Here is a 255,389-nt window from a genome sequence, read left to right as displayed (position 1 = left end):
ATATATATATATATATATATATATATATTATAAATATATAAATATTTATATATATATATATATATATATATATATATATATATATATATATATATATATATATATATATATATATATATATATATATATATATATATATATATATATATATATATATATATATATATATATATATATATATATATATATATATATATACATATATATATATATATTGTCAGCTTCCTATTATATGCAAAATCGAACTTCCCAATAATTTTTATGAAATGTTCCAAAATAAAATTAAACAACGACAATCAGTGGCTAGAAAACGTGTCACAGTAAAATTCACAACAAAACTTGAATGCAAAGTCATAATTTGATCAATCTATTTCCAGTATGCATATGAGAGCAGTCGGGAAAAAGAAATCAACTCAAAAAACCAATTCAAATTTCATTTAAATTATTGTTGTGGTTTGAATTTTAATTTTGGTTAAAACACTAACCTGGCGAGTGCAATTGCACTTGTTGCAGAAGAGTTAACACCCAAACAACACACTTGCTGGTTACCAACCAGCATTTTTTATCTAGCTCGTATCACTTTTTTTTTTAATCCGCTAGATTTTCAACTGCACTGCACTGACCGATGATATCCACCGCACTTCACCTTTTATCACCTAAGTTTTACGGTTTTATTCACAAAAAACAAATATTTTCACATTGCTGCCTTTCAGCAAATTTATCACCGAAAAAACCACGCACTATTGGCCAGCAGCCGGACAAACACTTTAAACACTTTTGAAACCGCCGCGACAGTCTTGTTGTTTTTTACACACGCGAAACAATTTTTTTGCCGAGCGCGAAATAATCGAACTTTTATTACCAACTCGATTGAAAATAAAAACTGCGCTACGTTTGCTATCGATGAGAATAAAGAAAGTTCAACACACACACCAATACAATAAACCGTGCATCTGTTTGCGCGACGTTGCTATCGGTGAGAATAAGGTCTGCGCCAATGCGAGAAAGACAGAAAAAAAAACCGAAAGAATATGCCCGGCGCCAAAAGAGAAAGACGAAAAAAACAGAAAAAGAGCGTCCAGCGCACACACCAATGCGAGAGATCGTGTATTTCGAGCGAATTTCGTTCAACCCGCATGAATTTTGAGAGAAGCGGGTCGGATGGTCCGAATCGCGTTCCATGAAATTCTGACTGGGTTCTCTCGCACTCATTTCTCTGCTGCGCAACGCAACCCGTATTGAGAGTGAGTGATGAGAGCGTGCCTAACCATTAATGTTTTTCTGATGCCATTTTGTAACATCTGTACTATACCTCGATACCTCGTTCGTTTTGGGCACGTTTCATTTTTGGCACCGTTCAATTTTGGCAACATAAAAACTTTGGACGTGTTGCCACCAGCAACCATCCAAGCGTTGAATTGAATTTTCGCTTCAGTCCGGTAGGCATCGGATAACACTGTTCGGATTGGTTATATAATTGGCTATTGAATTTTCCCTTTAGTCCGGTAGGCATGATACAAAATTTAAATTTGGACATTAAAAATTTGTAGCTTAGGATTATGAATTTGGAATTTTTAAAGCTCGATGGTCAATTTTTTTCTTATTGAAGGAATTTCTTACGTTGGATTTAAAAACTTGTATGATTGAATTTTCAGATTTTAAGATTTCAGTTATTAAGTTACTCCTCTGACTAAATTGATTTTTGGCTCTACTTTGATATGAAATTCAAGACTTCAGATTTAATAAAAAAAAACGTTGCACCTTGGGATTTCGGACGATTCACCAAAAACCGTCGATATGTCTATAGTGTACGTTTAGATAGTGTACGTTGTACGTTTAGAGTTTGATCCACAGACAAACAGACGTGCCACTCGAAGACGATTTCATTGACCAGGAAAATAACGATTATTTTGAAATTTTGCTTAGTGGGCAGTAATGCCGCTAGGTCGCTATAAGCAAGCGTTCATACTCATTATCAAAGACAAAAACCGTGAGTTATGCTTTGGTGTTGATTCAAGCCGTTTTACGAAAATAAGTTAGTAGGCAATAAGCTCACATGGTGGCGCTTGAGTGTAACGTTTCGAATACGGACGAAGATTTTTCTGGATTTTTCTACGAAGAGGCACGTCTGTGTTTGATCTGTTGTGGTATAATCGCTAAGTGATAGATAGGCATTATCTCCCAGATGTTCTCGAGGTACGATGCTGGCCTAACAAACCAGTCGTCGTAGGTTCGAGTCTCGGCTCGGGAGAGACTGTTAGTTTCAGTAGGATCGTAGCGCTAGCCTCGCAATTGTCCTGTACACTAAACAGTTGGCTGCGGAGTCTGTGTATAACCAGCAGCACCAAGGCTTTGCTTTTGCTTTTTGAAGTAGAATACTTCTCTCAGGAAGTTCGGCTACATAGGGATGTGAACTGAAAATCTAAAATCGAAAAAAGTGAAAAATATGTCCAATTTCAAATGCTAATAAATCGGTTAGTATTCGATTGATTTCCTTCGTTCTTGCAGCAATAGATTGCAAAATCTTCTAAGATTCTTCCCAAAATAAGATAATTGTAATTTTATTATTCACACTATTGTACAATTGAAAATAGTGAAGCCTTGTCAAAACGAAAAATTCGACCTCTGATTGGTCGTTATATGCTTGCTTCCCAAGCACGGTCGACAGGATCATATACCTTGCAATTGAAAACATGCTATTTGGCCTATATAAGAGCCTGTTTCAGCCGGAGCCGCTCATAATAGTTCTAGACAGCGACAACAGCAGTCGTCCTTCCTTAGCAGCAGCACTAGCCCTGTGGTTGGTCACCACGTCTCAGGAGCAGCGCGGTCTTTCTCAGCGTGTGTCGCCAGACAGCCATTATTCCCCCCGTGTTGGGGCAGCATGATGATTGCCATCAGGAAATCCAATTTCGGAAATCGAAATGCCTTTTTTAAGGCAAATAAACAAGTCATTGAAAGTTAATAATTTTTGTCAACGCAAGCAAGCATTCTGCGTTGCATCCTAGCAATTCAAATTTGTCGCACCCGTCTAATTTACTGAATGTGAAATAGCTTCCACAGTGCATGTTATCCGTGTATCTTAATTCCCCCAATGTTAGGGCAGCTTAAAGGTTGTAATTAGCAACCGATTTTGAACCGCAACATGCTTTTTTCAAGGCAAATAAAAAAATAATTGAAGGTTAATAATTTTCTGGCACCAACACAAGCAGACATTCTGTGCGGGATGCAATCGAATTCTGTTGTAGTTGTCTAATTTTTACTTTCACTTTATTTAGTAAACCCCCCACTGTAGGGGCAGCGCAAAGGCTGCGATCAGCATAACCGACATTGAATAATTAACTGCCCTGTTAGTACGCATTAACAAAAGCAGTTAGTTCGACTATGCAGAGCTAATATGAAATCGCTTGATGTTACAAACCGCAATAAGATACGGGTTAAAACCGTTGCGTGTGTGAGAGCCCCATCGGTGTTTATTCGCTGGATACACTATCTACTGTCTACTGAACGCAATAATCTGCTTACATGCGACACGGGGACGGGAACATTTTCTCCAACCAAGCTGCACAACACGACACAAAACATGTTATTTTGTTGCTTCAATGAGAGTGCTATCGGTCCGGCTCGACAAGAAATCATTTTTGTGCATTCGTGCTATGAAACTGAGGAAAAACTTTAGAAACTGAAAAAAGAGGTGGAGCTTATCAAATGATCGCTCTGAGCCGGAATGAAGTCACACATATTTTTCAAGTTATATCATTCCACCACGTACGTAAAATAATTCATTCCTATTTTCATCCCTATATAAGAGCCTGTTTTAGTCGAAGCCGCTCATAATAGTTTTGAACAGCGACGACAGCAGTCCTCCCTTAGCAGCAGCGGGAGCGAGCAGTGGGTACCATCGATAGCAGATAGTGGCCACAACTGTGGCATGGCTGCGGATAAGCGTAGCAGTTTCAGCGGATCTCACCATCGATAGCAGCAGGGCCAGCAGAAGCAGGTACAGCGGGTACCAATGGCGGCCACAACTGTGGCATGGCTACGGATAGCGTTGCAGTTGCTCAGCAGTTGGGCCAGCGTATAGCGGCCACAACTGTGGCATGGCTATGCATAGCGTAGCTGTTGCAGCGGGTATATCAGCATCGATAGTAGCAGGGTCAGCTGATACAGCGACACTCCCTTCACTAAAATGCTGTTTCAGCGTGGTAGCGGGAAGCATCAGCAGCAGGCTTGCATGAAGTGAATACATCAGCCAGCAACTTTCTCTAAGGCCTCTGCCATAGTAGGCGCGAAAAGCGGCGCGAACCGATTCGCTCGGCCGTAGGTTTATGCACAGCTCTACTGATGGCTGTACATTAACCTACAGCCGAGCGAAACGGTTCGCGTCGCTTTTCGCGTCTATTATGGCAGAGGCCTAATTGGAAAGTTGTATCAGTTTGCTCAGAAGAATATTATTGTCGGTAATATTACAAAGATGCGATTGCGTAAATCCGATTTTGAATTGAACAATTGTTCTTTTGAGAACAAATAAAACACTTATTTGAAGAGTTAATAGCTTTTGGTACCAATAGCAGTATAGTGACAGCCTCAGCGGTAGATGCAGATGCAGCCGGTACTTCCCTGAGGCCGATGTAAAGTTAGATGGGAGCAGCACGGCGAAACAGTTCGGGTTATGCTTAGACGCGCGTCATTTTTCGTTCTAGATATTCCCCACATGAAACGACGCGCTTTCGTATGATAGCGGTGGTATTAGCGGTAGATGCATTTGCCAACACTTCCTCCAGTAAAGCCGTGTCTAGTTTTCAATGTGAAAACACCTTTCTCATTGTGTTGACCATGCGCCTTAGTCCTCACTATCGAGGTAACACAGAGATGTAAGATAAACACTACATCCTATGATAAATTGAACAATTGTCCTTATAAGGACAACAAATGAATTAATGAAGATTTAATTTTGAATTAGAATACTTCTCTCAGGAAGTTCGGCTACATAGGGATGTGAAATAAAAATCTAAAACTGAAAAAAGTGAGAAAAATTTCAAATGCTAATAAATCGGTTAGTTTTCGATGGATTTCCTTCGTTTTTGCAGCAATTGATTAGAAAATCTTCTAAGATTCCTACCAAATGCATGAAATTGCAATTTTATCATTCGAACTATTGTACTATTGAAAACTCTTAAGCCTTGTCAAAACACAAAATTCGACCTCTGATTGGTCGTTATACCGCGCTTTCCCAAGCACGGTCGGCAGAGTTATGGACCTAGTAAATTGGGAATGCATCATTTGGCCTATATAAGAGCTTCATCAGATAATAAACAAACATTTCATCGGATATTAAATAGAACAACTGAAATTTGAAGAACACAAATGATTATTTGAAGAGTTAATATTTTCTCGTTTTGCGCTATAATCCAAAGTTAATTATCTTCATCTACATGCATACTCTGATTATTATTACGTGTTTGCGTCGCTTAGTGTTTGGCTACGGTCATGCAGAACGCAAATAAAGGCGCGATGCGATTCGGCAAGACGAAATCTGTTGAAATGTATAGCTCTACTTCACCTTAAAAAGAGCTGTACGTTTCACCACGGTAAGGCGAATCGCATCGCGCCGGCATTCGCGTTCTGCATAACCGTAGCCTTTGTTCCGTTCCCGTTTAATGATTTCGTATTAAATGTGCATATTACAATTCGGCAGCACCTCAACTTCTCATTTGCACAAAATTTAAAAATATTCAACGAACTTCATTAAAAATATCAGACAAAAAGAAATTACAATACTGCCAATGAATGGTCAACGTTTATTTACTAGAAAAAATGACTGACACGCAAGCAGCCGGGTTATCTTTCTTGTAAAAGTATTCTACTTCAACCTTGCGTTCGTGGCTTTGCATACAACCTTCCCGTGATTTTTTTTTTTTTCAATTTATGAGTTGTGTTTTGAAATAACGACGTGTTTTCAGACACCGAAAAAAAATTTCAGAGTAAACTTCTTTGAAAATGGCTTCAAGAATCCGCTGTCACACCGTGGAATGCAAAATTTATTTTTTTAGAGGCGAAGTTTTTCCAAATATTGAATCGTTCTTAAAATCGCGAAAGATGCTTAAACAGCGAATGAGTGTTATTAAAGCAGATATCATGCGCACGTGGACAGCATCTAGTCAACTATCCGCTTCCCTACAATGAATGATACTTTGAGTCTCTTGGTTCCAGAACAAGTCAATTCCTTTAAGGATGTCGTTGTAAAATTTGGGTACGATTTTTAGGATGAGTCTGATAAATAAACGTTTTTGTATATTACTTCGTTTAACTGTATAAAAATCAAATATAAATAAGAATATAATTCCAGCTAAATCTGTTTTTGTGCAATCGTTCATTTGTGTGCAGTCTGTATTGAAACTGTCTGCATTAAAGCAAATCTTCAGAACTACATTCCGATTCGAATCTCGAATTTTTATTTGTTATTATTAATCATTACTTCGCGGTTAACTCTTTGGTGTACAGGTCAATTGCGAGGCTAGTACTACGATCGTAAGGGACCTGGGCGTAGTCTTAGACTCCAAACTTACATTCATAGAACTTTATAACACAATAATCAACAAAGCAAATTGTATGCTGGACTTTCTAAAACGCTTCGGTCATAAGTTTCAAGACCCATATGCAATCAAACTATTATATATTACATACGTCAGACCAATTCTGGAATACTGTAGCATTGTATAGAATCCCTATATTGTAACACATGAAGAACGCATTGAATCTGTCTAAAAACAATTCCTTTTGTACGCGCTTCGTAAGCTAAATTGGATAGCATTTCCCATTCCCATTTTGCCATCATATGAAGCACGCTGCATGCTTATAGACATACAAGCACTTAAAGAACACCGCGAACTTTTAATGCTTTATTTTATCAATGACATTATTTCTCAACGCGTGCAATCTTCTAAATTACACAGTGCAAAAATTTTTTTGCCTTGGGTTCTATGCATGATTTTTTAATGAAGTTTGATGCGAAAATAAATTTCCTGAAGTTTGAACATATTTCAACTTAAGGGGCAACAATGATGCCATTTTGAATTTTTGAGAAACTAGAAATTTTTGAGGTTTTTCCGAAGCCATTTTGTTTTAAGACCAAATATCAAAATTCTAAGAGTTTGTCCACATATTAGCATCTTTTTACCCATCTTTAGAAAAACAGATCTTAAATCGGACAAAAGCTGAGCTCAAAACAGTGATTCTACGAAACCGGGTTTTGGCATAGTTTTAGTATATTTCACAAAGCAAAATAATATCGATTATTTCTGAGCATTAATGGTAATTCGCTAATATCTTGAAGTGGTAGTCAAATTATATCTTATTTTGAGTAAAAAAGTCTCAGAAATCGAATGCTAGGTGTCTGATCTACGTAAAATGTCAGCAGATAAACCTATTTTTGTATTGTAGGGGAATTGGGGTAAAATCGACATTTTGCTGACATAAAAGTAGATCAGACACCTATCATTCGATTTCTGAAACTTTTTTACTAAAAATAAGATATAATTTGACTACCAATTTAAGATATTAGCAAATTACCAGTAATGCTCAGAAATAATCGATATTATTTTGCTTTGTGAAATATACTGAAACCATGCCAAACCGGTTTCGTAGAATCACCGTTTTGAGCTCAGTTTTTATCCGATTTAAGATCTGTTTTTTTTTTAAGATGGGTAAAAAGATGCTAATATGTGGACAAACTCTTGGGATTTTGATATTTGGCCTCAAAACAAAATGGCGTCAAAAAACCTCAAAAATTTCCAGTTTCTCAAAAATTCAAAATGGCATCATTGTTGCCCCTTAAGTTGAAATATGTTCAAACTTGGGGAAATTTAGTTTTGCATAAAAATACACAAAAAATTATATATAGAAGCAAAGGCAGAAAAAAAGTCAGTTTTTGTTGCACTGTGTTATTATTGCAAATAAATTTTTATGCATCCAGTCGTCAATTAAGAAATCGTAAAATATTTTCGGAAAACTCTCACAGAGCTTACTACTCACAAAATGGCCCAATTAATCGCATAATGCGTCACTATAATCAGCACTGCGAAAATATCGACATCACTATGGGCAGAAATCAAATCAAAAAACGATTAACTACTCGAAATAATGTAAAGAATATAAGAAAACATTGTATTATTATAACTGTAGTCTACATTTGCTTGACGAAATAAATAAATAAAATTCTGAGATTCTTTTGACGCTTACAGCCTCTTCCGAGCCGATACCCAAGCAACAATTGAAACATAATAAAAAAATAAATTGTGATCATTTGATGCACTAATGAAATTCCGAGGTTTAAAGAAACATTTTTTGTTACTACGATAAAATTGTAAAGAAACAAGCAACAACTAAAGTTGCATCGCTGCTTCAAAAATCTTCACACCAACAACGTAATTCGCGAGGTTGGATTTGTTGTTGAAACGTGTAAACGGCATTTGAAAACCTAACCTTCACTGAATAGATCTAGTGGGGGGAGCATATAGGTTGCCAACGTGATGCTTGCGAGATACAAAAAACAAACACACAAAAATACTTCTAAAAGTTGCTGTCATGATCTGAAGCCATGTAACAGCAACTTTTCGTCCAAAAAGTGTGGGTCTCTAAAACGAAATGTGATAAATTGCTTTGAATTTCATTATCACGTACTGATGAATTGAAAGAGCGAAATTAAAACTGGTGATGACCATTAGCATGATAAGGGAAGCAATATTTAAAACAGAGCCATGAACTTGCAAGTGTTTCTACAGCAAATGACGTAAATAGTACGAACGAGAAAAGTGAATAGAAATTGATAATTGGAAATAAATCCTCAAATTTCTAGAAATAATCAAAGGTAAATCGCTATACAGACAATCTCTTTCCATTCTGACCATTTACCGTTTAACAATCTTACCACAACGCCATGAAGATTCTATTGCGCCCTAGATGCTGTTACGATGCATCTTCGTAGCTGAAATTTTACCATGCAGCATTTACCATGTTGTTATTAAATTCCATGCATTAGTTCATACACATTGCGGTTTCATTCTTGAAACTTGTGTTGAAACAACGAAAATGTTGCAATTGGCTCCACCTCCTGCGCTTTTTTTGTCATTGTATAAGAAACTGAGATGTAACTGCAACTTAATTTCGCATAAGAATTTGTTGCAGTGATGCACAAAGTTCATAATCGAAACAATTTTTGCTGCTTGGGTATATATGATTTTAAATAACTTATATAAGAAAAGTCATTCATCACTGCTACGTAGATATTATTTATCTTTCAATTATAATTTTCATATTAAAGACATAGAAACTGCTAAATATGAAAATCTTTGCGTTATTGTGCATGAAAATAATTTTTACCAACTTTTCAATCAAAATACCCCTATGTGCGTAGGGGCGATTCAATCAAAGTTCCCTGACGTCTTCACCAACAGTATGGGACTGTGCTGCAAAACCAAGGTTAATCTACCACTACGAGGAAATCCTAGCATCTGTGCGGATTTCTCTACTGGTTTGAACGACGTCCTCGAGCCGAACCAATATCCGCTACCGCTGCCTGAGGATATTTTTGCGAAGGTGTCGGGGTGTCGGTATTTCAGCCATATCGACCTCTTCGATGCCTACCTACAGGTCCAGGTGGATGAAAGCTGCCAAAACCTTCTCACCATCAATACTCACAAGGGGCTCTATCAGTTCACTCGCTTGTCTCCTGGCATCAAATCAGCTCCGGGGGCGTTTCAGCAACTGGTAGACGCAATGCTCGCTGGACTCAAAAGCACCAGTGGGTACTTGGACGACTTCTTGGTGGGTGGCCGAACAGAGGAGAAGCATAATCGAAATCTTGAGCTGGTTCTTATTCGTATCCAGGAGTACGGATTCACCGTTCGAATCGAGAAATGCAGCTTCAGCATGCGTCAAATAAAATATCTGGGACAGATCTTGGATAGCGATGGCATTCGACCGGATCCAGACAAAGTCGCCGCCATTGCCAACATGCCACCACCAATCGATCTGCCGTCACTGAGATCGTAGTTAGGAGCCGTAAATTACTATGGCAAGTATGTTCCTGGAATGCGGAAGCTACGGTATCCCATGGATCAACCCCTGAAAGCCGGAACCATGGAGCAAGGCGTGTCAAGACTCTTTTGATCGCTGCGGAACTGCTGATGTCTCCGCTGGTGCTGACCCACTACAATCCTCAGTTGGACATCGTGGCGTCTGCCGACGCATCTTCAATCGGTATCGGGGCCAGAATCGCACACCGGTTTCCCAACGGCACCGTGAAAGCAATTTGTCACGCCTCCAGAAGCCTAACCCCAGCCGAAACAAATTACAGCCAGATCGAGAAGGAGGGGTTGGCCTTGATCTTCGCTGTAACGTGCTTCCATCGAATGCTTCACGTTGGAGACAGACCACAAACCGTTGTTGGCCATATTCGGATCTAAAAAGGGAATCCCCGTTTAACCGCCAACAGGCTGCAACGTTGGGCGCTGACTCTTCTCCTATGCAACTTTTCCATCGAATACGTGTCGACCAATAGTTTTGGTTACGAAGATCTTTTATCGAGGCTGATGAACACCCACTTTCGGCCTGATGAGGAGTACGTAATAGCATCGATCGAGCTGGAAAGTACGTTCCACGATGTTGTTAATCAATCACTGGAAGTCTTCCCGCTCACATTCAAGTCGATCCAGGCAGAAACCAGAGCGGTTCCTGTTCTCCAAAAAGTGCTTCAGCACGTCCAGCAAGGCTGGCCGACTAAGAAGACAGACGTCGCCGGCTCATGCCAGCAATTCTATCTTCGTAAAGACGGGCTGTCAGTCATTCCCGGCTGCCTTCTCTACGGTGAGCGACTGATAATTCCTTCGAAGTACCAGAAAAAGGTCCTCCAATTGTTGCACAAGGGCCATCCAGGTGTCGAACGAATGAGAGCGGTGGCACGTAGCAACGTATACTGGCCTGGAATCGACGAGTGCATTGCCAAACTTGTTTTTTTTCCTGTGCCGAGTGTGCTCGGGTTGCCAAAACCAACACTAGAACCAACTTGGAGTCCTGGCTCGCATCCAAAAAGCCCTGGCAGAGACTGCATATTGATTACGCTGGTCCTGTTGATGGTTGGTTCTACCTCATCCCGGTCGATGCATACTCGAAATGGCCGGAGGTCGTCCGAACTCGTCAAACGACATCGCCAGCTACCATTGAAATTCTGGAGGGCATCTTCGCTCGCTTCGGAAACCCGGAGACACTGGTTTGCTACAATGGACGCCAGTTCATCATCGAGCAGTTCGAGGAGTTCTGCGACACCAAAGGCATACTTCACCTGAAGACGCCACCTTTCCACCCATAATCTAATGGACTTCCAGAAAGATTCGTTGACACGTTCATGCGAACTCTCAAAAAAATTACAGCGGAAGGAGAGGGCCTCACCGAAGCAATCAACACCTTCTTGTTATGCTACCGTTCTACGCCCTGCCGAAGCGCTCCCGAGGGAAAATCACCTGCCGAGATAAAGCTTGGTAGAACGATACGCGCTTCGCTCGATCTGCTTAGACCACCAACTGCATTTCACAAAACAGATCACTCCAAGCAGGACGACCAGTACATTGTACAACCGCAAGCATGGAAGTAAAGAAATCAGGTACAATTCTAAGGACCTGGTTTGGGCCAAGGTCTTCAAGAACAACAGTTGGAGCTGGGAAGCTGGTCAGATTCTCGAACGCATTGGGAACGTGATCTACAACGTTTGGTTGGAGCATAAGAAGACGCTAATTCGATCGCACTGTAACCAGCTCCGTAAGCGATGTGGATGAAGCCGAAATAGCTGACAAGAGGCAGCCTACGCAAGTACCACTCGACATTCTACTAGAGTCATGGGGCCTGGATCGAAGTCCAGCAGACGAAACTGAATCGATCTTCCAATCGAATCCGTATGCGCCTCCCGGAAACAAGCCAGTGCAACCAGATGGACTGCCCCCGAACTCTAATCCTCGCCTTAATCGGAAAAAGAAACTGCAACGACAACCATTAGTAACTCGCCAATCCTCGCGCAGCCGGAGGTATCCCGTGAGATATGACCCGTACCATCTGTACTACTAGAAGGGGGAGGTGTTGCAGGGACCACCCCAGCTGCGACAAGCGTTACCCAAAACGCAATTACCATCCGTCAGAGTAATAGACGTCCGGATGGGGCTATGTCATCGTAAGCGTAAAGATAATGACACTCTGATATCCGCATTGCACAAGTACACGTGTCCCATTTGTTAATCTCGTTACACTTCGTTAATTTTTAAATAAAGATATATTTTCTCTTGTTGTGTGTAATCGCGAGTCGAATATCGCAACACCAACTTTTCATGTTTTTCTAACCAATGAAGAATTTTGGAACACAATAACTTTGTGAAAAATAATTTATTATTATTATTCGAGCAGTTGAGTAAAAAGTTTAACTCAAAGCTCGAATTGCTGATCAATTTGGTGTTTATAGAACGTCGTTCAAGAAAGTCCGCGAGAATGCTATGGAGAAAAACATTATAAATTAACTTTTTTTGTTTATTTGTTTGAATCTTGAACTTATAGTCCATTGAATTTTAAAAGCGCTTGAGAGCTTGTATTCAGAATATAATTGAATTAAATTGTTTCCAACAAAAATATTTCCATCATATCGCCAATTTCGCGGTCTCTTCAAATTGGCGGTGAATTTTTTTGACTGATAAAACTGAGCACTGTAGAAGCATGCAATAAATCTATTAAAAGGCTTAATCATTCGCCGGCGAAGTGTTTATCTTCGGATGGAATGTGCAACATCGTGAATTTGTTACCCAGTATGTTAATGAAGTGACAACACGCAATCCTGTAGACTGAGAACCATTGATAAACCCTAGTATAAACCTCAACTGTATACGGGTGCCCTGTTCCATTATACATACACGCAATTTCTGATTACTGTGGTTCTTCAAACGTGTCAAATTCTCCCCTACAGCTTAGCATATCCCCCGTAAGTGAGTTGCATATGCACAAGTTTGTTAAAAGTCATTATTTGGTGAGTTTCGCCAATGTTCTGAGTGGGCCCTTTGCATTGACGAAACACTCTCGGTCATCTCTTCGCACGCATTGTATGTCATTTCTGTGCTGGTCTGAATTCTGGAAGCCAACCGTGACAAATTGTAACGACTAATGACATGTTAGTCCGCTTAAGTATGCATCACATGTTGAGTTTATGTAATTTGGTTGCAAAATCAGTTAACCATAACTGGATTGCAACAAAAAAAGCACACACGCACACAAATGGTAACCTTTCAGCTGGTGGACATTGTGACAAATTACCGTTTTTTCTTCTTCATTCACTTTCCCTTAACAGTGAGGAGCGACGAGCAAATTTCAAGTTCAACCATGTCGAGTTTGATCGAGTTCCGTGCGTCGTTGAGCTGCGATTGTTTTCTACTGTAAACCATGACCACCATCGCAACGCTGTTGATGTTTGGGATTATCGGGTCCATTCAAGCTCAGATCCAAGATGTCACCATCGTACTCAGCCAGGGAACGATCGTTGGGGTAATTCTTTCATGTATGTTTCTGTTCAATTTAATGATACTGATTTTTTTTCAGCTCAAAGTATTCCCCGAGACGTCCAAAATCCCTGTATTCACCTACCTTGGCATTCCGTACGCGAAACCACCCCTGAACGAGCTTCGCTTTGCTCCACCCGTGCCGTATTCCGGCTGGAACCGAACGCTGTACGCTCGTGATTTCAAACCGATCTGCCCGCAGTTGGAGAACAACAGCTATGACGAGGTCGACCCGCAAAGAACGTACAAATTTCGGGAAACTAGCGAGGATTGTTTGTACCTCAACATTTGGATGCCCGAGTCGGCCGTCCGTTATGGAGGATTTCCTGTGCTAGTCATGATCACCGGCGAAGAGATGGCCTTCGACTGGTCCATTAATCGGGCAACCGGACTGGACCTGGCTTCGGACGGGATCATCGTCGTCACCGTTCAGTACCGAACGAACGTTTTCGGTTGGTTATCCTTGGGCCGGAAATATGCCCCCGGAAACCTTGGATTGCTAGATCAGCAGTTGGCTCTACTATGGATAAGAAGTAATATTCAGAAGTTTGGAGGGGACACCAATCGGATAACGATGTTGGGACATGGAACGACGGGCGGATCGAATGTGATGACACACTTGGTGAGCCCGAAAGCACGTGGACTTTTTTCGAAGGCGATCATAATGTCTGGAACCATCTTTTCGCCATATTCACGCGTCAATTTGGATCGCAGTTTGTCGGATGAGATCGTGAAGATTTTAGCCTGCAATTACGATGTCGGGCGGAATATGCTGAAATGTCTGCAGCAGAAGAGTATCCACGACCTTTTGAAGGCCTACGAGTACGTGTACAAGAATGGGAATTATACACTCAACTTGAGTCCCATCGTAGATGACTATCTGGACCCGGTAGATCGGTATGTTCCAGACGATCCGAGAGCGCTGTTTGCCTCGAAATCGTTCATCCTTGAAGACATACCGATCATGTTTGGGATCACCAGCAACGAGGGAGCGTTTGTTCTAAACAAATGGTTGTTTTTCGCGAGACAGGGAGAAAATCATCTACGGAAATTTGTGAATGATTCACTCATTCCGAACGTTTTAGAACAGTACGAATTTGACGGAATTGGACAGCATCAGGTAAGCTTTTTGAAGTGAAATCCCGAGGAAACAGAATTTGATTTATTTATGGTCTCTTCCTATTGCAGATCCGAGAAACCATTAGCTGGCGGTTCTTCGATCAGATTCCAGATTCCATCGCCCACTTGTTGAATTCTATCGTAAAACTAGTGACGGAGACCAGATACGAAATACCGTTTTACAAAACGCTGGAAATACTTAGCGATTTCGAGCCGCTCCGCACCAATGCATCCTCCAGCTCTGTCTTCCGAGAAACCCCGCAAGCTCTTAGAAGAGGAGGCAATATGTACGTGTACCTCTTTCATCACTCCAACTCGATGGACATGCGGGGTAAAGTGAACTACTTTGGAGGAGCGTCGCACTCCTCAGAGTTACCCTTTCTGATGGGACCAAGCCTGTTCCAGGAGATCGCCCGCAAGAGGCTTTCCCAGTCGGAGGACAAACTCTGCAGAAAGATGCGAGCTTTATTCAGCGAGTTCATCAAGAACGGGTAAGTTAGCAATCCTTAATTTAAAAACACACCCATTAGTAAATCATATCTTCTACAGTGATCCTACCCCAGGCCGTCAGATCGATGCCTGGTCACCGTACACACAAAACGTACGTTACATCAAACTGATATCCACCCGACCGGAAAGCATGTTCCAGAATGACAAACACAGCCTGGACAGCGTTTTCGAAGACAACCTAAAGCTGATCCAAGATCAGCTACTGAATCAGGATGAAGATCCTCTGAACAGCAACCGCTCGCCACCAGAAAATCCGTACCTGCTAGGTCGCAACAACTTGGACGACCAGGAAAGCTCCCGATCGTCCAAGAGTGCCATCTTTCTGGACAACGGAAAAGATTCCGACTACTTCCACTATCTGCGCCGAATCGACAGCTTCTGGTATCGATTTCTGCCAAGGCTGAGCCAGATAATGAATGCCACCGAGCAGGAACGCTTGCGCAACCGCAGAATGGATCTAAGCATCGAGGAAGAGCAGCAGCTAGCCCGAGAATCGTCGGAAGCTTCCCGCTATCGGCATGCCTTTTTCTCGATGCTAACGCTAGTGTGCATGCTGTTAGCCGTGCTTGGTGTTTGCGTGTACATTTTGAGAAAAAACAGCAACAAGAGCATAACCAGTTTCTTATGACATAAGTTTTTCTTCCGGTCAAAGCTATTCGATCGGAAGAGCCGCGGACAGAAGGCAGAAGTAAGCAGCAGCGCAGCTGATGACGAGGACCGATACAACGTAACCGGAATAAGCCACCGCTCCAAAACGGACCACGTAGTGCGCAGCAATCCACTGTACGGAGACAACTACAAACGATTTATCACCGGTGCCAATAACGGAGTGACCACGATCAGCATCGGTGCTACCAGTGCCAGCAACAAGAGTGTCATCGGCACCGGAAGAACCTCCCGTCGAGAGAACGAGTTTGGGGAAAACGTCAACGCAATATTGACCGATATGGATGATGAGATGGACGTGAGAAAATGGCGCCGGTATCAGCTTTCTAATGATCATTTTTAACCAGACGAAGTCGTTAAAGTAAGTGGCTAGATTTAGATGGGTTTTGCTAGGATTTAAGGTTTAGTTTTTAATAATGAAGCAATAAATGTTTTTTTTTTGCAAACAGAGTGTCGCTTGTGGGTTCATTTCAGATAACTGGTTTTAAAAGCCATCGTAGCGTGCTATTAACGATAGTGTATATGGATGATGCATGGTGTAGCTTTTTACGGTGACGACTTAAAATATGAGTGTAATATATGTATAAAAAATACTAGACCAAAAATATGTCAAGAGACACAGGGTTGAATAATTAGGAATTCATTTCAATAGCAGAAGCCGAATTAAAAATTATTTAAACTAGTACAAACCACTATCAACTACTGGGACAGCTTTATCACAAGACAGGGTTAGTAAAGACGTCTGTCCCTGTAGTGTGTAGTGATTAGAACAGGGTATTTTAAGGATATGTATATTTTTTCCATATTTGAGAAAAAATGTCAAAAGAAATACATACCCCGCTGAGCAGAACTATCGAAAAAATCGATTTCAAAATTTTTACAACCATAAGTGATTTTAGGACAACCAAGGCATCAAGAAAACATGACACAGGGATGCCAGGTTATGTCTTCACGCTCCACGAAGGAATGTCTACACACATAAGGAATCTGGGTTTCAAGTTATCGACCAATCAGTTTGCTTTCTTCAATAAGTAAACTGTTTGAGAGAATTATTCCTTACAGAATGATGTCACACATCGAGCGGGGGCCTAGTGTGGTTGGTAACGTCTCCGCCAACCACGCTCGACGCCTGGGTTCGAATCCCACCGCCGACATAGGTGTCGATGATTGTGAGGTGGCGTGATCCACTCACAACCAACCCAACTGGTCTAGATTCAATCCTAGCCGACACCGGGAGATTTTCTGAGGCGAAAAATCTCTGGGACCACGCCTTCCATCGCATGAGGAAGTAAAGCCGTTGGCGCCGGTCCGTTGGTATAAACGGGTCGTGAGTTAGGGTCCTGGGTGTGGAGTCGCCTCCCTGGGCGTCGGTGATTGGCCACAGTGTGGCGGAACTAGACCGACGGAAAATAAGCGAGAATAAAAAAAAAATCACATCATTGTGGAGCACCAACAGGTGCTATTAAATCCGACAACAGTAACAAACTGGCAAGTTTGTTCAATTATCATCATTTCGGATAACCATTCGCCGATGATTCTAGTTCTCTCGTTTTCTTTAGTAGAATTGCCTGCCATTTCCAATAATTCTGCAGCTACCGAAAACTCCATAACAGCCGCCAGATAATCAGGTGCTTAAGTATCAACGCGCCCAGCGCGATCAGCCAGAAATTGAAACCCGGCTTTTCTTTCTTCTTCACGATCAGCAACCAACGTCCGTGTGGGATCGGCACAATCATGGAATGAATTATACATAAAACACAAAGCGCGCATTCTTAGTCAACTAGGTATATTCTGTCGACCTTGTTAGGGAAAGAAGCATTGTGCGACCAACCCGAGGTCGACATTTGCGTTTCGACAAGGCTTGTCAATTTTCAATAGTACAATCGGTCGAATAATCAGGTTTCAACTTTCTGCATTTGGACGGGTGCTTGGTTGATTTACTGCAAAAATGACGAAAATCGGTTGGAAACCGACTGAGCTTAAAACGGTTGAAAATGGACAATTTTTGTGACGCTCTCGATGTTGTTGGGTTTTGAAATTGGATCCCTGTAATGAAATTGGTCCCCTGTATATGTTGCCGTAAGACATAATTCTACGTCAAAATGAACTTTCTCATTGATCTTAAAGGTACTAAACCTGTTCTCATTGATCTTAAAGGTACTAAACCTGTTAGAAATCGGCTTTGATTCGAACTCTGAACACTTCAACGTAATCGCTAAGAGATAGATAGGCAAACCGTCTGTCACTTTTTTCAACGGCTGCTGATTTCCCGGAAGTGGGCCTACAGTAAAGAACCATACATCACTGGGTGAAGGACCAGGTCTGCAAAACGCAGATTTCTAGAGTTTGTGTGCAGATTTTTATTGATTCGCAGTTATTTGCAGACTTTCAATAGTTTCCGCAGATTTTTGTCAGGATCTCCTCAGATTTACGCAGATTTTTTCAAAATATGTGCAAATTTTTTGCCTACATAAGCTACATTTTTTCGAATCACGAATAGATTTTTTTCAGATTTCAAGCAGATTTTTCCGGTTTTTCGAGCAGTTGCAGACATTTTTCAAAAACATCTGGCATCTCTGTGAAGGCCATTCCAAGGAACGAAATGGTGTATAATAATCACGCTTTTTATTAAAGTAGCTCTAAAAATTCGGTTTTTATTGTGAAGTGTTCGAAGTGTTGCACCACGCTGTGCCATGAAGACGCTGCTGTATGTAGATTTCCTCTCATCTGGATCCTGGAAACTGTATCCTTTCTATAAACCGGCTCCATACCGGAGGTTCCTCGAAGATTACGCAGAACATGCTTCGCCGCGTTCCAATGTTTGGGTTTGTTGATGAAGCGGATTTATTGTCATCCTTCAGGCTCGGATCTTTGGTAAGCTTCTCTCTGCTGTTCATCGGCATCTTTACTGGTTTGCATCGAGTTCCATGTTGAACCGCTTCATTATCGACTCTGTGTAGGGTTCGTGGTCCAAGCTGATGGAATCAGTGGCTCTTCTGATTCGGATTTCAAGGCAGTGCTGATCTTTCATTCGAAACCAGCTGGAAAGATGTTACTTTGGATTGTCTATCTATGCTGAATCGTTGCAGAAGATCATCAGATCGTTGACGTATGCCTCCTTTGTTACCGATATACATAAATGAATCGTGTGCGTGTCAGGCCAAAACGTCGGAAAGCCGCATCCAGTTTGTGGTTCCAAACTCGACTCGACTGCTGTAACCCGTTTAACGTCTTGTTCAACATGAACACGTTTTCCACTCTTCATCGAGATCACCTTGGAGGAAGGCCATCACTCCATCCATTTGGTCAATCGAAACATAGCAAACGACGGGAGCGTACGCCTCATCGTAGTCTACCTCCTTTCGATGGGAGTATCCTTTTGCGACCAAACGTGCTTGGTATTGTAGACCCATTTGCTCTGGATTGTCTTCCTTCTCTTCGGTAGCGAAGTGAGGGTCTAGGTGTGGTTGTTCATCGGGGCGTCAAATACCACCTGCATAGCACGCTTTTATGCAATGTCCCAGGTTAGCGCTTTCTATATGAGATGGGATCGACGCTGCATTTGCCATCCCTACCCGATGCCAGCACCACCAAACCATCGTTGGTGCTTTCATCATCGGAAAAACCAGGGAAGCCGCTCGAATCTCTATCGGGGATTGGCTGTAGAAGTGAAATACAAGAAGATCAATGCTTTTAATACGAAGTATAAAAAAAAAATGTACTCCCGTCCGCTGCGCCTCGATACCTCTTTTTTGTAAGGTGACGGGAAAATCTGTGAACAGACACCTGAGAAGAGAGCTCGGGGTGTGAGAATGTAACTAGGAGAGTGATGCTGGGGTGGTTACACTTCCCCAGACACCTACTCCGCCTGTTCCGGACCCACTAAAACCTCCCCAGTCTCCAGCCCTAATCTTCCCGGGACGACGGTAAAGTGTTACGTCGGGAAGTGGTTTTTGTGCTTGATGCATTCTCGCTCTTATAAACTCCCAGCTAGTTAGCTGAAGATAATTAGCTACCACTGGCGTGTTGGCGATTGACACGTCACACACGTTGCAGCTCCATAAAAAAAATGAGAGGCACAAACCGCACTCCAGATGTCCGGGTCGTCGCACATCCTCCTGACTATGTTGTCCGGAGTAGTGCCTGACCTGCTCACTATCATATCCTCACACGTACAATACGTGGGCATACGAAGAGGACGTGCCCAGCAGTCTCTGCCGCATCAAAGCACTCGGGACACACGGAAAACCCAACATGTCCGATTTTATGCAGATATTGCCTGAAGCAACCATGGCCCGATAGGATCTGTGTCAGATGGAGATGAAGATTCACCATGGTGCCTCCCGATCCATCCGGATACCTTTGGAACAAGTCGGTGCGTCCATCTATCATTTGAGGAAATGGAAAGGCCCTTCGTGTCATGTTCGACCAACGTTCTCTGTTCTCCTCAATGGCGATGCTGATAGGCACATGAGTCTGTAGGTATTTTCCAGTTTACCACGGTAACTGTTAGTACCTAGAGCTCTGGACCACACTACCCCACCATACCAGAGTATGGACGAAACCACACTGGCAAAAAGTTTTCGCTTACTGCCATGCTGAGCTATTGGACATCATACGAGATAGTGCTGCAATAGCCGATTAAGCCCTCCTACAGGCATAGTCGACGTGGCTCCCGAACGCGAACTTGTCGTCAACCATAATCCCCAAAAGCTTCAGAGATAGGGTTACCATTTCGTCGGAGTTAAAAATCAGGACAACTTTATTCCAGCCAAAATTTGATCTAAGCTATTTCTATTTTTTGAAGTATCAATAAATAAAACATGTAATTTGAGATTTGGACTTCAAAATACGCTAAAAGACTCATATATAACGTGTTTCTCGAACGATTCAATTTTGCAACTTTGATTTACTAGGCGTTAAAAAATGCAACACTAGTAAACTGCTCGAAATAAACTCAACAATTGTCAAAAAATGTTTAACGGTTTCAACGACTAGACAATTTTTCTCGTCAAGATTCAACCAAAGAAAAAATTCGTTTCTTCCCGGAGTCAAGATGAAAGTACTGAACAATTTACTTCCTTCTTGAATATCCGGCATCATTCAGAAAAATCAGGACAAATACTAAAATATGAAAAATAAATCATGACGCTCCAAATGGATCTCAAAATCAGGACATGTCCTGCTAAATCAGGACGTATGGTATCCCTATTCAGAGATCGCTTTGAGGTGATGGTGCAGTCTCTGGCTCTGACTACCGTCTGTTGCTCCGGTTCACTGTTGTTTTAAAACACCGTCATACACGACATTCCACAACATCGGGCCCAGGATGGAACCTTGAGAAACTCCTTCGGTGATTGCACTTCTGCCCCTCCTCAGTGTCGTAAACAAGTACTCGATTCTGGAAGTAATTTTTCAAATTATATGAAGCGACACCGGTACATGGATGCTCCTAAGCGCGAGCGCTACGAAGTCCCTAATGTTACTATCACATCGAATGTGGCGATTGCGCAATATATGCTCCTTCTCTAGCGTTGGAGTGCTACCTCCGCCGTCTTGATGATGGATAGAATAGCATCCAGCGTGAACCTACCTTTCCGGAAACCAAACTGGTTACTTGCTAGTCCGTTTATACCATCCGCGTACTTCACCAGTCAGTGGAGGATAATTCTCTCAAACACCTTGCCCGCAGTGTCCAACAGGCACACAGGCCTATATGCCGATGGGTTCCCTGGCGGTTTCCCAGCCTTCGGCAGTAAGACCAGTCTCTGCTGTTTTCACCTTTCCGGAAAGAGGCAGTCAAGCACCTCTGCATGACTAGCCCGAAATAGTTCTTCATTCGTAACCCTTACCTCTCCCCAGAGCTGGACTTACGATTGTGGGGGCCCCAAAATAAAACTAATCCGTTTTTTTTTTCGTGCGAGTTAAAAACATTTATTTGTTATTGAAAAGTTACCAATGTTAGATTTTTTTCTTACAAGTTTTTTGCATAGAACTTATAAATTAAATAATCAACATTCATATGTCGTACTCACAACTAAACAATGCTAAGTTTGATAGCCTGTCATTCTCCATAGTCGTACGCAACCTATTTTTTATCAGTTTCATCTTTGAAAAAGACCTTTCCCCAGTTGCGATCATTAGACTCAAATAAATCCGCAACGCAATTTCAGCGTTTACAGATACTTTTTGCATATTACTGTTCACAATCACATTGCATAAATGTAATTCTAATGAACCATTCTCTAGACTCTGAAATTGCTTAGCAAACGAAAAAGCTGACCTAACTCGTTTCCCAATCCATTTTCCAGATCTGGGTCGATTCAACTGGTGTGTTAATGTCGTTAATGTGTGTCATTCTAAGAGAATTTAGGGTGAACTCTTATGAATATTGTTGTGATATTTTCTTGCTGTAAATCGAACCTCTGATTGAATCTCATTTTTGATAGATAAAAAAAAATTCTCTCTACAAAAAAATTTTGTGGGGGCCCCGAAAATGTGAGGGCCCGGGGCCCGGGCTCCCCCCTTAAATCGGGCTCTGCCTCTCCCTCAATCTCGACACGGCTTGGATGTTCGGCAGGTTGGTCAACCATCCCTGGTCTATGTCTGAAATACTTAAACGTCGGACGTGACTCTCGACTGCCGGAGGTAAAGGACTGGGCTCGTGGTGTGGAAAAGGTCCTTCGATAATACGCTCCTGCATCGTTGGTGATCACGACGCAGACGCAAGTGAGCCTTTGGACTTGACCATTACGACCCTGTAGGCGTCATCCCACGAATTCCTATTAGCACTAGCGCATAGCTTACACTGGCCAACTCAGGTGCATTCCAATAGCTGAAACTGGAAAAAATAAAAGATTATAGCTATTCAACCATTCCTGTGAATTATGGTGTCCCTGGCCATTACCGTTTTTGCAGAAATTTTAATGAGTTTCCTCGTAAACATAACGTTAAAGCGACGAACCCGGCGAACAATTTCTATACGACACTTTCACGTAAGTTGACGCGTTTTGGTAATGGCTAGGAGCACCAAAATTTACAGAAATGGTTGAATAGCTATAATCATTCATTTTTTCGGGTTTGAGCTGACCTTTTTTTATCATTTTGTCAACCAGTGTTATCGAAGCAGGTCCTCTTGATTGCCTTGTTCGCACTCTTTAGAGCCGATCTTGTAAAACCGAATTATGATTATCGCTCAATCCTCTAGTCGTCTGTTCGCGCACTCTGCATCCTCTGTTTTGAGTAAGTGTCGACCAGCCACTGCCGCGAGAACCCTGAACCAAAACCTCAGGGTCGGCACACTTATCTCGCTTCGCTCTCACCACTGCAACGCCTTCCAGGACTTATGTCCTCCCTCAAAGCACCTGTAGCAAACGTCCGGTTGCTGGAATATTGCTAGAGGGCATACTGATCAGCCGACCTTGAGCTTGCCTTCCTTGCCTCGACACCTTCGACCTAGGTGGTTGAGTAGATTGCCGTGGAGGGAGCACAAGGTCGGTCAGTGCACATGTAGTTTCGCTACTGTCTCTGAAATCTTCTTATTCGTCATAACCGTCTTCTTACTTCGATTCGCAGAGTTTTACAGTCGGAAGTGCCGCCTAAAGCGTATGTTTACCAGGATCTTCAATATCCAGTCTAACGTACGATGACCGTTCTGAAGGTCCCTGCGCACTGGTTTGAGATTTGTTTCCGCAACTAACGATATCCATCGGGCCACCATTAGCCTCGCAACCTTGCCGTGCACTTGTTCGAGGTTCGTTGAGAGTTCTCTATTGCTTGTCATGCGATCTTATCCTTCTTGACAATAGTAGAAAGCACCGTGTGGAACGTTTCACCGTTCCTTCCGTCCTTGCAGTCCCTGGTGATGTGTCCGAATCGAGAGCATAACCTGCACTCTAAACGTTTAGATTAAGTTGGCTGCTTCGAAAATATTTCATTTGGTTTGTTGGTTACGAAGGCCTGACTATGTTTATTGCTGCTATGCAATGTTGCTCTTGGAGAGGTTTTACGGCCCCGGAATGTTTCAAGGCTAAGATCATGGGACGGTATTCAGCTAAGAGAGCAGCCAATAAAATCATACCAATTCATAGTTCCGTCAATTTTAATCCGATGCCGTTCAGCTGACGCGCTGTCGCGATCACTTGATTTACATATGCGTCCATCGAACCATCTATGTAGACCTCAACTCTGTGCTACAACCATCAATGTAGATTCGGCTTGTATAAAATTGTAACATATTAAACTAATTGTAACATATAGTGCCCAAATTAATGTCTAGGCGGGCTTCGATAAAATCACTATGAATCATCATAATCACTTTTTAAGTGTTTATTGAAGCTTTTTAGATGTTTGACCGAAGCCCGCCAAAAGACGGCGTTTGGCACTAGAGGGTTAAATTAAAATTTTAAATAATTCTAATACGGTTCGAATCAATTCCGAAGTTTACCTGAATTTAGTATTCAACTCTTTCAAATCCTTAACTCACAATAGATACTGATGAACACTTAGAACATCACATGATCAGTTCGGATTATCAAGCGCTGGCGTTTCTATTGAGGTGATGTACTTGTAATACAAGCATTTCTGTATATTTCATCGCGAAGCGGTGACCGACAAATAATTGAGCATTATTACACGTTTTCAGTCTATAAAATCTACAAGCGTTATTACAAATCAATCGTGGTCAAATAGTTTAAAAATTGAAACAAAACACGGGGTAAATCTGTTAACTTGGGGTGGTCACTAAATAAAATTAATACAAACAGTAATATCTTTGTACGGGCTACTTAACGTTCTTCAGTTGTTCCATTGTGTGAAAATAACTAGCGTTTAAATTTTTTCGATTACGATCGACAGGACTGCCCTGGCCGGAATGTTGTCGAGGAGACTTCCGGCTGTGGCATCGAATCCGATGCTCGTCCAACTGGGAGATCATGTGGAAGCGTTTTTTGCACGTACTACATTGCACCGTCTTGAAGGTATCTTCACCAGGGCTGTCGCCACCAGCGATCGGTTCCGGCGTATCGGAAAGAAGCCGATTTTTGATCAACGGAACATCCTTTGCTGCTAGCAGCAAAATATGCTTGGGAAATGGTGAAACGGGCTGCTGATTGTTCAGCGCAACTGAGGCTGCCGGAAGTCCACGATGATAGTTGAGATTGTGCGCTTCCAGTTCAGTGACTGTTTCAAACTGGACCTGGCACTCTTCGCAACGCGTAACCGTAACGATTGGGGAAATTGAGGTAGATCCGGTTGTGATGGAACTTCGTCCATCCTCGATAGGCTGCGGTAGCGCTGGCGAAGGAATTTTATTTCCTTCTTGATTATAATTCATGCGCAGTTTTTCTAGGTTCTTTAAGTAAGATCGCTTAATTTCGGTTGGCTCTTCGACGGTCTGCTCCGCCGTTGGCATTTCATTCTCCTCTTCTTCCTCTTTGTCTGCGATTGCGTCATTTAAAGGTGCTATTTGCTGGACGCTTCGGCGAATGGCAAACACCACCCGACGAATAAATTCGAACGACGAAATTGCACGGTTTTCCTTAAGACAAAGCAGATGATAAACTTCTCGGATAAATTTAATAAGCGTAAATTGGAGGCATTTCTCCAGATGCTCGCTCAACGAGTCATCGAACATAAATCTCTTCTTACAGGAAGGACATTTCTTCTCTTTATAATCAACCGGCAGATTAAAAGATATGTTGTGCTCTTTCAGAACATCTAACTCCATGACATCGTCCTCCTCGAATTCTTTCTCTGTGTACGTGAAATAACCTCCAGTACCAACAGGAGAAGCTTGCAATCTACGAATAAAATATTTTAGCCACATATACAATCAACTTGAGCTATAATTTCCTACCTGCTTGTTTCAAAATCTTGAATGTATCGCTGCTCTTCTTCAGCATTATTTTTCTTTTTGGATTTTACACTTCCGCCCATAATATGCCGAATTACTTCTTTGTCTAAGTTTTTCCGAAAAGAAATTGACCCGTTCGTGGCCACATTCATCATTCTATTGGCAACATCGGCCACCTCGGTCCTGGCAATCACTGCCGGGACAAAAACCGCCGTGGGAACGAGTTCTGTATCTTTAGTTTTGAGGCTGCCGTCCTTTCCCTGTCGCATTTCAATGCCAATCAAATATCGCGCCGCCAGGACAGCGGCTACGTTATCGATCGTTTGCCGCCGGAAAATGTAGGCATGCTTCAGATAGGAGATACATAGGACGCAAATTCGCTGCGGTAGTCCGTCGTCTTCGCTGATTTCGATACCGGTCACCTCGGCGAGCAGTTTGCAAATCGGCAACGTCCACCGGGGACACTCCCGCGGGTGTTCATGCAGATAGGGTGGTATTTTCGCGAAGAGACTGTGCGATCCCGGGGCCGAGCATACCCGGCACAGTGCAGCAATGTTTCGTAGCAATTCGTTACTTGTGCTGATCATTGTGGGTAGTTTGCTAGAGAACACACGAGGAACGAAAATTTAACACAATAGCCGAGATAATCGTAAAAGAAAATGGTACCTTACAATAAAACTACGGAAACAACTTCCTTTTTGGTGGAGGAACGGTTGCGGTTGCGAATAATACCTTCAACTAGGTACCTGCTTTCACTCAAGAAAACACTAAAAACCGAAAATGCGTTGTTTACATTTAGCTGTCATTTCCGCAAGAGAAGGTATTCCATTCCAAAGTAAGTCACTGTTTTACAAGTCTGGCGGACTGAATATTGAAAATTTGTTTGAGCTAGAGACACACAGTGAGAGATGAGCGGTTAGTCAAACGAACAAAAAAGCCCGAAAAAAATACGATGTATTTTGCGGTGAGAACAGTAAACGTACAATGTTTTGTATTGTAACCATAAAAAACATGGTATTTTTACTGTAAGCTTGTAAACGACATCTACCACCGACAATATGACTTTTAAATGTATGGGAAAAATGCCTGAAAAAATGCTGTTAAGATACATAAAAACAGCCCTTTTTTCATGGTAAAAATTACAAAAACAATGTTTTTTATTGTTCTTGATAATGATATTTAATGTAAAAGTGATGTGTTTACAATGAAAAACGTAGTTAAATTATGGTATAACTATGTACAATTACAGCAACTTTTAAGGTTTATTTGATGTTATTTTTTTCGAGAGTTAACACCAAGTGCTGATAAAAGTCACTTTCCCCAGAAAAATTGTTCGAAAATTGCAGCCAATCATTTTCAATTTTCACTTCCAACTATCGCAGCACTCTTTCAGACACACTAAATTTTTGTCCTAGTAACGTGCTGTTATACTCAGTTTAAATATTTCGCGCGCATCGTTCGAGTCCAACCAACTGATCTTCACTGTCCCTTCGCCAAAGTGAAAACAAAAGACAAACAGCAAACGTTATCGAGACGAAACGTATCGCATACTTAAAAGACGTAGCATTTTTTCACGATTTTCCCCTCTCCCTCCCACCTCATAGAATTTGGTCACAAAATTTCAAGCCCTTACTGGACAAAAAATAGCAGTACATCCCTCCCTCTGAAAGAAAAACGTACAAAATACAAGCAGTAACATTCATAACAAAAAATATTCAAAAAATCACAAGAAGGTTGTATGCAAAGTCACGACCGCAAGGTTGAAGTAGAATACTTTTACAAGAAAGATAACCCGGCTGCTTGCGTGTCAGTCATTTTTTCTAGTAAATAAACGTTGATCGTTCATTGGCAGTATTGTAATTTCTTTTTGTCTGATATTTTTAATGAAGTTTGTTGAAAATTTTTAAATTTTGTGCAAATGAGAAGTTGAGGTACTGCCGAATTGTAATATGCACATTTAATACGACATCATTAAACGGGAACGGAACAAAGGCTACGGTTATGCAGAACGCGAATAACGGCGTGATGCGATTCGCCTTACCGTGGTGAAATGTACAGCTCTTTTTAAGGCGAAGTAGAGCTATACATTTCAACAGATTTCGTCTTGCCGAATCGCATCGCACCTTTATTTGCGTTCTGCATGACCGTAGCCAAACACTAAGCGACGCAAACACGTAATAATAATCAGAGTATGCATGTAGATGAAGATAATTAACTTTGGATTATAGCGCAAAACGAGAAAATATTAACTCTTCAAATAATCATTTGTGTTCTTCAAATTTCAGTTGTTCAATTTAATATCCGATGAAATGTTTGTTTATTATCTGATGAAGCTCTTATATAGGCCAAATGATGCATTCCCAATTTACTAGGTCCATAACTCTGCCGACCGTGCTTGGGAAAGCGCGGTATAACGACCAATCAGAGGTCGAATTTTGTGTTTTGACAAGGCTTAAGAGTTTTCAATAGTACAATAGTTCGAATGATAAAATTGCAATTTCATGCATTTGGTAGGAATCTTAGAAGATTTTCTATGCAATTGCTGCAAAAACGAAGGAAATCCATCGAAAACTAACCGATTTATTAGCATTTGAAATTTTTCTCACTTTTTTCAGTTTTAGATTTTTATTTCACATCCCTATGTAGCCGAACTTCCTGAGAGAAGTATTCTAATTCAAAATTAAATCTTCATTAATTCATTTGTTGTCCTTATAAGGACAATTGTTCAATTTATCATAGGATGTAGTGTTTATCTTACATCTCTGTGTTACCTCGATAGTGAGGACTAAGGCGCACGGTCAACACAATGAGAAAGGTGTTTTCACATTGAAACGGCTTTACTGGAGGAAGTGTTGGCAAATGCATCTACCGCTAATACCACCGCTATCATACGAAAGTGCGTCGTTTCATGTGGGGAATATCAAGAACGAAAAATTACGCGCGTCTAAGCATAACCCGAACTGTTTCGCCGTGCTGCTCCCATCTAACTTTACATCGGCCTCAGGGAAGTACCGGCTGCATCTGCATCTACCGCTGAGGCTGTCACTATACTGCTATTGGTACCAAAAGCTATTAACTCTTCAAATAAGTGTTTTATTTGTTCTCAAAAGAACAATTGTTCAATTCAAAATCGGATTTACGCAATCGCATCTCTGTAATATTACCGACAATAATATTCTTCTGAACAAAATGATACAACTTTCCCATTAGGCCTCTGCCATAATAGACGCGAAAAGCGACGCGAACCGTTTCGCTCGGCTGTAGGTTAATGTACAGCCATCAGTAGAGCTGTGCATAAACCTACGGCCGAGCGAATCGGTTCGCGCCGCTTTCCGCGCCTACTATGGCAGAGGCCTTAGAGAAAGTTGCTGGCTGATGTATTCACTTCATGCAAGCCTGCTGCTGATGCTTCCCGCTACCACGCTGAAACAGCATTTTAGTGAAGGGAGTGTCGCTGCATCAGCTGACCCTGCTACTATCGATGCTGATAAACCCGCTGCAACAGCTACGCTATGCATAGCCATGCCACAGTTGAGGCCGCTATACGCTGGCCCAACTGCTGAGCACCTGCAACGCTATCCGTAGCCATGCCACAGTTGTGGCCGCCATTGGTATCCGCTGTACCTGCATCTGCTGGCCCTGCTGCTATCGATGGTGAGATCCGCTGAAACTGCTACACTTATTCGCAGCCATGCCACAGTTGTGGCCGCTATCTGCTATCGATGGTACCCACTGCTCGCTCCCGCTGCTGCTAAGGGAGGACTGCTGTCGTCGCTGTTCAGAACTACTATGAGCGGCTTCGACTAAAACAGGCTCTTATATAGGGATGAAAATAGGAATGAATTATTTTACGTACGTGGTGGAATGATATAACTTGAAAAATATGTGTGACTTCATTCTGGTTCAGAGCGATCATTTGATAAGCTACACCTCTTTTTTCAGTTTCTTAAGTTTTTCCTCAGTTTCGTAGCACGGATGCACAAAAATGATTTCTTGTGAACATTCTGTCGAGCCGGACCGATAGCACTCTCATTGAAGCAACAAAATAACATGTTTTGTGTCGTGTTGTGTAGCTTGGTTGAAGAAAATGTTCCCGTCCACATGTCGCATGTAAGCAGATTATTGCGTTCAGTAGACAGTAGATAGTGTATCCAGCGAATAAACACCGATGGTGCTCTCACACACGCAACGGTTTTAACCCGTATCTTATTGCGGTTTGTAACATCAAGCGATTTCGTTTGCTCGCTGTTGCGTGTTGCATCATGTTGCAACTTGGCAGCTGGGAGACGACGAAATTTTATTTATGCTGATTGATTGAATCGACTTCATATTAGCTCTGCATAGTCGAACTAACTGCTTTTGTGAATGCGTTCTAACAGGGCAGTTTATTATTCAATTTCGGTTATGCTGATCGCAGCCTTTACGCTGCCCCTACATTGGGGGGTTTACAAAATAAAGTAAAAATTAGACAACTACAACAGAATTTGATTGCATCCGCACAGAATGTCTGCTTGTGTTGATGCCAGAAAATTATTAACCTTCAATTATTTTTTTATTTGCCTTGAAAAAAAGCATTTTGCGGTTCAAAATCGGTTGCTAATTACAACCTTTGAGCTGCCCTAACATTGGGGGAATTAAGATACACGGACAACATGCACTGTGGAAGCTATTTCACATTCAGTAAATTAGACGGGTGCGACAAATTTGAATTGCTAGGATGCAACACAGAATGCTTGCTTGCGTTGACAAAAATTATTAACTTTCAAATACTTGTTTATTTGCCTTAAAAAGGCATTTTGATTTCCGAAATTGGATTTCCTGATGGCAATCTTCATGCTGCCCCAACACGGGGGGAATAATGGCTGTCTGGCGAGACACGCTGAGAAATACCGAGACGTGGTGACAAACCACAGGGCTAGTGCTGCTGCTAAGGAAGGACGACTGCTGTTGTCGCTGTCTAGAACTATTATGAGCGGCTCCGGCTGAAACAGGCTCTTATATAGGCCAAATAGCATGTTATCAATTGCAAGGTATATGATACTGTCGACCGTGCTTGGGAAGCAAGCATATAACGACCAATCAGAGGTCGAATTTTTCGTTTTGACAAGGCTTGACTATTTTCCATAGTACAATAGTGTGAATAATAAAATTACAATTAGCTTATTTTGGGAAGAATCTTAGAAGATTTTGCAATCTATTGCTGCAAGAACGAAGGAAATCCATCGAATACTAACCGATTTATTAGCATTTGAAATTGGACATATTTTTCACTTTTGTGATTTTAGATTTTCATTTCACATCCCTATGTAGCCGAACTTCCTGAGAGAAGTATTCTACTTTAAAATCACTGTGTTAAATTTAATTTATTTATCACACCTACACTCGTAGCAGCATTTCATATGATGTTAATGTTATTCTGGAATAATCTGTTCTGTTTTCAAGGATTTCCTTTTTGATGCAAGAAGAAATTTTTTTCATGCAACTCCGTAAACACAGAAATTATTCACGAACTCGCAAAAGATAATCTTGGCTTTAACCAGCGTTGAAATTAAACGAGTAACTTACCATTACCGAATTTTGTTTTCAAAAACGAATTTTGGTTTGAAAATTTGTACATGTGCTTGTAGAGCTTTCAGATAAAATGTAGTTTTGACCTTCCAAAAAAAATATACCCTGCGAATTTTTTTCTTTTTTTCTGGATTTATGCTTAGGTAATCTTTTGTAGTTTTTATAAAAAAAAAAATAGATTTTTCAAATATGGGTTTTTTTAGATACACAGGATTCTTCTTTTGCATTTGCTTTTTACACGCCCTTTTTGCCTTACTCAAAATAACATGGTTCTTCTAAACATGCTTGTTTTTGTAGGGAACAAATCCCTCGTGAAAAAATGTGCAGCCGATTCTTTTTTTGCTCTGTTCTATTTACACAGATTTTTTTACACACCTTTTTTGTACGGTTTCTCGAAATTACACGTTTTTTTACACGAGACTTACAAAAAAAGTCTGTTGTCATCGACTTTAATTATTTTGTTTATTGTTTAAAAAAAATCAGAGTATATTTTTTGGAAAGACGAACTTATTATCTACAACTTTGCCGAAGACGTCACACCGATCAAACAAACCGTTTTGGCTCTAAAAATATTTGTAATACCTTTTTAAAATAGCATTTTAAAATAGTTTCTCAAAAATGAGTCGTGTTCCAAAAAATTAAACCAAAAGCACAAAATGGCATCTTTTGCCCAAAGGAACGTCTATGCAAAGTTTTTTTTTGTTTTCCAGGATACTTTCAAGTACTGGCTGTGTCAGTGTAGACTAGACTAGGAACGTCTATGTAAAGTTTCAGTTTCAAAACGACAATTAACAAAAAAAAAATTGAAACTGGGACATTTTTTGGCCTTGAGGTCTGTCTGTTTAGCATCCACCTTTCTAAAAATTATGAAAAAAATTTCATCCCATGAAAAAAAATCATATGAAAGCCAACCCAAAGACGTGTTACATAATTTTGTGGGAAAAGAGTTCCAGTTAAGGGAAAATAGGTCAAGTTAAGACCATCTCTATAGCTGTTTTCTCGATAATCACGGAGCTCTTGATATTGCATCTCACTGTTCAATGCAACTGAAGCCATGGAAAAGTATGTCTTTAATAAGTACAATAAAGTGGATTCATCCCGATCAGAAGGGTAAAACTGAAATGGAACAGAGTTTGTTATGCGAAAAAACAGAAACAAAAATAATTCTACTAGTACCAAACTCATATTAAAATTTGTTATTAACGTATCAACTTTCCAACAAAATAAAATAGCATACAGAACAGGTTTATAACAACCATTGTGAGTAAGAACATGATTTGATAGGGCCGAAATATTTGGTAGATTTGGTTTAAAACAACCTTTTTTCAGGAGTTGTTATCATACCTCGTTCAGATTGATTTTTGTTATAAGAAGCACTTGGGAAAATACAACATCATAACAAAATATGTCATTTGTATCTTTTGTAGATAGAACTCTGAAATTCTTCACTCATGCTCTTCTGATCGGGATGCCGAAACTGATCCAAGCAAGAGTGAATCCAGGAGAACAGTGGTTAAAATGTATCCCCATTTAACACAAGCGTTCGTTTGCTCTGTTTTTGTTCTTTAGTACCGGTTTGTTTTTGCTTTTGATTTATCTGAAACTTTGCATAGACGTTTCTATAGGCAAAAGATGCCATTTTATGCTATTGGTTGAATTTTATGGAACGCGACTCATTTTTGAGAAGCTATTGAAAAATACTAATATAGGAAAGTATTGATGATTACAAATATTTTAAGTGCCAAAACGGTTTGTTTGATCGGTGTGACGTCTTCGGAAAAATTGTAGATAACACTCTAAAGAAAAACATTTAATTCTTGTGCTTCTTGTGCTAGACCTTGTTAAAGGCAAACATAACCGAAAACTGAAAAAACTGAATAACTCTGCAGTAGTTAAATTTTGACCATATGCGTAGAAGGATTTTTTCATCAAATAGGGTCCTCTATCACCCCTTAAAAATATTAAGTCAGCTCCTTAGCACCCTGTATATTATATGTTCCAGCTTTCCACGAGCGGTAATGACAGATAGTGTCTTGACGTTTTCCGTATTTTTTTTTTATTCTTGCTCATTTTCCGTCGGTCTATTTTCGCCACTGCTGTTGTTGTGCCTATCACCGACGCCTGGGGAGGCGACTTCACCCAAAACCCTAACTTACGACTCTTTGATTAACGGAACGGCGCCAACGAACGGCTTTACTTTCCCATGCGGTGGAAGGTGTGATCCCAGAGACTTTCCGCCTCAAAAAGTCTCCCGGTATCGGCTAGGATTGAATTTAGACCAGTTGGGTTGGTTGTGAATGGATCACGCCACCCCGCAACCATCGACACCTATGTCGGCATTGGGATTCGAACCCAGGCGTCGAGCGTGGTTTGCGGAGACGTTATTAAATGTAATTTTCAATCGCAGTAACGTAGTAGAAAATTTCACAACGTCCTAGCAACTTCAACAAACAATGGGTGTTTTGTTATTTAAATTTCGTTTACCTAAATTAATCCAGCTAGCAGTGCAGCAACCTTTGTTATACTAACTATTACTACACATAAACTTATTATGCCAGTAAACCATAAATCGTTTGAAATTTAATTCAAAAGATAGTTTTCCAGAGGATGAATCAAATACGATCATTGAATCAAACCTCGACGTAGTTTGCACAAATATTGTGAATGTCATCGCTGGAGTCTGCATTCTATTTTTTCGACCCCAAACCATTTTTAAGCTGTCTGGGATAGAAACAAATTAAGATTTTTTGACATAACCGAACGCCCAGAAACAATAAAGATAACAATGATGCAGATTTCATTCTAGAACAGTAAATATGTTTGTCAGTTCATTGCAATACTATTGATATACATAATTCCTCATAATCCAAGCTAAAATACCACAATGGCTTCGTTTTTAAAAATCACAAAATCTAGAAAAGAACATAGTGATTGTAGATCGTGAATTAGCATCGAATATTTCCTACGATTTGCAGCAAAGTTCAACAAACTTGCTCTCAAGAAATTATAGTTCAGAATACAGGAATTATACAGGAACGCGTTAAATGCTTTGTTACCGTATAAAAGTTACTTGAATCATCCGTGTGATTATTTCAAGAAATCAACAAAAATCTTGATAAAATCTGTGAGGATCAAATGCGAATAGATTTCATTGAAATTCATATAACTACTTTTGAAAGTTGTCAGTTTAATTCTATTCCACATGTATGATTTGAAAATGAAGGTTTTTCGCAAGACTTAAGGATTCTGGCTTTTTAAAGTGTATTCGAGAAAGATTCTCTTTTTCAAGGCCTAGGCTGTATGGTAAAATCCAAAACAATTTCAGAACTTTATAAAACTTGCTGCGACAACGAGAAGTGGAATAACATGGATACTCTGTTTGCACTGACTTTTATATAAGAACGCAATATTTATAATACACAAAAGCGCAGTGTATCAGGTGAGTAAGAAGCGGACTTAAATAAGCATTTGCTCTGAAATATATTGAAAACTGTTACAAAAGGTTCATTAATTTACACCAGTTAGGACGCACTACACAGAGTATGAAACACAGCAAAGATATCTTTTACTCTTAGGTTCTTTTGAGAAATAAATAGCGGTAGAAAAAAGAAAGAGCGAGAGAAAAAGAGAGAAGGGGAGATGGAAAAAAAAGAAATATAGAGACAGAATGATCCAAAATGTACAATATCTTATGTTTAAACATTCTGATTTAAATATTCTAACATTCGAGCAACTAATAAAAAAACTCGCTCAGTATGATTTTTAAGGAGCTTGGGAGCTTCCATTTGCACTTGTATACACCAATAGCGGATAATGCGTTCTGTAAGAAGGTGGGATTTTTTCTTGTTTTTCTTTGTTCGATTTTGATATACCACACAGATAAACAACATATTTACACCTATACACGTACATACACACATACACATATATACAGCCAGTGTTCATTTAGTTGAACTGAGTCGATTGGTATACAAGACTTGGCCCTCAACAGATTCATTTGGTGTTCAAAGTTAAAGATCCTATGTAAAAAAATACTCTTCGATCAATATCTCGAAATCTAAGCCACTAATCAAAAATCCACTCGGTAGCATTCTGGGGGAGCACAGTAGCTTTCATTTGCATATAAGATCATCAAAATCGGATATTGCGTTCTATAAGAAATGTGCGTTAGTATTTTGCGGCACATACATACAGACAACATACATACACACACACACACATACACACGAACAAACGTTGCTCAGTTCGTCGAGCTGAGTCGAATGGTATATATGGTTCGGCCCTCCGGATCATGGATCTATTTTGGGTTTTTCGACCGATTTGTTTAGTATAACAAAGGTAAAAAACGCTTTATATTGAAGTTGCTAAGCTACATTGCAACATTTTTATGTTTTTCACTCCGTTACTGCGATTAAAAATTACCTGACCTACAGAAGACGTCAAAGTGGGCCGCGTTCACTGTCCACCATTACCGATCGGGGAATGACAAATACTTAAAAATTGTTCAAAAAGACATACAGTGTTATTTTCAAAGTCCGTCTGAAGACGGGCTTGGGCACTGGGGGGTTAATGAAGACTCAAACTCCGAAAAACTCGAGTAAATGACGTTTCTTTCCAGACCAATCAATCAGACGAATTATTTGAGCAAATTTGCGTAAACTAAAAAAAATATCTGCTTTATTGTCGTAATAGTATTTTTTTTTCTCTCCTTGTTGTTACTTAGCAGCTTGAGCGTATATTGCACAGCATATAATGCTAATCGATCGATTCTTTATTGTTTCGTTCTTCACTCGTTCTACGGGGAAAACTTTCCATTGTATATACTTGTCACTTTCAAATATCAATCAAAGCTATTAATCAATAGTACAACATCATCAGTTAACATAATTAAAGTACAACAATTGCTAATCCTTATAGCTGCTATTATTGTTATAATTTTTTTATCATTAATATTATTACAACTATCGATATTTGTTATCGTTACATATCATTCTTTATTTTGCCACATTCGTTACAGTAATGATCTTGTGTTGTCATTCAGGCACAAAATTAATTCTTTATGTTTTTGTTTTGTTTTCCTTTCTCCTTTTCGTTTTCTCCACTGCTTTACGGCTTTATAACTAGATAGTAGTGTTGCTTTGAAATCGTTCGGTAAACAATGACAGTTTTTGTTTCCACATCAGGAAGCGCCTTCTGTTGAGCAAATATGTGTGTGTTTTTTTCTTCTTTCGAACATATTTTAATTCGCGTCTACCTATTTAGTCTACATTTTTTCATCAGTTTTGCTTCATTAATACAAGCTTTGGGGTCTCTCTGCTGGGATTTTTTTTCTCATAGTACAATTTAAGTCCTATAATTTATGGGCAACATAACATGCAACAATTTGATTGCTATTCTGCTCATAGGTTGCTTCGTCCATTGTTCTGTAACAAATTGTAACAAGATTGAACAAAAAAGAAAAGCACCTTTGATTCGAGATTTTCTTCCTATAGATTTGCACGTCTTTCCCTAAGCATCTAGCCTTACTCTAACAAAGTTAGCGATTTTTTTTTGTCATCATTGGGCACTCGTGATTAGAACTAAGGGATAAAGGTATAATTTATTACTCTAGTATACACTAACTTTTTTTCTACAACATGTGATCATCAGTGGGGGTCAAAAATCAACGCGAACTCATGTCCTGTATGAATTAACTTACATTTGGAAGACTTATCGTGAAACTGTTGTGGTATAATTTGAAAACATAATCAGTAAAAACAATTAGGAAATAAAACTAAAACAGCAGACAAAACATAACAGTCGATAGAATGTGGAAAATTCAACCTCCTGCAGCCTACTGAGTTGGCCTACTGCAGAAAAAGCGGTTGAAGTTTGAGCAAATATTGGCGTTTTTTTTTGTTTCGTTTTCTCACTTGCTTGGAGCAGGTTTTTAACACTAGAGTGGAACTCATCGTAGGCACTTACCTGAATAAAATATATCCTACTACTGTAAACTACAAACTTATACTTTCTATTGTACTTAGATTGGGTTCATGCTACACACTACTAGTAATAAGGCTTTGATATGTATGTCTTGGATTAGGTTGGAATGCTTTCGTTCGATGGTGGATTGCTTTCACAAAGTTTTGTTATCATCTAAAATAAATGTATATTCAATAAAAAAAACCTACCGCTAGCGAATAGATATGGAAAATGGGAATTAATGTTTACCCTTGGGGCAAGACCCCGTAATTTCACGAAAAATATTTCGTTACGATATTGGCTAATACAAATCGATATCAAGGCTCTTGGTCTTCGCCAAGGAGTTTAAATGACAATGGTATGGTCAAGAATGCAGTGATTAATATTTACTAATATTGAATGTTCTGAATGTTTCGCGTTGTCTTGCCCCTAGGGTGTATCTATAACGTAGTCGTACTATATGTAGAGTTTATCGTTTTGGATAGTCTACTATGACTAACAGTAACAAGTAACAAATATGAACGTAGAGCACGTTTTTTTTCGCTCTCATGCATACGGGGCAAGCAGGCATTCATTGGCAACTAAAACGAGCAATGCTGCAGCAGTTGGCAACACTGCCTATGAACATAAAAATCCACGCCCATACGAACACATACATACAACTAAACAATGAATAACTCAACGTACTGATTTGGAATAAGCGAAGGGGCAGCCGTCGTCAGAATGCTTCCCGGAGGAGAGACCAGTTTGTCGTGAATGTGGTGCTCGTAGGTAGGTGGCGCTAGTAGCTGACCCGGCAGTTGATGATGCTGCTGCTGTTGATGATGATGAGCACAATGGAAATGCTGCTGCTGTTGCGGCGGTGGTAACGGAGATAGAGGAGTGGGATAGGTTGCCGAGTGAGACCCGGGAATGGGGATGGCGAGCGTGGTAGGGAATCCGTTGAGCAATGGAGGCGACGAGGCGGTACCCGTGTGCGAAGGATGAAGCGTGGATGTTGGCGGAAATGCGGGTGAATTCGGCGACAGTGGAGACTGGGGCTGCGGAGTGGATGATTGCTGCGATTCGCGACCGGACAGCGTCCCGGTCTGGGAACCAACGACCGGGGCCACCGGCGACAGATGATGATCCGTCACGGGAAGCTGTGTGGATGAGTTAAAAATAGCTGTCAATTGGAACCTGTCGGGAGGGTTGTTAGCATGAGAGCGAGAGAGATCGCGATCGAATGCGTAGGAAGAGAGGGAAGAAAGAGAGAAAAGAGGAAATAATTTAGCATATCAGCGTCCGCAACCAGTTTATGGATTTCGTAGTGTGGGTTGTTAATAATATTATTGTTGGAAAGTTACTAATTGTAGAGGAAATTCACGCTAATTTATCTAGACGATGATAGCCTGCTCTCTGATCTCAGTGAAACTGAAATCTGACAGAATGTTACCAACCCCTAAACGAGATCGCGTGAAATCTATCTATAAACCGCAGTGAAAAACCACGGCTCGCTTTTTTTTGTTTTGCTTGTGGAAGCAATAAATACGCTAGCATTTTTTTTATCTACAAGATCAGTTCCTAGTAATTGGTTAGAAAGCTAGACCTTATACCAAAACTTACCAGAGTCGGCTGATGGTGATGGTGCGGTGGAATGTTGGGCGGCAGATGGTGCGCCCCAGCTGGGGCAGGAGCTCCATAGTACGTGGTTGGCGATACCGGCGGACTTGGGTAACCCCAGTAAAGAATCGGCTGCGGATAGTAGGCCGCGGCAGGATGGGCCCGCGGAGGTAAAACTGCCGCCTGTGGGTGTCCGAAGGGGCTAAAGCCACCGAATGGGCTGCCGACGATGGTTCCGCCTGTAGGTTTTTGGTTGGCAAAAAAAGAGCATAAAATGATTAACGGTTCGAATATTTTCCCGCCGGAAAAAATAACATTTTTAGCATACGTAAAGAAATTATAAAAATAACGAAAGATTAGGATGTTCGGAAAGGAAGAGTTTTGGGATATATATTTGTAATCTGAGTGAAAAGATAAATGAAACTTTCCAAGCGCATGAAACCGTGCAAAGGTGTACAGAAATGTCCGCTGTAAAATGTACCTAGTTCCAACTTACGAAATAATTCAATACAATGGAGCATGAGATTTAGCTAAACAGTGCTTGGTATCGGTGAATAAGTATACGCACCGACAGGTGAATCAGAGATTCGTTAAACTCTTTTTTTTTTTCAAGAAAAAAAAAAGTGTCAAGATGATGCACTTCCTTTGGAACTTATTTTCCTACTTAACCTTCATAAAAATAAAGACAAATTCGAAATTAATTATTTTTAATGAAATTCAATCTGCAAATTCCTGAAATTCCCAAAAACCATCTCTTGATAACTTTTCGCTAACTCTTGTCGTTACCGAACGGTTATGGTCTAAGAAGCAAAAAAGTGAAACTACGTCAAATATGAACAAGTTTTTGTAAGAAGTTTTGTTTTTGAAATAGTTTTTTTTCTGTTGATCACAAATTCAATTTTGTCAATATTTCTCTAAAAAAGTTCAGACACTTTTCTGAAGGTCATCTTTTGACAACTTTTCTCTATCCTTTGTCGTTATTCAGGCATATCGATTTATGAAAAAAAAACTCCAAAGTTCCCTAAGCAAGGCCTACACACCCACTAATAGCGAATTCCTTAATTCCACTGCGGCAGGGCAAATCTTCCGAAGAATAAAGCAACCATGATGAGTAGAACATGGTGCAACGGTTTGACCAAAAAGTAGGCGCGGGGTGAGAACGCGTTTTTTCACTTTGGAGGGTTGGAGACGAAGCATCACTATGCAACAGCGAATAACTTTTTCGTGTTTGTTGATATATCCTTACTAACTAGGCAATTGAATACCGAATTCAAGTGTTTTAAGTTGGAAATTGTTTCTTGAATTAATGAATATTGGTAGCAAGGTATGTAGCATTGCCATAATTATAATTTAAATGCATCCAAATGATATATTATGAGATGCGATAATTTGTAAGCCCTAGTTGTTTATAAACAAACCTACTCGCTGGCAATTTTTTTTCCAATATGGCCGATTCTGCTTTTAACATACCGTTACACCATATCTTTATACGTCATGAAAGCAACGACATCGCGATTTACGACGCAGGTAAGAAAGAGATGCCAGATAATTGTTTACGACCTAAGCACGAGCGGTGGTGGGTTAACGTTGACAAATTTTACAATGCGCTTCGGACAGCACGCCAGGTCAAAACTGGTTCAAAATCGAGCCAATAAAGAAGGGTTTTGACAGTAGTTAGGTTGCTTCCAGGTCAAAACGAGGTGAGCTAGTGGAATTAAGAAATTCGCTATAAGTTTCATTGAATTCTGAGAGATTGCTGCCAACATCTGGTCGAGTTGGCGCGAAATCTTTTTATAACAAACAAAACAAAGCTAAGCGTGATCTTACACACCGAAAAAACCGTGCTGTTCGACTATGTTTTTAGCTTTACGTTGATGAGGATTTGCTGTTATATGATGACGGTTTTTGCTTCCTTTATATTTCCCATTGAGTTCTGTTTCCATCAAGTTTCCCACTTCGACAGTAAACATGTGGAAATGACGTATCAGTAAAAGAGATTTTAAAGGCATTTCGCACCATGATTATATGACAAAAGCCAAAATATTTCCTTCCTTCTTTTTCGTATACAAAAACCAGACAAATATCAATAATAAAAATTGCGATGAATAATATTTTTACTTTGTTATTAACAAACAGTTTGTGAGTTTTTTTCTTGTCCGCGACTTGGATACAATCCGGATCGGTGAAGCGTGAAAAACAAATGTTGTCCGATCGGTTGATCCCGTATCGCAAGTGGCAATCCTTCACACAACAATAAAATATCGACAGCTGACTTTTCTGCGTGTGATGAGACCAGGCTTAGGAAAAAGACTGTAGAGCGAGACTACGACTAACGACTTTTCTTTCTTTTCACTCTAACAGCTTCATGAATAAGCTTTTCATGAGAGCTCACATACAGCTACAGTTTACACAAGGCCAAAGTGATTCGAAATTAGAAGGTATGATCGACCGTACAGTATTTCACTAACACCAATGAAATAGTTTCGCCAATCCATTAAATTTTCTATGGAAACTATTTTTTGCTCTCATTACCATACATACATCTATAACACTGTGCTACAGCGATTTAGAACTTCTGAAGTGACCAAGTGTAGGTTGTAGGTCTTGTTGAGTGTAACATTCGCTCATACTAGAAATTTTCCAAACACCCCCAAAATCTGAAGTTATGGTCAAAATACGATTTTTGAACTTCAGCGCATATAATATTTTTTAACCCAGTCATTTATCAACCGATTTTCAATATTAAAGCAGTTTTAGAAAGAGTACAAATAGAGCTTTCAACATATATACAGGTTTGTTCTAATATCAATAAAACATGTTGAATTATTTGAGCTTAAATCTAATTTTTTAGACTTTTTCACGCAATTTTTCAATTTAATTGTCAATTTTCCGTCTATTTTTGTGAGAAATATACCACGCATATACTATACTTTTGAAAGTTTATTCAATTCCGTATCAATTGAAAGTAGTTTTGTGAAAAACGGTTGATATTCGGCCAAGTTATATATTTTATAAAGAAAACCAGAATTTTTGTGGCTTCTATCGCGCAATTATTCCACGGAGCTACAAATGATGAAAAATGCAAGAACTTTTGATGTGACTTAGTGTGGGTTGTTGCTTTAGTCAAATGTTACTTGCGCGTTTAGTTGAAGTTTTTCAAATACGCCGAAAATTATTAGTTATGGTCAAAACCCTGTTTTTTACCTTAGCTCACATTTTTATGTTTAGTTCAGTTATTTTTCAACCAATTTTTAATATTTTGGCTGTTTTGGAAAGGCGAAAAATAGAACTCTTGGAACATATAAATATGTCTAAAGAGTTTACCTATATGTGATGAATAGTTTTAAATAAAATAAGATGATTTTTTTTTTCAAATTTTACTTATATGTGAAGAATATTTTAAAACTAATAAATATAATGGTTTATGTTATTTTGAAATTTTTCCAAATTTATTCGCAATTTTTTACACATTTTTGTAATGAACGAACTTTAATTGCTGTAGAATTTGAAAAGAACATTTAGTGCCAAACGAAAACAGTAAGTGTTGTTTATGAAAATCTGTTGTAATTCGGCTGAGATATGACTTGATGTTTTCCACCATATACTTAAATTTCATCAAATCATTTCTCAACATAATTATAACATATTTTCATTAACAACACCTATTGTTTTCGTTTGGTACTAAAAAAAACTTTCCAAATTTTACAGCGATTGAAGCTCCATCATTACAAAAATGTGTGGAAAATTGCGAATGAATTTGGAAAAATTTGAAAATAACATAAACCATCTTATTTATTTTAAAACTATTCATTACATATAGGTAAACTTTTTAGACATATTTATATGTTTCAAATGTTCTATTTTTCGCCTTTCCAAAACAGCCAAAATATAAAAAAACGGTTGAAAAATAACCGTATTAAACATAAAAATGTGAGCTAAGGTAAAAAACAGGGTTTTGACCATAACTTATAATTTTCGGGGTATTTGAAAAACTTCAAGTAAATGCGCAAGTAACATTTGACTAAAGCTACAACCCACACTAAGTCACATCAAAAGTTCTTGTATTTTTTCATCATTTGTAGCTCCGTGAAATAAATGTGCGATAGATTCCAAAAATTTTGGTTATCTTCATAAAATATATACTTTAGCCAAATATCAACCGATTTCCACAAAACTGCTTTTATTTGATTCGGGATTGAATATACTTTCGAAATTATAGTGTATTTGTGGTATGTTTCTTACGAAAGTAAACGGCAAATTTAAAATTAAATTGAAAAACTGCGTGAAAAAGTCTATAAAATTAGATATAAACTCAAATAACTTAACATGTTAAATTGATATTAGAACAAACCTGTAAATATTTTGAAAGCTCTATTTGGCCTCTTTCTAAAACTGCTTTAATATTGAAAATCGGTTTACAAATGACTGAGTTAAAAAAAAAATTTCAAGTATGAGCGAATGTTACACTCAACAAGACCTACAACCTACACTAGGTCACTTAAGAAGTTCTTGCATTTTTTTTTTCATTTGTAGCACAGTGTAATCATACCTTCTAACTTTAAAATACTGTTAAACAAGGCAACGAAACTGTCTTGTGCTGCACATGACAGCTCATTCTGTTTTATGTATTTTGTTCGTTCGGACATGACAGCCTAGTTTGCTTATTTTGAGGATGTCCTGTTGGCTTGACTTGCGTGTTGACAGCCTGCTGATCGGCTGCGGCTGTCATCGACTCGCACTTTTCGTTTCTTCTTTTTCTAAGGCCGGTGGCATATTGAATACAAAGCAAACCGTTTCATATGTGTTTCCATTGTTGATATTATTCTCCACGTAAGAAAAAACCTGAATCGAACCATCTCACTTTCATTATAGCATCGGCCTCACTGTCGTAAATCATAATCACCTGACATCCCGCTCGGATTCGTGCCGATGGATGTCGAAGGTCATAGGCTGTCATTAGCGACAGCTTGGAAGAACCAACAGCCATAAGGAGATGAAAATAAACAGCCCGTTTGTGCGTGTGTGTGTTGCAAATTCAACCATGTGATAAAAATTGATATCGCGTAAAATTTATGTCGGAGGTTTCTCGGATGATACTATGAGCAAAAATCACACTTTCAAGCTTAATTTCACGCCAAATTATTTCTCATGCTTAAAGCAGGTGTTAGACGAAGCAAATATTTGCTATATTTTAACACAGATTTAATTTTGTGCAAATAAAAATCGTACCAAAAATAGCAAATATTTGCTTCGTCTAATACCTGCTTAAGCAAGATTGCAATAGCAGCATGCTGTAGCAGTGTTGCTGGGAAAATTGAATGGTGAGCCATTTGTTAGACATTCAATCAGTTTGGGGTAAATAACTTCTTCTACAAGCATCGTAGCGCCATACGGTCTTCAGAAGAGCTTTTCCCAGAAAAATTTCCTGCAAATATCATGTATCGATATATTTTTAGGAGCCAACTGGACATATCTAGGGAATATGGTTTGAAAAAGTGGATTTTACCATATAAATCGTACAGAAACTTTAAAAATCGGGCACCGATCGATCTGAAAAGTTACCCAGTTGTGATAGGACCCATAAGGAATACGAAAAGTGCATGGGAGCTAACATTTATTTTTTGTCCCTCTCTAATATGCAGTCTTTTCCAGAAGCTTGGATGAGACATTCCTTTCAGTCGCAAAAATAACGTCTGCCTGCACAGCAATGTGTATAGTTGATAGGGGTGAACAATAGAATGGGCGGCAGTGGAATGTAATACGATTATAGATTATGAAACAATGGCAGGTCTCTGAACAAAAGTCGAAAAAAACCTAAGTCTTTTTAAAATGACTGGAAATTACAAACTATGACAATTTCGGGGTGGTGAACTCATTTCTAATAACGCGACGCGAGACAAGACACGACCCTTATTGTTCTTACAAAAAAACATAAAAATTACCTTAACGTCGACCGGATTCGGGTGTGGTGCTGCCCATCAGCTGGACGGTGCTAACCGTTAGTCGAGCACCATCCAGCTGATGGGCAGCACCGCGCCCGAAACCGGTCGACGTTAAGGTAATTTTTATGTTTTTTGTAAGAACAGTAAGTGTCGTGTCTTGTCTAGCTTCGCGTTATTAGTGTCGTCGAAGTTCTTACGTTGCACAAACAAATTATTCGTAGTGAACTCATTTTTGATGGCAGAAAATGTTGAAAATGACAATTTACCCACCTAAAGTGCCGTTAGGCCTTTTTCATGATCAAATCCTTTTTGCTCCGATCTTTCTTAAAATTAGTATATTTGTTCTTCATCGAAAAGCTATGAGGTCGTATTCAAACTTCATAGGCCATAACCGGTACTTTTTTCAAATATTGCCATAACTGGTACGATTCCCCTTTTTCATTATTTTGAAAATTTAAAGCTTTTCAGCCGTTTGACCAATTTAAGATCTTTCTACGACCAATTAAAGGTCTTTCAAGGAAAAAAATGAGATCATACGGTAGTTTATTTTAACGACGGTGTTTTTTTTTCTCATTTTCATTTCCTCTTTTTATACATCTTGTAGTACTGAAAGCGGTTTACAAGTTTATATAAAAAAGCTTGAAACTTCTGAAAACTTCGTGTATGCTTTACAGTCAATCATTTTGTTCAAATATGCGAAACTGAATATTTTACAACTGACCACCATACGTTTTCATAGCTTTTATGAGCAACGATGTGCAAAACTGGACCCAAAAATCTAAAAAGTACAATAATTTTCCCATAGGCTATTGATCATCCGATCGTTCCGCGCTGTTTTACAAGATTATGCGGTAGAAATGAGTTTGGAAAAACATGCTTTTTTGACTTCCCTGCAATATGTTGTACCTCGATTGAGATATCGGTTGCATTTTTGGCAAGTTTTGAACAAAAAAGTACATAAATTTCTCTTCAAAATGAAACTTGTTAAATCAAAATTAAAATTGAGGGAGTTACAGGTTTTTGAAGTTAAGCTAAAAACTGTGATTTTCAAACATAAAAATCATCGAAATTGCCTTATATAGCCACATTCAAAGTGCTACCAAAAATCGATATTTCAACCGATTCTCATGAAACTTTGGGAAAAGATCATTCACAGAAACTTCGGGGAAATGCAAAGCATCAAACATGTTGACATGCAAAATCGAGATTTTTTTCGACCGCAGTATCACCGTCCCAGTAGTAGTTAAGACAGGGAGATTGCGGGTTCAAGTTCCGTCTGTATGCGATAAAGATAAATGTTCCGACGCGTACTGGTGTATTGTACGAAGTGATTGAGGAAAACAAACTGCTGTAAAAACTGGTGCAATGATTTTAAAACTTTCGAATTTTGAGCAGATTTTGTTTTCAAACTATTTTTTTATATCTGACATCTCAGTTCCACTGTGGAAGATGACATAATTGCAAAACACATAGAGAATGAGTTTTCCTTCATTGTGAAACCTGTTTCTAGACTACAATAGGTTTTTAACCTTCTTGCTTGCAATTTTTTAGTAGAACCGGTTGGGTCTTCAAAAACTAATAATACTTCGAATTGATAGTTAATTGTAGTATGTTTTTCATACAATTTGGAAAATCCGGACAGAATTTAATCCGGTTTTAAGCAAAAGTCACGTCATATTTTTCAATGTCTTCACGCTTTGTGGAAACTTGTCTTAAATTATCGGGAAAAAAGAAACACATCCTATCGACATTTGACAGCTGACAAAAATTGCAGTAAACACACTCCATCGGGTTCAGCTAATCATCCGACTAGTATTCCAACGAAACTGATTTCGTTCATCTGTAAATCTACAGATGAAGTTGGTTGTTCACTGGTGAATATACCAATCGATCGACCGATTTAGCAAATATCTTAAGTACCAATATAGTTCACTTACGTGAAATTATGAAGACAAATTGAAAATGACAGAAGCGTTAGTCACCTTTCTGATTTTGTTCTACACGACATGCGAAAAAGAGTAACTTTTGACAATAATATTACCCTAATGGGTACACTGAAAAAAATGCACATTTCATTGTGAAGTGGACTCGGCCGAATATTTTATAATAATAAAGTTCGCCTATGTATGAGGCAATCCATGGGTGGTGTTCCAAGGTTTGTACGTTTGTCGACCTCCGACAATATTTTGAGTTGTAAAATGGCGACCTTCGGTGACTGGAAAACTGCTGAAAATGACCAAATACCACCTAATATGGGTGTTTTTTTTTTTCAACCAGAATGACGCTCAGAGGCCATAAATTGTCTCTAAATACCATTTTGAAATCCAAGATGGCGACTTTCGGTTTCTGAGAAACAGTGAGATATGACCAAATACTACCCAATATGGGTATTTCCGAAATCGTGATGATGCACTGAAACCACAAATCGACCTCGGACAGAGTTGTGAGTTGTAAAATGGCGACTTTTGGTGACTGGAAAACTGCCGAAAATGACCCAAAAACAACCAAATATGGGCGTTTCTTTAACCAGAATGATGCTCAGAGGCCAGAAATTGTCTCCAAATGCCGTTTTGAAATCCAATATGGTGACTTCCGGTTCCTAAACAACAGTGGCAAAAGACCAAATAACACTCATTATGGGTATTATGGGCTCAGACACCATTTTGAATTGTAAGATGACAACTTCTGGGAAACAGCCGAATACTACTGCATATGAATATTTCCGTAATAGAAATATTGTATAGAAGCCAAGCATTGACCCTGGACACCATCTTGAATTCGAAGATGACCACTTTCAGTTTCTGGAAAACAACGAAAATAACTGAATACCTCCCAATATGAGTGTTTCCGGAATAGAGGTGATGTACTAAAGGCAAAAGTCGAGGTTGTTGTCATTCCGATAAAACCGCAAGAAATCAATGAATTTGGAATGTTGAGAATTATTAAATTAAACACAAAAAGCAAGTGATGAATAGAACTCGAAAGCAAAAAATTCGGAGGGATAAAAAAAACAAAAAATACTTTCAAAACGGAGAAAACTAAACATTAAATAATAGTTTTTGCATAACAGTTGTTATCACTAATTATGTTTGTTTTGTTGAATATCTTTTATATATAATATAATAAAGCTTTTAAACCAATTACAACATTATATGTATCCATACTTAAATTGTTAAATTGATAGAACATTCAAGTGTTATCTGAGCTAAAAGTTGCACAACAACCATATACGACTATTGACAACCATTGTGCGGTTTCCCCTTTTATCTTTTCCACGAGATAATTGAAACATTCATTTAATTGTACACTTCGTGGCCTGATTATTGAGCTTGAGCTTGACGGCCGCACATTTCGTAGTTGCTATCCCGTGATCTGAGCTAGTGAAGTTACACAGGGAACCACGTCTATAGCAACTTGGGATTAGTTTACCATTTACACGTCGTGGCCTGATTATTTGAATATTTCTTCTTCATGCCTCGATAAGCTACATCTATTATATTATCAATATTTAACTCCCGAAATGGCGTTAGTTTTACATACAAACAATATACGCACGAAATCTACAACATATTTTTTTCTGTGAGAGTATGAAATTGAGTAAACTAAATCTAAAATTGAGTAAATTCAGTTTCGTGTGTGAGAATGACACTCGCTCACAGAAATTCAACAACAATGCACAGTGATACAGTAAGGCAATGTAGGCGGACATGAGTTTTTCGATGCGATTTTGTGGTTTTAGAGTAAATTTTTTTTTCTAAGAACTTGTTTCTTATATTTAGTCTATTTTTTATGTGCAAATAAAAATTAGGGTGGTCCTGAAATCGACTAAATAAAAAAAAACTAACTTTTTTATTCGCAGAAATAAATGTATAAATTCATCGGCACAGTTGTAGATCAACTAATTTTAAGCAACTTTCGGTATTTCTTCACAATATTTTTACAATATTTGTTCTTTCAAATGATACCAAAAAATATTATTTATGTTTGCCCTAAACGGAGACATCAATATTTTAAAAGGGCCTATTTTTAAAATAGAAATAGTGAAAACTCTTCATCTGTACAATATATCGACAATGTTTTTTCGTCAAAATTGGCGTATTTTTGATTAAAGTTACCGAAGAAAACTTTGTTTTTAAATTTGAATTGAAAAATTAAAGCGAAAAGACTGTTTTTGGAAACCAAATTTAATGTCTACGAAAAGGTTTTTTACAAAGTTACTTAGAATTAGTTGATCTACAAGTTTGCCAAAGAATGTTTACAATTATTTATGCAAATAAAAACAAGTTAGTTTGTTTTTATTTCGTTGATTTTAGGACCACCCTAATTTTCATTTGCACATAAATAGAGGACTATGTATAAGGAACAACTTTTTACAAAAACTATGGCTTTAAACCGCAAACCAAAATCGCAACGAAAAGCTCATGTCCGCCTAAATTGCCTTACTGTACCACTGTGCAATGAGTTTAGTTACCTTTTTCACCACGAGAGGGGGTGTTCCCTGTCTGTCTCCACGGAAATATATGGAAAATTCGAGAGTGAACTATATTGTTATTTTAAGATATTTGGATTTAGTCAAATTCAGTAGGTGTCGTTTGATCAACAGATTAGTCAGTCAAATGCCTCGTTAAGCTTCCATAAGCGTCTGTGCAACAAATGGCCAATTAGCAGGTTCCAAGTTTGGTCGATCTCACTGACGAAATTCTACTTATTCTGAGGAAAAGTGGGTGAAAATTTGGAGAATGCCATACTCATGAAATTTCTCCCGACTGTTCTCTCGACTAAGTTGAATCTCGTCGGTGTGATCGACTGATCTTGAAGTCTGGTAACCGGTCGTAAGCTATCGTACATACGCTTGACATTGACCGACTAATCGATAGATTAAATTTGTTTTATTCGACCTCTGAAAATCAACCCAATCATTTGATTGGTTTATCCACCAGAGAAATCTTCACAAAATCAAGTCTGCGCCCTTCAGAGATTATTTCGGCTCAGAAACGTTCTAGTAGCCAGAAATTGAACAAGAAGGTGACGATGAAAAGTTTATCATACTAATGACCCTACTGTCAATACTATATTTGCTGTTATTAATAATGATAATATTAGGAGTAAGGTTTTTATGTCGGTTGTTTACCGTTAAGTACACGAAGATTACAAAACTAAGCCATATTGATACTTAACAAAATGCATGCCCCGATGAAAAATCAGCTTACGATACGACATATTATGATCCAACAACCTACAGAATCGCCCCCTTTCATTCGAAGCCCCTTATAGTTTTGTTACAACACTGAAATGCCATATTTTCAACATACTACCATACACGCTTAGCTAAATCTCATGCTGTCACTTGTGTTAAACCTATTTGGAGCATTAAAAGGAACCCTTGATTAATTGCAATCCAAGTACAGGATTGCGCTGGCGTCTTGTTGTTTTGCAGAGATACAGAAATTAAAAAGTAAGCGTATGCAAGACAAATTACATGAATTACTAAGTTGTAATTTTGCGGCCCGGACTGTCAACCGTGTATCAATCAAATACGACCATTACCCACATGTATGAAATTATAACAATCGCCCGTCAGACTACAGCTACCGATAGTACAAAAATTACCCGGAAAGTGGGAGTTCGCTTGTGCTAAGCATGGGGGCTCAGCCGGAGCAGCGCAGCACAGTTGTGTGGAACAGTGAGAGAGAGAGAGGAAAACAAGGCAATAAGCGTTGTGACTTGAGGTTAGAATGTGGACAAACAACAACATTAGTATCGACACTGAGAACAGATAGAGAAAACGAAACAGGAGATAGAGTAAATAGAGAAACTAAAAATATGGAAAACTTAAAGAATAGTTTACAGTTACAAAAAAAAACGAGTAAAAATAAGTAAATAAAAAACACTCACCGTAGATGCAAATTATATATAATATTATGTTACCATTGCATGATAAGATAGAGGAATTTGCCCATAAACCACCAAATATACTCTGCCAGAAAACACGCTGCGATGTGGTAGTGGTAGTGGTAGTAATCCTTCCGCTTGAGTTTTGTTTTTTTTAGACATGATACTTTGCAGTTTGGCATTGGCAATAACACGCACACAGATATCCATCAACTTGTAAATGTATATTATAATAGTACTTGTACACCACGATGTATAAGGGATGATACATAAGGATTTTTTTTTGTTTGTTTGGTTGACCCACTATTTGTTTATGTCCAGCGCGCGAGCACCACACACCATCGGTACACCGTTAATTGAAATGCTTCGAATCCGTTGGTAAAATAAACTCCCACACCACACACTGTTCACCATTGTTGTAGTTTGATTGATTTGCTAGCTAGCGACACATAAACAGATAGGCGATGGCAGCTAATTGGTTTTAGATGAGGCTTTACTTTGTCCTGTTTTTATTTTTTACTTGCACTAAAGTTAGAAATTTCAATTTTAACTTTTGGTGAAAGTTTGAAGGTTACTTTGGATAGAAAAAAGTGGCAGCAGTATGTACGGAAAAATCGATTAGTGGCACGAAGGACGGCGATCTACCTCGTACCAGAGCAAACAAGTGCTACGAACGCGGACAACAGTAGCTAGTCGAGTAACCACCACAGTATGACAACAGCACGCGAAACAGACGTTGGAGAGCGGGATCCCGCGACCGGAAACCATTTCTAGTAGTAGATGATGGACAGTGCGGCGAATGGCTGAGTAGTAGGCAATAATCCCCCTAGGGGTGTGTAGGTACTTTGCAAAAGCGGCAAGAGGAGAAGTAGAAGAAACAGAAATAGCAGAAGGATCGGACCGCTTGAATGGGCTGCCGGGACACCCCTGCGGGTAGTGGGTGTGCGAAGAACCATTTATTTTGGTAGTGTTTGAGCTGTCTGTATGCGATGATTGTTTTAGATAAAATAGGTATCAAAAATAAATGTTCCAAAAGTTAAAAGCTAACTGTCAATCCAAGAATGTTTTTCAATTGAAAAATTTTGCAATATAATCAAACACCATAAGAAAGTGAGTCAAATGGTCAGATTTTTGGAATATTTGACATTTCTGTCATTTTAGACGATTTTGTTAATGTCGATTTAGACTGTTTTGGCATATATTATTTTTGACAGTCTTTACAATTTACTATTTTTTACTTTTTTTGTAATCTTTGACATAATTGTCCTTTTTTGACCCTGCTGGCTTTAAACTTTTGACATTTTTGATATATTCAACAATTTCGAATGTTTTAAGTTTGACAGCTTTCAATTTGTTTTCGATATTTTGATATTTCTGACTATTTTGGACATTTGAAACATATTTGACACTATCTATATAAAATAATTAGATAAAACATAACAAACAAACGCACACAGCTGAGCTCAAACATTAGATTGCGTAAACCAGCAGAAATCTACGCTGCCCGCGACCACTAGAAACAAATGGTGTGATGCAATAGATGACAGAGTAAGTGTGAAATGGTAAATAAAACTGTAACCACGTTGTTATTTGTTTGTTATTTTAATATTAATTATATTAAATTGGGAATTGTCTTCTGTTTTATCTTTTGCTTATACTAGAAGGAAATATGAAAATAAGGAAAAATATTATATCTACTTGATACATTGTACGCTTACACAGACACATTTAATTAAAAAAATATTCTATTGAGCTGAGCAGAAAATGTAAAAATAAAAACAACCAACATTCACAAACAACTTATAGTGTATAATTTTCGCTTTCGCAAACCTCTCTTACAGTGATCGGGGTATCACCTTAAAACAAAACACACCTCAGTAGCCACAAGACAGAAAGGTTAAACTTGAAAACGAAAGAATCAAATTTTGTACAAAGCTTAGCAGACCACAGAATTATATCCAGCTTAAAATGAATGTGAAACAGCAGTTTGAACATCGAAACAAAAAACAATTACCCTTTTCCAACGGAAGAAAACCGGGTTACCGAAATTTTACAATTACAATGAAACGAACTAAAAAAGCCCATAAACCACCAGTCGTTTCGCAGTTTTCCCGTTCTGTCTTGGCACAATTCTTAAGGTAACTCACTTTGTTTACCCTTTCCGCCATTATCAATCAATCAATCGAGTGCGCAGCGCACCGGTCGAACATCACACTAATACAGCGCGCGTGCTCTTGGAATGTTTATGATATTTTTTTATGAGTGTGTTTGTGTTATAGTACGGAAATAAAACAGCTGCGATTTTGGTGTTCGACAGATGCGCCTCACAGTTAAAGCCCTAGATACCATTACAGCGTTGCAGGTCAACTAACGATAACAGATCCTATACGGAACACGATTGTTCTAGAACAAAAAGCGGATTGTTTTGTTGATCACGATCACGTCAGTGCTGCACGGAATGTGTTAGTGAAGTGTGATTTCGCGTATTAATGTGTACAGTATGTGAAAAAAAAGTTTATCCACCCCCTCAGCCAAAAGCACAAACAAGTTTAACCACTCAAATATGACTAACACTATTTTGCTGTGTATACAGCCGCCGCTGTCATTTTGTGGTATATAAACATTGTATTTAGTTGTTATTTCGGCGATTGTAAGGTTTTATTATCGAAGTTGGTATTATTTTGTGTCCGAAAACTAATAATTGGCCATCATGAATCATGTTTCAGTGGCCATCTTGAGAAGTTTTTCTGGCCATCTTGAAGTGCAACTCTAAACAGATCCAAAGTAAACATGAAAGCTGGCATCGAAATGGTTTGAGGACAGAAAAATAAATATTTTGGAGTACGCTATTGATTTGAAACTTTATGCTATATGATTCAATGAAAACTAGGGATCGATAAACTTTCCTTTACATACGGTACATGTAACGATATCCTGTGTGTATTATATGCCGCCTGTAGTAGTGTTTACTAAGGGCACACCTAGCGGTGTTCCCCTTCTGGAATGTGTTAATTGTACTAAAAAAACAATGAATGTCAAACCACAAAGTCTAATGAACAATTTTTCGAAGGAATGTTAACATAATGCGCATTTTATAGTCCTATATAGCTCCGTTACTGACTGATGCTCAACTACCGGTATTAAGGTGAATGTTGGTAGTAGGGGATACAATTGGCCGCTAAAATATTACTCCACAGGTATCCTCCTCTTATGCAGTTAAATATCTATCGTTTTACGCTCTAACTAATTTCCGGCTAGGAATACTAAGTCTAACATTGCAGAAAAAAATATCAGTGAATTTAAGCTGTCAGTTGTCACATGGGTGTGTATAAGTGTGTGTATGAGTAAATCACTCGTCCGGCACAATTCATTCACAATGAACTTTAGTATAGCTCCGTTTGCCTTAACAATAATAACAACATTCCCGACACCCCCTGTGTTGTGACAATAGAACAATAGAACTGGACCAGTAGACAGATCAATTCAGAGCAAATTGTCTTTACATAGCAGCAGTTAACGTATTCATGTGTGGGTGTGGGTGTATATGGGTGAGCGAGAGTGGGGGAAAGAGGTATTTTCTGTTTTTCATTTTCGGCCATGATGTCAGTCTTCACATGTAACAATATTATAGGAGGAGCTGCATCTCCGTCCCAAGATGAGGGTTAATCCGAAAGATCGATTAGCGGGAAACTTCGGAAAAGGGAAGGTTGAGAACAATTTGATTGAGGGGTGTTTCGGGCAAGGGGAAGCATTGGTTAGCACAACTTTTATCGCCTATAAGTACCGCAATGACAATGTAGTAATTATGATTACAAAAATATATGATTATAAAAATAGTAATAAAATAATGCATCAACTTTATATATGAATCATCTCTTATAAGTACGTTTAGTAGCGTCTATCGATTTGAAGAGAGTCTTGCGCGATCATGTTTTTTTTTTTGAATCCACTTGGTGTTCTAAATTGGATAATGTAGCTGCCGTTGGTTACTAGCAGTGGATGGAATGTAATTTCGTTATTAGTTAAGAATTACAACTACGAGTAAACTTTATAGAATTCATAATTTAAGCATAAAAAAATGGTAATGCTTTTAGTATCCATGTACTAAAAGTGGTTCACGATGATTATTCATATAGCCAACATGATTAATTAATAATGCAGTAAACTTCTCACATATGTGGATGGTAGTAGGGGGCATAAAGAGCAGCAGCCGCTGAAGCTGCCGCAGCGGCGGCTGCCTGATTGCCACCGTGGAATGGACGCTTAGAACCGGCTGTCGCCGCTAGTGGGGACTGTTCGCCACGAAAGGCATTGTCGTAAGAGCGTTTGATGCTGGATTGAAGCAAAGGATTGGCCGCACTTTGAGCGACTGCAGCAGCATTAGCCGTCAGAGCGGCTGCATGATGCTGTGACTGCGGCTGCTGTGGCTGCGATTGGGCTGAAAGGTGCCCCAGTGTACCGGGATGGTGAAGTCCGGCCGAACCGGCGAAAGGGGATTGTGAGAGACCGGCAGCAGCTGCCCCAGCAGAATTTGCGGTTGCCGCCCCCGGAAAGTGCAATGAACTCAACCCCGGTGGTACAAATCCCATTGGGAATCCACCCGGATTGATCATATGACGGGGCATGAATACAAACTGTGGATATTGGCCACCAGCCGAGGGATATGCGGCTGAGGCATAATGAGCTGCCGCAGCCTGGCTCATACCTGGAACAGCTGTAGGTGCGTGGCCATGGGTCATGTGAAGACCACTCTGAGCCTGGGGACTGTTTGCAGTCGCGTACGCAGGCGGTGTTTGAGACATAGCCGAATTATTAGAGGCGACCGTGGAATGCGTTGGATAGACAGCTAGGTTATGCAGGAAGAATTGTTCCTGCTGTTGAGCTGCGGCAGCAGCAGCTGCTGCTTGTCGAGCCATCAAGCTCTGCTGTGCTATAAAGTGGGCTTGCTGTTGTGCTATCAGCTGGGGATTGGGTGGAGGAATCGATAGGGTTAAGGGAGGAGGAACACTCAACGGAAGCTGTGACAACGCTAGTGTTTGTGGGTTTTGTGTTGGTGGTTGTTGCGCAGGTGGTAACATACCGGGTGACAGTAGCGGCGGTTTCGAAATACTCGACGGCTGCTGGAATCCTCCGTTCAGGACCATATTCATGTCGTCGCCGGAACACTGAAACACTTCGATGTAGCGCTGCTTCTTGCCGAACATCATGTTTTTGTGGTGTTTTTGCAGGGCCGACTGGAAAGCGGCCGCTTCCGAGTCCATCTGGATGAAGGCCTCCCCATTGAATGAACCCTGTGACGTGTGACAAATATTCACCGAATGTTACATTGCCAGCCCATTAAGATTACGCCTAATGACATGTAACCATCGTAAAAAGTTAGAAAATTACTAAACTCACCTGTGCGTTGTACACCAGATGCACTCCCTGGTAGACTATGTGCTTCGCAAAGTCTTCCAGAAAATGTAGAATGTGTTCCACCTTAGCCTCAAAGGGCAAACCTCGGAGCCGAATGCAATCCTTTGCGGTACCGCTGGTGATGACGTGCTGTGGCAGAAGAGGCATGTGCACCGGTGGCAGTGCTGCTATTAATGGTGGCTGTGGTGGCTCGTAGGTCTTCGGGTCCATTGAACGGTTCAGTACCTAGAAACAAACAGAAACCGATAAGCTCACTCGTAAAAACTCGGCCTCAAACTCAAACCAGCTTACCCACAAGAAACTCCTTAGGTAAAAGTTAGTTAGTACAAAAGTTATTGGTTAGTACTATGGTAAACCCGCTTCCAATCGCTTTCAAGCAAACCCTTACCTGCTGAACCTCCGCCGTGGTCGATCGGAACAGCTCGATGTAGCGCTGCCCGATCGATTCACGGTGCTTCGAGAGAGCTTTCGAAGCGTCCGATTCCTGGGCGAATAGCACGAACGCATCGCCGGTCGCCCGGCCATCGGGCTTCTTCACAAACAGTATTCCATCGGAACCATCCAGTACGGAGCAGTTGTTGTCACCGCTGGCGAAAAAGTCCAACTGTAGAAAAACCCAGAACGCACCGTAAGTCCCTAATAAATAATTGAATCCAGAAAACTGAGAGCGTCACACTTACCACCTGCTTTGCAGTACAATCGTATGGGAGACCTCGCATACGGATGATGACTTGAGCTCCCTTGGAGAGAAAAGCTTGAGCTTCATTTGATGCACCTCCGGCCACAGCCAAAAAGTCCTCGCCGGATGCTCGATACACCTAAAATAACGAGAGACGATAGAAGATTAAGAATACAACAAAATCAGTTTACTTTTGCTATTGAAAACTCACCTCAATGTACCGATTGCCGATGTGATGCTTGTGTCGTTTTAGCGCCATGTCACGGTGCTCCTGCGAAACGAACCGTACCAAAGCTTCGCCGTTACGGCGTCCCTGGGGCGATAAGCAGAGCGCTACGCCACCTCTGAGCACAGCCGAGCAAAAAAGAATGAAAAAAAAGATCATTTTTTTATGGAGAGTTGGTAAAGCACGTCGTACGGTAAATGGAGAAGTGGAGAAGTTACACTTGGGGTTGAACTTGGAATAGAAGCATGTACATTATTTCAATTTTCTTCTTTAACAGAAGTGGTAAGATCTATCCTTTTATCGTTAATCTTTCGACATTTGTTTGTCTGTTTGGAAGTTTTGATCAAGACTATTAAATCTCTTTAACTGTTTTCAAACATACTTCTTCCTCTCTCTAACTTTTCTCTTTTCTTTTTTTTAGAAATATTTTCAGAAGCAAAAAAAAATTTTTTTCCAGTTGATACAAGAGGTCACTCAAAGATGCGTGAAAACCTATTTCCCATCACCTATCAGTATTTTTAAACCATTCTTATGTCCATTTAGGACAATTTCCAACAAGCAAATTTTTTTTTTAATTGATGCAAGACTAGTGGTGATTACTCACAGATGTGCGAAAACCTGTTTCCCATCACCTATCAGTATTTTTAAACCTTTTTTGGGCCCATTTAGAGAAAATTTCAACAAGCAAAAAAAAATTTTTTTTTTAATTAATGCAATACTGTGAATTGTTACTGGAGGATGCGTGAAAAACTATTTCCCATCACTTATTAGTATTTTTAAACCCTCCTTATGTCCATTTTGGACAATTTTCGTATCGGTTTTATTGATTTCAAAACTTACTACAAACATTTTTTGAAGCAATTTATAGCCCAAAGACAGTTACTGTATCATTTATTTTTAATTTTTATAAATTTTAAAAGTTACGTTATATCAAGGTAAAAGTTACGTTATATCGAGTTACGTTATATCGACTGTATTACAATTTTTACTAAAAATTTTCTGTTGCTCTTCTATTTATTTAGTTTACGAATTCTAATTTTTAAAACATCCAAGCCGTTTTCAATTTAACGTTTATTTTTTTTTTGCCCATGCGTTTTCTCAAATTTTGTTTTGTTCAATTTCCTAATGTTTTTACCTGATATATTTTCTTCTAGGCTAGTTTACCTTGTTTTTTACTTTGTTTATTCTTTTTTTTGTCTTTCATGTTTTATAATTACATTTTCACTTGGTTTTTTTCTTGCTGGTTTTTATACTAATGGCTTATTCTAGTTATTTTTTTTCTTATTTACATTTCCTTTTTCCAATTTTTGTCTAATTATTGTAAGTTCATTTTTCCCACTTATGTTTTTTTTTTCATTTTTTTTTATTTGGTTCAATACTTTTTTATAAATATTCATGTCTTTCTTTCACGCGGCTACATTTTTCTCTTAACATTTCTGTTCGTTCGTTTTCTCGTCCTTTTTGTCTTTATTTTTATTTCAATTCGGTATTTTATCCATTTATAACACTTGTACAAAATGTTTAGTAACTAAGACGAACAAAGCGGAATTAAAAACGAAATGTTTTATTTTGCTCCAAATTATTTAAAATAGCTTTACGAAATAAAATTTATTATTTGCTGACACTTACAAGCTAAGACGAATAATAACAAGACGCACAGCTTTTTGCATGTGACTGTACTGATCTTGTTCGAAACGCCCTCAACGCGTCCAAGAAACATCAACTGTGTCTGTATGCGTGTTATCCCTTCGGCACGTTAGACAAAACATTTCTGTAGTTGTTATTGTCAAGGTCGTACTTGATAGTTTCTTCACATTACACACACACACATTCACCATTAATGTTTCTTGGAGTTGTTCGGGGGCGCCACATAATTTGAAGTTCGCAAGGTATATGAGAAGATCTGACACTTGTGAATTATGTTATCTCGTCTTTGTTACAAGTCAGCTGTCATTAAAAACTAGAATATTTAAAATTCTATTGTTTGGAATTTTTTTTTCCAATCATTTTTTATTTTGCTTCCAATTTATGCTTTCATATATTTTTCGCCTTTTTCATCTCGGATTCATCCCAGGCTTACTATTTTCTCTTTTCTCATATTCTTTTCCTCTTCTTTATCCTTTGTTAACAAATACTGCCTTTTTGCCTTTCTCCTAGAAAAGTATAGCAATCACGGAAAAAACTAAAGGTATAAAAGTGCTCCAAAGGGTCGTATATCAATCGACTTTTTCTTTAAAACAAAATTCTATGCATGATTTTTTCCATTTTCCTTTCATTCTATATTTTTATTTTTTCTCCAGATCTGTTTTTCTCCTTTTTTACCATCTTTGTTCCCCGTTTAATATCTGCTTATTTAACTTCTTCCATTTAATTTCTGTCGAATGTCTCTCAGCTTTTTTTCTCCTCATTTTTTTCTAGATTTTTCTTCTGCCTCTTAACAGTTTTTTCTTAACTTTTTCGCTCTTAATGTTAGTTTTTTTCATCATTTTTCTCTATACTTTTACCATGTTTTTCTATTCCATTTCTTTCTGAATTGTTATCAAATTTTTTTATTAAGTTTCCAATCTAATTTTTTCTTCTTTCCGATTTTTCCTTTCCTTTTTCAATTTTTTTAATGTTTTTGTTTTATACTATTTTCTCTATTGGTCATTTGCCCATTTTTATAAGCATTTGGTTTTTTTTCCTGCACAGTTTTCTTTGAAAATTTGTTTATTGAAATTTGCTTTATTTATTTTCGATTTGTTTCTGTACTGTTTTGTTTAATAGATAATTATTTATTATAAAAAAAAAAAAAAAAATTCTTTCGCTGTCACGAATTGTAATAGAGTGCTTAAAAATTCATTGAAGGCAGACAGTGTCTGCAGCCGGCAAGTGAAAAATAAGCGAACTGGAAATATAACCCAGACTTGGAAAAATATACCGCATCTAACCGGGACTTGAACCCGCAATCTCCTTATCCCCGACATTGTGTTTTGGTATAAATCAGCTGTCATTTGAAGCTTAAAATTTCAAATATCAATCATTTTGTTAGTTTACTTCCAATTTTTGTTTCTATTTATTTTTTCCATTATTCCAAAAACTTGGGATGAAAACATTCTTTTCAATTTTCTTTTCTTGATTTATTTTTCATTTCTGTTTTTTTTTTTCACATTTAATTCGAGTTGTTTTCCTTCGATTTTTCGTCTTATTTTCATCATTATTCTGCTCTCAATGTTTTCCTACTGTCCACTCCACCTTTTTTTTCATTTAATTTTGCTTATTTATTTTTCCCATTTGTAGTTTTTTGATTTTCCTTCCATGGCCTTTTATTTCTGAATTGCTCTGTCTTACTTATTTTCGTTTTCTTATTTAATTCTTTGGCTATTTTCTTTTCTTTTTTAATTTTTGCCCAACATTTTTTTTATGTTGTTATGCCTTTTCGTCTTATTTTTTTATCTTTTCCTTTTTTCTAATTTTTCCATTTTTTTTATTCCATATGTCTTTTCTCTGGCTTTAATTTTTTTCTTAACATTTTTCTTTAGTTTTAATTCCATTTTTTAATTTTCTTATCATTAAAATTTTTTATACAAATTTTGTAAGTTATATATGCTTTTTAAGTGCTAACGGTTATCTTTCCATTATTTTTCTTGAATTTATTTCTTAAATTCGTGTTTTTGTGGATTACGCATTTTTCCTTCGCTCAAAGTTTTCCTTCCAAATAAGTTGCGTTTATGATTTTAAACATTTAGCTTCCATTTTTTGTTTGCTTCCTGAAAGTTTTGCTTAATTTTCTTGTTTTTCTCTTATTCGCCATTCTTTGATATTTATTGAATTTTCCTTATTTAATCATTTTCATTCGTTTATCATTCATTTATTTAATATTTTCAAAAATTTTATCATTTTGTGATTTTTACCATCATACTGTAATTTTGCTTCCAATGTTTGTTTTTATTTATTTTTCGTTATATTTTCTATGCATTTTGTTTTTTTTTCCTTTATTAATTTTCGTTTTTTCTCTTTTTTTTGTGCCAATTCCATTTTTTCTCAAATTGTCCATCCACTTTTCCTGTACTTTTTTTTATTTCTTTCCTTCCAGTCGTTATTCTTCCTGTTTTTCTCAGCTAAAATATGAACCTTTCTAATACTCCTTTCATGATTTTCTTTCAATTTCTTTTTTACCACATTTAATGTCATTTTTTTATTTTTCCTGTAACTTTCAAATATGTTCTATTTATATTTTTTTTCATTTGTTCCAAATTTTTTATTTAGTTTTAAATTTACCATTTTTCTGTCAATTCTTCTAATTTTTGCCTTCAAGTTTATTTGTTCTTTTGTTCATCCCATTTTCTTATCTCTCCGTTTCTCCCTTTTTCTTTTTTATCTTTTTAGGTTTTTATTCCACACTTGTTTCTCTAGTATTTATTTGCGCATTTTTTCACGCATTTTGAGTTCAACTCTTTCCCTTTACTTTTTTTTTAATTAACAAAAAATGTAGGTATTCAATTTTCCGTCAATTAATTCTGAATATCATTTTCTCTCCATTAATTTTCTTATTCATGTTTTCCTTTATTATTTCAATTTGATATTTTCTGATATATTTCTTAACATTATTTTAATTATAGTCAAAAAATGAGTAAAAACATGACATACCGAACTAAAATGATTTAAAAAATAGAAACTTTGTTGTCATATTTAATAAATAAAATCTCGCATTCATTTGTTTATTCTTCAGGATTTTTCGTTCTTTTCTTTCTTTTATTTTTGTTCCGAAAATTATTTTCGCTTTGTGTAGTATACATTTACCTCGTATTGTTTTTGGCATATTTGTTCCCATAATTTTTTTCTCAGCATTCATTTATTTCTTCACAAAAGTTCTCTTCTTTTCCATTTTTTTAACCTTTATGTTTCACTTTTGTTTTCAGTTTTTTGTTAGCTTTTTTCCATTTTCATCTGTTTTTTCTTTCATTCGGTTTGTCATGTTTAACTAACATTTTTAGAATTTACTTTCTTAATGTACATTTTTTCGAATTTCTTTTTATTTCTTCTTTCGAAATTTGTCCTTTATAATTTTAAGTACTTCGCTTCTATTTTAATGCACATTTTTCAATCCTAAATTTTACTTGCTTTTCTTGGATTTTTAATTCAATTTTCCAAATTCCAGCAATTCTTATTCGATTTTCTGTTTTATTTCTCTTTCACTTTATTTTTGTCCTTTTACGATTACATATCATTTTTGTTTGCCATTTTCATTCGGTCAACCCTTTCCCGCTCATGGTGACTCTATAGCACCAAGAATTAAAATCCACATATCTTGACATAAAATAGTTTGTTGTGCTTACGATTGTTCCATGAACTTTTATATGCTGCCTCATAGCATCACTGGGCATTTTCTTCAAAATACTACAGTTGACAGTAATTTTAGTTAGTCTACAAAGTGTTTAGCTTAAATTTTCTCGTGAAGCTATAAATTTTAATGATAAACCTTGTGAGCGGGAGAGGGTTGATTTCTTCCTCAGCCATAGTATTCTCACTGTGAATTTTTTCTTTGATTATGTTTTTTTTATGTTTATTATTTGCTCTCGGTGTATAAATCTCAGTACTTTTCCATTTTGTGTATCACATTTTTCTCTACTTAACATTCATTCGATTGTGCTTCCATAATTTCAGTTCGTCTTTAATTTTATTACTTCAATTTTTTTTCATTTCCTTTTATTTACCTTCCACTACTTTCGTTGATCATATTTATTTCATTTACTTATATTTGTTTCATACCTTCCCTTTTGTATCGTTCAATTCACTTGTTTCGTTATTTTTTGCGTTTCGCATTAAGAGTAAAAATCTGAACTTAACAAACATACTTGAAAGAAAATCAATTCAAATAAATTTTAAAATCAAATTGTCAATTTCTTAGGAATTCTTTTCTTCTGTTATTTTTTTATTTTATGAAAACGTCATGCCAAAGTCTAACTGTAACAACGACATTGCCATAAAAGGTATTCTGATTTGTTCAGTCCAATAATACAATTTTGAAGAAATGTAAACTATTTCGCAACACTCTCGAACATGTTATTATAAAACTGATGCTGAATTTCTTATACATGGTGGCGCCAAATGCCTTTATCAATTCGTTGCGTCATAACAGCAAGTTGAAAATATTTTCACCGTTATGTGCCATTCTGGTTGAACAATAACTTTTCATAACACGAATTATCCGTTCATTCCGAGTAATTTCCCATCACGAATCTTCCCTGTTTGCACTCACAAATCCCAACTCAACTCTCTTTTAACCGGGGTGTTAAATATTTGCACCATCACGAAAGTACTCAGCACCGCCTTATCAAACCCATCAATCAGAATTTCTTCGATTGCTCTCCACAGGACACCACACAAAGTAAATCACATTCACTAGAAATAAATAGCCCTTCATCTGCCCTAACTCTACCCTTGGGTTGTGCTGCTCGCATCTGTGGCCGGTTTCGGTCCTACGCTTGAATCCCTGGAAACGGCGCCCACCTTCTCACCGGCGGTGTCAGAATCTTTCGAAGGTGTCGAGTTTTTATTTTTTCTCCAGATCTGTTTTTCTCCTTTTTTACCATTTTTGTTCCCCGTTTAATATCTGCTTATTTAACTTCTTCCATTTAATTTCTGTCGAATGTCTCTCAGCTTTTTTTCTCCTCATTTTTTTTTCTAGATTTTTCTTCTGCCTCTTAACAGTTTTTTCTTAACTTTTTCGCTCTTAATGTTAGTTTTTTTCATCATTTTTCTCTATACTTTTACCATGTTTTTCTATTCCATTTCTTTCTAATTTGTTATCAAATTTTTTTATTAAGTTTCCAATCTAATTTTTTCTTCTTTCCGATTTTTCCTTTCCTTTTTCAATTTTTTTAATGTTTTTGTTTTATACTATTTTCTCTATTGGTCATTTGCCCATTTTTATAAGCATTTGGTTTTTTTTCCTACACAGTTTTTCTTTGAAAATTTGTTTATTGAAATTTGCTTTATTTATTTTCGATTTGTTTCTGTACTTTTTTGTTTAATAGATAATTATTTATTATCAAAAAAAAAAAAAATTTCTTTCGCTGTCACGAATTGTAATAGAGTGCTTAAAAATTCATTGAAGGCAGACAGTGTCTGCAGCCGGCAAGTGAAAAATAAGCGAACTGGAAATATAACCCAGACTTGGAAAAATATACCGCATCTAGACGGGACTTGAACCCGCAATCTCCTTGTCCCCGACATTGTGTTTTGTTATAAATCAGCTGTCATTTGAAGCTTAAAATTTCAAATATCAATCATTTTGTTAGTTTACTTCCAATTTTTGTTTCTATTTATTTTTTTCCATTTTTTCTTCTGGAATCTGTTTGTTTACATGTTCTATTTTCCCTCCTTTCATTCTAATTTTCTCCTATTTGCTAGTGTTTGTTCTATCTTTTCCATCAAATTTTCATGCTTTTTCCTTTCTCATTTTTCTTTCTTGTTTTTCCTTTCGTTTCCTTCTATTTCTGAACTGTTCTGTCTTGCTTTGTTTCGCACCTAATTTGTTTTTTTAAATTTTTTCTAATATTTTTTTCATGTTCTTTAAATTTTTACCAGTGTTTTTTCTGCTAGTTTTTCTGCCGTTTTTTACTTCCAGATTATTTTCCATTTACCCATTTATATCTTTTCAATGTTATAGAAATAAAAAATTATTTCGATTTTTAATTTATTTATTATTAAAGATTTGTTTTATATGTTCTGTATTTTCTACCTTTTCTATTTATAACTAGCGTTTTTCTTTCCAATATTTTCCCGGTGTCTAGTTTTCAATTCACATGTTTTTAAATATTTCCTTTTATTCTTCTTTCAAATTTTGCCCTTTGAATTCTTTTTGCATCTTTGATTATATCACGCTTCTATTTTTATTCATGCATTCGTTTAATCTTCTTTTTTTTTCTAAGCAATTTTTTACTTTTGATTAAATTTTTCTTGATCAATTATTTTTATTCGCTTTCTGTTTTTTATTCATTGTTCATTTTCAAGTTTTGTGAGTTTTGCAAGCATTTTGTAATTTTGCCTCCAATGTTTGTTTACATTTATTTTTCGTAATCTTCAGTTTGCATTTTCATTTTCTATTTTCATTCTTTTCTCTCATTTTCTCCACTTATTTTGTTCTTGCCTAACGAATTCTGTCTCTTTCTCATTCATTCTTTCTATGCGTTTTTTTTTCCTTTTCTAATTTTTCTCTTTATTTTTGTTTCACTTACATTTTTTCTAAATTTCCAACCTTTTTTTTTCATTTTTCTTCCAAAAACATGAAAACATTCTTTTCAATTTTCTTTTCTTGATTTATTTTTCATTTCTGTTTTTTTTTCACATTTAATTCGAGTTGTTTTCCTTCGATTTTTCGTCTTATTTTCATCATTATTCTGCTCTCAATGTTTTCCTACTGTCCACTCCACCTTTTTTTTTCATTTAATTTTGCTTATTTCTTTTTTCCCATTTGTAGTTTTCTGATTTTCCTTCCATGGCCTTTTATTTCTGAATTGCTCTGTCTTACTTATTTTCGTTTTCTTATTTAATTCTTTGGCTATTTTCTTTTCTTTTTTAATTTTTGCCCAACATTTTTTTTATGTTGTTATGCCTTTTCGTCTTATTTTTTTATCTTTTCCTTTTTTCTAATTTTTCCATTTTTTTTATTCCATATGTCTTTTCTCTGGCTTTAATTTTTTTCTTAACATTTTTCTTTAGTTTTAATTCCATTTTTTAATTTTCTTATCATTAAAATTTTTTATACAAATTTTGTAAGTTATATATGCTTTTTAAGTGCTAACGGTTATCTTTCCATTATTTTTCTTGAATTTATTTCTTAAATTCGTGTTTTTGTGGATTACGCATTTTTCCTTCGCTCAAAGTTTTCCTTCCAAATAAGTTGCGTTTATGATTTTAAACATTTAGCTTCCATTTTTTGTTTGCTTCCTGAAAGTTTTGCTTAATTTTCTTGTTTTTCTCTTATTCGCCATTCTTTGATATTTATTGAATTTTCCTTATTTAATCATTTTCATTCGTTTATCATTCATTTATTTAATATTTTCAAAAATTTTATCATTTTGTGATTTTTACCATCATACTGTAATTTTGCTTCCAATGTTTGTTTTTATTTATTTTTCGTTATATTTTCTATGCATTTTGTTTTTTTTTCCTTTATTAATTTTCGTTTTTTCTCTTTTTTTTGTGCCAATTCCATTTTTTCTCAAATTGTCCATCCACTTTTCCTGTACTTTTTTTTATTTCTTTCCTTCCAGTCGTTATTCTTCCTGTTTTTCTCAGCTAAAATATGAACCTTTCTAATACTCCTTTCATGATTTTCTTTCAATTTCTTTTTTACCACATTTAATGTCATTTTTTTATTTTTCCTGTAACTTTCAAATATGTTCTATTTATATTTTTTTTCATTTGTTCCAAATTTTTTATTTAGTTTTAAATTTACCATTTTTCTGTCAATTCTTCTAATTTTTGCCTTCAAGTTTATTTGTTCTTTTGTTCATCCCATTTTCTTATCTCTCCGTTTCTCCCTTTTTCTTTTTTATCTTTTTAGGTTTTTATTCCACACTTGTTTCTCTAGTATTTATTTGCGCATTTTTTCACGCATTTTGAGTTCAACTCTTTCCCTTTACTTTTTTTTTAATTAACAAAAAATGTAGGTATTCAATTTTCCGTCAATTAATTCTGAATATCATTTTCTCTCCATTAATTTTCTTATTCATGTTTTCCTTTATTATTTCAATTTGATATTTTCTGATATATTTCTTAACATTATTTTAATTATAGTCAAAAAATGAGTAAAAACATGACATACCGAACTAAAATGATTTAAAAAATAGAAACTTTGTTGTCATATTTAATAAATAAAATCTCGCATTCATTTGTTTATTCTTCAGGATTTTTCGTTCTTTTCTTTCTTTTATTTTTGTTCCGAAAATTATTTTCGCTTTGTGTAGTATACATTTACCTCGTATTGTTTTTGGCATATTTGTTCCCATAATTTTTTTCTCAGCATTCATTTATTTCTTCACAAAAGTTCTCTTCTTTTCCATTTTTTTAACCTTTATGTTTCACTTTTGTTTTCAGTTTTTTGTTAGCTTTTTTCCATTTTCATCTGTTTTTTCTTTCATTCGGTTTGTCATGTTTAACTAACATTTTTAGAATTTACTTTCTTAATGTACATTTTTTCGAATTTCTTTTTATTTCTTCTTTCGAAATTTGTCCTTTATAATTTTAAGTACTTCGCTTCTATTTTAATGCACATTTTTCAATCCTAAATTTTACTTGCTTTTCTTGGATTTTTAATTAAATTTTCCAAATTCCAGCAATTCTTATTCGATTTTCTGTTTTATTTCTCTTTCACTTTATTTTTGTCCTTTTACGATTACATATCATTTTTGTTTGCCATTTTCATTCAACCCTTTCCCGCTCATGGTGACTCTATAGCACCAAGAATTAAAATCCACATATCTTGACATAAAATAGTTTGTTGTGCTTACGATTGTTCCATAAACTTTTATATGCTGCCTCATAGCATCACTGGGCATTTTCTTCAAAATGCTAGTCTACAAAGTGTTTAGCTTAAATTTTCTCGTGAAGCTATAAATTTTAATGATAAACCTTGTGAGCGGGAGAGGGTTGATTTCTTCCTCAGCCATAGTATTCTCACTGTGAATTTTTTCTTTGATTATGTTTTTTTTATGTTTATTATTTGCTCTCGGTGTATAAATCTCAGTACTTTTCCATTTTGTGTATCACATTTTTCTCTACTTAACATTCATTCGATTGTGCTTCCATAATTTCAGTTCGTCTTTAATTTTATTACTTCAATTTTTTTTCATTTCCTTTTATTTACCTTCCACTACTTTCGTTGATCATGTTTATTTCATTTACTTATATTTGTTTCATACCTTCCCTTTTGTATCGTTCAATTCACTTGTTTCGTTATTTTTTGCGTTTCGCATTAAGAGTAAAAATCTGAACTTAACAAACATACTTGAAAGAAAATCAATTCAAATAAATTTTAAAATCAAATTGTCAATTTCTTAGGAATTCTTTTCTTCTGTTATTTTTTTATTTTATGAAAACGTCATGCCAAAGTCTAACTGTAACAACGACATTGCCATAAAAGGTATTCTGATTTGTTCAGTCCAATAATACAATTTTGAAGAAATGTAAACTATTACGCAACACTCTCGAACATGTTATTATAAAACTGATGCTGAATTTCTTATACATGGTGGCGCCAAATGCCTTTATCAATTCGTTGCGTCATAACAGCAAGTTGAAAATATTTTCACCGTTATGTGCCATTCTGGTTGAACAATAACTTTTCATAACACGAATTATCCGTTCATTCCGAGTAATTTCCCATCACGAATCTTCCCTGTTTGCACTCACAAATCCCAACTCAACTCTCTTTTAACCGGGGTGTTAAATATTTGCACCATCACGAAAGTACTCAGCACCGCCTTATCAAACCCATCAATCAGAATTTCTTCGATTGCTCTCCACAGGACACCACACAAAGTAAATCACATTCACTAGAAATAAATAGCCCATCATCTGCCCTAACTCTACCCTTGGGTTGTGCTGCTCGCATCTGTGGCCGGTTTCGGTCCTACGCTTGAATCCCTGGAAACGGCGCCCACCTTCTCACCGGCGGTGTCAGAATCTTTCGAAGGTGTCGTGTTCGTTGCATAACCACCGCCATCAGCGGTCACAACTTCACCGACGTTCTCACTTTCACTCATGTTTCTATTTTCTTTCTTTTCCTAACTTTAAGAGTTTAAAATATTTCACGGTGACACATCCGGGATCCAATGACTCTTTTCTTCAACCGGACACCACAAACGATTTCAACCCGTGCACTGAACCGAACTCCCGTTTAGAACAATTTTATTGTTCTGCAAATTTTGCAATTTTCACTTTTTAAACGAGGTGGAAAGTTGCCAGTCGTGCATCGACGACGTCCGATCGAGTACAATGTTCTGGCGCGACGTTGTCGGTTCCGATGGGATTCTCGCGCCCAACTGGCGAAGTCGAGTACGGGCCGTAGTGTAGTGGTGTATACTCTAGGTTTTTTTTTTTTTTCAAAACAATCCGGGAAAATATCAATCGCACGAGTCGTTAGCTACTTTGCTGATGTGAGTGAAAAATGCCGCTATAGTTTACCGTCACTTGGGACGAGTTTGTTGTGTTAACATGAATAACGGCTCATAATATTCAGAGTCTATGGTATATAGAGTCGCGCGAAGAGAAAATCTATCGTTTCGGCAACACAGTTTTTGTGCCGTTTGTTGCCAAGAACTATACAGTTCTGTTTTTCACCATGCATAAGCGAATATCATTTTTTGAAATTCTTCACAAGGTACACAGTTTTGAAAGATTACACCGGTGATGTTTTGTTAAATTTAAGTGAACCAGTGTACAGGTTTAATGTTGGATTAAAATGTGTAAGTAAAACTTCGGAAAAACACATATTCTTTATTACGCTCAGTTACAACACTTTTCATCCACTCCTAACATTATCACCTTGTTTATTTACATTGCTCGATTGGTACCCTCGTTTGACACTGATTTGGTTCCTTTGGTTTCATCTTTGCGGGACTGTTAAACATAGACTCTGATAATATTGACCGGGGTTGTATTCAAAAGATTTTTATGGTTACAAAGTATGATCAAGTAAACTAATTATTGAGAGCAGTGAATTTTAATGGCATATTTTCTAAGCGCCGCCTGTTCAGTTGAGGTCACTTTACTTCATAGAGAAAATCGTTACTTGCCTATCGATGGAGAACTGTACCAGAGCACGTTTCGAACAGCTCGGCTACGTGACTCCCAATGTGAAAAGGTCGTCCTATTATCAACGGTTTAAATGTATAAATATACTTTTGTTGTAAGTCGAGTTTCTAGAGCGTACAGTAATAAGTACTTTGTGTGGTGATTGTAGCAATTTTTGCAGCAAGGGAAGGTTGGAACTAGGATGGGCAAAAGATGACTTTGCATCTCCAATCGATCGCATACCGTCTAATTAGTGAAAAAAAAAGGATTATACTCACTTCGCCACGTTCAACCCCCGGAAGAACCGAGCGATATCCTGATCGCTGCTCTGCCAGGGCAAACCACGCGCACGCACTATACACGTGCCATCGATTTCATCGTCAATTGAGCTGAAAAACATAAATAAAAAAAAAACAGTAGTTAATATCTGTTGTACCCTCGGAGGCTTATTAAACCGTACTGGACACGATATACGCAAGCGCTATATTGTTTACACGAAACGACTGTCAAACCTGAGCTGTCACGCACAGCCGACAGCGGATTAAGTATAGAAACAACGCTTGTGAAAGCTTCAACAGTGAAGAGAGTGTATTTATTCTTGAAAAGATCCTGTATCGATACCACGTATAACATCAGCCTTCAAAATTGGCCACCATTCCAGCTGAACACTGAAATAAAAAAAACGCACCGCCACAAACATCTAAACAGAGTGACGTACTTTTGCAACGCGCGATACGTCATCAAGCGGAATGATCCGACGAATTTGCTACGCAAATTATTATTTTTTCCCCTTATTTTCTCTGCTAAGATTATTACCGACACATGTAAGTACGGAAAACGTATTAAACCGATCGTCTGCAGCGTCATGTCGTTTTAATTACGCGCTCAATTCTAACGTCATCGAACTTTCGGCGCGGAACCAAAACCGGCTGCGGAGCGCGACTCGAGGCGATGCAGTTCGCATCAGCAATAAAATGTTGCATTCGAACATTGTAGGTCGAAAATGAGCTTGGTAATACCAAGCGTCATTAAGTGCGGAACGAATCTTCGCGTAAGAAAAAAGAGCTCGAGTAAAGTGGGTTACTTCAACGCTTCAAGAAAATCTTATTGAAAATTACGGGAAACATCATCGCCTTTTTTTTTCAAAACTAATGATAATGTTTGACAAATATTGTGTTAAGAAACATTTAATGAGCATATTACAGCAAGTGATTCCAGTTAAGTTACACAACTAGTATTTCTAAATAGGAATATAATGATTTGAATTCTAACAAAAGTTTGTTTCCTGACAGTATAGAACAGTAAAAATTATCATGTCTTCCTTAAGAACTTGTATCCGAATCTTCAAAAAAATTCTATAATTTCCTTAAATCTTCCATGGACTCATATACAAATCTGGATATTCCAGTGGTGATCACGGAACTTGATAAAATATTATACCTAATACATCAGGGGCACTGCAAACAGCGTTTTTAGTACTACTTGAGCAACATAACTCGATCAGGATCAGGAATCAGAATTTGTTATTGGAAGGAAACAATCATTACGATTACTTGAGATTGACAAATTACAACGGCGCAGAGAAGATGAGCAAAATTACAACAGCGCAGAGAAGAGCAGTGTAACAAAAAGTTCGAAACTCCGAGGTCTGAAGTGTAATTCCACAAAAAACAGGCAACCAATTTACTCAGCCATTTTTTATTTGGCTGAAATTTTGCATAGACGTTTTCAAGGGCAAATGATACCATTTCGTGATATTGGTTTAATTTTTTGAAACACGACTTATTTTAAGGACCTAGTGAAAACGCTATTTTGGGAAGGGATGGATGATTACAAATATTATTAGACCAAAACGGTTTGTCTGATCGACGTGACGTCTTCGGCTAAGTTGTATATAATTGATTTGTCTTTCAGAATAAAACACTCTGGAATTTTTTTTCTTTTTTTCAAAAAAAAAAGCTCATTTTTGTAAAAATCTGTTTTTTTAATGAAAACTATAAAAAATTACCTAAACATTGCGGACTGTCCGATCGTGGAGAAATCTGGGAAAATAAGTTATAATTTTTTGAAAAATTATTGATTTAATTTTTTTTTTCACTGGTACAAGTAATAAAAGATTTGACTTTCTAAACGATTTGTTGTTATTGTTTTGCTCACTCGAATGTACAACGACACGCCCACCAGAAGTATAACTCTCAGTAGTCACGTATAAAAGCCTAGCATGCAGAAATTCAGTCTTCATTGTATAACCGATTACTGCAGCGTGAGAATGGTTTTCTGGAAACTGGCTCGAGCACAGCAATGCAGATTTTATCTTCGGCAGATCTGAGCAGGCGACGATCGCAAAAACATTTTGCACGGTGTTTGTACCCGTTCATTCCATTCGATCGCAGCAGACTTGGTAAAAGCACCGCTCCGAGCCGCACGGTAATATCACCAAATTATAGGCACTCAGCTCAACGAGAGTATTATCGTTTCATGTGACATTCGTAGCAAGCACCAGCTCGGTACAAGAGTCAAAGGTGCTACGTATGCAGTGCGGTAACTTTCGGTTTGTCACGGGCAAGCACCTTGAGTTTACATTGTTGTTTCGACTTGTCTGCGCACGTCCCATCTCGCTCACTTTGATTGAGCTTTATCGTATTTGATGTTTGCTGGGCTACAAGTGGATTGATGAATAGGGAGAAGGGAGAATCAGAGCACAAGGAGACAGTGACACGACAGCAAAAAAAGGCAAGCAAAAAATGATTCGGAGTTGCCCCGTGCGCTCCATGTATATTTAGAAAAGACACCAACGAAGTTTTTTGCTGTGTGGTTCTGTTCTTCATTTGTTGCGTACCGAATCGTCGACCGCAGCCCCAGCACGAGAGCGTCTTACCTGGGAAACAAGTGCTATTTTTTGTCTCCGCTGCTAGTGCGGACTGCTTTGCCAAGTCTGTATCGCAGCCTTCACAGCAGACGGACAAACCGAGGAAATCCGAGGCGGATCGCACTGCACAGCATTGCTAAACATGTCCGGACATGTTAATGATTCTGTGCGGATCAATCGCGTTTGCTTTCAGCCGTTGTTAGTTGTGAGTTTTTGTTTGATCGCTGTGCTCGCTTGCTTGCAGTGTATGCGAAAAATTAATGATATAACTGAAATCGATCCATGTCATCGGCGAATTGCATCAAAGATCAAACAACAAGTTCCCGTATTTCAAGAGTGAAAATTCGACCTATAGAAAATACAAACCAAGCGATAATTTCTGTGATTGCCTAAACGTTCTAGAAAAGCAAAAAAATCATTTTTTTGTTTAAACAAATGAACTTTAAAGTTCGGAAATATAATCAGATACTGGTTTATTAAATTTTACGCTTACTTATAGCTGTTTTTTTCAACCTCGTTTTGTTTTCATTTGTTTTCGCCTCTCTCTATTCATATACCCTCTCTATCTCCCTCTTCTGTCTATTTCTCCCCCCTCTAACTCTCCCCTCTTAGTTCTTTTTTTATCCATACATCTCTTTTTTTATACCTTGTTTCTCTCTCCCTTTCCTTCATCTTTCTTCTCTTTCTCTTACTCCCACTTTGGCAGTATGGGGTCATCCACAAGTTATGTAAGGGTTTAGGGGGAGAGAGGGGTTATGCAGATTTCTTGCGAATACTCGAGAAAATCTTACGTAGGATTAAAGAACTAAACAAAAAAAAAACAAATTTTTAAAACTAAAAATATTATAATTCAGTTAAAAAATATCTAGCTACGATTCTAACTGATGAACCCAGGGCAGGCTGCAAATCCATCCCATATATATGTACTTTAGTTTCTTTGCATGATATGTACCGAATTGGTTAACTTGTTCTGTTTTTTTAATCTCTACGAATTTGTTAGATATAGAAAAAATTTCAAAAACTGAACATGTTCTTAAATTAATTTCAATTATTTTACTAGACAAAAATCTTACATAAAATTGAGGGAGTGGGGGAAAAGGGATTGTGAAATTTAACGATGCATCGTTACTGGGGAAGAAGGGTGATGCAGTTCGTGCTTGAGTGTCGATTTTCTACCCTAGAGTGTTAGTTCTCTACCCTTCAGTTATCACCAGTTACAATTCTTCAGAGAGATTTCAACAAAATTTCCTCTTTGGCCAGGTTTATTGTGAGAATGACTTATCTTGCCAGAAGGAAGGATTCTTCTCGGAGCCGCGTTCTTTCTGCCAATATCATGCCATAACTATTATACCTTTTTGTAACCAACTTTTTTTTAAAAGAGACTTATTTCATTCGGTTTTCAGAACTAAAATTTACAAAAAACCTGTCTTTTTCTAAGAACGAAAAGAACCAAACGAAAAGTTTGGAACTGATTCACTGAGTTAAAATATTGCAGCACCTCGAAAAGTTCATTTTCGACTGATTTATGTAACCCCGGGAGTTGTGGTCTTCAAGCAAAGTAGTTCAGGAGGTAAAGGTTTCCTTGTTAACCAATACTTTAATTCGGACGCCTTTTTAAAATTCAAAATGGTGACATCCGATTTTTTGGAAAACAGCTAAAAAGGCCGATAATAATCTAGAGGCCATAATTCATTATGGTTCCTGGATGCTATTCGGCCTTCTTCAACCCAGACTTTTCAACCCAGAGAAAAGAAATCGACTGCAGACCAGGCTTTTGAAAATGATCGTTTTTTCGTGACAGTAAATTTTAAACTAATTCGGCTCGCGTTGTATTGCACAGCTCCCCCTGCTCCCCACTCGTTCGCTAAACAGTCCGACATCCACTGATGACAGTACATACATGCCAAACAGGCTGTTATTTTTCATCATGTCTGCTGGTTCTTCCAAGCTGTCGCTAATGAAAGTGCGGCATCCTTCGGTACAAATCCGAGTGGGCTGTCAGGTGTTTATGATTCACGAGCGTAAAGCCGATGCTATAATGCATGCGAGGCAATGCAAAACACGTTGTTTCTCGTGTGGGATAGAGTATCTACAATAGGAAAATATATGAAACGGTTTGCTTCGTGTTCATCATGGCATCGGCCTAAGAAGAAGGAGAAACATAGGAATGCGAGTCCAATATCATCGTTGACAGCCGCAGCCGATCAGTAGGCTGTCAAACAGCGCAGACCAAACCAACAGGACATCTTGAGGATGATCTAACTAGGCAGTCGTGTCTGAACGAACATAGTAAATGCGCAAAAATAAGCCGTCGTGTGAAACACAAGACAGCTTCGTTGCCTGTGTATGCATGTGAGCTCTCATAGCTTATTCATGAGACTGTTAGAGTAAAAAAAGAGAAAAAACGTCGACATAGTGTCACACCGCAGTCTTTTTCCGAAGCCTGCTCCAGACCCCGCTATAATTCAAATGGCGAGATGGAAGAAACGAAGCTGGCAATGGATATAAAAGTGGTTGTTCTGGGCAGTCATGCAAAGCTGTCTGGATGACTTCCTCTTCCCGGAGCGGTGGAAGCAACGGAGATTGGTCGTAATCCCGAAGGTTGGGGTACTGCTGCTTGAGAGGATTATCCTCAACAGACTAACAGACGGCCAGGTAAGTAGCCAATTCGACTTCCGAAAGGGTAAGCTCACGCTGGAAGCTATTCTCTCCGTCATCAAGACGACTCCAGTGTAAGAGAAGATTTCGCTAGGTATTCGCTATTGCACAATCGTCATGCTAGTGAACCATACAAAATTTCCGAAAACCATTTTTAGAATCGAGTCCTGGTTTACAGCACGAAGGGGGGTCAGAATTGCGTCCCAATCACCGCAGGAATACCGCAAAGTTCTTACTTGGGTCCGGTGCTGTTGAATGTCATATGCGACGAAGTGTTGAAGCTAAAGTTTACATTAGGGGTTGTAATCGTCGGTTTTGGTAACGACATAATGTTGGACATAATTCGATCGAAGAAGTCGAGTTGACGTCTGCGCATTGCATATACAAGGTGGAGGACTGGATTTACACACCATAAAACGGAGGTTACGGGTATGAAAAACCGTAAATCAGAGCAACAGGCGGTAGTTACAGTCGGGTACTGCACCATTGCCTCAAAACGATCTTTGAAACTCCTGGGGATTTTGGTTGACGATAAGCTTACGTTCAAGAGCCACATCACCTCTGTCTGTAAGAAAGCCTCAACAGCTATTGCAGTACTATTTCGTATGATGTCGAATAGCTCAGTGGTTTCTTCCATACCTAGATATGGTGGAGCAGAGTGATTCAAAGCGCTAGGTACTAACAGTTATCGTGGTAAACTAAAGAGTACCTACAGGTTTATGTGCCTTAGGGTTGCGAGTGTGTTTCGTATAGTGTCATACGACGCAATCTGCGTCCTGTCCGGCATGATGCCTATCAGCATCGCCATTAAGGACGATGTAGAGTGCTTCGATCAACGTGACACGAAGGGCAAACGAGGTACGCGAAGGTCGTTCTCGATGATCAGATGGTAGCGGGAATGGTCCAATTCCGCGAAAAGTACATGGAGAAATCTTCCACCTGACACAGATCCTGTCGGGCCATGGCTGCTTCAGCAGTTTCTAAACAGGTTCAGGTACGCGCGGTCCACCATGTGTCCCGAGTGCGTAGTGTGAAGGAGACCGCTGAGCATGTCTCCTACGTATGCCCACGTTTTGCGCGTGCGAGGAGCGAAATGATGGTAGTGAGCGGGCCAGACATAACTCCGCACAACTCAATTCAGAAGACTTGACCCGGGCATCTGAAGTGCGGTCTATCATTCAAAAAATTATTGAAAAAGAGACGTTTGCTACAAACTAATCAATTGCGAAAACTCTCAAATGTAACAAATGCCAGTAATGTAACAAAGAGCCTTTTGTAGTTCTACGTCAACTTTGCGGTTGAGACGTTGCACACAACCCACACAAACTTTCCCTCTCACCGCACCACACCTCTGCTGCTGTTCAGGCGACATGATATCCTCCTGTTGCTATCCTTTCTTCCCCTAACTACCGGCTTATGGAGAGACAAACGTTACAATCGATAGTGATGGGAAATATCCAGCAAGATAACATCGTTAGTTACGAATGTCTTATTGATATTATCGATAGATTATCGATAATTTTTGCACGTGGTGCGAGGTCGCAAAAGCAAGGATAATGTCTGTTCACTTGTAAATTTTACCGAAATCTATTCGGCCAGTAGAGAATTGGGAACAATAATTGGCTATTTTGGGTAACTACTATGTGATATTTTGCAAGTGCAAGAAATAATTCGCATGCTTTGTGCCACCTGACCGCCTGCAACTTATCGATAATTATCGTTAGCGCCAAAATTAAACGATAATATCGATATGGAGCAACTATCGATATTAACGATAAATATCGATAACTTTCCCATCACTAACGATCGAATCGCTTCTCAGAGCTGATGCAGTCTAGTCATGTGTTTGTTTTCTCCCAGAAACCTATGCATCATATCATCATTTCATTATGGGTTGAGAGGATTCAAGTTTAGTCGCGGCCTGTACACTTCGTGAAGTGCACATGTGATGAATAAACGACGATTGCATCATATTCGTTTCGTTTCCATCACTGGTAGAGATGCAATCAAGTTCTTACAAAGCTTTGGAAAACTTAAATTTCTCTGCATGGAAACAGTTGCGATACGACATGCGATACGTACTCTCAACGAAAATTTTCCGCTGAATTGGTTAAACATGGAGATACAGACCCATGTAAATCATCCCACAATGTTTCGAGCGGTGAAAATTTTACTGTTGAAATCTTTAACAGTATGTCAGATTATACATAGTTATAACTAGTTAATTTATTAGCTTTGACCATCTGAGAAAAAAAAAATACTTATGTTGTCATTGAATTTTTTTTTTTTTTTGCAACGACAGCTAAAACTGCTGATAAACGTAACACAAAAAGTGTCAGGAAACTGTAGAAAAAGTTGCATGTTGAAGAAATTAGAATTTTCCGAGCTATTGTTTCAGTGACAAGAAGGTCCAGAAATCGGAGGTTCGCTTGCAGTCTCTGAATATATAGGTATGCTTCTTAGTACTAATTTTAATGTACATTAACGTCATCAATGATTCTCACGAGCATTCAAATAATGCAGACAACAGCATTTAAGTCCGACAAGTTGACTCTCAGATACGTAGTTACAAAATTATAAGTTCATTGATCTTAAGAAAACAACAAAAAAATGCGCGATTCATACAGGGCGGTCGCTAGTCGATGCGGTTCGACAGATCCCTAGTAAAGACAACATCCCCGAAAAACCCTCACGTGCCGATAGTTGAGATTATCACGATAGAATAAATTTCAATTTTTTTTTGTTACAGTATGGCAGTTTCGCTTCACAGTCTGTTGAACTGAGTGACACTAATATCCGGAGGTTACAGTCATATAATTATTATTGGAATTATTAAGCAATCAACAAGAACCCAACCAAATGTTCTGTTTTTTTGTGCCTAATTTCAGTTAATTTTAGGAAGTCATAAATTTATCACATTTTTTGATACTCAATATGCGCATTGTACAATCCGCTTCCATGCCCGAAAACGTCATAGTTAAAAACACACCATTCTTGCGTCATCATTTGCTCCTGAATAGAATTCATTGATAACCTATTGTAACAGCTGTCAAAATTGCTGTCGCATGTTTGAGTTGAAACTGGGATGTCTTGTGCTAGTGATGCTGCAGCATACTTTGTGTTGGTGTAATTAATCGATATGATCAATTCATAATTCAGGTAAAATGGGCAAGATTTTCAATAGTATACAAACCTTTAGCTAGCACTGTGATGTGTAGGGAAGGCGAATTTTACAGGTCGAAATTATTAAACAATCACTCCAATCTTATCTGCAAACTGTTAGTGTGCTAATCTCGAAACTATCCCCGAAAAATGCGGCTTATTTCTTATCACTCAAATAACAACTGTTCTAAGCAGACGAATGCCTCTCGATAATTCCCAAACCGTTGACATCCACTAGTCCACAACTCTCAGAGCCCAGCAGCAAAGCCGAATTCGTGAGCACACAGTTCGGTCGTCATTCACTCAGCAGCAGAAGCGTGCGATGCGCCTTGAAGCGCGCTACGACGTGGCACCACGCGTCCGTTCACTGTTTTAGAGCTTAAGCCAAAGCCACACGATAAGCACTTTTGGGTGTTCGCTCTCGGTTTTCTTGCACACTCGATTGCACTTGCCTCAAAACAACGCTCGTTTCTTTTGATTCATCGAAATTCCACGGTGGGTCAACAGCTTAATCGCAACAACAGCAGTATTGATAGTAGTATAATAAGTAACTGACTACAGTCGAAAACTTCGACAATTCACCGATCGGCTTGGGACCCACAAAAGCTGAATGACCGACAGGCAACCGCTGTACCGCGCGAGAACACAACTGGTAATGAGCCAACTACTATATAGAATTACTTACTCCCATATCAGCGACGAAACTGAAAAATACTGTCGCGTCTCGCAGCGTGTCTCCCTCTCTCCCTGATCGGTAATCGTTCTAGGGTATGTACTTTGGATGCAGTGCGTCGTACCGCGCGCCGTAGCAGTTGGCCGACAAGTGGAACGACCGACCGTATGGTAGCGAGCGTGTGAACATGCGTATCGGAGATCAACTCGTTTCAATTAAAAAAAAAGTAATAGAAGAATACAAAATCTATAGTTTAGAAATTTGCAAAATATTCAACATCCAAACATCCAGAGAAAATAAAAAAAAACTTGGGAGAAATCATGTACATTGCAAATACTAAAAATATTAATTGAGTGCAAATGTTTGATTTTGTGCCAAATAAACGTGAATTTGTTGGAACTGTTTTCTCATTTCTTCAAGAGAAAACAGCGGCTGAAGCGCACAGGGAATCGAAAAAAAAGTTTACGAATATGCTGCTCTAAATGAAACAACATAAAACAATATCGCACGCTTAGCCTAGGGGCTAATAGCAGTCTCGATCAACTAGATTAGTTGAGCGAATTCGTTATCGATATTGTTTTTGGCACATTTTGCATGTGTAGGATAAGTACAACGATACACCGTGCTCCAGTGCTGAGTCAAGAAAATTTCCAGCTCGAAAAGATCCTCGACTCGATCGGGAATCGAACCCGATATCACAACCGTGTGGGAGAGCTAGCCGACCGACATCGCTAACCACAGAACCACGGGGACCACACTAAAAAAATGAAAGAAATGAAACAACATGCCTTGATTGGTTTTTTCGCTTTAGAGACGGTAATTTCAATGTTGACGACTGTCCGCGTGAAAGAAAGCAAAACACCATTGAAGACGCTGAGTTGAAGGAATTGCTCGATTAGGAATCATGCCAAACGTAGGAACAGCTTACTTGTGTGTTAGACAACGAATTTTATTGAATGAAAATCATCAGCCAAGTAATTTACTAAAAAGCGTAAATAGTACTGCATGTTTGTAGTGACATTATTAACGTATATGAGTGGGTAAAATGTAACCTAGGAAAGTGTCATTCATATAGAAAGCTGAAAATAGAGGGCCAATTTTACTCCCCTGTGGAACTCCAGTACTAATATATAGAAATTGTTTCTTTATTATAAGTCATTTATCGATTTCTGTTGCTTATAGCAACAAATAAATTTGTTGTCGTTTCAATCTATTATTTTTTTCTCAATTTTTTTTTCTTCATCTAAACTTTTTTTCCTTAATTTGATTAAAATTTTCTGAGTGCAATATTATCACAACTGTGGTAGTGTTGATGACAAAAGCAATCCAATCTGGTAAGACGTTGCTTAGAACATCATAAACACGCATATTTCAATAGAGAGAGCAAAAATTAAGCGAAATCGACACCCCAAAGTATAGAGAGTAGAGGTTTTATGTTGCTCCCTTGTGACACATGACAGATGTATGAGTGCGGTTTCCATACCAAAATTCTACTAGTAATTCGACTCTAAGTAATCCACAGTCCACAGTCAAAATTCCACGGTCACCCAAACTTCCCCCGTGGGACGGTTCAACCATACAACATGCGCTATCAGCAATCGCCACGGCAGGTAAACTTAGTCGCAGTAAACTATTGACCAGACCCTTCAGAGCGAGAGCAAATTTCAAATAATTTTTGGTTTCCGCTTCCGATTGTTAATGCCATTTCGCAGAGGAGGTAGGATGGGGTATGGCTTTTGGACGATGAGGATGATTCGATTACCGGTCTAATGCTGCATGTAGTAATCCAATACCAACCGAGCATCAACTTGCTCACTTGCACTGCACACGATGAAAACAACAACAGTGGTCATTGTGTTAGGTACACTGGTACTCATGTAATAACGACATTTATAGCTTCGAACCACGAGTCTGATAACCGCTAGACCATACCAAATGAGTTCGTACGGTTGATTGTCTCGTCGTGCTTGGCAATAGGTACTTGTAATTTGAGCAGTCGGATACTGGCACCATGCGCAAACAGTGCAATAATATTGATTGAAATTTTTTTGCATTCTAGAAACCGAATTAAAATAAGTCATTGCGGAGCAACTGAGAAAAATAATTCCCATATTTACCAGTATAATAACAGATATGTATGTTGACGAAGAGTCATCAGTTCTCATCTTAAAACGACCGAACTTCAAACAGAAAATACTGTCGGAGCTTGGTGCATCGCCGATGACGAAGGCGACGCGATGCATCCAGACTGGCCCACCGCAGGCACAGTGAATAAATGTGCAAGAGCAAATATTTACCACTTCAACAATTGATGAGAACGTGAACTTGGCGAAAAATCTCGACCGTATGTTTGCCCATTTTGAATTGCGCATTGTTCAGCAGTGTGGCTTACAACATCGCTCACAAAAATCGGTGGAAAAGTGGCTGACAACTGTCAAATCAAGACGCAAGAACAGCAATTTTTCAATTCGGTTGTCGTTTAAGCTGCTGTAATCGACCGAAACACGGAAAACACCCAATCGAACCTCCTGTCGTCGCCTCCGCCGAAACTGTTGGTGCTTAACGCTTTTCTTGCGTCCGTCCAGGGTACAGCTAAGAAGCGGCGAGCGCCGCCCGGCGGTCAAAACAACGATTTACGAACTGTTTACAACTGATAACCGACCGGCAAGTGTGTACGAATGTGTGTGTTAGTGTCGACAAAGCGCCACATCACCGCCGTCCGCTGTGACGGCAACCGTACAAAGTCGAGACCATTACTGGCAGCATGTTTGCTTTGCCCCATCTACTGGCCACACGGAATCCCAAGGTGTTCCGGTACAATGTTTACATTTTTAGTTGCCCATTTACTGTAATGTAATGTTTACAACCAATGACGTCTGGTGCCTACATGTTTGAAAAAAAAGGCAACGCTTTTTTTTGGCTGATTCGCAATAATAAAATATACCTACGGCACGCCAGTGTCGCAATGATTTTGGATGGGGTTTTCAGAGGTTATAACAGAAGCAGGGTTGAACTCACTTCTGATAATGATTAGTGCACTCTTCGTATTTCAAGAAGGTTTTTTGCCTTTACAGCTTGACATCGAACGCTGCACTTGAAAAAAAAAACAACATCAACAAATGCATTGTTTTAAACTTCAGCCTACTCGAAACTCGTCAGCTGTGTGCTGGCGCTCTCGAGCTAATGACGATAATGCGCTATTTAAAAGTAGCGTGTAACCAAACAGACAGTGAGCCAGCCAACCAGCCAGCGATTCTTGGTTTCACATTAACCTCAAACTTAACTAGCGTCATCAACGAGCAACCGAACGCCAAGCAGTTATCATTAACGGGGATGATGATCATCATCATCGTATGGAAATAATCCAACCGAAGTAGATGGGCACGGGTGTGGTCACAGCCGTACGTAGGGTTTTTGATTAGGGGGAGAGGGTTTTGATTATTGAAATAATTGAACTTAATTATAATTGAACTACTTTCTACTTTCATCGGCGCACTGGACAGTTGTACAAAAACTTACCAATATGAGGTCTTTATCTTATCATATTGGGGTGGTAAATTACCGGTAATACAAATGCGGGTTCGAGCCTCGTTTGGATGAGTAATTTTTTTCTTAATCCAAGTCACACCTTCTGTGACTCGTTCATTTTACGCAAATTTGATGTTTCCGTAAAAAATACGTCCTTTTCATTTGTTTATCGTTCTTTTTGAAGCAAACGATTCTTCACTATGTTTTTTTTAAATTATCGAAAGCGATAATGAATTAGTTTGGACTGCTGATTAAATATCACTCAAGCGATTTTAACATAGAATTCATAGAATTCATAGAAGTCTCACGGCAACATATATAAGGGTATAAATTGAAAAACCAACATCGAGAGCGTCTTGAAAGTTGTCCACTTTCAAATGCTTAAAAATCAATCAATTTCCAACGAATTCCTTGCATTCTTACAGCAGTCGATTGGATAATTAGTTATGCGTCTACTTAAAAGCGGAAAATTGAGATTTTTTATATTAACTAATTCTAACTACTAACTTATTCGACTAATCAAAGCTGAAACAATGCTTTGTTACCCAGCACAGCCGACGCTGAAGTATACAAAGGATTTGACCTTACAATTTATTTGTTGTTGTTATCGATATTGTTTTTATACTCGCTCTAGTTCAGAAAGACCGCAAGTTTAAGGGGTAATATTCACCAAAAAAAAATTTTCTTGTCATTTTTTTTATTGGCTTGAATCATGCTAAAACTTTCCTAGAATCAAAATCTACATCACCTAAGTACTGATCTCAACTCAAAATTCGTTTAAACCAATTTTTACCGAACAACTTTTATGCTTCAAAATAACATTTTTCGTTTATTTTGGCGATGCGATGGCGATGTTTTTTTTAATTTCGATGCTTTTTAAACTATTAGAAGTTACCTATGATCGATATCGTGTTTCAAATTTGAAGTATAGAGGTCGCTGCATCAAGTTTCGAACGTTACAGCGTCTCTGCAGCACGTGTTTACTCACAATTTTCCTTTGTTTGGTCGGTCAGCCGTTCTCGTTGTGTACGTTCTTTGTTTGAGTTTTTCTATACTTTTTAACTGTGAGTCATATTCAAAAGTACTTAAATATGACTGACAAGTTTGAGTTTTGCGTGGGATCGGACGCCAACGCTGAGCATCGCATGTCTGATATCGCGAAAGGGGCTAGGCGCACCATTACATCAGATAACAAAAAGGAAGAAGAGGCAAATAAAGCCTTCCGACAACTTTACGGCGCAGGGATAGCTGACTGAAGGTAAAAAAATTAGGGACTTTATTATTGCGATTCTCAAGATTTATAGCATTTTGAAACTTTAAACGCGTTTTTCTCAAAACCATGTTTTCAAAATCGACGAGTAGTAGAACTGAAAAAGTTTACACCCGATTGACTTGAAATTTCAACTGTAGCTTCTTCATTAGATTATCTAGTGAAGTACACACGATTTTAGCGATTGATTAACAACAACAAAAGTTATTAACAATTAAAGTCGATTTTTTTTGTCGAAAATGAATTTTTTTGTTCAAACCGTTGCCATTTCGCGGAGAAAAATTCTTAAAATATAATCATGTGTACTTCACTAGCGACACTTATGCAGACAATGAAAAAATTTTTGTTATGGTTATAGGTGGCGTTGGGCGTGATTTCTACTGCTCGCCGCGGAAGAACTTTTAAAAAAGCGGTTTACGGCAATCGCCGCACAGCCGCCATTTTGTAAAAAAAAGTAGCAATACATTTTTTTCTATTCTCCAAGAGTTGCTTAATCCAACGATATAAAGGGTGATTTTTTTGCTATTTGGGTTTTCGTGTATTCAGATTTGACAGTTCACGCGGGAATTCTGACAGCTGTCAAAGTCTAATATACTCAGTTTGGTTTGCCATTTCACCATGAACAGACTTACGTCTGAACAACGCTTACAAATAATCGAATTTTATTACCAAAATTCGTCCTCTGTGAAAAATGTTTTTCGCGCATTACGACCATTTTATGGTCGTCATAATCGACCTACTGAGCAAGCTATTCAAGCTATTGTGACGAAATTTCAAACCAGTTTTACTCTGTTGGTAATAAACCCACCAACAGCAACAGCAAACCATACATAAACACATAAACCCACCAACAGCAAGACGGAGCAACGTGCAACACATCGCGCGAATCAATGGACATATTGCGGAATGAGTTCGGTGAGCAATTCATCTCACGAAATGGACCGGTGAATTGGCCGCCTAGATCATGCGATTTAACACCGCTAGATTATGTTTTGTGGAGCTACGTTAAGTCTCTCGTCTATGCGGATAAGTCAACAACAATTCCAGCCTTGGAAACCAGCATTACACGCGTTGTTCGCGAAATACCAGCCGAAATGCTCGAAAAAGTGACCCAAAATTGGACTTTTTGTATGGAGCATTTAAAACGTAGCCGTGGTCAACATTTGAATGAAATAATCTTTAAAAAGTAAATGGCATAAACTAATTTATCGGCTCAAATAAATATTTCATACAGTTTTGTAATTTTTATGCGTTTTTTTTAAGAAAAACCAAATTCTTAAAAAATCACCCTTTATTATTTATATACCTTATATCTCAAATATCCTTTCAAAAAAATCATGGAAAAAGCCTTGTATTTTTGAGCATTTGGTGGATATTACCCCTTAACTCTCAGTAGTCACGTATGATAGCTAGCATGCAGAAATTTAGTCTTCAAAAGGTACAGATAATTTTATGAAATGTTATGAAAACAGAGTTGAAAAATGACAAAAATAATTAATGCAACAACAAAAATTTTCTTCATTGTATAAACGATTACTCCAGCAAGAGCATGGTCAACTCTCACGGGGTACTGGTTCAACCTGTAGCCAGCAGAGCAGCAGGTGATTTTATCACAGCAGGGCTAAGCAAGGTACACAGCAGACGGACCAACCGGCGGACCGCACAACTGCACAGAATTGTTAAACATGTCCCGACATTTTATTAATATTGTCCGTATTTGTCGCGTCGCGTTTGCTTTCAGCCATTCGGCCACTGTTAGTAGCTCTTGGTGTATCGGTGACGTTTTTGTATGATCGTTATGTCTTGTTTGCTTGCTTGCAATGTAAGCTGAACGGAGAATAATAAGAAAACTAGAATCATCCCGTGACATCGGTAAATAGTAAACTGAAATGATGCCAAATCAAACAAGCTCGTCACTAATTGGGGAAATACAAAAACCATAATTGAAGAAGTTAATATATATTTTTTTCTGTCACTTATCAAACATCTAGGTTTGATAACGCTACGCAAAAAGTGTGTGATTGAGCTCTTGCTATTCTTTATGTTCATTTCTCAACCTTCCTACTCCTTAAGCATAGTTTACAGTTCCAAGCGAAGTGAAAAATTTTAAAGTGAAAAAGCGTAAATTTTCGCTAGCGAAACCTGTCATGAAAACCCGGTTGTGGAACACACAGGTATTTCACCGGCCAGCAGTTTACAATTCATGCGAAGCGAAATTCACGAGTTTACACTTCAAGCGAAGTGAAAATTGGCCGAAACTGACAGGATATGAACGCGCTGAAATGTCAAGATTTCGCTACCTACTCTTTTTTTCACGAGTGTGTGCATGCGTAAAAAAAGCAAGCCAAAGTGAAAAAGATGCGATCCACAACCTTTGATTTCGCTGGATCGAGTTTGTTTACAGTTCTAAGCGAAGTGAAATATCGATAACTAGCGTTTTTCACGTGCGTGAAAAAATAAACATTTTGTATGAGATTTGCACTTCGCTTGGAACTCTAAACAGGGCTTTAGTTTGCAATTTTTTGTTCTGCTTATTAGACACGCCTACTTGAAGTTTAACTCTCAGTATTCAAGTATGAAAGTTGGCATGCAGAAATTTAGTCTCCATCATATAACCGATTACTGCAGCGAAGGATGGTTAACTCTTATTGGGTACTGGCTCGTCTCGCAGCCAGCGCAGCAGGGCTAAGCAGACGACTCATTCGATCGTATTCGCATCGCATTCTGTACGGATTTGTCACGTTCACTTCCAGCCATTAGGCCACTGGTAATAGTTGTGCGTTTGTCGGTAACGTGAGTATATGATTGTTATGTCGGTGCAGCAATCAAAAATTTTTTACTTCCCTTGCCCTAGCTCACCATTTTGACGTAGAATTACGTCTTGCGGCAACATGAAAGTATTCTTCAAGGTTACCAATCAATAAATAAAAAAAGAGAGTCGAAGGAGAATTATCACTGGAATTTAGGCGTCGTACACAAATTACGTAATGCATGAAGGACTGGAGGGGGGTAGAGACTGCGTTAATTATCGCTACATCGGAGGAGGGAGGATTTAGTTGACACAGTTACGTAACTCGGTGTTTGCTCAAAATTGAATAATTGGAGGGGGTCAGGTTTTTCAGCGTTACATAATTTTAGGGGGGGGGGAGTCATATCGAACGTTACTTATTGTTTAATAAGAGGAGGGAGAAAGGCGGCCTGAAATCATGATTTTTAGCATTGCATAATTTGTGTACGACACCTTACTGCTACACACCATTAGATTGATTAACCTCAATCGAGTGTATTGTACGTTAACCTTGCGGTCGTGTCGGTTTTCGTAGCCATCCTTGGCCACGAAAGCCGTACACATCCGTATAGGCTAGCAGAAAGACACTAACTGGCAAAATTCGCATGATACGATTGTGATTTTATTCTTTTCGCATTGCAAGGTTGCATTAGTTATTGTGAAGTTGATGCAAAATTTTCGACAACGCTTTGGCGTACTCTCCACTCCAGGTTCCGGAGGTTTTTGAAGTCCAGCAGTTCGTCCCTAGCCTTTTTTAATGCAGCAAAATAGTTTTACTTATTCGTAGCGTCAGGTTTGTTCACCTTGTTGTCCAATACCGCCCATAAATTCCTTGCTATTGCTATATCCTTCTGGCAATATCCTTATTGCCTTTCCGGAAGGTGTAGTTGTCCTCCAGCCCAACTTTCAGTATGAATTTTTTTAGGTTCTCGCACAAAATATCGATGTATTCAACGGCAGTCATAATACCGTTGACAAGTGTTAAGTTTCCCATCCCAGCCCACAAGAAACAGCCCCACACACCGTGATGCCCTCGTCGCTCTTTAACCACACTCGGAGTCGCTTTTTCTTGTTATGACCAAATAACGCGCTTCCAGAACTCCAATTGCTTGCTGGCGTGGTTCCTCACAAACTGAAGTCGTTTTTATTTGTAGGTGTTGCTGATCATTGGAGGAGTAGCTCTTCAAATCCCACTTCATTAAGTGTCATCGAATGGTGTGATTAGAAAAAACCAGATCTACTCAATATACAATGGTCCAAAAAACATCCTCCCGTGAATCCAACGAAGATTTCACTACTATGCAACAATAAATACTAAACTCCATTATTTCCTCGAATCTAAAGTTTCGCTAGATTTACCGGAAAGTGTTTTTTGACCGTGATAAAATCGAAATTCCACTGTATTATAAAGAAAAAATTTGCTCTACAAAGTTGTTACATATGATAAAGCGCATATTGAAAAGATACCAAAAAAATAGGGTAACCCAAATTTTCGATGAAATTGAGCATCTAAAATTTTTATTTTTGTAGATAGAAGAAAAAATTGTTCAAAAATGTTATAGCTCCGTTAATTATAAGCACATAACTTTGTAAAAAAAATTCTCTGTCTTTGAAAATTACCGATTCAGATTGAAAAAACACAGTTTTCGCTCTATTGTTTTTTTCTTTCAATGTTCTCTAGAATATTACTATCGAACTCTAGATCCTCCTAGATTTCCTCGTATATTTGCTTTCTGGACCATTATGGAATGGTCATTCGTGGATTTTTCTTTACTTCCCGCATTATTGGCGTGTCCGTTCTTGCATAAGTCTTACGTTTCAGTCGATCGGCCACGCTGCCGAGGGTCTGATGCTTCCGAATGACTAACCACACCACGGCTTACCCCATATTTCTAAGCAATGTTTCGTTGAGATTCCTTACACTTGAAGTCACGCACAATCAAATCTCGGACCTGTGTTGATATTAGCCTTCTACCCATTTTCCGGGAGCTTCCGCAACGTCAAAAGCCCGTCACTACACACGAAAGTTGACTAAGCAGCTGCGAAAATTATGTTTGTGTCCGATATAAATAACTTGTTGTCAAACCAGAGGGGTGCACGGTAAAACAAATTTACGCAAGTTTTTTTTTATGCCATACCCTAGAAGTACCCATTTAGGAATAAAAATCATTTTTTGTTATTTCTGAAAAAATAGGTTCCCAAATTTCTAACAGAAATTACACCTGCAAGCGCTTTCATAAATTCTGAAATGCTGTACCAGTTTCTGCTGGCTTTTGATCTCAAATCTCTCATAAAAACCGTTCTTTTTTTTACTTTCGCTTCTGCGAAAAGGTTGGAACTCCAACCACCACCAGTTGTAAGGTAACATGACCACGAAAAAAGTCCAAATGAAAATAAAATTATGTCCACCTTCCAGCATGACGCTAAACGTTAGATGATGACAGTCATCAACTTTACGTGTGGAGATACTTCGCATTGTCGACAATCCCCCCTAAAAAATATTAGTACCGCTCGCTGCCAACGGATAGGGTCACGATAATGGCGCTCGGTCCGATCGAATGAGAAACCTTAACGAGTCTTGTTCCAAACGAGCTGATGTGTGTTTGACTGTAGATGAGGAAAACTAGTGACCAGCGGGAGCGAAACTTTCAACTAAAACTCGAAAAACGACACTGTACTTAGTGGACGATCGCACTACCAGGGCAGCGCGGGGGAGGAAAATGTGTTTTCACTTATATCGTCGTTAAGTGTCAAACCGTCCCACATGATTGCCTGTTGCATGATTCACCTAAGCAGGCGGCATCAAAACTCGAGGGTTCAAGCTGTGCATATGAAGATGGTTGTTTAATGTGAAAACAATATGCGATTTTCAACCGCAGCCAAAGAAAAGTTATGCAAACAAACGCTAGCTGTACGGGTGGAAATTTGAAACAGAAACTGATCGCCAAGCAATACTCACCATATTCCAGGTTCTAAACTTAAATTTATTACTTCGTTTGCCTCGAATTTATGACCTGAAATGGAAAGAGGATAAAAAAAAAACAGTAATTACTTCGGTGGCGATATACGGACTGGACAAGTGTGAGCCAAATGCATTTCAGTCGTGTGAGTTCGTAATCTGGTTACCCATCGGACCAAAACATGGCCACATTGTACTGATGGACAAGTTTTAGAATAAATGTTCGCTTAGAGATCACATTTCAAGCCCACCCTCATCCATCTCACTAGGTCATCTGCGAATAAATGGTTTTAATTTCAAGGCATAACCTAAACATTTGATTAGCAAGGTAATAAAGATGTTTTGAGTTTCAGGATTAAAAATATTGGTTGTTCTTATTAAATGTAATCCACTTTATTTATAGCAACTTGGTTCAATACCATAAGAAAGTATTTGTGATTTTGTTTAAATCCCTGGGACTATAAAATATATGAACAGGATTTCTCTTGGGATTTTCCCCATCAAACCAAAAGAACTCAGACGCAAGCAAAATCGCAAATAACAAATCGACTTACCTAATGATATCATATGCTGGATTATTGTGACCATATCACTGGCTTCTTTAGTGTAGAATCCACTCTCGGGATTTGTCGTAAGTTCATTTTCTAAAAAATAAAGAAAAAAAATGGCTTAGAAAAATGAAATGGAAACGGCAATGATTGTCAATAATTACTACATGTTTAAAGGTTCATCTTGATTGGCGCAAACTTCACCAAAACACTCAAAAATCCAACCAATCGATAACTTAATCTAACTCCGTCAGCAATCAACTCATCACATACCGATGACACTCGAACGCATACGAAGCGAACGATCCGAAGTGAGAGAGCAAACATTAAACGCACGCACGATCATAAACAATCCCTGCTTCGCTCACTCCGACCCTGAATGCCTGATTCTGATCGTTTTAGCCCAACTCCGTCGTTTGTTTATTTGTCTGTCTGTTTGCACTTTTCAAAAATCGAGTGGAAAACTTAATGCGTTCACATCAGCATATCAATCTCCATTAAACTGCATTCTGCATCGACCGCGAGACAGATTGATGGGAATTCCGGAAACGACCACACTAAAAACAAATCTTCGACGGATCAACAATCGTTCAATTACGATGATCTAAGACTTCCAACTGCCACCGCACTTGAATCTCAGTGTGGGTGTTGTGGGAAAACGTAGCAGTCAGAATCTGCAGCGGGAATTCCTAGGCAGTTCATGATCATGATTGATGGGTTTAATGGTTTGACATCTGGTAAACTACTCAAGTAAAAACAGCCGTCCAATGTTTTTCCAAATCGAGCTACTCGAAAGCCACAAGTGGGTCTCCAATATTCCAACCACAACCACTTCAACTAGAGTGAGAGAAATGCGATCACACAGTGATTTAAAAATCACGCTCATCCACTAAACACTGTATTGGACTGTGCGGTATTATTGAAAAAAATAGCAAACTACAAAATTTGCATATCTATAAACTCAAGAAAATTTTTTGGAATCAAAAAAGCAAATCGAATCTTGTGTCTGTAAGTCATGTTGGGTCCGATAGACCCAACATTCGACCCTAGACCCTTGCTGGTGCCAGTGCTTCGTACGCAACCAGTTCTGCTGAACGAGAACACTTGAACCTGTCGATACGGCTTCATATGTGAGTGTTTGCTCGAACCGTATTATCCCCACATTAAAAAGAATTATCCGCGCCCTGGCACTAATTAGTATGGTAACCAACCATTATTTGCAGATCTGCCGTATCCGGTTAAACTGGATGACTTGAAGAATATTACAGCAGGTACTGTAGACTGTCAACTGCGTTGAATCGAAAAGTAGAGAATCCATCCTGGGGAATCGTGATTAGCAACGTCAGTGGCCAATCGCTAGCAATATGATTGATATTATTCATGATGCGACAAAAATCGTAACAAGATAACGTTCGATGATTGTTTACAGAAAAGAATCAACGCAATCTTGCCACTTGTTCCGCCTAAGCTGGTGAATTTATCACCAGCCGATCGAGGCGAGCAGCCGACCGACCGGTTCCTTGCTGACAACCTGCCTCGTCGGTAGGTACTCAGCACCGGGACATGGAGTAGGATGGAATCGCAACGGGTTCTGCCACCACAGCACACATTAGGGCAGACGTTACGGCGACTTGGGGGAAACTGCTACTGCGCACGTGTGCGCTTTTGCGATAACAAAATCTACTGGAGCTGTATTATTCTGAAACATAATAACATGCGCTCCTGCTTGTGTTTGTGAAGCTCAATGAGTCTACCGGACGGGAAACCTCACCGTCCTTGCTGCGGCTAGTAGTGGAACTAGAATCGGAATTATGTCAGCTTAGTTTTCAACCTTTTATAGAAATGATCTCGAAAAATAGTTGACCCTTCTACCTTTTATTAAAGGGCAACATGATGTTTAGGATTTTACATCGCATTGAAAATTTTGATATTACGCCATTCTACTGTTTGCTAGCAAGTTTTGCCAAATTTCGTCTAATCTAATCTGGCTTGATTGAGATTCAACCGATTGTTTAATTACTCATTCAGTCTTCCAAGCATCCGGGAAGTTTCATAAATTTATTTAAACGCAAGTGTTAAGGAGCTTATCTTCTGAAAAAAAATGCAACGTTCATGATTACGATTACAGCTCTCAGATGGTGTAGTACCATCAGTTAATAGGACAATTCGGTGATTAGGTAGAGGAAAAAAGTTTACAGCTCGACAGTTATGTTATGATTCGACAGTTATGAAACACAATTTGTTTTCAAATTGTTGGTGGGCAGTGTTTCTGCTCATCCCTAACTGGCGACGCTTTTGGTTGTAGGACTACATCTTACCCTGAGGGTATAGGTTCAAATATATCTTGAAACTATGATTTTTTGTAATATTTCCCGGGTGTCCATTCCGCATTCATTATTAGCAATATCACTATTGAGAGTGAGCGGTTTACTTGTACGTATGATTTTACCCTTCCTGTTTACTCTTACTGCTCTATTATACCAAGCCTCGTTCTTCCTGCCAATATTATCGCCAACAGACTTGTCCTTTCGTCTCAGAGCAACAGCACCGTGTAGAAGACTATCTTTCACTGCAAAAACAACTGCTCTCACACTGGTGAGCAAAGCGATGCACTTGCTTGAAGAGATCAGCTAATCGTGTGTATCTGAGGACCATGCAAAAAACATCGCGGCGGAAGAGAAATAACAAACTGATGTGAGTTGTCTTACATGAGAGGACATTACGTTCAATAGCTACACAACAAAGTTTACTGCAATGCAATGCTATTACTGTGTGTCTTTTAAGCATATATCAAATGAGGATAGCATCCAGGTAGCAAAGCAAATTGCGTTGTTTGTTTTGCATTTTGAAACTGAAAAAAAAATCAAATCCAGCCGCCCGACACGCAACGCATGTCTGCTCTTTGAATGCTAGCGAATTCATCTCAGCAGTACACACCGCGGCGAACTTCTATAAATTCTCCCTAGGGTGATTCACCACTCTTGTTTCGCTCAGCTGTGGTGTAAGTAGCAAGTGGGGGAGCTCCGTAGCCGCAAGGTTACAGAGTCCGCTTTGGTAAGCAAGCGGGTGGTCGTGGGTTCGAATCTTGGTAGAATCGGGCCATTTGGTTGTCAAATGATTTCAGCATGGGGAGCCTGACCCCACCATATACCCTTTCTTCAATCTGAATTCTACAGTACCCCTGTTGACTTTCCTTCTGACAAAAATTAGTTCCTATTATAATAAAACTGGTATGAGTAACGTATGAAAGTTCTCTCCAGGGAATTGTAATTAGGCGATATTGTTGAAATGGACAGAGGCTCGGTATAGTAGAGCAGTAAGTTTGAAACAGGAAGGTAAAACTTACACACAAGCACGGATATGAATGATAAGCGTATCACTACTTCAATAGTGATACTGCTAATAATATGAAGTGCGGAGTTTAGAAAACACCTGGACAATAGCACAATAGATCTAATCTCTGGTCGCAGTGATGAGTGGTCCACACAGGAAAAGAATATAGCAAGTAAGTTAGTTTTTTTTTCGGAGCATGAGAAACACAGCACAAAAGCGAAAGAAAAGTGCAGTGCAAAAATTGCTACACGCAGCGCTTATACTGGACAAGACGGTGAATATTTACACTGCTCTTCTCACTTATTGAGGAAAATACCAAGCCTGATCGCCAATCATAATTTCCTGGAGGGGTTGTCTAACTCCCTGGCCAAATTTATTTGAAGAAAAACTTATTTTTGTGTAGAAAAAGAAATCGTTATGTATTGCACAATTCCATGATGAAATTCATGATTTCGCATCCAGACGGGACTTGAACCCGCCATATCCTTGTTCCATTGGATTATAAATAAAAATACCATCCAAGTGAAGCAATGATTCGATAGGTGTTACAGAATATTACCCCAGCCAATTCAAATCGTAAAGTGAAATAGTGAGAGCTAGTTAAAGCACCATAAAATTAAGATTCGGCGATTCGTGACTGTAAATAATCCATCGATCCACTGCAACACTTCTGAGTCAAATCGGCAGTCGGCAGAGCGGTTTTTGACTGGTGATAGACATCCGAAACTCCCAAAAACATAACAATCTATCGGTAAAATGTTGATCAGTATTTCACAGGACATAATATTCATTGACTATCCTGAACATGTTAAAACGATCAATGAAAAATATTATTGTTTACGATTGGATCGATTTGACGTTGAAATGAAAGAGAATCGGTTACATATGGCGATGAAAAAAGTGCTCTATCACCAAGACAACACTTCTGCACATTCTGCTTGCGATATGACTGATACATTGAAGGAATTACGCTACAAATCCCCGCCTTTCGTATTCGCTAGATTAAGTCCCGAGGTACTGTTTCCTGTTTCCTAGTTGAAGATGAGGCTCTCCGGCAAGCGATTCCACTCGAATTAAGAGGTACCATGGAACGGGGTGAAATTGATCAATTTTTATAACAATTTCCAATTCACTAGCTTCATGTACATTTTTTTCCGAAATAGTATAATTTTAAAACAAGAACTGGTATGTGCTCCAGTAAACCTCTATGGCTAGTGGTGAAATTTCTATCGTCTTTTTCATGATAAATAAAAATAAATTTGATAATTCTATAAGGTACTATGAGGTAAATTGGGGTGAAATTGATCACCATTGAAATCCATACATTCTTTTGGCAATGTGTTTTTTTTCGATATGCTCAAGATAAATGATGATTTCTGTACTGAAAAAAAAATCATTTACAGCTAGTTTGGAAACAAAAATAACGATATTTCAGGTTAAAATTTGTTTATTTTGGTTCACGAGCTGCTTGTTGCTAAATTTGCTCTTATTTGATCGACCGTTAGACCGATTTCAATTCGGTTTGTTGCAAAAGCTCAAAAACTAGCTCAGAAATTAAAATCTTTGTGGTTTCCTGCGAATTAAACAGTATTTCTTTAATGGTATGGAATGATCATTGTTGAAAATAACATTTTTTGAGCTTTTATCAAACTTTACTCACTTCTCAAAATTTAACGTAATTAACCCTCAACTAAGATTACTTTAAGTAAATTCAATACTTTTTTTGTTATTTGGAAGCTGGTTTGATCAAATTTGATTTAGTTTTTGACTGAGTAAGAATTTTTTCAAAATATGAAAAATTGCACCGGGCATGCAAGGGTTAACTTTGACAGATATGTGAATCATGCAACGTTGCAAAAAACAATTTTATGAAAATATAATTCAAAGCTCAAGTCCTTCTAATGTATGGCAAAAGCTCAATGAAATCTTTGGTCGTTCTAAATCTTGTGAACAATTCAAGCTGAAAATTGATGGCAGGAACCTAGACACAAATCATGAAGTTGCCGAAGCGTTCAATCATTATTTCTATACTATAGAGAATAATTTGGCCAGCAAAATTCCGAATAATAACTTTGACTGTCTAAAATCTGTTAAATGCGTTAGAAATTCTATATTTTTGAGACCCGCTAGTGTTGGTGAAGTCTGTATCCTAATAAGCAGACTTGATAGTAAGAAGAGTAAAGAGCATGATAATATTCCCGTTGATTTGTTGAAAAGACACGTTAGCCGGTTTTCCGAGATTATTGCAAATCTCTTTAATAAAATAATAGCAACCGGAAATTATCCGAATGTATTAAAAATTGCTAAAGTCTCACCTGTTTTTAAATCTGGTGATAGATGTGATCCTTCCAACTATCGACCAATTTCGACATTATCTGCCCTAAATAAAATTATAGAAAAACTTTTAACCTGCCGTCTTGTGAGTTTTTTGTCGGCTATTGATGTTATGTACAAATTTCAGTACGGCTTTCGGGAAGGCTGTGGTACATCGACTGCTATTACCGAACTTGTTGATGAATTGATCTGCGAAGTTGATCAAAAGAAAATCGTGGGTGGCTTATTCATCTATCTCAAGAAGGCTTTTGATACTCTAAGCCATGGTATACTGCTTAGGAAGCTTGATCGCTATGGGGTAAGAGGAGTTGCCAACGACTTAATCAAAAGTTACTTATAAAATCGACAACAATTTGTAATAATTGAAGGTGTGCGTAGTAGTTTACGCCCGATTGATATAGGAGTACCTCAAGGGAGCAATATCGGTCCTTTATTATTCTTAGTTTTTATCAACGACTTCGGTAACCTAAAGCTTCATGGAACATCAAAGCTTTTTGCAGATGATACAGCATTGTTTTATCCCAGTTCTAGTGTTCAAACGGTTGTTACTCACATGGAATCCGATTTATGCACTCTAATTGAATATTTTGATGGCAATTACCTCTCTCTGAACCTCACGAAAACAAAGTATATGATATTCCATTCGCTGCGCAAAAAAATTCCTCAACATCCCGATCCATGTGTGAGAAATTTGTTCATCGAAAAAGTGTCTTCTCTCAAATATTTAGGGCTTCACTTAGATTCCTGTCTTTCATGGGGAATTCATCTTGGAAAAGTGTCATGTAAAATTTCCACTCTATGTGGCCTTATGAAAAGGGTACGACGTTTCGTGCCTATTAAAGCATTATTAAACTTTTACTATGCATGCATTCATTCTATTATCCACTGCAATTCCTAATTATTGTTTGGGGTCATGCTGCTAAATCAAAACTTAAAAAAATTCAAACACTTCAGAACAGGTGTGTAAAAGTAATTTTCAATTTGCCTCACTTGTACCCAACTGAATGACTCTACACAAACCTAAACCATAGAATAATTCCTATTTTAGGACTACGTGATTCTCAAACAATTATTTTTGTCCACAACACATTACACAAACAAAATTTTCATCACAACATAACTTTCACAGCTAGGATTAACCGTCAAAACACCAGAATCATCCAGAATGCATCTGAACTCTTGAGAAGTAGAGCTAGCACGAACTTGGGTTCAACACGCATCATGTGTTATGGCCCGTTAAAGTACAATTTGCTGCCTTACGAACTAAAACTAATAACTAATACCATCCTGTTTAAAATCAAACTGAAGCAACATTTAATAAGAAATGTAAACGAATTTATATTTTAGTTGCGCCAACCTTTTTGTAAATGTAGGTTTTTCTGGCTCCTGCTGGTTTTTTCCTGCATTTCTAACTGTTAACTTGTTTAGTTTGTCCTTATCATTGTAGCCGTAACGTTTATCACTACATCTTAAATTTTTGTGTTATAGTATGTGATTCCCTTCAAAGGAACTTAGTTCCACTGGGATATCACCTAGTTGTTTGCTTATAGTTAATTTCTCCGCGTATTGTTTTTCTTTTTGCTATTAGTCAGTGTCCACTACCAGGGGGCTCCTGTGTGAGCTCTTTGGTGTGGGGGTCAGTGGAGGATATTAAAAAAAAAAAAAAAAATAAAAAAAAATAAAAAAAACATTGCCTAGTGTTGTAAGAGCAATATCTTTTGATTAGTATTTTTTATCACGAATTTTCCGGTGATCAATTTCACCCCATTCCACGGTAAAGTTGAAAATAATATATTAATAACAATTATTGAACAGAAGAAAATTATACAATTTTTGTGAATATCACCTACTTGGGGATGACACGCATGATAATTGATGTTACCCCTTTAAAGGTTATACGTATGAAAATATTCTCAAATTCACTTGAGCAGATCGGATGAAATTTTACCGAGGAAAAAAAATAGAAAAAAATATCTCTAATAAAAATCTGTGCTAGTTACGACGATTGATTTTATCATACTCTTCAAAGTAATGATGAAGTAAACGTGATTTTGCGTCTATTGGAGTGACACCAAGATTTATTCGTGATTTCAAAGATAGTTTTGAGTATTTTGAGTTATATTCAGTCAAGCAGTCCTTAATTACAACATTAATATGAGAAATGTAACGATTCGAAGCCGCCCAAAGCCAATTCCAACACTTCCGCAGCAAGGTACATTGCTGTCGCCAGATCAATAGGTACTCCTGTGCAAACCTGCATAATTTACGGGTACTGGCCATGACATTAGCAGCCTTAGAACTGGCTGTGCGTCTTCTTCTACGTTTACCTCCCACGTGGCAGTAACATAATCACGAGAAACACAAAGAATAAATGTGAACTGAAACCGATTTTGAATTATACACTCGAATCGCGTGAAAGTCAGTGATTTAATGTTTGACAATGCGATGAAATAAACCCGTGCAACTATCTTAACTACCTACAGAAATACCTTACACGACAAGCGGGCGGGGCCTCGCACATGGTATTATGGAAGAAAGTAAAAAAAGTAAAAAAAAATGTAGCGCGCCAGGTGCATTAGTTATCTGTCAACTGTTCAACTGTCAACAAACCCGTCATTAAGATGGCACCGCGAACACAAGTGGGCCACGGACAAGCGGCAGAGCAGCTTTCCGCACTATTTCTGTTACCAGAAGGGCTAGCCAGTGCGCTGGGTTCGAAGCTAAAGCTATTATGAAATACACTAGCTCAAAGAGAATTGTTTCGTTCCTCCTGCCAAGTACAAATTACAATTAGCCTTTCTCAAAGCCACAAACACATTCTTGAAGTAATGCACTCGAGCAAACAAAGCAACAACAACTAAAAATCGTTTATAAAGCCAAATCGTTTATATACATTATTGTCGGCTGTGCTAGGGAAGTACGGGCACGTGATTGGTTAAACTATATTCCAATTGGCTATAAATTTCAACCTCTTCACTACGAAAAAAATGGTTTAAAAATTGATTTTATAAACTAGGTAAATTTGTTCTCCATCCAATGAGATATCAATGACTAAAATCCGTTCAGTGGTAACAAAGTTGTAGGCTTTTGAAATCTGTTTTACCCGTTTCACTCTGTTTCAGATATTTCGGAATGGCATCCAATTGAAGTAAGACATATTCTACGTCAAAAAAAATCATCAAAACAAAATTAATTCAAAATCAGTTGATGAGAACAACCAAAGCGTAAATTGCCAAAAAATGAATGGTCACATCTAGTGCTTCCGATGTTTACTCATTTTCACTTTTCCAGGATCCGGAAAATAAGATCAAAATCAGAATATACACAAAAATCGTAATGTCTCGGTAAACTTCGGCTCCGGGCGAACGATCAGTTTCGAGGCGCTCAAAAAACCGTTCTTTACTTTCGCGAGTCGGTGCCTATCAACGGCTCGTGCATCCCTAAAAATCGTCAGCAACCGAAACAGCCAATGGCGAGCCTTGTTGCCGCGGAAGTTATTGACGCTGGTGCCAGTAACGCAGAACCGAATGCATGTGAATGAAACCAGAGTCATAATTGAATGCAAAATGTTTTGGACTAATCTCATGTTTTTGTTTATTGTTAATGATTGAATGATGTTTTCAAATGACCTGATTCATGAAAGTGAATCGATCAGACAATAATTTCTTCAATGGAGTCAGTACCCAACTTATCAGTAATGATTGCTGGTTGCACTGTTTTAACGATGCCAACTTTCTGAACATCGGCTGATGTTTTATAAGTGTAGTGGTTTGGAGTTGCGCAATACATTCAAAATACGCTAGAGCATCAAATGCGTTATGCCCAACACACATGCGTTGTACTGGTTCCAATTTTAATCAGTAAATGCGCTAATTTCGCTCATAAATGATCTGGTTACGCACACTCCAACTTTTGCGTGTAGTATGCAATAGAAGCGAATAAATTCATTCCAATAGATAAGCCAAAACCTTCCGTATTATTGTTATTTCACACCTGCTTGCAAACGCCAACGCCAAGAATGAGTTACGTTAAAAGTTCAATTTAAGCAAAGGTCTTAGTCATCACCGGTAGGTGATAAATCCGTTTAACCCCTTGGCCCGGCGCTTCGCTTCAAATTTTTGATGTTAATTTACATTCGAAAAGAAAGAACGAGAAGGTAGGGGAAAACAATCAACAACCTTGAGAACTTTTTTTCAATTTTACTAGTGATAAATGAGTGTAAGTTTGACTGAAGTGTCGTAAAAATCAGTCGCCAGTTGATAACTCTTATAGTGAAACTAAAATTGTTCAGTTTACAAACAATCCGTATTATTGCTTCGCACAAAAAAAAATGTTTGTTTTCAATCGCAACCGACCACCGTGGAATGTTCGATAATTTTTTAACCCCGCCGGAAAGATATCGAAACAATAAACTATGGCCAGTTGCGTCACACATTGGGAGAGTCTGCTTATCAGTGCAGTCAATATAATATGCTACCAGCGGATCAGAAACCCCACCCGAACCGATGCATTGTAGATTTGTCGTCGCTATCGGCATATCTTTTCGCAAACGTTATCACTAGCAGTCACCTCCACCGTGTTGATTGCGATGCCCGTGGGCTTAAAGGTGAACAATCGAAGGTGGCCTTGCAGATTAAGTTTCTATTGCCGGTACACGTCAGAGGAGTTAGGTAATACTTTGACCCGACGCTGATGTACAAGTGTTCTGTAATGTTTCGGACAGTTCATTTATTGATCTTTCATAACATGAGCAATGATAAAATTGAGAAAAAAAATAGAATGCTTAGGTGTCAATGTCCCGGGTCAAGTACGGTCAGTACAGCATTCATTCTTTCTATTGTCGATTACCCGATGCTCAATCATTGATATTTTTTGCCCGCCCAAGAATAATAATCAATCCTTGCCAGTGATTACAAAAGATTTTGAACTTCAAAATGAAATAGAAACCTAGAAAGCAAAAGTCATTCCTACTCAGAGGAGCTTCTAATAGCTTTCCGGTAATTAACTTGGACAGGCAGTAAATGTTTTTTCGCTTTTTTTTTTCGACACAGAGTGACCCAACCTGACCAGAAAAAGGGGTTGGCGAAAGAAAAAAAACGGACCGCAGAGTGATTTATGCCCCCTCCGGATGGCTGCGAAGCCAAGGCACTTAGCACCACACGACCCTAGGTACGGTGATTATTTCACATTTCACAAAAGGAAAGCAAAAAAAAATGCGAGACAGTAGAATCGTTGAAATGAATGCGTGTTCATTTTTAACGACACCTCCATAATTACGGTTTACCACCGCCGCCGCCTTGGCCGGCGCTGACGATGACAATATTAATAACGCAAGTCTTGTAGACGGATAATTCTTCATCTTTTTTCGTGTGTATTGTTCAGTTAGCACTAAGTCATCGTCAGTTATCACTCAGTTGAAATTGAATTGTGGCTAAATTTACTCCCTAAACTTACCTTTCATAATGTCCGCCACGGACGACGGCATCGCCGGTAACCGCGGCATTGCATTCAGCTTGGCCACATCGGCTGCCGGTATCAGGGCCCGAGCCAGGTCACCCGCTTTAAAACGTACATGCTCCTTTCGCAGGTCACTAAATCGCCAGTAGTACGCGGGCAGCTGGATTTCTTTGGCACTGGCTTCCGGATGGAGGCACTGTCGCAGCGGGAGCTGACCATCGGTAATCAATCGAAAGTTTGACCCGTGCGGATCTATTTGGAGGCTCCGCGTGTAGGCATCGAACTGCAATGAGAAGAAGGAGAAACATCGGTTAGTCGTCTTATCAGAATGACAAGTCAGGAAAAAAAGCAATCTTATCACTGCCATAAGCCCCCACTGGTGTTACTAGATGGTAAAAAGAAAATTTCAATTTACAACCTCCGAACGATGGAATCAGTCGATAAGTGGCAGACTTTAGCTAACAACTGTTTCTGTCGAAATGTTTATCAGGGAGGCCAGCGCAATCTGCAAGTAACGGCCGATGACTAAGACATCACAAACTGGTTCAGCAGCTCCAGGAGCAATCGTTATTCGGGTTAACCTGCATTAGCAGTTCTCCCCTACTTGAAAGAAAGTGGCATTCACTACAGACTAATCACCACAGGAAATGCTTCAATTTCACCTCTTTCAGCACTTCCCCATACATGGCAAATAACCTGAATTCAGCAAGTGTCGTCAGTCAGCTGCAAGGCGCCAATCAGTCAGAGCAGTGGGCCAGCAGTGGGCCAGCAGAACGGTGTGTTATCAATGCCGGATCGAGCGAGCGTGGATAATTATCCGAAACTGGTACCGAGCTCCCCGTCGTCGGTTCTACCGTCTCGATCCGGCCCGAATCGGAGAGTGTCACAACCTGGGGCGAGTTTTAATTACAGTGCGACCCACCATGGTCCGAGCATACGGGCACTGGTGTGCACTGGTTTCCATTTCGACAGATCGAGATTGTAAAGCCGGCTTCTCGGATGACTCAGGTACAGCCGGATGAAACTCCGCGCGGGGCTTCGTAAGGTGTGAAAAAGTTTTCCGTGATGGTGAATTTCACGCAAAATGCCACAAACTATCTCTGAGCTTAATTTGGTATTTATTCAATTCATTGAAAAGTCTGAACAAATTAAAACGAAAAAAAAATGTTTTTATTTCTCATTATTCATTAGATTTTAATTTGATTAGTCTTTAAATTAGGATTATTTTATTTTTCGTTAGATTATATTATTGTTCGTGTTCGCGACATAGAAACATAGAAAACTATATTAACGTCACTTTCAACTCTGATTGCCCCATAGCACACCCAACGCTCTCAATCATAGAAACTCAGAATGAACTAATCGCCTCGTAAAACAGGGTTCGTAGCCCGAATGAATTGAAATCACCAGTAGTCCACAACTCAACTGGCGGCCACTAAGGGTCAGGCTTCTTTACTGTACCGATCGGAATGATTTCTCCTTCAAGTGTAACCTTCGGGTGCAGCAATCGTCGTAATGTAGTTCGCCCATAACTTATCAGATTATACTATAATCGACGCCCTTTGGCCACAACCTCCGGCCGGAGTCCTACTTCCTTGCGCTATAATGACTGCCATCGCATTGATTTTAACTGCCATCGCCCTGAACCGATTGCCTTTCACATTTCGCTGATTCGATACCTATAAGGCGTAGACTACGTCCGAAGATGAAGATTTCATTGGAATTACTTCACGTCATATGTACTATGTTTTCTTTTGGGTAAATTTTGCCTTGCTATAGCTTCGCTGTGGAAACATAATTTCCCCTGATGGAGTTACAAAACCTAACCTTAAAGCTCAATTTTGTCGCATAATTGCGTAGCAATTTCATTCATTTATTTATTTACACAACTTTTCTTGCCCGGTCAGCCCCAGTAAAGTACTAATGACACGCAATTACACATAATCCGGACCCGAATCGGTTAATTCAAACCACACCACCAGCTCGCTCGCTCTCGACGCCGAGTGTCACTATTTTGGGCTGTAAATATCGCACCGCCACCGCGGGGGGCGGGTAATTGTATATCCAGCGATAGCGAGGGGCAGTCAGCGAGCGGCTGCCAGCGCTGAAAGAATGAAGCTATTCAGCCTCTTAGCTATGACTCAAACCGTGTTCAGCAGCCGGTTCACAATTAGGTTGGTACTTTGTACGGTGGCGTTAAAATGAGTACAAACCTCATGCTGGTACCGGATTACATGCTCGATTGCCAAACAGAGGCCGCGCGCCGCTACGCAAAGTGCTGCGATTCGTTCGGTAGGTAGGTATAGGTAGCACACTCGAGAAGAGAGTGCAGGTTTTCCTTACAAAACACGACCCTTGTGATTTGCTTGCTTGCAGCGGTTGGCGAAGCGAAATTCCTGAAACATCTACCGTCAAGGAAAAACGTTTGAACTATTTTTTTCTGTTTTTGCAATTACTCGTGCTGGCGTAATATTTCAGTGTACTATTTAGCTACTCGGTGCGTATCGCACCGATGAGTTTCCCTATGATTCGTTTACCATTATTTGGTTGGTTGGATATTGGTATGTTGAAGAGCTTCTTTAAGACAAAAGTATACTTTAATACACGACAAAAATGTTCCTCCTATATTCGAATGGGATAAAATTCAACATTCTGAGAGGCATCGTATTTTGTTAATTAACAAAAAAATCCTAACTTTGACATTGTAAGCACAGAACGGAAGGTCAACTTCATGTATATGATCAAACAGAAAGTGTACACAAAAAGGACTGGAAAATCACAAATGAATTTTCTTTGCCCTCAGCAATATATATATATTTGTCGTGTACGTTTATGCCACTGCGACAGTGGTATAATGTGGCATAATTTATTCGATGTTTTGAATTGACGGTTATTCCAACAGTATAACCTGTTCAATTCGAACTTTTACGTGCCATGCAAAAACGTTGTGCGGAAATAGCAAAGTTTCACATTTGTGCAATTTTTTATATTCGAAAATCTAAAATGTGGCATAGTGGAAGTGAGTGAAAGTATCAACACAAGCTATCTGATGTCCCGTACATGTTGGTTTGGAACACGAACCACAATCAATGCTATTTAAAACCGGGTGTTCGAAACTGTTAATGATGCAATTATTGCGAAGGTCTTCCTCTCACGATTGTATCATGTGTTAGCGACAGTTATTTATAAAAATTAGTTTGAAACTGTATCGTTGTCATAAATCAAATATGAAGTGTTTTTTTTTTGTTTTGTTTAAAGGAAGTGCTACTTTGTGTTGTAAGAAGATGTTGTACAGATAAATTTTGCTAGGCAAATATCTAGATATTTTATAATATTGAATCAATACCTTAGTCGACCATGAAATTTCAAAACAGGTTTCATCCTGTTATTTCATTATATCACATGTTCTATCGATCACCCGAGATCCAAACTCTGAAGGTATATCGGTTTTGGACTCATTGATGCTAGATGCATCCGATGGAATAAAAATAAGGAGGATGAGATTAGATAAACTTGGATAAGCTTCTGGAGCAACGGATAATGTGGTTGTATGAACGGACAATGTGGTTGTAGCATATTAATTTTGCGAACGATATTTCGATATTAACTATTCACGGATTTCTGGTATTTATATATCAGCTAAAAGAGTGTAATTTTCTGAACAAACGTGATTTTATATCATTGTCCTTCAGTTTTTTAATGAAGAATAAAAATCGCACTAAATCGCATGAATGACAGTTGGTACATGGGCGAACTGTTATTGTAGCGATTTCGAGCAGATTTCGAACTGTTTCAAATCGGAATTTTAAAACCGAAGGATAACGATAGAAAATTTTTAAAAATCATAATTTTATTTGAATGTGTGAATGAACCGGTTCTTAGAAAAGAGCGAAAGAATGAACGGCTCACGAAAAAGAGCCACGGTTTTTCGAGCGCATCAGATTTGATGGATTCGCACGAACCCGAAGTTTACCGAGAAAATACGAACTGTCAACGCTCGTGAATCATTGTGAACCATGAGCCGTTCATATGAGTCTGTTCGGAACGGTGAGTGAGCGGTTCAGAGCCGCTTTCGCAAAAGAGTCGTTTCACACACCCCTATGTGAAGTCTTGCTCTTCGGCCTAAATAACACAGTTATACATTTTGCCAAAGCCCGTCGACATGTTGAGCAGGAGTGCGAATGAAATAGCTTGTCCCCGGGTCGTTTCACACCTTTTGTTTTACTGGTCTTATTTCGAAAAATGCACACGAAAAAGCAGGTCTTCACACAGAGTTCTATTCTACAAAATCAATATGCGTCGAAGCGAAACTAATTTAGAACACTTTTATATTAAATTGAAATAAGTCTTAGAATGATCTTTCACATTATGTGGATGTAACCAATATCTTCTTTTCAATGGTAGTACAAAGGATTTAGCAAATAGGATATGCAATCTCTCTGGTGCAGCGATACTATGTAAATCGCAGATTCTAAAGCAAAGCAAAGCCTTGCTACTACATTCTAAATCGGAACTCGACTTTCTGTTATACACTGACTTCGCATCCAACTGTTTGAGTGTACAGGACAATTGCGGGGCTAGCACTACGATCCTACTGACAGTGTCAGTTTGACACTAACAGTCTCTTCCGAGCTGAGACTCGAACCTACGACAACTGGCTTGGTAGGCTAGCATCGTACCTCGAGACCACCTGGGACGGTTCGAGATCGCAGATTCTATAAGCATTCGAATCCTAATCACTTTTCGTGACGGACGCAATTTAAATATTCCTTTCATCCCCGTACCTTTCAGTAGTAAAAATTTGCAAATTTCCAGATCGATTATATTATTCGTACTCATACGTCAAAAGTGTAATATAAAACATCTTTCAAATGCTTGTGATAACCATTATTGCTGGGAAACTTGAGAGAGTTTAAAAGTAATAATATAGAATAAACACATAACCGCATTAAAAGAGTGCACCTGTAGTGTTTTCGCATGGCAGATTTATACCAGTGTGTATGACAGATTTCAATATAAGAAGTATAAATTCTATTTATTTTCCGTGTAAAATGCGTTCTTTCCACCACAAGGGAGCGCTGCAAAATTCACCGAGCACTCAACAGTTTTCGAATCACAGATGACCTTCCGTTCTGTGTTGTAAGGTAAGGGAAAATATTTAGAAGCATTCATCGGAGAAGCCCCGTAATTATTTCGATTTTGACTCTCTTCTGAGTGCAGGTAAATGTCTTGAAACGAACAAAAACTAGCAGGTTTTCCAACATTGCGAACACTCAAGGTGTTTCATTCTTTATTTTGATGGCTTCTTGTCATTTGAATTATCATACTATTTCAATTGAAATATTAACCAAAAAGTAAACGTCTCCTCGGTATAATTCCAGACCGTCTTCACTATCAGTGATGTCCAACAAGGTTGTTAATGAAATGTTTCACAAGTAATGGAAATATTTCACTCAAATTGAGTTGTGACATTTCGAAAGCAATGTTCAGAACAGAGACAACTTAAAGGTAAAGGTATGTTGAATGGTTGTTGGAGAATAACCGATGGAGAATAGAATAGAACTTAAATTTTGAGCCATCAAACCAGTGCCTTTATTTTATTTTTTTTCGCGGCACAGTTCTCTATTTTCTTTAGTATTCAATCCAAATAAAATTTTGAAAATTTTCTAAAACCCAAACTTTAACCAAAACGTCTTGTAATACTTCTCTGTTGTTACTTTTTCTTGGTCTTGATCTTCTTTTCTGGCTATGGTGCGTTGTAGTTCTTTTAAGATTATTTTTCTGAAATTCACAGGTTTAGAAAGCTATGTTTCTATGAAAGTAGGTACATGCGATGTTTTTCCGTATTACTTAATTAGCAATAACGTGAAATGACACTTTAGGTAACAAATCTGTTGTTTAAAAAGCAGAGTGTGTGGTGTTATTGCATACAATAAGGAGAGTGTTTTTCGAGCAGCTGCTCCACATAGTTTTATAGTGATTGAATCATTAGGAATTTATTCGTTGGCATAGTGCAAATTATATTTGGCTTGTATCTAATTAAACTTGAAGTGAAAATTTGCCAATAAGATCAAAACCATGCAACGCCGTTTACAGTGTTTATGTGCTATCTCTTTTCAACGAATGAAATGTTGTATGGATTAAACGAGTGTGTGAAGGCATACATGCATGTTGCCACTGTACTTCCATTTAAAGAAAAGTCTAAAAACGATGAAAACAACTGGAAAATGAAGAGATGAAAGCTAAGTATACGCTTTGTCTTGTCTGTATTGTAAAGTGATATTTTGGTTTTGATTGTTCTAGCTTTTGACCAGTTGTTTTACATAATATGTTATATTTATGACTAGTTCGGCACTTTGTCAACAAATTTAAAAATATATTCTGGCTCATATGTATATTTACATTTTTTAAATTGTTGAGGCTTTGGATGCATGGAACATTGCCAATTTTCATATTTATTAGGCATATTAGGCGTACATCGTTAAGAGATAATCGACGTAAACGCCGAGTTCCTGCGCGTATGTGTCGGCCGGGGGGATTGAAGCGGTTGTTCGTAACGCTTCGGTGTAAACGCGTATTCAGCCTGGGAGAGTTTTGCTGAAATATGGACTTCCGGCGTGTGGTGATTTCGCGAAATGAACCCAGATATTTCATCATATCTTTCTCATCTGCATCAACGTCAAGCCGGAGACTGCTCGCGCGTTGCATCTAAATTATTACATCGCAAATCGAAGTAGATTTCGTTCAGTCGATAAATATCATTTCAACCTCCGCGTCGATACCTTCCATGAGGTCGTATTATCTACAGATAGATCAACAACGCGCAATAGTTTTAGGTATAAAGAGCATCACCTTACGAGGAGATATACGAACGATATACAAACCTTGATGATTTCAAAGACTTCAAATGCGTCTTAGAATCACATCACGATTTGTAAACTGCGTCAGAGAAAAACACAAAAATTTGCCTTTATGCAAGCTATCTAAAACACGCAATGAGTGTGCTTCATAGAAACTCATTTGGACCTATTTGCAGATACAAAACTCGTGTCCATCCCGAACAAAGTTCGCAACTGTGGGCTCACGGTATTGCATATTTTCGTTTCAAGTAAACAATGGGGAACGAAATAGTGTTGTTTCTAATTAGACATTTGAGGTTGACGAGTGAGTTTCTTATTATGTGTGAATGAGGGGACAGAATTAAACCTGATCGTTGTTATCAATACAAATGCAACGAGTGAAGTTTTGCTAACACATGCATTGCGGTTCTTGGCTGTATGTTCTCCTGCAGAAACACATACAAGCGTGTGGCACAATCGTTGAAAATCTGTCCACGTGGAATGTGGATGGCCCCTAAATATACAGGACAATTGCGGGGCTAGCGCTACGATCCTACTGACACTAACAGTCTCTTCCGAGCCGGGGATTCAAACATACGACGACTGGCTTGTTAGGCCAGCATCGTACCTCGAGACCAGCTATCGCCTAATTACAATTCCCTGGAGAGAACTTTCATACGTTCTTTTTTTGTATGGACCCCACTGCGACCAGTATAGTTTATTGATCTTTTGTGGCAACTTTCATACGTTACTCAGACCAGTTTTAAAATAATAGGGACTTGTTTTTGTTAGAAGAAGAGTCAACAGGGGTACTGAAGAATTCAGATTAGATTGAAGGAAGGGTACGTAGTGGGGAGCCTGAGAATAAACCCATGTCCTTTGAGGCTCCCCGCCACGTCTTTTGACAACCAAATGTCCTGATTCTACAAAGATTCGAACCCACGATCACCCGCTTACCAAAGCGGACTCTGTAACCTTGCGGCTACGGAGCTCCCCTACTAATTTACATGGACTTCACCTGCTTTAATTGCTGAACCGTACATTGCAAAATCGAAATTAGCACAATATAAAAGTTTGATCACCTATGAATGGCCCGTGATTGATCATTATCAGCAAAAATTACATAATGAACCAACCGTCAAAAGCATGCTTGGAAGGAACAAAAAATTCTCAATGTGCATCTCCTGCATCTCCTGATCTCATTTTTTGTTAATCAATAACGTAGCTTGCCACGCTCTTTATTATGTAAATAACAAAAGGGTTGTATGTAAAGCCACGACCGCACGGTTGACTTAGAACTACTTAACAAATTTCAACAGCGGGTGTAGTAGAGAAAAATCTCTAATCAATCAATTGGTTGTCCTGATAAGAAGAGTTTTCGAGATCGAAATTGCTGCTCGCTGTTGCTGAAACATGTCTGACGCTTGTACCATCCAAAAGTACAGGCTGGCAATATAGAAGTGATACACGTATTCGAGTGCCCCTCGTCACAGCATGACAAACATCTGAGCATGATTTGAAAGAATGACGTGTTTAGTGTTTATTTGGAATAAATACAGTCAGTTGTCAGTTCCGCTCCCAAGAAAATTGCAATGGATTTAAACATAGAACAAATAAGGGTCTTGCACCTGCAAGGGTTGACTACCATCGAGATCAGGAGCAAGCTGTCACATCTGATGTCAAGCAAATTATTCGTGTAAAGGGCCATCAAGCGTTTCAAGCATACAAGCACGGTTGTTCTCAAGAAAAAATTGGTAAAAAACGAAGTGTTCGGACTCCAGCGGTCATCAAAGCAGTGAAGGAACGTTTCTGGCGAAATCCAGCCCGTTTGCCAAGAAAAAATCGAAAAATGGCGTGTTAAATGAACATTAGAGTGGGCATTTTTGTAACATCATGCGATTTCGATAAGCGCCGGGCGGAAAAAGTTTCCTTTTTACTCCAAAAATTAGCCATGAAAATTTGAAGTTGATCCGACTTCAATTAATGGACCCACATAACGCTTATATTTAAAAAATTAGATACTCATGAAAATTGCGGTTTTTTTATCCCTTTGAGAAGTTTTTTGCCTTAGTTTCTTAAAGTAGGTGTATATTTTGCGTCAAAATACTCTTTAATCATGAAACCATATCATTGGGGACATTCACATGTTACGTAACGCTCAATTTTAGCAATACCTTCCATCCCTGAATAATACAATTTTGCATGGGGGCTTCGCACAATGGAACTCTTCATTGAATATCCCCTTCTTCTGAGTACGTTACGTAATAAATGAATGATCTCTTGTATTCGTTAGAGGATTTGAAGCTACCACTCAGTGATTATGAAGTGAACCGTCAAAATCGGATTGCTGAAGCAAAATTATTTAGGTTATTAAGAGCTCTTTGTATGGATTTGATGTTAATTTTAGTAGTATTATTTTTTTTCTATGAAACAGTTTAGCACTAATTATCTAAATTCACTAGGACGGTAATTTTTTTTTTCTTCAAATAAAGTCGGTAGATCTCATGTTGATCGAATTGCAATTTTTATGAGTTACGATGGAACAGAAAAGTTCTTAGGCGCGCTTAAAATTGATTCAAGCTTCGGTAAAAATATCGCCTAAGAGGTTCATAATACGCTAGTGGAATATTTCGGAAAAGTTTCGAAAACTAACCAATATTACTTGTCCTTCATATCATATCTATTAACTTTTATGCAAAATATATTACATGACAAAAGCATCGGACTTTAAACACCTTTCTTCAACCATTTTACAAGAGCATCAAACGACATTATTCACAGCTTCAATGATCCAAAAGTTCGTTCGAAATGATTCGATGAAGATTGCAATCGAATCAAGCAATGTTATGCAATCAAGTTCGCGGCGATTATGAGGTGCTCTTGGAGTTAGCATTTACATTTCTTAAAGTTACAATTTTGTAAAGCGACCCTTTTTCACTTATCACACGCAAGATTCATGGCAAAAAAATTATTTGCTGAGGAAATATTGGCTCTGATCTTTGACCATAAATTGCATTCGAGAAATGTCCCTTTTTAGTCAAACTTTACATTCAGGTGTTTTTCAGGTGTACGAATTATTCAATTTATGAATTTTCAAGTTATGAATTTTCTACGTGATTCTTTCGCATATTTCGAAATTGATAGTCGTTTCAGACGGTGTAACTGAAAAGATGAAGAATCGCTTGTGGCATTCAAGCGCAGAATAAGTTGGATTGGCTTGATATCCCGCTTGAAATTAAACATAAAATGATCAGGCGATTAAACGCGGTTTTTAAGGTGGAACGATATTGAAGCCACGAACAGCCATTTTCGAGCCACCACTTCGAATTTTCAGAAGTACGAGATTCGGAAATAGATAATGCATTCCCTGTGAAAACGCTATTATAAGTTTGCTTCACCGCAGCAAACATGAAACAGCGTTTTTACAGATGACGCTTTACCTGTTACCGAGTCTTGTGCCTTTGAAAATTCGAAGTGGTGGCTCGAAGTCGACCATTTTTGGTTTCAATACCGTTTGGCCTCAAATAGCTGATGTCGAACGTCGCAAGCATTGAAATCCTGAACAGTTATAATATAGGGGCCATCCACATACCACGTGGACAGCTTTTGAGGGGGGGCCCACGGAGGGAGAGGGGGGGTCAAAAATGTTAAAAATCTGTCCACGTGGTATGTGGATGACCACTTATCCCATCTCGTTTTATATAAAACCAATGCTTTCTTTCCGAGTTTTAAACTAAATATTGATTTTTTCGACCCAGCCGATTAAAAAAATAATGAGGAATAGCAAACTTCTGTTAAAAATTATTTGCTATAAAGACGCCACAGAACATGGTGTTAAATTCATGAAAAGTTCAAACCGTGTTCCAACAATAATGAAAACGAAATTTGGTTTATATTGCATGTTGTTGATTCATACCGTAAAAATACCCACCTCATTCAAATTCCGAACTTTTTAACAACACCAATAGTTTTAGATAATTTTAAACTTAGATTAGGATAATTTTAGAGCGGTTTTATGAAAATACAAGTGTATTTGAATACGTTTATCGAGAGATATATGTTAAAAAAAGAAAAATCTCCGTACAATTTTCATGTAAATCGATTTTTAAAATATAAGCGCTTTGTGGGTCCATTAAATAAACTCCGATCAACTTCAAATTTTCGTGGCTTATTGTAAAGGTCAAAAGGAAACTTTTTCAGCCCGGCGCTCATTAAGATCGATAGTTTCAAAAACGGTCATAAAAAATATGGCCACTCTAATGCACATGAGCCACACTTCCATGCAAAATGTTATCAAAAAGGACCCTGGATATTCAGCTTTCAAGAAGCAGGAAATTCACGGATTAACTCGTTCAAATTATTGCCGACAGGGTTGCTAGATCTCAGTTGCTACTGAAGACGCACGCAGGTCACATTATTTCTACGGAAGAAAAGTTGTTCACTCTGGAGCAGGGAAACCAAATGTGCAGATTTGTCTGCAAAACGCAGATTTTTGGAGTCCGAGTGCAGATTTCTAGTGATTTGCAGATATTTGCAGTTTTTCCACGATTTCTGCAGATTTTTGTCAGAGTCTCCTTATATTCGCGCAGATTTTCTTAAAATGTGTGCAGATTTTTACAGACTTTTGCCCGCGTGAGAATTTTTTTCGGATCACGGGTAGATTTTTTTCAGATTTCGAGCACATTTTTCCGGTTTTTCGAGCAGTTGCAGACATTTTTCAAAAACATCTGGCATCTCTGCTCTGGAGGCAACTTTGATTGAGCAATATGACCGTGTTTATGAAGCATGTCTTCGTGATAAAAGAGCAGTCAAGCGATATTAGAATACGCCAGCTGTGTTAGTTTGGGGAGGTATATCGACCAAAGGGAAGATACCATTGCTTTTCATTGACAGGGGTAGTCCTGTGCGCCGCCACGCCGCGCCGCCGCCGCCGACACTTTTACGCACGCCGCCGCCGATGATTTGGACTCGGCGCCCCGCCGAGGAAATTTTTACCGCGCCGATAGTGATTGTGTATGCTGGATTTTTTCCTGATTATAGAAATACCGCAAATCACAGCCGATAAGGGAACACTCGTATGTTAAGTAACGCGGAATTTGGCAATTCTTTATACCCCTTCACTCCAACGTAACGCAATTTTGCATGGTGGCCTCACGCAGTGTGCTAGGCATACAGACGCGAGGCTTAATGGATGTGAGGCATACTGCCATATGGCATAACGGACGCAAGGCCGAATGGACGCGAGGCTGAATACGATATTGTATGATCGCATGAGATCCAATTACCATGACTATGTGTTCCGGATTTGCAACATACATTCCGCAGCAGAGTCTATTGAAAAATATGTTGCAACCTCGATGATTGACAAAAAGTGTCATTCAATGAATTCTATACTTACCTCAGATATTTTCTACTCTATGTATGTAGCTTAAGCGTAAATGTATTCCTAAAGAGTTTAGGTTGGGCATATTTTTTCAAATCATGCGGCGCAGACGCATAATCGAGGGCAAGGAAACGTGGCGGCACTAAGCTGCCGTGGTTTTCACAGTCCGTGCCGGCTGCCGACCCGCCGTCGGAAGCGTCGGCCTCTTGCACACAAACGACTGATCTACAGATTTGCTAGGTCTACTCAAACAGAGTTTCTTTCCCTTAGTTAAGTCCGAACGAGCGGTAGCGAGTAAGGACATCATTCGCTCGAACAGCGAGTCGGCCGAAGGCCGCGAGTGTATTGTTTTCTAAATGACACCCTGAAGCGAAATACATGTTATTAAAAGAAGGCTGTGATTATGACGATAATACCGTATTCCGCCTCACTTCCCATCGGCCTTGTGTCTATTCGGACTTGCGTCCATTCGACCTCGCGTCACTTCGGCTTCGCGTCCATTCGGCCTCGCGTCCATATGCCTCGTGCCTGTATGCCTGCCATCCATTATGCCTAGCGTTCGATGCCTTGCGTCCGTATACCTTCCGTCTGTATACTTAACGGGTTGTTATCATTTACGAATGTTCCCTAAGTGTAAATTATTTTAATTTGTGGAAATTTGATACAATATTTGACATTAAATATTCAGACTTTATTCTTTTTTATCGAAAGATATAAAAAATTTCGAAGTCATTATCAATAATTTGCACGGGGCCAGTTTGCTTCGAGAATATTGTTACAGTTATTATAACATAAGTTTATATCTTAATTTTTATTTTTAATTTTTATGTAAACGTATGAGCAATTCCGGAATGTTAAAAAAAATTAAGAAAAAATGATAAGTGGTTTTTCATCTATTTTTTTTGGTAAAGATTTTAGTTTTCTCTAGAATACTAGGTTTTTTTTAGATCAGTATGCGAGAATTCACTCAAAACCGACTATGTTTTTGCGGAATTCTCCTTACTCTGTTGCTTGAACGTTAAGGCATAAAAAAAAAACACTTCCGCTATTTTCCATTACATGGTGATATTTGCGGATTTTTCGGTCAGAATGGATCATTTTCGACCCATCATATTTAAGGGTGATTTTAATAGTAATGACATCACATAGTTTATGTGATTTTGTTGCTTTTTTCAACGCTATTTCGAGCAAACAAAAATTTTCCAGATGGTAATGAAGAATCTGTGGAGTTTAACGAAGAATTCTATTTGAATGAATGAATGAAAAATTCAGTTTTTCCATATAAATATAAATATATGAAAGTTGAAAACGACCCTCTAACGAAAAATCTATCGAATTTTTCCAAAGTCGGTCTACGGTTAATCAAAATGAACTCATCGACAAACTATCTATCTTTTTTTTCTAAACTGAATGTCCTTAGAAATAGCAGTGTTCCTTGCAATTTTTTTGGGATTTGCACTTGTTTTACTTTCTCTGCTTGGTTTATCATTTTCTAGTTGCTCAATTGTTTATTTACTTGATTTCTTACCATTTTTATTTCTGGTTTTGACATCATGTCAACCCTGACGCAATAATTTTTTTCATTAACGTTGAATTAAAAAGAACCGAAAATGAGAGTTCAATGCACACATTTTGCGCAATTATGAGTGGTAATTAGTGTCACGCCGATACACGCCGCCGCCGATATAGGCCAACGGCGTCACGCCGGCGCGCCGGTCGCCGCCGAGGTAAAATGTTTTCTACGCCGCCGCCGCCGATGATATGGTCGGCGCACATGTCTAGACAGGGGCACGGAAATAAACAAGGAGTACTACTGGTAACACATTATTAAAGGCCATTTGCATCCTTGCGTTAAATTATTTGTTGGGAAAGATAGTTTTTGCTTTAAATAGGATTCAGCACCAGCGCATAAGGAATTGATCGTTCAGAAATGGCGTAAGCAGAATTGCCTTGTTTCATCAGTCCATCTGAATGGCCCTTTGAGTTTGAACACATTTAAAAATCGTTTGGTGAAGATTTGAAACGAAATGCGAAACGCTAAACTCACACTAAAGAGCAAATCAACACTCATGCTAGAAGAGAGCGACAAACGATTTTTATCTGCTGAGCTTCCTGAAAGCACTGCGGTGAAATCTGAAATCTCTCTCTTGCGAGACAATGGACTATGGTGTACTTTCTCACACGAGTGGACATCACGCACAATAACTACACTGCAGAGCTATCTGCGGTGCGTTTCACAGTTGATTGCTTGAGGATGGCAAAAGAGGAAAAGAGATTGGGAGGAAAAAAAACAGCGTTGCTCGTGCCGGTCGAATTTACTCTGGTGGAATTCGTTTTCGCAGTGTAGCTACACGAGGACTACACTTTTGCCCGGTAGGTTTTTTTCACCTTCCGGACTACTCGCCAGTGGACTGTTGTGTACTTCTGCGTTTTCTCTGTAGAGTGATTCACCCCTCTTGTTTCTATCAGATGTGGGGTGAGCTGGAAGTGTGTTTGTCTCTCTGTTGAGACACTTTGGAGTGGAGAAAGAGGCAGTGCGGTGAAAGCATTTGCTACACGCAGGTACATACTGGAAGGGAAGTGCGCGGTGAATTTTATCTCCTCTCCTTTCACATACTGAGGAGAATGACAAGCGTGCGTGTGGCTTGCAATGACTTCAAAAAGCGTCTACGGGCCGTTATCAAACAAAAAGGTGAAAGATTTGAACTCAACAAAATACATTGTAATTTTACTACTTTTTATTTATTATTGATTTCGATTCCGAAAAGAAATAAAAACTGGTTTGAGTTTTATGACATAAATAAAGTGTATCACTTTCACGTTGCCACCCTGTAAAATGATTCGTTTGAGCAGAAGTAGACTGTTATACAGCCTCAATGAGAGTAAAAGAGAGGTGAGGAGGAGAGTGCATTTTTCTAGTATTAATAAATGCTTTAAATATAAACTGGACGAACCTAATGGTAAACCCAAATAGCTACGTCACTGTTTGGCATCATTTCTAGGCAGAGGGAAGCGAGCAGAGGGGCGCGTGCAAGTGTTAGTTAGTTTCCTCCTCACTTTTTTTTTATACTCATTGATACAGCCTAAAGAGTGTTGTTGCCTATCGACCGTGTTACGGAAAGCAAGCATTAATCAAAATCAAAATCAAAATATCTTACGATGTCTTATAATGGATGGAGGGAGGGTTGGAAAAGTGGATAAATATGCTTACGTAATTATTGAACGGCCCCTAAGACCCGACCAAAACGTGGACGATATAGGTATTTTACAATTTTAGGACATCCGGCTACCGGCGGACAATATTAATTGAAACCGTGTCATACTCGGAGTATCAGTATGCAAAAAATGGAAATATACAATTATACGCCACTAAAAGACACACTTGAGTTCGTCGCAATCGTGTGGTATCGTGTTATTGAATGTCAAACCTTTTGAATTTGAACAGTCATACTGGGCACAATCACACACACAAGAAGTCTCTAGTAAATTGCCTACTATGAGAGTAACCTTTGAGCGAGTCCGCCGACATGATAAATACGATAATATGCGGTATTAAAATTGATCAAAATAATACCTGGCAGTGTTGCCAGATATATTTTTTTTACGTTTAAAAAATTAAATTAGCTTTTTCGGCGAATGAGTTATTCTGATTTCGAATGAATTTCTACATGAAAAGCACTTATAACTCAAAGGTATGATGAGCGCATTAAGCTTTGACCAAATATTCACATTTATGATTATAACTCTTTCCCGTGATTTTATATATTTTTCTATCCTTCTTGAAGGGAGATGTCGAATTATTTTTTCTACCTGTGGCATTCAGCAATCTTCTGAAAGCTGTTCTAGCACATAAACAATTGCTTGCATTCTCAACGCGTGCCTTTTAGTAGTGAAAATTACAAAATACTCGTTTGTGTTCAAAGCTGATAACTGCAGCGATTTTGTTTTTGGTGAACTCCTGAATATTTCCTGTGTCAAAATCATGGGAAAATGCTACGTAATTTAAGTATGCTCCCTACAATTGCACGGTTCTATTGACTCGTATTTTTGCTGAAGATTGTAAAACGCTATCTTTAAAAACATCAAAGTTATTAAAAGAAGTAACAAATTTTTCAGAGAAAAGAATTTTTCCATTAAAACAATCGAAAATTTTTAAGTAAATAAATGATTTTATATTCTTCTGGAAGTAGAATAGACGTGCTTCCAGAATATCTAATAGTTCTCTGGGTGTTTTTACACCCTAGTGAGTGATTTAAAGTTCAATTAACCCTTTAAAAATTGATAATGGTTAAATAACTTTGTTGTTTTGAACGATTGCGAGATAAAATGTTCAGCAAATATATGTGATCCTGTATGACTGATGATTTTGTCGAGGATATAAAGCATATAGGAGATCTTGGAAAAAAATTTGCTAGCAAAAAAAACTACCACAACTTTCTCGAAGAAACTGGCTGTATTCGGATTATCCTGAACTGTAAATTCGGTATATCATTTTATATCACTTTCAGGTGAACTAATCACTAAATCGTCAATTTTAAAAGAAGCGCAATAGAATAAACAGAAGCTTTTTCAACAAAGTATATTACCAAAATCAAATGTGAAGACGCTCTTAATTTAGAGAACGAAATCAGAAAAATGAAATTTGACGTCGCATGACTATGAATTTAAGTGTTACGAAGTTACGAATTACAACGTAATTAACAACACCAAAACAAAAACACGCGGACAGAAAATGTACTTAAATTTTTTAATATGTATGATTCTATTATTTGTATGTCTCAGAGAATCAATATTCCAATTCCAAAATTCCCACAAAACCACGGCTTAGTGACGCAATCTGTACGTTGATTATGAGAAGATTTAACATAATACACAACTCATGCCACTAATGTCACAATTTTCCGTCCGATTTTCATTCTCACAGTTGTAGTCAAACGACCTTCATTCATATCACAGCAAACGACTTCAACCGATGATGATAGGAGCAAATATTTCCGTAATCACGTATGAAATAGACGCAAACCCATGCGTTATTGATCGCGTGCCCAAGCGCATAAATTATGCTTTCAAACGGGTTGGTGAGTCGCCTTGCCTTGCCTTGGCATTACCCTTTTTCCCCGCTAGCTAGAGCTGCTAACAGTCGCATCGAATGCACTTGTCGAACGACTCTGCCGAGCTGCAAACTTTTCTCCTTCGTTGAGTGAACATAATAACAAGGAACAATAAATTTCCAACAGCTCGTTAATGATCGACCAGAATGACTCTGTTGGATAGGGGGAATAGCCACCACTCTTTTCAATTTATGCCTGGTTTGGCTCCCAACAATAAAGATAAGTTATGATATTATAGCCGTAATAGATGTGTTGTGCACAATGTTTTATCAAAATTTGTAAAACTTAAACTTAGTACTCAATAAAAATTTCTTTTGCAATAAAAAACACACATAAACTACTAACGTTATAGGTTACAGATCTCAGAATCGACAGTAAATCACGTCTAAAGCTGTTCAAGCTTGAGGCTACACAAATTACCAATTACAATTACAACTTTTCGCGAAATTCAGCTGATCTACTAGCTATTAGCATCCCATCTATTCACAGTCGGATGAATTAAACCCTCTGTAAATGATTTCCAATTGTAGAATTATCGACAATATGAACAATTTGAATCATCATTATCCCGCTATTATTGCAATCCGCATCGTATTGGTTTATGGTGTGGCACCACGGCACGATCTTGGGTCCGCATATGGTGATTTGCAGTTTCAGGCTGCGGTTGAATGTTACACTGGAGAAAATTAGCGAGCATCGTTTGAATCGTTTTGTTGTCCACCATAGATATTTTTATCATCTAAAAACAAAATTTGACTTTTCTTCCGAAAAGGTAGAATAAATCAAAATTTATCTGAAAAGACTGAATTGAGGAATAAGGATTTTTTTTTTTCTAACCGTGCAACAGCCGGTCTTCTCGCTTCTCCGTTGGCTGAGCAGGGTAATTCCCGACTGGCCCAACAACCTGTTGTGCCTCTAGCCACATCACAACATACGGACGTGGAGGTACTCACCGTGCTCTGCAGCAACCGTCGTCCGTAGCAACAATCCGCAAGTGCTGCACTGGGCTTCGCTTCGGCTGATTTAAGCCAGTCAGTGCGAGGCCAATGCGAACAAAGTAAAGCCCACAGAACAGAAAAAAATCGAAAGCAATCAAAAAGTGAATTGGATTGCTACTATTGACTTAGTGATTGACATTTTCTGACCATTGATTTAAGGAAAGACACGAATGTGATAGGCTTTTGCTTCTGAAAATGTTAACAATGGTTGATTTATTCTATTCCAAAGCAATTATTTATCGCGTGACAATGTATGGGGCATTTGGCTTAACAGCTAGGTAATTTATTCTTACCCAAACCCATATGCCTAACAGAAGACAAACAGTGTAACCGCATTCTTACGCCACAGTGGAGACAATGAAACGTCACTTCAGGATCAAGACCTTAAACTGGCGCGATTGTCCACGCGCGCGACGTGTATTTCATTAACTCATTAATCTCTCAGACGACACACGATTCCCGAGAAAATGACAGTCGGCTAATGGGTGTAATGCCAGAGAAGCGAGCATAGCATAGAAGCTCCTCAATCTGATACCTGTCCGCGCGAGCTACCGAGGTTTGTCTCGAAGAGCACTTGCGACGACGGTATCAATTTCCCATGTCGTGTTGAAAATTTCTTAAACTATGACCCACTAGATGCCGATGGCCCCTTTGTCTATATGTGTGTCTGAGCCGGTCGCTCTAAGGACGGTAATTAGAGGGCAAAAGGGTAGCATCTAAATGAACCGTAATTGGTTTGTTGGCACGCTCGAAATGAAGTTCCCCTCCGTTCTTGCCTCTCCGCACCTGTAGGTATTGCTGGCTGATTGCTTTATGAGTTTTTCACCTTTATTCGGATGCGGAGATATTTCCAGTCGTACAAAAGCGCAGCGCATGAGGAACAATTACGCTTTGCTTCGTCGTTTAGGGCAAAAACAGTGTTGCTTCGAGTGGTATTCATTCCAAGTTGTAATTACCAGTCGACCTGGGCCGGAATTAGCATTGGCGTATGTGCATTTTTAAGTGCAAGCTCAAGTGTGGTTTGCAAATACACTGCGATTTGTGAATATCAATTCGAAGGTATCGAAATAAGGGGGGCCTTTTCCTAAGATTTCTATAGATACGATCGACGGGGTTGACCGTGACTGATCATATGAATATTTGAAATGTAGTTCATGGTCTAAGGGGGAAAATGTACCAATTAATTCCTACAAACGGAATCAATGAATTAATGAAGTGAAACCAGAAATAAAAACTAGTAATGAAACAATTGCCAGAAATATTTTGAAAAACACAGAAATGATGTAAATAGCAAAAAAACAAAAACGACAATTCTGTGACATATAATCAACAAAAATATCACAAATTTTGAAAATATAAAAAAAAAAATTAACAATAATATCAAAATACATATGACAAACGATATCAAAATAAGTGAAAGAATGTAAACAAATGTCAACGAATGTATAAAATCTAACAAAAATGCAGAAAGCTTAAAAATGAGTAATATGCCAAAAATATTAAAAAAATAAAACGCGGGGTTATACACAAATTGTGTAAGAGTTTAGAGAGAGAGGAGGGGGGCATGGTATCAAAATTGCTCATGGATGCTTAGGAAGAAGAAGAAGGGGGATTTCACGAGACTAAAAAATTAAAACATATTCAAATTTTTACCATAAGGAGAAAAATACTACTAAAATTTACTACTACTACTAAAATTTGTGGGGACGGGGAGGAGTTACTAGAAATCTTACGAACCCATATTATAGAGGAAGCGGGGTCAACCGCTATCACGTAATTTGCGTAATTTGCTAACGGAGATTCTAAATTTTGGAGTATTTCCCGAGTCGAATGGCTATTACAGAATGAGAGTCAAAACCGTTAAAAAAAATATTTTTTTTTTCAAATTTTGTTTTTCTCCAAGTTCAAACTACTATCAATGTTTAGCCAATATTGTGTGGTTTTTGTAGAGGAATTCCGATTTCCAAAAAGTGACTCGCAGTCTGTAAAATGTAAAAAGCAATGAGCAGTGATTCAAGTTTAGAGATGGATATGGAAGCGTTGTGAAAAATGATTTGTTTTACAAAATTCAGGATAAATCCAGCTAAGTTTACTAAATATGCAATGCTGGGCGATTTTATAGGAACACGTGAGCGTATTTTGTTAATTTATTCAGTGATTTCATGAAAATTTGGTGTTTAAACATTAATTGTTAACAAATAATTATCAACCTAACACATTCAAAAATACAACAAATTAGCTAAACAATATTTCAAATACAATTTTAACTTCTTACATTATGAAAAATAATACTAGACATTTGAACGAAGCGAAACTCGTAGCACTCTCAATCAGACTAAACATTTTTTTCCGTAACCAGAAACTTGCATGCAACCTCTATTGCGCACAAGTTATGTTATGCACTTGGTGGAAGCTGTCAGCGTCATTCTGCCACCGTCAAGCGGAGTACAGAAACAAACAACAACAAACGTCAACAGTCGCTGACAACTTTCAGCGAGTGTCTCACAGCATAACTTGTGCGCAATAGAGGTTGCATGCAAGTTTCTGGTTACGGGAAAAAATATTTAGTCTGACTGAGAGTGCTACGAGTTTCGCTTCGTTCAAGTGTCTAGTATTATTTTTCATAATGTAAAAAGTAAAAATTGTATTTGATATATTGTTTAGCTAATTTGTTGTATTTTTGAATGTGTTAGGTTGGTGATTATTTGTTGGTAATTGATGTTCTAGCCAAAAAGCCAATTTACAGGAAAATGGTCCTCTCGGTAATGATATTGACATGTAATGACATTATGTGTATAACTTGTGCAACTGTTTTTAAAAAAAATAGTCTCATTCGCTTGTAGAACCTTGATAAAGAATATAAATTATTCGAAACGTCAGTGTAGGAGAAAAATATCGTTCTCTTTCTCACATTTTAAGGACTTCAAAGCCGAAAGAAACTCATTTAAGTAAACTAACAGTCGATAAAAAGCATAGTTTCCTAATTTTATTATTTTAATTAGGCTGATACAAATTCCGATTTCTTTTTATGTCCAGGGTTACCAAAGTTAGCAAAGGGGGTGGCAAAAATTAAATAACACCGAGACAAATAAAAAGAAATATCTTTGATCAAAGTTTGTGTGCAAGTTATGACGTTTGTAACTTGCACTCAAATAAATGTTGAAAATTCGCTTGCCTTTCTAAGACACTCTCGCTGTCACCTGACTTGTTTGTTGCTAAATTAAGCATTTATGCTGTCGGAAAAACAAAGAAATGAACAAAACGGCTTGAGCTTTTTTTTCTTCCCCTTCCAATATTTAAGATCTTTGAAGGGGGAGGGTGGGTTTTAACATAAAATGAAAACAAAATTTGTAACGGCCTTATTTAATTTAATTATCATTTTGATTCTATTTAATTTAATTTTTATTTTTATTTTGATTTTATTTTTTCATACAATTTTTATTTAATTAATTTTCATTTTAAGACGTGTATATTTCCTGGAAGGACAAGATTTCACTACAACGTTGCCGAAGACACGATTGGTTCGATTGGTATCGAACAAACCGTTTTGGTTTTAAAGTTAAAAATAAATTGCGGTATTTTTTTCCGGAATAACAAAATCATTACCTTCAACTTTGCCGAAGATGTCACAGCGATCAAACAAACCATTCAGGCTTTAAAAATATGTTATCATCAATACCATTTTTTTCCTAAACCGTTTACAAAAATTAGCTGTGAATCAAAAACAACTACTAATAGCATAAAATGACATTTTTAGCCAACAGAAACATCTCTGCGTAGTTTCAATCAAATCAAAAATATTGAAAAATAATACAACAATAACGAAAAATTTTCCCTTCTGTAACAAATTTGTTACTTAAAAAGCAATAACCTTCATCTTCAGTCATGTAATATGTAACATGTTACTATTCTCTTCCAATTCCAATTCATCCGGTGTACGTGTATATTTGTCTGTTCGTCATACGCATACGAAACAGGAAAAAAGTGTGTCAAGAGCTACCGGTGCAGTTTTGACGTAGGACTACGTCTTACCGTGAGGAGTTCATTTTAAGATTTCTCTCGCATCTTGTTAAGCGACATAGTGTAGCGTATAAAAATAGACACATATACTACATCAACAGTATGACATAATATGTTATAATAGTTAATATTGAAAAAAAAAAACAATCAATAAGTCCAAATTTAATCCAAAATCAATATCATTCAACCAACCACATGCACGCTTCCCATACACAACACAGGTCGGACTCGATTAACCGGAACATCAAAAAAAATTCATTCCGGATAATCGAGTTGTCTAGATATTCGAATCACAGAAAAAAATATTCAAATTTACGATTAACGAACATAAAATGAATATTTCTCTATTTTAATTTTACTAATATGATGCAGTGGCGTAACCGAAAATTGTTTCTGAGACGAGAAGAGGTGAAAACTTGAGAAACAAAAAAAAATTATTGGACATTGATTATTTTTACTTAATTCGAACATGTCCCAAACATGCCGGACGTAACGTAAATGGTGACAAATATACCAGAAAGAATGGTAAAGGTAAAATTAAAACCCAACACCAAAAAATAAAATTCCGGATAATCGAGTCTAAAATTCCAGATAATCGCGTCCGATTTGTATTACCTACACACCTCGCATCTTCATCGCTAGCAATTAATTGGTCGTTTCATCAATCATTTAACTGTTCCCGTGGTCTTATTATCATGGATAAAAGCTGTACAGGCATGCGGCTCGCGTTTATTTCCAATCTGGTTTCTGAAAAGCAAGCATCGACACACAACTTTTCATTCCACTACTCATCAATTACTAAAAGTTACTAACATGATACGAGCTAACAAATCTGAAGGTTATTCCACTGGAGTTGCTCTTTCAGACATAGATAAAGCATTCGACAGTGTTTGCCACAAAGGTTTGGTTGCAAAATTGCAAACTTTTAGTTTTCTAATTTTCCTAATCACAATTTTAAAAAATTATCTTACTGATCGAACTCTGCAGGTTGTCTATCAGAATTCAAAATCTGATAGATTTCCTGTCAGACCAGGTGTACCTCAAGGTTCAGTCTTGGGTCCAGCCCTGTACAACATTTTTACTTCAGATCTTCCTGATTTGCCTCCAGGATGCACAAAGTCATTGTTCTGCGATGATACAAGCATTTACGTAAAAGGAAAAAGTCCTCGTGTCATATGAAGTCGATTGCAGAAAAGTTTAGATATTTTTTCTTCACACTTGCAAAAATGGAAAATCTCTCCCAATGCTTCTAAAACTCAAATGATAATTTTTCCCCATATGAATAGGGCTTCTTTCCTTAAGCCAAACAATAATCACGTTGTCAAGATGAATGGGGTTATTTTAAGTTGGTCTGACAAGGTTAAGTACTTGGGACTAATTTACGATAAAAAACTTATTTTCAAAGAGCACATTGAAAGTATACAAGCCAAGTGCATCCAATATACAAGATGTTTATATCCTCTCATTAACAGGAATTCTAAACTTTGTTTAAAGAACAAACTTTTGATTTCCAAACAAATTTTTAGACCAGCAATGCTTTATGCTGTACCGATCTGGTCAAGTTGCTATTCAACAAGGAAGAAAACGCTCCGAAGAATTCAGAATAAAATTCTGAAAATGATTTTAAAGCATCCTCCTTGGTTTGGTACACTCGAATTACATAGACTTACTGGTGTTGAACCATTACAAGCTATGTCAAATAAAATTATTACCAATTTTCGACAAAAATTGTTGCAATCCTCAATTGCTACGATAAGCTCTCTTTATAGCCAACAAATTAACAATTAAGTTGTAAATTGTAAGTTTACTTCCCTTTCTTGACAAGTAGGTTTAAATCCCTACGAATGATAAATCCTAATTGCGAAAGCTAACAAATCCTAACAATAAAAATTACAATTTTTCTAATCGTGTTGAGAAATCGCCATTTGTGATTGGACACACGAACTCAATGTTTACTAATATTTATCATGAATACTTAAATTACTAACAAGCCCCCTTATTTAAAAAAAAGAAACATACAACTTTTGCACGTTCCGTCATTCTCGCTTCTGCGTTTACGAAGCTTGTTGTTTTTTCTCTAAGGCAATGAAACCAACCAGCTTCGTACAACCAAAAGCGAGAATTAAGGAACTGGAAATATTTAAGGTCTGCTGCTAGTGCTTCAGAAACTAGATTAGAAATGAACGCGGGCCGCCGGGGTAATTGTTCCAATACAAACACTGTCCTTCTCAGGAGAAACAAATCTACAATTGCAAAGTTAATGAATTTTCTCTTTTGGTTGTACATATAGGGGCACGAGCCGAAGAAAAATTCTTTCTTTTATGGTGGTTATAGCTCGAGCACTGACACACTGTCCTCTACAGGACAAATAGGATTGAAAATTGAAGAGTTGGTTTTCTCCCTCTTATGATATAAGTTAGAAATGCTCTCAAGCTTGAAAAAAAGTGCTCTAATATATGGTGGTGATCGCTCACATGCACGATACCAACATTTTATTTTTTCATGAGGAGGTAGGGGGAAGTTATGTACTGAATATGTCATAAAAATGAGACCTAATAATATTAGAGCAGTGATGAATTGGTTTCGACCAATGACTTTGGCAAGTAACAATTAAGAACGTGGTAGTTTTAGTTTTTTACCCTCTTGCTCACTGTGTTGTGTGTTAATGCATGATAGCTTCTCGTTGTCCTACGTCAATAATGCGGTTGTGTGTCAGATATAACCTTCTACTTATTTCACTTCATAATTTTTTTTTATTCACACAACATTTACTTGACACGGCACAATACTCCTCTTTATCATGAAGTACGCAAATGTAATTTTCTTTCGCATCTTACAGTTACGATATGTAAACATATTGTGTCAGAGAAAAACACAAACATTTACTATCTTGCAAGCGGATGAAAGCCATGTTGAAAACACAGACCTATCGCTTTATGGAAACCAAACGGGTTTGAAGTTCCGCATATATTAAACTCTTTTCTCCTCTAGATTCGTTCCTACCTAAACTTAATCGTGTTTACCACGAAAAAAGACTCATTTGGATCTGTTTGTTCTAAAAAAATTATAGAAGGATTTTGTTAGTTTTATCAAAATTACCGTGTGACTTTTTCATGAAGATTTTACAGCAAATGATTAGTGTTAGAAAGAGTTTCTCTTATCTCCCCTTGATCACACGTAAAAGTATGTAGAAAAGGTAAAGTGAATTTTTACAGTACGTAGAAAAGGTAAAGTGAATTTTTACATTGATTTGGCACGTGACGTCAACGTTTGAATCGGTGTCAAGAAGTTTTTTGTGTTGTTATTTTTGACCTAGAATTACGTCTCAAGGCATTATTCTGGGATAGGTGTTCGAAATGAAATACCAAAAACTTTGCGAGCGAAAATTGTCCATTTTCAAATGCTAATAACCCAGTCAGTTTTCAACGATTTTGCTTCGTTGTTGTAGCAATCAATTGGAAAATAACCTAAGCGCCCAACGAAATATGAAAAATTTTGATTTTGTGAACTATTTTCCCCTTGAAAAATGTAGAGCATAGCTCTGAAAGCGGATTTCGACCAGCCAGAACTGAAAACAAAAGAAAATGCCATAAAAAATAGTTATTTTCGGAACCGGGATGGTGTCCAGTGACCGGAAATCGACTCCGGTTGAGTTGCTCGACATTTTTTCCTGCACTTGGAATTTTGACATTTTCAACAACAAAAATTGGCACTGATTTAATTGCCGCTTGTTTAAACACACAAAAATATTACAAAACTAATTATTCCAGAGAATCGGAGGAACCTTTAGCTCACGCTATTCTTATATAATTGAAAAGGAGTAGCTCGAAAAATTTGAATGAATACTACCAACGTTGTCGCAATGTTATTTATTTTGGAAGGAAAATGATTAAGTTTGGATTCTCAATTAGGAAAAACCTTTAACGCATCATTTGAAAAAAAATAATTATTGTGACATTTTTCGAAAATACAAAAAACACGAAAGTTAAAGGTACAATCAAATGCGTAACCTATTCGATTGGAGTAATAATTTTCAACCAAATCGATCATTCCGGATCGTATGTGAAAGACCCCTGGGCATTGCATCTCCATCCAAAGAAAAGCATCCTAGGTGGCCTTGTTGAGGTTTGAGCCGCACGCAGGTTGCTACGACCGATTCATCTGACCTGCACAACATTCCAAAACAAGCATTGATTACATACTGTGAGGCCGAATTGTGCCACCGATGATGTATCTTGAAAGCCTCAATATTTCATATTTTCCTCTGAAATCATACAATTCAACTGACCTCTCAAGCTGGGTAAGCAAGGGAAGCGAATATTTAACTTGTTTTAACAACACCGATCCGTTACGGGTTGAAGATATCGCCGACGGTGTTCTCGTTTTTGACTCTTCGGTTCAGTATATTGTCAAAAAAAAGAAATGTGAAAAAGTTCGAACATCCAGTTCAGTAAAAAGTGAAAGGCATGCATGTCTGCTTTCGCACAGATAACCATTGTCCCTGGGTGAGGAAGAAAAAGCACTAAAACCTAACTAGTCCTCGGCTCTCACGAATGAGACTCACGTGATGTCGACGAGGTCCGCAGCTGTTCGGTGCACGGAATCCGATCGCCCCGACCTGGGGAGGGAGCCTCCATCATGATTAATCGATTAAGTTCTAGCAAATGACAGCGAGCGACCTTTTGTGTAACTGGAAATTTGTTTTTGTGGTTTTTAAATCATAACCACCACCAGTGTGGCGAATCAATGAAAGCTGAAAATTTATGAAGGCTAGACCTTTGAGCTGCTCCAAACTGAGCCCTTTGCCTAATAATATCGACGACATTGACAAAAATTGTACACTAAAAACAGGTCGAAAACAGAAGATTAAAATGTCACCCTAATTTATAACATTCTAAAATATTCTAAGAAGGTAAACTTCTACTGAAAAAAATGCACATTACATTCAACGTCAGCCGAACCGGTCTCGCTTTCGCGATGTGCAGTCTTTCCGGTGGGCTGCGTTTTGATTACCACCTAGCGAGCGGCATCGCTTCTGAGAGAACACTTAGCTGAGGGGATCACCGTGGGCTAATTGATATGTTGTTGCTTTTATCTGGAAAACCATCGCACCTAAAATGGATTAACAATCCTGGCAGATTAAAACACCGTTCACAATAACCGAAACTTTAGCCAGTTGCAACAGTAAGTGACGCTTATCGTTAACAGGTCGAGACAATGGTCGTAAAGAGGGACCATTTTCGGCTCTTGTGTTACCTTAACAGTGCAGCTTAGTAGAGTATCTTCATTTGTGCTGGGATTTTCTGGTCTGATTGCCAACCGGCCTGCATTAAAAGTGAGTTTAATTACAAGATAGCGTAGATGACCGTCATAATAAAGAAGAGTTTTTGTCGGTCCTAATTAAGCAATTAATTTTAAGAAGCTGAACCGAAATCTGGAGTACGAGAAAAAATTATGTGATCGTGCTGTAGAAAATCGACGAATGAGGAAGTTCACGCCAATTCTCTCAAAAAGTTTTGTCACGATGTTTGCTAATAACATTCGAAAAAGTCTACTCAATTTAACATGAAATGCCTCAAATCCTACCCTCACGCCACTTTTTTTTCTTCTCACTAATTACCCTGCGCCATGTAACCCAATTAATCATTTCGTCTGTTTCTAAATAGATCCACACCGAAAAACCCCACGAAGCTCGGTCACTCAAGTAGAGACCTCCCGGACACACGGGCACGCGTGGAGATCGAAATGCGTGCGAAGCCGAGGACAGCAGGCAAGTCGCCGGTAAAAATCATAAAGATTGTCTCTTGGCACCGGTCCGCGCGGGTGCAATTAATCTAATGTATGCGTGTTGAATTATTGTTATGTACGCGGTACTTAGAAAACACTGAATGTGTCGAAACATGGTGTTAAATATGAATCATTCTGACACGTCGTTTTATATACGGCACCCGGGTGGTAGCAAACGGGGACACACGTTCCATTAAATCTGAGCCGCTATGCAACTACTAAAAGTTTTTTTTTTTATTCAAGAATTGCCGTCCTTATCACCCGCTTGAGGTCAAAGCAAATGGTGCAAAAATGGGGGCACACTGGCGACACTTACCTGTTCGAGCACCTCCTCCAGTGGCTGGCCGGCCGTCTGGATCAACGATTCGATGGCGGGTATCTCCTGGCTGATGGCGTTCTCCGTCGCGACCAGCGAAGCCGCCCCCGACGACGATCCGGACAGGTTGTTCGAGTGGATTCCGGTGGCAACCGTCGAAGAGGACAGCGACGACGAACAGTTCGTTCCGACGGACTGATCGAGCGAGGTATTGCTGGAGCTGATGTTGTTCTGGCTGGCACTGTTCCTGCTGAGCAGAGGACTCTGGTGTGGATTTGTGGGCCGTACGAAGTACTGCTTGACACCGACAACCTGTTATTAAATAGAAGTAAAGAAAAACAACACGCTTAGTGGAAAATTAAAACTGGGACTCGACATCAAATACAACAATCTGTTCTACCAGTATCAGAAAAATAAGGCAAAAAGCGGAACCAGTAACGTGCTCCGTTCGACTATTAATCGATCACGACGCAGAGCAACGATCAGGCGATTGTCTTTTTTTTCTCTCCAATTGGCTTGATGCCTAAGGAACACTTTAATCTACCCTGATTCGCATACAGGCAATGATTGGATTTTTTTCTATCCATCCTCATTAAGTTTCAGGCAAGTGTTGCGTACAGCCTGGCAAGGGCTATCAATCCTCGGTATGCAGCCGATGGGACGTCAGAGATTGGCACTTCACTCGGGCGGCCTCGCATTCGGTAGCTGCTGGCACAGATGGGAAGACGAAGTGTCGGACTAATCGATGATATGATTAAATATGATGAGATACTGGAAATATTGTTTTTTTTTGTGCTTTTTCTTATTTTGCGGACCAAACAACGCATCGCGTAATTGGGGAAGTCGTTGTTGGTGGGTTTTTGCTCCCATCCTCCCTGGCAGGCAGGTGCCACTAATATTAACCGGAAAACAAAAAGCATCGATGTCGCGCGCGATCACCACCCATGTGGCACGCAAAGGGGAAATCGGGTTCAGTACTCATTAAATGGCTGATGGGTTAGATGTCGCACTGATGTCTACGAAATTAGCTACCGGGTGTCAGTAATGTGAGTTTGAAATAGCCAGTACCTTGTTTCTCAGCCATTCCGGATGTGACAGACTGACCGATTGTATTAATAATTGAACAAATTTACCTGTCTAATATATAGTTCAATTTAGATAAAGAGATATTAAATAGACTAACTTCCCATCGAATACTAACTTTGAATCTTATCTTATCGAATTACAGATCAGGCTAAAAAAGAAATATCTGGACTGGCACAATGGATCAGATATGATGTTTGAGTAAACTTATATGTTAAATTTTTATATGATACTAGAAAAGTACCCGATCGCACTCGGAATTCAATATCAGCTCTTGTTGTTATTTCGCCTAATATAAATCAGGTATAATAATGAGAATGTTTCTAGTTTCATCAAAAATATAATGTAAATAAATATTACTTGCAAGTCTGGCTCTCTAAGGGGGCTGCTGCCACTATAAAGTTCTTCGAGAAACTGCTCACATATAAAAGTAGTAGAAATTCACTATGAACAATAATTTTGAACAAAAAAATTAGGCGTATGAATATAGCGTAATAATCCATTCGGTGATTTTTATTTATATATATACTGTTATACATTTTATTCTGCTACATTTTTTAATAGCTGTGATATTGCGAATCATGTAAAGAATTAGAAATGTTTATATTCAAAACTATTCATTTTTTATTATTTTCTAGCTTCTTTTCGAACTTATCTTTCTATATTTTCCATCTCATCTCTAACACGTTATCTCTCTCACTGTTTTGCTTTCTTTTTCTCTTCCTCTAGATGTCTCTCTTGACTTCTGGTCATTTTTACTTTTCTTTCACTTTCTCTTTTTTTCTTGTCTTTCTTTTTTCCGTGTCACTTTTTCTTTCTCTTTCTTAAGTTCTGTCCCAACTACTTACTCCTAACCTATCAATTTCATCACCTTTTCTGCCCCTCTTCATCACAACCCTTCACTCCACCAATTATTCATTGAAACCACTTTATGTTCCAAAACAGCCATTTACTCAACCCACCTCGTCTCCTTTATTACTCACCCCATCACCTACTTTTCTAATACTTGTGATGAACATCCTCCTTTATCAGAGCCTTTAGGATTGCTCTACTTCAACTATTCTGGAGTAATAATGAGTAATTTTACTTTCATATAGATCAGCGTTTCTCAACGCGAAGAAAAGAATTAGTAATGGCGGACGAAATATTTTAGCAATGAAGCAATGTAACAAATCATAGTTTGATTTGCAACCTGTATTCGACCACCACAACGTAGTCTACCACTACTCTCTTCACTCTGCAAAAATAGGAGGTTCAATTGATTTGGAAAACATCGCCAAAGGGCACGCAGATAACAGTAGGTTGAAAACCGCTGATGTAGATAGATTTCGGAAGTTCTCTTCTGGTGTGAGTTTCATAATCGATTTGTCATTTTGTTAATACTTTAGCTTCAGTATATTTCAGTAAAGGATTTTTTTTCAAAATGTAGCTTGGACTCTCCAGTATTAAAGTATGTAAAAAATGCCATAAAACTTGTTTAGAAGTCGTAATGGCTCGAGAATCTAAAACTAGCAGCAAATAGCAAAATTATCTACTTTAGGTTCTCTTAAAATATCTTATGGTCATAACATAGAAACAACGGTGATTATTTTTGTATGTTTTTTTTTAAGGTGGCGGGGAAAGCTGCAAACAGACACCTGAGAAGAGAACTCAGGGTGTGGGGATGAGACTAGGGGAGAGATGCTGGGGTAGTTACACTGCCCCAGACACCTACTGATCCCTGTCCCGACCCACTAAAACCCCTCCAGTCTCCAGCCCTGGTCTTCCCGGAACGACGGTTAAGTATTACGTCGGGAAGTGGCTTTTGTGCGTGATGCACCCTCTTTACTCTTATAACCTCCTAGCTAACTACCTGGAGACTGGTAGTTAGCTACCACTGGCGTGTTGGTGGTTGACCCGCCACACCCGTTGCAGCTCCAGGACAATCTGAGAGGCGGCCGCACAAACCGCGTTCCAGATGTCCGGGTCGTCGCACATCCTCCGGGCCAGTGCCTTAGAATATCAATGTTTTTTCATGAGTAGATGAATCGAATTGATCTCAGTGTCAGCACATTTTTTCTCTGATGCAACTCAGTAACCTATATTCATTGCGACGATGCATAAATATCGTTTCACATATTCAATGACAGAGCAGTGGAATGAATATCAAAGGCCTCGTAATGATATTCAAAGAAGCTTCGGTGATTATCAATCCAAGTAGTGTAAATCTGTTCAGAAGCTGTGCACTGCCCAGTACAGTATAAATGGTCGAATAAGGTTAATTTTGATTTTCACTATTTTGATATGATTTTAATTTTTGACGATCAAAATATCAACACGAGTGTTAAGGTTTATCTTGTCGGTGTTCACCGGTTGTTTGGTATCATGAATATCAACGGTCGCATGGGTAGTATGATTATCAATATAAAGACGGCTGAAAATCGTTGCTTTTGAATATCATGACAGTGAATATTCTCAGCACTGCTCCGGACTAAATTGTCCGGAGTAGTGCCAGGCCCGCTCACAGCCATCATGTCGCTCCTCGCTCTTACGAAACGGGGGCATACGAAGAAGACATGCTCAGCAGTCTCCTCCTCCTCCACGCACTCGGGACACATGGGAGACCCCGCGTGTCCGAACCTGTGCAGATATTGCCTGAAACAACTATGGCCTGACAGGATTTGTGTCAGGTGGAAGCTCACTTCACCATGTCGTCTTCCGACCCAGCCGGACATCTCCGGTATAAGTCGGTGCGTCCATCTGCCCTTCGTGGAGTTGGACCATTCTCGCTGCCAGCGGAGCATCGAGAATGACCTTCTGGTACCTCGTATACCCCTTGTGTCACGTTAGTCGAAGCACTCTCTGTCCTCCTTGATGGCGATGCTGATATGCATCATGCCGGACAAGACACAGATTGCATCGTATGACACCGTACGATACGCACTCGCAACTCTCTGGCACATGAGCCAGAGAGTTTATGCGTTCCCTGTGAAAATGCTATTTCATGTTTGCTGTGGTGAAGCAAACATAAAATAGAATTTTCATAGGGAACGCAATGAGTATTTCCGAGTCTTGTGCTTTTGAAAATTCGGAGTGGTGACTCGAAGTCGGCCATTTTTGGATTCAATGTGGTTTCACCTTAACGTTATTAGCTTCCAGCAACCAATTTCCGGTTTCAAGGGGTAAAATAGGTTCAGGAAATATTATTACTGATATTCGAATGTTCTGAGTATTTGAACAGTTTTAGACTTAAACTGTTTCATACAGCTTTGCAGAAGCCGGGAATCGAAATCGGATTTCAAAATGGAATCAGATATCTACTGGCCGTTACTTGGAGGCTTGACGCCATGCCAGTCCCGGAGATACCAATATGTAGGTATTGATAAATATTTAGGCATTTCAAATTCACCCATAAATATTTAGGCATCCTCAAATTTACCCAGCTCTACAGAAAACGGAAGTCGCCATCTTGGATTACAAATTGGTATCAGACATTGTTTTTTGGTCTCTGGATGTCACCTCGTTTCAGAAAAGGACCCATATTGAGGAATATATGATCGATTTTTACGGATCTCATTACGTGATGTTATATAACCGTGGGCCTGAATATCATTGAATTCATATAAAAGATCCTTCTCCAGGATCTGTTCCTACCACTTTCTGAAATTTCTATGACCACCTACAAGTACAAGAGCACGTATGTCCAATTTGGTTTAAATTGGTTCAAGCATTCAAGAGTTATCCTGGGAACATGCATACACTGGGATCTTTTTTAAGCGGGTTGTTTTTTGCGTTTTTTTAACCACGATTGTTTTCAAATTATGCGGATTATTTTTATGCGATTTGGAAGATTATTTGAACGCGGTATCAAATAAGTTTAGTGTAAGTAAATCTAATCTAATCTTTTTTCGGTACAATCAACCGCGTGAAAAAAGACCCAAGTGTACATACTAAACACGATTTTTTTTTAAATAGACCTAGGCAAAAACAATCAAATTATTTACTTTTGGGCACCTTCGTTTTATTTTTTATTTAAGCCAATGTGAGAGGTTATGGTAATGTTTCATAAAAAAATTGATGCTCATATAAACAACTTTTCAGGGAGCTGCGTTGCCGCAAGATTACAAAGTCCACTTTGTCAAGCTGATGGTCGTGGGTTCGAATCTTAGTAAAATCCGGCCATTCGATGTCAAAAGGACGTAAGCATGGGTCAATTCTTGCCCCCCCACTACTTACCCTTCTGTAATGCTGAAGTGTATAATACCTTGGTATGACTTCCTCCTAACAAAATAAATCAAAGCAAAGCCTTGGTGCTACATTCCGATTCGGAACTTGACCTTCTGTTTGCTATACCCAGACTTCGCAGTCAACTGTTTAGTGTACAGGACAACAGCGGGGCTAGCGCTACGATCCTACTGACACTAACAGTTTCTCCCGAGCCGAGACTAGAACCTACGACGACTGGCTTGTTGGGCCAGCATCGTTCCTCGAGACTATCTGGGAGAGGCAACAAAATAAATCACCCTTATAAAAAAACTGACCAGAAAGACGACCAGCAAAACTTCTCCAAGGAATTTTTGGGGTATTTCTTCCATTATGAAGAATTTTTTTAAAACAAATCATTTCTCACAACGCTCCCATACTCATCTCAAAACTTAAATCACTGCTCGAATATTCACATTGATAATCACTTTGGTGAATGAACACAGCCGCAAACCGTCGTAGTGGGTTACATAGGTACGTAGAAAAGGTGTTTACGTAGAAAATTGGTAAACAGGTAACTGTTCTAACGCCATCGGTTTATGCCAATTATTTTGGAATAATTCAACATTTTCAGTATGATTTTTTCATATTAACAGAAACTGATTTGGAAACTTTCGATTATCTTCAACTCAGCGAAAACAGATGAAAATACATACAGTTGAAGTTCAGCAGTTTTAGCACGTACCCGGGACCCAAAAATTGAAATTCTTGTATCTTTTGCAATTTTCATCCGATTTCGATAGTTAGCAGTAGAAGGTTCAGTGATTTATCTGCTCTCAAATTAGCCTCAGTCTTACATTCCCGGAAATCCGGTTTTCCCGAAACTGAGGAATTTCATGAACAATTACTTTCACGGCCTATTTTTATGATTTTGGGTATTTTGATGCTATGCCCTCAAAACGTACCGTCCAGAATTGACTCCACTGGGGCTTTTAGTGGCCATAGAAACAATCAAATAAAACGAGGTCAAACACCATCCAATATTGATATTTTCGGAACCGGGATGATATCCAGAGACTGAAAAATGACCGCTGAAATCAATTTTAATTTCAAGATGGCGACTTCCGGTTTTCATAAAACAAATTAATGGCCGAATACCACCCAATATGGTTGCTCCCGGAATCAAAATGATGCCTAGAGATTAGAAAACGCGTCTGAAAACACTTCGAAAAGCTTGAAATAACAAAACAGAATCAATTCCAAATTCAGCTCAAAATAATCGAAGACCGTCCCCGAAGGCTGTAAAAAGCCAACAAGGAAATGATGGTTTAAAACGCTGTATTGTAAGAAAAGGTCAAAATAAAATAAATAAAATAAATATGATCAAAATTTAGCCAATCCGGGCTAAAAAATGCTTCTTAGGTACAGAAAAAAACAGAAGAACCTAAAAACTCGTCTACATGTAAAAAACCTCTGAAACAAACTACAAGTTACAGACCATGATCGATTTTGGTACGGTTCGATTTTGACACATGTGCCAAAAACGAACGGTTATGTTTTATAATATTTCGTAGTTTCCTTGTTTTTCCGCTAACTAACTTAAGCTCAACAGCCACCAAAACGTTGGTATTAAATTCCTTTATGTTACCAATGCGGATGGCCGGAATCGGTCAACTGGTTACGGATGTATGACCGTAACATGCTCTGGTAATAAAATGGTCATGATCAAAGCAGTGCTTAAAACCGTGCCATTCCAATAATATTCGAGTACCTAGTTATCATCAAGTGTCTAGGTCGTCACAGGCCACACACTGACCACTCCCGGTTGAACTCCGGACACTCCCAGATTATTGAACCAATACCCATCAAGCGACACCTTTAACGACTATGAATCCAAAAGGTAGTCCATTGGTGGCATTATCTAGTGCCTAAGTTGCATAAGTTACTTGAAAAGTGGAAATAATTCATGAAAAAAAGTTCGTTCTAGGCAACACAGAAATTCAGGCGTATAGCCAAGAGTGAACGAGGTCTGCATTCCGAATCAACTAAAAATGCTTGAGAACGATCCTGGAATTCAGAAAAAATAAAACAAAGAAAATCAAAGAAAACTATTTTAAATTTGGTTCAAATCAATAAAGTAATTAAAACTAGAACAAAAAGCCAAAACGAAAATGGTAAAATTCAGCACAGTTGTTGAAAAACGCTTCTAACTGATAGAAAAAGGAAAAGCAGGAAAGTAATGTCAAATTTAATTAAAAGCAATGCCGTAGATGGATCAGACTAAAAACAAAACTGATTTTATTTTTAGCTCTCAGCTTAGTTGGAAGTGCCTCAAAGAGTTAAAACCCTTAAAACTTAAAAGTACCTCTGTCAACGAGAATAAAAAGATTATATCTTATTTAACTCGAAATTTTTGAAAGGTTTTCAACATATCTGGAAAACTTTTTCAAAAATGAAAAGGAGCCACAAAAAATGATTCAGAAATTTATCTCCAGCTCGATTCCGAAAATGTCCACATTGCGTGGTATTTGGCCTATAGGATGAAAACTTTATGAAAACCAGAAGTCGCTAGCTTGGAATTCAAATTGACGTCAGGAGTCGTTTTTACGGTCTTTGGACGTCATCCCGGTTCCGAAAATACCTATATTATGTGGTATCTGATCTCGTTTATTTAATTGTTTTCACGAGAAGTCCCAGTGGAATCTGTCCCGGAAGGTACATTTCGAGGGCATATCACTAAAACACCCAAAACCATAGAAATGGCCTATGAAAGTAATATTAAAAAAAATTAGCCAATTATTGTGAGATTGTTTTTAAATACGCATAAAATTCCTCAGTTATGGAACATATCCCCGGAAAACCAAATTCCCGGGAGAGGAGAATTCCTTCGGGGCATCGCTAACGCTCATTTGAAAGTAGATCATTTACCTAATCTTTTGGCGTTAAAACTATCGAAATCGGACGAAAATTGCAAAAGATGCAATAATTTTATTTTGTGAGTACCCTGGTACCCCGTCGGGCACCAATGGGTAAAGTGAAAGATTTTGTATCCGAAAATTTATCGTATTACGATACTCATTCAAGAATCCTAGTCCCATAGACAGGGCATTCCTGAGGATTCATATTCCAGGATTTCTTTTCACGGCCGCCCACGATTCCAATGTGAGGAATCCTAGGGAATCTATGCGAAACCTGTGTTGTCGTCTGGTTGACGTCCCGGGGAGAATTAATTCATATACATCCGGTCGAACACATACGATTCGCATAGATTCCCTAGGATTCCTCACATCGGAATCGTGGGCGTCCTCTTTAAGGTATCCTGGAAAAAGAATCCTCAAGAAAGCCCTGTATATGAGACTAGGATTTTTGAATGAGAATCGTGTTATGAGAAGTCTTCGGATTCCAATATGGAATCCTGCAGAATCCGATAGATTCTCACTACGCGATTCTTATTCAAGAATTCTAGTCCCATAGACAGGGAATTCCTGAGGATTCTTTTTTTTAGGATTCCTTTTCACGGACGCGCACGATTCCAATGCGAGGAATCTTAGGGAATCTATGCGAATCGTATGTGTTCGTCCGGGAAATCAAACAAAAGTGTTTCATGCATTGATTCGAAGCGCCTCGCTAGCACACTCACTTTTTTTACATTTTATTATATTCCGATAATTGCATATGTTCGGATATTAGTGCAGTGTACATTTTGCACAGGTGGACCCGACGCCACTGCAAGCTAGATACCACAAGCGCATTACAAATCTGTTTTGATCAAAATCGATCAATAGCATTAAATTGGAGAAACTTATGAACGCTGAAAATAGTTCTTTGAGGCAATCTCTTCGTCAATCGGAGCTGGTATTTCTTAATATTTTAGAGGTGTAAAAAATGTCACAGAAGTATGATTTTTTGCATTTAGGTAAGGTTGAACATGAGAAAAGAAAAAGTTTGATAAAAAAACAAAACAAAATGTGCTGCATTTGTGTGCACGATTATAACTAAAATCTTAAACTATTTATACAAAACTCATCCGTTATTGAGTATAAAATACGCAACTAAACCACCACAGTTATAAGAAATTTCAATTTCTTTTATTCCTAATGATTTTTGAACAGATTCTGATAAAAGTGCATGATTTCATATGTAAGGCGTCGTACACATATTACGCAACGCATGAAGGGGGGAAGGGGGTTGAGTCTGTGTTACGTAGAAGAGAAGGGGGTAGTAGAGACAGTTACGTAACTGTGATGTTTGCTTGAAATTGAAAAATTTTTGATTGAAGTCCCCATAGATGAGAACTTTCACTTCTGGAGGTAGTTCAGATAAAATTTTTTCTGCGCAATTAAAAAACTTTTCATACGTAATTTAATTAGCGTTATGTGGAGGAAAGTAAGAAGAAATTTTTGGGGATATGGTGGTTGACGATGTTTGAGGGTTGGTGAGTGTTACCTGTAAGTCTTCTTCTTTCTCATCGAAAGGGGTCGTTATTTCCGGAAACTCGGTTTGTAAAATTTGTCGGTGCTTTCCCTTAGTTGTTGTAGGCGGTGTGTTCGTTCACTGGATAACGATGTCCGATGAGACTGCAGGTCTGCTAAAGCGTCATCGCGTGATATTCCCAGTTCTTTATGTACGTCCAGGAAAATTTCACGTAGCAGGTTTAAGTCAGTTGGTAGTCCTTCAGCTGCCAGGATCATCGATGCACTAATTTTGGTGATTCCTCAAATGCATACCGTTATTGGCTGATCATGCAGGAAAGCAAGAAAAGTTCGTACCGTATCCATAATTTTGTGATCACGCAGCCTTGCTTTCAGATAGCGTTTGTCACCAGCAGCGGATTGCTCCGTTAGTCTGACAATCGGTGGACGCATAGGATCTAGCAGCGGAGCAGTATTTTCCGGTTCTGACTGTGAAGTAGTGCTCTGTGTTGTACCTTTTTCAGATCGATACGGGTTGATAGTTTCTCCTTTCCTGAAGTTGATGAGTTTTGGAGCAGAAAGTGCAGCTATCGGTTGGTCGGTTGATGAGGGTGGCCCGGCGAATTGAACTTTTGCTGTGGCTAGTAATTCTTTGTCTGATGCGTTGATGCGTTGATAGTTTTGCGTACCGCTGTGCTGGTTGTTTTGTTTACTGGCATGAGTGATTTGTTGTTTTCTTTTTTTTTTACGGTTTCTTTCGGCTTTTTCGGCAGCTTTTTCTTGTAGTCTTCGAGATCCTTGCTTGGCATCATAAGTGGACCAGTCCTGCTTCCATTGCCATTTGTTACCCAGAAATCTCCATCCTGGACATGTATGGTCCGCTTTCGGGTAGAAAGATTTTTCAGCTAGTTCTTCCTGAAGATTTTTTTGAGGTTTTGCACTGCATGTGTTGGTCACCTGAAGATTGGAGACAGTCCCTGAGACGAATTTCACCTCCTCGAGTATTTCAGTAAGTTTTGAGTCGTTATTTGTATGAGGTTCAATGACTCAGCCTCTGTGATTGAACTAATAAAATTGCTAGTCAGGCTCGAGAGCCGCTCGTCAAAATATTTATATATTTTTTGTGGCATCGTTGAAAACGACTCGCTGATGCCGGTCAATGTCGTGTGCAATTTATTGTCACACGACTTTATGTGCTGCCCGACCGCACTACACATGTTTTGATTGCTTTTGTTTATCGCTGACAAAGTTTCTTTGGCATCATTAAGCAGGTGCTCAATACTGTCGAACAATTCTGACACTAAGCAGAATTTTTTCATATCCGCGGCAATTCGATGGTTGGCGTCCGTCTGTCGATGTATTGCCTCCACAAGCTGCTCCTGTTGATGAAGCAGCTTCCGTACGTCAGCTTCCTTCCGGAGAATTTCTTGACATTCCGTACACAATGGCGCCATATAAGATGTGATGAAAAGTTCACGGTGTCGCTGTACGCCGATACACGCAGCATGGTAAGTTCTACTGCAGAACTCGCACTTCCAAAGAAAGCGGTCGTCGTTAATGCTGCACGAATTTACACCGCACGGCATGGTTATTTACGTTAATACACTAGGCGGAAGAGTTACGACACGGATGGTCAGCAAAAACACGCGACGTTGTCAAGGTGTGAAAAAAAAAACAAAAAATAATGTATACTATACAAGTTAATTGCGGAGCGAAAAGCAAACGCGTCCGCGCCCGATGACTGTTCGAGGCGAAAAAAGCGATGATCAGCGTTACGTGATTTTAGGGGGGAGTCATGTCTAACGTTACCTATCGTTACATAGGGGGGAAAGAGAGCTGAAATCAAGATTATTATCGTTACGTAATTTGTGTACGACGCCTAAGACTTTGCCGAACATAGTTTGCAGTGTTTCAGGTGGAAAGAACGGCCAAAATCCAAGCCAATAAAGGAGGCAAGCACTTGGAGTCTTCAAGCGTAGGATTATTAATTCAAAAGTTAGCGGGAATTGTAGAATGGGGTGTGGCGCAGGCACATGAACCACGAGTTGTACCAAGCATACCAACATGCGGATATCATCAAGCTAAAAAAAATACGTCAAGCTACAGTGGGCTGACTACGTAACACGAATGTCGGAAGAGCGACCAGCGAAGATAATATTCAACAGAGAACCCGACAGAGATCGGCGACTCTGTGGTAAACCCCGCACTCGTTGAATGTTGGGGATGTTCGATGAGCAGTGTTTTAGGTAGTGAGATGAAAATTGGAGCGTTGTAACAAATGATATGTTCTGCAAAATTTAAGAGAAATTTCGCTGAGTTTACTATATTTCAATTGTTGGCCGATATCATAAGAGCACAAGCCGCAAGGTTACAGAGTTCGTTTCGACAAGCGAATGATCGTGGATTCGAATCTTAGTAGACCCAGGTCTCTCGATGTCAGAAAGGACTTGAACATGGGTTTATTCTCAAGCTCCTCACCAGTTCCCCTTCTTTTGCGCAGAATTTTTCAATACCTTTGCATGACTTCCTCTTAACAAAAAAAAATCCCTCATATCAATAAGAAGGACGTACGACGAAACTTCTCAAGGGAATTGTAATTTGTGATATTTGGCAGGAGGAGCAAGGTTCGGTATAGTAGAACAGTAAGCGAAAGGAAAGGGTAACATCATATTACACACAAGCACTGATAAAAAATGATAATGAGCATGCCACTTCTCAATAGCGGTATTACTAATAATAAAAGTGCGGGATGCAGCAGACATCCGGGCATATCTCACAATAGATCAACGATTCTGGTCGCAGTGAGGAAGTCCATACAGAAAAAAAAATTATTTCGTGAAAATTTGGATTTTGTTCCGTGCATTCTCCGCGAACTTTGGCTTAATAAGATAAATAATGGAACAAATTTCCTTAAGTAAAGTTTCAAGCTAAGGCTGCAAAAAATACACATTTTGAGGGCTTTTTAAATAATATTCGCTATTACACCTATATTAACATGTGATCAATGTCTATTGAGCGTAACCATCGCTGCTACGGTGCAGGAAAAGGTGTCGGACGCACAATCCAGATGCAAATGTTGAAATTTATCGAGATTTACCCACAGTTAATTAGTAGATTGATGGACCGTAATTTGCACAAATCAATAACGGGCAGATACGCCGGGTTGTATCATTCTGGTGTGCGCACGCGTTTACTGATTAACGCTAGTTCTAAGTTCCGCAAAAACGAAAGGTTGCTGGTTACGTAATAATTGACACATACCGTGGCAGTTTCCGATGCCGGCACGCAATACGTTTCTTAACTGATCGAGGTGTGAAAGACTATTCTCAGGCCTGCAACAAAAAGTAAGGAAAGTTATTCGAGGAATTCGAAGTGGATCGAGCTGGCTGGCATCTACTGCAGTTGTTTGCAATGCAACAACGTACCCAAAGCAATTAGGGACAGGGTACACACGGGCCATATTTGTCGATGACCCTTGGGATAGTGAGAAAATGTTTACTTTTGGTTGTACACACAAACAGCACACCACAAGCTCGAAAACAAAGAATCCTCTCATTGGCGCGATTGATTGCCAGCCAATCTCGGGAAGATGCGGGACCTCAGGGGGCTTGCGTACGCGTGGGGAGCTTAATTTGAAAACATCAATCGACAGATACTTTACGACTAGTACTACCGGACGAATGGCTTTGCAACGCAATTTTTGCATTAATTAGCATTAATCAGACATCGGCACGTACAACCAATGGTTTTCATACGTCGTTTATGTATAGTCGTATTAGGGCTAAGGCTTTACTGCACTCACTGTCAACTCCATCGCCTGGCTTATCGAGTTTCTGCCCCTAATCACAGTATAGGCTGATAATAGTGTAAGTGTAGGAATTGATACCACGGCACATATCAATGAGCGGTGGAACTGGATCAAAAGGAAATGGCACCCTGGAAAACTTAGACACTAGGTTATAGGTAGATTACCCGGTGCGCTCGGCCTGGGCGGGCACCGGTTTAAACCGGTACGACTAGTGCGGAGTGTACATTTTAAGCGTGTGTTTAGAAAATATGACATATCTAACATTCTTGCGCAAGTAAAATGAATCGCTGTCGACCAGAACCGGTCCGAATCGCTAAAAGTTTAAATGTCGAATATTCTCCGTACTCTAGAATGGCTTGTACTTGGTAACAAAGTTAGCATCTTGATCTCGTTTTTCGAATTAGAATGCACAATGTGTATGCAAGTTATGACAAGATGTTCCGTGTTTAATGGGCCGACTCGGCAGCCAGCCAGAGTAGCGCCGACACCGACACGAGCCTCGATCGAAGACAAGTTTATGTGAAACTGTAACTGCAGTTTCACTTCCTCTTTTTCCACTAGCAGCGATGTACGATGATGATTCGGATTTTGCTGCAGCACATCTTTGTAACGTGGAGAAACAATGGAATCATAAAACATTTTAGAATGGCGAAACGATCTTAGAATTTGCTGAACAAGTCCATCGGCGCTGTATCTCCGATGGCATTCATGACTAGACGACTCGGAGGACAAAAGAGGATGCGCTGCGAAAAGATCCTATACCTGTTTGATTCTGGTGGTGCAACTGATGCTAGTAGTCAAACCGTGGCCATTGGTTGACCTTGACGGTCGATTACGCCAAAAGCGACTCGCTCGTTCCGGGGTTATTCGATCAGAAACGCCGACCCGAACGATCGAATCGGTGATGAAGCGAATGGCTTTTAAACCAGAGTGAATAATTGCAGCTGCCCGCTGTGTGAATGCCTAGACGCGGCGGATTTCACTGTGTACCCACTGTTTTAGGTGGTGAATTTTAATTTTAATTAGTGCTGAGTAATGTTTTATCTTTGCGGAATGACGGCACAGAGCTTCCAATCTTTCGACAAAATTGAGGATTGGTGGTTCTAATGAGAAACCAAAGTATCGTGAGCATGCCCTCTGTTTGGTTCTGGTGATGATATCTGTGAAAATACGCATTACACAGTCTAACAAGCTGTGTAGGGGTAAACAGGGTAAGACCGCCCAGCGGGGTAAAACCGCCTCCTGTAGTTTTACCACCAAGTTATATAATAATTGAAAAATTTCTTTAACATGTCTATTACAGTATAATTACATAACATTTTGCACCCCTTTCTTTTGGATAGTGCGCGAACAGTCACAGAAATAATCAAAAACAACCTTTCAGCTGGCAACCAGTCAATGCGCTAATGTTTTGCGGCAACGGGACATAAGGTTTTTCTGTCTAAAAATTTATTGTTTCATTCGTGAATATAAGTTTAAACGCTTGCCGGAATCTGTCTTCTTTTGGAAATGTCGAAGGCCGTGAGTGATCTTGTAATTTTGACTACTTTTTCGATGGAATATGAAAATGTTTCACTGGGGGTAACGTCACCCACTATACATGGGGTAAAACCGCCGCCGCGACTAATTTTTGAAAAAAGTAAACTTGTGTAAAAATGGTATTAATGAACAAAAATAATTTTAGAGTCAGGACGGTCGATATGACGTCTCCAGCAGAGTTGAAAATAGCAGTTTTTTTACTTCCGAAAATAGTATACACTGTAAAAAAATTCAAAGAAAAGATATAAAAATAGAATTAATTTTTTTTTTAATTTATTTAAAAAAAATCATGTTTTTGCCCGCAAAATCTGCAAAAGGTAAGCTAAAACTTGATGGTTGTTATATCATGGAGTAATAGGAATATTAACAGCTCCAATTTTGCAAAGAATTTTTTTGGGCGGTTTGTTTGATGTATAGAATCGTTAGTAATTTTATTCCTCAAAAAAAAAACATTAAAAAACATAAAATCGAAAATATGAATAAAAAATTTATAATTATTAGTATTACTCCATACATAATAAGTCTTCAAAGAAATCATACAGACAGGATTACTAAGTTTCTCTTTTTAGCTTAAAGACAGGTTTATTATAAATTGAATATTTTGAAAAACCCCAATTCTGGAAAATCTATTTATTTTGAAAACCACAAAAAGTTACCTAAACATTCATTTGAACTTGGATAATCAAAAAAACAAAAATAGTTAAAACTTAGAAAAAAAATTATTTTTTTCAGATTTTTCACAGTGTATATTTCATTAAAATAGAAAAATAATACCATCTACAACTTTGTCAAAGACATTATACCGAGAAAATCAACCGCTTTGGCCCTAAAAATATTTGTTATCCTCAAAAAATAGTGGGCGATCTTACCCCGCTGGTGGGCGGGTTTACCCCGCATGAAAAAGATCTGCACATTTTCAGTGAATTTTTAAAATTGAACAAAAAAAAAAAGCTGGAAAATAAACAAAAATATTTCAGTTCTTATTTTTCAAATGCGGATATTGAATAGAAGAACCTCTTAGCGAAGAAAAAATGAAATTGCAGCTGCAACTTTTTTTTCTATAAACAGAAATGCTTAAGGGGGCGGTCTTACCCCGCTTACCCCTAATATATACCATCTATTTTTTATCTGCTTCGAAATAGAAAACAGGATCACTCGGACAACCATCAAAAATTAAAAACTAAAAAAAAACATACATTTTTATGTATATTTGACAGCTGTGACAGACAATAATTAAAACTTTCACAGTGACTAAACATGTTCGTGCATTCTAAAATTTAAAAAAATCATAACTTTTGATTCTATGGACCGATTTTTTTTATTTTGTCAGCCAGTAAAAGGCTCTTAAATTAGCTTAACAGGAAAAATATAACTTGCTGCTCTAGTACCAGTGCGTTGAATTTTCGAATGAGTTTTCTCGCATGATTTTCACACCAACCAAGGCAGCTTCTTTTTCTTCAAACCAAAACAACCTGCAACCAGCTGGTAAAAAATATTTAAAAAGTAAATCTGCTAACGGTTGCAAAAATTATTTTCGATTCTCTATGGCTATAACGCGAGCCCCCAACCTGCTTCCACCGCGAGGGCACAAAAGATGGCGCTGTTGTGCAATATGCTTTCCACCTTGAATGTTTTATTTTCATTTCGGCTTTGGCGTTTCCTCAGTCTTTGCTTACCTTTCGATTTCGGACTAGATTATGGTAATTTGCCTCATACGCAGTCCACTGATCATAACAGGTATGCGTGGTGTTTATCCGACGTACACAATACGGCAGAAGGGTGGCCAGATGGTACCTTTGTTTCCTCCACCAGATATGAGGTACTTTATCGAATTGCAGATAGCAGCACTGCGCACCGTTGTGTGCGGATTGGTATTTGATTAGTATGCGCGTCTCCTAGATATGAGCAAGATCGCGCCAAATCACCGATGGTCGAATATCGACCATTTTTTATTTGAATGAAACTTTGCACACGTATTTGGCTCAGCAAACTGAGCATTTTCCACAGATGGAGCGATTTTTTACACCCATGAGTTACATTCTAAAAGGGCGTATGCCTTTTGGCATAGGTTTTATTCGAAGCATTGTAGCCCAGAAACCGTTGGTTGTATAGAAAAACTGTCTGAGAATGAGTTGCTGGGAATTAAAAATGCATCATAAAAAAATATACACTGTACAAAAAAAAATTTTTTGACCAAAAATATTAAAAATTAACATTAAATTTCGATTTAAAAAAAAAAGAGTTGATTTTTTTTTAATTTTTTTTTAAAGAAACTTGACGTTGATACGCAACTTTTAAAAAAAAGTCCAGGATGGAGAAATGAAAAATATTTTTTTTATGGTAGATTAATTATCTTATAAAAATTCTAATTCAAACATTTTTCAGAATATTTGTATTCTGATGAATTTAAAAGATGCAGAAAGTTGTTTTGAATCAAAAAGCTCTTGGTAGTTAACATTCTAAAGGCATCGGTTTTCGAGTTATTTTAAATTAGAGTTCAAAAAATTATTAATATTTATGAAAATACACGTTTTTCTTAATTTTACGTGGTTCTCCAGCAAAAACCATACGTTCATTGGTAAGCTTGATCAAAAATATACAGTTCATTCTTTGACAACAAAACGATTGGATAAATAACTCAGGCGCTGTACCTTAGCTTACCTACACGTATGTTTGTCGTGCAACACTACCTACTTGTTTACTAATAACAACTGTTTGTAAAGTAAGCTACCTACCTCCTGGGTAACCCATAATATCTGTTTCCGTATATAAATACGATTGCACTTCTCCAGAAGTGCTAGTAACAGTTTGCATTTTGTGAAGATGAATAAAGTGAAAATGGAATACACCAAGCTGTAAACCCTTTCCTGATCATCGATGCTCATCAAGCTTACGCAAATTAAACGAAAACGTTATTGCAAAATCAAAAATATTGAACAGTCAAGCTCATTTTAACACGTCTTTATCAATTTGTGATTCGTGTAGTTATTGGAATGATAGTCAAGCCACCATTCATCCCTTCGTTGTTTACTATTCAGAATCTGGAAAACTCAAGAATATCAGCTTCATCATAATATCGGAAGTACTCCATCATGATACTGTTGCGGTTCAGGTGTTCATTGCCAAATAAATGAGTTTTTTGAAAACAAAAATCCAGTTGAAAAAAGCGATATTTATGTCTGATGGAGCTGCCTCACAATGTAAAAATAGAAAAAACTTTGCAAGTTCAAAACAAGATATAACGTCGATACAGAGTGGCATTTTTCGCGACTTCTCATGGTAAAGGCCCATGCGATGCAATTGGTGGCACATTAAAACGAATGGCAAGAAATGCAAGTTTAGCTAAAGAACATGAACATGCCATTACAAGCGCAAAAGAATTGTATGATTGGTCTAATCAGAAAAGTAATGAAAATTCATCAAAAATGTCATTTAGTTGGGTATCATATGAAGAATATGAACAAGGAGTAATAAAATTGAGCAATATTCAATATAAAAATAGAAAAAACTTTGCAAGTTCAAAACAAGATATAACGTCGATGCAGAGTGGCATTTTTCGCGACTTCTCAAAAATCCAGTTGAAAAAAGCGATATTTATGTCTGATGGAGCTGCCTCACAATGTAAAAATAGAAAAAACTTTGCAAGTTCAAAACAAGATATAACGTCGATACAGAGTGGCATTTTTCGCGACTTCTCATGGTAAAGGCCCATGCGATGCAATTGGTGGCACATTAAAACGAATGGCAAGAAATGCAAGTTTAGCTAAAGAACATGAACATGCCATTACAAGCGCAAAAGAATTGTATGATTGGTCTAATCAGAAAAGTAATGAAAATTCATCAAAAATGTCATTTAGTTGGGTATCATATGAAGAATATGAACAAGGAGTAACAAAATTGAGCAATATTCAATATAAAAATAGAAAAAACTTTGCAAGTTCAAAACAAGATATAACGTCGATGCAGAGTGGCATTTTTCGCGACTTCTCATGGTAAAGGCCCATGCGATGCAATTGGTGGCACATTAAAACGAATGGCAAGAAATGCAAGTTTAGCTAAAGAACATGAACATGCCATTACAAGCGCAAAAGAATTGTATGTTTGGTCTAATCAGAAAAGTAATGAAAATTCATCAAAAATGACATTTAGTTGGGTATCATATGAAGAATATGAACAAGGAGTAACAAAATTGAGCAATATTTTAAAAAAATCTATAATAATAGCTGCCACACAAAAGTATTACTCTTTTGTTCCGATTTCAGAAAATAAGATACAAACGAAGCTGTTTTCAAAAGATGACGAATCATTTACTTATGATGTATATAAAATATAAGAAGAAGAAACTAGTTATGTAAAGTATCTATGTCATAAAAAAATATGTTCCTAAGATAATGAAACTCGAAAATAAATATTTGATTCTTATATATATATTTATATCACTTAGAACATTTAACTCTTTTCTTGAGAACCGTTCGCCCAATCGTTTTGTTGTCGAAGAATGAATTGTATATTTTTGATCAAGCATTCCAATGAATGTATGGTTTTTGCTGGAGAACCATGGACAAATTAAGAAAAACGTGTATTTTCCTAAATTTTAAAAACTGTTCGAAATAGAAATAACTCGAAAACCAATGCCTTTAGAATGTTAACTACCAAGAGCTTTTTGATTTAAAATGACTCTCTGCATCTTTTAAAATCATCAGAATACAAATATTTTGAAAAATGTTTGCATTGGAATTTTCATAAAAAAAATTAATCTACCAAAAAAAATTTTTTTTCATTTCTCCATCCTGGACTTTTTTTTTAAAGTTGCGTAGTAACTTCAAGTTTCTTTAAAAAAAAATTTAAAAAAATTCAACTCTTTTTTTTTTTAATTGAAATTTAATGTTTATTTTTAATTTTTTTTGGTCAAAAAAAATTTTTTTTGTACAGTGTATATTTTTTTTATGATGCATTTTTAATTCCCTGCAACTCATTCTCAGACAGTTTTTCTATGCAACCAACGGTTTCTGGGCTACAATGCTTCGAATAAAACCTATGCCAAAAGGCATACGCCCTTTTAGAATGTAACTCATGGGTGTAAAAAATCTCTCACCTGTGAAAAATGCTAAGTTTGCTAAGCCGTATGTAAAGTTTCATTCAAATCAAAAATGGTCGATTAAATTTTCGCGTATTTCCAGGCGATTTGAAATGATTTTGCTCATATACTTTTTTGCGTGATGAATGTGATTGTGGAGGTCCATCCAGTCAGCAGTTAATTTATGGCAGCAAATAAGCATTTTAATTATGACATCAACGCCTGATGGCCGATCGGTTACGGTGGATAGGATGCTCAATAATAGTAATTACGTTACGAAAATGGAAGGAATTGGTTCAAATATATGTAACAACAAACGAATGTCGTAGCAGAAGCGCATCTTCGCCTGACGTGAAGGTCAGTTCGTCGTGTTACCCCTCACTTTGTTGAATTAAAATCGGCGATTTTATCTCACAAACGCATTTTTAACATATTTTGGTAGTAACTGTCTATTTCTACGTAGCTGTGTATAAAATTTATTTTTATAAATTGACAATTGGTTCACAAATGTCAAAAATATCGTATACAAGTTATATATGACTTAGTGTAAACATATTCCAGCACTTTTTTTATCTGGCATTGATCAATCCGAAAGAAAAACGAACCGAAACTTCATCATCTTTCGTCATTATGCTGCGCACAAATTAAATCAAATTGAATTGGAATAGAACAAGAAACTGGAAAAAAACGATGCATACAATCCCGACACGACGGCCTGTGTGAGTGTCGAACCGAGCGTCAAAGAGAACGCAACTAAAATACGCACAGCGACGAATCGGACCGAGTCCACCACACGAAATCTTCTATTTGCGCGTACCTACTACATTGAAGGTGGCGCCCGTTCTGTTGGGTTTTTCGAATGTCATTGTTTTTAATAAATTTGTACCATGTAATCAGTGCCTTGTGCCGTCGCTCAGTTGAAAGGGATCGTACAAACGAATGCACTTCGGTACAGTGCTAAAGTTTAGACAAGATGTACGTACAATCGGTAGTCCGTCGGTAATGACAGGCTGGCCGGAACTTTGGAAGTATTAGAAAAAAAAATCTTCAAGGAAGTCCTTTGAGTAGATTGTATATTTGTGTTCTGATTTTTTTTTCCTGATGCCGGTTAAGCCTCCTGTAGGTTCAAGGATTAGACATAGTTGGCAAACGTTACTAAGGCAAAACTGAGCGATCGACAAAAAAGAAAGTTCAGCTAGTGCTAGTTTAGCATCACCATAAGTGTTGGTTGCGATGGTTGCGGTGCAAAACCACCAACCGATGACGGTGACGTCGCTGGAATGCCAAACGACGTTGCGATCATTTGGTATTGCACACAAATATTGCGGAGGGTGATTTTTGTAACAAAAACTAGGAAAAACACAAGAGGAATGACAGCGCAGCTTAACGATCACATTTATATGAGATGAACGAAATATTTATGATGTTTATTGGGGTGTTTATAAATTGACCGTCATCATGCACCACGCATTATTCTCTGATTTGCAAGTACATCCAAGTATAGTAGACGTACGTAAATGGTTTTTCTAACTTTTTTGCATTTACCTCAAGTGTGATAATAAATTCAAGGATAAACGTAGCGTAAATACACTTCTTGGGATGGACATGGAAGTATGACTCTAACCTCTTTATGGTTACCACTTAATTCTTTCCGCGGAATAGGAATAAATAATTAAATGCCATTGAGCCGAGTTGAACTATGACGAAAACGTTTACCGTGAAGTTTATTTCACGGTTAAGTTTACAATTAAAACTACAGCCGATAAACATTCCAAATCCAACCCAAACCAAATTCTAATGCAATTCAAATCGAATCTAAACACAATCAAAATTCAATCCAAAACTAATCTAAATCCAATCCAATTCAAATCCAACCCTAATTCAATTCAAATCCAAGCCAAATTCAATCCAAATCTGACCGAAATCCAATACAAGTCCAATCCAAATCCAATCCGGATTCAAGTCGAATCCAATCCAAATGCAATCTTTAAGTTACAAGTGACTGTAAAATCGCAATAAAGACGAGTTTATATCTATGTGATACTATAATTTTTTTTTCATTTTTTTTTTTTTTTAATTTAATCAACTCAATTGAAGGTCATTTCATACAAAGTAACCGAGAAAAGGCACAAACATGGCATTGGCCATCACAGATTTTGCTCAAAGTTGGAGGAATTATCAAGGATCACTTTGAAAAAATCTCGATTACTATAAGCGTCCTTCCCGCTCTGGGGAAAATACAGCATTTTTTATTAAAAACCTGTTTTTATCCTTGCAATTTATATACATGAAACGTCAAAAAATAAACTTCAAGATGCTGCTTGAAGACCCACCATGTACTTCGTTTTGACAGTGTTATGGTGAGTCCAACTCTCGCAGCTTCTCTTCTGAGATCCGTAGAGGCCTCCTCAACAGCTCTACGTTTAAAACCGATGAAAACGTCGTACGCGAAGCCTAGAAGCATGTGAAGCTTCGTGACGATGGTGCCGCTCCTCTACACATCTGCCCTTCGTATTGAACCTTCTAAAGCTATGTTGAACCGAAGCTCGAGAGCCCGTCATCTTGCTTCAGATCATCTAAAGTCACAAACGCGTCCGAAAATTCGCCCGCTGTCCTGAAGCATGATGTGAAACCGTCGCACGTAACAGTTTATTTAGTTTTGTTGGAAAACCATGTTCAAGCATAATTTGCCACAGCTCGTTGCGTTTCACTGTATCGTACGCAGCCTTGACGTCAGGAAACAGATGATGTGTCTAGAAGTTGTGTTCTGGAAACTTGTCGAGGATCTGTCTCGTATTGGTATTCTTCAACAAAGTTTTTCTGCAACGGTCTCAGTCGCTGGAACAGGATACGGGAGACAATTCTATAAGCGGAATTGAAGAGGGTTGTGCCTCGAAAATTACTACAGTCGAGTCTATGTCCCTTCTTGTAGATAGGGCATTAGAGTACTTTTCGACTTTGAAAAGTTCGGCCGGTAAGCCGCCTTTCCCAGCGGCTTTGTGATTCTTCAGCTCTTTGCAAGCATTTTTCACCTCGTCCAATGTTGGTGGGTCCACAGCAGGGGAAAAATGTACTGAGCGATAACAGTTTTTTGATGACATCCGGGAGCGTCCCTTTTTGACAGTGTTGGTATTGGCAAAATAAAGACAGCCGACAGATAAAATATATTGCGTTATAGTATTAGTTGCCGTCTAGTTCCCTATACACGAATGTTTTTTTTTTCTTTGCTGTTCACCTTATTTCCATGTCGACGATAGCAAGCATGGTTGTATATAACATTCGGTATGCGATACACACATCCTTCAGGACACAACCGCTCTATTGCCGAGTTTGCTTTGCAACCCTTACGCTTTTTTTCCCATAGGTTTCTTTAAGAGCCGTCACACGACATCCATCATAGGCAAATAAAAAAAAAGAGAGGGAAAATGTCTCCGGCAGTGATTGAAACGAAACGAATATGATGCAATCATCGTTTAATCTCCGCATGTACACATCATGAAGTGTTACAGACCGTGACTAAACTTGAATCCTCTCAACACATAATGAAATGATGATATGGTGCGTAGGTTTCTGGGAAAAAATAAACACATGACTAGACTACATCTGCTCTGAAAAGCGATTCGCTCGTTGCGTTTGTCTCTCCATATGCCGGTCGTTAGGGGAACAAAAAATAGCAGCAGAAGTATATCATGTCGCCTGAGCAGCAGCAGAGGTGTGGTGCGGTGAGAAGGAAAGTGTGGGGGAAGGGACTACTTCGGCAGCGGTTGACTTGAGCGCGAGTAGGAGAGCATACATTGTCATTTTCTTTCTTTTTCTGACAAAAAATCTTAGTCATGGGTAATAACGTAACAAGATCTGATCGCTCTGTGTAACAGAGACGAATAACTTCATATACCGAGTTGTGCACATTGAGAGCCATATGTTGTGGTGTACGCTAACGACAAGCAATATATCGTAAAAAGGAAAGCAAAGAGAGTGAACCGACACCGATACTTTGTTATTCGCATACTGACGACGATCTCAACGCATCTTAGGCTTCCTTTAAATGTATTCAAAATCGCTAGAGGTGATTTTTTTCCATCGCTGGTCTCCGGTAGATTCGGGCTGTTACCGAAACGCGCTGTTTATGAAGTGCGGACACGAACGTCTGTATAAAAAACAACTTCTTCTCTTTTCTACATTCGCAATCCCGGAGACATCCTCCAAATAATGCCGAATCGACACACGGAGTACACTTTTCGTTTCCTTTTGTGATGCTCTGTTGCCAATACGTACACAATGCGACCATCGGACTACCAACGCAGCAACGAAAGAAATATCTTCGGAAGACAATAAAAAAAATACTGTATCATTGGGATGCCTGGTCCACTGCTTATCCGTCCCCAAGTTCTTTCCTATTTCCTTCGACGACTCTCCTACCTTCCTCACCGTTTGCATTTTTCGGCAAATGCAGCCATTTTTATTTTAGATTTGATAGTTTTATCATGATCCTCGGGAAATGTCAGTCGATCTCAAGATTCAACATTTTTACGAAAACAGTTTTAATTTTTTCGATTTTATTTGTAAATGTCTGTTATCGTTTCAACCATAAATCAAGAAATGATGAATTTAGTATTACCGTAGAATAAACCAATATAAAACCGAAACAACGATGAAAGTGCAATAACAGATGTGGAGAGAGATAAACCCATAACTTGTGATTTTCGGGAATTAATTTTAAAAAATCTGGTAACACTGCTGCAAAAAGGAAGAATTGTTTGGATTCCTTAATAACTAGAATAATTCTGAAAATCATGTTTTGGGGAAACTAATATGATTGTTTAAGACGGTATCCATAAATTACGCAACGCTCATAGGGGGGAGGGAGGGTATCCTTGAGCGTTACGATTTGTTACACAGGGGTGGGGGGAGGTAAGTTCAGCGTTACGTAACGAAAAATCTCTGGAGAGACTCTCCAAAAACGAGCATTTTTATCAAGGAAATCCCTCCGCAGCGTTACGTAATTTTTATGGGAGGTTGATGTTGGCGTTACGTTTTGTTACATATGGGGGGTGGGGGTCCAAAAATCGTTTTTTTTTTGCGTTACGTAATTTATGGATGTCGCCTAATTCAAATTAAAATAACTCATATTTTCCGAGGAACACGATGAAACTATAAAATTTGAAACAAAATTGGTTGCTTTGTCGAAAAACGAGAATTTATTTTTAGAATGCAAAAAAACTATCTAGCAACACACTTCTGGCTAAAACTGATATTTTTTTTTAATTCCATGACTGACTTCCTTCAAAAATCAGCCATCTTCTTATTTCTACTTTAAACTCTAAGAAGTCGGTAGTTTTTGAACAGAAATGTGTTTTTCTTCTGCATAGAAGGGGGCCCTTACAGAGGAGTGAGAACTTCATTAGCCACATCCGTGAAGGTTGGACACTTAGTATTGAATGACCCATATTAATCACCTCTGTATTATTGATTGATTTATCAATTACTGATGATTATCATTGCTGAAGACTGCTGTTTTTATTTATTTATTTGTGTATTAACGCCTTGGTTCCAAGTTTTGAACATATATTTTCCATAGCAGCAATGACGTTGAAAGATTCAACCAATATTTTATTTTTTTTTGTCTCATTTAGTTTTACTGGTGCTCAATATTGATGCTTTAAAGTTAAAATTTAGTCCCTTTTGATAAAAGTTTTATGTAAAATTTCCAGCAAATAGTTTTAATTTTATTCTTTTGAATTAAATTTTGATAAACAATGGGAAGAAATACATGAACCAAAAAAAACGAGTCAGTCATCATACTTTATGAAAAAATAAACCGAAAAATACATTGCTTCACAATAATACAAAACTAAACACTAAATTTTGGATTTAAAAAAAGTAGAATTTGTCTTCAAACCTTTTTGTTGAAACTTGGAGTTCGTTTAGTGAAAAATCCTGGTCGGGAAACGTGAGCTAATTTTTTTCTCATAGACTAGGTTTCAGAACATTTTTTCAGTTTCAATTTTTATTACAATTCGTATTCTAATGATTTAAAATGTATTGTCATGCCAACGACTGGTAATAGTTGATCACTGGGAGCTTCTTGATTTGAAATCACTTTTGTATTATTATCTTGAAAATGCCGAATACGCCTGACATGTAGACTAATGATGATTCTATAGCAACAACTTCCAATTCATAGGAATATGATAACCGGTACACAATTTACCAGTGGTGTAGCCAGAAATTTCTTCTATATTTTTTATAAATTTTGAGAATATTGAAGAGAGAGTAACCTAAATTCTGTATCCTGCAGCAAAATGTGATTATAGAAACAAGTGTTTTGGCACACTCACATCACTTTCTTACAATACGAGTTGTGTTGTAGTGGAAATATGAGTGCGGAAGAATATTGCAGAAAAAGAATAGAAGAGAACAAGGTAAAAAAAGAAATATTTTCTCTCCTACTCTCAGCAATACCGCATACCGTGCAACGCGCATGTTGCCAAATAAAACGTTGCGTAGTTCAGTCAGTGTTCAACTCGCGAACAGCATTCGAATGCTTGTTTAACACACAATTCTATCAGATTCAGACTAATATTGAGTGCCTCCCGTGTCAATTCTCATTGAAAATCATGTCAGTGAAAAAAACGATATTGTTTAGAAACATGTTAAATATATTTGATCTGAGCCAATCCAATGCATAAAGTAGTAAATGTAAATGAGCATCTACATTCTCAAACACATAAACATCACTAAAACAACACAGCGCGTGCAAAATCGCAGTAGTCAGTATTACCACTGTCAACCGATTGAACCTGAAAGTAATTTCATTTCCAGCTCGTTCGTGCTGACATCGATATTCACAGCCCTCAATTTCAACTGAAGTTGCTGACAGTAAAAATTCGCAGCTCTGCTTGTGTGGTTCTGTTAGTTTGTAACAATTTTGCCTCTCAATTATAGAGAGTTTCATAAAGAATAGCACATCTAATACTTCAACGAAGTGTAATTAAAGAGTTTCACAAGGCTATAAAATTTTATCATATTCAGATCTGGAGCCTGAATCAGTTTTTAAATAAACCATTTGGACGTAGAATTTTACCTCTTGAAAAATAAACCGCTGTTTATTTCACTCAAATCATCCACTCATAACCCCTCTGGATGCATCTTTCATTCTCACGAGAAAATCATTTTCGGAAGCAAATCCGGCTGCTTGAGCGCGGTTGTGGTTTTACCCGACCGCGATAATAATGTCGATGATGATTATGGTTGCTATTATCTTGGCAATATCATTGTATGCAGATGATGACTACTTTCTGCCGTATCTAGCTATAGCTAGTAGTAGTCGCAACACCTCCACCTGTCTGCTACTGCCTTATACTGTGGGACTTGGTTCTGATCGGTGCCCCTAATTGCTGGCGTTCGCAAATAATGTAATGTGATGTGCACCGGGGGGTGGAGTTAATTTTGGCTATCGGAGCAAATTTATCTCCCTCCGACCGCCCACTGGTAGCACGACCTCTATGCTGATGCTAATTCAACTGAGGGGGCACCCTGCTCTGGGTATGGAGCATACGAATGTTATTTTAGTTTATAATTCTAATATGTATTTTTTTCTTCGAAGTAATTGACATATAGTTAAAGCAGAAAACTACGTTTTTGTCACAACTAGGAAATAATCCTAATAGCAGCTTATAATTATCATGTGAAGCACAAACATTTAAAAACCATAGGAATTTTGCGTGTCTACACGAGCGGAAGTTATACTAAATTCTATACCGTAAAGTCTGCTAAATATGTCAATTAAAACAATATTCATGGTTTGTTTACCTATAATACTTCAAGTGCCTCGGACCGGTGGTAATAAATACCGGTAATGAGCGCTTGCCGATTCTCGGAACGAGATCCACGGTTGAAACGTTTGCACCACTCGTAGACCCATAAATTGGCCGGCATGCGTGCGAACAATCCGGTTTCCAGTGCCGGTAGTGCTCCGTGTACCGGATTGCATGCTGACTTGGGTTAGAACGTTGCATGTGACTGGTGGGAATCGGTTGAATAGAGTTAACCCTTTTTTTTATCATTCAATGGTCAATGATATTTTCCGGAGCTGAATTCGGTAATCACCTCGTTGAGTGAATGGAAAAGAAAGGTGTCACTGTAGTTCAGTTTCAACTGATTAAAGCAGATTATCCGTTCGCGTGGTCGATCCAATCAGGAATTACGTGGTCACCCGTCCGAAACATATTTATCTGCTCGAAGCCTTCCGTATTCATAATACCGCACAGGGTTAATTCTCCGATGACCATCGACTGCGCGGCCCCAGGGCCTACGAATGCCGGTGTGGAAAGCAGTTAATTGTGGTTTTCCGCGAGTGCCACCTCAGGTGATATCACCACACATTTTTCTGTGCATGCAACGTACAATTTGTAATTAATGATGTTAATTATTGGTCCTAAGATGAGTTGCAGCAGTGTCGAGGTGCGAAGCGGCTACTTTTTATGTGTTTGCTCGCACTTTCACCACGAGAAGACAGACGTTTGTTCAGAACCATCTTCTTGTGCGATAAGGTTGGCTCCTAAATTGGACTATTCAAGATTGTTGGATTGTTGTTATAATAACATTTTCAGAAGCCTCTGTATAGAGTATGTGTATAGAGTTGCAATAAATCCTTGGGTTGAATCAGACCAAATGAAATTACAGGGTGTTGAATTAGTACCAAGAAAAACAATACCCTGAAACTTTACGAACTAATTACATTTTTGTCATATGACTTACATTTTAAGTTTAGTAAAGCGGGCAATGTATGTAGTTTTTCGAGAATGCGAATATGAACGGGAATAGAAGGTGTGACTTTTAGGCTTAGAAAAAATATCCAAGTAGTTTAATTGGCCAAAAGTTAATGGGTCCTCTTTCAGCTTTCCACCAGATTTTCAGATGCTGTCTTCCCAGACGCACTCCAGGACTTCGAAAAAGTTTTTTTATTGGATACACCATTTCCCAGATTCAGGCCTTGCCATCTCAGCCGTTTAACTCAACAAGACCAGAAGTCCTGCTGAAATATGAACTGCTCTTCAAGGCGGTCTAGATCAGATTTTTTTGCAAGATATTGATGTGAAAATCAGTCGCAATTCATCCATCGATTTTCACGAGGCTCCCCACTTCATTACCCAAAAAAACGCTCCCGGAACATCAGATTTCTTGGATATACGGTGTCATAACTACGGCGCATTCATGTTCTAGATTTTTTTATGAAAATAGGAAAACACAAATTCACATTACATCGATTTGCATAATTTTCGATATTTTTGATATTTGAGAAACTAAATTTTAAATTGCAACTAATTTGCAGTGCACAGTAAGAACTCATAATTATGATTTTTTTTCGTTTACCCTCCAAATGCATGTCCCTTAAGCTGGAAGTACAAAGTCAGCAGAACAAATAGTTAATAGTATGAAAATTTAGTGCTCATTCGATGCTCATTTAATGCCATATCGCCGAATTTAATGCTCCATCATTTCTTTGAAAATTGCTCTTGTTTGCTAGCTTAAAAAAATAGCTAGCAGACAATATACGAAAATGGAATTTTGAGCCACAAAACAGTTCTATAACGGTCAAAAACATTTAATGCTCATTAAATGCTCTTGAAAAAACCTGATTTTCATGATAATTTTATTGATTTTGTAAAAATTTTTCAATAATATGATAATAATATGATAATACATGAATAGCTTCAATTTTTTCAAACATTCCCTCTGAAAACAATCAGAATCCTTTTGATACGATTAGACACCAATTAAATGCTTTCATATGCGAGCAGTTTCAATAACTTAGGTGCATTTTTTATTAAATATATTTTTTTCAAAAATATTGTTCTGCTAGCTTAAGAAAAAAATTAGCAGAACATTGGCCAGAAACAACTGTTGTAGAATGGTCACAATAATTTAATGCTCATTAAATGCTCTTGAAAAACCCAGATTTTCATGATAATTTTATTGATTTTTTCTAAATTTTTCACAAATATGATAATACATGAATAGTTTTAATTTTTTCAAACATTTTCCTCTGAAAACAATCTGAATCTTTTTGATACGATTAGACACCAATTAAATGCTTCCATATGCGAGCAGTTTTAATAACTTAGGCGCATTTTTCATTAAATATATTTTTTTTCAAAAATATTGTTCTGCTAGCTTAAGAAAAAGTTAGCAGAACAATGGCCAGAAAAAGCATTTTCAAGCAGAAAACTGTTGTAGAATTGTCATAATAATTTAATGCTCATTAAATGCTCTTGAACAAACCGATTTTCATGATAATTTTATTAAATTTTTTTTTTCATTTTTCAAAAATATGATAATGCATGAATAGCTTTAATTTTTTCAAACATTTTCCTCTGAAAACAATCAGAATCCTTTTGATACAATTAGTATAAGCAGTTGATGTAAAAGTGACCAAAAAGTACCCAACAAATCGAAAAAAGGGACTAACAGTTGCTAGAAAATGGCCAGAGAAGTTATTGTTATTAAAAAGGGTACGAAATAAGGGATTGGGCGATCTACAGGGAAAGATCAATCTTCAGGATCGATTCAGCTGAGCGGTCCCAGGATCGATCCACCTGAAAAATCGAAGCTGCAGGATCTATTTCTGTTGAATCGATCTTTCAAAGCTCTTTTTTGCGGCGCTGTGAAATTAACTGAACCAAGCGCCATATTTTTGACGTAGAATACGTCTTATGGTAATATATACAGGGGTCCAACTTCAATACAGGGACCCAAAAACGAAAATCGAGAACGTCACGAAAATTGTTTAATTTTAAACGTTTTAAACTCAGTCAGTTTCCAACCGATTTCCATCATTTTTGCAGCAATCGAAAATTGTACTATTGAAAATTGTTTAACCTTGTCGAAACGTAAATGTCGACCTTTGATTGGTCCCTTGCAGCCTTTTCCTAGGATGACAGAATGGAGTACCTAGTTAGTCGGGAATGCACTCGTTGGGCTATATAAGAGACTGCTTTTCCTCAAGCAAGCTCAGTTTACTAGCAGCGGGCAGGAGCGGCGGACAGTAGCAGCGATGGCAGCGGGCAAAGTCGGCGTGGAGCACCAGCGGTAACCCAATTCAGATATCGTTGGGTATATAGTTGGGACTTGGGAATATAGCCAGAAACTGAATGAGACTCGCACCGCCAGGTGGTTTGAGAAGCCACCATCATCCAGCGTGTATGTATATAGGGTGTGTGCATCTATATAACGCGTGTGAATATCTATAGCGTGTGTCGCTAGCGTGCGTGGCTAGCTTTATAGCGCGTGCATGTCTATAGCGTGTGTGGCTTGGTATATAGCGTGTGTGTTCATATCTACAGCGTGCGTGGCTAGCTATATAGCGTGTGTGGCTAGCAGTATAGCGATAAAAATTTTCATATATAGTTGCAAATAAATCACCTCAGAATGATTTTAAATATTACAGTAAATCATTCAGAACAAAATCAAAAATTTGCCATGTTGAAAAACAATATTCAGTTATCAATAAATGGCATGGACAAACATTATTAACCTCTTTTGACCCAGCTCAGCCTGAAAGTTTACTGCGTGTATTTTAGCATCTATTTGAAGAATGTTTGAGCCAGTGAGCCTGAATCACATTATTTTTCGCTCAAGTCCTACTAATTGCAGCAATCGATTGTAAAATTTTCTACGCTACTGCAAACTTCAGAAAATTGTTCCTATTAAACCTAGTTAACCGGGAATGCACTATTGGTCCTCGTCTAAAACCTCTTCGTAGCCGCAGTGGCTAAATTGAGCTATCTCATTGCAACTCTATACAAAAGACAGCCTCAAAACAATTCAATTTTATTCTTGTTTTTGAAACGGCAGCAAGTGAAACTGCTTTGAGTTAGGTATTACAACCAGTGTACTGCCTATAATCGCATACCAGTCCCACCTGCATTCTTGTCGTTTTTTAGAGAAGTTATGGTAAATCTCTATTTCATTATATTATGTCGAAAATATGGGAATAAACCACGCTCAACAACTGAAATAACTTAAGCAAGAAAAATAGCCTTACGCGTTGTTTTCTCAACATGATGAAAATTAAGGTGGGACTGATATGCGATTATAGGCAGTGTACGTGAGAATGAATAATCTGTTATTCAGACGAGGCGAGCAAAATGTTGAATTAGAGAATGCGAGTGAAACATGTTGGTGACAGCTGAGTTGAACAGTTTCGCAGACCAGCTACTTGTCCAAAATTCAGCCATCTGCAATATCAAAATTGGTTAGGCAAGTAACCCGCCGCTCGCCTCGTTTTATGTAATAAGCCCCAATAACAAAATATCCCTGAAACATTGAACACCGATTACTCGAAATCATGTTTTTAGTGCTTGGTTCGATCTGGTTGTACTCCGATCACGCACGCAACCATTCAAAAGCCGATAAGACAACATTGGAAATGGTACACGATACTTAACAATCACTCAAAATTGCATAAAAAAAGTTCTGCACGCTGAAAAATATTTTTTTTTAAAGATCGAAAAAAAAACAAATCGAAAAATAAACGATCTTGAGCTTAAGCTTGAGCTTGATTGATCACCACCGGTTGCCACTTCGTTACTGACCAGGATCGACCAGAATTGCACATCGAATTTATCAATTATTGCTTGGGATTTAGCTATTCGATGTGCATCTCCAATGATCCCTGCATGCTGATCAGTACCGACGCCTGCCGGTCCAGAACGTAGATTAAAGGAAGGAAGGAAAGGAAAGTTAGTTTCATACTTGTTGCAAATAGAGGCCGGATATGCTCCGAGCCATCCACATACCACGTGGACAGATTTCGACCCCCCTCCCCCCCCCCGTGGACAACTGCTCATATAAATTCTAAAAATTTTGAATGGACCGTGAACATTATTCGAACCCCCCCCTCCCCTAAAACTGTCCACGGGGTATGTGGATGGCCCCTTAGTTGGTTGTCACGTTTCTTTTTTCGAAATTTCTTCGTAGGCATGTAGTGTATCGCGGATCTAATTCTATTGATTGCGAGAGGGTGACGACGCGCGCATTCGTCTACCCAGTCTAACATCTCTCCTACAAATCGACTATTTCAAGACTAAAGAATCGATCTGAAAATCTGAAATCAGGATGGAAAAGATCGATATAAGATCGACCAATCCTAGTTTTACCCCTTGGTTTGCTGAGTACTGAATTTAAAGTGCTATCTATTCAATGGTAAATGCACCTAATTTATTGGAGCTGATCGGATATAGAAGCATCCAATTGGTATCTAATTTAATCAAAAGGATTCTGATTGTTTTCATAGGAAAATGTTCGAAAAAATCAAAGCTATTCATGTATTATCATATTTTTGAAAAAAAAATAGAAAAAATCAATAAAATCATCATGAAAATCAGGTTTTTTCAAGAGCATTTAATGAGCATTAAATTATTATGACCATTCTACAACAGTTTATTACTTGAAAATGCTCTTTCTGGCCATTGAACAATATTTTTGAAACAAATATATTTAATGGAAAATGCACCTAAGTTATTGAAATTGCTCCGATATGGAAGCATTTAATTGGTATCTAATCGTATCGAAAAGATTCTGATTGTTTTCAGAGGAAAATGTTTGAAAAAATTAAAGCTATTCATGTATTATCAAATTTTTGAAAAATTCAGAAAAATCAATGAAATTATCATGAAAACCAGGTTTTCTCAAGAGCATTTAATGAGCATTAAATGTTTCCGACCGTTATAGAACTGTTTTGTAGCTAAAAATGCTATTTTCGTATATTGTCTGCTAACTATTTTCTTAAGCTAGCAAACAACAGCATTTTTCAAAGAAATGATGGAGCATTAAATTCGGCGATATGGCATTAAATGAGCATCGGATGAGCACTAAATTTTCATGCTATTAACTCTTTGTTCTGCTGACTTTGTACTTCCAGCTTAAGGGACATTCCAAATGCTGGTTTTATTGACATACTATCTTCAGATACTATATTTAGTGTAGAAAAAGCCTCAAAGAATGACAACAAGTTTTAGTTCTGAACTCCTCCGGAACAGTCGCTAAAATCTCTATCTTTTCAGTCTTACACTTTCAGTAAAGCTGTAGAAAATGTTGGTACGAAAAACTTTGTTGAAGACACTTTTCTTCTAACTTCTCTTGATTTCGGAACATACCGTTTCATATTAGACTAGTTCTTGAGATAAGATTTTATTAAATATCTAAGAAACTGTGGCATTTAGAAGGCAACAATTTTCGGCATATATTTGGATATCATCAAAGCACACAACTTTGTAGAAGACATAAAAAAGATAGCTCCTACAAATACCGAGTTATTGCCAAAAAACTGCATGGCATGGGGTGCATTATGATCACAATCACTCTACGAAATTATTTGAAACGTTTATCCCTTCCAGTATCTTCTGATATGTAATTCAAAAAGGGGCCGTTCCTAAACCACGTGGTCATAAACAGGGGACGGAGGGGTGTCAAAAGACCACGAAAGCCACGCACGGAGGTGGGGGGGGGGGTAAACGAAATGACCACGTGATCTTTTTTCCTGACTTATAATTTATTGTTGCCACCAAGTCAAGAATCAAGCTTTTGCATTTTGGAAACATAGAATGTACTGAAAGTTTAATAATAAAAATGTAAAAATTTAAGTGAATGTTTGGCACTTGACAAATGAAAAGCTCCACGTGGTTAGAGTCGCAAGAGGGGAGAGGGGGGGGAGAGATGGCAAAAAGATCACGAAAGACCACGGGGGGTATGAAAAGTGATCAAAACATGACCACAAGGTTTAAGAACGGCCCCGAAGACATCTTTTTTACATTTTTTTGGCAATAACTCGATCTGCGTAAAAGCTATCTTTCTGCGTCTTCTACAAAGTTGTGTACTTAGATATTTTCACATATTTGAAAAAATCAAAATTTAAGAACTAGTCCAATATAAAATGTTATATCTCGAAAACAAGAAGAGTTCGAAAAAATAAGTCTTCGGCAAAGTTTTTCGAAATAAGCTTATCTGCAACTTTTCTGAAGATACTAGTTCTCTAAAGTGCAGCACTGAAGAGTTAGATTTGGCAGCACCACTAGCAGCGGAGTTCTGAGCTAAAATTTGTTATCATTTTTTGAGGCTTTTGTAAAACTATTTTTTTTTTAAATATTTTCACGATTTCGAGCTCATTTTTTGCAAAAGCTCAGTCTTTGTAGAATTTTTTTTGTGTCTTCTACAAAGTTGTTTTTCTATGATATATGTTGAACATTGTTGCCTTCTAAATGCTTCAGTTTCGTAGATATTTTGGAAAAACTAATTTTAATAACTAGTCTAATATGAAACGTTATATCTCTAAACCAAGGTGTGTTGGAAGCAAAGTGTCTTTGGCTAAGTTTTTTGTGATAACATCATCTATGATTTTACTATGGCCACCATTTCTTAAAAGCGTTGTAATTCAGAGCTTAAACTTGTGGTCATTTTCTTAAGCATTTTATGAACAAAATTTCTTTTGAAGATAATATGTCAATTAAATCAGTATTTATAGAATAAATGAGATAGTTCACAATTTTGAGCTATCGTTCCACTGCACTGTGCTGTGTGTGTAATATTTGAAATACGAAGATGAACGAGACCTGGAGGATGTGACTTAGGCTATTTCCAATGGAGACGGTAGGTGGTTTTTGTAGACATTGAAGATTGAAAAAAATATAGCTCCAAAACAAAATAATATTCCCCCATGAAATATTCCCATTTGATATTTTAAGTAAAATTTCCTGAGGAATGCAAAAAATGTATCAAACGGCCTCTTAGATCTTAAATCCTCCAAAACGGCAAGCACGGTCATAATTTTAGCATAGTTATTGATATAATTTTCGGATAATTATTTTAATTCAAAGTACAGTTTGATATTTTTTCTCGAATAGCTACCTTCCATTTGATTTAAAATCGAACAGCCTAAAAGTTACAAATTCTTGAGAATTGGAAGCCGATTTTTCAGCCAGAAAGACTGAAATTTTCCAATAAAGAACAACTATAGCCATTTTTAATATGATCAGAGTAAAAAAATCGGATAGGTTTTTATTTGCACGGAGTCACTGAATACTTAACAATGTTTCAAGTAAGAAATATCAATACTCTTACAGAGTTACCTTATCAGAGTTAGAAGAGACGTCATCTTGTACTTTTCGGCAACTTACCTAAAACGAAAGAAAAAAATTTTCATTAGTATCGAGTAACAACCGGAAAAACTTCAAAACAATACCTAGCCTAAGAACAGTCAACGTAGCCCATCGATTGATTGGCAACCATTCAGTCATTGTTTCTCCAATTAACGAATGCATGCAAATTTCCACTAATACGGCCAACACAATATAAGTTTGATTATAAAAATAACTAATCCGTCACGCGAGTGGTACGGTTAAAAAAAAAATCGGTGATTGATCGATCAGACAGGATACTGGTTGTCCATTCACGATGTCGACCAGACACCAACCATAAAATCGAACCTTGCACTCGCCTTAGCAGAGCGCAATACATCCCCGATCATTTGACGTACGTTACGCCGATTTTCGCCAACTAATCGCGCAACAGCATCCAGTGAGGATCGAAAGGATGCGGGTACAAATTATCGATTGTTTCGAGCCGAAAAGCAGGTACGGCAACAAGAGCGGCCTGCCTGGTAACGAAGTTAATTGGCCAGGAAGGGCTGACTAACTTTCGGTTTGCTGCTCTGTCGTGACGATGCAAATGTGCGCGGCAACTTTGGAGGTGTTTCGCTATCATCACTTACGACACGTAGAGCTAGTCAGACCATAAAATGCGGAAAATCGGCGGAACTGCCCATGATTTTACACTACTCAGCAACCGCAGCATCTTAACTATGCTCTCTGCTGCACTCTGCAGCTGAACCAATCAGGTGCTAAATGTTCGCGCTCAAGGATGCCCTTCGGGTGGCCGTTCTTTTATTCCGCACCTTCTAAATTGGAAAATTAGATGCGATTTTCGCAAATCATTTCACAGCTCGTTTCTCGATGAAAACGATCGATCGGAGCTGCAGGTGCAGTTGCTAACCCGGATGACTGTGGAAGCTGGATCAAAGAGATCGTTTTGATACGTTTAGGTGAAAGTTAGCGCAAATGTGATTTAGATCCTGAAAAGAAACCGTTCGATTCGTGAAAGGAACAATGCAATGCACCTAATGTTGCAACGGCACAGCGCCGTTCGATAAAATCTTTTGTTCAACCCATTGTTATTAGCTAAGCTTGCAATCTCTCGCTAGCAGAGTGAAAACATCGATCATAAAAACATCGATTGCTGAGGCGCATAGAGAGGACCTGGGAATGATCGACCTCACAATAGTTTGATTCATTGCTCGTGAAAGAAGTGACACATATTGCCAGATTCCTCCAATCCAATCATTATCATCAATCAACCCCAAAGTCAGTTGAGATTGCACATTGGGGAAGAAATGCAGCAGTAGTAGACGCTTTGTTCACTGAACGAGCATAATCGTACAGATAGCGTCGTTAATGATGGGTTTCGGTCGGTGGAAGCGATCGTACACTATCATCCATATTACACAGTTCTAAAGTTTCCGAGCGTTCGCGAGCTCCGGAGGCACCGCGAGAGGTGCGGAGCTGTACCTTCACCTTATTTCGATGTTTATTGTTGATGTGTCTTAAATTGACGCTACTTGCATGCGATCTGCGCAATTATTTTATTAGCTTGTAGCATCGTGTCGTGTGTACAGCAGCAGAGTGCAGTGTGTGTATGTTCGAAAAGTACGCTCTAGCGAGTGCTGCTGAGTGCATTTCAACTGCATGCCAGGGGACATCACTTTTCACAAGAGTTCAGCAAATAAGCGATCCCAGTATATCGATAGGTATGCATCTCAGAGCCGGACGGTGATGATCTTTGGCTTTGGTGGATTATTCCTTTTTTACTGAATGCTGACAGATGAGGGTTAGAAGATGCCACAATGACCGTGTTACACGCGCTGGGAAATGTCAGTAGGAAAAGGTTGGTAAATTTATTGCCTCCTTACGAGATTTTAATAAAGGGTTCTCGTTCGAATGCGAGATCCTAAGCGGGCAGAGGAAACAATGTGTAGGACCGTCATGGCGATCGTGAGTAGTGAGTATACATTTGAAAAGAATAGTGACTATTTTTTTCGGTGTAAACAATACTTCCGACTAATGACGCCATTAGGCTGCTATTCAAGTTTTTGCGGATAGGATGTTAACAAGATCCGCTTGTGCTAATCGAGCAAAGAGAATTCGTTGCAGCCTTCGTTTCGAGCAGGGGGAGTAGAGGCTTAATGAGCACCCTAACTTGGGTACTAATCAAAGCATCCAAAACATCCCCCCGAGGCCTAATGAGTACGCCTATAAAATCATTCTTTGAATGTTTGTATAAGCACAGCAAACGGACGCACACTTTGACGTACACGCACAAAACAATACAAAGCTATAAGAAGATGGATATATTTTTGTTTTAACAAAGATACGATAATGACATAATTTATTAGTGTCAACATAAAAAACAATTCATCTTCAACAACAGCATAATCAAATTCATATTCATATTCATATTCAAATTCATATTCCAGAAAATACTTCCATAAAAAATAACCAACATCATTATAAATGTAGCTTAGTAGTGAAGATATCATAATAAAAGGCGAAATATAAAAATGTATGAGCCCTTCTAGCATTCATGGAATTACAGGAAGCATTTCGTACACTAAAACCACTAATACTGTGGTACTCGGTGATTAAATGGCCGCTTGCAAGGCTATACCTGACAAACAATGTAAGAGGAATTTTAGGTTAGTTTGTGCAACTAAGGGAGATCTTTTTACCACCATTAGAGGAGCCCATTTTGCCGTCAGACAATAAGAAAAAATCAAAGCACTAATAATAATATATATAGTCTCAGAAATCGAATAGTAGGTGTCTGATCAACGTAAAATGTCAGCAAAATGTCGATTTTGCCCCAATTCCCCTACAATACTAAAATAGGTATATCTGCTGACATTTTACGAAGATCAGACAACTACCATTCGATTTCTGAGACTTTTTTACTCAAAATAAGATATAATTTGACTACTACTTTAAGATATTAGCGAATTACCATTAATGCTGAAAAATTATCGATATTATTTTGCTTTGTGAAAAATATACTAAAACTATGCCAAACCCGGTTTCGTAGAATCACCGTTTTGAGCTCAGTTTTTGTCCGATTTAAGATCTGTTTTTTTTTTTTTCAAAAGATGGGTAAAAGGATGCTAACATGTGGACAAACTCTTAGAATTTTGATATTTGGCCTCAAAACAAAATGGCGTCGAAAAAACCACAAAAATTACCGGTTTCTCAAAAATTCAAAATGGCGCTATTGTTGCCCCTTAAGTTGAAATATGTTCAAACTCGGGGAAATTCAGTTTTGCATAAAAATACACAAAAAAAATTATATATAGAAGCTAAGGCAGAAAAAAAAGTCAATTTTTGTTGCACTGTGAATCAAAACTTCAATGATGATAGTATTTTAGATACGATGGGCAGAAGCGCTACTACGACAGGTATGGTTGTCTCTTGGAACTGATAATTTAGCACTTTTGAAATTTTTTATTATTTTTCTTGTTTTAAAAAAATAGATACTGTAGTAACTGCGGAAAATTTTCAACAATCATTTAATATTATATACATGTACATTTGCTTACGTTGCTCAGGATTGGAGGTTTACCAAATGAAAATTATTTATTTTACTCCTCATTGAGCCATCCTGGATTTAAAAATAGCGTCCTAACACTATTCCGGTTCTCGAAATACTCATTCTGGATGATATTTGGTCACTTAGGCTATTTTCCAGAAACCGAAAGTTGCCAATTTAAAAAAATAAAAATTGCGTTTGGGGTCAATTTCAAGCTTCTATGCATCATCCCGATTCCGTAAATATTTATATTAGGTTGTATGTGACTGTTTTTCCGAAACCAAAAATCAACATATTGGAATTCAATGTGGCGATGACATTTGGTCTTGTTTTCGGGTTGATTTGGTCAAAATCTGCGCTCGATAAGGCTCGAGACATTTTTTATTAGTATAATAATTAATATCCCAAGAATACGTGAATTAGTGGACGCGTAGCTTTTTTTTCCAATCGATTCCTGCAAAAACGAATCCGTTAAAAACTAACTGAGGTGTAAGTATTTGAAACTGGATGAATTTCATTGCATGTTTCGATTTAAAATTTCCATTTTACATCCCTACAGAACCATTCTTGAAGACGTGAACTACGTCAAAAAAAGGATCAATAGACATGAATTCCACAGAAGTTAATTTGAGAGGCAAAATGCCTAAAAGTAATTTCGTCAATTTTCAAAAGTAAGTCAAAAACACTCGCAGAAATCTTGCAAGCATTACAGTTATAATACCACGTTTACACAAGATAATTAAAAATACTAACTATTTCTTAGATTAAAACAGTAACAAAATCACGCCGAGGGTAAGTACAACAGCTAAGAAATCATAACAAACTTAAAGTGCTGTTTACAAAATGTAAATTGCATGGGATTTGGTTGAAATTTAAGAAAAATATTACATTCAGAAAAAACGGCGGCTGGAGCGCATCGAGAGTTAAAAAATAGTAGGAAGGTGGTATCCAAGACACGACCGCATAGTTGACGTAGGACTACAATAATTTTATAATTTTATTTTGAAGCTATCTTTGATTTGAGCTCGTTTTACTTTTGTAGTTTGCTTGAGTTATTTTAACCAATTTAAGCTCAGCATCTTCCAAAAGGAAGGTATTTTGGTTCCGGTGGTAATATCAAGTATCTAGGTCGTCAGCCCAAATTCATCAAGCGACACCTCAAACGACTTGGAACTAAAACTAGTTCATTGGTGGCCATTTCCACTGTTTGGGTCGTCTTTGGCCATTTAAAAACTCAAAAAAGTCATGAAAAAAAACCGTTCATTATTGGCATGGTTCGATTTTGGCAACAGAATAATTCTGAGGTGTCGCCAAAATCGAACGGGGTCTGTATTTGGATTATTTCTCTGCAGCACTCTATCTTAGAAGAAAAAATATTCTCTTTAACATTCACAATGGTCCAGAAACCAAATTTAGGAGGAAATTTGGGTCTAGAGCTCTATAGCAATGTTTTAGAGAAAAACTTTTTTTTACAAAGTTACTTAAAATTATTGGAGCTATAAAATTGTAAAACAAGGTTTTCTATCTACAAAAATAAAAAAGTTAGATACTTGATTTCCCCCTAAATTTGGTTTCTGGACCATTGATGAATACCTTTCATTCTAATATACGAATTTTCTTTATTGCGCGAAAAGGCAACCTTCTTTTTTTTATATTCTCGCTTATTTTCCGTCGGTCTAGTTCCGCCACTGCTGTGGCCAATCACCGACGCCCAGGGAGGCGACTCCACACCCAGGACCCTAACTCACGACCCGTTTATTAACGGACCGGCGCCAACGGCTTTACTTCCTCATGCGATGGAAGGCGTGATCCCAGAGATTTTTCGCCTCAGAAAATCTCCCGGTGTCGGCTAGGATTGAATCTAGACCAGTTGGGTTGGTTGTGAGTGGATCACGCCACCTCACAACCATCGACACCTATGTCGGCGGTGGGATTCGAACCCAGGCGGAGACGTTACCAACCACACTAGGCCCCCGCTCAGGGCAACCTTCTATAAAATATTTAATTGAGTACGATTTAGTAGAAATTAAACTTCATTCTATATCTATTTGTCTTGTTGAAGTTGGCTCACTCACCGATCACAAAGCGGCGAAGATGTCACATAAATTTTTTTCCTGCAGTTACAAGCTCGTGGAAAAAATATCGATAACGAATTACAGTTTTAGTAGAAAATGTATATTCACAGAAAATTTGAAATTGACATAGAATTTTATGAACATGTTAACATTCAATTCAGGTCAATTTAAACATTTTATCAGTATACAGATTCAATCAGAAAAAAATTGATCAGTTTCAAGATACCAAAGAACAACGAAGATACCATATTTGAAAGTTATATGTCTGTTATCTTCGAAAATAAACTGGGCTAGATTCATTTAGCTAGTAAAATATAATCATCCGTACAGCTCGTTTATCTACCTATTCAAAGATCTGTACGGAGCATTTTGGTTTTCTATTGTCTTTTAAATACCCTATATTCAGTTATTTAAATAAATCTGAAAAAGCAGAGTGTAGAGTTCAAAAATAAACAACACATTTTGTTGTCCCCGGCGGAGCAGCCTATTTTACGGCACCCGAAAAATCATATTGAATTCTGATATTTGCTGCTATACGAAACAAGAAGAAGAAGAAGACAATTCAGACGGCAATTCGATTATGTTCCACGCCCCACTGTGTGTCAACAGCGACAATGTAGTTTTCACTTGGCTTGACTGCACAAAAATAAATATCGAGTTTTCCTGCACTGATAGACGAGGAGTAGCCAGCGCTCTGTTCATAAATTGCTTGGTGCAGTACTGTTGCCTGTGCCATCATATTCTCCTTCAAGACATCAGTTTTATCAACATTAACATATTTGTTACCAGCAGAACGTAAAACTGTCTGATAGTGGAGGTGGTTACGAACTTTCCGAAAAAGCTTTACCTTCAAGACATCAATTTAGTCTAGGCTGATGGAAGCTAACATTAGTTGACCTATTGGGACGGGGAGATTCTGTCAATTTTTTTTTTGCCACTGCTATACAGGATATCACTGCAGGCAGTTGGTGTCTATTCATGAAGTCTGTGCTAGGCGTGCTCGCATATGATTGGTATATTGTTGGTAAAAATTCGACCTTGAAACTTTTATTCAATTTTCACTGTTTAACAATGAAGTGATAATGAAAATTGAAGAATCACAAAATTGTCCATCATTTTATCAATCCAACGACATATCGATTATTGTGGTCCATCATGTGGTTACATCAGTATAACCGTTTGAAATCTTTCATTCCGTCGTTACATCTTGGTTTTAGTTTTCGCGGAATGTATCTCGATATAGTGCGGTTAGACGTAGTCCTACGTCAAAAAAGTATACGGCAATGCTGCTCGAAGTGAAATAATGTTCCGTGATTGGCTCCGTCGCTATAGTAGCGTTTCTATTTCGATATCGACGACTATCCGTGTGGAAGGCCAAAAACCTTTGAAGACGCTGAACTGAGGAAATTGCTTGATGAGGATCAATGTCAAGTGCAGGAAAGACTTGCTTATGTAATGGGAGCTATCCGCCAAGCCATCTTCACGCAATCGCTTGCTTTGGGTATTATTAAAAATTGAAGGAACTTCGGTTTGAAGCCAAGAAACATTAAGCGTTGTTTTTTCGAATGTAAACAACTAACTGCTTTTAGACAAAAACGTTTTCTTCATCGCATCGTGACGCACGACGAAAAATGATTCCATTACAACTGTCCGGTCATTCTTTTACGTCGTCGGATCAGTCGAATATACACACTGCGAAGGTTATGCTATGTATTTGGTAGGATCAGGTTAGTATTAATGGGAAACCATCACTGGGAAACCTTAACGACTTCAACAGATGCAATTAGGCTGAACACTGCGCGAAGAGCAACCACAAAACGAGCAGAGGTACGAAAAGTGATTCTTCTGCATGACAACGCTCGGCCTTATACTGCCAAAGTCACTGAAACTCACATAGAAAGGCTCATTTTTTTACGAGTTTTTTTACGCGAATTTTTTCAACAATGCTGTCTAAGTCTAACGTCTAAGTGTTAAAGTTAAAGACTTAGTCAAAAAAATCATCCGCCCACTGAAAGATCCGAAATGACCGTCAGAGAGAACATTTTCAAATCGTGGTCGTAGAGCGTCTCGGGTTTGTTTTTCTAAAGTCTTTTTGGTGGTTAAATTTACGCGGATTTTTAAATTGCTACGTTTATTACGCGGATTTTTTAACAAACGCGATTATTTCTAGGCGTTTTTCTACGAGGTATGTATCCCCCGCGTAAAAAAACCTTGTTATATGTGTTCCAATAGAGGAAAATCTTCAAAAAATTATATCTCTACTGAAATGTTGTCTATAGACGAGTTGTGAAAAATTGCAGGGTGTTGAAAACATGGAAAATCAGGGAATGTCAGGGAATTCATTTTTCGATCAAGAAAATCAGGGAATATCAGTATAACTGCAAAATATTCAGGGAATTTTTTTTAAACCGAGACGCGATTTTTTAAAGCGGCTTTTTAGCGCAAAAACTGATTTTTTTCAGCACAAAAGGTTAATTCGGGACATCTACTGTTGGGTTTCATATCCGATTGAATACTTCATTCACTGGGATTTCAGATTTGCATTGATCTACGTTGCACTTTTTGTGCCGAATGCTGAAAAATATCAGGGAAATTGATGTTAAATTTCAGGGAAAATCAGGGAATTTTATTTTGAAAACTTTTTCACCACCTTGAAATTGATTTTTCGACTTTAAAAAAAAAATTTCTAATCCTCCCAGCTTTCTTCTACAGCTGGGTTATCATACAAACGAAACACGAATATCTGTATAACTCGAAAACTAATCAAGCAAATGGAACCAAATTACCAAAGCTGTCGTGGTGTGGTTAACGGGAGGAACAAATATTTTTATGGCAGGTCGACACCCTCCCACTCCCACTTCTAGAAGGGAGGGCTGCCATAGAAATAAAACACAAATTTCTTATAACTTGGGAACTAATCAAGCAATTGTAACCAAATTTGGCAAGTTGAAGTTTTTGGGGGCAAGAAATGTTTTTATGGCGGTATGACACTCTCCCCTAGGCTGAGAGAGAGGGGGGAGGTGTCCTTACAAATTGCTGTATAACTTGAGGATTAATCAAACAAATGGAACCTAATTTGACATGTGGAGGTTCTTGGAAGCAAGAAATATATCTATGGTTATTTGATACTCCTCCCTCCTCTGGAAAGAAGAATTTCTACAATTGAACAAATTTAAACAATTGTTCTGGAAAACAGCCGAAAATGAGCGAATGCCACACACCGTCGGTATTTTCGAAACCAGAATGATGCCCACATGTCATTTTGAAATCTAAGATTAAACCTAACCTAACATAACAAAATACCACCCAGTATGTGTATTTCCGGAAACAAAATGATGCCTAGAGGGCAGAAGTTGACTCCTCATTCCATTTTGAATTCTAAGATACCAACTTCCGCTCTCTTGAAAATAGCACAAAATAACCGAATACCACCAAATACGGGTATTTTCGTAATGGGATGATGCATTGAAGCCTTAGATTAACCCGGGGCATCATTTGCAATTCTAAGATGACGACTTTCGGTTTCAGGAAAACGGCCCTAAATGGCCGAATACGTTTCGGATAATTTTCGGAACCAAAATGATCCCCGGTTTTTTAGCTTACAAGTACAGTAAGGTGTTTTATATATTTTAAAATTTTAAAAACATGTAAAAACATCCATGTAATCTACGCTTGAATTTTAAAAATTAACAATATTAAACGTGTTTGTGGAGTGAAGCTCTGATCTGAATTCCTCTGGAGTTTTAATTCCACTCTGAATAGGTTTGAGGTAATCTGAGGATTCTTGCTTGATGATCGGACATCTGGGAGCAGAACCTATAGAAACTCGTTGAACCTGGCATTGCTTCTTTTTCGGAAGCTTGGGTGCGATTACTGGCGCTTTCTGCACTGCTTGGTGCATGAATATGTCCTTATTGAAGGGTTTAATCTCGGTCGTTCCGAAACCAATAACATTGTTGTCCACAGTAAAAACTCTATCAGCATTTTCTCTGGATTCTTGGCCATCCAATCGTCACGATCATGAATGTAATATGTTTTGAGCGGACTATAGACACTTATGTCCAATGGCTGCAATGGGTAGGATAGTCAACAAATAGATTCCGTTATTCTTGGTGTACGATGGAGCGTGAACTGAACGTAACTGTCGTGATTATCCATGACCAATGGGCACGCTTCATTATTCGAGCACTTGACTCACTCCGCAAAATGCTTCCAGAATCTCACAAAATTTTTAGCGATCATCCTGCCGCTCAGATAAGTGTCTCCGGTAGTTCCACAGAGACAGTTGTTGGACATCCTTTCCTGCCAGTTTTCGCGCGGGTAGATCATAAACGATGGAATAAAACCACATTGGTTGCGCAACATGCGGTTACCAACCCACCACGTTTACTTGATGTATTGTAGTCTTGATAATTCTAGCTGCTACGTTTAGGGGGTCTGAACTGTAGTTACCCCTGTTTCATGCATGTTTCAGGTTCCCAGAATTTTTGAACGAGAACATTCACCAGGCGACAAATGGTAGCGAGTTTTCGTAGTTTCGATAGAGGTACGTATACAACTGTCTAACTTGCGATGCAGACGTGCTGCATTTAATAATGATTTTTGGTTCTACCATATGCCGAAGTGATGATTCTCGACAACGAGCAATTCTCGCTGAAACCCACGAATTTGGAGGATCAAGTCAACCCGAAAAAAATAGTCTAGCAAACCCTTTTTTTTATAGTTTTTTATAACAAATCGGCTCAAACATCAAATTTTTTAGTTTACATATCTATCAATCTTATGTTTACTGATTTCATTATTAAGGGAAGATAATAGTTAGAGGTAGAGATGATATTGATTAAGGTGAGCCAACGAGAAGAACATAAATAGAGTGCCCTGCTGCTACATAAAATATGATGAAATATTCTACTTCTAGACATTTGATTGAAAATATATTTCGATTTTTTGTAACCGCAAAGATGGCAACCCCACTTAATCGTTGAATACATGACACAGGCCGAGTATTTCTTTTTTGTTATACTTGAAACAAAAGCAAGAAGTGACTCTCTGGTTAACATTTCTTTGTAATCACTGTTTCCGAAAAAAATATTTTAACATCTCAAATAGAAATGAAAAATTTAACGCTTCACGCTTCACTAAAAGCATCGTTCTGCGGAGCAAAAACTACGAAAAATAATATTTTATTCATGTTTTCCGCCTTAAAAAGAGTAAAACCTTGAACCTCACTGTAGGAAATATAATCGATAAATATATACATTTTATTTTCTTGGGTGTGTGCCTCTGACAACCGATAGTGAAAAGGAAAAAGGGATAAGGGGTTCCGGATGATTGCTCCTCTCTCTTAACTTTGTACGAACTAAAACAAACCACATCGAGCGTTTACTTTTTCATTTCCATCATTACATACCTATCTACTTTCGTTCATAATTTCCGCAGCCACAAGGTTTTGGCACCAATGTATTACATTTTGTTGGGATAATGCAATACGTTGATCAATATCGCTTTGATTGAGCTCCGAGAGAGTTGTCACTCAAGATGAAAGTCTCTTTCGCTCGGGTCGAAGCCGAAGCGCCAGTGTCTGCTCGCAACGGTGTCATTTTAGTATCGCGGAGCAACCATCACACAAACTGATATGCGCCCTGTTTGTATATATGTGCCCAATCAGAGGAGAGAAAATTTGAAACGAAAATTCCAATGCGATGAGAGCGTTATGCCTATATAAAACATATGTGGGAATCCCCCAGCCACCCACTAGCCACTGGCGCTGCTAGCGATGACCCACTGAGGAGGCAGATTTCGCTTTTAGCTTCAGATTTGTTATTGCCAAAGTATCAATTAACGCTTTTGTTGTTATTTATTGCTTCCCATATCGAGCAGTGTGGAACGGGCGGCTCACGCCTTCAGCTTCCAAGATCAGCTTCTGTTTCAATAGGTATGTACAAATAAAAACGAGCACCTGACTACGGCCATTAACAAGTTTATGGCTGCGGTGCGGTTTTTTTCTTCATCTTTCTGCGGCCAGTCAGTTTGGTTTCGAATATTCAACATAATACTCGCCTTATAAAGTCTTTGTTCACTTTTGCGCGCTGCGGTTTGGCGTTTCGCGAAAAGCAAATCGATTTCTAACGTCCTCCAAACTCTTCGATACGCAGCTGATCGCTCTAGGTAACCAATACCACACCCACCCTGATGGGGTGTGATGGCGGTTGCCTTCCACCCTCGACGTCGTAGTAGTAGTGCTTTCGCCTTGCACATAAGTTTTTGTTTCGACTTGCTGCTAATTTTCGTTTGTCCGCTCGACTAGGCGCGAAATTGGAATGTGGCGGTGCTTCTCACACAACCTGACAACTTTTTTAGCGAGAGTTCGGACTCTTGGATCGAAACCTCCCAATAAAAAGTGTGACACCTAACAACATAATTGGTTTGGAAGCCTAATGCGCAATAAGTCCGAGCCCTAATGGGCTAGAAGGGTGTTCAGATGACGATTTCTTATAGTTTTTTTCTTTCAGTGTGACTTTGGTTGGAAGGTTTAAAATTATACACAAGCCTCGCTGACGTCCTTAATTTAAGATGAGTGCTGTTGTGAATGAAATTATTTATTGAAGTCATTATACCAATAGATTTTTTTAAAGTTCGGAAACTCCAAACCATCGGAAAAAACCAATAATAATCTTGTTCCACTGAACCGATTTTCCAGTTTTTCGATTGAAGTTTAAAGCAATTAAATCACTTCTCCATCGATCAATACCATTTTTGATTCAGATTTACGTTATAGGTTTTATTTAACAAATTTATAACCTTTTAAGTCTTTCCGAGTTACTTGAAAACATTTGCAATTAAATCTGGCGATATACGAAGACAAACAAGGCGGAAAGGCGTCCAACCAAATTTAACAGCAATCAAAACTGTTTTGTTTTCATAGAGTTCAATGAGGGTTCGTTTCGTATGGAGGGTTATTTATGGTTTTATTTCATACCTTTCGGCTACCTTCGAGCCAATCGGTTACGGAGAGTATGAAGCAACGTTCATGAGGGGTTAGTTAGGTAACGCACATGAGTGTACTTATGCATATGTATGTTTAATATCCGGTGTTCGATCGAAACTTTTTGCTGCTACATATTTGATAGTGTCTCTTTAATTACTATTCAACAGAACATTCAGCTTTGTCTGTGAAACACTTCAGAAGAAGAGAAGGATAATAACCCACGAGTATACAGATTTCGGAGCGCCAATCAACATAAAAATAACAAGGTAATGATTTAAAACACGCCCCTCTAATAAATCACACTCAATAAGCTGCAGCCGACGGAACGAATCGAACTCGATGGCCATTGGCCGTCAAACTGCGCATCGGACGCGACTGCGCATTTGCTAGCCAGCTAGGAGCGGAGCGTCCATTCTATACGAAGAAATCCCGCCTGGCCAGACTGTTCACTGGCTGCCTCTGCAAAGAAAACAAACAAACAACGGCTGCTAATGAGCCAGAACAATGTGGAGGAAAAAATGGCTTGATGTCTCCCCGTGAGACGGCGGACATTTTGCTGCAGGGATTCTATGGAACCTAAGCCGTAGAAGGCGTGACAAACAACGAGTGATTGCGGTCGCGATCGCGATCACGCACTGTTGGCATACTTTGTGCGAGGCATTTGCAACGCAAACCACCAGAAGAGGAATGAATTACTCAAAATGAAGCGAGAGAGAAAAAAACTAATTACCTTATCAGTTGTGAACTAATTACGCAAACATTCGCATTTGCGCCTTGCAGAGATTTAATTTCGTACACCGATCGATCAGCAGCCGGTCGGTGGTGGCCGGCAGCTGAGAGATGCGATGCGGATAAGGTGGTTGCATAGATTGCTCGACATATTGGTCGATTCCGTCCGGGGGGTCTATCACTGATGACAAATTCAATTTCTTCGATAATTTCGATGACGATGAAGAGATTTTCCTTAACTTGCAGCTGCATAAAATCAATCACTTTATCTATGAATGAGAATTGGTTTATTAGCTGGCCGAAACCCCTCGCGAGCAGCTGACGATGATGCAATGTGCCTACCATGGCAGGCTACTGGACCAATTTCAAAGTCGTTTCAGCTGTGAACGGCTACAGGTGGTGGTGCGGGTAATCCACAACTGCATCCATGTGGTATCGCATCGGTCTCGCTCCCAAAAGGCGCGTGGCTACGGTGGTGGTGCCAATCCGTACGCGAACTGATCAAGCGGAAAAAGAGAAAATGATTCGCGCGTTTGCGAGCTCAATCAACATCCGCGCGGGGTATCAGGCACTTGCAGTGCTGCACCACACTGACTGTTTGCTGCACATTATGCAGACCACCGATCGACAGGAGAAGCTAGGTGAGGTTTACGATGAAATAAGACGCTTACACAGTGTACCTGTTGATTGGAGACGCGTGCGCTTGCGTATCCGAGCCGAGCAACAATACGCAACTGGTCAGCGAGACATTTGAATGAGAATTTTAGACCAATTCACATAACTACAGTGTTATGAGATTGTCGAATTTAGGTGTCATGTTGGTTTTATCAACGTCAGGGCCAGCAGCGGATTACAGCATTTTTTACTTTTTTGTTGAGAAGCGACCACACCAGAAATGCTCTGCTTTTTTGCCTAGTTTTAGATCACAGTGACAGCCGAAAATCTGAATGAGGGCCAAAGGCCTGAATATTATTTACTACTCGACTGAGCATTATGTAGCGTAATAAATCAAAATAAGCTGCTGTCCGTATATTACGACATCACTCGAAATCGAATCAAGAGATTTAAACGATTCTGTTTGTGTTCGTTTTGTATTCTTCCATGTCAGGTTCAAGTGTCATAAAAATAATGAACTAATGAAAAAAATCTTGGAAGACATATTTTTAACTTCTCCCGTCTAAAAAACAACGACATCTCATTACTACGACATTGAAATACGCTTGGTAAGAAACAACTTTGAGCTAAAGTAGTGTCGTTTCCAAGGTGGTTGTCAAGTTAACAAGTACGCGCTTATGACCTGCGGTGGAAAAACAAAAATCAATACTACTGAATTAAAATGTACAGCTGTCATTTTTGTGTATGGTATTTAACAGCATTTGTATTTGTTGTTGGTGTTTCAAACTTCAAAGCTCGGAAACCAAAAACGAACAGCCTGCGTACAAAAGCGCTATACCGAAAAACTCTTTTGAAGACCGTAAGGCGCTACGATGCTTGTAGAAAAAGTTATTAACCCCAAACTGATTGAATGTCTGACGAACGGCTCTCCATTGAATTTTTCCAACAACACTGCTACAGCTATTGCAAACTTGTTTAAGGATGAGAAATAATTTCGCGTGGAATTAAGCTTGTAAGTGAGATTTTTGCTCATAGTATCTTCGGAGAAGCCTCTAAGATTCATTTTACGCGATATCATTACTTACCACATGGTTGAATTTGCAACAGCAGCATATTGCAGCAGTATTGCTAGAAAAATTCAATGGTGAGTCGTTCGTCAGATATTCAATCAGTTTGAGGTGAATAACTATTTCTAGATTTTTCCAGGAAAATTTCCCACAAATATCATGTATCGATATATTTTTGAAAGCCAACTGGACATCTCTAGAGGATAAATTTTGAAAAAATTGATTCTCCCATATGAAATCATATGGAAACTTTATAAATCGGGCGCAAAAATATAGTTCCACCGATCGATTTGAAAAGTTACACAGTTGTTCTAGGACCCATAAGGAACACGAAAAGTGCATGGGAGCGAAACAATAACACCATCGCTTTTTTCCCATATAACCCTGTCCCAGTCTAATGTGCACCCTTTCATCAGGGTCGTGATTAATGGAAAAGGGACAGAGGAAATATTTCTTAGATGCACTAACTGCGAAATCGAGTTTGTTATATGTGATATTGGCATCGATTCGCTCTGAGAATCAATGAATCGGCACTCAGCTACTCAGCGATACCTCGAATTAAGAGACTAGTTCAGAGAAAGCCAATCCAAGTAAGTACTTATCACCACATTAAACACACACAACAATGTTCTTGATACTCACATAGAAATAACTCAAAATCTCAATCAGTGAGAAGAAAAGTTTTTTTTTATTTGGGCAGGTGAAGTAAAAATTCGCTTAAATTCAAAAATAGTTGGTGTTTAGGCATAAGCCGAAATTATTCAACAACGGTGAAATAGTGTGTAAAACTCTACAAAACTTTATATTTAGCAATGATACAATTGAAACGATAGAAAATAAATCAAAGCTAGCACTTATCTTGGGTATATTTTTCAATTTTTTCAGTTCAACCGGCATTTATAATACGTTTAGTTCAATTCGCAGGAGTTCGGTTATGAATAAAACTGTAGAAGTGACATAAACATTTGGTTCAAAAGAAAAAAAAACTGCCTATTTTCATTCGAAAAGTACAGTGAATATCTTTCAAATTATAACCGAAATTATCAAAGCTGTTTTTTCATGTACATGTAGATATACATTAAAGCTGTGCAGAATTTTGGTTTTCAGTTTTTATGAAAATCAAATTACAATGAAACAGTAAAAAGCCTATTTTCTAAAATATAACAAAAAATGAGGGTTTTAATGAAGTATTGATAGTCACATTTTGTTATCAATTCGCTTGAAAATCCCAAAAAAAAAACATAACATTTTCATGTTTTCTGCAAATTTTTACAAAATAGGAGAACACGCGCCCGCTATCGTTCAGGATCTTCATTTCGTGAACAGTCGCTTCAGATTCACTGACACTTGTCCGTTGACTTCATTCAGGGTAAGTTTCTCCCGTAAAATTTTACCCGCTGTTCCGGCCGCTAGTGTTTGATCTCTAGAATACTTCTGAGTCGCCGCTTTCCGTTTTTCTCAAGAGTAAATAATTTCTGTCGTGAAAAACGTCCAGTTCAGCAGATCCTTTTACTGCTGATCAAGTTCTGGGCTTTTACCTTGATGAACTTGAGACAGGTAGTTCTGGGGTGAACGAAAGACTCTTATTGTTCAAGAACATCATGTTCTAGGCAAATCTTTTGTTCCGTCGCTCTCCGATTCTCATTACAGGAGCATATACCTATTTCAGTAAAATTGGAATGTTGAATTCTTTCAGTTTGTTGGAGGTGATGAATGACGTAATGGCTAAGTACTGGTGCTGCTATATAGTTTGAAGACGTCAACTTGGTATTTTGACAGGGTATTTGTTTTGTATTGACTGTTGTATAAGGAAGTATAGTGGATCATACAAAACTTTCCAAGGAATTCGGGAATCCCGGAGTCCCGGGAATCAATCACTCTATTCGGGGGATCCGGGAATCTCGAGAAATCGTTCCAGGGATCGGAAACCCCATTTCGAAAAATCTTAAAGGCTAGGAAATTTCGTGTAACTTACAAAAAATCTTGGAATTTTACTGCATACCAACTCTCGCGTAACTTTTCACAAGAACCTAAGTAACAATGAGAGATTCTTTCTTCTCTCACTCTGTTCCGTCATTATGAAAGTGTTCAACGATTTCTTGCCACGAATAGAAAGTTCATAATGTTGCCAAGTTTACTATGCTAACACCATTATAGGAAATGTAAAAATTACATAGTTAATAATCAAAGAGAAGGTAAATAAAGAGTGTCTCTCAATGTTACTTAGGTCCTTTTTGAAAGTAACGAGACAACTGGTTCACTGCTGCCCAGGTATTACATTCCGTTTCGGAATCTGACCTTCGACTCATTCGATCTCGCTGAAACTTTTCACAGTTGGTCCTTTTAGATAATGAGATCATTTCATGATATCCGCTGTTCATGTTGACTCGCGACTGCTGCTTCAAAAGGGCCTAATCAAAATGGTGACTGATAGATAAAAATTTTTATATCAGAAAAATGGCTTGTCGATTGAAATGGTGTCTTCAGCAAAGTTGTAGGTAATAAAATTGCGATTCTAGAAAAAATATATACACTGTAAAAAAAATTTCAAATTCCTGATCCAAGCGTCATAGCACACAGGACAATGGCGGGGCTAGCGCTACGATCCTATTGACACTAACAGTCTCTCTCCCAAACCGGGATTCGAACATACGACGACTGGCTTGTTGAAACAGCATCGTAGTTACCACTAGACCAGTTGGGGGGTCAACTGGTTTTCACTTCCTACAAAAACAAAATGCAGACTTAGCATAACAAAAACTTATACGTAGTTATTGCACCCAAAACAAATGAAAAAGATTTTACTGTTGTTAAGCAACAAGGCATAAAAATTAACAAAATAAATCATAGCTACGCGCTTGTATGTGTTTCTGCAGGGATCATACAGGGTGTTCAATAAGTTCGAATACAACTTTTCATCGTTGTGTAGATGCGTACGGTGACTGATTCGACGATATATATTGGCGGATGAAACCCCAAGGGGTAAAGCGGAATTTCATTTATACCTCTATCGGTGGGTACCGGTAGCCAGGCTCGGCCAAAAACCGTTTGAGATCAGTGCGACCGCGTTTGACGAGGAGGCCAGCAGCCATCAAAGTCGCGAGGAAACGGGTTCGTCGCTTGATTCGGAAGATCGTTTTGGCCTGGATTCGGGACTGCCCATACCTTCATGACGAGGTTCCAGAGTTACAAGCCATACAAAAAAATCAAGATTCACAGGGTACCAGTGTCTACCATGGAGAAAAGGCTGGACAGAGCCAAACTGATACTATCGCGGCTCGAAGAAAGGACTCTATGTCTTGCAACAGCTGCGCACTGTCTAAAAGGGTTGCGATTGCGGTTGCGGACGTTGTCTAGCATCCCCAGTCCCACATAAACATCCCGTGGGTCCAGAGCACCGCGTCGGTGATGGTTTGGGAGGCCGTACTCAGGTGTGGGAAGCTTCTACTAGTGTTCATCGAGAAAAACGCAAAAGTCAACACCGCGTACTATAAAACCGACGTTCTGAAGAAGGTTGTGGCCCCGGCACTTCGGGACCTCTAACGGAAGGATCATTACGTGTTTCAACAGGACGGCGCACCGGTTTGACTGATTTTCACGAAAAGTCTTTGTAGTCTCCCAGCTCCCCGAACTTTAATCCCCTGGACTTCCATTTATTGTCGTACACTAAAGTAGCTTTTTACGCGGGGGGTACGTGTGCGTAAAAGAAAACCGCGTAAATTCCGGAATCCGCGTCAAACAAAACCCCGTAAATTCCAGAATCCGCGTAAAAAAAACGTGTAAACTCCGGAATTCACGTAAAAAAACTCGTAAATTCCGGAATTCGCATAAGAAAAAAAAACCGCGTAAATTCCAGAGTCTGCGTAAAAAAAAAACCGCGTTACTTCCAGAATCCGCGTAAAAATAGCCGCGTAAAAAACGACCTTAGTGTACATGCTGACCAAGCAAAGTGAATATCAAGGTTCTCAATAAACAATTCCTCAATAAAAATTTACTCAGAAAAGAATATTTTATATTTTTATTTTTTCAACCCATTTTTAAAGTGTGTTTTTAAAGTGTGTTCCACTGAGACCGGCCCACTATTCACATGATGCCATTAAAAACGATTCAAGTTATTTTTTTTTTTGGAAGCTCATGTTGAATAAGTGAAAAACTGTATTTGGTTGATCAAATTGGTGAACCCCTTAATTACCTGGAAATTGATACTTGTTTTGGATTCTTCATTTTTCGTCATAACTTCGCTCACTAAAACTGCTCTAGCTATTGAATTCCCCATCAGAATTATTCTAACCACATATCGCTGGAAAGGGAAAAAATAGGGTCTGCTTCCGCTAATGTCGGAGTGAGTGGTCGCCATATTGAATTTAGATGCCATGTTGATTACTTTTAGAAAAATTGATATTTGAATACCAACCTTAAATTTTCTAATTCCATTCGAAGGATCATGCTTTTTTACATAAGAGATGTCAAAATCAGAGATATATGTTGTCTACAACAAGAGTTATATTAAATTAGCAAAACATGTTCGGATTGACCATTTGGTACCACCTGACAAAAATTGCTGTAATACATGATATTCTTCATAGAACATCTCCAACCGACCCGTCATTACGAAAAGGATGAAAAAGACATTGAAATGGTAATCGTCAGGCGTGAATTACGCTGATAACTCTCGTTTTCTTTAAATTGAAAATTTAATTATTTGTAATTTTAGTTTTCCACAGCCCTTTTTTTCAAATGAATCGATGACAAAGAATCACATATTAAAACTTTTTTGACAGCATATTGTTTATCGTTTATCAGCTCAGCCTTCGCTGATTTAGGCTTCACATGAATTAGCTTAGTTATTGAGAATCATGAGAATGAGTTGGTTAGCTTAATTGAATAAGGTGTATACGTTTTTTCTTATCTTTGATTACAAAGCAATTCTACAAAAAAAATAACAACTTGTTACAACTTGCTTTAGTTTAGACATGATTGCAACATTATTTTGATGTAGAATTACGCCTTACGACAACATTCTGGGATAAGGGTTACAAATTTGAATACCGACAGCGACTTCAAAAGTGCCTAGTTTCAAATACTTATGACAAAGTTAGTTTCTGACGAAATTCCTTCATTCTTGCAGTAATCGATTGAAAAATTAGTAAAGCGTCCATCAAAATGTGAAAAATTGTTATTCTATGATGATAAATATTGTACTAATGATAACTGTACAGTCTTGTTTTGGACGCAGATTTCGACCAATCAGAGCTGAAAATAAGACCAAATACTAGACAGTGAACTCGATTTCCTGGTACAATTCGAGTCTGGTACGCCCCAACCCTTATCATCAGCATGGTACGGACTTAGCAATGGAAATTAAGGTGAAATTTCTGTTTGCTACGTTCTGCACCAGGCCTTCGTAAGATCCTCCCAGGGCAGGCGAAGCTTTGAAGTTGTCGCAAATTTCCTTTACAGGAAGTCATATCGTTTGTATACTTTATTGTCGACTGTGCTGGGAAAGAGCCCTTCCTGGTTTTATATTTGTTTTTAAAATTTTTAATAATTAATTCTACAGGCGATAGCTTTTCTGTCTCAAGGTAACCGGATAATCTACGTTGATTCTGTTCTCAATAAGTCCATATATCAAAAAGCGAATGTATAATCCATCGATGATTATGGCGTTGGCGTGTTTATTGAAATTAACCAAAAGGCTGCTGAAAAATCATGTTGCTCAGATTTCAAAAGTGAGTCGATTGGTATGTTTGCCTCTGTTCTGCGTTCCTTGATAAAAATGCTTGGAGTAAAATCACGGCTTCCCCGGAAAGGTATGCAAGATATTGTTTGTTACGTAACGCTGATCTTATCTCTCTCCTCCCCCTTTGTAACAACTAAAAACGCTCAGGGGTACCCCATTCTTTCCCTCTATGAGCGTTATATTATCTATGAATTCCGTCTGAGTTTAGTCGTAAACACTGATTATTTGTCTTAACATTTTAATAAAAGCTTTAAACAACTGCTTCAGGCAATCGATTTCGCAGAAATTCTTCATGGGATCAATAAAAATTTCAGAGCCAAATAGATAACCATAGAATATAGATATTATCAAAGTTTTAATTCGTTTTCAGAATTGAAGTTTATGTGCTTATATAGTTCCAGCAAATAATGTATGGGAAAAGCAATATCACACCGCCAGGTGAAGAATCTTGTTTTTTAATTTCGAAAGTTTTTTAATTTCAAAAGTTTCAAATGTTTTGGAAATCCCAGTGCAAAGAGCCCTCATTTAATTCATTTTTAACTTATAAATTTCTAACAGGTTCCATAATGTTTCGACTGTTGACAGCTTGTCTATTGAATATCTTTATATGATTATTGGATATCAAAGTTTTCAATTTTAATTCTCATAAGTTCAAACTAACACTTATGAATTTTAGGCGAAATTTCATATTTTTAGCAGCTCCTTAATACATTTTTTTTATATTAATGCTTCGTTACCCTATTTAACAACCACAATAAACTCTCAGCACTTCGATTACTTTAATTTCTAATTATTAGCAACACAATGATTTAGAATTATTCAATTATAATGCTCTGATGAGTTGTTTAGTTTTAAGGCTTCTATGCAAAATATAACAAAACTGTTGCTATTTTCTCTGGGAAGGGTTTGAACCTCCACACGGCTAAACTTAGGTGAAACTCATTGATAAGCGAACAGCTAGGAAGGCTTCATGAAATTTTATTATTGTAGCCTCAGTGAAAGATTTAAAACGTAAACTTTACAAAGAAGGCAAAAACCGTCTCTTCACTTTAACCGATTTACGCTCCTCGCACGCGTGCACACAAAGGAATCACCATTTCAAATGCGTCCGACCGGTAGCCGAACGACGAACGCCGACAAAATTTGACCTTTGGTGTCTCACGACAATCGGTTTTGCGTCCGGCGGTGGCGGCGGTGGATAATCGCGCCATAAACTAGGGCGTCACACGAAGTGCCGAACCCGCAAAGGCGGCGCGGAATCGATCGTTGTCCGGAACGGGTGCGCGCACTAACGTATGCACATCCATTAACACGGGCCGACAGTTAGCCAGGTTCTAGCACTGCAACAGGGGGCCGCCACAGGTTCGACCGTCAAAAAGCAATCGATCGAACAGGGCCGACAGAACTGTGATACTAGGGGCGTAAAGGTGATTCAAGTGAAAACGACTTCGGAGCCCAATGAGAACTCAACAATCACATAAACCCGATTCTTGAAACACCCTAACAGATAAGTGTTCTTCCCCGGCCATGAGTGTAGCGGTTCTCGGTTGACCCCCATACACACACGGTCACTGCTGGGGTCAGAGTCGAAAATGAATTTTTCATCAGCCTGGAAGCTCATGCATCCGAAGCAGTTCCTCACCGGTGTAGGCTCGGGTTATGCTAATGCCTGCGACCGAAAAAAGACATTTACTGTGTGTGGATCGAACCATTAGAGAAAGCAAAAAGTGAGTCTGGATTCGAATCGCCGCCGCCCGACAGGAAACAGACCGATCACTTCCGCGATAAGAAGGAAGGAAGGAAGTGGCTGTGTAGCTTCTTCTTGCTAGGAACCGATTCTAAAATAGATTTCAATCGTTGGAGCAGCAATCCAGCCAATTGAATTCCAAATCAGTTCGAGCAACAATACGCTACTGTTGGAGGAGAAAATAGTATATAAACATGGAAGACGACATCCGATTTTGAAATAAGCATGTGCACTACTTCAAAATTGCATATTTTCCCAAATTATGGAAAAATGCAAAAATTACTCCAATTTTAAACCCGGATAAGAACCCAGCTGAAGTTTCAAGTTATCGACCAATCAGTTTGCTTTCTTCAATAAGAAAACTGTTTGAGAGAATTATTCTTAACAGAATGATGTCACACATCAACGAAAATTCAATTTTTGCAAATGAACAGTTTGGATTTCGCCATGGGCATTCCACAACTCATCAATTGCTCAGAGTTACTAATATGATACGAGCTAACAAATCTGAAGGTTATTCGACTGGAGCTGCTCTTTTAGACATAGAAAAAGCATTTGGCAGTGTTTGGCATAAAGGTTTGATTGCGAAATTGCAAACTTTTGATTTTCCAATTTTCCTAATCAAAATTTTAAAAAATATCTTACTGATCGAACTCTGCAGGTTGTCTATCAGAATTCAAAATCTGATAGATTTCCTGTCAGAGCAGGTGTACCTCAAGGTTCAGTCTTGGGTCCAGTCCTGTACAACATATTCACTTCAGATCTTCCTGATTTGCCTCCAGGATGCACAAAGTCATTGTTCTGCGATGACATAAGCATTTCCGTAAAAGGAAAAAGTCTTCGTGTCATATGCAGTCGATTGCAGAAAAGTTTAGATATTTTTTCTTCCTACTTGCAAAAGTGGAAAATCTCTTCCAATGCTTCTAGAACTCAAATGATAATTTTTCCGCATAAGCCTAGGGCTTCTTTCCTCAAGCCAAACAATAATCACGTTGTCAAGATGAATGGGGTTATTTTACGTTGGTCTGACAAGGTTAAGTACTTGGGACTAATTTATGATAAAAAACTTATTTTCAAAGAGCACATTGAGAGTATACAAGCCAAGTGCATCAAATATACGAGATGTTTATATCCTCTCATTAACAGGAATTCTAAACTTTGTTTAAAGAACAAACTTTTGATTTACAAACAAATTTTTAGACCAGCAATGCTTTATGCTGTACCGATCTGGTCAAGTTGCTGTTCATCAAGGAAGAAAACGCTCCAAAGGATTCAGAATAAAATTCTGAAAATGATTTTGAAGCGTCCTCCTTGGTTTGGTACACTCGAATTACATAGACTTACTGGTGTTGAACCATTAGAAGCTATGTCAAATAAAATTATCAACAATTTTCGACAAAAATCGTTGCAATCCTCAATTGCTACCATAAGCTACCTTTATAGCCAATAAGTTAGCAATTAAGTAAGTTGTAAGTTTACTTCCCCTTTTCTGACAAGTAGGTTTAAATCCCTACGAATGATAAGTCCTAATTGCGAAAGCAAACAAATCCTAACAATTAAAATTACAAATTTCTAACAGTGTTGAGAAGTCACCATTTGTGATTGGACACACATACTCATTATTTACTAATATTTATCATAAATACTTAAGCTACTAACAAATCCCCCCTTTAAAAAAAAAAGCATGTGCAATAATTCAAAGTGTTAGGCTTAATATTAGAATATATATGTCATGATCTTTCTAGACTCTCCAGTAGTTTTACAACATACATACTGTGTTCATACTGTAACACTTCTCTGCGAGTTGAGATATGTAAGTTTTGTCAACATTAGTGAATGGTAAATTGAGTTAAGTCTATTACTTTATATATTTTAGGATGACGGACAGTCTGCATCTCAAGACAAAATTGATGCAATAATTTGCAGAAAACAAAAATTTCAATAAAAGCGTACATACACTTCATAAAACAAAACCATTTAACAATTACATATTGTGCCGCCGAGTTTCAATGAGCTTGATAGCGAAACTGTCATAATTTCTGCTTTATTACGTTATGTACGTACGTATCAAAGTTTATCGCTCTCAACTGAATTCCTCCAAACCAAAAACATTAAAAATGTTGACTCCTGAACTTTTGATCGGCCGCCGGAAAGGCTGCATTACTAAGCCAAGCTTAACATCAGCGTATCAGCCAAGCAGTAAGCCTAAAATATGATATTTTCCCCTCATCGTAGACACGAACCGCCAATAGTTGAGAGCAGGTCCAGCCGATTCGACTAGCAGTAGCAGCAAGCAAGCAGCCATCAATCAATCCGTCGAATCGACGTTGTTGGAGAAATTTGTTTGCATGAAATAAATAAAATAATTTCTACTCTTCAGATAGGTGGTACAGGAACGAGCGTCGATAAGGCATACCGGGGTAGATGAGACATTCGGGCTTTATGAATGAGCCAGTGCAATTACACTTGCCCCACGTGTCCCTCGCGCCGCGAAAGTCAGCGCACGTGAAGATAATAAGTCTTTTGGGAGAATGATTAGCCCGCACTTGACTCAAAATCGGTAGCCGGTAAACGAGGGAACAAAGAAGAAGAAATAAATCCGAGTAGAGAGTGGATGGCTGCACTTTTTGGGCGCTGCTTGGATGGCTGGCTGTATGGTATTGTTGGAAATGAGGCTAATGAGGAAGACGTAACACTGGCTGAAGAACCATCAAAAAAACCTGTATGTATGAAATACGCGAGTATGCGGTTATAGCAGATCGTTTGCTGTATAACTATGTTTTTTATTTCGCTTTTAATTGGGTAAATCAGTGTTGCTTGTGTGCGTTTTTTTTTTTGTGGGACAACGCAACTGAAATATATCCGGAAAGCAGTCACCGTTTGGTGTTGATACTCAAAACTGACAGAAAAATATGTGAAGTTTAAACAGCATCAGTTGGACGATTAACTTTATCCGCATTCAGCACATCAGTCCAATTTGGGATTCAAGACCGAAAATTCAAAATAAAAAAATAGGTGAAATGTTTTGTAACTATCCAGATAACAAAAATTCACTGCCAAACTTCAAACCTCAAGACACAAAAGTGCCGAAGTACGGCTGACACTCTCAACTGTTAATTGCCCAAAAGCCCACATCAATAAAGATGGTACGTGCAATAAAAGTTCGCCGAAATATACGAGACAAGAAGCATTTTTCAGCTCACAGACATCTCTTTGTACGTACGTGATGCGGAAAAGGTATGCAAGAAAATACCTAAAAAAAAGACAACAACCGGAATCGCCACAACAGCAAACGAGTCGAAAGAAAGTCAGTCACCAGTGGAAAATATTCGCTGGCTGAATGAGTATTTTGTTGGCATTCCTTGGGCTTGCGTCGGAGGTATGATTTATTTGCAGGATTAATTCCATGTTCAGTGTTGAGTCTGAATTACTTTTATGGTAACTACTGTAAAAACTGTAAAGATGTCTTTTGATTCCAGTTCTGACTCGAAATGATTCGCCACAATCAATACTCACAGGACATACCATTATCCATAATTACGGTTACTATTTTAGGCGATTGCCTTAACAGCAAATTTCTAGTAAATTACTCAAAACTGTCTTAAAACACATATTAGTATTTTGAAAATACCAAGTGTCATTATACTTTAAGCATTCCGTCAAATGTGCACTTTGAGAGAACACTCACTGAAAGAATCGATCACGCAGGCTAGAGATATATTAGTGCGCCGCTAATATTCTCTGCGTGTGAGGAGACACCCTCTCTCTCAGTCAAAAACTAAACTCTCACAACGCAGTGCATATATGTAGTTGATCGAGATGTATTATGAACGGTAATTAGTAATTAAAAATATTTTCACAGCCCGTTCTGGCATCGATTGATTGGCATAGTGTCTTCGGCAAAGTTGTAGATAAAAATTCTGTCCTTCAGAAAAAAAATAACTGTGAAAAAGTAATATAATTTTTTTTTTCAAAAGTTTTTAATTTTTATCCTGATTTATCGATTATCGGACAGTTTTCAATGTTTAGGGGAATTAGGGCATAGTGAGCACACGGGGCGAAATGGGCACCCCTCTTTTATGCGAAACTACGCAGTTTTAATACAATATGGTATGTGGAACTCTTCCACAGTTACTACAGTTTCTCTATATGTAGAACAAAAGTGGTTTGCCTTTTTAAAATATGGAAATATATTGAAAAAATCAAAAAAAATAAAAAAAAAATATTACTATTGCGCACTACAAAATAAGCTTCTACGGTCGTTTAAATGGCTCAATCAAGTATGTAGACACATCATGATGACGTATGGGTCGTACCCCAAATTTTACCATCATTGAAGTTTTGATTTTAAGCTATAATCAGTATTAAAATCTCATGTTAACTCTAGCTAATTCGCCAGGGGCTAAATGGTCACGAAATGCATGAATCTAATTTGTGTTTTTCACCATTATACGCTAAACTTTGCAATTTGTGAATAGTGTACCTTAAATTATAGATAGTTAATTCAAGTTTTGCACTGAAGACAGCTTAAAATTTTTGTCGTTTTCCATGCTTAAATTAGCAACCAAGTTAGGGTACTCATTATGCCGATATTCCCCCTAGGTAATCTTTTGTTGTTTACATGAGAAAAAAATCAGTTTAAAAAATGAGCTTTTTGACATGTTTTTCAAATTTTTGTTAATTTTTTTTTTTTCAAAAAAGACAAAATTATTATCTATAACTTTGCCGAAGACGTCATAACTTTCACGTAAACTTATTGTTATTTGAATGTAACGATCTATTGAATCCGGTTTTTATTCATTTTCGTTTGTTCCATAAATGTTTAAATGGTGTATCAGAACACCAGTGGACACACAGAAGACAAAAAAATCATATACCCATTTATGTAATTTTACAAGGATGCGAAAAATGGACAAGGACATAAGGTGTACTTAGACAGAAAAACATTTCTCATCCATACGGGACACAAACCCGCAATATCTCTAGCATGATGTTTTGGCCAATTAGACTACTGGGAAGGTAATTTCCCCTAAAATAATTTCGATCACCCTCTACTAGTGTGTCCCGTTCCATGATTTTTTTTTCTAAGTCTAATGCAAAAATCGTTTTTGCGGAGTAGCTACACTCGGACTACATTTTTTACTCTGTAACTGTTTTTTTTTTCACTTTCTGGACTACACTCGCGAAAACGAATTCGACATAAGTCACACCTTCTATCCTTATTCATTTTTCGCACCCTCGTGAAATTACATACATACAGAAAAAAAAATATTACATATTCAGTATTATACTCTACATTTCGATGAAAAGGCATCTGTTTAGAACTAATATTGTAAATTCTAATCAAACATTATAAATACATGTTTGATCCGAAATAGAGTTGATTAATAGATTAAGTGGAGAAGACAATATTTTTGGGACAAATTCGATGCGAGTAAAACTGTGGTGGCTGATTTTTCATTAATCATGATTTTTTGTTTGTCTCAAGTGTATGTTAAATATCCCGCTGAAAAATTACTATGAGAAATGTGAATTTCAAGAACATTGAAGAAAAATATAGGTAGATAGGTAGGTAATCTAAGTCAATGACTAGCATGTAGCAAAATGGGATTAGAAAATTAATGGTTTGGCGCACTCACGTCACATTGAAACCTCACTCATTCTCAATACGGTTTGCGTTGTAGTAGGGATATGAATGCGCGAGAATATTGAAGAGAAAAACGTAAAAAATAAGGTGTTTTCCTGCTCTCATTAGCAATACCGCTTACCGTGCAAAGCACGTGTTGTTCGAATAAATTGCCGCGTAGTTAAGTCAATGACCAATTCGAGAACAACAATCGAAATGTTTATCGCAGGACATAAGCAGTAGGGTGCCAAAGTGAATCGTTACTGGTTGGACTCTATTATATATAGTCTCCGTTTTTTTCACTATACAGGATGTTCGGGAGCTCACCTAAAATCCTTCCAGGAAGCTGTGAACCGTGAATCTTCCAACACTAAACGAAGGCGCAGCTTATTGCTTTTAATGTTAAATAGCAGCTAAGCTAAAAGAGTCGGATCTAAACTAAAACAAATTTGATTTCACATTTGTTCCTTTCTAAGTGCTTCTTATACTCTCTAATTCGACGTTTTAAAGGCTCTTTGAGTACGAAATTTTCTCAGCTTCCGAACGATACCAACAGAATTCAGCTAGCTCTAATGCTTCTTGTGCTAGACCTCGTTGAAAGCAAACATAACCGAAAACTGAAAAAAGTGAATAACTCTACAATAGCAAAATTTTGGCCAAATGCGTAGAAGAATTTTTTTCGTCAAATAGGGTCCTCTAACACCACTTGAAGGATTTGAAGTGAGCTCCCCAACACCCTGTATGTAATCGAATTTTATATATAATTGAATCAGAAAAATAAACTTTTTTATTTATTGTACATTGTTTTGTTGTCTTCGAATAAATAAGAGGAATTTTATTTGTGACTCATGCCCCTAAAAGTCAGAAAACACATTTCTTACAAAAAAATATCTTGTAGTTACTTTTGGCGTAACTGCCATCAAAAGTAAGGAGAATCTGTTCAGTGTACATTGATTTGTCAACTCGTTTTTATTTCCAACTATTTAAAATTTTAACTTGTTTTAAATTTCAATTTATTTTTAATTTTTAAATTATTTTTTTTCTTTTTTTTTTCATTTACCTAGGGTATCGAACGTCTTCGTCAGTGGTTTTCTTCGGCAATTTTACTGCAGCAATCTTATGCCAAAGGGAACCGAAGAAAACTACTGACGAAGATGTTCGATACCATATTATAAATTTATTTTTAAATTTATTTTTGTTAAATTTATTCCTATTTTATTTTAAATTTGTTCTTATGTTATTTCATTTATTTTTTAAATTAACGAATCAACTAAGGAACGTCCATAAATTACGTAGCACTAAAATAACTCTGAACAATAATTTTCGACCTTCTCTTTTTTCGCAGAGATGTTCAAATTTCCCTGACAATATATCAGCTTTAGATAAATTATATTTTAAATTGCAAAAAAAAAACACTGCTATAAACGAGTCTAGAATTATATATAATCGAACCATATATAATCGAGTCCGACCTGTATTTCTAATTTTATTTAGCGGAAGTGATCTTCTCGAAAAAAGTTCCCATGCAAAATTTCAGCTCAATCGTGCTGCAACCTCTTTCCTAGAACCAGGTATAGTCACAAAGTTCCATTATCACAAACAGGCAGACATTCGATACAACCTTTCGTTGCATAGTTCGAAATAATGTTTTCCCGACATTTTAGAATTTAGTGCTGATACTAGACACCTTGTTGCTACAAGTTCTTGACAAAGGTAAGAGACTATCTTAGCCTTTGTAATCGGACGACCGATGAAATTAAAGCACAGGTAGTGATGATATTTTCGATATCTATGTTTTTTATGCCAAATGTCTTAGAAATGCATGAAACGTCGTGAGCTGGTGTTATCTGTTTTTTTAAATCAATTTCCTGGGAGAATTTTCCAGCTCGAACATTTTTAGGGCAACACTACATTTCTAAGATATTTGGGTGGACAAAAATTTCTTTTTTGACATGAGTTTTTTATTAATCTGTATCATTTTCCATCCGTCAAAAAAGTGAAACCTTGACCGTTTTGAGGTATGACTTTCTGAAGTCCTATGAAGCTGAAATTTTATATGAGAGCTGTAGCAAAAATTATCTAAAAAAACTAAGAGAAACAGCTAGTGAAATTTTTTACTATGGAAATATGGATTTAAATAACGATTAAAAATCGATTGAGTGCTATAAGCAAGGTAAAAAATACCATTAAATTCTCCGGTCTGTAGCATTATAGTAGTTCTGATAACAAGAACAAATTTTATAAAATTTCGTTCAATGGCATCATAATAAATTTACGAATGACGATCATAATTACTGGAAATTTTTGGATTATCCAACTTTCAACAGCCTACCAGATCGCAAATATTGTTTTAAGACGATGGTTTTCTAATAACCAAAATCAGATATAATACTCAAACATACTGCCAGGACGAATGCGCTGCCATTTTGCAATATTTTTGACTGTTTGTCTGCATTTTCATAAATTTGATCGATTCAATACACTTTGCGTCGCTTCAAAATTTGTTTATATTAGCTAATCGCAGATAATTTGTAAAAACTTGGAGCGCTCATCAATTTTGACGATACGATCTAACGGTAAATCAAACATGAATACATTGTTTTTCTGTGACAACAATCAAAATTCTTGACCTGACGAAATAATATTTGATAAAATATAAAAGTCAGCAAAAATAAATATCACGTGGTTTGCTGCTCAACCCTCACCTCCTGCGTGGTTTTTCCTGGACTTTTGACGTGTTTAAAAAAATTCAATCAATAGTTTATAGATGTAGTAATAAAGGCTATAATCAGTTTTATAGGAAATAAAAACAATTAAAAAACCCAAAATAATCCACCTAGCGGTCAGACCCAGCCTTTCTCATTCAAAATTATTATTTGTTGAAATAGATTTTCAGGAACACCGGAAATTTTCAAATAGTACAATACCAAATTTAAATTATGTTGAGGCCACAAATTTTATTAAATAGTCTTTGAATTCCTTTTCTTTCCATAACTTTTGAACCACATATCAAATTGTTATGAAATTTGTTACTTGTAAGTTTTAGAGATAACTCGTTCGTCAGGCACTAGTTATGTTCAAATAAGTCGTGTAATCTTTGAGATAATAGACTTTCGTTATTTTTACAATTTAGTACATAACGCTTGAAATATTAATCCGATTATAATCAAATGAAATGGAAACCTATAGGGCAGCCAAACTTTCGAACCACGTGTTCAATCATTATAATTCATCAGTCAACCCTTAACTAGCCCGTTCATCTAATATCAACATTGTTCAAATCGGTTGTGTAGTTTCTGAGATAATGAAGTTTCGTGATTTTCGCATTTTGATACATTAGACCTTCTATATGACACTGATTTTGTGAAAATCGGTCCAGCCATCTCTGAGAAACATGAGTGAGATTAGAGGGTCTCGAGAACACGTTTCTTTCCATAACTTTTGAACCACAAGCTCAATCTTCATAAAACTCAAAAGTTAAGGATTTTGTTAAAATCGGTTGTGTAGTTTCTGAGAAAATGAACTTTCGTGTTTTTCACATTTCGATAAATAACAAGCGCACTAAAAATCCGATTACAATGAAATTTAATAGGGTTTCGGTTTTTTTTTTTCGTAGAGTGGGAGAGAGTAGTAGATCATGTTGTCGTAATTAAGTTCAGGTTTCAAATTAAACTACGGTTCGGTTGATTGCTTCAATCAGATTTTGAGAGCAAGATTTAGAAACAAATCAAGTATCATACAGAAAAACTGCTTTGTACGCCATTACTCATTTTATTCTCCATTAATGCTTTCGCGTACTTCTAGGAGTACGCCTACCCCAGATGAGAACCTCTGAAAAAGTCGGTAATAGTGACTTAATGAACGAAAACGCTTTGGGTCACTTCGGTTTATTACCATCAATGACGCTACTACACAGTGTTTTTGCCTTTCTCCTAGAAAGGTATAGCAATCATTTGCAAAACCGAAAGTATAAAAGTGCTCCAAAGGGTCGAATGGCATATATCACTCGACTCAGCTCGACGAGCTGAGCATTTTCTGTATGTGTGTGTGTGTGTTTATGTGTGTGTGTGTGTGCAGATTTTTATTCTCACTCACTATTCTCAGAGATGGCTGGACCGATTTTCATGAAATTAATTGCAAATGAAAGGTCTTGTTGCCCCATAAGACCCTATTGAATTTTATTGTAATCGGATTTTTAGTTTAGAGGTTATGTTTAAAAATGTGAAAATCATGAAACATCAATATCTCAGAAACTACACAACCGATTTGTAAAAATAGGTCTCAAAAGAACGGGCTAACTAGGAAACCCTTAAGTTTTTAATTTCATAAAGATTGAACTTGTGGTTCAAAAGTTATGAAAAGAAACGTGTTCTGAAGACTGTTTAATCTCACTCATGTTTCTCAGAGATGGCTGTACCGATTTTCATAAAATCAGTGTCAAGTGGAAGGTCTAATTGCCCCATAAGAGCCTATTGATTTATTTTACAATCGGACTATTACTTTGCCTGTTATGTTTAAAAATGTGAAATCCAGCTATGAATAGGAACATATTCCGAAGACTACTTGGACTCACTCAATTTTCTCAGAGATGGCTGACCCGATTTCCACAGAATTAGTGTCAAATGAAAAGTCTAGCTGCCTCATAACACCCTATTGAATTTTACTGTAATCAAGCTGTAACATTGTCTGTAATGTACCGAAATGTGAAAATCACGAATCTTCATTATCTCAGAAACTACACAACCGATTTGATCAATATTATTATCAGATAAGCGGACTAGTTAAGCGTTAACTGATGAATTATGATTGAACATGTGGTTTCAAATTTGGCTGCCTTATACGTTCCCATTTCATTTGATTATAATCGAACTTAAGCAACCGTTATGTATTAAATTGTTAATAAAACAACGAAAGTCTATTATCTCAAAGATTACATGACTTATTTGTACATAACTAGTGTCATACGAAGGAGTCATCTCTCAAACTTACAAATAACAAACCTCATAACAATTTGATATGTGTCTCAAATGTTATGGAAAGAAAAGAAATTCAAAGACTTTTTGAAACTATACTCGCTTTGATCGATATATGTGGCCTCAACATAATTTATATGTGGTGTTGTACTATTTGAACGTTCCAAATTCATTGATTCCTTGCGGTTGCAAATGCACGACGAATCGGCCATAGGATATGATCAAAGTCAAATAAAAAATCGTTTGAAATGATTGGTTTCATCGAAATGACAACATCCCCGTCTTTTGGCTTCTGTACATCGCCTTAATTCTGAATATATTCATATTGGGTGGTATTCTGTCATTATCAGCAGACTTTCTGGCATCAATCTGAAACCGGAAATACCCATATTGGGAGGTATTTTTGGTTGTTTTCCAGAAACTAAAAGTGGTCGTCTTCAAATTCAAAATAGTGTCCAGGGTCAGTGTTTGGTTTCTATGCATCATTACGTTTGCGGAAATATCCATATTGAGTATTATTCGGTCATTTCCGACTGTTGCCTATAAGTTGCCATTTAGCAATTCAAAATGGTGCCTGAGGTCAATTGTTAGCTCCTTGCATCATTCTGGTTCCAGAGATACTCATATTGGATAGTATTTGTTTATTTTAGGCTGTTTTCACAAACCGGTTGTCGCCATCTTGGATTTCAAAATGGTATTTAGGATACTGGTTAAAGAAAAACTCATATTGGGTGATATTTGGTCACTTTGGACTGTTTTTCAGAAGCCGAAAGTCGTCATTTTGGACTTTCAAATGGCCTGTGAAATCAATTTCTGTCATCTGGGTGTACTTCTGCTTCCGAAAACATTCATATTGAATGGTATTTGGTCATTTCCGGCTGTTTGCCAGACACCGGAAGTCACCATCTTAAAATTCAAGATTGTGTCTGTGATCAATTTTTAGCTTCTGTGCATCTTTCTGGTTCCAGAAATACTTGTATTTAATGAAAATCGTCCATTTCAGGCTGTTTCCTAGAAACCGGAAGTTGCCAACTTACAATTCAAAATGTTGTCTGAAGTCGATTTGTGGCTCCAGTGCATCATTACGGTTCCGGAAATATTGGGTGGTATTTGGTCATTTGCCGCTGTTTTTCCGACACCGGAAGTCGCCATTTTGGATTTCATAATGGCGTTTGGAGACAATTTCTGGATTTTGAACGGCATACTGGTTAAAGAAAAACTCATATTGGGTGGTATTTGGTCATTTTTTGCTGTTTTCAGAAACCGGAAGTCGCCATCTTAGAATTTAAAATGCTATCTGTGGTCGATTTTAGCTCCTGTGTATTATTCTAGATCCGGATATTATTATATTGGGTGGAAATCGGCAATTTTCGGCTGTTTTCCAGAAACCGGTAGTTACCATCCAAAATGTTGTCTGAGGTCGATTATGGAACATATTTGTTACCACTAAAAACATTCACCTGCCAATATGGTTCCATTTAGTTGATTAGTTCGCGAGATGTGCAGAAATTTGTGAAGAAACATGTACTTCCAGAAGAGGGAGGGGCGTCAAACCATTATGGACATATTTGTTACCTCTAAAAACATTCACATACCAAATTTGGTTGTATTTTCTTGATTGGTTCTTGAGCTGTGCGAAATTTGTGTTTCATTTTCATGGGATCCCTCCCTTATAGAAGAGGGAGTCGGGTTCCAAACCATTATGTACATATTTGTTACCACTAAAAACATTTACCTGCCAAATTTTGTTCCATTTGGTTGATTAGTTCTCAAGATGTACACAAATTTGTGTTTCATCCAACTATTATGGACATATTAGTTACCCCTTAAAACATCCACATGCCAAATTCGGTTTCATTTGCTTGGTTTGTTCTTGAGTTGTGCAGAAATTTATGTTTCATTTGTAAGAGACCCCTCCCTTCCAGAAGAGGGAGGGGTCTCAAACTATCATAGGAACCTTAATCGGCACCAAAAACCCCGACATACAAATTTTCGCGTCGATCGGTTCGGTAGTTTTCGGGCCTATATGGATCAGACAGACAGACAGACTTGACTGCATTTTTATATGTAAAGATTACAACATCAATATTTTAGAACCTAAAGAGTGAATATACATTTATTGGATTGAAGCGTTCATGTAAATCTATATTTACAAATAAAAAATTGGGTCTGACCGCTAGGTGAATTAATTTAGGTTTTTTTTCTTCAAAATACTTTGCTGATAAAACATTAAATGTAACGCCAAGGAATTTTTATGCCATCAACGACATAGTCTAAATTGTTTGATGAACAAAAATGATGTGGAATATAGAAAATGATGTATTGGTGGCAGCAGAATATTACAAATTTTGATTCTATTTTGCTCCTTAGAATCATTGTTTTCTGCCACATGGCGGAAAAGTGATTGAAAAAGGTAAACGAAAAAAGATTGTAAAGTGAAACTGCGTTGGCAATCATTGCATCAGGTGTATCTAATGTTTGTGCGAAATCAGATCAACACTTGTGCTGATTGGTAGAACGCACTAATTGCTCACGCTCAAGCTTTTGCGTGTAGATAATTAGGTTGCCAAAATGCTATTAAAACGGGCACCATCAGATTATTTAGTCTGTGGCTACTAGCGAACCTGAAAATTTCAGTTAGAACGGTGTCCGCTAACTCAATCACCGTCGACCAAAATGACCACATGGAGTGTAATGGATTGAAAACGGTACCAAGTATCCAAATTGCACATCAAGATTGTGTCACAACCTATTTGTTGACTAAACTGTGCAAACATGCATACACGGCTGCTGACGCGTACTCTGCATAGCTCGTAAAAATAACTGGTTCCCGCGCGGGCCAGAAGTCCGTCTAAGGCCCCAATTCCATCGCTTTGCTTTACGCAAAGTCCAAAGGTCCAGAGCAACAGGCTAGCTCAGATTTGCGAATGGATAATGACTTGCGCTTTCAATTCCGCTGTATGGAAATGATAAGCCAATATGAATAAAATATTTCCGTAGGTAAACACAAATCGGCCGTGATCCGGTCCGAAAATAGTCGATAGGGGAGACAGTCGGTGAGTGCATACATGGGAACAAAGTCCACACTGAAACAAGTCGACATATATTCTCTATTAAATTTGTCCAATGAATTTACCGTAAAAGAAGATCTCTTAATTTTATATGATTTCATTAGAAATCCATTTGTATATTAAATGTGATACAATAATTTTAACGAAACGCACAATGAAATAATAATTATCGGATTTTCACATCCATTTTATTTGAAATTCATTTACGTTTAACATGTGTGGTAGAAATTTAAATTTACAGGCAATATTGCGGAATACATTTCATAAAGTAAATATATAAAACCGTCATGTATCGAAACCAACATATAAATCTTATTGATAAATCCAATAAAAAACACACGTCGCCGTGACTTTGGATTTTTTGTCAGTTTAACTTGTGAAGTTTTGTTTTGACGTTTGAATTTGGCATCGAATAATCCAGATTGTTATACAAAATGGCTACATCACGAAAAGACGGCGTCTTATTGAGCGATTGGATGGATATTTCCTCATCTCCAATGGTAAGTTATTTTTCTATACTTCATTTGAGTTTAAACTTACATAGGTTTTCACAATTATAGATCATCGGGCAAACGACAACAGACCATTGGAACTCGGATCAAGTGGCCAACGTAGAACCGGTAATTTCTTTTTTATTAATCATTTGTCAGGAAGTTGGTAGTGAAATCTCTCGAAAACCCTCCATTATTCCGATTAGAGATATACATACGGGCAACAAACTTGTTAAAATAAATATTATTTTTTTAATAAATTCTTGTATCATTCATAAACAAACACTTCGATTTGTTTTCATGAACATATCATATGAAAGAAACAGTCCCTTTAGTGAAGTTATTTCTATAGGGTAATAACAAGGAATGCATGAGATTTTCCTATAAAATTGTTATTGTATGTCAAGATAAAAATTATGGCATTTCCAATGAGTTTAATCGATTATATGTTCTTTAGTTTTTAAATGATTTGCCTATCTATTTAAAAGCTTGGTAGTAATGTAAGTCTATCAGACGATCCTATGAAGAATGCATGAAACATTTTCGATCACATCGTTTTGATTGGAAGTTCTAATAGTGCAAATTTATAACACTCCCATATAATCTGAATATGTGAGATTATTTCAGTGCAGTTCGATTTGTTGGTGGAAAATGTTGCTATACAAAACGGGTGTTCTCTAATTAGGACTTTGAAAGACAAAAGTAAACACGTCAAAAATGTGTCATGTTTTTTATCATTCTGTTAATCTCATTTGATTGTCGAATCATTAATTCCAAAACGTGAGCAAATAAACATCGCGTATTAAATTTCAACCTAGCGGAATTCATAACATTCAAACGCGCGAAATTGAAAGTCACACTGAGTGGACAAAATTGTAATTTTACAGCAGCAGACATTCTAAACCTACCGGTAACGCCAAATGTACACCCTCGCAAAAATATTCCGCTCTCTTTTTCTCTGTTTGCAAATACCTTCCTTTAAAAGTACTACACAAGAATCCCATCATCATCAACACTCAGCATCTCAGCAAGACTTAATCATCAAGTAGAAAAGGCAGTTTTTCGGTTTCATTTCTTCCCACCTTCCGTGCAGGCCGACCGACTCTCCTGAACGCGGTGAAGTAAATATCGACAGAATATGTATGTAATTACGGCATCAGCCAGCATCCTGCAGCTACAAGTGTCCAGATTACCATAGCCGAAACGAGAAAACATCAGATAGAGGAAGAAGTCAGAACCTACCGTTTGGCGCATGCAGTGCTGCCAGTTGTGCTTACAAGTATACTGAAATTATTTTGCTGATTTTGTTAGCCAATGAGAACGAACAAAATTAAATTCGACATCACTGGAACGCAATTGATCATCATAAAACATCATCGCACATGCATACGGCGGATGTCAATTTGTGTGCCTGTGAGGCTGTGTGTAGCTGGCAAACTTCGGCCGATACCATCTTTACTGACAGCATAACCGTATGCACGGGGGATTATCACCATTAACGATAAATTTACAATTGAACTGGACAAAAGTTGATGGCCACTACATGACATGTCTTGCCTGCATTTAAAAATTATTTTTGGTAAACACCCCCCAAAACAAAAATCCTGCGCACATCTATGACCAACGCTAGCAGGTAACATCGGAGCAAGCGTACTTACATTATTTGTCTGCACGTCGATGATTACGTAAATCAGCAGAACAATTTCCTTCTCGTCGGAGCCAAGTGCCGCACCGTTATAGCCGCCTGTCGCCACATACAGTGACACCACATGTCCCGGAACTAGCATCGTGTGTTCCGTTGCTGCTGTTCCAGCTCCTGGCAACTTTCGAACACTTGTCCGGTGCAGTCGTCAAACCAACAGCGAATTCAACGGCGTCGGATGCTGCGGTGGCTGTATTTGAAAGACGTTTTTACCGTGGCTATCCCTGGCAGCTATTTGTTTACACTCTTTTTTCTACTTCGTCTTCTCTCACTCAATACACCTTACACTCAAGTACGCGCCGTTAGGAATGAGGTTGAGCCGCGAGCTTTTCTTTTCACCCGATTTTCACCGAAATCCAGCGCGAAGACGGACGGAAGGTAGCAAAAACAACCTTCAAAACTAATCTTCCTGCCCTGCAGGTGTTTTTTTGTTAACACATTTACTCGACAGAGGCTACCGAGAGACCGCCTTTTTATTGCTACTTTGTTTAATTACTTTTCTCTTCTCCAGTTCCAGAGCCTGAACCTGGTAATCACAGAATTCGTATTAACCGTGTAGTGCCTTACAAACTACCGAAACTTTAATTGCACTTGAACTTTTCCTCTCTCTCTTTCGTTTACGTGCACTGCACTTAAAGTGTGTTTGTGTGTGTGATAAATTTGAATTGAGCCAACCAAGAAAACACTTGCGCTTCGAACTTTTGCCCCCAATCTTTCCAGGCTGAGTTCACGCCAAGTCCCAAGAACACGAACCGAAAATGAACGCCGGTAGCGTTGCACAAGCTCTATTGTTTTCAACAGGGCTCACGCACCGGCCGCGCCAGTTGTCGCGGGGTTTTGCGGCGATTCTGGCTGAGTTATCTTGTAACGAGTAATTGTTCGTATAAATAAACACGCTTATCGCTAACGCCGCCGGTTTGCGGGGGGAAGAATGCTAATGGGGTTTCTCACGGCAACCGAGCTGGAACGGTGAGGGGATAGCAAAGCCTCCCGGCGGAGTGTTTTATCTGTGGAAATAGAAAAAAAGAGATGATTGTGATTAGTTATTAAATAATCACCGGCTTCCAATGTGATACTTGTAGTCCCCCAAAAAGAGATGTTTGGAAAAATGTAACATAACATGCAAAACAAATACTCCTTTTATCTGAACATCGATCTCATGAACAGAGTAAGAAAACATCTGTAGAATCGAGGCATAATTAAAACGGTAAACTTTCTTCTCTTGGCAACACGGAAAATTGTCCTGAGAAACGAAAACATAAATCCAATACGTAACTAACCGCTCGGTCATTAAATCAACCCTACCCGAGCGAGCGATAGGATCCGCTGGAACCGATTCGGATAAATTGATTTTCAGTTAGCCCTGGAGCTCGTAGCAGTTGGATCATCATCATCATCATCTTTTTGACGGGTGTGTGAAATTTTCCGATTTTTTACCAAAGGCCGGCCCGCGGCGTTACTAGGTGATGCGAGCATAACCGCGTAACTAATCTGTTACGGATAATTGCACCAAATCAGTACTATTCACGCAATAAACCAACGCTTAAGCTGGCCACTTACGTAACTCATTTTTGGCCTAAAAAGTATCGGCGATATGTGAAAGAACATGTATCTTCTATATCTTAAAACTTTTTTTTTCATTACTACATTATGGGTTAAGGTGAAACGGTATTGAAGCCAAAAATGGCTGATTTCGAGCCACCACTTCGAATTTTCTGGACCACAAGACTTTTGCGACCCGAAGACTTATCATAACAAGTTACTCATTCAACAATCCTAGTCCCATAGACAGGGTATTCCTGAGGATTCCTTTGCGCGGACGCCCACGAATCCAATGTGAAGAATTCTTGAGAAGCTATGCGAAACCTGTATGTTTGTCCCGGGTAGAATTAATTCATATGTATATATCCGAACGAATACATACGATTCGCATAGATTCGCTAGGATTACTCACATTGGAATCGTGGACGTCCTCAAAAAAGTATCCCGAAAAAAGAATCCTCAGGAATGCCTTGTATATGGGACTAAGATTTTTGAATGAGAATCGTGTTATGAGAATTCTACGGATTCCAATGTGGAATAAAAAAAAATCTTTGTATTCCACAGTGCAACAATTTTTTTGCCTTGGCTCCTATGTATGATTTTTTGATACAGTTTGATGCGAAAATAAATTTCCCTGAGTTTGAACATATTTCAACTTAAAGGGCAACAATGGCGCCATTTTGAGTTTTGGGAAACTGGTAATTTTTGTGGTATTTTCGACGCCATTTTGATTTGAGGCCAAATATCAAAATTCTAAGAGTTTGTCCACATATTAGCATCCCTTTACCCATCTTTTGAAAAAAAAACAGACCTTAAATCGGACAAAAACTGAGCTCAAAACGGTGTTTCTACGAAACCGGTTTTGGCATAGTTTCAGTATATTTCACAAAGCAAAATAATGTCGATTATTTCTGAGTATTAATGGTAATTCGCTAATATCTTAAAGTGTTAGTCAAATTATATCTTATTTTGAGTAAAAATAGTCTCAGAAATCGAATGGTAGGTGTCTGATCTCGTAAAATGTCAGCAAAATGTCGATTTTGCCCCAATTCCCCTACAATACTAAAATAGGTTTATCTGCTGACATTTTACGTTGATCAGACACCTACCATTCGATTTCTGAGACTTTTTTACTCAAAATAAGATATAGTTTGACTAACACTTTAAGATATTAGCGAATTACCATTAATGCTCAAAAATAATCGATATTATTTTGCTCTGTGAAAAATATACTTAAACTATGCCAAACCCGGTTTCGTAGAATCACCGTTTTGAGCTCAGTTTTTGTCCGATTTAAGATCTGTTTTTTTTTTTTCAAAAGATGGGTGAAAAGATGCTCATATGTGGACAAACTCTTAAAATTTTGATATTTGGCCTCAAAACAAAATGGCGTCGAAAAAACCACAAAAATTACCGGTTTCTCAAAAATTCTAAATGGCGCCATTGTTGCCCCTTAAGTTGAAATATGTTCAAACTCAGGGAAATTCAGTTTTGCATAAAAATACACAAAAAAATTATTTATAGAAGCCAAGGCAGAAAAAAAAGTCAATTTTTGTTGCACTGTGTTCTCACTACACGATTCTAATTAAAGAATTCTAGTCACATATACAGGGCATTCTTAAGAATTTTTTTTTCAGGATTTCTTATCGTGGGCGCTCACGATTCCAATGTAGGGAATCCTAAGGAATCTATGCAAATCGTATGTGTTCGTCCGGGTAGTTTCGCATAGATAGTGCTTCCCACATTGCAATAGTGAAAAAGGGATCCTCAAGACTGCCCAGTCTATGGGCCTAGGATTCTGCAATAATATTCGTGTTATATTATGGATTCTTCAATGAAAATCATGGGTGTGCTTCACTTTAACCTCACTTTAAAATTATTGTTACTTTTGCAATTTTAATCTGACTTAGATAGTTATAGCACCAAAAAAATCAGTAACTAATCTACTATCAAGTCAGCGGTGCTCCAAAAAAAATCTCTCCCTTTCTCGGAAATCCGGGTTTCCGGGGATATGTTGCGAAACTGGAGTTTTGTGGGTATTCAAACAGAATCTTACAACTATCGGTTTTAAGTTTAAAATTAACTCCACAGGCCAATTGTGTGCTTTCGGATATTTTGGATATATCTCATCGAGATGATTTTCCCGGAACAGATTCCACCGGGACTTCTAATGGTCATAGAAACAATTACATAAAAGTCATCCTATATAAATATTTTCGGAACAGGAATGACGCCCAGAGGCCGGAAAACGACACGAGATACAATTTGGATTAAAAAAAAGAGCGACTTCCGGTGTCTAGAAAACAACCTGAGATGGCGGAATACCACCCAATATGGGTATTTTCGAAATCTGGATGATGCAGAAACAAGGAAACGACCCTAGGCGCCATGTTGGATTGCAAAGTGGTGACTTAGATTTCAGGAAAATAACCTAATGTGGTGTTTGGTATGACTTCCAGACATTGTTGTCGCTCATCTGGATTTGGACAAATGGTATATTTTCATTTTTATGTTTATCAAAAAACCACTTGTTCACAATTAGACCGTGTGGTAGTACTCTATTCAAAACATTACCTGAGGGATCTTAAAGCTTTTAACGCTGCGACTATAAAGAGTGACCACAAGCTAAGCACTTGGAGCTTGCTTGCAAATAGGAATGCCAAACAACACGGTCAGGTCAGGTTTAACGGAATGCTAAGATGTTTCGTCAACCTTCCATTGCTTCCTGCATGAACGCAAATTCTCTGAAACTTTCAAAGGTGCGAGAGCAATATCATAAAGAGTTGCAACAAACCAAATCCAAATTGTTGCCTTGCACTACGAGAGAGGTTCGAAACAGATATGTTCAGGGAATGAATCAAGCTGCCTATAAAACAATCAAGAATCGAAGTGGTCTTCACAAAGATTTAACGTGTCGAAAGGCCCTTGCTTTGGTATGAAAGTATAAATTCTGGATGTCGTGAAAACACTCTGCTTATTCGGCCACCCGACTCTCAGATGCAATAATTCGTCTCAAACGAATCGTTAAAAACTAAAATAATCCTGTGAGGATACGATTATCAAAACGTACAAATATCTTAAAGAACATCGGAGAGTTACTGCTCGTGGGTTAAGAAATTATCGAATTTCTACAAAAGATTGGCAACAATATGATGATTAATGACTCCAGGATGGATTAGCGGGCATAATAATGGAGACCAATAGTAAAAAGCTTCCCGTCGGCAATCGGAAAACCCCTGGAAAGGATCGATTATTAGTTGTGTTTCTTAAATATGCTGATGAAGCTAAGCTACTCCACGAAATGATGGAAGACGTTTGAGTTACGTTTTAATCATTTTCGAAGGAAAAACCGTTCCCTATTGCATGATAAATCGAGTGGTGGCATGTTTGCGAGGAAATCTTGAGCAGACTCTTTGGAGTGGTGAATTGTTCCATACCACTATCCGGCATACTGGCATACGCCCTTTTAGAATGTAGCTCATGGGTGTAAAAAATCTCTCCACCTGTGAAAAATGCTCAGTTTGCTAAGCCAAATACGTGTGCAAAGTTTCATTCAAATCAAAAATTGTCGATTAAATTTTCGCGTATTTCCAGACGATTTGAAATGATTTTACTCTGGTATTAACTACGGACGAAGAAAGTATACTAACAGAACGCAGCATCGATACGATACGATAAATTGTATACAAAATGTCTTTCCTCTGTAGTTCAGACCAAACTACCAATCAGAAATGTCAGATGTTTTTGAAAAATGTCTGCAACTGCTCGGAAACCCGGAAAAATCTGCTTTAAATTTGAAAAAAAAATCCATCCTTGATTCGAAAAAATTCCGTTCGCGCAGGCAAAAGTCTGCAAAAACATACACACATTTTGAGAGAGTCTGCGTGAATGAAAGGAGACTCTGACAAAAATCTGCAGAAACTATTGAAAATCTGCAAATATTTGCGAATCAATACAAATCTGCACACGGGCTCTAAAAATCTGGGTTTTGCAGGCAAATCTGTACATCTAGTGTCACTGCTACCAATACAAAACGAATCCTCAAATTTTTACTTAAAAAGAAAACAATAACAAAGAAAATGCGTGTACAGCAACTCCGTTGTTGGGGCCATGTTCAACGCCGATAATACGATTATAATACGAATATTCATTTTTGGGAACGTTCGAATTCACAAATCTCCCTAAAAACACAGTCACAGATGTCAAATGGTAGAGATGCACACTACCCCAGAATATTTAACAACTAAAACCGGAAAGAAACCAACCTAATACCACAAGATGCCATACCATCCAGCTAAACTAAGGTTGCCTAAAAACTGCTTTTTGATAGTCAATCTGCATCCTGTAGTAGAACCTCAGTCTAATAAGGTACACAAGATATCATAAAGGCGAAATGTTATACAAAATTAAATTGCAAACATTCTAGCTTCAGTCGCGCTTTAGCATCATTTACGTCAAATAATAAAAGAATATGAGCACTACTATCTTGAATGATGGCGAATCAATCTATAGCCTATTATTTATCCCATGTCACTGCTGTACCCTTAAGCTCTTCCCGACAAAGGTCTATTTATTGACATCACGAATGACTTCTAAAGCAAAAACATCATATGATTATTTGCATCTATATCTTAGATTGAATGGCTGTACAGCAATGCGATTTACTAGATTAACTAAAGAAAACTAAAGGATACAGACACTATTACACGATATTAGTTGATATATTTCGATATTGATCGTTCATCTGTCACATTGACACCCCTCCAACGATAATGTAACGATCAATAGTGTTTTACCCCTAGTCCTAAAGTTAACGGGAAAACCAGATATTTACAGATATTTGCAGATTTTCAATAGTTTCTGCAGATTTTTGTTAGAGTCTCCTTTCATTTACGCAGACTATGGGGCCATCCACATACCACGTGGACAGCTTTGGGGGGGAGAGGGTTGGGTAATGTCCACGGTCCATACAATTTTTTTAGAATTTATATGGGCAGTTGTCCACGGAGGGGAAGGGGGGGTGTCAAAATCGTTAAAAATCTGTCCACGTGGTATGCGGATGGCCCCTATCTCAAAATGTGTGTATGTATATTTTTGCAGACTTTTGCCTGCGCAAGAAAAATTTTTTTCAAATCAAGGATAGATTTTTTTTTCAAATTTCAAGCAGATTTTTCCGGTTTTTCGAGAAGTTGCAGACATTTTTCAAAAACATCTGGCATCTCTGAGTCCAATAATAACATTATTTGTATCGAAATACTCTGTAACATCAAAGTTTTACAGTTAAATTTTAAAACCGTAACGTGTAGAACCACAAAAACTAACCTTTTTTATAGAGCATATATTCTATTTCAAGAAGCAAATCCGACGTAAATTCATTTAATTATATCGTTTTTCCTGATCATAGATTTTGTACCATGATCGGACCAGAGTGAATCATGATAACTTCTTTTTCCATGTGATATATTCCAAAAGTATCTTGAAAGTGAAGGCATAAATGTATCATTGCAAAAATGTCAACCAATTTGACTTCAAAAGTAATATTCAATGTATACATAGTGTAAAGTAGTGCTTTCTTCATGATACTAAGTTTAGTTAAAGTGTCTATTTGCGAGAATATATTAGTAACAATGCATTTAAGGTCAAAATATAAAAAACTGGTCGAAACTTTGCGGAAAAAAGTGCTTCTTAAATTAGGTTGACACTGAGTTATATTTTCCCTCATTATACTTCAAGGGCTGTTTGCAGTGGAGTGTAGTGCAGTGTAGTGTAGTGCAGTGTAGTGTAGTGTAGTGTAGTGTAGTGTAGTGAACCTTACGTCGTTTTCATGAGGTTTCATTCTATGAAAAATAAGCTTCATCATTTACATTCTGTTGAATTAAACGTAAAATCCTTCATTGGGTATATCAAGCATAAGCAAAATGAAACTGTGATGTCTCAGAAGTAGGCTGGTCCGATCATGGTTCAATGCTGGTCCGATCATGATACAAAACAGGCCTTCGCGTTTCACCAGTAATTCCAACTTTAAAGCAAATATTTCGTATAAAAAGTGTTCCTACATTGAATTGAGATGTTGCAGAAACATATTTCTGGAAAATATACTGCAATATTTAAATATTTGATTCTCAAATCACTGCTTGAAAACAAGCCTTGGTAACAATTGCAAGGGCAATTTGTGCTCGAAAATAGTTCATTTTTTAAAAAAAATTTAAAAGTAGTAATAGTAAAGCAGTAATAATGGCATCAAACATCATGTTTCGGTCTCTTGTCATCCACCTCCGGCCTCCAAATATGACCAAGAGCCCGAAAATCATTAAATTTCAATGAAAGGTTTCCATTATGAATAGAACTTTATTACTTTTGCTATTTTTGCTCCGAAATTACCAACATTGGGGGGTTTGTGAGCATTTTCCAGTTTTGAATGGCTTCCCAGAAACCGGAAGTCGCCATCTTGAATTGAAAATGGCATCGAACATCATGTTTTGGTCTCTGGTCATCCATCTCCGGCCTCCAAATATAACCAAAAACCCGAAAACCATCAAATTTCAATGAAAGATTTCCATTATGAATAGAACTTTATTACCTTTGAGGGGCCTTCTTTAATGGTGACCCCTTCCCCTATCCAATATTTCTATGACCACTTCCTTTGTACAAAGAACACGTATGCCAAGTTTGGTTGAAATCGGTTTAGGCCTTCGAGAGTTATGCTGGAACATACATACATACATACATACAGAACTTCACTTTTATATAAATAGATTTAAATTTACTTTAATGCATGATAAACACTGAAATAATGAAATGTTGTACTTAATATTAAAATTCATAACCTTTTAGTATCTCGACTAACAAACTTGCTCAACTCAATATGAGCTGCCGAAAAAGATTTATAGGACAGAGTACCTTCAGGAGAGGTTTCTCACTATTCTGGAACAGTATGATTGCCTGTTCTGGTTCGACTTGGCAAGCTAGGTTTGCTCATTTTATTGTTTGTATTGTATTGTGAAAATAAGAAGGAAGAGATTATTTGCATCATTCATAAACTTACGACTAGTTATTGATAAATAGTGGCGGAAAATTATTATCTTCACAAGTGTGAGAAACAAAATAATGACAATATGCTTTAAAAGATTTTAAACTTTTTATATGATGTTTGTGTTAAAATTGGTGAAGTCTAGCCTTGAAATTTTTTGTGAGACCCAACAATTGATAAAAATCCAAAGAGGTTTTTTCGTATTTGGCATTCTGAGAAGCTTTTCCGAATAGGTTTTTCGATCTAGAGCGTTTCGCTTCAGCGGCATGTGAAACAACGAAAAAATCCATTATATCGGAGAATGTAGCCCGTCTAATCCTTCTATGACTTCAGATCATAGAGCACTTAATTAGATTAGCAGAATCTTTCCAATGTTATATGCTAAAATGAACCACCGAAAAAAATTACAAATTCCGTTGATTCTATTTCTGTCATGATTTTGAAAAATTATGCAATAGTTTTTGGACATTAAAAACCAGTGCCTTAGAATATCGATGTTTATTCACGAGTAAATGAACTGAATTGTTCTCAGTGTCATCACATTTATTTTCTGAAGCAACTCAGTAACCTATGCTCATTGCGACGATGCATGAATATCGTTTATCATATTCAATGACAGAAAAGTGGAATGAATATCAAAGGTCTTATAACGATATTCAGAGAAGCTTCGGTGATTATCAATCCAAGTAGTGGAAGTCTGTTTAGACACTGTTCACCGCACAGTACAGTATAAATTGTGGAATGAGCTAATTTTGATTTTCACTATTTTGAATGATTTTCATTTTTGACGATCAAAATATCAACACAAATGTTACGGTTTATCCTGTATGATTATCAATATAAAGAAGGCTGAAAATCGCTACTTTTGAATATCATGACAGTGAATATTCTCAGCACTGTTAAAAACTATCGAAAATGTTGAAATTTCAAGAAAAAATATTGACAGTTGCATACTTAGCAAAGTTTTCGACATTGTTTCAGAAATTTATAGTTTTCAACTTGATTTGAAAAGTAGAAAAAGTTATATTAAAGTTAAACTCTGCCTAGAATCCATATTTTATTCTAAAAATGATTCTTTTTCCATTATATGACAAAAAAGTTAGCTATAAATGCTTCTACAATAAATTGATCAACTTTGATTACACCCCCTTGGAATATTCATGATGGTAAAAATCATCTTCGCATGGAAACTACCAAAAAAAAGCAGTCGTAGTTCAGCAATAACACACCTGGTTTGGTAATAAAAAAAAAATGTCCCAGAATCAGAGGAATTGACAGAAAACCCCAAAAAACAACCTAAATTTTTTTCTGCCCTATAATAATACCTGTCAGTAGAACGCCCAACCAGCAAAATCAACCGACATTTTTCTGCAATTAGCAGCGCATTGTATCGAAAACATTGTGATCAGAAAAAAGCGATTCCAATGACCATGACAGCAATAACATTGTTTGAAAACAGCACACCAGACATCAGTATCAAATCGGAATATCCAGCCGAAGTGTTGGAAAGCCGCCGAATGCAGAACAGTCCCGTGTTTTGCTTTTCATCAAATGTTTACCACCAAACAAGCGCCGAATTTGTCCGAATTGTTGATTGTCAATCAACACGTAAAAGTCCACCTAAGCTGGCAAAAACAAAATCAGGTCGACCACGGCGCGTGTGTGCAGGTATTACCCACCGAAAACAACTGGATCAGAACGAAATATTTAAACGAACGAACCAACGAACGGAGAAAACTGGTTGCACCAAACTGACCTAGCCCTTTTTTGTATTAACCACACATCAAACAGTTTTGTGAGAACAACTTTTCAAGCCACATGGACGTGGATGCAGTTTTCTTCTCTCGTTTTTTTTTTTACTTTTATTTTTGTAACTCGCTTTAGCCACCTGTTCGTGCACAAAACAACCCAATCTTATCTTCACGTACAAGTCGCCAATAGGTGCAATAAACGAATATGTGGCAATTATAACGTGCGTATCACCCAAAAATCTTCAGCAACTCACAATTCAACTCGATCGGATCGAAGAAATCCACTTTCAAATTGCGTTCACGTCATACACAGCCCAACCTCATGGGTGTACTTACTTTACAGATATGTAAAACTGAATCAAAAGCCAATAAATATACGCAATGTAACAAACGGTTGGCAACACTCCGTCCACAAACCCAACTCTCTAAATAGCTTCGCACGACTGACAGTGAAAGACTGGACCGTCAGAGCGCCCCGAGCGCCGGACGCAAGGGGAAAAGTTGCCAGGTAACATCGTACTGACCGAACGCACACACTAACAGCAGACGGTTCCGTCCGTCCGCTCCGATGATGCACGGTACACGCATGCATTGCTTGCTGTACGGTATAAGCCGCAGTCCAGCGTGAATTGTTGTGGCTGGCCGATCCACCGTGGCTGATACGCACACCTGTCGACGAATCGGGGTACCGACCGAAGCATACATTGTAGAGCTGCTAGCTTGCCTTTCCATCAGCAGCAACAATAGGGTGATGTGTTATGAGTGGGCCAGTCCGAAAATGTGGACCAAGCTTTTACGTATTCTAATATTGACCGAATATTTCATGAAAAAAAAATATACAAACTTCGCCGATATCATTAAAAAAAATAGTCTGGTAACATTCAGAATGTTTCATTTAAGTATTTGGGCATGTTTTCGAACAACTTCAATCATAGCTATGCGCGTAGATGGATTTTAAGGGGGAAGAGTCATGCGACTGTCATGTAGATTCGTAACTGGAATTAGCAGAGTGCTCAAGGTCAATAATTGGGAAAATTTATTAATGTGCTGAAGCATAATGTAGTTAAAAATGATTACAACTAAAAATAACTGAAATAAATTATAGCAGCGGAATTTAGTGATGAATAAACGTCATGAACAAGAATATAACTTCCGGCAGCAAAAGCACATCAAGTAACTAACACCCAAAAACTAAAAACAAGTTTGCCGTGCTGCGAGACATGTAACAAAATACGCTCCAAACAAAGATAACAAAGCGTTTACAGTAGGGAATGTAAAGATTTATGCAAATTCAAAATTCGAAAAATAATATCAGGACAAAATGGAAATACTTGAAATCAGGTTGAGGGAAAATTAAATAATGAATATAAAAATATATTTATGAGAATGAAAAGGGAAACTTTCAGTGGGAAAAGAAGCTGAAATAATAGAAAGAGATTTTATATTACAGTCCGCATTCGTGAAAAAGCTGGTGACAGTGCTAACAGTAATCACTTTTAAAAAATTATTGAAAACGCTGAAAAAGTGCTCAAAATAGGACTTGCAGAGTTGTTTCCAAAATTTACTAGTGCGATAGAAATTGAAAAAAAAACCTAAAAGACACTGAGACAGAAGAAACTAAACAACCAAAAATCAGCAAAACATGGAAAATAAATCAATCCAAAATAAATGGAACCTTGTTTTTATCATAGAGCGAACTTGGTTAAATAATAAATGAAAACACATACACTGAGATCGAAATAGAAATATGTTATTGATTATTTTTCCTTTTTATTCCTACATGGACCACTCACTGCGACCAGAAACACTGATCTTCTGTGATATTGCCCTGGTGTCTGCTGTATTCCGCACTTCTATTATTACTAATATTACTATTAAAAGTTAGTGGCATGATTATATTATTATTATTATCGATTCCCAGGCTAGTTTTACTGCAAGAGGTTTTTATTCTTGTCAAGAGGTGTTGGAGAATTCATCGTGAATGAAGTGTTAGTAGGGGACCTGAGAATAAACCCATGTTGAGGTCGAACACGACATCGAATGGCCAGGATTCTACTATCAAAATCAAATCCACGATCACCCGCTTGTCAAAGCAAACTTTGTAACCTTACGGTTAATGTGAAAGTTCCTTAAAACGTTCTAAACGAATGTCAGATTACTAACTAATTACTGAAAGAACGTCCTGAACGAATTATTGAAAAAAAAAAATAAACCTTCAAAACAACATAGAGCTCGATGATAATTCAAGAACACTCAAGTTAAAAAAAATTGGCACGCAAATGCAGCACTATTTAACAATTTATGCAAATAGCAATTTTAAAACTGACCAAGTCCCGGAAACTTACATCGATAAACATTGAAAGGCAGGTACTAATTAAAAATTTCTCATAAGAGCAAGATCGCGCCAAATCACCGATGGTCGAATATCGACCATTTTTGATTTGAATGAAACTTTGCACACGTATTTGGTCCAGCAAACTGAGCATTTTCCACAGATGGAGCGATTTTTTACACCCATGAGTTACATTCTAAAAGGGTGTATGCCTTTTGAAATAGGTTTTATTCGAAGCATTGTAGCCCAGAAACCGTTGGTTGTATAGAAAAACTGTCTGAGAATGAGTTGTAGGGAATTAAAAATGCACCATAAAAAAATATACACTGTACAGAAAATTTTCTTTTTAAATTTTCGCGTATTTCCAGGCGATTTGAAATGATTCTGCTCATAAGCAGATTTAAATTAATCCTATTAGTTGTTTTTTTTTTTTTCAAATTATAAAAAATCATTTTTCAATTTTGCTGGAAATGATTTTTTTTCGCAAAAAACATTTATACTAATCGTAAAATCATTACCTAAACGCAGAAAATTCAAACAATAACAAGCATAAAAATGTGCACTTACTTTCCTGGCGACAACGCAAAAACAATAGCCTCACCCCATTATCTTCGGCATTGTACTTATCTTCCCGACACAAGGGAGAAAATTTTACGCACACTCCTTCGATTACCTGCCTGCTGACTGACTGACTGACTGACTAGCTGACTTAAGGTGAAACGGGACGTGGTCGCGATCAACTCGAATTTTGCAATCTTATTTTTTCTTGATTTATGAAGACTACGTACATGAAACTTTGATCAATTGTTTTCACAACTGTTGCATGCCTGAAGTAGCAATTTAAGCGCTGTTTATTTAGTGGAAGCCGAATTTTTTACGCTCAAACTACAAAAGAAAAAAGAACTCTAACCTCAAAATTGTATAGGAAAAGGCCACAATCCCGTTTCACCTTAACTGAGCAGAGTAAAGCAGCCAAGCAAAAGCAACAAGTCAGATTGCAAGCGAGTGCCTGCCGCATCTAGAAATGGGGAAAGGAGGAGGGCCGGCTCATCTTACGGACACTTGGCGAGCTTCACGACCACACTCGAGCGAGCGAGAGCTAGTAGATTACGCTATTGTGTTACTTCGATATGATGTGTATCATTCGGCGAAATCGCCGAGTGCTCGATGCGAGCCCACAGGCCGCTGCAGGGCAAAGCCGAGGGGTCCATTAGGGTGCCTTGCCAATGTCCAAATGACTACCATCCGGCGGCTTACCTGCTAGCGGCTAGTCAAGCGAGGGTCCGCGATTATAGAGGCCTACAACCAGCAAACAAGCGCCACGCGCCTCACAGGGCTGTAAAGGCACAGGGAAGCGCAACAGGTAGTTTGAGTTGTGAGTAGCAAAGCTGGATTGTTCGGTATTTTGTTTTGGTAATTATAGGGGAAATAAGTATTACAGGTATTAACCGATCTACGTAACCCCGCAACGACGAGTTGCCGGAAGCATGTAGACACTATTTTGTAAGTTATTAGCCCAACAAACAACCTGCAGCAATCAGGTAGCTTGTCAGAAAGTGTAGCATCTCTCGATATTGATTGTACCAAACTGATTGGAGCTAATCGGGAACGTGCCTAGATCAATCTACATTTGTTTATAAGCGTCTCTATACATTTTTCTCTTAACTTTTTTGAGTCTGTGTACAAATTTCAAATGAAGTTGAAGACATCTCATTGAAAACAATTGGCGTCTCCGGTTTGGCTTGAAGTTAATCTAAATCTTATCTTCTATCACTCATGAATTTCAACCCGAAGAGATCTTTTATCAAAAACTTCAAAAACATGGAAGCAGCAGAAGAGGATGATATTTTATATATCCTCACCGAACTTCCTACAAGCTCGTGAAATTTTTTGGTTAAAGTTTTTAACAACTTATTTGGACCGAACATAACGAACATTCGGAAAGATTTTTGTGTGACCAAATCATTGAACCCATTGTGAAAAAAAAACCAAACGTTTCATACCGCAATTGAATATTCCTTATCAAAACATGAGTGCCAGAGACTCAACGAATGCGAGTATGGAGAAGTTCGTGAATACAAACTCGCAATAATACCTTTTTGGTCTAGAAAAATGAGGGAAGTTTGAATCTATTTTTAAGTGCATAGCACCATTTTCATTGCATCAAAGGGGTATATTTCTGAAAGTCCAGTTTATTAACACAAAAAAATACGTTTTTTATTTTGAGATATACCAATTATTACTCGAGTAATGGCCGTTTCCCCGAAACGCTATTTTTTACAGAGGCTTGCGGTGATCCTGATAGAGACCTAGCGGGTGAACCGAAATCAAAAAACTCATATTATTTCGTTAGTTTAGAAGTGTTCCGGGTCCTTGAACGATCGCTTTTATGAGTATTTTGTTTTCAGTGGGAACGTTTTTCCCAAAAAATGCACGTTTTGAGCATTTAATTTTTTTGCGGCAAAATGTAACTGCATGTTTCAAAAAGCGATAGTTCAAGGACCGGCGAATTTAATAACTAAAATTAAAAAAAAAGGTGAAGGAAATCGGTTCAGTAGTTTTCCCGCAATCAGGATCACGGCGAAGTAATTTTTCGGAAAACATTATTCCATGATAATCGCGTGTAAAGTTTCAAGTTTAGCTTATGCGGCCGTGGCGAGGCGCGCTGCAAATCACTCTAACTTTCTTCCTATTACTCAGATCTTTATGAAAATTTGTGAAAATGTTCTCAAGATGTTGTATTTGAAGATAAAACAATAAAAAATTTTTCGGTTTTTTCAAAACTAAAAAGGTGTATAACCCCTTGAAGAACCGCAAACAAAAAGTACACAAAATTTACAAAAAAACGCAATAGCAGTGAAAATTGAGCAATTTACTTGAAAATATGCGATCAGCTAAAATTTAAAACTTATCACATGACATATCATTTGTTTTGGCTGTTCAATTAATTAGAATCTTCCCAAAAACACGGAAAAGTAAATTTTTGATGCCTATTTTCGAATCTAAGCGGAAATCTGACATACGTAATTATAATGGAATCGTTACTATCTCTTGCATTCCAAAACTTTTTGAGTTGTCAACGAAAATATATTTCTTCAAATCAAAAATTGAATAACAGATAAGCAATACGGTTCATTCAAAGGCCGTTCTACATCAACTAATCTACTTGAATTTGTAGATCACTTACTGAATGCAATGGATAATGGGAGCTACGTTGAAACTCTAAACCCACTAAACGTATTGAAATACCAATGCTACTTTTTAAACTGCAAAAAATTGGAACTGAATCAGGTCTCTCAAAGTGGTTTGAATCTCATCATAACTAACAGGCAACGAATAATAAAATATAAATCAAATCCCATTCAAGTTACTTCAGGTGTCCTCCAAGGCTCACATTCAGGACCACTTTTTTTACTTTGTACGTAAACGACATTTACTTTACCCTTGAAAATCTTAAATCTATTCCAACGGCATGGAGCTGTATTTGAAAATGTGAAACCAAGACAATATCAATAAATTTCAAAAAGAAATTAAATGTCTAATTAAATTTTTTCTAGCAGAAAATTGGCAATGCCCAACATTGTAATTGGATTAGGAAATCAGAATGTAGGAAAATGTGGAAAAGTCATGGATTCAGGAATAATCTTAGACTCTAAACTTAATTTTGTTGACACCTATAATACTTAGAGATGCCAATGTTCCAATTTAAGCTGGATTCGTCCAGTGTTTTCCAAGTGATCCAGTCACACGGTTGGATCTCAAAATCTTCCAGTTTTTCTATATGTTCACCAGTTGAATCCAGATTTCAGAGCACTAGTCTCAAATGCTTTTGTCTATTTTAAAAATATTTCAGAGTGAATAGTCGAATTCTTGAATCCTTTGGGGACAGAAACTTTCAGTTGAGTAAAGTTGAGTAAGTTGAGTTTTATTTCCTAGAATGTTACAAGTCAGACGATGGAAACGCATCATAACATAAAGTTTCAACAAAAATATCCTTTCCGATTGGTTTTGGTGTCCCTAGCCACCAACCTGTAAATATAACGTTAAAGCGACGCACCCGGCGAGCAAAAAAAAAACTAAGACAGATAATTGAGTTTGATAAATTTTGCATGGAAGGTAATTATAGCTTCCTAACAAAAAAAATCTACGCCCTTGCGTGCGGCGACGAAAACATGAGTGTAGGCATGTTTTTTAATTCGTTCGTCGTTTTGTTTATCAAATTCTCTTCAGTTTTCGCGTTATAATAGTTTGAGTAGATTTTACGCTACAGGTTTGGCCAGAAATCCTGGATGGGACGCAGCTTGGGGACGTTAGGTAGGTTTGCCATCTTGGGTACCACATCGATATTCAGCCGCTCCATCTTCTCCAACGATCGCCTCGAGTAGTGGGTGGTATTTCTTGATGAACGACGCAACTCTCGGCAGGCACTTCGTACTATAAATTTTTCCGTTGACGGCCAGTCCGGAGCGAAAGAAAAGCAACTTTGTCATCCCCTCCTCGCTGGTTGTCAGCCACAGCAGCACCTTCTTGGGAACTTGATGTGTGAAATAAACTTTACCTCAGTGCTCACTTCCTTCGTGGGGGAAGTAAAATACGAAGTGCCCTGCCAGTCGTTGCCATCCAGAGTGAGACAGGTCAAGTTGTCCATCACCACCACCATGTCGTGATTTGCCGAGAAAATGGACTTGACCATCTTCTTCGGGTGCTGCCGCTGCGTCATTGCCTGCAGCTTTGAGACTAGTGGACGAGACTTCTGCTTCCTGACATGCGTGCTCATTAGGGTGGGACAAATTCAATGGTGAGCCATTCATCTGACATTCAATCAGTTTGGGTTGAATACCTTTTTCTACATTTTTCTACAAATATCATGTATCGTTATATTTTTAGGAACCAACTGGACATCCCTAGAGAATAAGATTTGAAAGAGTGAATTTTCCAATATAAAATCGTATAGAAACTTTAAAAATCGGGCGCAAAAATATAGCTCCACCGATCGATCTGAAAAGTTACACGATTGTTATAGGATCCATATAGAATCCAGCTTTCCACGAGCGATAATGGCGGACAGTGCACGCAGCCCATTTTGACGTCTGTAGGTCAGGGAATTTTCAATCGCAGTAACGGAGTATAAAATATAACAACATCGTAGCGTAGCATAGCAACTTTAACAAACAATGGGCGTTTTTCCCCTAGGAGATGCCAGATGTTTTTGGAAAATGTTGTAAACTGCTCGAAAAACTGGCAAAATCTGCTTGAAATCGAAAAGAAATGTATACGTAATATAGATTTATGTAACAAAGGAGACCACCCTACATTTGTCACACACAAAAAAACAGGAAAAGAAGTGCTACACCTAACACTTTGCACCCCTGAAATTTCATCGAAAATTATGAATTCGCATGTCTCAGATAAGAAATCATTATCCGACCATAAACACATAGTGCTTGATTACAATGCTGGTGAACTAATAAAAGAAATATACAGAAATCCTAGGAACACCAGCTGAAAAAAACTTCGGCTTGAAAAAATAAACAAACAAACTTTTAATTAAATCAACAGAGCAATCAGACAGTATGGCACAAAATATTACTGGAAAAATAATTCAGGTATATGAGGTCAGCTGTCCCGTAAAAGAAGAACTTTCAATTAGAGACATGCCTTGGTGGAACAAAACTCGTAGTAGATTGAGAACAAAATACCGACAACTTTTCAATCAAGCAAAGTTTGCTGGGCAATGATGGGACTCTTACTGCGTACAACAACGAATTAAGAAAATCTAAGAGCAAAAAACTGCAGGTCATATTGTGAAAACATGGGGAGCTGCGTAGCACAATAGATTAACGATTCTGGCCACAGGTGAGGAAGTCCATTCAGGAGATAAATTGTAAAACCATACAAAAACTGCAGATGTGCAAAATAACAGAAAATACACTTGATAATAAAGGAACTGCGTTAGTGGCATTTCTTAATATAGAGTGTGCTGGTTTCAAGCAGAAAATGATACGACAAAAATATATGGGCTAGGTCGTGGAAAATCCAAGCGCTTCCATTGCACACTTTCCTGGTTCGGTTAGAAATCAACCATTCGACCATGTCCCGTGTTATAAAATCGTTCAAGGGAACTCACACGACCCAGCGGCGAAAAAGCGAAGACGGCCTATCCCAATCCGTACCTTTGGATTCGGGATGTGGCCATGAACGACAAGTCTACCGTCCAGTACGTCCAGCAGACGATGAAACGGGTCGAAATTCATGTCTTCAAACTAAGGAAGACATCTAACCGAACCTATAAACAGAACACAATGGCCAAATCCCGCGCCAGGGATCGAAATAAAGTTGAGATTTAATAGAAATTACACTGAAAAGTAGAAATGACCAATTGCTGAAAGCAGATTGATGCTCATAACCTCGATTTCATATGCATTTATATGGCGTTAGCTTCTCATTCTGGGCTCAATAATTTGAAACGACTATAGTTCGTTTCAAATTTTTGACCTTCATTATTTTTAGACGTGAAAGCTAACTTTCCAATTTGTATTTTGGCCGGAGTTTCTGATGGCCCCGAAAATATAGTTTAGTATTTGACTGAAAAGATGTACAAATTTTATTCTAATGATGCCAAAAACGAGAGACCGTTTACGGCTGTTTTTAAAGGTCCATCCAATAATCAGACTGTTGATGAAATTAAAGATTGTTTAAAAGCTTTGTTTTTCCTAAAACCAACTAATTTTGGTGAAACAAAAGGTAAATGCGGAAGTTAATGAAACTGGAATACACCCGTGAAATTACTTGATACGTAACGAGAAATGAAATTAGGATTTTATAGAAATTACACTGAAAGGTAGAAATGACCAATTGCTGGAAGCAGATTGATGCTCATAACCTCGATTTCATGTGCTTTTATACGACCTTAAGTAAACCAACGAGAATTGAACTGGCTCTATGTTTACCTATAGTTATGACCAACGGGGTTATAATTCTACTTTGATTTTATTATAGAGAAGCAAAAGCCTAGAAGCCTTGTGGAAATTATTGGAGAAGATTTCATGTCAAAATTAAAACGAAAATGAAATGAAATTAGGATTTAATGGATAGGTATTTAGAAAAACAGAAAATTCTACGCAATTACCGAGTTTACCAAATCAATCATATATGTAATAGTAGAGTGAAAAGGAGGTAAAATTTTCCTGAAAAGCCAGGACTAACCAAAAAAGCACGCTTTGATGCGATTAAATCTCCAAGTGATACGGAAATCTCCAGTAATATGTAAGAAATTCTTTCTTGAAAAGGTGACAAAGAAGCTTCACATTTTGAGCATAATGCCGTGTTTGAGTAGACTAAAGTTCCACCTATTGTGGTAATCAAAATCAAAGTTAAAAGCTACATTTCTTTCAGGTGTGAAAATATTATAGTAAATGACTGGAGAGATGTACATGTTTTATTTTCATGATGCCAAAAACGAGAGGCCGTTTAGGGCTGTCTTATGAAGTCTATCAAATGATCAGACTGTTGATGAAATTAAAGATTGACTTGTTTTTCAAACTAACCAAGTAATTTTAATCAAACTAACCAAGTAATTTTAATGGAACGAATCAAATGCGAAAATTAATGCACCAAGGAAATTACTTGATACGCGATGAGAAGTGAAATTAGGGTTTAATAGAAATTACACTGAAAAGTTGATATGACCAATTGCCTTATTGGTGCTCATAACATAGGAAAGAATTCAATGGAAAATTCTACTAATACGTTCAAGCAATATTTTTGATGTTGAAAAAAGTAAAATGATTCAACAGCTCAGTGAGCAAGACTAAAGATAGAAGAAGAGTTCATGTGGAAATCGACCAGTCCACATAAGCTCTGAGTAGGTATGAGTGAGTGAGTGAGTGGGTAGAGTAGGTATGTCACGGTCGAAATATATATTTGCGCGGACTGAATTTCAATATTTATTTCCCAAATTTCCAGTAGAGTTTAACGGAAACCGATAATTATTTCTTTTGATTTCTCAAATCACTCTGTTAAGACGCTCGGTATAGATTTTCCAAAAAAAGAAATTAAGGATTTAATAGAAATTACACTGAAAAGTAGAAATCGACAAACAATGATCAACTGCTGAATACAGATTGATACTCATAACCACCATTTGACTTGCTTTTATATGACGTTAGGTAAAAGGTCATAAAGACAGTTCGTCGTCAGGAACTTAGGTAAAAATATAGATAGTTTATTTCCAAGCGATAATAATGACAAATTTTGTCTACCTATAGTCATTACCAACATGGTTGTTATTCTAAGTTGTAACTCTTTATAGGTAGGCTTCATACAAAAACATATTGCCATGAAAAATAAGGATAGTCAGAAAACTCGAACAAATGCATCAAGTCTCTAATAATCTCTCGCTCTCTTCAGTATCGATGCTTTGTTCTGAAAGTTCAATGGTGGATTATCAGTCCTCTTATTTTCAAGGTTATCGTTCGCCCGTAGTTGTACGCAATAGTTGGTGCAACCGAAATGCATCGTTATGAACGACGAGACGTACATTGCAGCGGACGCCAAGCAGATCCCGGGCCTGGAGTTCTTCGTCGAAAAGTCCCGCCTGGATGTTCCAGAGAAATTCCGGAAGAAGGTCGACGAACCGACCAAGAGGCACTTGTGGCAAGCGATCTGCGGGTGCGGCAAACTCAGTAAGCTGTACACCACCAACGGCCAGAAATATGAATTCCTGGAGTCCAAAGAAAAACACTTTGTTTTGCCTAGATCTGGCATTGCGAAACCGGTGATGGAGTGGTACGAAGCGAACGATGTAGTGTTTGTGCTGAAGGAAGCAAATGCGCCAAACTCGCCCGAATTTCGCCCAATAGAAAAAAAGGGCGATTATGAAGCAGGGAGGATCTTAAAAAACGATCAGGATACGAAGAAAGAGGGATAAAAATGTGTAATTTAGATGGCGCAATTGTTGCACTTGATTTGATTGGTAGCATTAAGTCCAAGGTTCGCTGCACAGCCGCCATTTTGTAAAAAAAAGTAGCAATGATTTTTTTCTATTCTCCAAGAATTGCTTAATTTAACGATATATTATTTATATACCTTACATCTCAATTGTCCTTCAAAAAATCATGAAAAAAGCCTTGTTTTTTAGCATTTGGTGGATATTACCCCTTAAACAAATTAAATATCAATACCATCGATTTATGTTTCGACTAAAATTAGTTCTCCCAAACCTGTTTTAAAGAAAATCAGGGACAGCAAAAGCGAGTCGCTGTTATTCACCGATTTTAACACCCGCGGAGGCAACCCGAAATCAAAGAAACACCGTCACCTTGTTTTTTTTTTGCCGCTTCAGTTTATGATTTTAAATTTCGCCGATATATTCAAATAGGTAAACAGTAGATCGTTTGCATACCAGCTTCGTTGTGTCGCAACAATTTGTTTTCCTAGCCTCGGTGGTCAACGACTCGCCAGTCAATAGTGACATCTGGTTAACAAGCTACGTCATTTGGCGGGTTGTAAGGATTCTACCTTATCTGAGATATCTTGTTGATAAAATTTCCATTTTAAACCCAGGAGAGTGCTCAAGGATGGACCAAAATACGAAATGATAAATTATTTTGAAAGATTATTTAACCAGAATGTATCTTGCAAAATAAAAGAGAGAAAGAATAATTCACGTAAAGGCGGCTTCGCTGTACACGCAACTGAGTTGAAACGCCAATGTTCCGTTCGAAATAAAACTTGATTCAGTTATTCATGCAATCCCTTTCAATTAAGTGTTAAACCGTACAGAGCGACTTATAATTTTAATTTTTATGATTCACATTCAAAAATAAAATATTCGTTTTCTTCTGGCTGTTCAACAGTAGAAAAATTACTTATTTACGGTTCGGTTGCCGAAAAGGTATTACAGAGTTTTTATCTCATGATATCTTAGCACAACAAGCGTGATGGCTCATTACCGAATCACAAGGGGGTGGATAGGTTAAAGACAGTTTTTAACTCGGAAAGTAGATCTTCACAGTTTTTGAATTTCATGTTGTTTGACACTAAAAATAAGTTGTCAAATTATAAACAGAAAATTAAAGCCAATTACCGATTTTTTTTTCACGACACATGGCGAAATGTCTTGTGATGCTATTAAAAACGCTACAACGTATGATGAACAGATACAGATTTTGATTTTCTTCTTCAAAAAACATTAACAATCAAAAGTGTTTCTAATTGGGCGAATGATAAAAAAACCAAATTAAAATTCCTCCCGCGAAAGAAGTTTAATGATATAAAAACCTTTGAAAATTCATAAAACCGTCGCGCAGAGGAGTGAGCCATCCGATGACAACCTCGAAAAATTGCGAATGAACAATCGAACCATTTTCTAATCATTTTCAATAATTATTAGGATTCAATATTTGTGACAAAATGATAGTTGAATAATCCAGAAGAGGAGTTATTTGTATTTCAAACTAAATGAGTTGAATCAAATTAAAAATTTTCCAAATATGTATGATGCTTAAAAAATAAAAAAAAATTGTCAAATCTCAGAGAAAATTCTTCATTCATGTTAAAAAAAGTGCTAAAAGAAGACAAACTTAAAATTGGATTCGATGGGACTTTTACCGAATTTATTTAAAGTTGAGGTTCCAACAAATCATCTGAACGCTAATACGAGTTTAGTTGATTTTTTTATTCAAAACAGAAAAAAAAATCATACAACCCAACTGCGTATCTATTGCAGTTTTGTGCAGTTTTTGAATATCAATATGAATTTTCATCAGCACTAGAATTTGAAACAAGGAAGTCGCTAATTTTATTCAAAAGGCCACGAAGAACTAGAGAATGCAGCATAATTATTAGGAAAGGCGTCAACAAAGACTTGAACTCGTTTTTTCGAGCCTGCAAGAGTTAGATACAAGATTATAACACCAAGAGGATACCTGCTATATATTTTTATAAATAACAATTCGATAGCTGCGATATGACCAATACAAATATAAACAACACTGGCAACTGTTGAATAACCACCTCAAATTACGCGACATATAAACGTATTGAAATCGCGTCCACCAAGTGAGCAAATCATTCTTCAAAAATGGTATAAAATAATACCAACTTTCCAACTTACCTCAGGCCGCTTTGCGGCAGGTCTGGCCAATGCGAATGCTATGTGTTAATTCGCAAACACTCACACCAGCTCCGGTGCGATCTTCGTTCACGCAGAACCTGTTGCCGTCGCGGAGTCTCCCTTTAAACGGATGCGCGTCAATCGGATCTCGGGGGGCCTTCAGGAACCTTCAATTCAATCACTGCGAACCTGGGACAATCACTGTACGTGTCCACACACTTCTACCGCTAACCTACTGAGCAACGTCGGTACCAGGATGCGAAACACCCACGGAAGGAATGCAACTGTTGCGTAAAATCATTTGCTTTCTGAAAACTTTACTTTCGGATATTTTCTCCCCTTGTCACTTTTGTCTTCTGAGCAGCGCACGTCAATCCGTCGACCGATCGGACAGGGAGGCATACCACTAGCGACCAAAATATAACGGAACGTCCTCTCGGGCTAACAGGTCTTTGCTGTCTCGTTCGCGCGAACTGGAAGATCAATTTCCAAAAACAGCGAATGAAAACTTTTTTTTCTATTTTTTGCTCAAACTTGTCTCTCCACGATAGTATCGCGTTGTACTGCAGAGCAGCCAAGCAACCGGAGATAACTTTTCTTTTCTCTCGCTCGCGCGCACACGATTCACTCACCAAAATGGGGCTAAACACGGTTATATGTTTTGCAATTCACAGCGTTCAGCAGCTTAAAATTAACTACTTAACCAAGCTAGGCCTTAACGAAAGTGATCGCTTGGAGGTTTGTCGCTTGGCGCAATTGTGCTTTCTGCAACTTTGAGTCGAGTAAATTCCTTAACTTTTCCAAATCAGGTATTCTCGGTCGGCTGCAGTCGTCTTGCTCTTTCCGCTTGCGGATGCTACAGCTCTGGACTCAAGGCTGCGCAAGTCACCTGGTGATTTTTGCTGTTCTACACGCACCAGGATCAAGCGTAATTTCACCAAGAGTTTCGTCCAGCACTTTAGACAGTGTACTGCAATTTTTGCCAACTAATATCAGAATTTGAGAACTTGAAACCACGACGACACTTTTAGGGAAGGGAAAGCGTCAGAATCGCTACGAAACAGGCACAAGACTGACGGTGACGGCTAGCTGGCACCGTCTCTATGTATATTTTCGTTGGACAACCCCATCAAACCGTAATAGCCCCCTGTAGTAGTGGTTGAGCAACAGCAACTCAACAGGTAACATACAGGTACAAAATCGTATAGCCCAGCCTTGCGTCAGTTCGTATGGACTCGGTTCACCTGTAGGTTGGACGGACATCGTTCCGTGGTTACCACCAATACAGTCACGTGGTCGCAAACAAAAATAATACTGCGCCATGCATACCCTCTAGTAATGGCTGCAGAACACCAAGTTCACCTGGGAAAAAAATATCACCCATACAAAGGCAGAGCAGCGAACGGTGAGACGTTGCGCGTACGAGAAGGGGAATCCGTTGCTATCTTCTTTTTTTATTGTCAAAATTGACAGCCAGGTAGGCATTATCACACAGGTATTTCGCTACGGTGCGTGTCTTGGATGCGGTGCTCAGGTGAGATAGATAGTGCTGCCAGATCATCATTTTCCGGTTTTATAAAAACACTTCCATAATTTGATTTCCAGCGTTTATGTAAAAAACTATTTTCATCGTTCGAAAATTGCACCAATCTATTGTCAAATATTGTTTTCAATCAAAACATCATTCGTTTTGTTTTGTGGGCTTGTAGTATATGAGACGACGAGAGACATTTGTTCTGTTGTTCTACACATCGCAATTTATCCGATTAACAGATACATTACTGCTAATTAAACAAACTTGATTGTTAATGAAATACTCAGAAATAACAGCGGAAACAAGCGACATTTCGGTTCTAACACCATCGTTGCAGTCACCAACGCCGAAGAAAGGGTGTAGAATTTCACCAGCGATGGCGAAGTCGGGAGCGCGTCCCACGCATGGCCGCGGTATGGATGCTCCGCCTACCGGCAGCAGTGTTGCCGATTAGAAACGGTTCGAGTGAGCAAGTGCAACCATTGAGGATTCATCCAGTTTTTACCAATGGGCATTTTTTATCTCTATCGTGAGAAGATGCTTGCTAAACAAGCTTCATGATTCGTTTGATGCTGCCATATCATTAGATATTATAACGCTACAACGTAATGTTTCCTTTTTCCGCGCTTCATCCCTCACACACTTAATTCATCCCGGTAAACTTCCCAACAGATGATCGAGTTCGGCATTTTTTTTTTTTCAGATATCGGCAACATATTTCGATGAATGTTCAGCAAATATATTGATCTACCGTTAATCAGCAGGTATTAAAGTTACGTTCGCCCAAGTTTTTGAAAATTCTGCTGAAAACTTGTAAAATATCAGCTGTTTAATTTCAAGACAGAGCGCACAAGCGAGAAGTACACAGACTTATTTCCGTCTTAATTGTTCGGTAAGTTTTTCACGGTTACGTTCAGTAAACTTGAAATTTTCTTGATCATTCTGTACTTTCCTGAAAAATTACTGATGTCGGGTAATTTTTTTTGCCGAAATACTGTACAATAAAATTCATTTGACGAGTTCAGCAAAAAACAATAATAATCAGTAAACTACAATAATTTTTGCACTTTTTTATAGTTCAGTAAATATTTAACGATCTATCAGCACTTATCCAGATGTTGCAAAAAAAAAACGTCCAGTTGGGTTGATTAGGTGCCGTAAAACTTGTGAACTAGAAAAAAGTAGGAGGTTGTATCCAAGACACGACCACATAAATGACGTAGAACTACGTACACTATTAACACATGCATTGAGTGTTTCATTACCCTAGTAACGCTTTTTTTTTTGCTGTATTGAGCGCTATAAAACTTTGATAAAACCAATATTTTTACTTGGGTAATGAGTTATAATGTCTACTAATGAAGGGTTGTGAATTTCGTGAACCGGATTCAGCAGTTAGCAGAACGTGCCGAATTAAAAACCATACACAGCACACACACAAATCATACCATATCATACAGACACATACACTGCCGTTCCAATCATAGTAGTCATGTTCTCCACAAACCTTATGCACGCTGAGACAACTATGCTTGGAAAAGCAGTACACATCATACCATATCATACAGACACACACACACACACAAACACACACACACATATATATCATATCATATCATATTATATACACACATATCATATCATATCATATACACACACATCATACCATATCATTACACCATACACACATCATACCATATCATACACACATACACACATCATACCATATCATACACTCACAGCAAGCAAGCGACCAATCAGAGGACGTTATTTTTATTTCAACAAGGCTTGACAATTTTCAATAGTGCAATAGTTCGTAGATTCAAACAACATTTTTCTGCATTTGGGCAGATGCGTGTATAATTTTCCAATCGATTGCTGCAAGAATGAAGAAAATCGGTTGAAAACCAACTGACCTATAAGCATTTGAAATTTCGTCCCAGTTTTTCAGTTTGCATCCCTGTGTGGTATGCCAAAGTAAAACGTAGTTCTACGTCAAAATGTTTTTACTAGTTTTTTTAACATTCAAAAATCAAGTAAAACAGTTTTCTCGGATAGTTCAATAGTAAACAAGTGCATCAAACTCATTTATGGGTTAACCTTCTTCCCGTAAAAGGGGTAGGATCATGTGATGACAAATTGTTACTGTATTAAACCGATTTCAGAAAAGGTAATTTAACGTCGAGAAGACCCTTTTTGGTATTGCAGGGGAATTGGGGCAAAATCGACATGTTACTGACATTTTACGTGGATCAGACACCTACCAATCGATTTCTGAGACTTTTTTACTCAATATAAGACATATTTTGACTACCAACTTTTGATATTAGCGCATTACTTTTAATGCTCAGTCATACTCGATATTATTTTGCTTTGTGAAATATACTGAAACCATGCCAAAACCGGTTTCGTAGAATCACCGTTTTGAGCTTAGTTTTTGTCGGATTCAAGATCTGTTTTTTTTTAAAAGATGGGTAAGAAGATGCTAATATGTGGACAGACTCTTAGAATTTTGATATTTGGTGTTAAAACAAAATGGCGTCGAAAAAACACTGAAAATTTCCGATTTCTAAAAAATTCAAAATGACGCCATTGTTGCACCTTAAGTTGGAATATGTTCAAACTCGGGGAAATTTGGTTTTGCATCAAAATATACAAAAAACATATATATTCAAACCAAGGCAGAAAAAAGTAAATTTTTGTTGCACTGTGTTATTTACACACTAGAAGGTGTAATGAAATTTCAAAACTTTGTAAGGATAAATTACTGAGTTTCAAAGCTTGTTCATACAAATATTAAATTTTCAATGCATCACTCATAATGAACATAACGAACACATTTTGTGTTGAAACTATAATTGGGTTGTTTAGCTATATCAGTTTTTTATATCATCTGAAATAGCTGCATTTTTTTAAACAAAACGTGATTTTCTATCGTAGTCCTTTAATTTTTTAATCACGAATTAAAACTGCTCGACATCTGCTCGAAATGGCTACAATGACAATTCGCCCACATACATAAGACATACGTAACACTGGCGTTTTTTCTGGTACACGTTGCTCCATAGTACTCCGTACCTCATCCTGTCCAACTGTTCGACAAACAATCAACAAAACGAATTTTGTTTTTCTCGGCTTTATCAAGCCCCATAGAAAATCCCATGAGGAACTGTCAAAAAGTTATTTACAAAATCATTGCAGCATTTTCCGAGTAGGAACGAGACAAATGCAGGGCAACGCAGGTACACTGCCTTCAAAAACAACTCAAACAGTGATTTTATTCAGGGGGTGGTACCATTCGAGTAGTTCATTGTGTACCAACTTTATTGGAAGATTTCTGACTGAGTTACGTATGTCTTATGTATGTGATTCGACTAAAGGCCTAGAGTTAAAGTTTGGCCGACTGAATTTCCATCGATCTGGCAGCCATTCTAAAATTTCAAAGAACTAGCAACATTGCAAAATATAAAAGTCATACATGACTACTCGTATTTTTAGTTTCATAGTTTTTTGTTTCAGTTTGTTTTGCTACATATAGTAGTGGAAAAATGATGTGAAAACAGCTTGTTCATACCGAACATCACGAAAACATAAGCTATTTTCGATTCCCCACCAATAAAAATCATCGCCGAAAATGGCTCGAGTTATGTGAATTACCGAAGGATTTTTTAATAACAGAAACGACACGTCTTTGTAGTGTAAGTTTGGCGTTTTGAAAATATCAATTCGAATAAAAAATTTTTTTGCAGTTCCACTTTAATCACAATGATTTATGCTCCGCGTCGGAGAATGGAAAGGCACTAGAAGTTATCGGGACCTGTGTATTAGAGATGGTCGGGTTTGATGTTTTTCAGAACCCGTACCCGACCCGAACCCGATTTTTTTTTTCGTTCAAACCCGAACCCGAAAATTTTATTTCTTTGAAACCCGAACCCGACCCGACACCGAAATCGGGTTGTTTAGCTACACACTTAAAAAATTTCGCCGAGTTTCGGCATTGTTTGGGCCGAGATTTGGACAGCCGAGTGCTCGGCAACCATCTCGGCTGAATCTCTTTTGCCGAGAATCTCGGAAAACTAATATTTGACAGATGACATTTTATGCCGAGAATCGGATGTTTTTTTTGCCGAGCTCGAGATCCAGTTTTAGGTGTGTATATCAGTTTTTTAAATCATCTGGAACATCTGCATTTTATAAGTAAAACGTGATTCAAAATTTTTTTCTAGCGTTGTCCTTCGCTTTTTAAATCACCATTTTAAACTGCTCGAAATTTCTACATTGACAGTTCGCCCATATACCAACTATCATTGTAGCGATTGAAAGCAAATTTTCATTCTTCATCCAAAATTCGAAGGATAATGATAAAAAGTTTTAGAAAATCACGTTTTGCTTAAAACATTACACTCTTTCAGATGTTATATAAAAATCGGAAATCCATGAATAGCTCACAACCCAGTTGTGAAACCCGAACCCAACCCGAACCCGAGATTTCATACACGCTCATTTGATTTAACTCTAAACTGAGTTAAATGTCACTCAGTTTCGTTAAAAATGGACGTACTCTAAATAGAGGATTTGTGCTATTACTCACTTTTGGGTAACATATCTATCTGTCAGAAACTGAGCAAATTTTACTCTGTTGCTATTTATCACAAATCAACGAAACTGAGTGAAAGTTACCCACTTTTGTAATTTAAATATTTTTAAAGGAATTATTTCAGATATCAATTGAAATGAAAAATCACCAATTAAACGCAAATCATCAACTGTTTAATCATAAATGATAAAAAGTAGTCCAATGAACATAGTTCAAACAACTTCAACATCTTCTTCCTTGGCTTCTTTTAAAACAGCAGCGATACGGTTAACAGTTGCTCGGGAACTGTTGTTGATTCTTTTATAAAAGGTACTTGACATGAAGTTGCAGATCTGTTGGAATTTTGATTCCAAACATTGATTTGAATCTGGTAAATTTAAGTCTACCTGGTAACGACAACGAACATTCGACCTGTTTCGAAAGACCTTCTATTGTGCATGCAGAGAAAAGTCGGAAGCGACAAGTCGCACGTCTGACAAGGATTTTCCAGCGAATTCAACAACAACAAAAATTGATTCAACATAAAATATCCCGAGATGTGCCACTGTAATATTTTCTAATAGTTTTGAATGTATTCTAGTCGCAAAACTATGTCAATTTAATCAAAGAACATTAAAACTGCATTCTACTGTGCGAGAAATAATCATACAAAATGACATCGCTGGAAACCTTCGCGTCGCTGGACTCACCAGCGAATTGCAGAGTAGTGCTGCAGCGACAATAATCAGAGGCTTCTCGTCCACCTGTTCAACCTGTTCATAGGACAGGTAGACAATCTCAGAAAAAAAGTGATTTTTTCACATTTGTAGAATGGATGAAAAATCGTCGGAGTAATCTATTTGTAATTTCAATGTTATCCCGAACATACTTATTTCATTTTCTACATATTGGAAATGTATGCACCGTGAAGAATGTAACCTGATGGGCTACATTTCAGACTACGCCATACAACTCACACGCAACGCAACCCACACGCAATAATGACTACCGTTTGTTCATACCTTTCACCTGAACTAACCGTCGTTCAACACTTCTCTCCACCTTCAAGTACGGCAGGGTAGACACAGACATTCATGCTCACCACTACTAATGCGACGCCTCGCGTAAAAATGACATTTTTGGTTCAAACTTTCTGCTGAACAAAACCGATGTCAGCGAGAGAAAACATTCATTACACACCACCTCTCTTTAGTGTCTGGTAATCTGTTTCGTTATGCCTTTCTGTTTCTTCTCTCGACGTCATTAAAATTTGAGAGAGACCACGTGGCCGCGAGAGTTCGCAGATCCATCTTCAGAGCTTTCGTAGTGCAAATGAAAAACGAGCAAATTCATTCATTATTTCTGTCAATGTGGTGGAATTCTTTCGTCGATGTATACTTTCATTCAAACCTCTACACCCATTTTGTTCATTCGAAAACTTGAACCTCGCATAGTCCGCATAGTATACGTTTGTCTTCTTACGCGCTGCTTTCTTTTTAGTTTAAAATTTCAACATCGTCAAAAGAAACGCTTTAGCATTGAACAAAGATAGGTTTTTCACTCATGCGAAAAGTTTAGAGGCAAATAGATCATGAACATGATTTCAATTATCATTGGAAAAACCTGAATGATACTGACATTGCATATCACAACGCCATACGTCGAGCGAACTTTTCTAGTTCTTCGACGGATCCAGAGTTATTTATGACTAAAACCGATCATTGAGAATCATGATGTGATAAATGTGGATAAAGATTTCCCTATGAAATGATGCAGATATCATTATTCTACGAGAAAATTAACGGAAAACTCGCGGTCATAATAGACCGTAGAATTTCTTTGCCATATAGATAAATGTAGAGAGATAAAAGTTTTCGAAACTGTTATCACGATACTGTTGTTTTAGTGTTGCAAATGTTGATTGAACAGGTAGCCCACTTGGTCACGCGTCGCCTCTGACAATAATACGAGCAATGTGAGGTTGCTCTTTCTCGAGAGATGTCAGGTACATTTTAAAATATCCGACGCCGTTAGTGGTTCGGGCTCGAACCAATTTACCACTTTGAGTAACACTTTAGAAATAACTGATAAAACGTCGAATATTAGCATCAGAATATATACTGCTTTTACTACTTGAAAATTTTTGACATTCGCACATATTACGCAAAAATGAGTAAATACGGCTATGGAGGGAATCTGAGTAAATATTGCTCAGTTCAAACAATCAGTGTTACTCAGTTTTTGACGTTCAGCATGTAATATAAAGCAGAGTAGATGTTACTCAGTTTAGGGTAAAATTGAAAGAGCGTGTAGATTTTATAGTCGGGTTTCGGGTTTTCATACCCGAACCCGAGCTGAACCCGACATTTTCAAACCCGAAACTGACCCGAACCCGAAAATATTTTTGGGGGAATAAAGTGCATCGCAAAATCCACGAAGGTTTTGAATTTCATGTTCATGTTCAATTTTATACACTTTCACCACAGTTGATCATTATTTTGTTAATCATACAAAAGGATTATGAACCTCTGGTTGAAAATCACTGTAATAATGCAATTTTGAAGCATTTTTAATTTATTGTTTAGCAATATAACAGAAATCCAACATTAATTTTTACTGGGGCACAACATGTCAACTGTCAAACAGATCAACTGTTTTTTTTTTTTTTTTGCTCGAAGTTTGTTTTTTCTCCACATCCCGGGGGAAAGCAAGATAACATAAAACGGTAAAGTTTTCGTTTCGTTCGCCGCGAGTACCTATTAAAATTAAAAAATTTCATCCTTTAACATAAGAGGACAGCTCATTTGTTGATAGAAATGCCAAGGCTACGAAAAATACAGCGAGCCGCTGTCGAACGCGAGCTAAAGAAACGAAAAACTCGCGGAGCGTTTTGCCCACCAGCGGAACAAAAGTTTGTTCCTCGATTGGATTCAGGTATGTTTGAAGGTGCTTTCCTAATATTTTTCATTTCACCGACTGTTGGACATTCAAATTGCCAAAATCTGTTGACCAAATGATTATTGTACCAACTTGCTTAGCGGTCAATGCAAAGTGTACAACTGAACCACTCTGATTTTGGTGAGATTATTCTCCAAATAGGGCTTTCGGGAGCTCCTTAGTCGCAAGGTTACAGAGCTAGGTGGGTTTCGAACCTTAGTAGAATTTGTGTATCAAACAAGGGTTCATTCTTGGGCTCTTCACCATATACCCTTGCTTCACGCTGAAGTCAACAAGTTCACCCTAGTTTTTTTTTTTTCTGACAAAAAAATCCTCTTTTCATAAAACTGACCAGTGAAACATATAAATCTCTTTGGGGAATTGTAATAATGGGGCGATATTGGCAGAAGGAACGAGATTTCGATAAGACTTCTTCCTTTTGACAAAATAAGTCAATTTTATAACAAAACTAACCAGAAAAAGGTACAGAAGAGAAATATGAACACCTAGAAGTATGTTGCTAGTCGCATTGATAAATTTATACAAAGTAAGAATAGGACTTTTCGGATAACAAAACTTTTTTCTCATTGGAACGATTATTTCATCTAATAAGACATTGATAAAGCAAATAAAATGAGATATCTGGTGAGGGGAATAAATTTACTCTTACATGCGAATCTGAAATTTACCCGCCTTGGTCACGTATTTAACTCCCTTGAAGGGTTTGTATTTTTCTCCATACATATCCAGCCGGTTTACCTTCAGGCCAGAAACGGCCAGTTGAGAAATTGTAAATTGCACCCTGCAAAAAAAATCAAATCATTAAGAAGTTTTAATTCCCGCGAAATTGAAAAGAATAAATTTTTCTTTACCGATCAATGCTGGTCTCCAGCGAAGTACTGCCGACTGCCGTAGAAACTGTGCCTCGGATATTCGGCAGTTTCGTAACGTCAATTTTGCCTACGTCCCAGTGCAGTATTTTCGTTACCGGATCGAACGTATATTTGCCCTGGCTAGCCAACAGAGCGCAAGTGAGTACCGATTTTGGCATTCGAATCTCTAGTTTCACACCTTCCACAATTCGACCCAGTGTTGTCTTGGGCCCCACGGTGATATCCATTCGACCCTGTTCACCTGGCCGTAAGCTTAAATTGTGCCGCACGTAGATTGGAATTGCGACAACGCTTTGCGACCCAACATGGTAGGACATCAGTCGGAAATTGCCGTCTGGCGGTATGAACGATAGAATTCGCTCCGACTCCCAACGTTTGAAGCGAACGCACGGATGGAAGGATACATCGTCGAATAGACGAGGATTCATAAAAGACAGTGTCAAATCTGGCATTCCACTCAGTTTGATGCAGCAATCGATCTGCAACAAATTCAAAGATAGATTATTTTCAACCGAATCAATGCATCGCTATGAAGCTCCTACATAGCCTTGAATTTCCGCAAACACCGTTTGGCCATTTTTATCGATAATTGCATCCACTTCTTCAATGACATCGAAATAAGCCTCGTTGTTGGTGTACTTGACACCAGTTCGTCTCCACGGAATAGCCGACAGCTGGCCAGTTGGAAGTGTTCCACTTACACTAAAATTAACATTAAAAATTAGTAACACATCCCTCACCGCGGAATAATGTCCATTACTTTGACTTTCCCGTTACTGAATTGGCTATCGTACGTAAAATATTCGGAGGTTTTATCAGCTCCTTCAGAATGTTACTTTCCGTTGCCAGTGGAAAACCATTATCGAGCATTTCGTCCAGCAGCTCGTACACCACCACGTAATTTTCCTTGATAATGCTTTCTGTGCACTCGGAGAAATAATCTTCGAATGTGTCCACCACCCGGTGCAGAAATTCTATAACAAATAGGGGCGGAAATTCTTGCTTGCATGCAGCCACCAGTGAGACTCCGCCCCGCTGGATGGAGACCAGATAATGATGGGGCGTCGATATAACCGGTGGGACGTCCTGAAATTAAGCTCTTCATTAAGATGAATGACCAAATCACTATACGGTCGACATTATTCATACATTGGGAGATTCTCTTTGAGCATCTAGGAAATAGGAAACACAAGTTCGGGAAACTACACTGCGCCAGTGTTTCTCCAGAAATACGTCGCTGTAATCGATAAATGTTTGATACATAAGCAATTTATAACGAGTTGTTCAATTGTTATAACATACCCACTAGAATTGATGATGAACAGGCTGTGAATCATACCGCAACGATAGGGATTGGACAGGAAAAATACTAAATTTTTGTAAACTTTTAATTGCAATCTGGAAAACAACTCCAAAATGTTGTTATGACATGGCAGCAGCCAAATCACTTATCATTGTGTGAGTGTCATAAGCTTCTCAACGCTGGTGTCAAAACTGTCAAAAACAGCTGGTACGTGCCGCTGAAACAAAGTTCTACACGCTTGGAGAAACAACACAGAAACGGGTATGATTTGACTAACTGAAATGAAGCAATTCTAAAACTAACTGCAGATTCCGCCATCAATGTAAATAAGTTAAATATAATTCTTCATAGAGGCTTTCCCAAAAAATACTGATGAATTAAAAACTTATAATACAAAAAAAAAACAATTACCCAGTTTGGATACTAACAGTACAATATATAAAACTGAATCAGGAATGGAATGATAGTTCCTAAAATTAGTTCATGTAATTTGTTATAATTTATTAAAATTCGTCTGACAGAGTGTGTGTCTCGATGAATAACTTAATACTAGAACAATGTCAATAAATTGTCACAAAAAAGTTACCTAAGGCGAATTCTAATTTTGAAAGCTGCACCAGTTATATTAAAATCGGACGCATCTGCTACTGTGTTAAAACTGGCCGATATGAAGCATATTGGGCCGAAGTGACCGTGCATGTTCATCACGTTGAGGCAGGTTCAACAGGGATCTTAGTCTAAGATCGTTCGGGTGGTCGAGAATTTCCGGAGCATCGATTTCATTTAGATTAACTTTACCAATCAATGGAGATCAAAAAATCTTAAGATGTCTTACAAGGGGGTGAGGGGGGTTTGAAAAAGTGGAAAATATGCTTACGTAATTATTGAACGGCCCCTAGAGAGAAATACAGCGGTCTAAGACAGAACGGACCACGGAACTCGTTGATTATCTTAAACATGAATCCGAGTTGTCTATTCACTTTAGCGATGATCTCGTTGTAGTGCAGTTTGAAAGATAGCTCAGTATCCCAAATAACTCCCAGATCTCGAATAAGCTGAAAATAACCACTAGTGATTTTCGAAAAATTTCTATCGTTGTCCTTCGGTTTTTAAAATCACGAAATAAAACTGCTTGAAATCGCTACAATGACAGTTCGCCCATGTACCAACTGTCATTCAAGCGATTTAGAGCGATTTTTATTCTCCATTTAAAAATCAAAGGACTAACATAAAATTTAAAAAATCACGTTATGCTCAGAAAATAATACTCTTAGCTGAAAATAATTATTTGGAAAATATTTTTGAAAAATATTTTAAAAATTCTCATAATGATTTCGCAAACACCAGCGTACACTGAGACCAATTATGTAGTCAGAAATACTATATTGTAGGGTTGAGTCAAATACATAACACCAATTGATTTGTGCATACTACAACTGGTATTTGTTCTTAAGAGAAACCATGAGACCCATATCCAAGTTTAGTAGTAATAAATACCATGTGTATTTCAACCATAATTAGCACACTTAGCAGTAAAACCAACTGTGTGGTATGACACTTTTAAAAACATTAATGATAATATGGTTGAGCAAATCGTGGTAAAATTAACAGTTTTTTATTTTCTTTCTTTCAATATTAAACGTTCGATTTTAATTCATTCTATTTTTTATTTTGTTCACATAAGCGTGTTCCATAATGTTTATTAAAGTATTTCTTTGTTCGGAAGTTACTGCTTCTCTGCACATGATACACATGTATTGTTGGTCTACAAGAGTTCAGAGGTATGCTTTTTTCCGATTATACAGTCTCGAGAATTACAATAGAATTTCTGCAATGAAAAGTAACTGTAGAAATGGAATGATTATATTAAAAGAAATAATGACTTCTTAGGCTAGTTCTGGAGGAAATCAATCCACTCCAATCTGCGGTGCTTGCTGTAGTAGTTTCGGACAATCTTTCCTTTTTCATTCCGCTCTCGTATATCCTCAGGAATATTTTGGTTAACCGATGTTAATAATGAGGAATGTCTAGACCGATCAGGAAGGCAATTTTTTTCTGTGACAGTGTCCTTTGGGAACACTTTTCGGGTGCACTTTAAGGCCAATTTTGTAATTTTCTACTTTACCACAGAAAAAATCTCTTGCAAATCTGCTTCATTGACCTTCTTTGGATAAAACCATAAGCAATTAGAGAAGTACACAAAGAGCAATCAGGAACTTACCGATAACTTAAATTAACAGAAGGATCTATTATCCAATCATTCACTATGAGATCTCGAAGTTTAAGAATTTCATCATGTTCTGAAAACTGTTTAGATATAAATGCTCATCCGAAGTACATAACATGAGTGTTACCTTGAATCAATGAAGGATCTGCCAAAACATCATCAAGTATCATTTCGATTTTTCTCATCTATGCTCATTATTATCATAAATAAAAAACATGATGCAACATAACACACCCCGTACGAATCGGTTAAGTTGCAAAACAGAAATGGTTTTACTAACCGCCGTTCTTGGCTGTCAAAAAAACTGTTGGCCAAATTACTATTCATGTCAGCTTATTTTTACTATACGCAATCGGTCACATTGACAGAAATGTATTGGACCATAAGATTATTTAGTCCCTAGATAAGTAATGTCGCTGGCGTCGCTGGATTTTTATAGGTTATGTATAGAGTTGATCTGCTGGGGAACGTAACGTCAAACGTCGTTACACTGAACGGAATCATGGAGCCTTTATTAGATAATTTATTATTCAGAAGTATTAGACGGGTGAAATTTAGAAAATCATTCGAAATACTCGATGCACTGATAATTTACGTCAAATGATATGATTCGCTATGCACACTGGTAAAAAAATATTATCAATGAATGATTTAGCATTTACAGTAAACCCTGTTTTTGTGCGACTTTTTTTGTGTGACTTATTTTATGCGATTTTTTTTTTTTGTACGGTATATGAAAAAGGACAACTCCCGACAACATTTTCAGCCATTTATTTTCCCCGATTCTTGGAATGAATTCCAACGCATTACATAAGTGTTGCATCAAAAAAATACTATTTGAGTCAGTTAGTAGGAAAAACCACGAATTGTTAGCCTACGAAGGAAAGCAGTTGAAAGGATAAGTATGTTTAAAAAAGTTACGTTTATCAATCCGATGTTTTTAAATTGTTCTCATAAGTATTCTAAATCAGAATCAACAACTTTTGAGTTATTTTTAACTGAGAATTTTTTTTATGCGGTCCCTATCCACCGCATAAAAAAAGTTTTTTTTTTCAATAATGTTGTGGAAATATTGTTTTGTAACTGCACGTGAAGCCTCAAATGCTTTTTTTTATGCGATTTATTTTGTGCGGTTAGGGCCTCCCTCGCACAAAAACAGGTTTGACTGTATATTTTTAGTGATATATGTCCATAGTCGACAGCATGAATTCAAGGACATATGTGAAATAGAATCGTCCAGGAAAGCCCCATTAACCCATTCACGGCGGGTGTTAAGTTCTACAATTATACTTGAAAATTTGCACGATGAAACTATTTAGTATGGTTAGAGAACAGATTTATCTTTAATATGCAATGAAGTAATAAGAGTTTGAAGTTCATTTTTGGAGGTAAAAATTGATTTCTCTCCGCCGGGAATGGGTTGAGAAAATCGTACACAAACATGAACTGTTTTACGATTCAGTTTCACACCGTTTCGCTTTTCATGTGCGCGTCTACAATCTTTCCCTTAGTTAATAACAATCATGCTATTTTTAGCTGTTAAGTGTATATTTTTCTTCTGAAAAGAATACTTTTTCTTTTGTGTTTGAACTACGCGAGCAAGATGACAATCAGTTCTAAAATTGTGGTACATTCGTTATTTGGGACTCGTTGTTATAGCTGCTGATATTTGTTTTGTTTTTTGCATAAGAGAGTAAAGGAAAGAAATATTTTTACTTCTGTTAACACGCATATTCTAACAATTTATATGAGACTTTACGTGAGTGTGAGCAGCTTTTAAAATCCCTAAGCTTCGTAGTCGCGAATGGGGCTTAAGTCAAGTAAAAGATAATACATTTATGTGCGAGCAATTTGGTTCAGTGTAGTCTGCTTTTTTGGCAGTTTTTGCCCATAACAAAGCTCAAAATAGAGGTGGGTCTAATAGTTCATGATTCTCAAAGTAATTTTCAAGTCGAATCGCGCAAATCGACTCTAGTGCTTGAGATCTTTTGCGCAACATGATTTACCTCGAACACAATGGGCACACTAGCGACATTACTTATCTAGGGACTAAATAATCTTATATTGGACCAGAATGCATGACATAGTAAATTTCACTGCAGAAAGGTTTTTATTTTCAATGCAAATAATTGTGGAGAACATAGCCTGGGGCATAAAAATTTCAATTACTTGCGCTATATTTATAACCAAATAGTGTTTCATATTGATAATCTTTGATAATAGTAATTATGAAAACAGTTTGTTGTTTAATGTTACTACAACATTTGTTTCAGAGTAAAGACATTAAATTATGGCAACACTGCTATGCAGTTTGTTTACGTTTACTTTTCCTGTTATCGCATTCGAGAAATTTTACTGAAAACGATTGTAGTGCATGCAAAGTAAAGGAAAATACTGTTATTATAACAATTTTCATGGAATAGAAATACGGTGAATTAGTCACACTGGCATCTATGCCATCGAACGGGAGGATAACGTCAAAAAGACAATAAAGAGAGCTGTTGGATTTATGGTCCTGGTTACCGTTCCATTGAGTGGTACATTATTGTATCCACAATTAGAGAAGAAGAAGAAGAAAGGAAAATACCAAGGACCTAGCAAAGCCAGGCGTTCTGCGCTCGAGAGGCACAAGAGGCGATTTGAGAATATCAGCAGAATGAAACAGTCGTGTAAGAACATTAAAATTTCAAATTTACCATTGGAGCGTGCTCGAAATTGTTATTGAATCCATCTATTAACATTTTATACTTTGTCAAGGTGGTGAAAACCTGGAAGATTGGCTTTCATCTACGTTGCATTTTATTGTGCCGAATGCTGAAAAGTATCAGGGAAATTGATGTTATATTTCAGAGAAAATCAGGGAATTGGATTTTGAAAACTTTTTCGCCGCCCTGCTATGTTGAACCTGTCAGATTACATGGAGCTAACAAACTCTTGACTTTTTTTCAGTTTTACCTGATGAAATAAAACCCAGTAAGTTATATGACAAGGATGCAGCATGTAAGTTATAAACTGTTAGCTTTAATTCTAAACACTAGACTTTAAAAATTATTCAATTTCCAGTACAACTATACGAAGTTGAAATCAAACAGGAAATCGACGACATACAGCCAGATCCAGATCCATTGTTTGCCTCGTGCGATGTTAAATTTGAAGATAAACTAGATCACCGTTTTTCACATAGTAAAGAGATTAAAACGGAATGCGAGGAGCAGATAGATCCGGAATGCGAACATCAGATCGAAGCAGAATGCAAGCAGCTAATAGTACCGGAATGCGTGCTGCAGATCGACCCAGAGCGATGCAAGTTTTGTTTAAGAACACTCAACGAAAACGTCCAAATGCAATTCAAACCTAGCGTTCGACAGACTCAGGTTCAAAGAAAGATAGAATTTGTTTTATCTATCAGATTGACTACCGAGCCGTTATGTTGTGTGAGCTGTTGGCAGATGATAGATTTGTTTTTCGATTTCAAAACATCTTGCCAGAAAGCATTTTTCAAACCAGATGAACTTCTACGGGTTGGTATGAAGCCGCAGCTTACTATAACAAAGGATTCGAGCAGAAAATCAGTAGAAAACCGGAAACAACCCTCCTATACTATAGTTTACGCACCGCAAATAAATGCCACGAAGTCTAGCGTTGCAGCTACAAGTGATGTCAAAACAGAAGAGCTGGCTCTACCTGCCTCTAAAGTAGGAATCCCGAAAGAATTTGCTGACACATTGCTATGCCCGCACTGTCCTGCTATATGTGACGATGAAAAACATTTGCAAATTCATATTAGCAGCCATGGCGGTCAGTATATGATGAAGTATGGTAATATTAGACCTTAGGTCGCTAACAACACTTATGTTTCATCAACAGACTTACGGCCGAAAAAGAAGCGTAAAAAAGGGATTCCAACTGGAAGACGTCTCCCTAGCAAGAAAAAGAACCACGGCGATCAGCGCGAGTATATGTGCACTATATGTGGCGCCACCTTGAAATCTACCAACTCATTTGGCAACCATATGGCCTATCATGCAGCACCAACGCTGCAATGCCAGAAATGTGACAAAAAATTTCATACCAAGTTAGTATTAAGTTTTTTTTATCACTAAAATTGTACCTTCTTTCTACCTTGAGCAGACCTCTCTTAAAAAAGCATCAGAGCGTACACTCGGATGAACGGAATTTTCCGTGCAAAGTATGCTCCAAAAGGCTGAAGTCGGCGGAAGCCCTTCGGGTACACAATCGAATTCATACCAACGAAAAGCCGTACGTGTGTCATATTTGCGATCAGCGATTCACCTACAATAGCCTGCTAAAGTTGCATCTTGAAAAGGGTCACGAACAGCCGGGAAGTAAAACAGGACGAATAATGGCTGTTCGCGAATCGTCCCCTTGATGGTGAAAGGTAAGTGCAAAAGAAAATTTTCGTATTGATACAAATCTATACAAACACGATTCAAAAATATGAAAAAACTCAAAGTAAAACAAATCTCAAGTTTGATCGCTGTTGCGTCACCAATATTGTAATATTGAAAAGCCCCACTCCAAGCCACGGTCGGATACATTTTCACGAAAATTAATTTAATGAGTTGAAACATTTTACGCTGTGTTTTTGTGAATAACTCTCCCTACTGTTCAACTGCAAGTTCAGCGAAGCCAAAATTTCATCAACTCGTATTTTAAAAAAATTATGACTTACCAACAAACAATGATTCATCATAAAGAATTAAAAACAACAATAGGTATTAAAATAAAAAGTATTAATTAAGATCAGTATATTTGAAAAAAAAGTTTCAACTCTAGCTTGTGGGGAAATATTCGGCAAAATAGTCCTCTGAGAATAGAGACACCTATTCGGAAAAATTTTATTTTCCCTAACTGGCACATTTATTTTACTGTGGTAACATCCACGATCAACGCCCTGATATCCCTCCGTTACTCGCTACAGAATAATCTCGTTCTTGAAACTGCGATTCAACTCTTTGTGCGGTAGGACGATCGAGTTCAGAACTACCATCTCCGATGGAACGTTAACCGCGTAACCAAGAATGGTGATCGATGGATTCAATCGCCCATCGCTGTTGAACAGTGGTGGATTTTCCATTTTGGCAAACGGCTTGTTCGGATCCGGATCGCTCGGGGTGCCTTCGACGCGAGCCCATAGCCCAATTTGCGAACTTCGTCCCACTGTGAAACAAAATTTTGAATCTGTACAGATGACTTTTTAACTAGCGCGATAAAATTACCTATGCTGTGCAGAACCAAGGTGTGATCTTTGATGACAGCATTTTCCAGAATTATAGACTCCCGGATGCGAACACCTGGTCCGATGACAACCCCTGGACCGATTGATACATTCGGACCGAGCTGTAAGGTAGATTTATTCAAAAACGTCCGTATAAAAATCAAGTCTTAACATTACCGTTGCCGTAGGATGCACCGAAGCGGTGGGATGTATGTGGACATCCGGAATGATGTTGCATACTAAGCTTCCCGAGCCTTGCTCCGATGTTTTAAATCCGGCGTTCGCCAACCGTTCCGGGTGGGTGTTTTTATAAAGAGCTAAAAAGTGTCTGTTAGCATAAATCGCCGATCCGGCAGTCTTGATCTGTGACCACCAATTGGTCACCGGAAGAGCGAACATCACACCCGTTCCTGCCAGCGGTGTAAGAATCTCCTGTTCCAGTTGTATATGACCGACGTCTTTCCCAGTACCATTGTTTAGACTATTGTAATCTAGTTGTTTCGAATGGAATACAGTACCCATACGACCGAACACTTCCAGAGAACAAACATAAACGCCACAATTAATGAGAGTTGAAACATAGGAGCGCGGCTTTTCGACGTAATGTGTGACTTCCTGGTCCTTGCCCAGAACCAGGCATCCATAGTGAACCGCTTGCTGGCGAGTTGCTTCCGTACCCATGATTGAAACCTAACACAGCAAAATTCAGACATAATCGCATATTTAAACTTATTCAACTTACCAAAGCTTTCTCGCCTTTACTGAGATGAAAATTGTACAGCTCTTGCAAGGGAAAATCAGCGCACACATCTCCGTTTAGCACAAAGAACGCCGAAGGATTGCCGGATCGAATTTGGTCCCGGAAGTGGTACATTCCACCGGCTGTCCCCAGTGAAGTAAACTCCTGCAGGTAGCGAATGTTTACGTCGTACAGATTTTGCATATTACTGACAAACTGTTGCAGCTGTGAGCTCGGGTAGAAGCCAAGAATGAGAATTTCCTTAAGTTCCTTAATTCGAACGCATGCCTCCACATGGTGCTGAATTATTGGTTTGCCAGCCACGGGGAACAAAGGTTTCGGAGTGTCCAACGAAAGCGGTCGGAATCGGGTACCTGAAAATAGGTCGTAATATTTTAGCTGCAAATAGATTCGTGCCTGCGCGAATGTTTACGTACCTTTCTCGGGGCCTCCGATCAAAATTATCGCCTTCAACATTTCGCTGGTGGTTTTAGTTTCACTACTGAAAAAGGACACTATTCTAAGGAAGTTTACCAAATAGCTTATAACAAAACCGTTCAGCAGATCCTACGACGTCTTATAGTAGAAATGTATTAAATTTGTATAACGGAAATCCTACACGTCTCTAGTGTTGACGTTTTCGTTGTTTATTTTGTTACTGCGGCAGACGACTTTGAAGGCGCGGTACGCACTGAGAAAAATATTATCAAACAATTTTGGTAAAACCATGTGAATTTCTACTGTTTGTTGAAAATAATATATCGTATGGCAGTAAAATATAAAATCAAGAGATATAATTTTTTTTTTCGATGTATTTTTACAATTCTGACTTTTGCAACATTTTGACACTTATGGTGTCTCTGATATTTTTGTTATATTCGACATTTTGCTCATTGCGTTGTGTTTGCCCTTTTTATATAATTTTTTGGCCTTTTAGACGCATATTGTGTCCTAGACATCGTTTTTACATCACTGACATTACTGAAATCTAGTTTTCTTTACATTGTCCTCTCTACACTTACGACGTTCTCAATGGTTTTGTGTTTATGACGTTTTTGACGATTTTACTATGTTTAATAATGTTAAAATTGATGTTTTATGCTATTTTATTGTTTGATATTATCGTACTCTGATGTTCTTGAATTTTTAACCACATAGAAATTTTATCATTGAACTTTTTTTTCTGACTTTTTACATTGTTTGAACACGTTTTGTCATCTTTCATCTTTGACATTTTAGCGCTTGTAACATTTTTCAATTTTGGTCCATTTTTAGCATGCTTAATATTTTTAACATTTTGAGACATTCGACGAGGACAGTTCTAGTTATTTTTTGATATATTTATCTCTTTTGGCAGTATTTACACAATCGACATTTTGATTTTGGCATTTAATTTTCTGGCATAGTGACATTTTTTAACTCAAATGGCATTTTTCTGTTTCTGGTCTCCCCTACACCCGCGGCTCGGGCTTCGTCGTCGACAGCACTCATCCAACGCGTGTCGGTCTCTATCCGGGTTTCTGCTGATTACTATCTCTAACGGGTGCTTATCCACCATGCGCGCTACGTTGCCAACCCACTGTAACCTGGCGTGTTTCATCAGCTTGACAATATCAGAGTGTTTTTATCGAGCCATTGGCATCCCATTGGCACCGAGTAACAGTATGAACTCATGTCCTGGGCTCAAACTCATTTGTGTCAACTGACAGCTGTCAGATAAAGGTGTATGAAAAGTGGCGGTAATATGCTATCTCGTTTACACATACGTTGAGATGTTTGCCCTTGACACATGGTATGATGCCATTGGCCTGGTTTTTATAATTTCTACAGCTCGTGCGCACACCCCATTTTCGAGCTTACCTCCGAATATATATCAAGGCACGCTATGGTCGAAGACCCCAAGTGATCGCCAATTGCGTCCTTAAGGTTTACACGGTTTCTGGTTCTCATATATCAGCCGAAAGAGTGCAATTTTCTGAGCAAACATGGTTGTCCCTCGATTTATAAATACAGAATAAAACACTGCTCGAAATGCCTTAAATGACAGCTCTCCCATATACCAATAAAGAGCGAAATGTCATTTGAGACATTTCGAGCAGTTTTTTTTATTCTTCATTTGAAAATCGAAAGAAAAAGATGAACATTTTTTATTTTAAAAATAACGTTCTGCTCAGGAAACGCGGCTTTTTCAAATGATATAAAAACTGGTATAGCTTTAAACCCAATTGGCATCCTTCTACCTTCACGATTCATGACCGTAGAGCACCAACGGGATGATCAGCGTCTTGTACAACGCAAATTTTGTGCCCATCTGTAAGCTACAGGCACCTTATCCGTAACAAGCTAGATTCGCTGCCGCATCTCATCCATCACCATCACAGCACAAACACCCGTATGAATGCCACGCTCTCTGCCAGCCACTATGTAGGACTCCGTTCTGGCCTAACGGGAGACAACTGGGTATAGATTTGCATTCGTTTTGGGAACCATTAGCTGATTGGTGAAAATTGAAAACCCCGAGTGCGTTGAAATTTATCATAGCTTTTTCCTATTCAATGACAATACATTTCATTATAATTTTTCTTGGAACCACCCTACACGCAAAATTTTTCCTTATTACTCAAACAGCAATAACGTGAAATGGCCCTTTAGATAACGTATCTGTTACTTAAAAAGCAATAAAGTTCTTCTCCAGTCAAGTAACAACACACACTGTCATATATTTTGCACGTATTACGAGAGTACGGCCAAGGATGGAAAAAATCACTCACTCGAAGAATCACTACCGATTTTTTATCGCATGAAATCGTTTTGTTGATTTTCATTTATCAACAATGATACGGCTGCTTAGTTACAGAAATGAAAAAGAATCGTTAGTGATAATTTCAGGAGAACCAATACTGAAATTTTTCGTTTTCTGAAGACGAAAGTTCCCTCACCGATTTATTTTCAGTTCAATAGTTTTAAGCTGCAATTTTGCAATACATTCAACATTCTTCGGCAGGTTTTCTACAGCGATTTTATGCAGGAACCTGCCGAAGAAAACCACTTCCGAAGCCCTATATTACATAAAAGCTTGCATGTAATATACTTGAATACGTGCTTTCTGGAAATCTGTTAGATACGCCCCGGCCACAATACCAATACCTAGAATCTAGAAGACAACACCCCGTAGAACATCCAGCCTTCATTTTCGCTTACATATTTCAAAAGAAGAAAATTAGCTTCTCGGTTTGGGCGTGTTGTACCTAGGGTAAACAGGTATAATACAGCCCCCCCAAGGGAAAATCGTCAATATTGTAGCTATGTTTATCACAAACAACAAATCTTTCATGCAGTTGGATACACTATTTAGTTGGTAATGCACTGCTATTATTTCGTTTTGTAATTACTGTTACACAAAAACGCCATAATTTTATTAAAAAATATGACTATGTTCTTTATACATATTTACCCTATCTACACGTTTCAAAATTTTCTCTGTCCAAAAATGCTCCCTTTCCATCTCCGGTCAAGAAACAACACACACAGCCGCATATGTTGCACATGTTAGGCCGTGAACAAACTGGCGCGGCCTGCGCTGCAAAGGCGACTCGCTCTACCGCAAGTTAATGTACAGGTCTATTTAGGGATGTACACTAACCCACGGTGGGGCAACCAGTCAGCGCAACGCAAGCCGCGCCAGTATGTCCTCGGTCTTACTAGTTTCTTCTATCTCCAATTCATCCGGTGTGCGTGTATTAGTTCGATGAACGCATACGGAGTAGAGAAATTATATTGCAAGAGTTGCCAAGCAGCATTTTACCCCGTCATACAGTATGCAAATGTTGATAATTTCAAGACTTGAAATGCGTCTTGAAATCACATCACGATCTGTAAACTGCGTTTGAGAAAAATACAAACATTTGCTTTCTTGCAAGCTATCTAAAACACTTTTCAAGGAAACCCATATGGACCTGTTTGAAGATACAAATCTCGTGCCCATCTAGAACAACATTCGCAACTCCGGCAACTTTGGTCACACACTATTACAGATTTCCATATCAAGTAAACACTGGGAAACGAAGTAGTGGTGTTTCTAATTAGACATTTGAGGTTGACGGGTGAGATTCTGGTAATGTGTGAATAAAGGGACAGGAATGAACCTGATCTAACAAATGCATTGCGGTTCTTGGTTGTGTGTTCTCCTGCAGAAACTGTTTGTGTATATTGCACGGTCTTGAGACACAGTAAGTAATCAAATGTTGCTCGAAAGTAACAAAACCTTCCTCGTTTGTGTTGGGTGTAGTAAAAAAAAGGACCACCCTAATGAAAATCAAGTTTGAGATACCTAATGCCTTGTTCAGACTACGCCGCATATCACCTGATATCGCCAGATTATATCGGATATCACTTGAGGTGTTCACACAACAGTGAGATGATATGATTTGACATTTGCTTTGGTTTGAAAATAGAAGGTAACAAAAACAGAACAAAGCAAAAACCAGACAACAAGAGAAATGCAATAAGGATAGCGATGTCAGCTAGTTGGCTCACACCAACGCGAACGCGAACGCGAATATGCAGTTATCAAAATGTGCGGGATGGCATTATCAAACACAATTCCTTCCTTCTTTTCCGCTTGCAACGGGGATTACGAAATTTGTAGGGTTGCGTCAAATGTCTTGGCCAACTGCTACAAATTTGGTTTTTATTAGTTTTCGTACATGGTATCCGCGATATCATGCAGCCGAGGTGATATCCGATGACAGCTCGATTGTATGGGATATCAAGTGATATGGCCTTGATAGCACGATTCGCCTGATATCAGGTGATATGCGGTGTAATGTGAACTAGAGATACTCAGAGAGAGTTCGGAGGTGCCAGATCTCATCTCAAAGCGCAATGTTGACTAGCTTTTTTATTCGCCTCGTAAAATCGGTAGTGACGTGCGATGAAAGTTCTGGTGAATGATAAAGTGCATCGCATAAACCGTAAAGGTGTTAAATTGTATGTTCATGATTAGTTTTATACACTTTCACCTCAATAGATCATTATTTTGTTGACCATACAAAAGGTTTGCGAACCACCAGTTGAAAATCACTATGATACAGTAATTTTGGAGCATTCTCAATTCATTGTTTAGCAATAGAACATGGAAAACGTGTACAGAAAAATATATCCTTTATTGTGCCAGATTGCAATACCTTTCAATGTGTTACCTTTTTTGTACGTTTGGCTCAGATTTTGACATGTTCGTTTGGCTCACAACATTCTCTACGCATATCTCTCCCTCTGAGTATCACTAATGTGAACGGGGTATGAGACGTCAACGCGCGCCGTCTGTAAGCGCCTCAAAAGCATTTTGTAAGAAAACTAGTGTGTTTTGCAAAATCATCTTAAAGCGAATCCCAAAAAGTTCTGAAGCTACGTGAACGAACAACGCAAAGAATTTGGTTAGTCCGCTAACATGAATAATGGGACCATTGAAGTAGTTGATTGCCGAGCTGTTTCGCACACAATTCTGCAATGTATTTTCCGTGGCTAATCTAAACGGATGTTGCAAATGCCACGAATAATATTCACACTATGCGATTATTCGGCTCTCCTTTCGCTATTAATAGAGACTTGGCGATCAAAGCTAGAAAGCTGTTAAAAACATCAATAGGATCTGGTCCTGATGGTATTTCTCGTTAATCGTCGAACGATGTTTGAGTTTTCTTGTAGCACCTTTGACTAAGGTTTTCAACCTATCCTTAACGACGGGCGTTTTTCTCGAATGATGGAAGAATTCATTTATCTTCTCTATTCACAAGAAGGAATGTAAGCGAACTGTTTGGTACTAACTATCGCGGAATTGCATCGCTAAGTTCTGTCTCAATGAATGCTCTTTGAAATAGCTATTCTTGGACCAGCATGGCTTTATGCCCAAGCGCTCGACGACGACAAATCTGATTACATTTACAACGTTTATTATTCCAGGGATTGAACGCGGTCATCAAGTAGACGCTATATATACTAGGGTGGGGCAAAGTGATCAATTTTTCCGAAACCAAGCTTTTTTTTTGGGTCCCCAAACAATTCTAAGCTTATCGGAAGTCGATTGGTTTTGTCTCCGCTTGGCGCATTGCGTTTCAAATTTGTATGGAGAAACCTACTTTTCTGTGTTTCCCATTCTAGAGAGTTCAGTAATGCTTTATGTATGCACTAAATCACGTTAAAGTATAGTATTTGAGATTCTTAACAACTTTGCTAAAGACACTGAAGACCCAGGATGTCCTTAAAAAATCCTATAGCTGCTCAAAGTTGAGTATGTCGAATTTAATGCTGAAAATCAATATTTTTGCCAGCACTACCAGTGTACCAGCGTCAGTAGGATTTCTATCAGAAGTAACCTGTCGTGTCGAGTTTATACTTTTAACTGAACTAAGCAAGAAAATTTAGGTAACTATTCTAGGCGCAGGAAGAATCTACAACATGTTGCAAAGGTTTATTATTATATAAATCTGATTGACGGCGGTACACTGGTAGTGTTGGCAGAAATAATGTTTTTACCATTAAATTCGACATGCTCAATTTTGAACAGCTCTAGCATTTTTCGGGGACATCCTAGCTCTTTGGTGTCTTTTGCAAAGTTTTTAAGCATCAAAATTCTAGCTTTTCAAGTTATAAAACCTATGGTTAAGGCCATTCCGAGCACTCTAGAATAAAAAATGCAAGAACGTATGTTTTTCCATACAAATCTTCATACAAATTAGAAATGCAATGCGCTAAGCGAAGACAAAACCAATAAACTTCCGATAAATGTCCTGAAGGCACAAAAAGAAGGAGAAAGCTTGGTTCTGGCTTTGTGCGATCAAGTTCCATTTTTTCCATATAACGACACCCAACTCTAATATATACCGATCTCTCCGCTGCATTCGACTAGGTAAACCACGGGATTGCTATTGCAAAATACGGCAAAATAGGAATTAATGATAACCTACTAATTCGGCTTCGCGCAGAACTATGCCTGTAAAACTCGGTGATTACGGCTCGTCCCTTTTCTGTGTTACATCCGACGTTCCTCAAGGCAGTCACCTCGGGTCATCCCTCTTCCTGATGCTCATGAACGACGTAGATTCGGTTTTGTACCTCTGAAAGTATCTTACGCTGACGATTTAAAACTACACAAAACAGTAAAAAATACTCTAGACGCCCAGATGCTACTACATGATTTAAAAACCTTCGAATGTTGGTGCCGAGTTATCATCAATGTGTTTAATTGCTTCCTTCGGTCCGGAACATGCCATGTACAGCTAACAAGGAACTGATTTGAGTCGCGAAACGGTAGTGAAGGATATGAGAGTCATGCTCGAATCAAAATTAAGCTTCAAGGATCATGCTGCATACATATATAATTTCTAAGGTATTCATCGCAACTGAGATTTTTTTCGCTTCACAAAAAACTTCAAAAACGTGTCCTTTCTACCAAGATACAATTGTGAGAATTGAGGCCGTCTGCAAATTTGTTCGCTTTGCCTTGAGACAACTCATCAACTTAGAGCTACTGGGAGAAAGGCGGAATTTGGCCAAGGCGTGTTGAGTTGGAGACCTTCTTCAGGAAAACATCGATTGTCCTTAATTACTCGGCCTTCTTGATATAAACACTAAACGACGCAATCTCCGTTTTCATACATTTTCCATAACACGACCTGCAAGAAGTAGCTATGCTCTATATGGACCAGTGCTCAGCATGTGCCGTG

At 37.9% G+C, this 255,389-nt stretch overlaps 8 protein-coding genes across 16 annotated transcripts in view; 4 read left to right on the top strand and 4 right to left on the bottom strand.

Moving 5' to 3' along the window:
• Positions 1-15,854, top strand: part of LOC129724879 (carboxylesterase 5A) — a 30,884-nt gene extending 15,030 nt beyond the window's left edge. The window contains exons 2-5 of one of the 2 annotated variants that reach the window (XM_055680156.1): positions 13,404-13,572; positions 13,627-14,706; positions 14,775-15,196; positions 15,255-15,854. In XM_055680156.1, the coding sequence (XP_055536131.1) occupies positions 13,471-13,572; positions 13,627-14,706; positions 14,775-15,196; positions 15,255-15,843 (2,193 nt within the window). In that variant the 5' untranslated portion in view covers positions 13,404-13,470 and the 3' untranslated portion in view covers positions 15,844-15,854. Of the gene's footprint in view, positions 1-13,378; positions 13,573-13,626; positions 14,707-14,774; positions 15,197-15,254 lie in introns of both variants that reach the window. The other variant, XM_055680155.1, reaches the window with a different exon arrangement.
• Positions 9,406-10,053, top strand: LOC129720568 (uncharacterized protein K02A2.6-like). Its single transcript, XM_055672047.1, has one exon. It carries the CDS (start codon positions 9,406-9,408, stop codon positions 10,051-10,053), a length of 648 nt encoding a protein of 215 aa, XP_055528022.1.
• Positions 10,188-12,117, top strand: LOC129720567 (uncharacterized protein K02A2.6-like). Its single transcript, XM_055672046.1, has 5 exons — positions 10,188-10,375; positions 10,496-10,970; positions 11,030-11,330; positions 11,430-11,646; positions 11,811-12,117. Exons 1-5 carry the CDS (start codon positions 10,188-10,190, stop codon positions 12,115-12,117), a joined length of 1,488 nt encoding a protein of 495 aa, XP_055528021.1.
• Positions 15,855-24,449: 8,595 nt separating the features above from the next.
• LOC129724878 (uncharacterized) lies at positions 24,450-26,545 on the bottom strand. Of its 2 annotated transcripts, none has more exons than XM_055680152.1 (3): positions 26,406-26,539; positions 25,738-26,334; positions 24,450-25,681 (listed from the first exon to the last, which is right to left on the bottom strand). In XM_055680152.1, exons 2-3 carry the CDS (start codon positions 26,319-26,321, stop codon positions 24,664-24,666), a joined length of 1,602 nt encoding a protein of 533 aa, XP_055536127.1. In that variant the 5' UTR covers positions 26,322-26,334; positions 26,406-26,539; the 3' UTR covers positions 24,450-24,663. The 2 variants fall into 2 exon arrangements, with proteins under 2 accessions (XP_055536127.1, XP_055536128.1); XM_055680153.1 differs by having other exon boundaries at positions 24,451-25,681; positions 26,401-26,545.
• Positions 26,546-35,944: 9,399 nt separating this feature from the next.
• Positions 35,945-229,300, bottom strand: LOC129724876 (RNA-binding protein fusilli). 6 transcript variants are annotated; one of them, XM_055680149.1, is made up of 14 exons: positions 228,218-229,298; positions 204,403-205,453; positions 129,836-130,147; positions 101,379-101,664; positions 90,264-90,353; positions 89,710-89,764; positions 70,081-70,191; positions 57,005-57,137; positions 56,795-56,932; positions 56,503-56,718; positions 56,097-56,339; positions 55,780-55,990; positions 38,869-39,104; positions 35,945-38,405 (listed from the first exon to the last, which is right to left on the bottom strand). In XM_055680149.1, the coding sequence occupies exons 2-14, from the start codon at positions 204,529-204,531 to the stop codon at positions 37,926-37,928; spliced, it is 2,640 nt and encodes an 879-aa protein (XP_055536124.1). In that variant the 5' UTR covers positions 204,532-205,453; positions 228,218-229,298; the 3' UTR covers positions 35,945-37,925. The 6 variants fall into 6 exon arrangements, with proteins under 6 accessions (XP_055536124.1, XP_055536125.1, XP_055536126.1 ...); XM_055680150.1 differs by having other exon boundaries at positions 38,262-38,442; positions 228,218-229,299; XM_055680146.1 differs by lacking the exons at positions 35,945-38,405; positions 38,869-39,104 and having other exon boundaries at positions 48,998-55,990; positions 228,218-229,300.
• A 7,693-nt stretch (positions 229,301-236,993) lies between these two features.
• On the top strand, positions 236,994-246,183 carry LOC129724874 (B-cell lymphoma 6 protein-like). 2 transcript variants are annotated; one of them, XM_055680143.1, is made up of 5 exons: positions 236,994-237,261; positions 244,637-244,687; positions 244,751-245,485; positions 245,555-245,762; positions 245,819-246,183. In XM_055680143.1, exons 1-5 carry the CDS (start codon positions 237,144-237,146, stop codon positions 246,075-246,077), a joined length of 1,371 nt encoding a protein of 456 aa, XP_055536118.1. In that variant the 5' UTR covers positions 236,994-237,143; the 3' UTR covers positions 246,078-246,183. The 2 variants fall into 2 exon arrangements, with proteins under 2 accessions (XP_055536118.1, XP_055536117.1); XM_055680142.1 differs by lacking the exon at positions 236,994-237,261 and adding an exon at positions 243,939-244,356 and having other exon boundaries at positions 245,819-246,182.
• Positions 237,852-239,611, bottom strand: LOC129724875 (AP-3 complex subunit mu-2). The gene is made up of 6 exons (XM_055680145.1): positions 239,460-239,611; positions 239,307-239,394; positions 238,918-239,243; positions 238,700-238,859; positions 238,137-238,636; positions 237,852-238,066 (listed from the first exon to the last, which is right to left on the bottom strand). The coding sequence occupies exons 1-6, from the start codon at positions 239,492-239,494 to the stop codon at positions 237,931-237,933; spliced, it is 1,245 nt and encodes a 414-aa protein (XP_055536120.1). The 5' UTR covers positions 239,495-239,611; the 3' UTR covers positions 237,852-237,930.
• Positions 246,184-246,532: 349 nt separating the features above from the next.
• LOC129724873 (mannose-1-phosphate guanyltransferase alpha-A) lies at positions 246,533-248,325 on the bottom strand. The gene is made up of 5 exons (XM_055680141.1): positions 248,103-248,325; positions 247,669-248,039; positions 247,104-247,616; positions 246,928-247,048; positions 246,533-246,868 (listed from the first exon to the last, which is right to left on the bottom strand). The coding sequence occupies exons 1-5, from the start codon at positions 248,140-248,142 to the stop codon at positions 246,624-246,626; spliced, it is 1,290 nt and encodes a 429-aa protein (XP_055536116.1). The 5' UTR covers positions 248,143-248,325; the 3' UTR covers positions 246,533-246,623.
• Positions 248,326-255,389: the final 7,064 nt, after the last annotated feature.

The sequence above is a fragment of the Wyeomyia smithii genome, chromosome 2 (assembly GCF_029784165.1).
Source record: "Wyeomyia smithii strain HCP4-BCI-WySm-NY-G18 chromosome 2, ASM2978416v1, whole genome shotgun sequence".
In the NCBI taxonomy this organism is placed as follows: Eukaryota; Metazoa; Arthropoda; class Insecta; order Diptera; family Culicidae; genus Wyeomyia; species Wyeomyia smithii.
This window is presented reverse-complemented; position numbering and strand designations above follow the sequence as displayed.

What these genes read in the sequence shown, in the direction of transcription:
- LOC129724874 (XM_055680142.1), top strand. Translation starts at nt 244,197, where the DNA reads ATGGTCCTGGTTACCGTTCCATTGAGTGGTACATTATTGTATCCACAA. An exon ending in ATATGACAAGGATGCAGCAT is followed by an intron (nt 244,688 to 244,750) that starts GTAAGTTATAAA and finishes TTCAATTTCCAG; the next exon opens with TACAACTATACGAAGTTGAA. An exon ending in TCATATTAGCAGCCATGGCG is followed by an intron (nt 245,486 to 245,554) that starts GTCAGTATATGA and finishes TTTCATCAACAG; the next exon opens with ACTTACGGCCGAAAAAGAAG.
- LOC129724873 (XM_055680141.1), bottom strand. Translation starts at nt 248,142, where the DNA reads ATGTTGAAGGCGATAATTTTGATCGGAGGCCCCGAGAAAG. An exon ending in GATCGGAGGCCCCGAGAAAG is followed by an intron (nt 248,040 to 248,102) that starts GTACGTAAACAT and finishes ACCTATTTTCAG; the next exon opens with GTACCCGATTCCGACCGCTT. An exon ending in CGGTGCATCCTACGGCAACG is followed by an intron (nt 247,049 to 247,103) that starts GTAATGTTAAGA and finishes TCTACCTTACAG; the next exon opens with CTCGGTCCGAATGTATCAAT.
- LOC129720567 (XM_055672046.1), top strand. Translation starts at nt 10,188, where the DNA reads ATGTCTCCGCTGGTGCTGACCCACTACAATCCTCAGTTGGACATCGTG. An exon ending in AGCCAGATCGAGAAGGAGGG is followed by an intron (nt 10,376 to 10,495) that starts GTTGGCCTTGAT and finishes AACCGCCAACAG; the next exon opens with GCTGCAACGTTGGGCGCTGA. An exon ending in GAGCGGTGGCACGTAGCAAC is followed by an intron (nt 10,971 to 11,029) that starts GTATACTGGCCT and finishes TCCTGTGCCGAG; the next exon opens with TGTGCTCGGGTTGCCAAAAC.
- LOC129720568 (XM_055672047.1), top strand. Translation starts at nt 9,406, where the DNA reads ATGTGCGTAGGGGCGATTCAATCAAAGTTCCCTGACGTCTTCACCAAC.
- LOC129724875 (XM_055680145.1), bottom strand. Translation starts at nt 239,494, where the DNA reads ATGATTCACAGCCTGTTCATCATCAATTCTAGTGG. An exon ending in TTCATCATCAATTCTAGTGG is followed by an intron (nt 239,395 to 239,459) that starts GTATGTTATAAC and finishes TATCGATTACAG; the next exon opens with CGACGTATTTCTGGAGAAAC. An exon ending in CTGGAGACCAGCATTGATCG is followed by an intron (nt 238,067 to 238,136) that starts GTAAAGAAAAAT and finishes TTTTTTTTGCAG; the next exon opens with GGTGCAATTTACAATTTCTC.
- LOC129724876 (XM_055680146.1), bottom strand. Translation starts at nt 204,531, where the DNA reads ATGCTAGTTCCGGGACATGTGGTGTCACTGTATGTGGCGACAGGCGGC. An exon ending in TCGACGTGCAGACAAATAAT is followed by an intron (nt 130,148 to 204,402) that starts GTAAGTACGCTT and finishes ATTTAATAACAG; the next exon opens with GTTGTCGGTGTCAAGCAGTA. An exon ending in CGGGGGTTGAACGTGGCGAA is followed by an intron (nt 57,138 to 70,080) that starts GTGAGTATAATC and finishes GGCTGTGCTCAG; the next exon opens with AGGTGGCGTAGCGCTCTGCT.
- LOC129724878 (XM_055680153.1), bottom strand. Translation starts at nt 26,321, where the DNA reads ATGATCAGCACAAGTAACGAATTGCTACGAAACATTGCTGCACTGTGC. An exon ending in CAAGATTTTGAAACAAGCAG is followed by an intron (nt 25,682 to 25,737) that starts GTAGGAAATTAT and finishes TTTTATTCGTAG; the next exon opens with ATTGCAAGCTTCTCCTGTTG.